This window comes from Neodiprion fabricii, chromosome 6 (genome assembly GCF_021155785.1).
Source record: "Neodiprion fabricii isolate iyNeoFabr1 chromosome 6, iyNeoFabr1.1, whole genome shotgun sequence".
Taxonomy (NCBI): Eukaryota; Metazoa; Arthropoda; class Insecta; order Hymenoptera; family Diprionidae; genus Neodiprion; species Neodiprion fabricii.
The window spans coordinates 2,587,990-2,860,759 of record NC_060244.1 but is presented as its reverse complement, the minus strand read 5'-3'; the positions used below and the strand labels follow the sequence as shown (position 1 = coordinate 2,860,759).

Below are 272,770 nucleotides of genomic sequence, written 5' to 3'. Positions count from 1 at the left end.
TTGCTAATATATTTTTGGCCCAAGTTAAGGAACACGCCCATGCTAGGTAATTAAGTACAAACATGTGAGCATCTGAAAGTACAGACTAAATTTAAATGTATTTTGAAACACAATCAATTTTCAGGATAGTGAGCATAATTAGTACAGAAAAATCTAAAACACGACCAATAGCTCTCAACACAGTAGAATTAATGCGAGTTGCTAGCTCTGGATTGGGCATGGGACCACATCATGCCATGCAAATAGCTGAGCGGCTTTATACTCAGGGGTACATTAGTTATCCAAGAACAGAAACGACTTCATATCCAGAAAATTTCGACCTGTTGTAAGCTGTTGCTTTCGTAATATTAATTTAATAATTAATTTACGAAATAATTGAGTTGTGAAGTATCCTAAACATGAAATTATGTTACTCTTTAGAGCAACACTAAAGCAGCAACAAAACAGTTCTGAATGGGGTGAAGATGTACGGAAAATATTATCAACAGGAATGAACAGGCCTAAAAAAGGGCATGATGCTGGTGACCACCCGCCAATTACACCCATGAAAAGTGCATCTAGAAACGAACTTGATGGTGACGCCTGGAGATTATATGATTACATTACGCGTCATTTCATTGCTTCGGTATGGTAATTTGTACTCAAATAATGGTAGAGATTCTTTACAGAGTTTTTGAGAGAAGGAAGAATGGAGTATTCGAAACAAAGAATCTTTTGAAATCACACAGGAGTTTCATGAAATTTTGAGTGACTGTTACTGACTTTGTAATTCAAAAAAGTATCAATGATGAATTTTGCATCACAATGACAGCTAATACAAGTATTCAAATCAAACTCAAGAAAAATTCTAATCAATTTTCTCATGTAATTAATCATAATCGATGGCCTCTTGGCTTTTGATTGCAATTGATTGTGAACTGTCTATTCAAAGGTCGCATTCGACTGTAAATACCTGAGCACTACGGTCAAGTTTGAAATTGGAACGGAAATATTTACTGCTGTCGGCAAGACATTGCTAGATCCTGGATATACTACAGTTCTTACGTGGCAGGCATTTGGAGCTAACGAAACTCTTCCAAAATTCACGAGTGGTGAAAACGCCAATATTCACGAAGTTGGTATTACTATTCTTGTCCTTCGGTACTCTGCTCTGTGGAAATTACAGCTTAACCTTGTTATTTTTTTGTTTTTTTTTTAGGTAAAACTACTCGAATGCTATACTCAACCTCCAGATCATCTCACTGAGGCAGAACTCATTTCACTAATGGAAAAGCATGGAATTGGAACCGATGCCTCTATCCCTGTACACATTAACAACATATGCATACGTAATTATGTTACTGTTACAGCAGGCAGAAGGCTCATTCCTACGCCGCTGGGTATAGTTTTAGTTCACGGTTATCAAAAAGTAAGTGGGCAATTAGTTGAAAACATAATAGTGAATGTGTGCCAATTTTGTTGTATCTGAAACTTTTTACAGATAGATCCCGAATTGGTTTTACCTACAATGAGGTCCGCAGTTGAAGAACAATTGAATTTAATTGCACAAGGTAGAGCGGACTTCCATGCTGTTTTACTGCATACAGTTGAAATATTTAAGCAAAAGTTCACTTACTTTGTACAAAGTATAGATGGAATGGATCAATTATTTGAAGTCTCATTTTCACCTCTTTCTGCATCCGGTAAATCGCATTCGAGGTATTCAAAACTCATTTTGCTCCGTAAACCTAAATTGTGAATTTGTGAACTTCACGTAATTGATCAATTTAATTTTATGCAGATGTGGAAAGTGTCGACGATATATGAAATACATACAAACGAAACCGTCTCGCATGCACTGCTCTCAGTGTAACGAGACATACAATTTGCCTCAAAATGGAAACATTAGAATCTATAAAGAACTGAAATGCCCGTTGGATGACTTTGAACTGCTCTCATGGTCAACTGGAGCTAAGGGAAAAAGCTATACATTTTGTCCGTATTGTTATAACAACCCTCCATTCAGGTAATACTACAATATTGCAGATCAACTTTAATAATACACGAAATGCGATTTTATGTAATTTATCACAATTATTTTTTGATTGTTATCTCTTATTGAAACAGGGATATGAAACGGGGAATGAGCGGGTGTAATTCTTGCACACATCCAACATGCCCACACGGAATGTATAATAATGGTATCTCCAGTTGCTTAGAATGTGAAACAGGCATTCTAGTACTAGATCCATCAGCAGCACCGAAATGGAAACTCGGTTGCAATCGATGCGACGTTATAATCCATTTGTTTGACGATGCGCACCGAGTTAGTGTAGAATCCGACATCTGCGATTGTGGAGCTCAGCGTGTCACAGTGGAATATAAACAGGTAACACGAAATGTGCCGCACATTGGCAGCAAACCTGACATTTGCTACATTTTGAATTTAGTGGTCTCCGATGCTTAATGGCAGTAAGAATAACTGGGAAGTTGGAAATATTATGCCGAGATTTGAATCGAAACAAAAACCGTCTCTTAGTTATGCTCCCAAGATGAATTTACCTCGTATAATTTAACGCACATTCGCCAACATAAATATTTGACCGAGGATGAAGAAAGCGTATTATTTTTAACAAGAATAAACATTGGTTTAATTTCGTTCTTCGTATTCACCACATATAATGTGTGCAAGCTACTCATTGCATATACTGGATAATTGACATTCGTTTTTCTCTATCATTTCTGATGAAAGTTAACAAAAAACGTGTTAAAACGTTAGCAAGTTGAGAATCAGAGAATGAATAATGTGCCACCTTCTTCTCTGCCAAAATATTTTTCAGTTATTTTCGGTCTTTAAGTCACAGTTATTCTATATTAAGCAGATCTACAAGGTTTGATTAATTTTTATTTATTTCAGGACAAAAGTAAGCTACCTAATGAAACAACGGAGTTGACAGGATGCGTTTTTTGCACACCAGCTTTTGTTGCACTTGTCGAAAAATACAGAGCTGTTGCGTCTAGGCCAGTTACAGGCCGGTCACGGGGACACAGCAGGGGTCGTGGTCGAGGCAAACCCCGTCCTCCCAAAGATAGGATGGCGCAGCTGGCAGCCTACTTTGTGTAACAAATTGTTGCAAAAGAATAATAGCCTGATTCCATCTGGTTGGAGGGTACTTGATACCTGAACGCTAAATAGAAAAACATTTTTCGGGGGTACCAAAGTTTGGAATAGAGAAGATGCCCAACTTTTAACAACGACACATCATTGTCAGGTAGGACCTTGATTGATCTTCAGGCTGAGGGAAGCCAGGTTACTTTCATTTGAATCAGGAGTCTGTCAGCTATTTATCTATTTTCTCAGATCGATGAATTTTAACATTACCCTTAGGTATTAATCTCGCTGTACGCAACACCACATAGAACTCGAAACTTTTTTTTTTATTATATTCTGATAGTAATTTATTTATGTTAGGTTCACCTTTCACACCATAACAAACGATTTGTAGATCAATAATATACGAGTATCTAGACAGATACGTATTAATATTGCCATGAATGAAGTTTAATTGGGATGTATTTTGAAATTGAAAATATATGCTGCTTAGGTAGATTTTACTTTATTTTCAGTGCAATTTTTACAACGTTGCTGATAACGTTTCAACAATTCGCTTTAAGATCGGAAGTTATTTAATAATTTAAAGTTTCGGTAATAAAAGAATGTCTGAGATATGAATTGTTTAACTGTATTGCCAATGATTCCCGACTCCACCCTAACTTCGTCAAAGCTGTCGGAATCGTAATTTCGATTTAACTTCGAGTAAGCTTCCGTTGGGATTTCATCTCTATATACAGTAGCTCGTTGGTTCGTTCTACCGTAATATCTGGGTAACGTTCCCGTTCGAGTACCCCTCGAGTTCTTAAGATATTTCATTGTCAGTTTATGCTCGCTGTAATGCTTTTGTCCCAGTTTTCGTTCTACGGTAAAATCAATTTTGGTCTTTGCAAGTGTTGCAACGCGTATGAGTCAGCTGCGCCGGGTCACAGCGGGGTGGAACAGCGAGAGTCTAGCTGTACTCGACCCGTGTCGCAATTTCGAATCTTCGTAGACCAGGATTTCTGATTCATACGTATAACGTGTTACCGTGTATGTGCGCATGTGAAAATTTTCTAACATCAATTAATCGCTTCGAGTTAAATGGTGACGATACGGCATATAATTAGAACATTATCAAGGGCGAAAAGCAGGGGTCAATTCCTGGAGCCGACGTGTAAAAAGTCGGTCGCACGCGGGTCGCGTCCGAGGATTTCCGATGACCCAAAGACTAATTCCTAAATGTACACTTCGCTGCAGTGATTCTGAGCAGTTATTTTTCGACGAGTCTGTTACGTTGGTAATGCCGAATCACTCAGCCTGCAACACCACCGCCGGCGTCCCGCAATGCAAGCTCATCATCAATATTTATAAACATAACTGTCGCTTGTTTGTATTTTTGGGCAGCGTTCTGTGCACTGATCTATAGAGATCAATAGTTCTATGCATCGTGCCCAGTGGTCCTGGAAATATTCTTGAATTTTTTTTGTGTCCTGGAAATATCGTATTTTTAAGCTCTGCTGCGAATGATATATTTAGGCCGTGTTCGAAAATTGACTGACAGTACTGTCAGCAATCTTTTATCTCTTTTGCGCTGCCGAGTTCATGGAGAGCTCTGTCTCTGTCCCAGGGAATTTTTAGTACTGGCAGTCAATTTACGAACATGGCCTTATTTGTGTTCACTGAGTAACTATTTTTAAAAAGTGTATTCCCCAGTGTTGCCAACTCAGTAGTTTTTCCATTAAATCTGGTTGTTTTTATTCTGGGACGGTAGAAAAAATTCACTTTTAGTGGTTAGTAGATTTTGTCAGTGGTATGGTTGGTCATCAGTTTTTACACGTTTTAATTCCTTAATCATCAGATGACAGCATAAAAGTAAATCTTTTTTCCTTTTTTTCTTATGGATGTTACAATTTACATCAATAATAAATATTTGTGTTCTAATAACAGTAAAGTTTATTTGTTTTTTCTTTTTTTATTCGATTTTATTAGCGGTATATTGACGTCCAATGCTAATGTTATATTACCATGTATTATAAAGTAATAATTAGATCCAAATTCTATTATAGATATTCATGTAATACATACAAATAAGATAATTATTTTTAGGCAAATATTCGCGCGTTAAATTGAAATAAAATTTTTAATACAGTCCACCAGGGGCAAGCTTAGTGGTTTTTCAGTGGCATTGATTGGTCGTCTTAGTGGGAGAGAATTCAGAGTGTTAGCAACACTGGGATTCCCGTCTGGAATTGCATTTTTCATTTTACTCTGTCAACATGTGTAGTAGAAATAACGTATATCTCGTACGTCGCGTCGATTATGTACAGTGCCCTTTGCATTCGTGTATCAAAGTGACTTTTCATTACCGAGGGGGCAACAATATTCTAGCGTTACGAAAATGAGGACCGCGTAAGGGGAATGACTAGTTACGAGGTGGTCCAGATTTGAATTTTGACGATGAAAATCAGTTGGCCGAATTCGTCAGTCCGGAAATAAACGCCGAGTAGAGAGGACGTACGAGAATCGCGCTCCGCAGATTTTGAGTTGGTCCTCTACCTTCTGGATCCTACGCTCTAGCCCCGCTACCTGATGAATCACGACTTTCAGGACTAGCGCTCCGTAGTTCCGACTGTCCAGGTCCTTTACCTGGTGAAGCTCGACTTTCAGGACTAGCGCTCCGTAATACCTGCGCTCTAGGTCCTCTACCTGCTAAATTTTGACTTCCCGGACTACCGCTCCGTATTTTCTGCGCTCTAGGTCCTCTATCTTCGTGAGCCTTAATTTCCAGGACTAGCGCTCCGTAGTTCCCGTTGTCCAGGTCCTTTTTTTTTGTTTTTTATTTCTCCCGAATGTCCTGAAAATTTAATGTCCCTGAATTTGTTATGGATTTTCTCCCGGGCACCGAGCTATCGTTACGTTTTGTCCACAAATAATTTATCCAGTTCCGCGGCTGGCCGGCGGTGGCGCTGCGGGTTGATTCGACATTGCCAACGTAACCGTCTCGTCGATGAAATCAGTTGTCTCAGAATCTGTGCGACCAAGTGTACATACATATCGCAACGAGATGGTGACGAAGCAGCGGCGGTAACGTTCCCCTTCTCAAACGTAGCAGGGGCGCTTGATGACGTCAGACGCGGGAAACGTCGATGGTCGGGTACGATGCGTCGCGTGCCGCTCGCGGAGAGAGCGAAAATCCCGAGTTGAACGACTGCCCGGAGTCGCGACTACCGTCCGCAACTCTTGATCGTTCAGCGTTCTATCGCTCAGGGTACGCATAATGTATACAGCTGCGTACAGCTCGGATGGCGGTGGGGCGATTAGAACTGAGAGCCCGCGCTCACATGCGTAGTTCGCTCGGCCGTCAGTCAAAGAGTCGGTCGGTTCTCCGCAGGAATAGTTCGCGGTAGCGGACGGAGCAAGCTGCAAGCAGACGCGCTATTCCCATTCCTTCGGCTTCCAGCCTCCAGCGTCTCTCCGTATTTCACAGAGCACACGCGCCCGCGCCCAGTAGCCTCGCGACAAGAGGGTGAAACGGCGACGGCGGCGGTGGCGGTTATCTTTTATTTTTTTGCATACTTAGTTGTGGGTGGCGCCGCACCGTCGTTTCATTCCGACTTGGCGTCAGCTCGTGTCGGTCGGTCGTCGTTTGCATCGTCGGTGACTGACGCGTGTTGGGACATACTTATAATGCCGCCGAACGAGGGTAACAGGGCCATGGAATTATCCTCGTCGCGAGTGATAATACACGCGTGAACACGCTGATGCGTGCATGCGTGCGTGCGTGCATGCGTGCCTATGTGCCGCCGTGTGATGCATTCGGTGTGCGGTGGTAGAAGGTAGTGGCTGCAGGCGAGGAGGAGGACAGGAGTCGTCCGTCCCCTTCTGGAGCGAGGCCGGCGTCCGGCAGCATGAGCCCACGGCGCTCGGCTGCAGCTGTCACTTTTATACTTTCGTTGTTATTGTTATTATCACTGTTGTTGTCGATCGGCAATAACGGATGCTCGGCTCATTCGGAGCGCACGGCACCCTCGCAGGTTTCCCTGGATCGCTGCAACGCCACCGCTGACGGTAGAGAGTTTCTCTGCCGTGGGGCGGGTTTCGACACGATACACGAACCGCTCGGATCAGCAACCCTTTCGCACTCCGTCAACCTCACCAAGATGTAAGTCGCTTCTGTAATCTAATTACACCGAATTCGTTTGGTACGAAATCACCTCCCTCTTCCAATCCTCTTCCTCCTAGTCTAACTACACACGCATCAACCTCTAATTCCCGCCTTATTTTGTATCAACTACTCGACTCCCCGACGGGATCTGTAAGATTGCAACTCACTTCGAGACCTTTATTAATTAATTCCCGGCGTTTTCCTTTACTTGAAAGCTTAACCATATCCGTAAAGCATACGTGCACGCGTATCGTTCTACGCATGTGTGTATCTATGTGGTACGCATGCACATACGTGTGAATCGAATGCGGCGAAGCTGAGCCTCGAGATTCGCTACGAATGCACCTGCGGGACTACTTTGGATCCCGGTCTAACTTTACTCCCCGATTTCTGTAGCCTTACAGCAGGAGGTCAGAGTTGGGTCAAAAGGTCGTAGACCCCCCCGGAAGCCTCAGGTACATTACAAATTAATAACCGGCTGCTACCGACGCTGCTCAGAAATTGTTTCGACTCCCTCGAGATTTTCCTTAGATTTTTGCTCCGTCTACTCCATACCGACTTTTCACGGTTTTACACCGCGGCAACACGGCAGGCAAAGACTCACCACCGATCGTTAACGATTTTTCAAACCGTTATACTTACCTTCAGATCTACGCTCACGGGGAGAGTACACAATTCACCACATTAAAAAGGGATCGATCAATAATCTTATTCCACGCGGTAGCACGCGCTGTGTTATTAATCATCCCTCGCAAGTCTTGCAGTGAATTTATTATGCGTCGTGCGAATATTAGCACAAAAATATTCTGCGTAAAGAAATCTGTGTGTTTGTGTGCGTGTGTAGTTTAGATTAGGCAGGGTCCTTCCTATTGTGTGTTGGCCGGGAGATATAAAGAAGTAAATTGAGAAAAAAAGGGACAGAAGAGTCCGCATTTAGGAACAACTCGCACGGGGTTTCGCGTATTATAGTTATAACATAGCCGGGCCAACGGAAGGTCGGAAGCAACTCGCGAGATGTTTTATGATATTTTTTATACGCTGCCAGACCTCCCGCACGTGTAAATATAGGTATAGTTACGATCGGAGTAAAGTAAGGTCCATTATTCGCTGGTAGGCTCTTCCATTCGTGGATACACTTGTGCTAATCCCTTCTCGCTACTAGATTTATTGCCCAAGGGAGTTTAGCCGGTTTTCGCCCCGCATGCCGTAAAGTTATCCTGTATTATCGATCGGACAATCTTTTTCACTCCACGAATTCTCTCGTCGTGCTTATCCGCGAACCATAATTAGGCAACCGTATAGAAACTGTGACACACACACCTTTCCGTGTGCATGGCTTATATTACAGCCCCGATCTTATTCGTAAGAATTTTTATTGTTCTCTTCTGCATTAATGAGACTCAAGTTAGTAACGTTATTGCAACGATTAATGTTTCGGAAATGTCGGAAGTTCAGTAAAGCATAATCGCTTTGCAAAGGCAAGGTTTCAAATCCTTGTAAGTCTACTTTTTATACCGTACCTACTTATCTTTTAGTAAAAAAAAATCGAAATCTCGCATTTTTTTTTTTATACACCATAGGGGGGGAAAAATGGAAAAATATATGTCTGATTTCAGGAATAACCGAAATATTCCAACGGCGTATAATCGCAAACGCGAAACTCCTGCACGTGCCGAAATTCTCAAGAATTTAAACCATCCAAACAGACTGCGTATGAATTCTATTGACTCGGCTCACTCGTCATCGCTTTGCGGATCAAAGATGATCATGATCACTACTAGCTGACTTTCCTTTTCTCTGCATGTAGGCGTTGAAGAAAAAAAATAATGATAATAATAATAACAAGAACAAGCATACGTATATAATATATACAGATGTCGTCTCACTTTGAGATTGCTGTGATCACTGTGCCAAATGCATGGGTATAATACGACTTCAGAGCTTGGTCTGGTATTCTTTTTATTTTCCCCTTTTTCTTTCTTACTCTATTTTGTGGAAACTTAATGGGCTGCGCAGAGTAACTTATTGGTTAGATTTCATCGAGCGATATATACATAAGAAATACATACCTACATATATTGACGCGAAACGGTTATACATATAGGTATATCAAGATTTAGCTTGCACGGGGTGTAAGAGAAGTGTATTTAAAATATTCAAAAAAACTAATGCTCCGTGCGAACTTCACGTCACAGATTGCAAATCGAGCTTTGCGATCTAATTAGAACAGCGCTGAGTCAATTGTGCGTGTTTGTGACTAATTAGCACGTATCTGGTGTTGAGGAGGCGGTTGCAGGTCTCGTTAGTATAGGTATGCAGACAGGATATGCGGTTTTATTCAGTAAATAGTTTACGAAGCTGCAGGCCTTGTTTTGCGGTATAGTTTAAACGTAGTGTAAAACCATCCAACAAGGCGTACAATTACTTCTTACCAATTCCAACGTCGCACTTTGTACATAATATTACCATTTAAATCTGATAAATGAGCAAACGTACGTACAATTATTGCGTGTCACGTTGACATTCGTTTTCGTGAAATTTGAATATAAAGAAAAACGTCACATCCGTATGAATGCGCTTAACGATATATGTAATTTCGTGTTATCGGATCAAAAATCCGGTACATAACTACATTTGTATCGTATCCCTACGTCATGTTTTATGATTTGAAATTCTTTTCGTCTCGACGGCGATCATCAGCTGCGCGTTTCGCGCTGCAGATACCAGAGTTTATGTATAGATTTTATTACCTCGGAGGATTTTTTCCCCACTTTTCATAAGACAATATTACATACGTCAAGGTACCCTAAGCATACATATTTATTCCTAGACTCGATTATATCGCAACGATTCATGCTGAGAAAAAACCGATACTTCACCATTTTCGAATTGGCTTAAATTTAGTAAACCGTAATAAGACAAAAAAAAAAAAACGACAACGTTGCTAACTTCAACATCGTTAGACTCGTTATTACACGCATAGTACAGGGCCCAATTTCTAATTTGCTGCACTTCCTCGTGAGGTGTTGCGACGGGGCTTTCATAGATCGCGAGCTGATACATCATCCTCTGCAAGGATTATACTGTTATATTATACCTATATTCTTCGTGAACCATGTGAGTGTGAATTCTACTAAGCGGCCTCGTCTAGGGTTCGTATCAAACATATACTCGCATATCACGCAGCCCGATTGCTTATCCCCAACGGGTGAATTTCGTTGTTTAAATGGCGCCCGGTAATATCAGGGTAACAAGCGATTAAGGGTAAAAAGCGATGCGTGCAGATACACGCGCGATACAAGCGATTACAATATCTAGTCGAGGTGTAAAAAGGTGCGATGATAATACTTCTTTATACCCTCCCCACCACTCCTCGATTCATTAATTATTAACCCGATATTATACGAAGATTTTCAAAATTACCGACTAGATCTTCGTTTCTCTTTTAATTATTCTATTCCTCGCAGTCTTCTTACATGTTTTCCTTCACGGGACTCGAAAAATTGGTAGAGCAATACTGTTGTTATACAACTTTGGGCTGTTTTGCAGTATGGTATTATATGTTGGTATGTACACATATACGTTATAGGCACGGATTACGTGTAGGTATGCGGATTAAGATCCGTGGGGTGAAATTTGTTGAAAATACATCGCGTTGCGGGGAAATCTTTTTTCTCTTTCTTCTTTCACTCTTTTCACAGCCATTCCGCATCGGTATACGTATACATATATGTATAGATATATCCTTCAGCGTTCGTTGAGCTTCGCCGGAAACTCGGGACCCATGAACGAAAGACGCGTTTTAGATTTATAGCGGTGAGAGACACCGAAAAGAAACTTTAACCGGCTGGAATCAGGGATGTTTTGACACCGCGACTTTAGCAGACCTCTTTATAATATCTGTCCCGTCCCCCGATATATCTATCTACTTCCCATTCCGTCTTTCACGGAGAAACTGTAATTCAAGATTTTTTTTTTGAAATTGGGGCATCGCTCGTCGAACATGTGAGAAAACGAAAAAAAAAAAAAAAATCACCCATCTATCCAGTGGTAAAAATTACCCATAATTTGCCTGTATATAAATAATATAGTTTTGCTGTACTGCGTGTTTTAGCATTTGTTTTTTTTTTTTTTCAAATTCTTTTACAATCAACGCACCGGTCTGCTGTAATAGAGGAACTCCTAAAAATCAGTTCGACAGTGGAATTTTACTGAACTTTGGTCATACGAAGAGTAGCGTAGATTAGACTGATTTCATTCGATTTCATTTTGGCCAGCTTCCAACTCGGTAGCACGCATTGATTTATCGACTCCGCAGTTCTGCTCCCAATCAAATGTATATATTTGTATGTATGTATGTAGATATAAACATTAGCAGTGAATTAACTGTGAGGCGTATTCATAATATCTATTATAGATCCATAATACTGCATATTTTGCCAAATGTCTGCAACAACATCTATTCTGTATTCTTCACATCTCGAATCAGGATACGGTCGGCGATTGTTGCCGATCATGTTATTTTTTTTTCACCTTCCTTCCTTTCTTTTCTTTCTTCGATGTTTATTTATTCATTCATTTATTTTTACTCCTCTGGTCTAGCAGCGGCGGGACATTTCACGATGATTAGAAAACGATACATTTTTTTTTTCTTTTTTTCTTGCGTACGCAATTTCTAAGGTATAGAGAACGAGACTATACGCATCTTTAGGAAAAATATTATCGAGTTTGTACTTTGAGATGTAATTATACAGACAGTTTTTCATGTAATAAGGAAGCTTATAAAGTACAATGAAGTAAGTTATTATACATATACATCAGTTTATATTCAATTACCATTTCCTTTTACGAGAAACGTTCCGCACAGACTGTCGTTGTGTTCTGGTTTTGGGCGGTGACCGAATGATGTATGCTTCGTGAAATTTATCCATGCATATATGCTTTTTGTAAGCAACGCTTAGGCAATCAGGGCAAAGAGAACCTCGTCGTCAATAGTTTTGCTACGTACGTGTAATCTAAAAACCGCGTAAAATCCCGCTGAAATTTGTCAGTCGCGCAGATTTTGTGGAAACAGGGAAATAACATTTGTTGTGTAACGGTTAATTTATTGATACGGAGCGACATATCGCAGGGTTAAAATGAAATAGCTATGTAGGTGTATAAATATCGTACTCATTGTTTGTATACAACGCGAGTGAACAGCTGTTTGGTGCATTTTAACCCTTTGAGCCACAGATTATTGTGCTGAATCGACTTTTGTAAAAATATAGTTTTCTGTAATTTTTGAGGTCGCTAGCTTATACGAATCTGAAATCGGATTTCAAAAATTCGAGATGGCGACTCGAATATGGCGGACGATAATTTTAAACTCGATCGAATACGGTAAAAAAATTCTATGCAGTGGTTTTTGGGGTCGTTGATTAGATTTGCCGTACTGAATTTTTAAAATCCGATTTCAGATTCGTAAAAAATGACCCCAAAAGCTTATAATTTATGTAAAACATGTATACACATAGAGGAGTAACTTTCTAGGAAATGCAATATTCCTTCAAATTTCCCGATTACATGTATTCAATCAATGTGTTCCTAACAACAATAATTTACATTCGCAACAATTACTCTCGAATATTGAAAACCTATTAGTAATCTATCAGAAATAGCAAAAGACCGAATAGAAATATGTCGAAAAGTTCTCTTGATACCCAAAAAGTGTATATAAAATAGGTAGTAAGAATACTTATCACTATGACTGACAGGGTTAGTATCCACGAATTTGATCGAACTTACCGCGTCGATCGAAATTATTTATTGGGTCATCGTTACCACCATTAAATATATGCGTGCACCGCACGTATAACGCGGAACGAGGTACGCGTCATACATAAAACACATTTACACGTGGTTGTAGTAGTGCGGCGATATGTACATTCGTCATTACACACACACACACGTCGCCGAGGTGCGTTGAATCAGTGTTGCAAAAGCCTGTCATGGGTATTATTTTTTTCCCACACAAATATATACATACATATATACACACGCGTGTGCTACGTATGTTTAATTTACCTACATTATAGGCATAGCATGCGCTAGCAGCTAGGCCAGCTGATCTATATAGGCGAGTGAGTTTGAAAGTAGACGGCAGCATATCAAAAGCAAGAGTGAAAGCACCCATGCTTGAACTTGTGCTATTTTTACGTGTATAGGGTGATCCAGAAAACGTTTCCATTTATCCTTGGACATTGTACAATGTCTGCCTGTGTATACATGTATGTATATCGTACACTACTATGATAATCGCCGACGACGACGATGACGAAAATCGGATACGTGATTGTAATTATATGACATACAAAATGTTCAGGTTGTAATCGTCATCATTATTCATCCATGCATTTATGTACGAAAGAAAGTCGATTAGTAAAAAATTTCGTACGTTGCGGATAATATGCGTTAATATTATATTACATATTAATTCTCGATGAATCCCGCCTGTAACTTTACGCACTGCATTCATTTCTATACATATAATATAACGCCGGAGTTCTATATTTTATACGTGAAAAGAGCGCCGGGCCTCTTCAGAGCTAGGTTTTAATTTTATATTTCAGATTGGAACGTCGAGTATTTTTTACTTCCTCTTATTTTGTTTTAATTTGTTTCTCTCTCTCTTTCTCTCTTTTTTTTTCATTTTGTTTTTAATCTTATTTTTCATTGATAGGTAGGTGGATGCGGCTAGTTGAAGGCGAAAGCCCACACGAAAATAGCCTACATGTGTACGTACATACATGCACACGTATGCCTGTATATCTGTATATTTGGCCTCAAAGACAACAAGAAACGCGCAGGAGTATTTAAATGTATGCACTGTATGTGTATGTAGTGTATTATTCGTTACGTTACACAGGTGTGTGTTTAATAGCGCGTTAATCGAAGAATTATTTCGTCTCGACTTAATTCACGTATATTATTATTTAGGTATACGTACGTGTGAAATAAAATGTAGCCGATATATTCAATGTGCATAGATGATGCGTACAAATGATACAAATGTAGAGATAGTGGAACAAATAAATTCAACGAAAATTATTTTAATTTCGGTATATATATCGTATGTATATTTTTGACTGAAATAAAGGTCCAACTATTTGAAACGCTGTATTTTTGCGTGAATTTCAATAGAAAGGATCATGGTCAAGATTCAAGTAAACTTCCTCAAGTTAATTGCAAGTGGAAAAGAATTTTGAAATTGAGAATCTTTATTTCAGGCTCCATTTTCCAGATTTAATCTATATACGCATTATTTCTCGAGTATAATCCTATATATTTAATTTTAAGTCACTTGCGTTAAATTTGTAAAATCGAAACTTTGACCTCACGGTCGTTATACGCGATAGACAAAATATTTTTTTTTAATTTTCACCTTACTCACTTTGTAGCTTTGATTATTTCCTTAAAAATGGTTTGTTTGTTTTTTTCACGCCAAGTTATCCAGTATCAAGCGAAATAGTGTCTGGAAAACCATTATTAGTACATGGCTAGAGATTCAACCTCTGAGTGTCACCTTTCTTAATCTTTAGTCAAAAATTATTGTCTCAATAACTGGAAAATTTAACAGCTGTTCAGAGATTGTCCTTAAAATTCGGTGATCGAATTTATAGTGTTCCTTAAAATGGCAATCGTGTTTTCCCGTCTTGCCAACTCTAGAACTAGAGATTTTTCTCTGTTTTTAAATTATCCTTACGTTCTTTAATACCCAAGTTCAAACAAAAAACGGCGACTCTTATTTGCCTACCTCCACCATCAGAATTACCAAGTTTTTTCACTTGCTACTCATCGTTAGGATCAATAATTTTTTCGGGCACTATTTCACTTGACATTGGATAACTTGACGAGAAAAAATGGTACAGACGTAATAATAGGGGGAAAAAAAAGAACACCACACAAAACGACAAAAAAAAACTGCAAAATGAATAACTTGAAAATCTTTAAAAAAGAAATTCTTGAAAAAAGAAGATTGACTTGCCATATTTGACATTTAAGCGTGACAGTAAAGGTAGGATTACTTGAGAAAATATACGTAGGGAGTAAATCTGGGGAATGGTGTTCGAACCGAAGATTTTCAGTTTCAATATCATTTTCCACTTGGAATTTACGCAAAGTTACAGCGTTTCAAAGTTGGACCTTTCGTCGGCCGATAAAGGAAGGGAGGGGCAGGACATTAATTTTTTCGATTTACGAATGATGTATACGAAATTTACGAGATTGATATGCGTTATCATCTCCGGTCTGATGTAAAGATATATTATACGCATAGCTTCGTTCGAGTCATATAAAACTCATGTTTATCAATGTATATAATACGTATTATGTATATATGTATATACTGATGTATACGTATGTTATTAAACTTCCTGCATAAGGCATTTCTCGTTCCCCCTCAACACATGAACGGTTCTTCATCAATCAGTGTCTATCTGACGCGATAATCAATCACGACACTTTTGGTTTAGTGACAGTTATTAATCTGGACAATGCTATTCCAACGGGTTTACAGTAATTTCCATGCAGAATATCGTATTTATCCGTATGTATGTCATCACGTATGTATTTGTGTATGTATACGTTTTTGTTTATAATTAAGCCTACGTGTAGCAGCAAGAAATATTTTCTTTTTAAATCACGATGTTATCACACGTTATATTTATATTATGTTGGTTTAATAAGAGGTTTCGAAGTGACGCGCAATCCTGATTAATTTTAACATTTCATAATCACCTGTGTATAATCTGGCAAGATTTTATATTTTATTATCATATTTTGTATTCATCCACTTGTGTGAACTCAACTAAATTTATTTTCTTTTGTTACAGCGATTTATCAAGCAACAATATAACTAACATTCCGGCCTTTGCATTTCATCAGTTTTCTACACTTCAAGTTTTGTAAGTATTTCATCGTAAGCCTCGCGGTATGTGAACTGACCCAGTGCTCGCATACCTTACAATGATATTTACACATATTTTCAACACTTGAAAATGTATTATTTTTGCGACAGGTCTTTTCGGCGTAATCATTTGGTTTCAATCAGCATCGACGCGTTTGTTAATTCAACGAATTTAAAAGTGCTGTGAGTAGATTTTTTTCAATTTTCAGGAAGGACGGGGAGCAGATTCATATTATACTACTACATTATTGATTAATTGTGAATTTTCAAATGTTACTTGCAGAGAACTTGACGACAATCTGCTAACAGAAATACCGAGAGCTATCGTACAGCTACAGAACCTCGAGGACTTGTAAGCACAATTATCATTTATCATTAACGGTTTAATGGAACTACGAAATTCTATTACTCGTACTTCTTTGATGCCATATTTCAAATCCAAGGTCGATAACGAATAATCGAATACAAAGGATAGAAGGCGGATTGCTACAGCACTTGGGAAATCTGGAGTCCTTGGATCTGAGAGGAAATCCCATAAAAGAAATACATCCTGATAGCTTTCAGGAACTCAAGAAACTTCGTAAACTGTTAGTATCTGTAACTGGCAAAAAAAAAGTCTATTGGTTTCATTAAACAATTGCGAGTAAAACGCTAAACATGCCTGCCTAGGAATGATTCTATTCTCCGCTATCCAACATTAAATAAACAGCTTGTCTGTATATTTTATCTTTCAGGATTCTGTCCAACGTTAGGGACTTGAAAGAGTTCCCAAATCTGAACGGAACTGGAGCACTGGAATTGCTAAGACTAGATCGCGCTCGACTGAAGGAGGTACCGGCTGGACTTTGTCGAACATGTCCAAAACTTAAGAGTTTGTAAGTTTTGAAATAGGTTTATTTATGCATTGAATCTCATGTATGCGGTATCCCGACAGGTTACACATCAACGGCATATTTATTTATATAATCGTCCAGTTTTATTTTTTCTTTATTTTTTCAGAGACCTGAAGTCCAATTACTTGACACGCATTCCAAATTTGACAGAGTGCAGTGATCTTCGTGTTTTGTGAGTATTTAACAACTCTCTCTCTCTCTGTAATGGTCAGTGGCGATCGAACGGTCGATCATAGCTTTTAGGCCAGTCGATCGCGACACAGCAAAGAAAAATTCATGACTCTGTCAAAAACATATTTCATTCAATTCTGTGGAAAAGATCTGAGATCCGTAGATCGCACAGAGTCTGGACAGTAAACAGTAGATGTTAGATCTGATTAAATTGGCTATTCCTGATCTGTAGTAACTTGAATATCTGTTTTCAGGGACCTGACTAGTAACATGATTTCTTCGTTATCTGGACAACCTTTTAAAAGTCTCTCTGCGCTACATGATTTACTTCTGTCAAATAACAATCTACGATCACTACCAGGAGATGGTTTCGATGGTCTATTCAAATTGCAAGTTCTGTAAGTTTCAGTTTCGATTGATCCAAGAATTGATAAAAGAATTTTCTTAATTTACTTGATGAATAAATCAAAATAAAAATTAAATATGTTACAGAGATCTTGAAAGTAATTACATTGAATACATACATCCGGATACATTCAGAGAGAATAAACACCTTGAAGATCTGTAAGTGTAATATCGAGTTGCGATATAGGAGTGGATCGAATTACCTTGTTGATTATTCTTACACACGATCTTTGTCTTTCAGAAATCTTGGAAACAACATATTTCCAACTTTGCCAACGGCTGGACTTTCTCAGTTACTGCATTTGAAAACGTTCAATAATCCTGCGCTCAAGGAATTTCCAGCACCCGAAATGTTTCCCCGCGTTCAGACTATGGTATTGTCTTATGCTTACCATTGCTGTGCTTTTCTTACCATGGAATTGGACGAACCAATTACCAAATCACCGGTAGAAGAGTCGGTACTTTTTCCTACCAATAATAAATTTGACATGAGTCTTTGGAATTCTAGTCTCACTGATATTTGGCCACAGTTACGTAAGTATAAGTACATAATTTATTATAATTTAGCTGCATGTACAAAACTTTGCACACTCAATACCAAAAGAACGATAGAAAATAGAAGGGTATTACTATAAATATATTATTATTATAAAAATGAAGGGTATTGGTAGTGAAGTTTCATTTGTAATACATTCTTCAGAATCTTTTCATTTATTTTTTTATTCCAATCACACTTAATGCTGCAAAATGTTGGAACATAACATGTTGTTAACAAATATCTTTCGAATATAGAATCAATAATTGCATAGAAGTTCAAAGAAAATCGCAGAAACAAAATTGCTCAGCGTTATAGTAACAACTAATTGAATAAATATGTAACACTTTGGTATTGGTATGAAATTGTTTGGAAAAAGTTTGCAGCACTGAAGTGATGAAATTTTTTAGATAACTTGAGCAACAAATTTGGAACAGAAATAAATGAACTTTGGGATAACTTTGGTTCAGATTTTACATACCCTGGTAACCTGCCTGCCTATGTGGAGGATTATTTTGAGGACCAGGAAGGACGAAGTACGATTCCAAGTCATTTGGCACCGTTGCACGTACAGTGCTTGCCCCAGCCTGGTTTGTTTCTCCACATACCGACCTCTCGGTTCCCTAAGAATTTCGATTCCAGAATACCCGACCCAGGCATTAATTATTTCAACTGTATAATTCAATTCCAGGACCCTTTTTGCCATGTCAAGACTTGTTCGACTGGTGGACCTTGCGCTGTGGAGTTTGGATCGTCTTTCTCCTGGCCATGCTTGGAAACGGCACCGTTGTATTTGTCCTGATCTTTTCAAGGAGTAAGATGGACGTACCAAGGTTTTTGGTATGCAATTTGGCTGCCGCCGATTTCTTCATGGGTGTCTACTTGGGTAAGTGAATTGAACGTTTCTTTGTCGGTGTCGTTTTAATCTATTCTCGTACCCCTGTCCAGGCTTGTTAGCGGTGGTCGATGCCTCGACACTCGGCGAATTTAGGATGTACGCCATTCGATGGCAGATGTCTACTGGATGTCAACTTGCCGGTTTTCTCGGTGTTCTCAGCTCTGAATTAAGTGTTTACACCCTTGCGGTGATAACTTTGGAAAGAAATTATGCCATTACTCACGCAATGCATCTTAATAAACGGCTATCTCTGAAACACGCCGGATACATTATGACCGTTGGATGGGGATTTGCTCTCTCAATGGCAACATTACCCCTGCTTGGCGTATCTGACTACCGAAAATTTGCGATATGTTTACCATTTGAAACAACAGGGACAGTTTCTCTTACATATGTAGTTTTTTTAATGCTCATTAACGGAGTAGCATTTTTAATTCTGATGGGATGCTACCTGAAAATGTATTGCGCTATTCGTGGCTCCCAGGCATGGAATTCAAATGATTCGAGAATCGCCAAACGAATGGCTCTTCTGGTATTTACAGACTTCTTATGCTGGTCTCCGATAGCATTTTTTTCACTCACTGCAACATTTGGCCTACAGTTGGTTTCGTTGGAGCAGGCGAAAGTATTTGCCGTGTTCGTTCTACCCTTAAATTCATGTTGCAACCCTTTCTTATATGCTATATTAACTAAACAGTTTAAAAAGGATTGTGTGCTGATTTGCAAAGCAATTGAAGAATCTCGCGTAACGAGAGGTATAGGTAGATGTCGTCACAGCTCAAATTTTAGCAACCGACAAACTCCGGCCAATACTAATAGTCTAGTTGATAGATCGTCGAGGGAAAATCAAGCACCATGTGTGTGTAACACTCGACTCCTCGAAGCAAGTCAATGTAGAGGCAATTGGTGGGGAACGAGATGGTTGTGGCCGTGTACGCGTAGTCAGCATGAAAGACACGCGCGCAGCGATCAGTACGCTTATCAAATTGCCGAAATACAACAAAAACAGCACAAGCGTGCTTCGTCTGTGTCTTCTAGTGAAAATTTTTCGTCTTCGAGATCAGATTCTTGGAGACAGACCCACCACTGCGGTATACCATTACGATTACTAGACCCCAAGAGACGGGCCTCTTCATGGTTGATAACAAGGAAACCGTCTCAAGACTCTAATCTTAGCTCATCGCGCAACGATTCCTCTGGCTCGGCGACAACTGCTAGCACTAGTACGTGGAGAATGTCCCGCTCAAGCGCTTCTCTAGAGGTGACTGCCCGTCCAGCGCCGAGACCTGTAAGGCCAAAGCCGCGATTAACGAGACAACTTGCCGTTCAAGAACCAGATCCTCCTGTGTCGCCGGGTAGATTGGCTGTTAGACTTTTGGCCACGATACCTTCAGCGGCTGAAATGAGTGAACAGCAGGATGATGATGGTGTGTTAGGAAATTGATAATGCCAGTAAAGGAAGAAAGAAATGAAATGTAGGGAAAAATATATTTATACACTTACTTAAGTTAATGACTTTACACGTGGTGTAGAAAATTTACTATTGCAACGGGGTAATGCAATTAACTGGCCATGTTAAGAGTTGGAAAAAGAATATATATATACATATATATATATATTGTAGCTATAGTAATATACATATAAGTAAAGAAAAGGCCATGACATTAAATCCACCTCCATTGCTCTCTGAAAACCAGAATGATAAATTATTATATCTCCTTTCCATAGTGTATTATGTCATAGTTTTCAGTGTTTCTTTCGCTCTCTCTCTCTCTCTCTCTCTCTCTCTCGCTCTCAGCTCTCTTAATAGTTGCGTCAACTGGTAAGGATACAAACTGTTGACATTAATATTCGTAGATTTTTCGGAATTTATAAGACTGACGAAATACATTTTATATAATCCTATGCAGCAATGCCCACTCAACTGTTACATTTTAAATCCACACTACTTGACGTACAAGATCAAGAAATGCATAACTCCCGTTTATTATTATTACAGTTGTAAGTTACTCGGAGGTGGATTTGCTGATATTTTGTAAAATCGACACAAAAATATATTGTTATTAAAAAATTTGCACGGAACTGAATTACACACTGATTCATGAAAGGTGAAATCAGCTAATGACAAGTATTGAATCAAGTCTTGTAGGAAAGTTGGAAATATTATAATTTCATCCACAACATAATTCCCCTGAATGATACGTTTCAATTTACCATTTTTATGTAAGTATTTATTATGTACAAGTATTAACATTATCATTAATATACACATATTATTTATAAAAGATTAATATATTCCGTGAAAATATACATCACATAACAACATATTCATGTGTAGCCCATTCAATTGATGTAGATACTAGGTCTTTTAGTCTAGGATCTTTTAGTCACTCATTATCAGAACTAATCAGTTGCCTCGTGAAAATTATCATAAATATGTAACTGACGCAGTTATAGTTTAATTCAAAACCAGTCCACTCTGAGAGACACAGATTGCGCACCAATCTTACAAAAATAATCCTGCGTGTAATTATTCTACACAAATTTATCCTATACGAAATGATCCCATGTAAAATTATATTTCCACGCAACCTTATCCTCCACGAAATTGATCCTCACGTGGAGTTTCGACACATAACTACTGGTCTGATTTCATGATGATATACTAATAAGTACGTGTAAAATAATTAGGTGTAGGATAATTTTCTGTACAATTGTCATGCCCCGCCATGACACGGATAGCTAATAATTGATCTATTATTTGCTCAACGGTATATGTATAATGACAGGATAGCTGAAAAAACGAAAGCAAGAAAACCAATCCATTTACCTTGCTCATATTGTTGACTTTCGGATTTCATTCGAGAAAATTTCATGCTACCATAATCAGTTAGATTTTGTATGCACAACACAATGTAGCTGTTTACTGTTTGCGGATAGATTTAAAGAGTTATCATTAGTTGAGTCAATTATTAATTGAAATAGAATTGCATTTTCCAGCCACTGATAGTTCAACCATGGTCAAAGAAATGATCTATATTCAGAATGTTTGTAATTTGCTGCGGTTGCCGCATTGGATTCCACTGAATACGATGCCTTCGTATTATATTACATTGAATACGTGATCTGTGTTGCCTGTCATGTTATATCAATGATGGTGGTGACATATTTCACCATTATTGGTCAGTTAATTCTAATAAAACTCGGAACATTTTGTAGCTCAAGATGGGTAAAATAACGACTCCACAGTAGAGCCAATATATTGTAATTACTAACTTGAAAAAGGATGTAATAAGTTGTGTGAAATGTTGATCACTCAAATATTGAAACTTTGAAACAAATTTTGTGTGATAGCTAATATATTAAGCAAACTGATAATTATTCATGCTAACAATTAAATTATAGTTTATATTCCTCGCTGTAAGATATATACGTACCCTAACGATAAGACGTTTGTCCTGCGTACATTTTAGGTAAACTGATCGTTCCTATAATGCTACTGGTTGTATACTCTTTGATGTCCACAGTATTGAATCATTATTGGGAAGAAAAATATATCCTCCAAATCGTTATAGTAATATTTAATTTTAAAAAAACTAGTAAAAGCTGCAATATTCACTTTATACACGTATAGGTATACATATTCATACAATTATACATATTTTATTGAAGAGTCCCTCCTTCCTATTGGAGTTATTTATAGCAATATTTCTACTGGCTACGTTATTGACCCGCGATTTGTAAATATAAAAAGACACGTTTTAACATTCTTCCGAAGTAACAAGTTGCAAGTGTAATAAAATAGCAGTATCGCAGCATACATTTTATATCGTAGGGAAAATTTTTAAACTTCAGAACAATATAAAACGCGACAGTTCTTTAAGCATTTTCTTGTGATTTTATTGAAATGAGTATTCTATCGTACTAATCAGAACAAGCTGCAACCTACGAATTCCGAAATTACTTATGAACGAGATTTATCTGTTGATACCTTTACCAAAACTTTGTACTCAATAGATGAGATTTTATCCATTTTCGGTCGGTATAGCGCTTCGAAAACATCTATACCTGCATACCTGCCGGTGATTGATTAATATCGTAACGCCATCGGTAGTAGTGTCAGGATGTCTAAGGTGTGTGAACACAAATTCGGTACGGTGTTAGTATAATTTGTTGTGTGGCAATAAGTTGATTTTGAACAACAAGAAAAACAATATTCATTTGGTGATCACATACCTATGATTATAAGCTTGAAAGATATTCAATCCAACGTAACGTTTCACGGCAATATCATAAAAGTGAACAACACTCTCTAAATTGCAGTGATTGAATAACTAAAAATTATGCATTTTGTGTCACAACTATTTTTAAAAACGCCTAATACGTGCAGTTCATGTAGGTGGTTGACGGGTATTTTTCTACACGCTCTAATGTTTTGAAACAACAAATATTAATTATAGATATACATATATTAGAGGTAAGGAAATTGAATGTGAGGTATTTGAAAGAAGTCTGGCTATGCATTGTACGTCAAAAAGGAAATTATTCAGCATGTTTGTACCAGTATTTCTATACACAGGTATGCCAATGCTGGGGTACATTCGTAATTTATTACAAATTTTTATTACACATGTAAGATCACGGTAGATCATTGATAATTATTATACATAAAAGCATGGGGTGTAAGGACGATAATATTGTTGGACAATAAGAACTGAATTATTGAACTCATGTAAACCTAGTCAATATTTTGCAGTATATACGAAATATTATATCCTGTTCAATAGGCCTACGATTAACAGATTGTAAATGCTTACAAAAGAGAAACACAGCTTGATTTGGTTGTTTACAGATGAATAACGGTCAATCTTAAAAATGGGCAAATCGACAGAAATCGCTGTTGGGTTCGTTTGTTTTTTTTCTCCATTTATCTCGCCCTAATTCTACATAAAGATAAGTTTGAAACTTGATAGAAAACGCAGTACGAATAGCCTGCATATAGTTACTTATTGTGCCAAAGACTAAATACTTGAAGACCTTGCAATGCTGAGTTTACTATTAGGAGTCATAATGTTGTCTGTGTTTATAAATATTTAAATTCTGTGAGTGAAATTATAAGAGTCAATTTATCTAACGTATTCGTTAGAGGTTTACAAAGCAGGTAAATAAAATTATTGAGTCATTAGCCTGGCTCACTTAGCCTGTTTGTATTGAAAAATCAGCATTCTTTTTTTTTTAGTATCACGTGAACTGTTGTTAATTGATCTACTCCAATGTAATTAAAGTATGTCGCCGATAACTTGATCCGTATTTATTTCACTTTCAATTAGAAGAGGATTAGTAAAAAAAAAAAATCCCGAAGAAACAAACGTATTTATACTTGAATACTAATTTTTATTTCGGAAAGTTTGATATATTTCTTTGATTACAAGGAAGACGCACATGTTCTATACAGGCATTGAAATCCTTACATAATATTCATTTAAAGATATTTCAATTGCGTTACAACTAATGTACAGTGAATATGTTTAAAGGGGCCCAAAACTATTAATTTCAACTACTGGGCCATACACATTCAGATAGAACATGTTCAATTATTTTTTCAATTGATATAATTATTCATGTACACAATATATTTGTTTAGCTGTTCAGTAGAAGGAGTTTGCAAATGGATTGCCCTTATATCTCTGAGGATTTTGAATGGGATGCACGGCCTCCTTAAAAATATTCTGTACACAACTTGCCCAATAATAAGTCATGTAAGTAAGTACATGATCTATTTTATGTACATTTATGTGCCTACATCTATTTACATTCTCGCGTATGATTGATAGTTTTAATCATAGTTACGTTGAGATTCTTCTCATTTCAATATATACGTGCGATAAGACACGAAGTGAATTACTACCCTCGTTTAATCTGTATTTGACGTATGTACCCCGTCACGTAATGCAGGATTTTAGTTAATATTGGGATTAATTTGCTTTGATGGGGGGAAACAAAAAAAAAAAAAACAAGGAAGTGGGTGCCACCGCAATAGACTTAACAGTGCTAGAGTAGCCGTAACTAAATGTTTGAAAAATGCTAAAGTAGTTCAAGATTACTGTTCATTTTCTGCCACTTTTACACCATTAAACAATAATGTATTAAAAGCGTAGGTATAAGTTTTTTCTATCAAGTCACTTGAGTAAAATTATTTTTAACTGGTATAGAATCGTGCGTAAACATTGGGTAATCAACTGAACTCTCGCAAGGCATTCAGCATAATTAAGAATTTAAAGTCAACAATCCAGAGTTTATCACCCAGTTTTTTTTTTTTGCTATCAAGCAAAACAATGCAACTGTCATTCAAAGACTCTTTTGGCATGAAAGAAAAAAATTTCAATATATTCCAAGAAGTACAGACTTTATTGCCAATCTTGAAAATAATATACTACTAACTTCGAGGCTGTTACGTGGTAATCAAGTTCAAGCTATCATTACACCGACAATACAACCACTGTTGAAATTTTTAAAGTTATTCAGACTCCGTGCATCTGTTCATTCTTGCTAATTGGAGGAATTTCCTCATGTTATTGCTTTTCATTTATATTTTTCACATAGTTAGGTCACTTGGAAATTCGCATTACATATATCTGATATCGTCTTCTCTGTTTTTTTTTTTTTTTTATTTCAGATTTATCAAATTTTATAATACACTATAACAGAGAGTCGAATTATCTTCGCCATATCATGCGATTTACAAAAGTCAAAGTTTGGAACATTATTTAACGAATACTTTTCAAACATGATTCACACAAAATGCTGAATTAGAGAAATCGTTAGACTTCATTCTTTCCAGAAATTTGCGTTCATAGATCGTTATATCACTACACTTGATGTGTTGTGATGCAATATTCTAACATATGTGTGAAGATAATTTGTGCTTGGACCGTATTCCAACAATCACAAAACTACCGTAAATAACGTGGTCAAAAAAATAAAGCCTTATCGAAAGTTATCGTATTATACCATGAAACTTATTGCAATACATCACAATTTTATACTTTTAATTCTTGTTTCTTTTTTCTTTTTCGGCATTGAGAATTGCGTAAATATAACGATCATTTTCCAATCATTGTTGATATCATAGCTAGCTACATAAATTCTAGTTAATTATTACAGAATTCGGTGTATCATATAGTATGTCTATTGAATTATTACAGCAAACGGGATGAGACACATGTGTCTAAACAATTAACCAAATATAACTTGAAATAATAATTCCTACTTGAGATGTAAAGTTTTTTTCCAAATATTTTAAGTATGTAACATTATGGTGACTAGTCAGGATCATGTGAGCTTAGATTTATTTTTCTTAAATGGGAAATGAAGCTTCCTGCGCCTCCTTTTGAGCTCGTCATTATCAGCAGTGGAATTCGAATCGGTTGATAAAGTTTCGTCATCGACTGACATGACAGTAGGAAGATCTTTCAGTGATTTCTTAACAGTATTTATACGGCTGGTCAATTTCTCAGCTGTATCTAACGAATTGTCAGAAAATGATGTTTTGGATAGGAATGATGAGGTAGTCGGTTCGCTGAGGACCATGTTAGTATCCTGGCTGTAAGATCGCACCATGTGCGACGTACGGGTTTTTTCTCTGGGGTGGAACCTTCGGGGTTCTTCGTTTCCTTCCCCGACGATAAAATGTACAGCTTCCGGTGGCGTGTCCTTTCCCGTTTCACTGCCAGACGAGTCTGGAGGTATTGACGATTCCTTCCATGTTAAAGTCTCGAGCGTACCTGTAGACATAATGCGATCTGCCACTATATCAAATCCTGTCCAAGAGCATCTTATTACAATTAACCAGATATACTGAAATTGTAATAAATACGCGTGTCAGTGCTTTTCATTTCCTGAAAGCTTTTCGAAAGCTTTTGGATTTTAAGTAGTACTCAAATTTCTCAATGTGAACAGTACAAAAGTTATCGAATCAAATACACCTGTATGTATGAAACAATATTGCACTAAAAATTTTTGTTATTAGTGAACATTAAATTAAAAATAGTTATTTCATGCTAGTGATTAGATGATGTAACTCCATTGAGGTTGCTAATAATCACTCCACAGCAACCGATAAAATAACATTCTCATGGCCAACAACTAAATGATAAACAAAACATACAGATACTATGCAGAGGTGAAACTTTTTGCTAATAGCTTGAATATTATTTTTGCAAGAATTCAGATATATTCGAGTGCTTTTAAATTCATTGATCTTTTTATCTGCTTAGGTTTTTTGATATGTTTCTTAAATACCTAATTCTATTTCGAAGTAGAATTTCGAAACCCATATATGCAAGGCGTATGTTGACGTGAAGCTTACAAGACACATAAATGTATATATATCTAAGCACAAATATTTTTGAAAGCAAACTAATACTTCGATTTATAGATTTGTTATCTTTATTTTTGTTTTAACTTTTTTCGAAAACAGCCACAGGTGTTTCAAAAAAATTGGAATCTCGTTTTCGCAGACATTTGAAATTTTATTCATTATGAGCTATGCGTTCGAGTGAGTACATAATTTTCATTGAATGTATGTTAATCGCGTTCTCCGTACTATTTGTCTAAGAATAGAAAGGAAAAGAATCAAACATGTATATTCGTTTATACAGCCATTCTACAAAATATATTAAAGATAATTGTTATTATCATAAAATTCTACAGAATATTAAAATGTTCTTCATCCCACGACTATCACAATCTAAATATTACAAATTATATTCTTGCACATAAATATGTATACATACATACATACATACATACATGCATACAAAAGTTATTGGTGTGCAGTGACAAAAAATTCAGATCTTTAACAATATTGCTATGTATCGACTACAATTACTACAATCGTTAATATATTGGTGCTTGGAACTGAAGTGAAAGCGTATTCAGAGTTTGAAATGACTCTAGTTGCCAATTATAATGCAAATTTCAATTGTACAGTACTTACATGCAAATTCTTTTTGACATCGCTTTGAGGTAAAGCAATTTAATAAACGTAGGTTCGGTTATTTGTCCCCTTTTATTCAATTAAATAAGACCATTCGTTAAATAACGGGACATTGAAATTTGTTGCAACAATGAATGTCCGAGCTATTACTGTAGCAGGAAATAAATCCCAAATGATTAAAAAGTGTGACACAAAAAAAAAAAAAAATACTGGAAGGTCATTTGATATTCAGCCACAATGGTATCAACTTAAACACACGTCGTATGTACTAATCGTAGTAAATATTCACTTATTTCAATATAAAAATAATCAAAAGAAATCTTTAATATGGTTCTATATGCTTAATTTGATTTTAAAATGAATTTAAAAACTAACTGTAGCCAGCTACAGAAGGTTCATTCGAAAACTAAAACCTTGAACATTAATCAAGGTATGATTTTATTGATGCGATCCCATCAAATACCAGTAAGTATATTTGATAACCAGCCAAGTGTCATATCTACAATGGCTGCCAAGTAACAGTATAATAGTGTGTGGATAGATTAATAAGAGTGAACCCATCACTTTTTACTAAATTTGAAAGGAGGTACAGATGCACAGTGAGCTCGAAAATGTTTGTTAATAATTGAAGTGGCCTATGATTATTGTAAAATCTATGCTCAACTGTGCTATTGAGTGAAATTTCATTTGTAAGTACTGCTCGGCAAAATTTGAGAAGTAACTTCGACAAGTCAAGAATGTCCAATTAGATTTGAGCACAATCACTCTTTTCCCTTATCTCCAGATTTCGTCAATGACGTGAATATATTTAAACTATTTTGATTACAATTGCTGTTAGCATATTGTGTCATTATCAAATTATTACTGGCACGTTATTGCTTCAATTATGTTTCTAGCACAGTGTAAAAATTCATAACTACTTGAATGTATTCGAAATAGAACATTCCTGTAGAAGTAGAATTCAAAATTATACTGCTGGTGATTCAATTTTATCCACGCTAAATCCAACAATCCATAAATTGCAGATATTAAGACTAAGTCTCGCGTTCCTTCAATATTGTAGACTTCGGTAAAATATTATAAATATAGAAAAAAAAAATTACGGTCAATTTTTGAAATTAAATAAATATACAAAATGAAAGAATACCGACAAAATTAATTTTGCGTGCATTTACCGATTAACATTCACATATGCAATAATGTGAGAAGTGTGCTGTTATTCCGAATTAAAGTAAATTTTGTATATATAAATATGATAATAAATACAGCAAGGATTTGTCGAAGCAGACCCCTCACACTGACTGTAGAGACAAAGTTACATCATTTGATATGAGAAACAGACTGACCTAACAGACAGACTAATAAATGCACGCGCTTCGAGAGGTTCTATCTATATGTTTACCACTTCCGTGTATAAAAGTATACAGGATCGTGATAATACGTATTATTTGAAATATGTTACTGAAAATTCACCACACAACTTGTTTTAGATTTTGCGTCGAATATCTAACAGCAAGATCTTACGTTTGAAAAATTTTCACAACAGGTTTCAAGAGTAATATAATCAGATCTGAATGAACACAAGTATCGTGATTAAAAATTCAATGTAACATATTTATTTGTCATTAAAAGAAATCAGCCACATACGAAAATGTGAAAAAAAGGGTGAAGATAATCGTATGTGTAATAAATTCATATAGGCATCGGTGACTGAAGATATGTTAAGACTGTTATGGCACGGGGGTAATTCCAGTACTCCGCACTCACCGATTCGTCTTACGGGATCCCAATGTAAAATCGAGTTGACATAATAGAATACTGAAATTTCTCCCCAAACTTTCACCTCCTTTGACCTATTATGCCAAAGTTTATGAGGCTAGCAGACTTTATATATCTTCAGTCAACATAGGCACTGACAATAGATAGTGTCAGTTGGGTTGGATATACATGTGTCAGTCAGGGTGATTCCGTCATTGTCGGAGGTGCTTATTCGTGAGCGTTCGGTATAGGTTCCAAAATTTACTAATGATACCAAAACATGAGTGTATGTTAGGTATACTATATGTTGATACACTTTGGTACCATATACCAGGTACTCGCTAAACATCGCCTCAGGTGACTTTAACTATTGCCAGCTCCTATACCAGGCATTTGACTAATATGAGCCTTGGTAGAGGTCCATTTGCACAATTCACTAATGTGCAAATAAAACTTATATCACTGAGATGACACTATTCAATTTTACCATATAACGATCATCAAAATAAAAATGGTCTTTTCAGAAAAGCACATCTATAAACTAGAGCCGTGTCAAAAATATTTCATTTGAAGCAATGTGTTGGAAGAGAAAAGCAATGGTTTTATAAGTGAAGGCAGAGGTGTTGTCATAGTGAGATGAGCATCAATCGGTCAATCTGAGTGCTCTTGGATGTCCAAATCCGGCTTACCTGCAGCACCTGATGTTGATGGTGAATATACAGAGCTTACATCGTCGTCCAAGTCATCTTGACTACTCATGCGCCCTGAAACACAATGTCATTCTAAAATCGACCCATCGATATCATGTGGTATTCAACATTGCTCAATTGCTCAAAAATATTAGAAAACATTAAGTTGACCATTTTTATTTTTCATAGAACAAAATTGTACTAGCATATAAAGCATGGAATATTTAACCACAGGTACAGCTTTTTAGATGGTACACTGAGAAGTAATGGCACAGTTTTTATTTTTCGAATACTGATTTTGCAAAGCACCGGTTGTAAGAATGCGTAAATCCATACCTCTGAATCCAATACCTCGGCCATTTGGTGCTCCTCTATAGAGGATATTTTCGAGGTAAGGTAAACCACTGTTATTGATTATGTTGAAACCACACAGGAGCTCAATTTGCTTCCAACGGTGAACTCGCTCCTGTAACTCAATGGTAACTTCGTTCAACGATGTCCTTGCATCGACGATACTTTTGTCCACTTCATCTATGGACTTGCCATGAGTAGAAACAAACGCACCCACCAGACTGGACCTCTTCTTTCTTAACTTTTCACACTGTTTATAACAAATTTATTTACGGTATTAAGAATTTTTTGTAAACTAGAAATGATACAACATTGAATGCACCATACTTTTTATCATACTATCAATACATACTGCCTCACGAGCTTGCTGTAATTGTTTTTCTGCAGCTAGTTTCTTTTTGGTGTATGCTTTGTTCTCTACTTCATGGGTCAATTGCAACCAGTGCTGAAGACCTACAGGTGGAGACCAACAGCGATCTTCCAGTTCACCAACGGTACGTTGTAACTCCATTTTCAGCATCTGGAAATGGAAAAATGTTCAATCTGACATATCTTTCGAATTCCACAGAAAACTATTATACCAACGCAATCGTAACTATCAAGTTCATGCCATTGTATACATGAGCAGTTAATAACAATATTACCTCGATTTCTGATTTCAGTTGTGTAACCTCAAGATCTGAGTAAGATGTGTTGAGACCCATAGTTTCGTCTTGTAAACGTTTTTCTAGATTTTGTTTCTCTGTTGCAGTACTTTCCTGCTCTAATCTTGCTCTCTCCAGTTCTTTCTGAAATTTCATTTTCAAAATAGATATTAGTATCGATGGTAGGGATTGTGAGTGAATTTAACTCACGAGACTTGTAAATATCAAGAGTATGTTGCCATTTTACCTGAAGATCTTCTAACGCAACTTCGGCCTTTTGCAAACTCTCCATATCCTTCATCATTCTAAAAAGATGCTTCTGAGAGCTTTTTTTTTGTTGGTAGGCATACCAACATCCAATCAGTGCCCCAAACAACAGTGTGATGAGAATCAGATCTTTAAGACTGTGACCAGTATCTATTTGTATGTATGAAATAATTATTATGATATGTTTGATATTATTTTTCATCTATCATTATCTGAAAAACAGGATCATAGTTACCCTTTGGAGGTCCAAATAAAACGACATCCATAGCTTTCAAGGCGATTTTTTGCTTATGAATTGGATCCTTGATTCCAAGAACATTGCTAAGGTAGTGCATGTTGTTAACAGCTAGTCTGAAAGAAATACAGTTTGACAATTGTGTAACGAGAATTTCGAACAGATGTAAGACAAGCATTAATTACCTGGGCAAAGTGGCACCAGTAACGCGATGCTGAATAAACGTTGGTACGTATTGGGGAAGATCAACATTTGATGTCAGCCATTCTGAAGTTTGTTCTATGGTCCAGTTGTGTACCTTTATCAAATGTTTTTCAAATTAAGCGGAGGATCCACTTGAAATATTTTTTTCCATCTTGTATATGAATTTGATTTGCTTTTTCCTCAAAATTCAAATATTTAAACTTGAGTTTAACTTATTGCAAGCTGCGAAATTCATAAAAATACGAAATTGGAAGTAAAAATTGTTAAAGCATGCTTCTGCTCATGGTATTCCAAATCAACATGTAGAAAGGCATAAACTATTTAGTCACATTTTGTACCTCAGAACGGAGCCAAGCCTCCCACAATTCTCTAACACTAATGTGCATATCGTCATTATGATGAAACGCACGTTGTCTCCTTTCATATCCAGCTTCGTACTGCAGTTCTTCTCTCAAAAACTGTCAACAACATAGAAACGTTAAGGACTTTTTGGATTTGTCCAAGCTCTAGTCTTGTGCGAGCAGGCATTATCGATGAACCTCTGTGAGTGTCATAGAAATAGTACTTACATCATCTGATTCGGAAAGATCTACATTTCCATTGGCGTCATCATCCAACTGGCTGTGAAGCGACTTAATTGCTTCGAGGCCTAACCGGTCATGAGAGGCCATTGTCAAACAAGCTAAGTCATCGTTACAAGTCTCTGTACCTGCGAAGTCATTGAAATGACGGTGACTGACGCATACCATGAAGTTTTAGTCAACAAAAACATATATTGAGGGGCATTCATAAAGTGTAGTTTGAGTCGTTAAGCAAAAATTGGTTTGTTTCATAAAATTCTACAGGTACATACTAGGCACATGTACAAACTAGAAGCAATAGTAGGGTGACTTTGCAAACTAAATGCAACAGATTTATATCATTCCAGGCGTAAGACCAAATTTGGTAACGATTGGTAAGTAGAGTAATTTTGAACTTTCTAACGACTGAGAGCTGACATGAAATTTGGAATTTGTAAGAAAGAAATGGCAATATTAATGGTGCCCAATGCTGATTACTGTGTACTACTTGTTGCAGTCCTGCTCATCTGGAAGTGTATTTGAAAAATACTTCAATATTATAATTATTGGACACCTCACATGTGGTAGAAATTATTTTTAATGAAAGTGCTAGTTGTATTAAGACTTGTACATGGTTTCTATAGAAACTGAAATTGGCTCATTTTTATAATACGTTTGCAATGTTATAATTATCCCTTTCATACTTACAAATTCTCTTTTTGTAGGTGGCATTGGAAAGCACGAAAAGGATATTAGTCAAATTTCAATAAGTCTGCGGCACAAGCAGTCAAAAGTTTGTTATTTAAAGGAAATGTATATAATTTCCTTAACTATGTCCATAAATAGAATTGCCGCAAATAGGAAGGATATTATTATAATGATATTATTGACTTGAGTAAAATATTTCTTTTTGACCATTATAAATTCAACGGACACTTGTAGGATATAACGGATCTATACAATTTCACAATAAATTTAATTCAGGTACGCATGTAAATTGTGGTCAATTTATCTGCTTGAACCGAGTACGATGTACCTCTCTTAGATCTGTCAAAAATTTCACTTATCAAAGGTAGAAGCTAAACAATCTGTAAGTCTGGCGAGTATTCGTCAATGCTGTGAATTTGTATAGTTGTTAGAGAGAACTTACTGGATTCGTGTGCGACAGCCTGGGCCAATCGATCAGTGAGGCTAGAGGTAAATGCTGTTATTTTAGGTCCAGACGCCCCGGTCGAACCGGGTTGGTAATTATTGCCGGAGTCTAGCGCACCCCCAGTAGCAACTCCGTGGCCAAAACACCAGCAAAACACGTAGCACGAAAATAATCCAATTACTTCGGCATTTACGACTGCTCGCATTTTAGGTTAGATCCGATTCAACTCCGCCAGCGTTCGCCAACTATCTTTTTTTCTACTCGTGTTGGAAATAAAAATCTGGCACTCGAATACACCACTCGTATTTGGTATGACAGTTAATTGGTAGCCGTCAGCGTTCAAGGTTACAATAATGAAACCGGGGGCTGAATTTTTGAGCAAATGAATCTTACTGATTTAGACTGTCGCCTATACAGCCAGTTTACGTATACAAAAATATCACAACTGAACAACGTGCCAATATTTTCCACGCCATTAAAATTATTTTAAACAACGTTAAGATTATTTCAAATTATTTAAATATCGCACGAATTAAGTACACTTGGTTCACTGAAAAAAAAGGATCGCTCTGCTGGTTGCTCCAAGAATTAGGACGGAATAAGACTGACTTCCACACTACAAAACTGCAACAATTTTGGGGATTTTTCAGTAGTATGAAACTCAACCACCCGTAGCGTTTTGTGACAAATGAAATACTCTCTAATCTGACAGTACTGTCAGCAATCTTTCATCTCTTTTGTGCTGCCGAGTTCATGGACAGCTCTGTCTCTGTCCTAGGGAATTTTTAGCACTGGCAGTCAATTTACGAACACGGCCAACAAATCTATGGTACCGTATCCGTACACGGAAGAATTCAAAGACGGTTACCGCTGGACAAATTTTCGTTACCAGACTCTACGGGTAGGTGGGCATGTTGAGAACTGTGTTGGGGATCCGATAGATATACAGAACTCGAGTTCTGAATATACTTGCTATAGCAACTTGGGAGATACGTCCGTTCTATCTGGTCCGCTGAAATTTGTCTGTTTTCATAGGACCCGTCGATGTATGCACGCGCAAATGTTCATATTGTGGGTGTAGAGTTGGATATTTGACGACCTAGTAGGCGTAACATACGGGAAAACGTTTATATTATGAGTTTATGCCCACTAGGCGTAAAATTCAACTTTACGCTCGCGAAACATGAACGTTTTCCCGTACTTTATGCCTACTATGACAAAAACTACAATATCATTGGTTTTGATGCGTAGCATTTTGCTGTCGTGTCCCCGCGTCGGCACGCATTATCATGAGCGTCTTTTGCTGTCTGTAACACCGCGCTACTCCGTTAATTTGCTGCTTGTGAAAATCCAGTCGAAGCGGTGGAAATTGTACTTTTCTGCAATTATCGAATCATTGCAGCGTTGACAGGTGGTTGACAGCATAGTCGAGTCTCTATAAGTCTACGGTTGACAGGTGCAGAAACCGGAAATTATCCCCTAACTCCCCTAACCAAATCGATGGCACAAATATTAACGCAGTCATAATTAGCGTTTTCCTTTTACGACAATTTTCTGACACAACACGATACAAAGTGATTTCATTGAACTATTCCGTTAGATCTAGCCAATAAAATCACTTGGTGTCGCTTTGTGTTAGACCCATTACCTTCAGCATCCTCAGTCAAGGATATAAGACCGTGCTAAGTAATAATTGGTCACGATTGTCACGAAGCAGTGCATGTGTGGTAGGACACGTCACTCCGCAATTTTTTTATTGCGGCTACTCCCGCTCCACGACATTAATTGTCGTTAACTATTCAGCTAGCATAGATGAATGTATATGCACGCACACGTGTTATCGTGCATACATATCCCCAGCTCGTTAAGTCATATCCTTTAGTTTCGATATTTTGAAACAAAATTTGTTTGTTCTGTATGATAAAGGTTTATTACAAATTTAAAATTGAGTAACAACGATAGGGACGTAATCACATAAGGATTAAAAAAGTAGGGAATGAAAATGATCATGTAAATCTTTTTCACATTTTTGTATTAAAATGCCTCAACAGTACCGAAAATTCTTCTCTTTTGTATAGGTCAACACAGATTTTGAAAAAAGTTTTCAAATCATTTCCTGTCTACATACATATAAACGTAACAATAGTTTAAAAAAATATTGAAGCAATTAATAATTAGAGGAACGTTGAATATACTAGAGGAGAGAACCACATTATCAATATACTTCAGATGTTATAAACACGTTAGATGTATACGTATTTCTAAATGCGTCAAATTTACTCATCAATCGTCATGAACGTCGGATTTAGAGAGGTTTTTACACATAATTTTTTCACTGGTAAGTTGAAGTTTCTAGGCTTGATCTGGAATAGGAGAGATTGATATGATTAGCGGATGGTTTACGTAAATGGATCAGAGGCCAAAGCACATCATATTCCGTAAGCCTTCAAAGCATAGTGCAGAAGTCATAGCTGATATAAACGTTGTACACTAGAGATTTGCAAGACCGTATATATTGTGAATTCTGCATTTTGATTAGGACTTCGGAATGTTTATGTGTTTCGGTTCAAGTCGGAACTGAGGTACAATCTAAGGATAGTGGTCAATCGCGTGGTTAATGGGATGGCTTATAATAAAGTTGTATAGGTACTATGATTAGTTATTTCACATATTCTATAGTCCTACTGCTGTTTGCACTCATTGGGATTGGCTCCCTGGGGCAGTTTCGCACCTGGAGGGGCGTTAACATGGCCATCCTCTTCTTCCTCATCCACCTCGTCATCGTCGTCCTCTTCTTCAACCTCCTCTTCGTAATCATCTTCCTCATCCTCCAGTCCTTCGCCTGAGAATGCCGAAAGATTTGTACACAATATATTGCAAACTGTCTTTTGCTCACTTTTCTTTATCTAGTTTGAAATTTTGTTGAATACCTGTATAATACAGCACTGCTCTGGGTACAATACGCTCTCTTATGTAGTGACCAATTTCAAAATCGCTCGTCAAAAGGGCCTGAGTTTCGTCGTCGATTTCAGCTTCTGAATCTTCGGGTACTGTGATAACAAAAATGATTTTCAATTGCAAATTTTACCCAACGATTCTACCAGAAAAATATCAGATGACAGAATTCCTTACCAATTGGAGGACTAAAGAAATTGAAGAAGGAATCATTCTGTACAGTCTTTGTGACCGTGCGGACTGATCCACGAGATTTGTGTTTCTGATTTTTCTTGATCGTTTTTACAGTAACGTTCTTTCCTTTCTTCCAATCGATTACACAGCCCTGTTGAATTCCACAAATTACATTACCGAGTAGATTCTAGTCTAGGTAAAATAGGAAATACATTGACGCTGAATAGCAAAGCTAAATCTTTCGCATACAAATTCATTAAATTTTTACCTTGCATTTGTAGATTTCAGGTCCTTCAAAACTGAAAGGATCGCTCAACTCTGGGGCACATTTCATTGTATACTCCTTAGTGAGAACAGAGTTTGAGAAGTACTCATTTGGTTCAAAATGGAATTCCAGAACAAAGCCCTAAAATAAAAACATAACATTAAGGCTGTTAAGTTCATGCCAAGACTTGGATTTCAATTAGTTAGTCATGATTACATATTTATTCGTTGCTCACCATTGGGTTTGATTCTAGGAAAATAACTTTGACATCATAAAGATGTTTAAGAATGGGCTCATCATGTTCCTGAACCATTTCTGCTAGCATTCCCACGTTCTTGAATATTGTGAGCCAAAATTCTGGAATACCCTTGACGTTCTCATCTTTAGCCCTGAGGACGAATAAAGAATTAGGTATATGAAAAAAAAAAAAAAAAAAAAAATTTCGTCCGATATAGAGATATCATGACTTTTTAATAGCGATGTCTTAGTAAGAAACAGCCATGGGAGGAATATTAAAGATTTACTCTACTTTTTTAATATGTACAAATTTAACACAACCGATATCGCCGGTGTTATCAATTTTATTTCAAAGTATGGATCAAATTGTCACCCCCGCGTATTCTGTACTCCACAAAGGCAAAAGGAATTAATAATACAGTTGGCAGTTCAGAGGTCACGAAAGATAAGTGGATCACGAGAGTGTATATTCTCGAATGATTCAAAACTATTCTTCAAGGACATGTTGTACGTGTTTGTTAACGTATTATGTTGTCCTGTTACCAGGAACCAATTGAATATAGCATAAGCAACAAAATTTTGCTTTATATTGAATTCTGGTTGCATAAATGGTTGAGTTGATTTGATACGTTACATAAGCTATAATAATCAGTGAATCAAAAGCCTTGAAAGCAAAGAAACATACTCGTCTTTTTTCTCTTTAAGATCTTCAATCTTCACCTTAGTCTTCAATTCGCTACTAAGGCCTTGTTCTTCCTCGTCACTTTCCCACTCACACTCCTCTTCAGTTGGTTCATAGATGCCTGATACAATTTCTCCCCTCTTTTCGTACAAAGGTACGTACATTTTGTGGTATTTGCATTCCAGAGCATGAACTTCTTCATAAAACTTCGCCTCAATATTTGTAGCTACCAATTGTATTTTTTTTAAAGCTTTAATTCTACGTTTCACGGGAGCTGGAAGTGCCTGTTAAAAAAAGAAGATTGTCAAACACTTTTATATTTTCACACTAATAAATGAGAGCTGTTCACACGACATGTTATTGTTACTGATGTGTTGAGATATTGAGTTTGGAAACATGATGTAAAATTGATTTGAATCAAATATAATTTACGTCGTATATGTAAGATGTATGAATGATTAATATCTCTGCATTGTTAAAAACATTTTTCTTTAGCATCTCCATCAAACCTGGATCCTTTAGTATAAGAGAACTACAAGCGAACAAAGTACCTCCAACATTTGTGCATGAATACGATCTTGTAAAGCTGCCAACAGATCGGGCCTGCGAAGGATCTGCGAGTTGATACCCGTAGGGTGATTCTCATCTTCATCCTCAACGAATTCCAAGTCACTGGCATCTCCAGCACGTTCAGGATCGGTGGTCATGGTTCTGGTGTAAAATAATAGCAAATAACAGAGTAAAAAAAAACTGTTCATCTTTCCCTCCCAATATGTCTGACGTTTGAATAGCCATGTAGGGAGAACAAAAGGTTGCCCGCGTGCGAACACGTTTAATTTGTCAAATCTGAAACTCCTCAAAGATCAGGACGCGGGCTGATTTTCAAATCCTTGACTACGTGGATACTTTTAAATGTAAAAATACTTTCGATAAGCTGCTCGTACGAAAATATTGGAGATTATATTGTCAAAGTTTGAAGTAAAGTTTTATGCGCCGCGACCGAAGGCAGCGTGCACATGGAGCAAATTACAGATGTTAAATTAGCTGGATGAATCAATGATATTTCATATGTTAATTAACGAGCGCCGTCACGCGTGAAAAGTGGAGTACGTCGCGGATAATAAGCGGCGATTGAATTAATGATATATATTAAAAATTTATACCCTTGGTTGAGGATGCTCACAGTCCAAAAAAGACGGAGACGAACGAAGGAATGAACAGCGAACCGGTCCGGGTACCACCGTATAAAAAATAATCGAGTCTCGTCTCGACTCTCGAGTGGCGCGAACGTAGCCCGGAGACTCAGTGTTACCAACAGTCCGAAAGGTGCGAGATTCTCGAGATGCGGGCGATTGTTTCACGTATTCGGCTGGTATTCGGAGACGAGATAAGACCAATAACCACAATCGATATTGAAAAGTGTCGATAGCAATACAGAAATGGCTGACACCAGATATTCACTTCTGCTAGAGACGAAATAGCATCAGCACTAAATAACACAATATACAATTATGATTTGGAATAAAGTATGTTATAATTTTTTTTTTTTCATAACTCTAGAATTAGTGTCGAAAATTCACCCGTCTTTGCACGGACACAATAATGGTGAGTATTTTTTCCCCAGTTTTTTCGATGATCCTGTATTCCATGTTTGATTCAATATACATAACATAACACTTGTATTAAAATAAAACTAACTTTTATAAATTGAAAAGATTAATAATCAATTATGCAATTCATTTTCTAATTGCGGTTATATTTTTTTTTGGTAAATAAGATTTACTGTAGAGTCATATCAAAATATATTATTTCAGTCGCTTTCCCACATTACGTATTGTTTACGACACATAAAAACCACAACTGATCGTGAATAGCTTGGCTTGGAATTATCAGTTATGCTTGCGGTTAATATACATATCTACACACACACATACACACACACACACACACACACATATGTATGTGTACATATATATATGTATATGCATATGTAATCGAAGTTTTCAATGAATTTAAAAAAAGCCATATCGAACATTACGTTTCCAATATCTGTATTATTCAGTACTCACTGAACGATTCTATAAAATAAATAGCTATGCTCTTGATACGCAAATTATAATTACACAAATGTCTTTCATTAAAAACTTGTGCACATGCTTCGTTAACGTTCATTGGTATGTTTCTATTATAATTCTTCTATGCTTCTTACTTTCAGCATTTGTGCAAGCCAACAATGAGGTCCAGTATCTTTTGGACAACATCCCTATATCCATGCACAAGGTAATGAGATCTGTTTTTTCATTCACTTCTTTCCTTTACTTCAAACTGCACAATCATATTATATTATCTTTCTTTTACAGGGATTCTCTAGTTCAGTTGAGGAGCATCGGTAAGTTAAGTAATTCTAATGAAGGTGGATTTTCATATCAATTAAAGTCACATTCAATGATAACCTTCTGAACGTAAGAGATTTTTTTTCATACTTCTCTTATTTTCACATCTTATTCCTGTTTCCTCTTTTTCTTCCGCAAACTATGCATGATCTCTATAATTGAGAAATTTTGTCGAAGGAATTCGATGTCAGATGACAACACAGTCGATGCAATATCATACATTCAGTTCAAACCAAGCATACTGGACTTCAAAGAAAGGTATGTAAATAATTTCCATTACGAAGCTGTTTAACAGGCAGTCAAAATTTTTTTGGAACTTGTGATATAATTATATTTTGAAATATAACTTTGAATATATCAATTTCAGACAGCTTGGTGTACCACATCAAGAAACTGTGACATTGTTCAATAGAGATTGTAATAAAACAATTCATGTCTCATCAATTTCTGGGAATACACAACACTTTCATTCGTCTTTTTTCCAGGATAAAGTGAGTCTTAGCCTTGCATTTAATACTACTGATTTTATGGTATGTCCTAAGGAAAAGGAATATAACTGAGTGCTACCAGATTCATAAACAAATTTTATATGTTTAAAGGTAATCCCACCCCTTGGCAATACAACATTCAATGTTGTGTTCCTCGGTAGGGAAGAAGGTGAAATCGATAGCTATCTGTTCATTCATACCTCAGACGGTACTCTAAAATATCAGGTAATTGTGACAGGGGAGTAAAGTCAAAGAAGACGAGAGTTATCTTTTATTTTTACTGATCCAGGTCCGAGGAATCAGCGTGAGCAGTCCATATCGATTACGACCTGTAGTGGGGATCAAGCTACCATTAAATGCCTCTTTCACACCTCTCATATATATGCATAATCCACATCCCGAGCCCATGCAGGTGATTACTATTACTCATACTTGTAATTCACTTTGTAAAAAAAAAATGTCCATAATGCAAAGTGATGCCCTTATTTTTTTTTTGTCATACTTTTCCATCCATAGGTAGTTGAAGTCTACAGTAGCGGGGGTGAATTCCAGCTCGAACTGCCATCGGGACAAGCAGAAGGGCCCCGAGAATTGTGGGAAATACCTCCTTACCAAACCAAACCTGTTATTAGATTACACTTCAATGCGTACACGGAGAAAAACCATACAGCCTATATTAGGTATGAATTGTATTGCCTTTAACATATTTTCACCTTTGTATTGATTACATTTCATAAATAAATAAAAAATGTGTAACTTGTTAAGGTTCAAGGTTAATAATAGTGCCGCAGTATTGGTAGTCGCAGTTGAAGTTGAGGTGGGTAATGGAGCCGGACTTCACTGGGGTGGAAGTTCTGGAGTTTTCAATTTGGGAATGGGAGGTTCGCTCCAGCCGCCAACTCACTATCCCATAGCTTTGAAAAATTCTGCTAAGAAGCCTGTAAAAGTGTTGGTTAGTTTTCACTTTCCCACTATTTTACGTAACATCATTTTTTCTTACTACTAATTTCACAAGGTTGTTTCCCTCTTTCGATCTTTTTTTTTTTAGAATATAATAAGCACGCCCGTGTCAAAGGCATTGAGAATTAATTTTGAACCAGTTGTGGTCCCAGGTGACACAGAAGTACCAGTTACCGTTGGAACATTGATATACGATTGTAAGTAGCTAGAATATTTTGCGTTACTGTCTTTCAAAATGATTGAATTCGACACAGCTCATCATAGATATTCGTATATGTTCTAATTGTATCTGTGATTTTTTTGTAATTCAGGGAAAGTTGGATTAGATTTACAACATTTCAAAGGAAAACTAGTTGTAAAAGGCATCGGGCCTGGTGGCTTACCTCAAAAGCTGACGATACCCTGGATGGCGGAAGTCTTAATTGGCGGTCTGGAAGTAAACACATCTGTAACGCATTACTGTGCCCCCTATTCCACACATCCTCGAAACTTTACTGTTGTGAACAAGTACAAAATACCGCTAGCTATAACCAATGTGTCGCTATCGCCAGAAGCAAAAACTCTCTTCTCGGTATGGCAAACAATTACAGAATTTTAGGGCATGTGTTGTCAAGCATCCAATACTCATCCTTATATTTTTCAGATCAAAGATTTTATTCCAAAAGTACTGAGACCAAGGCAAAAGACTAGTATATTCTCATTGCAATTATCCAATGAGAAGAAGTCTGATAATTTGAAACTTGAATCCTCTATACTAATTCACTCAAATGTTTCTATAACAGAAGTACCATTGTTAAGTTATGATGGAAAAGTGAAAAAAATTATACCAGGAGAGAAAGAAAATGATAAAGGCACAATGAACTTTGGCACTGTCGGTAGCGGGACAGAAAATGAAGCTATTTTCGCATTGGAAAACCACAATCCCATTAATGTAGAACTTCATGGCTGGGGTGTGAACATGCCTGGAGCTGTGTTGGAATTAATGGGATGTCAAAAAGGACCAACTCATCTGTTCAACAAAGGCGTACGCAACATAAGCGTTTGCAGCCAAATTGGAAATGTAAGCAGGAAAAGAAATCACGAATGCTCATTAAATGATGAGAATAATTTTAATCATATTTCAATATTAAAAATATTTTACAATCAATAGGTAATATTATATTTATTGAATTTCAGCAAAGCATAAAACCAGGATATTTAGCAGTATTTAAAATTAAAGTAAAAACTGCTGCCGTTGAGGAAGATACAATAGTAGGAGAAGTTTTTGTTAGAACAACCTATGAACGCCTCACTGTACCTGTCTTCATGCGTGTTGCTCATGGGCGTATTTTTGTAAAGAAACTCACGTTCACGGATTGTTTTCCAGTTAGTCAATTTATGCTCAGTAGTTTGTGTTAATGTTTTTGTCAGCAAAAACAAAAAACGGTGTGAAAAATCATGAATTTTCAGGGATCCGTTTGCATCCACCAAGTGAAAGTGCACTCAACATTTGCAAGGCCGATGGAAGTTACGTCAGTTGCACCATTCCACAAGGATGACAGATTAAAATATGTTCCACAGGATGAGGCACCTTTGCCTGTTATATCTAAAGGCGATAATCACATTGGATCCATCACATTTGACTCATCAATTGCTTGCAAGCATCATTGCTACTTGGGATTGTCTCTTAACGCAAGCGGTACTTCTACATACATTTAACTCCGATTTCCAAGAGAGTGGATAACTATAGTATTGTATTAACTTTCAGCTGGTGCTCAGTGGCTAAATACCTTGAGCCTTCCATCACATACACGTGATTCAGATTTAAACTTATTAAACACACGTTATACACGTTATCTAAACTCGACGGGTGGGGGATCTTGGGAAAATATTACCATGCGTTTGGACACTACAGAAGTAAGAGGTCACAGATTTAGTGTAAATATAAAACATTATTGGCCAAGTCTTCTGGGTAACATTGGTATCTCAAAGAACAAGAGTTCTCTAACGTTTTCACTTACGCAAGTGGGCAACACCTCCTACAAAACGATCAAAATTGATAATCCTAGTTCTAGTCCGTTGCTTGTGCAGCTGGTGCTAGATTGGAGTTACCCACAAGGGATGCGACTCTATCATTCCTTACCTAACAAGTAAGTTTACATAACACGTTTGTTGGAATTATAAAAAAATCTTTTTCTTGAACATCAATTTTTAACAGTCAACTATTATTAATTACAGTTTTCTATTTACTATTCAATGTTTTTCATTTGACAGGTTTAAGCCGATCTGTTTAGAATGCCCGATGACGATTCCCAGCGAGTTTAAATTGGAAGATAATTCTGAGGAGAGAGAACGATTCGAAAAACATTGGAATGTCATAGCACCAGCTCAATCTCTGCCACTTTATCTCGGTCCACGTGAATCTAAATCAATACGTATATCCTACACTCCCTTGTCGGCCAGTTCGTCATCAGCGCTTTTATACATCAGGTCAATTTTTACTTCTGTTGTCATTACATGTAATGTACAATGTACAGTATATTAGATAGGTATATGTGTGTATACATCTATGTGTATATATACCTGTATGTTGAATAAGTATAACATATGTAGTTCTTTTTTTAACACAATTTACGTCTGTGTGTTTCAGAAATAATATGACGATACTGGAAGTGTTGCGACTAGTTGGGCGTGGAGCACATGCACAATTCAAGTTTGGTAATCGTAAGCCGGGATCGAATACACCACTTCTTTTTGAGCTTGCTGACAAGCACCTCAAGGACTGCGAGCGTAAGAAAACACAATTTAAAACTTGTGTACTCTTCAATCTTACTTATGTTTTTAAGTTTATTTATTTATTATATTTATATGGGCGTATACCCTTTGAACAAAGCTTACAAAAATTCAGGTAGCAGAATACAGAAAAGTAGAATAATGGGATTACAGATATTCAAAACAGGCATCCATGACAAATTTTTTAAAGCAGAAGATAGACGTGTTCTCCAGATCAATCCATGTGCTATTCCTATTATCTAAAATGCTTAGTTGCGCAGAGATGGACTTAGCCAGGTAGGTGTTAGAGAAAATTGCCACCTGGAAAATGATGTCGTTTCTCCTAGCTGATGCGTGTGGGTGAAAGTGAAACATCTTGAGGACAGGAGGAGAATCGTTGAAATTCTTAAAAACTTTGTATACGAATAGTAGGTCTTGGTAGTCTCTATAGGAAAAGAAGCTGGGGAGATTTAAATTTTTGCCAATCTCAAAATAGTCGTGGTTGAAGCGTTTCATAGGATGATTAATTTTGTACAAAGCATACCTGAGGAGCCTGTGCTGCCCCACCTCTAGGCAGTAAACATTACCTTTACTAAAGGGGCGCCAGAGGGAAGAAGTACAGGACAGGATGGGACGAATTAACGTGAAGTATAGCATCTTCAGATTAGATGGGAACTTACAATCCTTGGAGGAAATGTGTTCATTAAAAATTAACTTTGAGTCAAGTAAAACCCCTAGGTCGTTGACTCAATCGGACTCTTGCAAGCATACATCTCATATTGCATAGTGGCAATGAACGTTTTCCCTACCGCTACTGAAAGAAAAGTCAAAGCTCTTATTCACATTCAATTGAAGACCATTTAGATCGCACCAGGCCACAACGTTAGATAGGTCTGTAGAAAAATTTCTTCGATATGTAGGTCTTCTTATTAAAAACATTGAAATTATCAGTCAACGTTTCGACCCTAGGATGTGGGTCATCTTCAGGACAAGTTTATTGCATCTAGTACAAATTTAATGTAAATTTAAAATATGAAACAACTTAAACTGAAGAAAGAAAGAGAAGTCTTCACCGGAAAGATACTTGCCTTTTTGGTTTTTTTGGTTGGTTGCAAATTTGTACTGGATACAATAAACTTGTTCTGAAGATGACCCACAACTTAGGGTCGAAACGTTGACTGATAATTTCGATGTTTTTAATAAGAAGACCTACATATCCAAGAAATTTTTCTACATCATACGGGAGGTCAAGAACTGATTTACTTAACAGTTAGATAGGTCTGTTTGAAGATCGGACATGTTACTTGGATTTCGAATAGGCTTGAAGAATTTCTGATCCTCAGCAAACAGCACAAAGTTGGTACTACCGATCGTTATTATTATTAATATTATTTTTTTATTTGTGCATTGGTTAGTTGTAACGTTATTCCAATTGTCTTCCTAGTCAGTTTTGCTTATTGAAGTGCTCTTAATGTAATCTGTTACAGGTGAAAGGTTGAGACAAAGCCCAATACCCAACCTTACAGTGAAACGATCTTTCACTGCAAGAAACACCGGTGAACTGCCAATTGATATTCACGGATTTTACATCAGTGGGTTATATTGCGAAGGATACGGATTCAAAGTATTAAACTGTGCGGCTTTCAAGTTGAATCCAAATGCAACAAAAAAAATTGAAATAGCTTTCACGCCTGACTTTACACTCTCACGTATCGAAAGAGAGTTACTCATATTAACGAGTTTAGGAACAGACAGTGTCCAGGTAGAGGGTGTCAATGAAAGTGGGCTGGCTAGGCTTTCTTTGTTAACTACTGTTCCTGCTCATACTTTAGAAGCCTGTGCGGCTGTCATAACTAGACCTTCTTGGGAGCAGCCTGTACAACTCGCTGCAATTTGCCTTTCTACCATATTGCTAATATGTATCCTTGCTATTTCGTTTCTTGAAGCGGATAGAATTCTGCGTGGGGCATTGGTTAATCTATCTAAAGGGGGTCCTATACAGCCACCTCTGGATCTTAGATTATTAGCAAATGTTTCAATCGCATCCACACAGAGTAATGCTCTTGGGAAAGAAAAGGTGACTAGCGATGAGCGGAACAGACAAAGTAAAAAAGACGACGTCTCGCCAGACTGGTCAATTATGAACGTGAAGAAAACCAAGGAGAAAGATACACAACGTGGAATAAAAATTCCAGACTGGACACCAGATGAAGAACGACGATTCAAAATGGATACTGAATCAAAGGAAATATCGGCAGCCAAGAAAGTGGAAGATCCATCAGTTATAGAAAATGCCAATAGTAATAGCAATAACACAGCTCCTCTGGGAACTAAGAAAAGGAATAATAAGAAACAAAATAACAACCTAGAAACGGTGCTGGTAGAGACTCTGGCACCACTCTTGACGCCTATACCGGACAGCCAGATTATACCAGAAAAAAAGAATTCAGTCGGTGGTTTACTGAAATCAAGTCCTACTACAACCAAAAAGGGCAAATTGGCTCCGAATACCAACACAGTTACACATGCTACTGTTAAAGAAGAACTAAAGACAGTTGAAAACGAAGTGCAAGCAGAAAATACAATGCAAATTTCGATTAACATTAGAGAAAGTAAATCAGAGTTAAAAAAGAAGCAAGAAATCAACAGTAGTGGCAGACATGTTCAGGCTAACAATCATTATAAAAAATACGAGGCTTCGAATAGCCAAAAAGTCAATCAGTTTTCTGAAGAGGAGACGTCATCTACTACGACAGAAAGTTCCGTTCACGAGGATACAGTTCCGTATAAGGTCATATTTTGTTTCCATTCCCTTGTATTTCATTACTAAGCTAGATATAATATTGTAAAAAATACTTTTGATTCACAGGATTGCGATCGTACATATGTTAAACCAGAGAAACTTCAAAGAAAACCTTTGGTCAAAAAAGGAAAACCACAAACCATACCAGCTGGACCATCTATAGATTATAGAGATAATTACGAAGGAGATTGTGATGATGATGATTACGATAAAGAAAAACAGGACAATCCAAATCGGTGGAAGACTAGTACGACTCGTTCAAATACAAAGCACCATCATCACCCTGCCCGATGTAACACCGAGTCATCCTTCAAACTAACTCGTCCAAGCAAAAATACGCCGCGGAAAGAAAAAGCTACTCAGAAACGCCGTGGTACTGACAAGACTCATCCAAAGTGTACGTAAATGAAGATACGATTTCAGCAATGACAATCTAGAACGTGATTGTGAGTTTGAAATGTTTTTATCTTTTCAGCGAATTCATTGAGAGCGACTTTATCCCAAAGGGACGAGAGTAGACCTGTCCCACCTGCAATCCCATCTCCACTCCCACCACCACCATCTTGCTGGGGTGAAAACAGAGCTAAATTTAGCGATGTTGTCGCTAGGAACCAAGACAGCATTTCGATCTTTGCCAATGCTAATAGTATGACAAAAATTTATTCAAAGTCACTTGAAATACCTACCCCCTGTAACCCACAGACTAAGATAGCGAATAATAATCCGACGCAAATTGAGGAAGCACCTTGTAGCCCTGTTGAGCTCAAGATAAATCCTAAATTTGGTGCTGCAGATCGATCGTGCAAAGGTGACAAATCCCCTGATCAAGAACTTTTATCGATGCAGCCAAACAGCTGCCATTCTAACAGTTTCTTCATGAACACATTTACAGAGCCACCTGTAAGTTATAAAATGATTATTGTCATGATTTTCCATCTACCGTCGTTCTGTTACAATTGAAACCGAATTACTTGTAGTTTGAACCAGAATTGGTGCCATATGAATTACCAGAAACTGACGAACCTCTGGTCGAACTTGAAAGTCTCGAAGCAGGATCAAGCTGTGGATTATGGGATGATGGCGGTGCAATAACAAATTCAAAGCCAGGAGAGAAAACCTCAAACTTGTCCGATGCATTGAAGGGTAAATCATCTTTATTGCAATAAAATGGCGAAGTTATTGATAAATACAGTTCCGAATGTAGTAGATATCGTCTGTTATTTTGCAACTTTGCGAACCTATCTGGTCTCAATATTCAAATTTCTGGCTTTCAGACAATTGGGTTATGGTAGAAACAAATTGGGAACCACTTTACACACGAGGAGCAGTTGGTGAAGAGCGAAGTGGAGTTTGGGGCGTTAATACAGGAGGTGTGTGGGCAGCTGCACCATGGGGAGCTCCGACACCTCCAGCAAACACGCTGCAGCCCTCTACAACATTGCAAGAAATAAAACAGAATATTCCGGTAAATAATTTACAGATATACAACTCTTTGAAAAAAAAATTCTCGGTCCTACGAATTTTCTTCTGAAAAAAATTGATGTGTACTTATAGTGTCCCCCTTGTTTTATCGCTTTCCAGGATCGCTCTGGTTTTGATCCATTCCGATCTCTCAGCACGATTTGGACACCATCGTCAACAGATCCATGGAAATCAAATCTTCAAAAGTAAATGTTAATGGTTACATTTTGTTTCCATATTGTTTTCTAACAAGTTATGCATTCGTAATGTTAATCGTACCCGTAAATCCACACTTTTTTAAATAAGATATTTTCAGACAAAATAGGCAATTCTCATAATCTCCTTTCTTTTAATTATTCATTTTATTTTATCAGTCGGCTTTCTATTACCGTATTCTTCCGAGTACAAGGCGACCTCGCATATAGTACTGAGACAGTATTTCAGGATGTTTTTCTTAGTTACCAACCGCATATAAGACGGGTCCGCGTAAAAACCCAGAACGATTTGGCAAGTGCTGTCAATGACAAAAAACTTCGGCTTATATTCGGAACAATACGTTATTTGTTACAACTGATCATCGAACATATGTATATTCAGAACGGTGGAGTGACAGAAATTCATTGCTGATAAATAATGTGAATTGTTGATGTTTTTACAAAAGGGAAGCATTCTTTTTAACATTGTGGCAGATCGGTTCAAAATATGATTGCAAAAACGATGTGATTATGACATAATTTCTTTATTAGTTAGTTCGTTAATAAAACATTTACAATGAAAATGCTACAAACTGCTATTGACGCTTTTAACAACTTATCAAGTTGTGTAGTTTGTCATTAGAGAACTCGATATAACTTATACTGTTCACCTACAATATCACTACTATACGATATGACAATATGTAACAAGGATTCACCGTCATTCGGAAATCGTGGTCAATTATTTAAAAAGTATCATTGGTCAATATGTCCAATATTTTTTTTCCTGATTGTTATTTTGCATGTATATGAAAACTATTAATTTTTTTTTTCTTTTAAAATTGCTTTGCTATTGTACTCTGAAATACCGTGGTTATGATTAGAACAGCGCAATCTTGATTATTGTTAGCGACCATACAATTTCATTACTCAATTGTTCAGGATAGATTTTAACAACATAACTATAATTTACAAGATGAGTAAGACCCACAGTATCTAAATGATAAAAGTTCACAAAGCATACCTACGTAAATTCAATTCAGTAGTGATCATTTTTAGTTTATCAAGTCTAAATCACCTAACAATAATCACCTAATAACACCTGAATAATATATCTGTGATAGATGACTGCGTTAGCTGTAAATACATATATTATTTGGACATCCGAATGTTATTGTGTTACTTAGGTAAATGTATGTGTTGAATTTTTTTTTCCCTTCATAGTCACTAGCATATTATCATAGTTGTACATAGTCTACCAGCGCAACAAACAATAGTCATAAACAGCCGTGTGAATATTTTGTTTCAAATTCATTTAGTTGCAAAGCGAATAACTCAATAGCCAGTTTGATATACGGATATGTAGCATCAACAACAAAACTTTTTTCTTTTACCTTTAGCTCTTACCATTACTGTAAATGTTTTATCTTGGCCAAATATGTATTTACTTAACAAATGCGCGTATCACACATAGGTCCTTTCTATTGTAACATTTTTGTAAGACTTTTCGTCTTTGTTTTTGAATAAAAAGAATCTACAAAGATTCAGTTGTACTTTACATGCACTACAAACTTTTCTATTTCCAAACTTATCCGGTTACCAGAGACCAAACGTTGAGTAAAAATGCGCCGTTTTATTTTCGAAGTGTCGTTGCCAATAAATATAAATTTATCAAATACAGCTGAACAACTGGAGTGACAATATTAATCTTTATTCGAGAGGTTAAGATACAAATGTATAAATATAATTTTGTAAAGCGGTACCAAATATGTATGCGCACAGGATATTATTGTTTATAGTTTGAACAAGATGCTTAAAAGATGCACGCAATTAGATACACAAAGACAGTAATTGTAGTACAGTTGCAATGATCACAGCATTGTCAGTTTACAACCAGGTACTGAGGTCCTAGGCATAGCACAAGACTTAGCTTGCTGTATTCTCCTTAGCAGCATCTGAAAAATTTCAATCAACCTGATTACCATTTGATGAAATCCACTAAGGTGGGCACAGAATAGGTAAGTAATGGTACCATATTGTCTTCTTCGATTTTTTTCTGCTGTCTTTTTCTATTGATTGCAGAGCTACTAGTTCTTGGGGGTCCTGAGATTGGCTTTACAGTTTTACCCTGCGGTTTTTGATGGGACATTATCTTCCTGAGTAACAGTTGGTTTTCTCTCTCAATTTTTCGCAAATCTTCGTTCGTGAAGCTCATGTTTCTTCTCCCACAGCGTATCAATTGTCTTCTTTGCTGCTCTAAAATGACTGTGCCTTCGCCTTTGCCCAGGTATGTCATTTCGCTTTCCGATAAAGACAAATCCTCATCTTCTTTTCCATCTCTATGCCAATCTCCGCCGCTCCTCGTCCTAATAACATCTAAATTTCTTTTAATATAGTTGACATCCATTGAATGCAAAAGCGACGAGCAACCGCTCATCGATGAATGTGGTGTAACATTTGTAACTTCAGATTCTTTGCAGGAAATATCCGAACAAAATGAGTCCACGTCGTACTCGGATTTGTCATCGCTTTCCATTTCCTCTCCATTAAGACTGTCTTCTGGTTTATAAATGTTCAAAGCTGCTACATTTTCAGTTTTGTTGCTAGCTCCGGAAATTTCATCCTCAGTTTCCTCATAATTTCCAGATATTTGGCAGTCTTTGTTTGCGATAGATACTGATGCGGACAACTTGTGGTTTGCTTGCTCTCGAACTTGGGGGATACCAGTTATCATCAATTTCTCCAATGCTGTTACTTTAGATTTGGCCATAATGGCATCTGGTAAAAATAAATTAATATGGAAATGATTACAGAAGTTGGTGATTGCTGTAAAACCAAATGCTTCGAATACACAAAATAAATATTACTCTCTTAAGTTAGAAATATAGTAGTAGACTTCGTCACCATGGCAACCGATTGGTGACTCCTCTGGCTGATTTCACTGAACTAACGATTAGTGAAATAGTTTTGTTTGTAAAAGTGTGGGGAAAAGGTGACGATTGACAAAAGTGCTCCATCAAAATTTGAGAATTCGGAGTGACTTGGAGCAGCTTTGAGTAGATGATTGTAGTGCGTCAGAACCACTCCATTATTCATATCGCCGCCGAATATTTCTGGTCCTCATTGGTCCCTCATTCGCAAGTCCGTCACGACGTCCTGCACGAGCACCCACGAGTATGTAACATTATGCTGAAAACATTTGGTGGAGAGTTTGGTGCAATATGAAACAGGTTTTGTTAATTATTTTGATACTGATTGTGAGTTTTCAGGTGCTTATTGCTTCTGGATTCATCCATCGCCATTTAAACCTCGGTTCAAATTCGAGAGCGATATGAAGATCTGGTTCGCAAAGCATAGTTCTCCAAGTCGACTCCAATTCAACGCTAAAAGCTAGGCTGAAAACGTCGCGTGCATGTGAACGCGCCTTATCGGTGATCGTCAAGAATCGAGAATCGAAAGAATTCAAGAACACTCGTGAGCAAATGTTACTACGTGTAAATAGATTAGATTATAACTATTAGTTAATTAAATAAAACGTGTATACTTGGCGTGTGACCAAGTTATGTTCACCGGCTTTAAATTGCCTCTTTATGACTGAAATCTGTTGAAAAGGTGAGGCATCATCTTACGTCATATACCTACAATTCAATTTAGAGGCTAGGTTCACCCGAATAATATTTCAATCTGATCTTAAGTGATTTGATTACATTTTTATTTATTCACGAAACTTTAGCTGCTATCTATTTGTAACCGTTTCGTAAGCGTGCGGGACTTATTCATCTGCTTTGGTGCATTACTATTTTAAAAAGTCGTCTAAACATGTTTTTCAAAGCCACGCGACCTATTTTTTGATTATTTGTAGGTCTTTGCTCAATTGTAAGTTTCTACCGATTCAGTACCGTTTTCACGTACGTATACATTAGTAAGTGATTTTAATGCATTGTACTATTGCCTCGGTAACGAAATATACTCACTATACTTGTCCCCAGATATTTCAAATGGATAGACTTTTTGTCACCGTCCTGTTCAGTCTGCTATTTAGCGGATTCAATGCAGACAAAGATCATATACACAATGAGGATTTCAGTGATACCTTAAATCATGGTTATCGAAGCCCGGTCCCTAAAGGGTTTGCCTACCTAGCCGAGCATTTCGATGACCCTGAACACTTTAAGAAACAATGGGTCTTATCTCAAGCTAAAAAGGATGATATTGATGAGGAAATAGCCAAATACGATGGTTGGTATTGCTTTAGATATAGAATGAATCATCGATAGATGATATTCAATACCCAACAATACCACTCCATCCTGATATTCAATACAAAGAATGATTCACAGTAACTCTGACTCAATTACCAAGAATTCACATCATTTCAGGTATTTGGAAGTTGGAAGAAGCTTCAAAATATGCTCAGGAAGGTAACACTGGATTAGTTTTGAAAAGTAAGGCTCGTCATGCTGCCATCTCTGCTCCTTTGTCAAGACCTTTTTATTTCGAAGACAAACCTTTAGTCGTTCAGTATGAAGTGATACTACAAGAAGGTCAAGAATGCGGCGGTGCTTACCTTAAACTTCTGACTCTTGATTCTCAGCATAAAGACCTTAAACTCTTCAATGACAAGACTCCCTATACCATTATGTTTGGGCCAGACAAATGTGGAAATGATCATAAGGTGAGGAATATTCATACATAATGTTATAACTTAGTAGGTACTGGTTAGCAGGTAATGGTTGTTATACAGGAAATGAAATTGATCAAAAAAACTTGAGTAAATTTTGTAAAATAATTTTTTATTCACAGCTGCACTTCATTTTCCGTCATCAAAACCCTCTTAATGGTTCCTTTGAAGAAAAGCACTGCAAAAAACCCAAAGAGCGTCTTGAAGATGCATTCAAGGACAAACAGCCTCATTTGTACACACTTATAATTCGACCAGACAATACTTTTCAAGTGAAGCTAGACAATAGCGTTGTAAATGAAGGTAGCCTACTGGATGACTTTACTCCACCTGTTAATCCACCTTTGGAGATTGAAGACCCTAATGATAAACGTCCGGAAGATTGGGATGAGAGGGAAAAGATACCTGATCCCTTAGCTATTAAGCCTGAGGACTGGGATGAAGATGCACCAGCTCAAATAATTGATGAAGAAGCAGTAATTCCTGACGGTTGGCTAGAAGATGAGTCAGCGATGATACCTGATTCTAGCGCAATAAAGCCTGAAGACTGGGACAATGAAATGGATGGAGAATGGGAACCACCTATGTTGAGCAACCCGCTGTGCGAGAAAGCTCCAGGATGTGGTCCGTGGAAGCAACCATTGAAACAGAATCCCCGTTTCAAAGGAAAATGGTTGGCGCCGCTAATAAACAATCCTAATTACAAGGGTAAATGGATGCCTCGTCTTATACATAATCCTGCCTATTTTAACGACGAACATCCTTTCAAAATGACCCCAATTGTAAGTACATTTAGCATTTTAATGCAAACTACAAAAATATGCATTGTTCAATGAATAAAAAGGTTTCATTTTCACTGTAATCAACATAGAGCTAAGCGGAAAAACTTAATTTTTGAAATCAGTTGTCCATATATGTGAAGAAGTTTGACCTTGAAATCTTATAATTCCACCTAAAAGAATATTTTTAGTCGACATTGTCTTCAGGCTCCTAATGACCATTAAATTTGAACTCTATCTGTCATGTGGCTCTTCAGGAATTTCGGATAAACCTTTTCAGTATATAGGGACAACTTATTTCGAAAATGAATTTATATTTTCAAATTATATTCATAGTATTTTCTGTTCTCGTTTTAGTTCGCAGTTGGATTTGAACTCTGGTCCATGTCACCTGATATCTTCTTTGACAATATTATTATCACAGATAGTGAAGAAGTTGCAAAGAAATGGTCTGATGATTCGTTTGAATTACATCGAGCAAAAATTGCTCAACAAAACGTGAGTAATTTGTTCTTTACCCATTAATACACCTACAATCTCACTGATTGACAAGTGGGTAATATGATAAATTTTCAATGGTATGGAGCGGAATTTTTAAATGTCATTCATAATGGCAACAAACAAATTGAAAAAATCTACCGAATTTTTTCAACTTACACTAACACACTGTCACATGGTTCCATTGGATCGTGATACCTAGGAAACTTTATGGGGTAGAATGATGCATTCTATGAACCATAAGCCAGGATGGTGGGCCATATATTTCATCTACTGCGCTATACCTGTTGTTATGTACATCTCTTACCTAATCAAGCGCTCTGGAGAGGTATTGAAAAAAAGATGCGAACCCAAATTAAGCTGTGCTTGTTCCATTTCTTTATCTAATCACAATCGTATCGCTATAGTCTTATAATATTTGAACCAATTATATAGTTGATAATAAAATCTCCCCATGGCTATACCACTTCATCTACATCAGACGAATTATTACATTTGTATATTATCAATTTGGTTTCTATTGCGCAAAAGCCAATACAGAAGTGTGTCTGAAACTGAAATATATTCGAAATAATTATGAAGGGAACAAGTAATGTGTACTGGGACAAGTCATGAACTATCAGGGAATTTTATTTCAAGTTGAGAGTGGACACCTTGTATAACTTTGAGCAACAGCGTTTTCAATAGAGAAATAATCATATGAAAAAAACTATGTTGCTAAAAAATTTTCAAGACACAGTAAGATACAAATTTAAATCGGCATTTGAGATGAATGGTGTAGAATTGTTCTATTGTTACATATAGTGGAGTCTGTGGAGCCAAATAGCTGCATTTACGGTTGATCATCCGTGGATGTGGGCTATTTACGTATTCGTTGCTGGTATTCCCATACTTCTACTAGTTTACTGCTGCTGTATTCCTGCTCAGGTATTATGCTTGGTACACCATAGTTATTTCCCCAAATTTTTTTGTATGTGTAGTATAGGTATGTATAAAAGAAAGTGAGAATATGCACTTTACAATTAGATTGACCCCTAAATCATGTATTGCATAACTCCTTTTAATCTCACTTTAACTACATCAATATACTTCTTAGAGATTCTAATCTATTCACCAAAAATGGTTAGTATATATCCATGTTGAAGTATTTCGTGATCTAATAATTTGCAGTAAAAATCTTCGTTCAAGCCATCTTACAACCCGCCCATCAATTTATTAAACCATAATTAACTGTTAGGATAAACAAGACTTCAAACCAGAAGATAGAGAGCCTTTGCAAAATGAAGAACTAAATGAAGAAGAGAGTGTGGCAGATGAAGAAGATACTAGTGCAGAGAACAAAGAGACTGACCAGAAGAATAAAGAAGAGACTGATGGAAAACAAAAAGAAGTTGTTGAACCTGAAGAGTCGGAGAACAGTAGAGAATCAGACGAAGCTGTGACGGAGGAGTCTATTAATAAGGTTTGTAACCATCTATTAAGCTTACACATAAAATGTGTTAGTGTTGAAAAGCCTAGAAATTCAAAAGGTGAATACAAGGCTATGTATATGGATCCACGTGGATTAACGGTGCAGAACCTAGGCAACACCCTCGATTGAGTGTATTAATTTTGTACCCACAATTGCTCGTGGTGAATTGAAGATATAAAGTAGCCTGATTTTCGCTTTTCCTCGTAGGAGAAGCCACTAGAAGGAGGTGATGGGCCTCGCCGAAGAAAGCCTAATAAAGAATGAGCGCAGTGAAGATTGACGTATTGTAATCACATTCCGCTGTAAGTTCACTATCAAATGTTCTACAATTACAAGTTAATATTACAGTTGATAAGTATTAAATTTATCCTGGACGACAACAGAGTTATCTGTTAGCATACCACTTTTATTAGCTACAATTAGATCACTATTTAGTATCGTGTGATCTTTTTGGGGAATAGCAGTCAAAGCATTTCATGTGTCAATAGTTTTTCTTTTATAATATTTGTTAATAACGAGTAATTGAACTTTATTCAACCTACGTAGCAGCGATGAAACGTGGACAGCTTTCTCATTGAAAATATCTTATGTTCACTTAATGTTAGTCGCAGAAATTAAACTCCACAATATCAATATTATAATACTAATGATGAAGTTTCTGAGAGTGAACATTTAGTTACTGCCACCAGGTTTTCATTATGTAGTTCATAAAGTTCGTTCGTGTGATTTTGAGTGATCGATAGATTGTGTAAATTTTTTTCCGGAACATCTTAAAATTTATTCCCGTATATTCATTAAACTTTGTGCTTGTCTCTAGAAACTTTTTTGTTAGACAATTGAAAAAATCATCTTTTGTGGGTTTACCACCTGTCTAATCTTTATGTGGATTATACAGTTCAATAAATCTCACGTGTATGAGCTTATGAAACTTTTGGGAAATTTAGGTGATAATTGGCAGCGTGTAAATCTTTGAGGTGAAATTCTCAATACACCTTTCTTCACCCATCATTATGAAATGAAATCAATTTCTATTACATCTTTATTATCTTTGTTTCCAAATTTCGTGTTATAATGAGGACACAAGTAATTGGTGAGAAGACGAGGTCGACGTTGCTTAATAAAAATTATTTTGACCATATGATCAGTATTACGTATGTAGTGAAACAAGCAATGGCATTCCTTACGAGTAAAAATGATGTTAATGATCTCGAAATTGAGAATATTGGAGTAATCCTCAATGTAAGGAGTCAATTTTGACAAAGTTATATCGAACCTATGTATTTTTAATACTGATCTTGTACTGAAAGCTGTAATACGTTTGACTACGAATTGATCAAAATGGATACAAATACACACAAGTACTGATCTGGTACATACTAAGTCTCTTTGTGCATGTTGTCCTTATTATAAATGTCAACTCTAGGTGGAACAAAACTGAAACCAATGGACGTAAATATATTGTGTATATGTTTATGCATAGCACGAAAGTCAGTTTAATTTATTGCGCAACACATTATTTAGTTTCAAAAACCTTAATCTATAATACAATATTTATTTATTCAGCCTCATGTAATGGATATACCTACTTTTTACTTCATAGTATAGGAAATATGTACGTATGTACATATATGAATTAGCCAAAGCAAAAACAATTTAAACTGTTTTTGGATAATTTTATATTACAATGCTGTGCCTCTTGTAATTATTATATAAACAGAATTCTTTCACATTGGAATTTTGTACTAGGAATTGAGACCTAATAGCTCATTTCAAGAAGTGATTCTACTTTCGTGTAAAAGTCATTCATCAGATGCCTCATTGAAACTTGAGAATTTCAATTTTCATAACTCTAAATCTACGCTATTGGAACATTAATAAGCATCCAGCCTGCTGTAAAATGTTCTATATTTTTATTATCCAAAAACAGTTTTCATAGTACAACATCAATGTAGAATCCCTCATGAGTATTATGTAATTCATTTTTGTTAATAAACGGTAATAGCTTCGTAAATGTAAACACTATGAAATGGTAATTTCAGAGTGAGCACCAGCCGATTTTTCTTATCACATATACATGCGAGTGAATTTTGCAGACTGATTAATGTAACCCGTTGATGTTTTTTTCAATCCTCTACAAAAATGGTTTCTCAGGTAAAAATGTTTCGCGTGAAATAACGTTAGCTAACTTTCAAAAAGTAATGCGTTGAACAATTTGATGGGAAGATTCAACCACTTGGCGTGAAATAGGCATGGCTGTAATTTACATACACTTGTAATTTCTATTTGACTTTACGATTATTTTCGGCACTCACTAAGTACTGTTTTATAACAAACAGAATGATAACGAAAGTAGCTGATGTAAGATTTCACCTTCAATCAAGTTACAAAAACTGAGATTCAATCTTTGAAGTACAGTCACGCGTGATTGCACGTTCTGTCATTAAGGAAAAAAAATTTCCTTGAGTGTACTCTTAATTAAGAACAGAAAGTATTCGATTTACAAATGTATCTCAATTATTGTACCTATTTCTCCATAGTATATTGGATTACGTAGGTATAATTTTAAATAGTGTTGCATAATTTATCTTCCTACATTATATGAGGACCGGAATGGGTTGAAGAAAAATCGTATAAAAAATTAAATGAATTTGGTTTATCCATTTAATCAGGATACTTGTATGTCGTGCTGTAATAAGTGTATTTCGAGTTGATACGTCATATGCTTATCCGTTATGGAACTCATATAATTATAGTCACATTATAATAAATGATATTTCCCTGTATAAATTAGATACAAAATGGAAATCCATAGATTGTGTCTACATTTTCACTAATGTGCGCAGTCAGGTCCGGTGTTGAATAGTAACACTAAGAATTAGATGGTGATGAACTTGATGGATTCTGGGAACATGACTTGCAAACTGGTACTGCACGCTGTGATAATTGACCAGCTAATGTCCCGTGTCTTCCCATGCACCTTGTGCAAAATATGTTGCCGCAAGACCAGCAATGGTACTAAAATTATTTATCACATTACATATTACAGCAATGTAAACAACTTTGGTGAGACGTAAGGCAAACTGATGGTGAAATGTCTATACCTTTTTGTTGAAAGTGTCAAACGTAGTAGAGCAAACACATTCTTCAATGTTACGAGAAGATTTCCAATCCAGAGCAACAGATTTCAATTCTTTCTCTAATTGGCTTGTGCTTATATCTGTTCTATTACTTAATTCTTGAACGTTAGCAGAATTTCCTATTATCTTCTCCGACAGAGATTCTTTGCTGAATTTATTATCCAGATGTTCGTAATGTGTTTGCCGTTCCTTTTTTTGAGCATCATTTGATGTTAATAGTTTGCCTATTAAATTGACTCTCTAAAAGCAAGTTTGCAAACATACTTAATTATATTAAAAATTATGTAGTACAGTTAGGAATATACGTATGGGTCAATCAGCAATATACCTTATACAAAAGTTTTACATGATCCTCCAAAGCAATAGTGTGGTCATGAATAGTTAGAAGTAAATCTTCATACGTCTCTCTACAGTGTATGCCATTTTCGAATCTACAGTATAAACCCTTCCAGAACCTATAATGAATTATACATCGTTTATCACCATACCAATAAGACAATTTTGTCATTTACATTAATTCATTACTTACAAAATACTTTGTGGCGCCAACTTAGGCCACAGAACATTGTTGCTCTCTTCTTTATAGCCGTTACAGCAGTACAACGGATTGATATATTCGTTCATATGATTTGCCATGTGCCCCCACAAAGAATAAGTTCTGTTACTGAGTCTAAAATATTTTTAAACTCATTAAAACCTCTGAAAGACTTTTCTATGAGATTTTAATCCATCTTGCAATGAAAATATTTCACCTTAGTGTTTGCCTATCCTTTTCACAGTTACCAACGAATGTTCCATATTGACAACTATGAATGTGATCGTGAAGAGTCAACAGGAAATATTCGTTAAATTGGAAGGCATACGGATGCTGGTTCAAAAGCTGGTATGTTGCGTCAATAAACTGAGTGAATATTGGTGCTATTTCTTTACCATCACTGCTAATGTGACCACATCGATTGCTGAACTTGTGACCAAACGATAGCCAGTCTTTCTCTATTAATGCCTAAATACACAAACATTATAAAAGAATATAAATGATGGTACTTCAGTGATATAATTTTTTGTATAAATACATGATGATTTACAACTACTCTGCACTAAAATTGTCACCTGAAATCCTTGTATTGTTCTGTGAAATGGATCCAGCATCAATGCCGCTAGAGAACAGACTTGCGCTGTTCGATCCCAGCCATCACTACAGTGAACTACAACACTAACTCCGTTTGAAATGGCACGTGCTATGAACCAGCCAGTCTCCAGCATGGAACGTATGTGCTTTAACCAGCCACTACTTTCTAATCCATTCAGAAAACTGCTCACTGTTGTCATTTTATGCACTGTCGGGTGAAACATGATCTTTTTTGTAATTTTCGAATTATTTTACTGCTGAAGACAGGGAATTGTATGGCCAATGATTGTATAATTATTTGACATTTTAAAGTGGAACTTACACTCTGTTAATTTATTCAAGCTTGCTCGCATTACATGAATATTTTCAATACCAAAAAAATGAAATTTGATATTTTCGTAAAAGCTTTCGTTTTCATAGCCTTTGCCTGCGGCTCTATTTGCCATTGCGTTAATCTAAAATTGTATAACAGTTAGTCCTTTAGGTGTAGACAAAATGTGCATTATTTTCACAAATGAGTTAAACTTTGATCGCAATTTGCAATCGAATTCAAATTAAAACACTTACCCGTGGTCGTGTGTCAACCACATACATGTATTTGGAATTGGGATTAGTACAAAGTATGTTGTATAACATTTGCTCATCTTCAGGGCATCGTGCATTGAAACCAGATAACGGCTGACTGCATCTACATATCGCAGCCTGGAAGTTGAATTGTCACTTTATTGCAATCTATTTGAATATTTTTTACACGTGACAAACCAGGAACCAATGTCTAACAGGCATAAATTTCGAACCTTATTAGAATGAAGATATGTTAAAACTGGTAAGCGGCCTTTACTTCTGAACTTTGCACTACCAGACAATACATTATTCGTTGATGTACTAGGTACGTAAAGATACTTTGGATACGTATCGCACAGCTGAAAAATAAAAATTGTAAACTGTTATGGTATGGAATATGTAGAGTTCAAAAAACAGACAAATTCCTACCTCGTAGTTTGTGTTGAGATAGGATAAAGACCATTCGTCATTTGGAACACCTAATCTTTGAAATTCACTCTGAATATCAAAAAAATTCCAGCCGGCATGTTGTGGCAATTCATCCTTACTTGCTTGATAACTGAAGCAATACAGATCTTCTAATCTTGCTGAAAATATTGGTAGTTTTTTATACAGTTCGAAATTCAAATACTTTTTAGTTTTGCATCGAAAGTAATTTAGTAGTCGAATAAAAATGGCTAAATTCGAGGGAATCAGCTTGCTATCTCTTGTACAATTCATAAGTCATTCGGCTTCTCAATGCTGATGCTTGAATAGAGCTGGAAACAATGTGGTGAATGAAAGTATGCATTATGTAATAATCTTACCTGGTGATGACAATTTTAATAGTGTAAGATATATATCATGACACTCGCGTTCCTTCGGTATTACAAAAGTAACGGTCAAAAAGTTTTTGCACTTTATTTGAAGAGGGGATCCTGTGGTTGACAGCGGCTGCTTATCTACACTGGTAATATGCATGTATAAAACCTGGAAAGAAATATATACTGGAAATCTTTTCACGATATACATGTATTTTAATTAACTGTTGCGAACATATCGTATGGAAGATAGAATAAATCAGAACGACTGGAATGGTAAATAGTGAACTACTCAAAGGACAGGGAAATCATTACCAATGCTCATTGCATTGGTGCCTAAAAAAAATCAATGCAAATGAAACCTCACCCATATTTGTTTTTTCCCATTTGGGTCGACAAATATCAAATGCGTTGCAGTTGGGTAAAGCGTTCCCAAGGAATGATTGTTGCTGTACTTGTCAAGCATCCGCACATTTTCCACCTGAAATGAACGAAACGATAAACACACATTTTAAATAATGAAAGAAATTTACAACGGGGTTGCACCGTGCATACTGGCCTTCGGAATTTTGATTAACTCCATCGTATTCATAATCCTTAACCACGTTAAAACGTTTTTTAGAGAGGTCAATCAAAGTAAATCATATCTTGTTAGGCGAATGGTTGTACCGGCGTGAATATCAATCTTCTCGCCTGTGTCAAATTTTCATCCTTGGATTTGACACTTCCCACCCTTCCTATCTATCTTGTTCCGGCCTACTCGTACCGAGCTGTTGCCAGCTGACAGTTCACAGTTGACAGTAGGTACGTGTACACGTAAATACAAACCTCCTACTGCATACACGCTATTTGCAGAACGGAATAGGTAAATATCACTGATTAGTATAGAGCAGTATAGAGATCAGTGGTATGTATCAGCGACATCTGTTCGGGTTTATGAGAATTACCGTTGTGTGCCGTGCGTGCATCTCAGATTTACAGCGTTTCCTCTTGAGGGCATCGGTTGCATTGAATGCGCACGATGCGCACCACGCGCAAGTCGCGTCTTTCTCTTGGTATTTTAGCGCGCAACTTTAAAGTGCAGCGTGTTTCATTTGAAAACCTAGAGCAAGTTGTTTCTTTACCGAGTGCAAAAAACTTACACCGTCGTTGTGACGCGTTATCGAGTGTGAGTGCAATGAAACGCGAAAAGCTTTGCAATTATTAGATGTATTGTTGTCTTTCTCCAGCGACGAAGATGAATCATTGGCTAAGGAGACTCTTAAGCCCAAAGCCTAAACTTTGTTGAAGTCGTTGTGTATAATTTAACCGACAAAGAGGTTAGGAAATATGTACATGTTTCTGGATTATTCATTCATTAAAATACGTTAAAAATTATTTAGCAGTTGTAAGATCATTTTCGAAGAAGTCGGGAGACTACATATCAAGTGATTGATATGTACGAGAATTTGCAGTGTTATGCAAACACCGTACATTCACTCGCCACTTGAACTTCAGACAGCGCGCAATGGATTCCTTTCGCAATATGATGTCGGTATAGTGCATCGAAGGAATGGATCCAGCATTTTTTTAAAACGCCAAAATGCTCACCAAATTCCCAAGGGGTTAGCCTTACTTTTTGTTTCGACACAAAATCTTTTGTCTCAGAATCTATTCGTACGACTCTTCCTGGACTATTTGGGCCTCAAGGATTCGAGAAGCACTATAAATCATTGGGGGCCAACAGCTGAGATGTTACGAAGAAAACATGGAAAAATTCAATTATTTATTCAGTTTAGTCCATGTTACATGAAATAGTAACGACATAATACCATATATTACATGATACGATACATCGTACCCTGCAGAGGTGCGGTGCGCTTGTACGTAAACGTGAACTTGAACTATGCTTGCTATAACTAGGACAATAACAATTTGATAAAATATTTTTCTTATTCTGCTTAAAACTTTTAGGTTAATAGTATGTATCACTCCTGTTTCCATGTGAAACAATTAGAATTGCGATGTAATGTTCGATCACACTTTTGCGTTTGTGTTTTTCATTAGTTTTATCCTATGTGGGAATTTCTTAAATTACTACACACTAACACCTAAACACTTGTACTATGATTGGGGCTTATTGAATAAACAGTTGAAAGTTTGTACATACATATATGTGATTATTCTACCACACCTTTCAGAAAACCGTGTGCGGATTTTGGGTTCAGACCGTAACTCTTGACCCGATGATCGCAGCGTATTGGGACTGCGCCCAATCGATTTCTCTCGCAAAATCACATCCGATCAGTGCTACAGTTAATTGATTCCAGCACTTTTCAAAATCGCGAAAATTTTCGCCAAAAATGGAAAGGGGTTAGCCTTACTTTTTTTTTTGGCAAAAAACTTTTGGTCTCAGATTCGATTTGAACGATCCTTATCCGACCAATTGAACCCTCAGGAACTCAGAAATCGCAGCGAAAAGAGCGTAGGACCAACAGGAGAGAAATGGCGAGCGAAATAGCACCTGCTGAAAAATGTCGAAAATTCAGGTTCTGGTTTTTTGGCTGTAACTTCTGATGCGTTGATCGCAGCGTATTGGGACTGCGCCCAATCAATTTCTCTCGCAAAATCACGTCCGATCAGTGCTACAATCAATTGATTCCAGCACTTTTTAAAATCGCGGAAATTTTCGCCAAAAATGGAAAGGGGTTAGCCTTACTTTTTTTTTTGGCAAAAAACTTTTGGTCTCAGATTCGATTTAAACGATCCTTATCCGACCAATTGGACCCTCAGGAACTCAGAAATCGCAGCGGAAAGAGCGTAGGACCAACAGGAGAGAAATGGCGAGCGAAAAAGCACCTGCTGAAAAATGTCGAAAATTCAGGTTCTGGTTTTTGGCTGTAACTTTTGATGCGTTGATCGCAGCGTATTGGGACTGCGCCCAATCGATTTCTCTCGCAAAATCACGTCCGATCAGTGCTACAATCAATTGATTCCAGCACTTTTCAAAATCGCGGAAATTTTCGCCAAAAATGGAAAGGGGTTAGCCTTACTTTTTTTTTTGGCAAAAAACTTTTGGTCTCAGATTCGATTTGAACGATCCTTATCCGACCAATTGAACCCTCAGGAACTCAGAAATCGCAGCGAAAAGAGCGTAGGACCAACAGGAGAGAAATGGCGAGCGAAATAGCACCTGCTGAAAAATGTCGAAAATTCAGGTTCTGGTTTTTTGGCTGTAACTTCTGATGCGTTGATCGCAGCGTATTGGGACTGCGCCCAATCAATTTCTCTCGCAAAATCACGTCCGATCAGTGCTACAATCAATTGATTCCAGCACTTTTTAAAATCGCGGAAATTTTCGCCAAAAATGGAAAGGGGTTAGCCTTACTTTTTTTTTTGGCAAAAAACTTTTGGTCTCAGATTCGATTTAAACGATCCTTATCCGACCAATTGGACCCTCAGGAACTCAGAAATCGCAGCGGAAAGAGCGTAGGACCAACAGGAGAGAAATGGCGAGCGAAAAAGCACCTGCTGAAAAATGTCGAAAATTCAGGTTCTGGTTTTTGGCTGTAACTTTTGATGCGTTGATCGCAGCGTATTGGGACTGCGCCCAATCGATTTCTCTCGCAAAATCACATCCGATCAGTGCTACAATCAATTGATTCCAGCACTTTTCAAAATCGCGGAAATTTTCGCCAAAAATGGAAAGGGGTTAGCCTTACTTTTTTTTTTGGCAAAAAACTTTTGGTCTCAGATTCGATTTAAACGATCCTTATCCGACCAATTGGACCCTCAGGAACTCAGAAATCGCAGCGGAAAGAGCGTAGGACCAACAGGAGAGAAATGGCGAGCGAAAAAGCACCTGCTGAAAAATGTCGAAAATTCAGGTTCTGGTTTTTGGCTGTAACTTTTGATGCGTTGATCGCAGCGTATTGGGACTGCGCCCAATCGATTTCTCTCGCAAAATCACGTCCGATCAGTGCTACAATCAATTGATTCCAGCACTTTTCAAAATCGCGGAAATTTTCGCCAAAAATGGAAAGGGGTTAGCCTTACTTTTTTTTTGGCAAAAAACTTTTGGTCTCAGATTCGATTTAAACGATCCTTATCCGACCAATTGGACCCTCAGGAACTCAGAAATCGCAGCGGAAAGAGCGTAGGACCAACAGGAGAGAAATGGCGAGCGAAAAAGCACCTGCTGAAAAATGTCGAAAATTCAGGTTCTGGTTTTTGGCTGTAACTTTTGATGCGTTGATCGCAGCGTATTGGGACTGCGCCCAATCGATTTCTCCCGCAAAATTACGTCCGACCAGTGCTACAATTAATTGATTCCAGCACTTTTCAAAATCGCGAAAATTTTCGCCAAAAATGGAAAAGGGTTAGCCTTGCTTTTTTTTTGGGCAAAAAGCTTTTTGTCTCAGATTCGATTTAAACGACCCTTATCTGACCAATTGGACCCTCAGGAACTCAGAACTCGCAGCGAAAAGAGCGTAGGACCAACAGGAGAGAAATGGCGAGCGAAAAAGCACCTGCTGAAAAATATCGAAAATTCAGGTTCTGGTTTTTTGGCTGTAACTTCTGATGCGTTGATCGCAGCGTATTGGGACTGCGCCCAATCGATTTCTCTCGCAAAATTACGTCCGACCAGTGCTACAATTAATAGATTCCGGCACTTTTCAAAATCGCGAAAATTTTCGCCAAAAATGGAAAGGGGTTAGCCTTACTTTTTTTTTGGGCAAAAAACTTTTGGTCTCAGATTCGATTTAAACGATCCTTATCCGACCAATTGGACCCTCAGGAACTCAGAAATCGCAGCGGAAAGAGCGTAGGACCAACAGGAGAGAAATGGCGAGCGAAAAAGCACCTGCTGAAAAATGTCGAAAATTCAGGTTCTGGTTTTTGGCTGTAACTTTTGATGCGTTGATCGCAGCGTATTGGGACTGCGCCCAATCGATTTCTCTCGCAAAATCACGTCCGATCAGTGCTACAATCAATTGATTCCAGCACTTTTCAAAATCGCGGAAATTTTCGCCAAAAATGGAAAGGGGTTAGCCTTACTTTTTTTTTTGGCAAAAAACTTTTGGTCTCAGATTCGATTTAAACGATCCTTATCCGACCAATTGGACCCTCAGGAACTCAGAAATCGCAGCGGAAAGAGCGTAGGACCAACAGGAGAGAAATGGCGAGCGAAAAAGCACCTGCTGAAAAATGTCGAAAATTCAGGTTCTGGTTTTTGGCTGTAACTTTTGATGCGTTGATCGCAGCGTATTGGGACTGCGCCCAATCGATTTCTCCCGCAAAATTACGTCCGACCAGTGCTACAATTAATTGGTTCCAGCACTTTTCAAAATCGCGAAAATTTTCGCCAAAAATGGAAAAGGGTTAGCCTTGCTTTTTTTTTGGGCAAAAAGCTTTTTGTCTCAGATTCGATTTAAACGACCCTTATCTGACCAATTGGACCCTCAGGAACTCAGAACTCGCAGCGAAAAGAGCGTAGGACCAACAGGAGAGAGATGGCGAGCGAAAATGCACCTGCTGAAAATTGTCGAAAATTCAGGTTCTGGTTTTTTGGCTGTAACTTCTGATGCGTTGATCGCAGCGTATTGGGACTGCGCCCAATCGATTTCTCTCGCAAAATTACATCCGATCAGTGCTACAATTAATTGATTCCAGCACTTTTCAAAATCGCGAAAATTTTCGCCAAAAACACAAAGGGGTTAGCCTTACTTTTTTTTTGGGCAAAAAACTTTTGATCTCAGATTCGATTTAAACGACCCTTATCTGACCAATTGGACCCTCAGGAACTCAGAACTCGCAGCGAAAAGAGCGTAGGACCAACAGGAGAGAGATGGCGAGCGAAAATGCACCTGCTGAAAATTGTCGAAAATTCAGGTTCTGGTTTTTTGGCTGTAACTTCTGATGCGTTGATCGCAGCGTATTGGGACTGCGCCCAATCGATTTCTCTCGCAAAATCACATCCGATCAGTGCTACAATCAATTGATTCCAGCACTTTTCAAAATCGCGGAAATTTTCGCCAGAAATGGAAAGGGGTTAGCCTTACTTTTTTTTTTGGCAAAAAACTTTTGGTCTCAGATTCGATTTAAACGATCCTTATCCGACCAATTGGACCCTCAGGAACTCAGAAATCGCAGCGGAAAGAGCGTAGGACCAACAGGAGAGAAATGGCGAGCGAAAAAGCACCTGCTGAAAAATGTCGAAAATTCAGGTTCTGGTTTTTGGCTGTAACTTTTGATGCGTTGATCGCAGCGTATTGGGACTGCGCCCAATCGATTTCTCTCGCAAAATCACGTCCGATCAGTGCTACAATCAATTGATTCCAGCACTTTTCAAAATCGCGGAAATTTTCGCCAAAAATGGAAAGGGGTTAGCCTTACTTTTTTTTTTGGCAAAAAACTTTTGGTCTCAGATTCGATTTAAACGATCCTTATCCGACCAATTGGACCCTCAGGAACTCAGAAATCGCAGCGGAAAGAGCGTAGGACCAACAGGAGAGAAATGGCGAGCGAAAAAGCACCTGCTGAAAAATGTCGAAAATTCAGGTTCTGGTTTTTGGCTGTAACTTTTGATGCGTTGATCGCAGCGTATTGGGACTGCGCCCAATCGATTTCTCCCGCAAAATTACGTCCGACCAGTGCTACAATTAATTGGTTCCAGCACTTTTCAAAATCGCGAAAATTTTCGCCAAAAATGGAAAAGGGTTAGCCTTGCTTTTTTTTTGGGCAAAAAGCTTTTTGTCTCAGATTCGATTTAAACGACCCTTATCTGACCAATTGGACCCTCAGGAACTCAGAACTCGCAGCGAAAAGAGCGTAGGACCAACAGGAGAGAAATGGCGAGCGAAAAAGCACCTGCTGAAAAATATCGAAAATTCAGGTTCTGGTTTTTTGGCTGTAACTTCTGATGCGTTGATCGCAGCGTATTGGGACTGCGCCCAATCGATTTCTCTCGCAAAATTACGTCCGACCAGTGCTACAATTAATAGATTCCGGCACTTTTCAAAATCGCGAAAATTTTCGCCAAAAATGGAAAGGGGTTAGCCTTACTTTTTTTTTGGGCAAAAAACTTTTGGTCTCAGATTCAATTTAAACGACCCTTATCTGACCAATTGGACCCTCAGGAACTCAGAACTCGCAGCAAAATGAGCGCAGGACCAACAGGAGAGAAATGGCGAGCGAAAATGCACCTGCGGAAAAGTGTCGAAAATTCAGGTTCTGGTTTTTTGGCTGTAACTTCTGATGCGTTGATCGCAGCGTATTGGGACTGCGCCCAATCGATTTCTCTCGCAAAATTACATCCGATCAGTGCTACAATTAATTGATTCCAGCACTTTTCAAAATCGCGAAAATTTTCGCCAAAAACACAAAGGGGTTAGCCTTACTTTTTTTTTGGGCAAAAAACTTTTGGTCTCAGATTCGATTTAAACGACCCTTATCTGACCAATTGGACCCTCGGGAACTCAGAACTCGCAGCGAAAAGAGCGTAGGACCGACAGGAGAGAAATGGTGAGCGAAAATGCACCTGCTGAAAAATGTCGAAAATTCAGGTTCTGGTTTTTTGGCTGTAACTTCTGATGCGTTGATCGCAGCGTATTGGGACTGCGCCCAATCGATTTCTCTCGCAACATTACATCCGATCAGTGCTACAATTAATTGATTCCAGCACTTTTCAAAATCGCGAAAATTTTCGCCAAAAACACAAAGGGGTTAGCCTTACTTTTTTTTTGGGCAAAAAACTTTTGATCTCAGATTCGATTTAAACGACCCTTATCTAACCAATTGGACCCTCAGGAACTCAGAACTCGCAGCGAAAAGAGCGTAGGACCAACAGGAGAGAGATGGCGAGCGAAAATGCACCTGCTGAAAATTGTCGAAAATTCAGGTTCTGGTTTTTTGGCTGTGACTTCTGATGCGTTGATCGCAGCGTATTAGGACTGCGCCCAATCGATTTCTCTCGCAAAACTACATCCGATCAGTGCTACATTTAATTGATTCCAGCACTTTTCAAAATCGCGAAAATTTTCGCCAAAAACACAAAGGGGTTAGCCTTACTTTTTTTTTGGGCAAAAAACTTTTGGTCTCAGATTCGATTTAAACGACCCTTATCTGACCAATTGGACCCTCAGGAACTCAGAACTCGCAGCGAAAAGAGCGTAGGACCAACAGGAGAGACATGGCGAGCGAAAATGCACCTGCTGAAAAATGTCGAAAATTCAGGTTCTGGTTTTTTGGCTGTAACTTCTGATGCGTTGATCGCAGCGTATTGGGACTGCGCCCAATCGATTTCTCTCGCAAAATTACATCCGATCAGTGCTACAATTAATTGATTCCAGCACTTTTCAAAATCGCGAAAATTTTCGCCAAAAACACAAAGGGGTTAGCCTTACTTTTTTTTTGGGCAAAAAACTTTTGATCTCAGATTCGATTTAAACGACCCTTATCTGACCAATTGGACCCTCAGGAACTCAGAACTCGCAGCGAAAAGAGCGTAGGACCAACAGGAGAGAGATGGCGAGCGAAAATGCACCTGCTGAAAATTGTCGAAAATTCAGGTTCTGGTTTTTTGGCTGTAACTTCTGATGCGTTGATCGCAGCGTATTGGGACTGCGCCCAATCGATTTCTCTCGCAAAATTACATCCGATCAGTGCTACAATTAATTGATTCCAGCACTTTTCAAAATCGCGAAAATTTTCGCCAAAAACACAAAGGGGTTAGCCTTACTTTTTTTTTGGGCAAAAAACTTTTGATCTCAGATTCGATTTAAACGACCCTTATCTAACCAATTGGACCCTCAGGAACTCAGAACTCGCAGCGAAAAGAGCGTAGGACCAACAGGAGAGAGATGGCGAGCGAAAATGCACCTGCTGAAAATTGTCGAAAATTCAGGTTCTGGTTTTTTGGCTGTAACTTCTGATGCGTTGATCGCAGCGTATTGGGACTGCGCCCGATCGATTTCTCTCGCAAAACTACATCCGATCAGTGCTACAATTAATTGATTCCAGCACTTTTCAAAATCGCGAAAATTTTCGCCAAAAACACAAAGGGGTTAGCCTTACTTTTTTTTTGGGCAAAAAACTTTTGGTCTCAGATTCGATTTAAACGACCCTTATCTGACCAATTGGACCCTCAGGAACTCAGAACTCGCAGCGAAAAGAGCGTAGGACCAACAGGAGAGAAATGGCGAGCGAAAAAGCACCTGCTGAAAAATATCGAAAATTCAGGTTCTGGTTTTTTGGCCGTAACTTCTGATGCGTTGATCGCAGCGTATTGGGACTGCGCCCAATCGATTTCTCTCGCAAAATTACATCCGATCAGTGCTACAATTAATTGATTCCAGCACTTTTCAAAATCGCGAAAATTTTCGTCAAAAACACAAAGGGGTTAGCCTTACTTTTTTTTTGGGCAAAAAACTTTTGGTCTCAGATTCAATTTAAACGACCCTTATCTGACCAATTGGACCCTCAGGAACTCAGAACTCGCAGCAAAATGAGCGCAGGACCAACAGGAGAGAAATGGCGAGCGAAAATGCACCTGCTGAAAAATGTCGAAAATTCAGGTTCTGGTTTTTTGGCTGTAACTTCTGATGCGTTGATCGCAGCGTATTGGGACTGCGCCCAATCGATTTCTCTCGCAAAACTACTTCCGAACAGTGCTACAATTAATTGATTCCAGCACTTTTCAAAATCGCGAAAATTTTCGCCAAAAACACAAAGGGGTTAGCCTTACTTTTTTTTTGGGCAAAAAACTTTTGGTCTCAGATTCGACTTAAACGACCCTTATCTGACCAATTGAACCCTCAGGAACTCAGAACTCGCAGCGAAAAGAGCGTAGGACCAACAGGAGAGAAATGGCGAGCGAAAAAGCACCTGCTGAAAAATGTCGAAAATTCAGGTTCTGGTTATTTGGCTGTAACTTCTGATGCGTTGATCGCAGCGTATTGGGACTGCGCCCGATCGATTTCTCTCGCAAAATTACATCCGATCAGCGCTACAATTAATTGATTCCAGCACTTTTCAAAATCGCGAAAATTTTCGCCAAAAACACAAAGGGGTTAGCCTTACTTTTTTTTTGGGCAAAAAACTTTTGATCTCAGATTCGATTTAAACGGCCCTTATCTGACCAATTGGACCCTCAGGAACTCAGAACTCGCAGCGAAAAGAGCGTAGGACCAACAGGAGAGAGATGGCGAGCGAAAATGCACCTGCTGAAAATTGTCGAAAATTCAGGTTCTGGTTTTTTGGCTGTAACTTCTGATGCGTTGATCGCAGCGTATTGGGACTGCGCCCAATCGATTTCTCTCGCAAAATTACATCCGATCAGTGCTACAATTAATTGATTCCAGCACTTTTCAAAATCGCGAAAATTTTCGCCAAAAACACAAAGGGGTTAGCCTTACTTTTTTTTTGGGCAAAAAACTTTTGATCTCAGATTCGATTTAAACGACCCTTATCTGACCAATTGGACCCTCAGGAACTCAGAACTCGCAGCGAAAAGAGCGTAGGACCAACAGGAGAGAGATGGCGAGCGAAAATGCACCTGCTGAAAATTGTCGAAAATTCAGGTTCTGGTTTTTTGGCTGTAACTTCTGATGCGTTGATCGCAGCGTATTGGGACTGCGCCCGATCGATTTCTCTCGCAAAACTACATCCGATCAGTGCTACAATTAATTGATTCCAGCACTTTTCAAAATCGCGAAAATTTTCGCCAAAAACACAAAGGGGTTAGCCTTACTTTTTTTTTGGGCAAAAAACTTTTGGTCTCAGATTCGATTTAAACGACCCTTATCTGACCAATTGGACCCTCAGGAACTCAGAACTCGCAGCGAAAAGAGCGTAGGACCAACAGGAGAGAAATGGCGAGCGAAAAAGCACCTGCTGAAAAATATCGAAAATTCAGGTTCTGGTTTTTTGGCCGTAACTTCTGATGCGTTGATCGCAGCGTATTGGGACTGCGCCCAATCGATTTCTCTCGCAAAATTACATCCGATCAGTGCTACAATTAATTGATTCCAGCACTTTTCAAAATCGCGAAAATTTTCGTCAAAAACACAAAGGGGTTAGCCTTACTTTTTTTTTGGGCAAAAAACTTTTGGTCTCAGATTCAATTTAAACGACCCTTATCTGACCAATTGGACCCTCAGGAACTCAGAACTCGCAGCAAAATGAGCGCAGGACCAACAGGAGAGAAATGGCGAGCGAAAATGCACCTGCTGAAAAATGTCGAAAATTCAGGTTCTGGTTTTTTGGCTGTAACTTCTGATGCGTTGATCGCAGCGTATTGGGACTGCGCCCAATCGATTTCTCTCGCAAAACTACTTCCGAACAGTGCTACAATTAATTGATTCCAGCACTTTTCAAAATCGCGAAAATTTTCGCCAAAAACACAAAGGGGTTAGCCTTACTTTTTTTTTGGGCAAAAAACTTTTGGTCTCAGATTCGACTTAAACGACCCTTATCTGACCAATTGAACCCTCAGGAACTCAGAACTCGCAGCGAAAAGAGCGTAGGACCAACAGGAGAGAAATGGCGAGCGAAAAAGCACCTGCTGAAAAATGTCGAAAATTCAGGTTCTGGTTATTTGGCTGTAACTTCTGATGCGTTGATCGCAGCGTATTGGGACTGCGCCCGATCGATTTCTCTCGCAAAATTACATCCGATCAGCGCTACAATTAATTGATTCCAGCACTTTTCAAAATCGCGAAAATTTTCGCCAAAAACACAAAGGGGTTAGCCTTACTTTTTTTTTGGGCAAAAAACTTTTGATCTCAGATTCGATTTAAACGGCCCTTATCTGACCAATTGGACCCTCAGGAACTCAGAACTCGCAGCGAAAAGAGCGTAGGACCAACAGGAGAGAGATGGCGAGCGAAAATGCACCTGCTGAAAATTGTCGAAAATTCAGGTTCTGGTTTTTTGGCTGTAACTTCTGATGCGTTGATCGCAGCGTATTGGGACTGCGCCCGATCGATTTCTCTCGCAAAACTACATCCGATCAGTGCTACAATTAATTGATTCCAGCACTTTTCAAAATCGCGAAAATTTTCGCCAAAAACACAAAGGGGTTAGCCTTACTTTTTTTTTGGGCAAAAAACTTTTGGTCTCAGATTCGATTTAAACGACCCTTATCTGACCAATTGGACCCTCAGGAACTCAGAACTCGCAGCGAAAAGAGCGTAGGACCAACAGGAGAGAAATGGCGAGCGAAAAAGCACCTGCTGAAAAATATCGAAAATTCAGGTTCTGGTTTTTTGGCCGTAACTTCTGATGCGTTGATCGCAGCGTATTGGGACTGCGCCCAATCGATTTCTCTCGCAAAATTACATCCGATCAGTGCTACAATTAATTGATTCCAGCACTTTTCAAAATCGCGAAAATTTTCGTCAAAAACACAAAGGGGTTAGCCTTACTTTTTTTTTGGGCAAAAAACTTTTGGTCTCAGATTCAATTTAAACGACCCTTATCTGACCAATTGGACCCTCAGGAACTCAGAACTCGCAGCAAAATGAGCGCAGGACCAACAGGAGAGAAATGGCGAGCGAAAATGCACCTGCTGAAAAATGTCGAAAATTCAGGTTCTGGTTTTTTGGCTGTAACTTCTGATGCGTTGATCGCAGCGTATTGGGACTGCGCCCAATCGATTTCTCTCGCAAAACTACTTCCGAACAGTGCTACAATTAATTGATTCCAGCACTTTTCAAAATCGCGAAAATTTTCGCCAAAAACACAAAGGGGTTAGCCTTACTTTTTTTTTGGGCAAAAAACTTTTGGTCTCAGATTCTACTTAAACGACCCTTATCTGACCAATTGAACCCTCAGGAACTCAGAACTCGCAGCGAAAAGAGCGTAGGACCAACAGGAGAGAAATGGCGAGCGAAAAAGCACCTGCTGAAAAATGTCGAAAATTCAGGTTCTGGTTATTTGGCTGTAACTTCTGATGCGTTGATCGCAGCGTATTGGGACTGCGCCCGATCGATTTCTCTCTCAAAATTACATCCGATCAGCGCTACAATTAATTGATTCCGGCACTTTTCAAAATCGCGAAAATTTTCGCCAAAAACACAAAGGGGTTAGCCTTACTTTTTTTTTGGGCAAAAAACTTTTGGTCTCAGATTCGATTTAAACGACCCTTATCTGACCAATTTGACCGTCAGGAACTCAGTACTCGCAGCGAAAAGAGCGTAGGACCAACAGGAGAGAAATGGCGAGCGAAAAAGCACCTGCCGAAAAATGTCGAAAATTCAGGTCCTGGTTTTTTGGCTGTATCTTCTAATGCGTTGATTGCAGCGTATTGGGACTGCGCCCAATCGATTTCTCTCGCAAAATTACATCCGATCAGTGCCACAATTAATTGATTCCAGCACTTTTCAAAATCGCGAAAATTTTCGCCAAAAACACAAAGGGGTTAGCCTTACTTTTTTTTTGGGCAAAAAACTTTTGGTCTCAGATTCGATTTAAACGACCCTTATCTGACCAATTGGACCCTCAGGAACTCAGAACTCGCAGCGAAAAGAGCGTAGGACCAACAGGAGAGAAATGGCGAGCGAAAATGCACCTGCTGAAAAATGTCGAAAATTCAGGTTCTGGTTTTTTGGCTGTAACTTCTGATGCGTTGATCGCAGCGTATTGGGACTGCGCCCAATCGATTTCTCTCGCAAAATTACATCCGATCAGTGCTACAATTGATTGATTCCAGCACTTTTCAAAATCGCGAAAATTTTCGCCAAAAACACAAAGGGGTTAGCCTTACTTTTTTTTTGGGCAAAAAACTTTTGGTCTCAGATTCGACTTAAACGACCCTTATCTGACCAATTGAACCCTCAGGAACTCAGAACTCGCAGCGAAAAGAGCGTAGGACCAACAGGAGAGAAATGGCGAGCGAAAAAGCACCTGCTGAAAAATGTCGAAAATTCAGGTTCTGGTTTTTTGGCTGTAACTTCTGATGCGTTGATCGCAGCGTATTGGGACTGCGCCCGATCGATTTCTCTCGCAAAATTACATCCGATCAGCGCTACAATTAATTGATTCCGGCACTTTTCAAAATCGCGAAAATTTTCGCCAAAAACACAAAGGGGTTAGCCTTACTTTTTTTTTGGGCAAAAAACTTTTGGTCTCAGATTCGATTTAAACGACCCTTATCTGACCAATTGGACCCTCAGGAACTCAGAACTCGCAGCGAAAAGAGCGTAGGACCAACAGGAGAGAAATGGCGAGCGAAAATGCACCTGCTGAAAAATGTCGAAAATTCAGGTTCTGGTTTTTTGGCTGTAACTTCTGATGCGTTGATCGCAGCGTATTGGGACTGCGCCCAATCGATTTCTTTCGCAAAATTACATCCGATCAGTGCTACAATTAATTGATTCCAGCACTTTTCAAAATCGCGAAAATTTTCGCCAAAAACACAAAGGGGTTAGCCTTACTTTTTTTTTGGGCAAAAAACTTTTGATCTCAGATTCGATTTAAACGACCCTTATCTGACCAATTGGACCCTCAGGAACTCAGAACTCGCAGCGAAAAGAGCGTAGGACCAACAGGAGAGAAATGGCGAGCGAAAATGCACCTGCTGAAAAATGTCGAAAATTCAGGTTCTGGTTTTTTGGCTGTAACTTCTGATGCGTTGATCGCAGCGTATTGGGACTGCGCCCAATCGATTTCTCTCGCAAAATTACATCCGATCAGTGCTACAATCGATTGATTCCAGCACTTTTCAAAATCGCGAAAATTTTCGCCAAAAACACAAAGGGGTTAGCCTTACTTTTTTTTTGGGCAAAAAACTTTTGGTCTCAGATTCGATTTAAACGACCCTTATCTGACCAATTGGACCCTCAGGAACTCAGAACTCGCAGCGAAAAGAGCGTAGGACCAACAGGAGAGAAATGGCGAGCGAAAATGCACCTGCTGAAAAATGTCGAAAATTCAGGTTCTGGTTTTTTGGCTGTAACTTCTGATGCGTTGATCGCAGCGTATTGGGACTGCGCCCAATCGATTTCTCTCGCAAAATTACATCCGATCAGTGCTACAATTATTTGATTCCAGCACTTTTCAAAATCGCGAAAATTTTCGCCAAAAACACAAAGGGGTTAGCCTTACTTTTTTTTTGGGCAAAAAACTTTTGGTCTCAGATTCGATTTAAACGACCCTTATCTGACCAATTGGACCCTCAGGAACTCAGAACTCGCAGCGAAAAGAGCGTAGGACCAACAGGAGAGAAATGGCGAGCGAAAAAGCACCTGCTGAAAAATGTCGAAAATTCAGGTTCTGGTTTTTTGGCTGTAACTTCTGACGCGTTGATCGCAGCGTATTGGGACTGCGCCCAATCGATTTCTCTCGCAAAATTACATCCGATCAGTGCTACAAATAATTGATTCCAGCACTTTTCAAAATCGCGAAAATTTTCGCCAAAAACACAAAGGGGTTAGCCTTACTTTTTTTTTGGGCAAAAAACTTTTGGTCTCAGATTCGATTTAAACGACCCTTATCTGACCAATTGGACCCTCAGGAACTCAGAACTCGCAGCGAAAAGAGCGTAGGACCAACAGGAGAGAAATGGCGAGCGAAAATGCACCTGCTGAAAAATGTCGAAAATTCAGGTTCTGGTTTTTTGGCTGTAACTTCTGATGCGTTGATCGCAGCGTATTGGGACTGCGCCCAATCGATTTCTCTCGCAAAATTACATCCGATCAGTGCTACAATTATTTGATTCCAGCACTTTTCAAAATCGCGAAAATTTTCGCCAAAAACACAAAGGGGTTAGCCTTACTTTTTTTTTGGGCAAAAAACTTTTGATCTCAGATTCGATTTAAACGACCCTTATCTGACCAATTGGACCCTCAGGAACTCAGAACTAGCAGCGAAAAGAGCGTAGGACCAACAGGAGAGAAAAGGCGAGCGAAAATGCACCTGCTGAAAATTGTCGAAAATTCAGGTTCTGGTTTTTTGGCTGTAACTTCTGATGCGTTGATCGCAGCGTATTGGGACCGCGCCCAATCGATTTCTCTCGCAAAACTACATCCGATCAGTGCTACAATTAATTGATTCCAGCACTTTTCAAAATCGCGAAAATTTTCGCCAAAAACACAGAGGGGTTAGCCTTACTTTTTTTTTGGGCAAAAAACTTTTGGTCTCAGATTCGATTTAAACGACCCTTATCTGACCAATTGGACCCTCAGGAACTCAGAACTCGCAGCGAAAAGAGCGTAGGACCAACAGGAGAGAAATGGCGAGCGAAAAAGCACCTGCTGAAAAATGTCGAAAATTCAGGTTCTGGTTTTTTGGCTGTAACTTCTGACGCGTTGATCGCAGCGTATTGGGACTGCGCCCAATCGATTTCTCTCGCAAAATTACATCCGATCAGTGCTACAATTAATTGATTCCAGCACTTTTCAAAATCGCGAAAATTTTCGCCAAAAACACAAAGGGGTTAGCCTTACTTTTTTTTTGGGCAAAAAACTTTTGATCTCAGATTCGATTTAAACGACCCTTATCTGACCAATTGGACCCTCAGGAACTCAGAACTCGCAGCGAAAAGAGCGTAGGACCAACAGGAGAGAGATGGCGAGCGAAAATGCACCTGCTGAAAATTGTCGAAAATTCAGGTTCTGGTTTTTTGGCTGTAACTTCTGATGCGTTGATCGCAGCGTATTGGGACTGCGCCCAATCGATTTCTCTCGCAAAATTACATCCGATCAGTGCTACAATTATTTGATTCCAGCACTTTTCAAAATCGCGAAAATTTTCGCCAAAAACACAAAGGGGTTAGCCTTACTTTTTTTTTGGGCAAAAAACTTTTGGTCTCAGATTCGATTTAAACGACCCTTATCTGACCAATTGGACCCTCAGGAACTCAGAACTAGCAGCGAAAAGAGCGTAGGACCAACAGGAGAGAAAAGGCGAGCGAAAATGCACCTGCTGAAAATTGTCGAAAATTCAGGTTCTGGTTTTTTGGCTGTAACTTCTGATGCGTTGATCGCAGCGTATTGGGACCGCGCCCAATCGATTTCTCTCGCAAAACTACATCCGATCAGTGCTACAATCAATTGATTCCAGCACTTTTCAAAATCGCGAAAATTTTCGCCAAAAACACAGAGGGGTTAGCCTTACTTTTTTTTTGGGCAAAAAACTTTTGATCTCAGATTCGATTTAAACGACCCTTATCTGACCAATTGGACCCTCAGGAACTCAGAACTCGCAGCGAAAAGAGCGTAGGACCAACAGGAGAGAGATGGCGAGCGAAAATGCACCTGCTGAAAAATGTCGAAAATTCAGGTTCTGGTTTTTTGGCTGTAACTTCTGATGCGTTGATCGCAGCGTATTGGGACTGCGCCCAATCGATTTCTCTCGCAAAATTACATCCGATCAGTGCTACAATTAATTGATTCCAGCACTTTTCAAAATCGCGAAAATTTTCGCCAAAAACACAAAGGGGTTAGCCTTACTTTTTTTTTGGGCAAAAAACTTTTGATCTCAGATTCGATTTAAACGACCCTTATCTGACCAATTGGACCCTCAGGAACTCAGAACTCGCAGCGAAAAGAGCGTAGGACCAACAGGAGAGAGATGGCGAGCGAAAATGCACCTGCTGAAAAATGTCGAAAATTCGGGTTCTGGTTTTTGGCTGTAACTTCTGATGCGTTGATCGCAGCGTATTGGGACTGCGCCCAATCGATTTCTCTCGCAAAACTACATCCGATCAGTGCTACAATTAATTGATTCCAGCACTTTTCAAAATCGCGAAAATTTTCGCCAAAAATACAAAGGGGTTAGCCTTACTTTTTTTTTTGGCAAAAAACTTTTGGTCTCAGATTCGATTTGAACGATCCTTATCCGACCAATTGGACCCTCGGGAACTCAGAAATCGCAGCGAAAAGAGCGTAGGACCAACAGGAGAGAAATGGCGAGCGAAAAAGCACCTGCTGAAAAATGTCGAAAATTCAGGTTCTGGTTTTTGGCTGTAACTTTCAATGCGTTGATCGCAGCGTATTGGGATTGCGCCCAATCGATTACTCTCGCAAAATTACGTCCGGTCAGTGCTACAATTAATTGATTCCAGCACTTTTTAAATTCGCGAAAATTTTCGCCAAAAATGGAAAGGGGTTAGCCTTACTTTTTTTTTTGGCAAAAAACTTTTGGTCTCAGATTCGATTTGAACGATCCTTATCCGACCAATTGGACCCTCGGGAACTCAGAAATCGCAGCGAAAAGAGCGTAGGACCAACAGGAGAGAAATGGCGAGCGAAAAAGCACCAGCTGAAAAATGTCGAAAATTCAGGTTCTGGTTTTTTGGCTGTAACTTTTGATGCGTTGATCGCAGCGTATTGGGACTGCGCCCAGTCGATTTCTCTCGCAAAATCACATCCGATCAGTGCTACAGTTGATTGATTCCGGCACTTTTCAAAATCGCGAAAATTTTCGCCAAAAATGGAAAGGGGTTAGCCTTACTTTTTTTTTGGGCAAAAAACTTTTGGTCTTAGATTCGATTTAAACGATCCTTATCCGACCAATTGGACCCTCAGGAACTCAGAAATCGCAGCGGAAAGAGCGTAGGACCAACAGGAGAGAAATGGCGAGCGAAAAAGCACCTGCTGAAAAATGTCGAAAATTCAGGTTCTGGTTTTTGGCTGTAACTTCTGATGCGTTGATCGCAGCGTACTGGGACTGCGCCCAATCGATTTCTCTCGCAAAATCACGTCCGACCAGTGCTACAATTAATTGATTCCAGCACTTTTCAAATTCGCGAAAATTTTCGCCAAACATGGAAAGGGGTTAGCCTTACTTTTTTTTTTGGCAAAAAACTTTTGGTCTCAGATTCGATTTAAACGATCCTTATCCGACCAATTGGACCCTCAGGAACTCAGAAATCGCAGCGAAAAGAGTGTGGGATCAACAGGAGAGTAATTGCGAAGGTAAAAGCACCTGCTGAAAAATGTCGAAAACACAGGTTCTCGTTTTTTGGCTGTAACTTCTGATGCGTTGATCGCAGAGTATTGGGACTGCGCCCAATCGATTTCTCTCGCAAAATTACGTCGGAATAGTACCAGAAAGAATTTATTCCAGCACTTTTCAAAATCGCGAAAATTTTCGACACAAATGCCAAAGGGTCAGTCATACGTTTTCATTGGTAATAACTTTTTTCGGAGCCATAACTATTTCTCACCAAGTTGGTTATCAATTTTCTGTCACAACTCATCTGACCCTCAGAAATGCGAAATAGCCAAGTAGAACATATTAAGTTCAACCGCCGAAAAAATGTAACACAAGTTCAGGTATTGATTTCAACTTTTGAACCATCGATTGCAGCGAGCACTGACTAGTCACCACCGATTTTCGTTAAATCAACCCGCGATTTGATACCAGCGCTAACCAATCGTAAGTCAGTCCTGTTCACATCGTATACGTGAACAATGGCCCTGCTGTTTTCGCTTTGTCGACCTTATCAATTTTCGGGTTTCTTTATTTTTCGAAATTTTCCAGAAATAGTTACAGTACATTGTGAAGTGAAAATTGTTTTTAATTAGTTTCATCTGACAAGATTGAACGAGGACAATCTATAAATTCAAATTCGGAGTCAAATTAATTACCAACAGTAATAGAAAATAACATCAAATTATATGGATAATATATTTCATAACAAACTTGCACAATAATTGATAATACGCATCCATGAGGTAGAAATATTCAGTGATCCATGTGAGACAAATATTCTTATATATATATCTTCGCTGTAATATCTATCATAGTCTAAAAAATCAGTCTTACAAATAATACAACAGCTGTTGTTAAGGCAGTATCATTCACTTATAACTATTTACTTTTGTTTCATAATTTATTTATCGTAAGCAAATTAAGTAAATATGGTAGTGTCTCATAAGGCATCGTTGTTCTTGCAAGTAACGATATTGTGGCCAACCCTATTGTTGATACAACCTTAACGTTTATATGAGAATATAATAAAAACATACAATGCTATTTCAATCTAAGGCTTTGTCTGTTCCAAATCTGGTGTGATATTCACAAATTTTTTTTTTTCTAATAAAATATATATAGATACCTATACATACGGTGCGATGGCTGGGCCACATCAACACTTAAAGCACTCATTTATTTTAATAGCGAAAAATGATTAGACATAAATTTGTCGAAATTATCATAAAATAAAGAAAAAAAATATAACAATATGGAAACAATATTTCTACAGCCGATCCTTCTTATGTGTCCTCCAAAACAGTTCTACAATTATTGTTATGCACTATTATGAACAAAAGATGTCACTACGATTACTGGCAAAGTAATACATTTTTATTTCTTTTTGCATTTTTCAATCGACAAACTATTTTTGTTTTCCATTCCTACAAATCTGATTGAATATTCTTTAACTGGTAAGTGAGAAAGTACAAAAATGAGAAGCACAGTATCATGTGAAGACGAGAGACAAATCACATTTCCAGGTACTTTAACAATAGCTTGATTGTAAATCAATATTCTATGGGTTAAAACTATTTTGCACATGAGTATATGGAATGCCCAATAATCGTGTAAAACATTACAGTGTAGGCTTGTACGTCATTGTAATCTATATAGGTGTATTAGTTATTACTGGAAAACTAAGATTTTAACGAAATAGAGGGCCATTTATGATATCCTCCATGCAGTTGTGGCCAATATTTTACGAGTGAACACTGTGTCTGTATAATTTTACGCCAAATTTTGTGTACGTATAATAAATTTTTTTGTTACATGTAAAGGTAGGACTTAATATATGAATTGTACAAAGCGGCTGTGTAATTACTAATTCAGACTTTTAAAGAACTATGCACGCGTCTTTACGCGTATAAATGTTTCTCAGTATATTTCTAGATATCTACCTGTGTATACACCTATGTATAATTTATATACATACACATGCTTATTACATTTATTTATTTGCGTATGTGTGTATATATTTATATATATATATCGGTAGATATCTATACTAAAATGAATTAGATTCGATTTTATATTTCTATATATATATATATATATATTCTATATATATATATATATATACCCGTAGATATCCGTACATGTATGAATTAGATTCGATTTTATGGCATTAGTCTCCTAAGGCATTTCCTCATGATTAAATACAACATGCTTCGCTGTGTCGACACGCAGCTTCAGCACAGTATCAGGTACTAGTGCCGAATTTTATGAAAACACACAATGTATCTTTTGTCATAAGCCGTTGGACGGCTATGATAAGGCAACTACAGTGATATACTGTGTATATTATTATTATAATTAATAATATTTAAAAAAAAATTAATAATAATAATAATAATAATAATAATCGTAGTAGTAATAATAAAAATAATAATAATAACAATCATAGCAGCAATAATAATAGAATGAAAAGAGTGATAATAATAATAATAATAATAATAATATTAATGAAAGTTGATACTAGCGTACAATATAATAATATAGTATTTATAACTTATAATATAATATATATGTATAATAATATATGATGTAATTAGCGTGTTTAACATGAGGATTGTCGAGTTGGTATCATGTATTCGGTAGATCAGTCTTATGTTAAAGTACAACATATCCGTATTGTACAATGAGGTAGGTCGTTCTATTATATTATGTAGATATGTTTGAGCAATATTGCAGCTGTTTCCCAGGGCCAAGGTCTGTAGAGATAATAATCTATTCTTATTTATATAACAAATTAACAGCGGTATCTCAGTCATCAACGAAATTGTTCAATGTATAGTGTATATAATAAATTCACGTCCTATGGCTAGCATTTAATGCCAAGTAAGGATATTTTGAAAATGTGAAAATAATATACATCTTCCCCAATATACCATAACGTAACTCAATTCTACTATGCTCGTTTAAGAATTTATTCTTATCTTAAATTACTACTATATGTTAATCGATTGCAAATAAAAATGGATCACAACAATATAAAATAAGTGTAAATATGGTCGCTGGTCCAAAAATTTACAGAGCATGGCACGATAATGAGGGATTAATTTTTTCGTAATATTAATATCGGCTGAATACTCATACAAATTTTGGACAAGCATATTATATTTTCAGTCTCATGAAATTGCGACGCATAGTCAGTCTTATTGAAGCTACTACCAGGAATAATCACCACGTTTCATTGATTCTCTTTTTTTTTCTCTTCGTAACGTTCACATTATATAGTACGGATCGGTGAATACGAATGCTTATAGCATTAGTTACATGCGTCGCATGACTATTGGTATGCAGCTAACGATTAATCCCTGAATTTATCTTTGTAACTAAATGAAACAAAAATTGACAACAACGACAACGTTAGTAATTAGTTACGATCAGAGTTATTTGGAGTATCCTGTTCTTCCTCCTTGACTATTAACGGTGGTACTATTACTCGAATCTCTGGCTTTCGGTTCACCGACAAATCTTCTACTTGATCTTCTGTAGTCGGCTGTTGCTGCTGCTGCTGCTGTTGTTGGTGCTGTTGAGACATTGAGTGAACGGCTGGGCTCGGACTGCGAAGTGTCATTTCTATCATAGTTTCTCGTTCAACGGTGTCTCGACCCTCTATGAAACTTGGATCGAGCATCGACCCAGGATTATTCCCTATTCCTGCGCTACTGTTTTCATTTTCACTTTCTGACAATCCACCGCTGTAAATGGTTCCATTTGCATTACCACCTATACCATATGGAAAACAAGCCCCGCTTCCATTAGAACCACGTTTGAAAGGTCTTGATGTGGTTATTCCCAATTTTTTGACTTTGTCGTACAGGGTGCGCGATGGTACACCATATTTTCGAGCCGCTTGCAGGGCACTCATTCCCGATCTGACCGCTTCTATCGCTGACATTATGTCGTTCCTTGTGTATTGTTTGTAACGTTTCCATTCAGGTTTTTGTGTCGGAACGTAATTGACTATTCCTAAAATGATTACACAAAACAAAATTACAATCTTGATAACAAAGAATATAAACACGTGATAAATATCTATCAACCTTCCGGCTATTTACTAGCTGTAACAGCAACTCTCAAGTGCATTCAGCACTCTTGCAAAATCGTTGAGTTATCTTCTGACATAATCTCTAGTACAGCTTACAATTATTTCAAAATCATCAATACCATTGTAAAATCCACCCCCTGAAGCTAATCGTGTTTGTACAATCATATTCGACAGATCCTAATCCCATTCCAACGCAGAAGCTCCATGATCATATTTCTCAATCTCACCTCGGTTTGTTTCTCCTGCAAAGGATTGTGGCGAAGGTTTTTCATCTTCATCCATTAGCGATATGTCTGTGTAAGGACTGTGAACAGCCTCGCTCTGTGAAAGATCGTTACTGTTGCGCCTGTCCATGTCGTTGGCCGAGCCGTTGCTATGGGTGCGAGAGTGGCTTTCGTGACTGTCTGGATGTAAGAGGGGTACACCCCCTTGGGAGCTGTCCGCATGCCCTTGTCCAAGTACGGTTCTCAGGATCGGTGTGTCACGGTTAATAAGCATATTTGACATTTTTTTTCGTTTTAAAGGTGACGAGTCTGACCCGTTGTCGTACGAGCCACCCAACATGGACGAATGCTGGGCATGGGGGGGTGGCGGATGGCCGGATGACGGATGTTGGGCCAGCGGCAGCCCTGACAATGCCCACATCGGCATAGACAGCCTTCCCTGTCCTCTATCTACGGGCGATTTGCCGTACTGACTGTAAGGGGTGCCGGTAGAGTGAGGTGGCGAGATCTGGCCACTACTGTGAGCCGCGCTGCTTGTAGTGCTAGTCGTTATTGCAGGAGGCGACGGGGCTGTGGTTTCACCTTCCTCCCTTCTACCCTGTGAGCCATTTTCTTCTACCAGTCCTTTAACCTTGAGTGCTTCGGCAACCTTCAGCAAGCCGCCAAGCTGTTCCTGAGCAACGTTTACTTCACCACGATACATGTACTCCAGAATTGCTTTTATCTCGATATATTTAACATCTTTTAGCACGACTACAGGATGTTTACACGGTAGATCAATGAAGAGAGTTTGGAAGTACGAGGAGCACGCCGCCAGAACCATTCTGTGACATTTGACCGATGCACCGCCATCCACTGCTAACGTGACATCGGTGAAAGCCTCGTTTTGCAACAGCTCGTCGAACACTGTCAGTAAGTTTGATCTGTGATTGTTCCAGCGCAGGCAGTACTGTTGAGTTGCAGTCCCCATTACAGTATTTTTTTTTAATCCTAGACAAAGAAAAATAGACAAATATTTATTTTGGACCGTTGATATTTTTGGCTATTTGAATAAATATGAATCGTAACTACAAAATTAGAATTTCATCTACAATAATTTTATATCTTCAGGAGTTGCACATTAATATTTTCCATGCATGCATTTACACATGCATGGTACATGGCATCTGTATACCCAAAGATATGTAATGAATGTAATATGAATATATCGAATTTACCCCAAGCAATATCCATGAAAATGTATTCTAAATTAAAGCGAAAAAACGTATCGCATGGAGCGACTTGAGCACGAATACAAAATTCGCGTGCAGTTATAATTCTCAGTTTATGACGTACGTGTATATACATATTACATATATATATATATATATATATATATATATATATATATATATATATATATATATATATATATATATATATATATATATATATATATATAATATATATAATATATTATATATAATATATATAAACGTATAATATGTAACATATATAAGAGTATAATATGTAGCCGTCCATAGTACCGCAGTTTTACAATTTAACTTGTGACGTATAAGTTCAAGTCAAATGAAAATATCTACATATTTGTATTTCTACATGCGGCATATCGATTTCTACACGATATGAGAAGGCGAAAATATTTGCTCGACACCGACAAAACGAATTGTATAAAAGTATAATGCAGCGCATAATTCCAGTACCGCGCAAATTTAAATCAAAATTAAACGCCCAGAAGCATCGGGAACATTTATTGTTAGTTAAATTGTCATATATATAGCTTTCAGTAACAGGCGTGACATATTTGGATTAGAAACGAATCCCGCAGTAACCGCATCGACCAAGAATATAAGAATCTGCGTCATTGTGCAGGCATTCTCTTAGCGTACGATTCAAAGTCCTGACATATACGTGACTCGAATAAACCATTTTTGTCGCGATTTCCCGGACCGTCGTTTATGTTCAATAACAGTATTTCTTGTTTCTGTTTATTAAACACATATGTCAATGTATAAGCACACATGTTAACCGTCAATTATCCGATTAGTCGTATGATAAGGTATAAGCTGATACAACGAAAACTGCATCAGTCGTTATACGTACTCTGAGCACACTGTGCGTGAAAAACACAACTGCATATTGTATAGGAATGATTAATTATACCGAGAGCAGATGATTTATTAACTGAAATTGATGTGCAGACCGATAATTATCACGAGTTTGTAAAATAAAAGGCCAATGTATATACTTTTCGCAGCTGTAGAGCATGCGCATGGCGACTCGTGCGCGCATATCCTGTATATACGCCATACTTGACACAAAACGCAAATTTTTATCCTTCGTTAATTAAATATTATCGTGTCCGATAATTCATCAATATCATCGATTTAACACGATATTTGTCATTCGACATTAATGAAAGTTGAACGAAATTTCGACGAATACTTTGTTGCAAACGAATATTGTAATACCGCGTAAGTATACAATGCGCGCAAATTACCCGCGGATTACAAATTAATAGTATACGTGACTTTCTTGAGGACGGAGCGAATATAAAAAAAAAAACAATACTAGAAAAGGCGTGTAACGTGTAAATTTAAGTAATGAAACATTTTTCGTTGACTAATGTCTACCGAAGCAGCGCAATAATAGATTAAAAATTAATTACGGTTCGAGTGATTAGCCGTGAATATTGTACGCCAAATATTATAAGAACTACACGATATCCGTTGTATGTTAAAATTACACAGACGAGAAGTAAAAAATTTAACACTATCACAAAGTGCGTGAATGTTATTTGAAAAAGTCACTTACTTGTTGTGATAAGTGCGGAATGTATGCAGTTTTTCAAATATAGCTGTATTTACGACATGCACACTATAAAGTATACGCATATATATATACGTATAAATGAATATGTATATGCATACGTATAATAAGTATATATATATAGATACGAAGGCGCGCGCGCGCTCGTGTGATTGTAATCGTGTGTGTATATGTATATAAAAAAAAAAAAAAAAAAGATAACAATTGATATAACCGATATTAACAATAACCGGATATCACTTGTAAATTCGCGATGGATGCATGTTTGTTTAATTTCGAGTGTTTTGTCGATGAGCGCGAACGGAACGATCACTTAAATGCCACATTTAGAGACTGAAGCCTGCGTTGCGTTCAGGATGCGATAGAGGAAGGCACGGCTCTCGCTCGACGCACTCATGCGCACTTTTTTCACGCACGCACTCTCGGCTGCACGGCACGCACTGTCTCTATAAAACACCCGCACGAATTCTGAAAAGAGGTTGGACGAAAACGGAACCCTCTCTCTAGCCGGTGCCCTATGCCTAGGCTATCGTGCCTATGGTGTTTGGCCCGAGAGCTCGCTAGAGTGGCGCGGAGCGGAGCGGAATGAACCAAACCAAAGTGGAATGAGTGAGGACGGACGTCGTGGTCGTGGTCGTGGTCGTGATCGTGGTCGTGGTCGCGGTCGTCGTCCCCGTCCCCGTCGTCCACGTCCTCTTCATCCTCGTCCTCCTCCTCCACCGCCTCCTCCTCCTCCTCCTCCTCTTCCTCCTCCTCCTCCTCCTCCTCCTCCTCCTCCTCCTCCTCCTCCTCCTCCTCCTCCTCCTCCTCCTCCTCCTCCTCCTCCTCCTCCTCCTCCTCCTCCTCTTCGTCGTTACTGCAGTTGTATCGTCGCGCGTACGTCGCGCGTACGTCGTCCTTCGTCCTTGGTCCTTGGTCCTTCGTCCTGCCAGAAGTTCCTCCTCCAGCTCCTGCAGACCGTACTGCCCCAAGTCGGCGGGTATACTCTCGTAATATAGGGGTGGCCCGCGCGGTCTGCCGTCGCTCGCACGCCCGCAGACGTAGACGTAGACGTAGCCGTAGACGTGGAGAATCCAGCCATACATGCAGCGGCAGTCTCGTCTATCGGCGGACCCTCGAGCTCTCCCTCACGCATTAGAGCCAAGGTGCAGCCTCACTACTACCATCAACGCCGCTTTCCTGCCGGTGCCCCATCCCGTCGTAACAAGGGTGATGCCCTCCCTGGCTGTCGGGCGGGCGGCAGGAAGGGGGGGAGGGTTGCAACTTGCGAGTCAACTCGATAAACTTTCGTATACGAACGGAGGAGAGAGACAGAGAGAGAGAGAGAGAGACGGAGTATAGGCTAGATGTGGATAGGTCGTCACCACGCCCAGGTTCATATTATAAGCTTCGCGCGGTTGTCGCGGTACCGGATTCTTCGATTTTCGAACTTTATAGGCGTTAGTTGCGTCTGGGAAGAAAGGATTGAAGAGATGGAAGAAAAGAAAAAAACATAACACGAAGATTCAAACTTTTAAATGTTTCCCGCCAATTTTCTTGCCCAATAGCTACATTCTTAATACAAAATTTACACACCCGGGTGTGAAATAAAATTGTAATCTACAGACTTGTATTCACTGCTGGGTAAGATACTTCTATCGATTAATTTAAATTGAAAAGTGGATTATACTTTCAAAAATATAATTTAAACGGGTAAATGCGAACGGTTGCTTTGAGAACGTTTAAAATGTTGCATGCAAAACGCCATTTACATTTTGAATGTCTACTTTCAATTAAACGAATTTCAAATATTACCCAGCAACGGTTGTATTCCCTGCATTTGTTCGCGGTTAACTGCATTCGCTAAGAATATAATACTATTTTTATTCGACGAATTTATATCGGTCAGATATTACAAACGTGCGCCAAAAGCATACGTCGTGTTCGATCGTGCTGGTTGAATCGAACATCACCGGTATATTTATTATACGAAGATGGAAAATACATGCATAAGCGCTAATATGAAATCCAAATATCAATTACGCAATATTTGCACTTGTCGTTTAAGCCCTGGTTACACTTTTTGCCTTCTATTATGACACTAACAATGTGTCAGCAGGTAGCTCGTAATCGATTTAGGGCGAAAGCGGTCAATGGCCTTGCAATGCGGTAAATAGATGTATAGTATATATATATATATATAGTATATACTATGTATATATGTATATATATATAGGTATAGAAGGTATACGTGCAAGAATACCCAACAGCCAGGCACCCTCGGTGCCTTAGAAATAGGGCTTACCGTGTTTATTCCATCAGGGGCTTCTTCTTCTCGGGTCTTATACCTACAACCGATCTTGTAAGATTATTTCGGATATCTATCGCGTTGCTGCAATTTATTATCGAGATTCAAATGCATAAACATACCTCCGTCAAAAGTAAAACAATTATTCAAATAAATATAAGGTACTGAAACGAATGTCGCACCGATAGAAAATTCGACCGTCATTCCGTATTTTAGGATATAACTATACAAGTGAGGACAAATAATTATTGTTTGGCCGTTGCTGTTCAAGCGTTGAAATATGATGAAATATAAATTCGTACCAAGTACAAACATAAACTATACACGTTACGAAGCTCGTATTATATACTTTTGTACCATGGGTATGCACTATAAACAGTATCGCGGATGATGGCCGCGTGTGCTTGTGAACACGCATGAGAACGACATCGACGTTCATCGAAATGATACGCATAATCGAGACGCATACGATGCTATCGCGATGAGCAAACATCAGTTTCCCTGCTCTACTTCGTCTCTTTGTGATACATGTATATATATATATATATACACACACCTAACTATAGATAGTGCAGAACACCGCGACACTCGTGCACACTGTTGATATACCAGACACGGAGTATCTGACATACAGGTATATACTGTATAGTGTATAATAAGTAAAATACGTGTTCGTGGAACATCAATTTTCAATTTTCAGTTGCTGTAGGCACCTTTCGAGCTACCGACGCACGATGAAACACGATTGTGTTTGCGCACACATATTTCTAGCCTCGTTCTCTGTCTATCCTTATAGTCGTAATCACGATTATATATATATATCTCTCTCTCTCTTTCTGGATGTAATTCAAACTTTCCCTAAAATTTGCTCTGCCATTCTGAACGGTTAAATTCGTTTTCCGCGTGCATTTGCTTGTCATTCTCACACGCTGGTAAAATTTCACAGATATCTTTCGGTAAATACGTATGTGAATGTCATGTGTAAGAGATATTTTGTTTGGTCGAATACTAATCGGCACAGTACATGTCCGCAGGCGGTAGATAAGATCGAGCCGAGTTCGAACGCGGGTTCCGTCTAAGCAAATTTCCTTCGAAGAAAAATGCGGTCTATGTCAATCATGTTGCGCACGTAGTACAACTACATAAATATGAGGATATAATTATTAAGCACAACGTACGTTATTCGCATCGGTAATTATATCGCGTCGTTTAAACAGAAATTGCGAACGCCCAAAAAAAAAACACGGCAGTTGCGCGTAATTCTTACCGTAACGATCGATGCAACCACGATTCACCATCGTTTGATCCATTCCCACATTGCACTTATAATAATAATTCACGCTCACATAATCGCATCAATGTACATACAATACGGGCGTCTCGTATGTATGTATAATAAGGGCCACTGTAGCGTTGATCTCGCTTATGCGACTAAAGCGAGTGTCTGCCACGCAGTGTCTTTGATCCCTTGACATTACTGCCCTACGGCATATCTTTATACGATGATACAGTATGTGAACCCACTCTCCGTAACGCAAGGCAGCCTTTCAATTGTCCTCCGCATGTATAAAAATGAAAGTATATAAGTATACATTGTAGTGTTGATCTCGCGTAATTTGTTGCACCGGAAATGCAGGCTAGAGATAGTGGTTTGCATTCTGACAGCGCTGATAATTCAAATGGACGGTAGACAAAGATAGATAAAGAGAGACAGAGATATATGGAAAGAGAGAGATAGAGAGAGAGAGCGAGAGAGAGAGAAATTGTCGGCAAAAATTTCGCAACACTTTCCGTTAGATACGTTCGTAAGGCGAGTGTTGCATTTCCTGGCAGAAAGTTGACGGTTCTACTATTATAATTAGCGGGTTGTGAAACATCGTTCAAATTTCGACTACTCGAACGTTACATGCGCGGGCTACAGGCTGCATTAGTGATTGCAGCTTGCGGCTCTGTTGAGTCGCCCACCATTCCGAATGATTCCGCGTATATTTCTCGATAAACGAGGTGGTCAATTAGGCGAACGTGATTCCTGTTCACATCCTCGTACTTAAACTCAAGGCAAAATGGCATGTACGACAAAAGTTTTAATTACGCCATCTAAATGGGCCGCGAATGAGAATATACCTATGAGCAAGAAAAAAATAACCAAGAAACTCGTACATCATACGGACGTATAATTCACATCGTTGCCTGTACGAAATACGTTCGTACAATTGTCAATTCAATCGTGTAACATAACATACATACACGTATATGGTTAACCGCCTATATGTAATATACGAATAGAATTATATTATACGAGTAAAAATCAACCAGCTAGATGACTATTGAATTTTGTATTCCGGACGTGGGGAATGAAACAACAGCTGTTCTTGCCATGAATTTTCTAATTCGCCTCGCTGCTTCTGCAATATTACATAACGGTGTTTTAGGCGTGTGAAGGTTGTTGGGTAAGCGCATATGCCGGCAGACCAAGCAAACGAAACACCTCGTCGCACCGCCGTACCGTAAAAAACACACACACATAGATTGCATAATATAGGTGCAGTTTTCGAGAGGGTGTGCGTCTGTCTGGTTCGTTCGCTTAACAAAGAAACGACAGGTATTCCGTTATCTGGACCGAGAAAAGGAGCCCAAATTCTATAGAAAGATTTCGCATCTATTATGTCCGTCGAGCCTTTTTTTTTTTTTTTTTTTTTCATCCAACCCTCGATGAATTTAGCAGAGAACCGAACTATAATATTATACGTATGTATATACGTATATACATCTACGCTACTGCAGCGGTACAATGCCCGCAGCACAATTTATCACACCGTTTTTAATGGACACAACTGCCCAAATGTTAAAAACCATAATAAAGATACAAGATTCCACTAAAAAGTTTCGCCGACGTGGAGGTCAGGTTACGAAACGTCATTCAACACATCGGCTCCGTATTATTTATATTTCGGTTCTGACTTCCGATATATGCGAATTAATACTTTTCATTCGCAGCTTCGGAGGGGCGGGGGGGGGGGGGGGGGGGGGGAGCCGTTGAATTTTTTTCAACAACCATAAGAGACGGACTTGAAAGACATATGTGTACAACTATAAACAAGTCCCGTAAAAAAATTCACGATACATAACACGACACATATACGTCATAATACGCGCGTATAAATGTAGAATCTTGTACGAACTACCAAAATTTTTCCGTAGCGAGTCAAACCGCTATAACGTATAAATGTATAAAATCTATGTGCATGTATTTTTTCTCATTCTTTTTTTTCATTCAGGCAAGATAGTTGTAATCAAAGAATTTGGTGTGTCGACTTCAAGCAGTTACGTATGCAGGAGTGCATATATGTATATACACATATATAGCTATACACAGCACGGCTGGCAGACATCGCTGGCATATAGGAACGAATGGATCATGGCTAGGCGAAGCAAACGAACGAGCAAGCAGCCATGCAGCTAGTGAGCCAGCCAGCCAGCCAAAGCAGCAGAAGCAGCAGCGTCGGCCGGTTGCAATAAAAAATAAGCGACAAATCCCCCCCCCCCCCCCCCTCCTCCCCCCTTCCCCACCGCCAGACTGACTCGCCGGCCCTAGTCGCCCTCTTACCTCCCTATGGCGCGGGCGGAAGGGAGGGAGGGAGGGTGGGAGGTTTATCTGCATTAGACTCGTGTTAGAAGGCCGGCAACCGCAAACCGGTCCTGATCATGTGGAATGTTAGCCCTAGCACTGTTGCCACATGTATGCGCATGATTTTCTGAAACTGCATCACCCGGTCTACGTAGATTTTCTCCACGTCAACGAAATACAGGAATATGTAGTATACATACATACAGTATATACGTATATAATCGAGTACGTGTCGTGTAATGTATACTCGCCATTTCTATAACGCGATCACCCGGTGAAACTCCACACGTGTGTACCAGTTATATTCATTCAGCGGTGATCGCAAGAAGATACGGGGCTTATAGTCACTTGGCAACTTTGAGAAGCTGCATGCAATTTTCCAACCAGCCCCCAACCATTTACAACTTATCCGCTGCTCGCTACTGGGTATAATTGACCGCCGTACGCACCGCCGTAACCATACCGGTTTCTATTCGCAACGGTTCCCGGTTCAACGACTTTTGCAAAGTAGAAAAACTCTAGCACGTATTTCGAGTTCCATTGATCGAGATTTAAAGAAAATGAAAAACACGTACTCGTTTCGTTATACATCACTTTTCGTTAAGCCTCGCAGTGTGATATGATTTCATTCTCTCACCGTTAAAACGGAGACTGGGACATTTAAACGGACAGTCATTCACATTTCGTGAGGCGACGACGCCATTCAAAATAGCACATTTTTCTACTATCGATACTTATTGACAGAATATTTCCTCTATTTTTCGTCGGAGATACTTGTTCGATATACATGCCATATATATATATATAAAATAATAATAGTAATAGTAAAACGAAAGAATATACGCAACTCCTTGAAACACGTATATATATATATATATATATATATTCTTTCGTTTTACTATTATTGTTATTTTTTTTTTGTTCAGCGTGCGACTCAACCCCATGCAGTTTCTTTTTCCTACCACGATGTCAACTTCCGAGTGTACCGAGTTGACCGCAAAGAATCACACTTTATCATCTATCAAAGACGCGAACGAAAATGGAAATATTGACATTGCGGATGAAACTTTCTTACTGTTTTAATTATTTTCATCGGCCGACGCACTCACCGCGGTACACGGATGCAGACGTTGCACGGTCCGCAGGTCTGCGTGTCGTGGCCGTGGGTCGATACGGATAAATTAAATGTAGGAGAATTATTGGCGAGGCTTAGCGATCAGGCGAGTATTGTAGTATATTTAACGGTAAGAAGAAATTGTACATCGCGAGACCAGTTGGTATAAATACAGAAAGAGCGCGGTAACAGGTGCTGCACAGGAAACACGCCGGCATTGTTGGTCTCAAGGCCACGCAGCTATAAAACCCTTCTATCGCATAAGAGCGTAAAAAAAGAGTGAGAAAAGAGGGAGGGTGACCTTGGCAAGTAGGGTTGTCCATAACTAGCCTGGCTATAGCCCTGTACCGCAGCGCACCATCGTCTAGCTCCGATAGACGCCCGCCATACCTAACAGACGAAATGCGCTTGCCCTGGGCACAGCTACTCCTCACCTCCTCCTCCTACTTTGCCACCTTGGCCTCCTCCCTCTCCCTCTCCACCGACACCATGTTCCTCCCGTCTAGCCAGTCTAGGGCTCGCGCTCCGTGCTGGTCCTAGATCAAGTTAGCAGCAGCAGCTAGTCCGCGCCCTATACTCGCATGCCATGCGTATACTGACATACATAGTACCACACATCCAGGGTCGTCCAGCGAATAAATGTACAGGGCCGAGAAACGCGATTGCGTCGAAAGTCATTCAAAAGTGTGCGTGTCATTTTTCTCCTAGGTATATGTGTGTACATATATATTTATATATATACACATATGAGAAACACGTATAGAGTAACTTTTATGTGTGTAGGTACGATGCATGTGTACCTAAAGGTACGCACGTACACTCGTAGGCGTCATGTTGGCGTGCCCGATTTCAAACTGACCCCAAAAAACACCGTCGACGCGACGAAGTACCTACATTATACGCTTCGTGCGCATAATCATCGTCACTGTTCGAGACTTTTTAGCAAAATTTGTGTAGAGTACATTTATTATTACGTTACACCATGCAACGGAGTACGACACCGTCTGTTTATGTGCACAACATCTATTCACGGTTTTCTTGTCTAGTTGCTGCTCCGCGTGTATATCAGTAGTGTGTACATGTACAATTAGGTAGCTGGATGCACGTGAATGCACGCGTCGCGATTATACGTATAAGCGCAAAGTGCGCGCGTGCACATGTCGCGATGTACTCGGCGAAGAAGGGCCTGAATTTCGTAATAACGCGCGATTAATTATTCGTCAGTATTATGCACACATTGCGCAGGTGTATGCGTACAACGCATGGCACATTTTGTGGCTAACTTTGCCTATCGCGTGCGCGCCTGTAATGTATGTATGGATGTGCGAGGTCGACGCCATTTTATATTCACAGTGGAGAACCACATCGCCTTTGATAGGCGTTCTTGCACGCGCGAGGGCCCGGCAGTTGCTTATCGCGCGAATTTTAGGTCAGAATATTATAACGTAATCGATATATTGCACGGTTGCGCAAAGCCCTTCGATCAATGACAGCCGTATAATTCTCATTCCGAGACTTTGAGGTAGCGTTAAAATCAACCAAATATACGAAGGACCGAGACTACGATGTAATAAACCTCTGTCTGTATTGAAATTCGATGATTTATCCGAAAACTTTACATACATAAACTGCAACGGCGAGCCTTTGGTTCATCATAATGCTAGTTTAAAGAATTTTAAATTTATAGTATACGTGCAACTACGTGCAGTGTAGCCCTTGGATATCGTCTCGAACAAAAATCTATGTACATATTATAAGAAAAATTCATGATTTAAGTTGTGCAGTTTTCATTAAAAAACTGCAATAGATTTCCGCATATCTATGTTTTAGATCTTTAATTTACAACGACGCTCATAAATCATACTAATAGCTGTTCGAGTATACAGTCTAATATCGGCTATAAATATGCGTACGCGGAATATATAAACCATTCGTACTTGAAAGCTAATTATGTCCGATCGGCGAAAAATTAAAGCCAAAGCGATATCGTGGCTCATATATAGCTGGCTATTGAAAAATTGTACGCCCCTGCAAGCGTATAAACATAAGCACACGTAAAATTTATACAGCGCATCGGTTGTGCAGTCGCGCCAGTCGCGCTAGACGTATCCCAAAACTTCTACAATCGCCCGCGAACCTTAACGAACAAGAATAAGCCACCGCGCGCGGCGCATACATGCGTGCATCGTGCGGCCACGAGATTTTCCCTCCTTATTTTTCTCCCTCCCTCTCTGTCTCTCTCTCTCTTTCTGCGGCGACGTATCTACTGCACTATTTGGCGCTCGCTCGCACAGCAGCAGCAGCAACGGCAACAGCAGCAGCAACAGCAGCAACGGCGGCAACAGCAGCGACGACGACAGCAGCGGGCTCGTTTAACTTCGCCCATCTAACCGCCCTTTACTCGGTGCAGGACTGACTGTTCCCACACTATAGCTGACTGCCCGCTGGTACATTATGATGGGTCTTATTGCGGCGAAACCCTCCACCATCCACAGCTCTACCTGCATAACAGGTTATTCCGTATGTGTGTACTTGTCTGTGTTTTTTAAAGGATTTATAAAAAGGATTAGACGCTCGAACCCGGCAGTATTTTTATTTGCAAGTCCGCAACCCTGTCACGGTAATTCGCATTCGTCCTCCACCCAACCCTTCCCAGCCCGTGAGATTTTTACAACACTTATTTGTTGCATGTCTATTCGCGCCAAATATTATAGTCACTAAAACCGACCCTTGTCAACTACTACTGGAAACGTCAAACTGTGCATTTATATCTCGTTTCAGATATGACTTTACTGCCTCGAAATTACAAAGAGCGGAAATTGCAAGCGGCTTAAGGATTTTTTATCTTTACAGGCCTCGTGAGGAAAATATATATATATTTTTTTATGTTACCGGTGGATTCTCTAATTGTTCTTTTATCTCTAATTGGCCGTAGAGATATATATCGTAGTCAAGGTTTGCGACCGTTTTAATCTTGAATAGCTAAATTTCCTCATGGAAGTTGACCGTTTTCTCAACGTTTATACCACGACAAAAATTCCGTACATTCGTTAATTTGAGAGAAAACTTGTGTGCCCGCCAAAATACCCGATTCGTTGCATCGACGATCAGTTATGGAACAGGGCGTTAAATTTTCGGAAAGAAATATTTCAGGTAGTACATATCGTATGTCATTCCACGAACACTGCTTTAGCATCTATATATTATATGGTGTACACCTATAGGTTTACATGCAGGCATATACAAGGGGTACGGGACTTCGGAACATCCGTAGGGAGTGGCTACGCCCTATAATAAATGAACATTTTAAAAGTGCTGCCGCTCTATGAGTTCTATCTTATTGAAAACATGGCGATTATACGGTTACGCGTAAAATACCTGTATACATGTAAATGCAGCGAAGGTGTAAGCACTGTAAGTATTACACATATGATATGTACAGACTTTTTATGTGCATGCAGCCATTTTTCGAGGCACAGCGGTCATTTGTGCGTTTTCTCGTTTTCCGTTTATTTGATTAAACCTAATTCTGACATTATAAATCGCTAATTATAACTAATATTGAACAAAGATTTTTCCAGCAATCTCACCGTCGGTGTTCAAGCACTCTGACGATTTTGGGTTGCGATATTTCTGCTCGACATATAATTTGATTGCAAAGCCTCCGTTATGCCGGAGTAACGCACCAGAGGCATACAATTCTATTTTATCGGAAGCTATTTTAAAGCGCCGCGCTACCAGAAATGAGTTCGAACTTTTTCAAAATTCTGCTCAACGCGTACATACGTTAGATATAGAATATTTAACTTCATATACCGCTTCTGCTGCTGAGACATGCGAATATCAAAGATCGTGAATTGTGGTGAAATTTTTTTCCGGAATTTTATTTGTTATTTCCATAGTTAACACTAAAGGAATGCGTATACGGTCATCATGGGTCGAAAAATAGAAAATTGATTGATTAAAAATTATGCACAATACACGAATTGCACATTTTATGGAATATGCATTTGTTACTTCCATATGGCACAACAATTATTACATAACAGTTGTCACCCGCCCTGATCTCTATTCTGACGCAATGCGCGTTCTAATTTGTAGTCCGTTAAACGCCGAATGAGATTAATCAGTTTTCAGAAATATAGCTGATCATTAAAATATTTCGACATAGCTTTTTTCATATTCGTAATCATCCCTTTTAGGAGTGAAAGCCATGTAGACTGGATACGAAAATCAAATCCACTTTTAGAATAGTGAAAAATTTGAATCAACTTGTGTAATTCCGCCTAAAGGGACGTAACCCGCAATACACGAATGCATCGCATTTGCAGTAGCGTAATACATTAAATATTTTAATTTCAAAAGTTGTTTAATAATGTATAAATATTTTGTTACCTTGTTTACGATCATAAGTACGAAGTGTTTTCATCTAAAATTAATTATTACATACCTATATTGTTTTAATGTTGTGTTGAAATTTTTACCTTCGAAATAGGGACAGTGCCTGGTATTTGTTAATTTATAATTATATCGATATTTGACAGGTTAAAAAGAGATTCAAATAATAACGGATGATAGCTGAACATACGATAAACTTATGGTTAAATATAACTGACATGTGTACAATAACGTTGACTAGTTGAGTTATACCAAATTATGTTCAACACGAGGACGTTAACCATTAAACTTGTGTGCGTAATTAGAATGATGCATGAATTTATTTTGGCAACCAGATAATAATATACGATGCTAAAAGCAGACGTGGGATGGCAAAGAATTTGAAATCCAGTAGTGATTCACTTCAGCGGGCCTGTTCTTACTGCACGGATAACCTTTCTCCGATCAATCGTCAAGGGAAGAAAAAAGCAAGGATCTCACGTTTTCAAAATAAAATTACATACTTCAACTTTCTCACAGTCTAATTCAAAAATACTAGCTTTCAAATTGTATAAGGAAGTTGAACAAAGCTATCCAAACCAGTGACATTGCCAATTCACAGACGTAACTGAAATGAATATTTTTCCGGGTGTAAACGGTACCTGAACTACGTTTTACCATGCAGCTACAAAGTATTTTCCAGCAATCGATTGACAGTTGGCCGTAACCCTCTTAGCATGGCTGGTACATCTATGCACGCATACCACTGCACTTGGTCTTCCCTGCCACCGACATCCAAATTAGCTCAGAAGTGACCTGTGTCCTTGATTCGTTATATCTCCATTGTGTTAAAGTTTCAAGCTATCACATAAATTACATACACATTGCGCAATCATCTTTGAAATTTGCCGTTTATCATAGATAACCAATGCAAGTGATATTATTCAGAACACATTTAGAATGCTATCTCATACTTTTCTTATGCTGGCTCTGTCTGAACAGTTTTATCGTCCATCGTTGGATCTTTATCCAGAGAACCATACTTATTAGCTATATCGAGTATTTCTCGCAAAACAGTATTCTCTTCCTTAAGCCGAGAATAAATTTCCTTCCCTCTTATATCATTCTCTTCATCGATCGCAGCTGCAGTTTTCATCACTGCCGCCATCTCGTTGATCTTTTCCGCTTGGCTGGTGATTAACTGTTGGAACAACGTCAGATATTTAAATAATATTATATGGAAATTGCATTGTTTATTAACCAATGCAGATCCATCAGTGAGTTTTTTCTTTTATATCAAACTTACCTGAGTATACTTTGAATTGTGGAAAGATGTAAAATCCACCTTGCAACGGCGAATCAAAGACGAAGTCTGTTCTCTGTATTTTGACATTATTAATTCAAGAGCATTCTGATGATCCTCTAAAGCATTTTTTAATTCTTTATTCTCTGCTTGAATTTCACGCAGATACTTATTCTCTTGTTGAATTCCAGCAATCAATTGTAAGTGAGGTCTATGGTGTGCTTCCGAGTTAAGGATTTCAACTTCCTCTTGATACTAAATGTCGAAAAAAAGATATTACAGTAAAAAGAATGTGCTTCATAAGTAAATGTAAAAGTGTACTATCTTCACCGTTAAGTTTTAAATTGTAATTTACTAACTTGTTTCATACTGTCGATTTGGCTGCATACTGATTGTATATCTGATATTAAATTATCCGTATTATTTTCTTGATCCGAAATACGTCCCACTAGCTTTTCAGCATCCAACATAATTTGTTGAAAAGTTATCGACATCTATAACACATATATAACAAAAACTTAACAGAGAAAGCGAATTACAATTCGTACATTTAACACAATAGCAATTTGATTGTTACGAATGACTTTCATGTAGATATTATCGAAAAATTTTCAGCTTATAATTTGAGGCCCCACAAAGTACGATTTGATTGAAACATAGCTGTAATTCTCTTGCCGAGTTCACATATGATTGCTATACCTACACCAGTACGTAAACTAAAACCGTATGACGCGATATTTTGACGGATAGGTTAAGTTGGGTTAAGTTAGATTAATACGGGTAAGATGTGTTTCTCTCACTCTTCTAAACTATTAGTCGCCGAAGTTGACAGCAAGAACAGTTGAATTAGAAGATTTATTAGGTTTCGTTATAGTTTCAACCATTTGTTGAAAATAAGTTATTGAACAAATTCAGAGATACGTGAATAATGGTGCGACAAGAAAAAACTCCAAAAACTGCCAGCAACATCGACATGGAACATGAATTAGACAGTAGTCATAGAGTTAGAAACTCCGTCCCGTCCGTGAAAAATATTTCTCTATAATGCTGGCATTGCGGAATGCATATTTATTCGCTATTCTTTGAAATATCGATAACTTACCACACAATTATTGTCACACACTGCACGCGACCGTTATACGGCTGGCTCCCTTTGAAGCAGAGACTCTAGTACAGAGTGGTTACCCAATGGTTCAGTTTGCCCATTCGCTTTAGGCAGGCGCCGAAAGTTGAAACTAACGCAGAATGTTCCGTTAACGATATCCTAGTGAACACCAATTTTTAAAACTTGCCTTTTAAGATGTCTCTCTTCAGAAAATTCACCGACACGATTAATTATCAGTGTTAATTATACCTCAAGATAACTTTGTTAAGATATCTCTACAAGTTGTCTTAAAAGTCAACCGATCAAGACAACTGCTACGACGTCCCTGTGTTTCGCGATGCGAAGCTAGCGCCAAACTGTCGACATCGCCAGCAGGGCGATCATTTATTCACCAATCTCCAGTAATTTGTACATCCTTGAATGGCCATCGCGTGAGTCCAGTACCTTTGAGAATCGAATTTTTGCGATTCAGTTTGATTTGATCAACGGTTGTAGGCAACTTCGTGAACTTGATGTATTAAAGATTCGAGCACGTGTATAGTGAACGCGAATAAGGGGACACAGAGTAAAAACAATAAAAAAACCTGCCTTCTATTGCAATCTCGCACGTGTAAATTTATCGTGTTTTAACCTATAGCTTTCCCACGCGATAAACATTGCACTGACGGAGGGTAACGTCTACCTCAGAATCAGTTACCGCGTAATTCCGGATCGTTTTTGAACGTTATGAGCCCATTAAATAGGGGGCCAATGCTCGGCCCTCGAATGCCTCCGGTCGGGATGCGTCCCATGCCTCCTCCACGGTTCGGTGGCCGTCTACCGCCTCCTGGTATGCCGCTCAGAATGCCGCCGCATCCGATGTTCGGCCCCATGAGGCAACGTATGCCATTACCTGGTCCCGGCATGCCAATGTTTGGCCCCAGGATACGCGGCATGCCACCGATGATGATGGGGCCAATGATGGGTCCCAGGGGAATGGGACCCTGTGGTCCACCTCCCATGAGACCCACTTCTCGAGGCATGCTGCCATCCCAAGGTTTACCGCACATGCGTGCCCGTCTACCGCTGTGCGGAATTAACATGAAGGGTAAAGGAATGAATAATTCGAAAAAAGTCAGCAAACTTGAGGTAAATGTTACTTCATATAAAGTCTGGGTATTCGATTGATGTCTTTTACTTAATTATCATACAGCACTGATTCGTATGCATTGAGGACAAATTGTCGAGCAATGTCATGTGCTGAGACAGAATATTCTGAATAATTCATCAACTAATTTCTTATCAATTTTGCACATTACAAAAGCCAATCAAAACAGGCATAAGTATGAAGTTTGGCCTTTATTGTGAACCACTTGCTATAAGTTGTCCATTGCTTGTTAGTTTTACCGCAGTTTCTCTATCATCTTAATTATTCATCCAAGTGGTTATTCGCATGCATCTGTGGCTCTTTCCATGTCTAAACGTGACATGGACACTAATGCATGGCTCTAGTTTGTATGCGCGATTAGCTAAAATTTGGCCTGCGATTACAGATGCTAATGTTTTTTTGAAATGTATTTCATTGCTATCCAAAACTATATCACATCTGTGAGATACGAAGCAGTCATGCTGTCTATTGTCTGGTGAGAGACATGGAAAGAAAGAAGACGATTAATTATCATCATGTCAGACATACATATATCAAAGTAACCTTTAGAGGGCCAGCCTGGCTCCTCTAGCATTTGGCAGATAACTCGGGAACTCCATCGAACGTGTTAAATATTTATTTACATAAATCATACTTCTAAAAAATTTCAGTTTCAAAGGGAAAATGCCGGCCCTCTAAAAGGTTAATAGGTTCTTCTTACCAGTTATCATTTGTTAGTTACCTATCAAGACCGTCTGTATAACTTCTGCTGAACCAAAATTTTCACCTATATATTCATTTATTTGTATATTTATCGATCTTCTTCTATCTGCGGTACATAGGAATTAGAATTAAAGAAGCCATGGATGACTGATGAGATTCGTAGCGAAATACAAAAGAAAAATAAGCTATACGCCAAAGCTAAAAAAAACAAAGACGCAATGGAATGGGAAGAGTTTAAAGATTTGCGGAATAAAGTTACAAGAATGATTCGCGACGCTAAAACGGAATATTTGGCCAAGAATCCGGAACAGGTATTCATTGATAATAAGTTTCTAGAATATTTTAATTCAGCATGGGTTAACTTCGCATTGAATTTTAAGACGCTTTTACATACTGATTATCGTACACAGAGTGCTCCGAATAGAAACTGAGCAAATTTGGAACACCTGCAGGAGTCAGAAATCTTAATGGGAAATTTGCCACAGATATGGCCATTAACTTTTCAATTGTGTTATGATGTTTAAAGAAATTTTCGGACAGATAAATAGAGCGCAACAGTTTACAGATTACTTTGGTTACAGGGTGGTCAAAAAACAAGTGATAAGAATTCAATTGAATCCAAGGGTGTTCAGATAACTGTCGATTCAACTGAGCAAACAGAGCAAATGAAGCTAGCGGAGGAGACGCAGCCTTCCAGCGAAAAGGCTCAGTCCTAAGCTTTAGGCTACTCCTCTTTCTTCTAACCATTAATAAGTTAATCCATTGTCAAACTTATATTTTTAGTATTCAATATTCATTGTCTCAATGAAGTAACGAACTATTTCTGAAAGCTCGAAAAATTTACTTTACTATAGAAACTACTATTATAGTTCGTTTTGTTTATTATGTGAAAATTATTGATGCACAAGAGCACACATAGCACATACCAATCTAAAAAGAGGTATAGGCAAACTACCTTCTCAAATCCAACTTAAGACTTGAATGACGTTTTTTGTTCCTAATATTTGATTAGCATCTAGTGTATTGGTTAAAACCCTGTTTACGTTTTTCTTACACCTCTTGCTTAAAGGAAATGCATAAGACTTTACTAAGATACCTATATATGTAACGATCAAAGTTACACTGGCCTTTAGACAATTTTTCTTTTGAATTAATATGCTCCTAAATTGCTCTGCGGCCAGTATACAGTGCTCCAAGCTATATTTATTGATATTACATAGTAAAATTAATTTCTGAGGGGATTCTGTTTTTGTGATTTAATTATTTAGATTTTTGGGTATTACTCTAGATTAAATGAATTGCCTGCAGTTATTTCATTTAGATAGCTTTTAGCACTGTAATGTATGTAAATTTATTTCATGTAGCTTTTATTTGAATGTAGTATTTAATTTATCAATTGCAGTTGGAAAGTGTTTCGAATTCACTGTTTGTACTGGCCCAATATTATTCAAGCAAATGATAAATAGCGAAAGGAAATTTGTATTAAAAAAACATAATGTAAGAATAAATATTTCTATAACTTGTAATCATGTTGTTCCTTTTGACTCTGTATTATCCACAAATTGAAAGTGCTGCACAAGAAGTTTCTCTTCGGCACATCTAACAAGTAGTACACTTATTGTTGTTAAATGAAACAATTTACTTTAATGACAATCAACATTGTATGTAGACACTACTATAAAACTTGGATAATTTTTACACACACATTGCCCAAGTAGGAGCATTCTGTTTCTGAAATACCAAATATATAATTTACCACAGTATAATATTGGGTAGCCAATCTTTTGCTTATAATATTCTGAGGTTTCAAAAGATACCATAGTTTTTTGAACAACACGTATTGTAAATTTACCTGATCTGATATAATAATCCACTAATATAATCGTATTTTAAGTTTCTTGCAAAACATACTGTGTTCAACATTATTAATACAACAGTAAGAATCAGTTATGCATGTCTAATCTTTGCAAGAATAATAACCTTCGCTGTGCTGAAGATAAAGTACTTTTTGGTACAATAAAAAAAAAAAGATTCTTTAAAAGTGCGACAAACACTTTGTTATTTTTGTAATTCTCTTTTTAATCGCAGTATTTGATTGCTGGTAAAATATTGAATTTCTATTGTAACTACTGTATACTGACCGCTCAACTTATTGGTATTGCTCCTCTAAGCATTATACGTAACTTATTTTATGAAGTTTTGCATCATTCAGAAACAAATAATATGAGCCTACCAGATAAAAGAATTAAATGACTCATTCAATGGTAAGCATATTGTTACAGTTAATACATACTGTAGACAATTATCTGAGCTCAAATAAAGAACACAAATTTTTACTTTGAAGCAATGAATACAGTCCTGTGTAAATAAAAAAAAATAAATTAGGTATGCTTTTCGAATCACTTAAAGTTCATGTAGATATTTGTACCTCTGAAGCTCTTAGAAATACTTACTGAAATATAGTGCGATTACAGAACTGCTAGATCTTTTCATTTTTTTATAACTGAGTCATCTGCCATTACATCAAAGAGAAGTTACTTGAGCCTGTTTACTCTAAGGCAATTTCACATTTCGGGGGATTCTGTCAGTACTATACTCCAAGTGCACTTTAATTCGCCTAAGGATTTACTAAATGAGAATAATTTTTTCAAGTTATGAATTTTAGGCAACCCTCTACTCAGCTGACACATCTGCTTATGATGAAAGAGATGAAAATTATCAGAGCTCTGAAGAAGAACACGAGTATTACTGTGAGGTATGTGACAGGGAGTTCCCATCAGAGGAATCCCTTGCTCGGCACATGGGGGAACATCGAGTTTGTGGAATAGACGATTGTGTCTTTTCAGCGCATCCAAAGCTCGTTGAAAAACACATCAGCATGCAACACACTACAGGCCTTTATCATAGAATGAAGAATCTATCTACACCAGAAGATATCCAAAACTGGATAGCAGAACGCAAACGGTAGCTACATTGAATATTTATTGTTCAAATATTGAATGATACATAATCTCTTAACCTTGATACTATCAAATTTCATAAACATAATTATGATTTCAGGCGATACCCAACAAAAGCAAACATAAAACATCTAGCAGCTGAAGCGTTGGAGAAACAAAAGCGGTATGAAGTAATTAGAGAGAAGAAATCAATAACAGAAATCAATAGAATTCATAAGAATGAAACAAAGAAAGTTACAAGACGCAAAACTCGTAGACGACCACGTGCCTTACCTGTACCTGCAAAGGCTATGGAATCGCAGCTTTATAGAGGCTTGCAAATGTTTCCAGGCACTTGTAAGTCATAGTTTTGATGAAGATATTAAAGTTTTCAAGGAAAATGCGTATAATTTCAATTTTAGAAAATCATACACTGAATTATGAACATACTGTAAATCTTGATGTTTAAGTAAACTTACGGCAATCGACGAGTGATGAAGAGTATTCTCTGATTGAGGATTCAGACAATGAAGTGGACATAAGAAGTACAGGGCACATTTCTGGTGGTGATGAAGTGGATCTAACCATGAACCTCGAGGCAAATAAAAATTTTTCGTTGAGTCTGGTAGCAGATTATGGCACAGATTCTGACGAAGGTAAGTTTACGTAATACAGTATGCTGTAATGTTTATATTTTATCTTATTAGATAACTCTAGAATTTTCACGATATTTTAAAAATCTTTTATCTAATGTTACCTTGCCATTGTTCTTATAGTAGCTATTTTGCTTCCACAGATGATGGACCTGAGGAAGTTCCTTTTAAAAAAATAAAAGTTGATACTAACATTCCTGTAAGCGTTCCAGCCTTAACAAACCCAGATGATGACTGTCACATTAATGATAAATCTACAACGAGAAATAATGACAGCAGACATAGGTTCGAACATTTTGAAAAGACAAGGCAAAACAATAACAAATATAAAAATGAACGTAACAATCAAAGGTTTCATCAAAACAAAAATCACACTGCACAAGGGATATTGAACACAAACAAAAATCGATTACTCAACAAGCTTTTGTCCCGATCAATACAACATGAAAGAAACTTGATTTGCCAATGTATAAAGTACATTGTTGATAATAATTATTTTGAATAGTTACATTCTGCTATCTATGTTATGATATTGTTAATACGTATTGGCGCAATAAAGAATTTGAAAAAGGTTGAGGGAGTGTCTTTATGTTCATCAATATACATGCACTGCACATCTGTAATTTCTTATAATTCGAGAAGTATTACTTAGAGAAGCGTTTCTTCTTTTTCTTCTGCCCGCTTTTTGCAAAATCCTTGGAATCATCGTCAACTATTCTTTTGTCTGCAGTTTTAACAGAAATGAGACTTGCACGACTACTTTTCCCAGAAAGAGCACTTTCCCAATCCGTTTCTGAACCTTTTATAGCATACTGACTTAGATTCTCTCTTTTCAACCTGTCTAGTTCAGCTTTTTGTTTAACTTTCAGTTCCTGCAAAAAAAAATTCGTGTACCGCTGTTATGAAATATCTAGAATCATTAGAGAATCTGTAGTGGAAGACGGGAGTAGCAAAAGAATTGTAAAACCATGTACTAAGTACCATGGAATTAATAACATAAAATCCAAACCTTAGCTGCATCCTCCAGTTCATCGTGCATACTTTTTCCACCCATAGGGTTCATATTTACTCCAGTATTAGTTGTTATTTTATTCATCATTTTATTTTCAATAAAGTTTTCCACCACACTGTTCAAGTACTGCACCGATCTCCGAATGACACGGTTGAACAAACCCAATAGCTGAGACGAAGGAAGGCCCAGCTCTTCTACCAATTTGTCAACGGTTTTATGCTGCAAGCCTAATCCAAGTAGAATTGCCTGAAATTAAAGATCAACAAGTCGTATAAAACTATCTGTTTTAAATAATTTAGATAACAGATGCAAGTATATAACACGGCAATGCTTACAGACTGAACTGGTGAGAAATGAACGTCACCCATCAAGTGGAGAAAATAGAGTCTGGCTAGAGATGGTAACAAATCCATGACTAGATGATAATCAGCCATATTATTACTGTACATTTCTAGGCGCTTCACGTCGTATGTTGTGAAATACATGTCCAATGTATCTTTTTCTAGGGCTGAAGCAAAACATTAGATTATCAAATGAAAATACTTGAGGATACAGTTCGAACGTTCAACGTTCATTCAAAGATGAGCAAATACTCACTAATTTGAGAAACTGGAATAGCCTTATTTATGAGAACACTAAGTGCAAGAGATGGAGAGAATGAGCTGAACGAGAATGAGAGAAGTGATATAAATCGACGACGGAAATCCTTAGAATATGCCTCTATCCAATTACTGGTTTCTTCCTGATCACTTCCCAGTTTGCACAACAAAATACAAGAATGCTCTCCAGTCAAGTCGTTTGTTGTTTGCCTAAATTATAAGTAAACAAGAATTAGTAACCAAAATCCTTGAGCATGTTCACTATTTGAATGAATGCATACCGTAAGTAAACGGGAACAAAATTGGCTCTCTTCCAGAATTTGAGAAGTGGTTCAGTGAGGCCAAATGATACGCCGATGTAATCCAGAGGCTCAGGGCGTCTCTCGCTCAATTTCAGCAGCAAAGGTGGTAACGAGTTGCGAGGTTCTACGAAATATTAATTAATCAATTAACAAGTATATGACTATGTAGGTATTGATTGTGGAAAAACGTACCAACAGTTTCTTTGAGTAAAGATACTTCATCAACCTGGACGTGTGAGATTTCTGTAATTGGTTCTTCGACCTTTTCATCAATGTTCGGTATTTTCATTTCATAATATTGTTTCAAAAGTTGCAATGCTCGGGTGCCATATCCCATCTGCAACAGGAAATAAATTATCTTGTTACTATTTCTGAAAAGAAAAAGAAGAAATGTATAATCATCTTACCGCTTGATAATCAGGGTGTGTTGCAATTCTGACAATTCGCGCTCCTGCAAGTGTAGGAAAGTCCTGATCTTGATACTGCTGAGCAATAGTCCACGGAATAAGATCACCAGCAGCTCTCCGTCCTCTTCCAAGACCATCTGCAACCGTAGATTTGCTGACTTGACCTTCTAAGCATAACTGCAGGAAAAGATTGTTGTCAGACATTGTGTACAGGTATCATGTATACTAAATAAGACAATGGATACAAACCTGAATTACTACTAATATTTCAGGCAATGCTTTTTTGTTTGGGTCAACAGGTCCCAACAAGCAGAACAAATGGTGTGCTGGAGCATCCGACATCATTTGCAGGTCATTTGGGCTATTCTGTGAGGGGTTGTTATGCGTTTGTAAAATGGTGTAATAATCACGATATACATATATAGATATACATATAATACCAGCGATTCATGCAATATGACAAAATATATCACATAGCCATATACTTACTTTATAATGTGAAGCGACGTACAATGCAACCAACCTTTGCAAAAACATTTCCGAAGCTTTGTGGTAGCAGAATAAAGTGTCCCTGAAGGTCGAAATATGTTCATAATTCAATGTAAAATTTTTAATGCTTATATTCTGCATTATTAAATGAAAATCCAGAGATAAAATAGGGATTACCTGTTGATGTAATACAATTGACAAGTATCAGGAGGTGGACAGCCAGAAAGAATAGGAGCTTGCGTCATTGCATCAAGACAAAGTAGTTCAGTGAGCCACTGCTCAACAGAATCACCAGACTTGTATCTGATAGATTCTTCAAGTGTAAGTTCATGCAACTGTCTTCCAACTGTCTGAGTATCTTTACTAGACTGGAAACTCTTGTCATGTTTATTTGATCCCGACGTTTGGCTTCTCAATTGTTGCAACAGTTTCAAGGATAAAGATCGTCCAGTACCTTCGTACCTGTCAATGTGTATATTATGTAATTTACTAGCTTCTTGAGTTAAGTGAAAGAATTTATAAGTTAGATTATCCAATTTACCCATTTATTGTGGAAGCAAGAAATACCAAGTAAGGCCCTAGCATGGCCTTGACATAAGGCAACGGTATCGCTGCTGCTTCATCAATTACAAGCAACTCTGCTTGACTTAGTTTCTGTACATCGGTTGGATAAATATACTGCAATCATCAATTGATATCGTCAAGGTGGATATGTGCTATGAATTATCCTATATTAAGTAATTTCAGACAAAGTTACCATACCTGAATGGTTTGTCGATGGTCTCTGAAAATGTTTACCCGAACAGTTGCTTTATTGAATTCTGGATTAGTTGACTGTACAAGTCCATAATCTAAATGTTCCTGATATGCCAAAGCGTCAAATCCTGTAAATATACACTAGTACATGTAAAAGTTTACTGTTCAATGATCAGTCAACTGATAACTATTTATTCACGGGGGTAATGGATACTTGCCTTTAAAAACAAAATCAAAGAATGTATTCAAATTCTCTGGGCTCGGACTAGAAACATATATGTTAGAGTAGCCAAATGCTACAGCTGCAGCAACAGCAAGACCCATTGTTGCGGACTTTCCACGTCCTCTGGCAGCGGTTAGAGAAACAGTAGATCGAAGTGTTTTTTCAGATATTGTTTCAATAAATGTGAGCAATGCCTTAGCCTACAAAAAAATTTGATGTTATTTTGTTCCTAACGTGAATGAGTAGCAACTATGGATTGAAAAAAAAAAATTGCTGAGTTTTACCAAGTATTTTGCCGATGATTTGATAGAAAAATTATTAGAGCAAGATTCGTTACCAACTCCAGTGAAAACTTGTAGATATTATAGTCACACGATATTCACCTGGTCAACAGTCTTACAGCAATTAACAAGTGCAGAGACAGGCTGAGTGTCACGAAGGCTATCTTTCAATATGTCTAGTTCACTTTGCTCTTCAGATTCTCTGGTGGTTTCTACTGTTTCAATTTTCAAATTTTGCGAGGATATCGGAAGCACCCTCAGCTGATCATCTACAACAAGACAACGGTTGCAAGATGCAAGAGAAAGTAGAAATCTCTCGTTAAACCTGCACACCACATCCTGAAATATGTTTTACGATAATTATAAAAGATATTGCTAGTTGTGAGAATGAATATCAGAGTAATTTTTTAATTTCACCTGATGAGCCTCGGTGCGAAAACGTTGATGAACATCCATAGTCATTGTATATAACTGTTTCAAAGAGTTCAGAGATTGTAGGAGTAAAACAATTATTCCACCTCCCTCCACAGTTTCAATCGTACGAGCCAACAGATTTGGAGTTAGTGCTTCAAAGTCCTGAAAATGCATTGAAGTCACTTATATTAAGTATAAAAAAATACATAGAGCTATTTTCAATAAGATCAAGATCCACTTAGAGCAAGAGCAGTAATTTACTCATGATGATAATCAGACTTACCTGGAGAACACACATGCCAAATGTGTTGCCCAAAATCTTATGTGTTTCGGAATAGTAGCAGTAGCGGATGTCAGTTGAAACGACAAATAATTCAAAAGGATCATCCTCATTGACGTTCAGCTTCCCAGATTTTATCTTTTGTTGTAATGACTTCATACGCTTCTTACGGTGGCTGCTGAAACCCAGTTCTTTTTTATAGCACCACAGCACAGACGGTCGTGCTTTGATCACCGACTTTGACAGCATATGATGTAGTATGACCACCTAATCAATTTCGATGAATCCAGGAAGTTTATATTAGTGACACTGAGTTGTATTAAAACGTCAATTGTTGGTAAAAACTTGACTATTGTTAGAGTTTAAATTCTGTTACCTAGTGACAGTGCTTACCTGATCACGCGCTTTATCACCGACAACAACGAACATTGTTCTGTGACCCAACTTGACTCCATTCTCGATTAAGATGCGAATCCTGTTATCTATCTTTTTTCGCACCATACTTATACAGGTTTTTCACAAAATCAAGTTATATTGTAAAATCAAAACCTTACGTATCACACTTTCTAAATTCAAGTAGAAGTTTGAGGTTAAGTTGACAAACCACGCGGAGCGGCACAAGCAGACGCACACCGCAGGCACGAGTCGAAAATAAAACTGAGCAGCAGCATTGAGCAGCATCAGGGATCAGCGTTGCCAGCCCTCTGGTAGCAAATGGTCGTACTGAAAGTGAAGATGGACTTTACTTTAAAATTTCAGAACTGTACAAAGATTTCACGATATATATTTTCAGTCAACGGAAGTACATTTTTGTTCTTTTTTTTCTACGGTCGTATAATTATCACGATTTTGCTTCATTTCTCAAAGGCCAGACAGGTTTTAATCAAATTATTTATATTTTTGCGTTCAAGAATATTTGAAGCTAATCATGGAGACTAGCTAGTCTCCATGAAACTAACGATAAAAATGATGAATTATTTACTTACACGACGCAATTTGTAGAGATTTGTAGAAAACATTTATTTATTTATTTTCGAATAAATAATTAAAAACATATAACCCGAAATATGAATTACTGGGACAGTTCCTTCATACTTCTGTACCTGATTCTTTTGCAATATCGGAGGCTGAATCGCGGTTACGATCAAGCAACTGAACCGTATGTCCGTACAGGAGGTAAAATTACTGTACCAATAAGATCCTGATCGTACGATTGGAAAAACTGGCAGGGATGGTGATGATCATACGATACGAAAGCAACTCAACATACAGAAAAGCCAATTGGGTTGCCTGTGATAAGGCGAATAATCGAAGTATTGAATAACATTTCTCAATATACATAAAATGTTGTTTTTTGACTTTGCACCCCAATGAGCGTCGAGAATTGAGTATTCTACTGATATTATTTGCCCGGAGATTTTCATCAATAAACACGACCTGATCATCATACCAGCTGGAAGCTCGTGGTCCGCGGTGAGCAAGGTGCTCATTACATCCGCTGAGGGTATCGATGAATTATTGAGTAGGCAGGATATTTCTTCGGCAGGAAAAATTGCAGCCCAGAGAACCCCATATTTTACAAGATGATAGAATGCACGAATATTTGAAGAGTTCCGCTCCTTGTTGACATATGTTAACTCCTCAATTATGCTATGTTCTAGAATGAAATGATGCGTTCGCTATGTACATCTACACACGAAATTATCGAATTGTAAAAGATGTATAGTGACAAGGAAATGGAACGAGCTTTAATACTTATTTCATAATGAATGAGGAAACGTCCTTTGAGTATGACATGAAACGGCGGTTGTTTGACATTTAAGAAGTTAGATTCAGAAAGTCATTTGTAGAGTGAAGATTCGTTAAATAGTTGCCAGTAGAGATCTAAATTTAATACTTGCCAAATGAGCTCTTTATATCTATTTTTTTTCATTGCTATCTTGGTTCGTGTACACGCCAACAATTATGAAATTCAAAAGCTCACAATTGACTTTTTCCAAAGAAAATTCATACGTCAGGTCACAGTTTTCGCTTGTTGGGATAACCATGGTAGGACTAATGAGTATTACTTTTTCGTCGAGTTATTCTGAATAGAATTTGTTCACGAAATGAATCTTCATAATTAGATTATAACACTATAAGCAAATTGCCTGAGAGAATGTCAAACTGTTCTGAACCAAACCATTTGAAACCTTATTTTAAAAATTCATGTTCATTCCCATAATTTCAAGTTTGAGAAACGTGTATGGAATGTTAATTCATTTTCTATAGGATTCCTACGTATGAAACAGATGTCAATATTGGTATCTGTTATTATAGTCAAAATAAAATTCCTTGTGGACACTTGTCTCAAATTTTATTATGAAAATTCAGATGGATTGTTTTAGTTAGGGAAAGAACGATTACATTATCACTAATTTTACCTTGGTTGCATTGGTCAACAGAGCAGGTAAATTTTTATCACCACTCCACGGAATCTAAGCTGAAACTTACGTACATTCCCATACCATCCGATGCTTTGGACATGAGAAGATTGTTAACTGTTAATTATTACACTCTTGGTATAATCCTCAACTTGGACTGCCGATACAGCGACTCTGTTCTGTCAGAAGTGAGCTTGAGTTACAAATCTTTTTCAACCTATATTATACATGTATTTATACTTGAAATGCACTTTCATACCTCTGGATACTAATTAATCAATACTTTTCAGTTTTCAAAGCAGCAACTTCCATATAATCAAAGTTATCACTGGTTATTGGTAACCAAACTAGATACACCTCCTATCAAAATGCTCCATGACCTGCCACTGACCATAGATACGGAAATGTCAGTAGCTGTAAAAAGTGGATTGGATTACATCTTGTATGATGTCTACAACCCAAGTTACAGACACGGCGGAATATTAAATGTAACATACATGGGAAAATGGAATCAGTACAGTGGTCTGGACATTAAACTTACTCAGTACAAGTATCAACGGCGTGCGAACTTGGAGGGTCTCAGTATTAATGTGTCACTTGTTGTTCGTACAATGAATAATTTAGAAAAAAAATATTTCCAGTATCTCCGCATTTTTCTCTTCCTCTGTTAGCATTACTTGTTCATAGGATGCCTAGCTGATCAGAAAATTTTTTTGTTCTTAGCTTCTACATGAGCCAACTCCAGATCTCACAACTTACATGACAAATCCAATTAATCGACACCTTGACACAATGCATCGCTATAACTACGCACTGATCCGAAATTTACAAGATTATTACAATTTCACGCAAGTATTTTCAACTGTTTGAATTCTCGACAAGATTCACACAAAGATCTTGACGTAACAGTCGCTCGTTTTTTACATGCACAACAAATAAAAATACGTTGTTTTTCCACATAAATAGAATTCACTTGAAACTAACGAATAGCTGGGGCTACTTGATAAACGGATCGTATAATGGTATGGTAGGAGATCTGATTGCCGGAATTGCTGACATTGGAGGAAGTCCGATAATGTTCAACAATGAACGTCTCAAAGTGTCGGAGTTTACAGTACAAACATACATGGCAAAGTTGTTCAACCTGGCAATATGACCTCATAATTAAACATTTATCGCCCCTTAATATAATTTCTATTCCTTACAGAGGCTGTTTCATATTTCGCCATCCAAAAAAGCGTACAGTTCACAATGGATTTTTAAAACCATTTAAGAAGGAGGTCTGGTATTTCACTATTATCATGGCTGTACTAATTTGGATTCTACTCTGGCTCACAGCAAGAGTTGAAATCCATTTTCGAGATCACCCACCGCTTAACACTCTATACTCGCATACAGGATCTGAAACAGCTTTGATTACATTGGCTGCTGCATGCCAACAGGGTAAAAATAAATTTACTGCAGTTGACCAATATACTGCTTATGTCCAGTTTATTCATCAAAGTTGTTGGAGATGAGATGGGATAAGTCTGACTTGATAATCTAGGTTTATCGGACGGTCCTCAGCTTTACTCTGGGCGTTTGGTATTCCTCTCACTATTTTTGTGGACTCTCTTACTCTACCAGTATTATTCAGCAAGTATTGTTGGTTCTCTATTGGCAGAACCGCCACGATACATTAAAACACTGCAAGATCTATTGGATAGTGATATGCCTGTAGGGCTTGAAGACATCGCCTACACTCGCAACCATTTTGCGGTAAGGGAATTCTCATTCGCTTGCATACTATCCATGGAACGATAACGGTGCAACTATTTTTTGGCAGACTACAACAGATCCGATTGCCCTGGAACTTTATAGGCGCAAAGTTGCACCTGGAAAAGGTCGAAAATATGCCGCCTACTTCAATGTAACCGAAGGGCTCCGTAGAGTGCAAAAGGGCAATTTTGCTTATCACACGGATGTTGATTCTGCGTATAAATTTATAACGGCAAGAGACCAGCTCAATATATCATAACATATAACAACATATGCATATATGAATGTAATGAATAATTATCTACTATCTAATTTGATTTTATCTAATAATTATTTCTAGGATGAATTTACTGAAGATGAAATTTGTGATCTAGTTGAAATTACATTACTTTCTACTCCGCATCTTGGCACTGTTACTAGTAAACATTCCCCGTTCAAAAAAATGGTCACCTATGGGTCTGTACATTCGATCATATTTAACAGAAATACTTTTGATACATGGCATATGCCCTGTGTTTTCGAGTACCCACTGCATTTAGGTAACTTGGTCTACTTCCTTTTGTCTCGAGCTATTGCTTCTACATGGGCCTGTGTTAAATATCCTATGGTGTGCATCCTCGAAAACATGAGATAAAAATGACAAAAATTTATTGGTTCAATAACCCGAACTGTAAACGTCCTTTACAGACTGCGTCAAATTATTGAACATGGAATAGGAGAGAGGATAACACATGTATGGCGGTACAGACAGTCACGCTGTCCTGCAAGCTACAAGTTGAAACCTGTTCCAATTCCAGTTGAAGAATTTATACCGGCATTGTTTTTACTGTTATTCGGAGCTATCGGGGCAGCTACAGTATTCTTTATAGAATACTTTGTTAAACAGGGTATTCCATGTAGTTGGATTATTGGATAATTTATGCGAAAATCACAATGAACTACTAGTTGAAAATTTTATAAATATTATATGCAGTCGACTGAGAAATATAATGTTGTGTTTGTAGAAAGTAGAGATTGATTTATGGTGAATCATACATAGTGATGTTTGGGAGTTGGTCTTTTCCAGTCCTTTCCCCGCCACTCCCCAACTTCCACACATCACTATGCACTACGCATTAGTTTTGTAATTCAATAATTTAAATTCAAAAAAGACCTTAATGCCATCACTATGGCATAGTTACCACTTCAATTCTTCCACTAGTTATATCAGCACTAATTGGTTTAATTTTAAATTGCGAGTACTGGTAAATGAATAAATAGGTACGTGGGAAGTATAGGTCTTTTTTGAATCAACAAATTGAATTGAATTCTGGTGAATGAACTATAAACAAAATGATGATATGCATGCAAAATAAACTATAGGTATTTATACGTCACAATATCTCTTAATATATTTCTCTCAATATATCTTGCACAGCTAATAAAATTTGTGTAACTAATGTTAATTTGTCACTTTTATGATTTTTAAAGTGGAGGTAGAGGATTGTTATTAGATATACTTCAGTAGAATAACCACCTGGTATATTTTCGGATTTGATATCTGAACAAAAAATGTAACGTACATATATTCTTTTGCAAATCCATGTTTAACAAACGGTCTTGTGTACAGCAAAAGCGTTTGTATGTACATTTTAATAGATAGTTAGTAGCAATAGGTACTATTGCTCTCAACATTTTGCTGCAATTTTCGATACATATCTTACAATGTAATATGAAACGTAAATTCTAAACAGTTACATAAGCTTGAATTACGTTTCAATGCAATTCATTAGCTGATAAAAATTGTATGAAGTACAATATTTGATCCTATAATTATTTATTTACAAATAGTATTAAAAACTGCGATTGGATATGAGTGCGATTTACGCTTTTTCATAACTTCCGGCACTTTTAAAAATTTTTCATTAATTATGATTATTCTATATTAGGTATATAAGATTTGTTTGATATCTTTGTACAGTTTACATATAAACAATAAACTGTGCATCAACATTTCACATATATTAAACGAATTACCCTACAATTCCGATAAAACAAAATATATCATTATAATTACTACGTCACAAAAATACATTAAATCTTTTCCACTTGTGCAACGATAATTTTTTTCAACATGGATATATTGTGTGAAAGGGTAAAAATAGTAACGTAAAAACATAAATATTGTAAACAATTCACGTATTTGTCATTTGTAAATACATGTTCTCAAGGGTAATTAATTTGTAACTTTGACAGGTAAATCGAATGGCTATCGGTATATATTTTACAAGTTTGGGAGTACTGACCTAGTTATGCATAAAAATATACATGCATAATATATTGTACACTAGATGTGCACTGAAAAGATAAACGTAAAAATGACATAAATAACTGAATTCAAATAGTTTTTGACTCAACTCCGCTTTTGGTTACACCAATGAATGTGTATTGAAAATAACGTAAATAATAGGAAAGTATGCTTTGAATACGATTCTGTCAATAGAGAGTTGCCTCACAATAATGTCTAATGAGTAAATCAAATGATTGTGCTATTAAATATCTCACCCTTGTGCTTACCCCTCAAATTTTTTAATGTACAAAGTTAAAATTCAGTACATAAAATTGATAGATGGTTATAATGCTTTTAACTTCTTCCAATTTGTGGATGCATTGATGTTCACATTGAAAATACTTTTATAACCAGGCTTTTGTAAATAAAAATTGTAATAAATACCTTTCATTCAATCACTTATTATACGACGGTATTTTCTATTTGGAGGAAATACTTCCTCCTCTTCTTCACCTTCAGCTGTTAGGAATGGATCGTCATAAGCATATATTGGTGCCCACTTCAGCAATAATTTCTCAAAGAATTCCTCCAAATTTCGAGCTTCCTGATAAACTTGCGATTCCACCTAATCAATTCAATAATTTAAATCCTTCAGGAATTAAGACATGATGCATATTGTCTAAAAACATTTCACTGAATCGTCAACTGACCGGATTGTAAGTAAACGCATTCTTGAACATTAATCTGATGTCTGACATAACTTGGCGTAGGTTGGTATAATGATTTGGATGATCAGGTTTTAGTTTGTTCCGAATAACATCCAGAGCCATCGGTTTCTTAATTATACGATGGTACTCCACAATCTGACAACATATCCACATAAGTCGCATGTTTCAGTTTCATAAACAAAATGTATGTACATTTGATTTTCATTAGAAGTTTGTGCACAGATAAAGTAAAGGCAAAAGGAAAACAAAAATTAATAACCAATAAATAGAATGACATACCTCTGATGAAACAACTTCTCTGAAGGGTAAACTATGCTCATATTGGCAATAAAGCTCCAATACAATGCGTTGCGCTACCCTCAAATCACGAGCACTCATACTAGACGGTCTTTTCTCTCCTGGCGGATCTTCCGAACAATCTAGCACATTAGTGCACAGCATACATTGCCACGTTTCACTTTCACTGCAAGAAAAATTTATAAAAATAATAAATTAAGTTGAAAAGAACATTTCTGATCATTATTATGCAAAGTATCATATTGCTTGTTGCTAGAATTCAGGAGCATACTTAGCTCGTAATAGATGCTTTACTGACTTTATATACTTACTCAGGGAACATTTTTAGGCTCGGTATATGACAATAAAGATGAAAAACCTTGGGACATTTGTCACAGCACAAAACAGCGTCTCCTCCATCCATACAGACAGCGCACCAATCTTCATTGGGATCGTCTTTAGTCATGCAAGCCGTAGAATTTTTGGAATTATCTATCACATGAGAAATCTTAAGTTATTGATTTTCAAGTATTACAAAGTAATACAATTCAGAAATTGTTGACTTAGTGTCGTATTATTTGTAAAATACAAACGAGAAATATGATACGTTTACAGAGCGGTGAGAATAAATGTTATAACTACTGTGCAATATATATATTACCTGAAGCATTATCGGCAAGAGAATGTATGCCTTCGTCAGTAGAACTGTCAACTTGAGTGGAATCTAACTGCCCTCTTTGAGCCTCTGGGATTACGACTATTCCGTTACTGTCAAGTTTAGCAATGGTAAGCATTAAATCATTGACAGATTCTTGACAAAACTTGTCCAAACTTTTTTCGGTTTCGTCAGTTTTTGCATGCGCAGGTACAGGGCTGGGAGTTTTTGGAACAGAGGAGCTTACCGCTTGACCAACAGAGGAATTTTGTGACTGCGGTAAAGTCTCTGAACTCGTATTTGTGTTGAGATTAAATTTTTGATTATTGGCAGATTGATTTTTCAGAGTTATTTTATATGTATCATTTGCAGCGACTGATACAGGTGGTGTGGAATGTCTGGTAGGATAAGATTGATGACGGGGATTCAAATTTTGAGGTATGTGCCAACGAGCAGCAGGTTGCTGATGAACAGGGTAGTTAAAATGTTGTGCTGAAGGAGAAGTTGGGCTACATTGTTGCATTCGAACGCCAGATCCCAAAGCTGTGTTTGTTTGTGCATACATTGTGTGAGGTGGGAGTGGACGGTGAGGATTGTTTGAAGGATAGCGGTAACTTGGGGGCAAACGATAATTTACGTTACTGGAAGCTCTATAGGGCGGAGGATTGTGGGCAAGAAGTCCTCGAAGGCTGGGATTTTGACCCAGCTGATCCAAATGCATCTGTTGATGTGGATGCGTCGATGAAGTTACTTGCTGATGACAGCTACCTGGACGTTGCGATATGAGCAGCGGTTGCTGCAACCGTATATTGGGACTTAATCCATAAGGTTGCCGAGGCAGTGGCAATTGTGTTTGCGGTGATGATCGCGGGGGCAGATTGTGTGGGGGATAATGCTGTGAGTAATTTTGCAGTGGTTGCTGCTGTGTTAAAGGATGAGGCATTTGCTGGAAGGGATTTTGAAGAATATTGGTGTGTTGGGTCGGGGAAGGTATATGCACAGGAACAGCAGATAGCTCCAAAGGTCCTGAGTTGTTAGATTGTTGAGATTTTTGCTCTGCATTCGGCTCACTAAATTGATTGGATAAAAGGCTTGGCCCGGTAGTGGGCGAAATCGATGGGTACACTCTGCCATCGACAACTATAGCCCCGATTGACGAAACTACTGTAATGAGAAAAAATTTTAATTGCAATAAAATTCTCTCAAGTGTCAAAACCAACAAAGTAGTTAATAATCTGTCTCAACAAACCTTTAATTAAATCTGGAACTTTATCCAAAGACAAATGAATTCTCACTGGTATCTCGGGATTCGGAATATCGGCTCGCCGGCTCTTTATTCTTTGTAAATGGTTTATTACGGACCTATAAAAACCGTCAAAAAGTGCAATGATTTAAGCATATTATCATTCTTAATATTATTATTCAGTTAAGTTGGTCAAATAGAAAAAATAAGTACCTTTTACTGTAGAGTAGTGCCATGTCTGACCCCTTGTCAAGAGCATGATTAACAAATTGAATGCAATGATCCGTTAGTTTGGAGAGCTGATCCAGGGCAACTTTCTTTTCATTCAAAGTGTTTTGTTTCTGATCGCACACCTCGTTCAGACGCATCACCAATTGTTTGCCTCTTGTGTTAATTGCATTTGTCAGTCTATAAATATGAAGACATAAGATAAGAAATACATTTATTCGCAAATGCAACCAATGATGCCGAAACTAGCAGGTAATACAGGCGGATATGTTCCAGAGGATGACCAAACGATAAAATTTGTCAGGATTATTCAAGGAACTCATTCGAATATATTCCTTGATATTTTATCGTTTGCTCACTCTCTGAAAACCTTTCAGACGTATCATCTGCTGAATATTACCTGCTAGTTTCAGTGTGATATGCAGCCACAAAATATAATACAAACTTACTGTACAACCATGTGGGTAATATCTTGTACCAAGTTTTTTTTTTTCTCAATTATCAGAGTTTGCCGATCTTCAATTACTTTCATAGCACTTTTCAGCAGAACTCTTTTGTAACTATAAGAATGGTATTTTCTTATTAATTACTGGTAGCAAAAACGTTACGCTATATGATTAAATTGGTAATACAAAATATGCAGCGATTGCTCATTTAGTATAGCGTACCTAACTTCTTTCAGCAATGTCGATACAGTCGTGCGAGTTTCAGCTGCTATTTCATGTATGAATTTATATTTGTGATCACGATGGTCGCTAAGTTGGCAATCTCTGCATGTAAGCCTATCGCAAGTCTGACAAAATAGAGACAACTGTTCGTGTGAGTGGACTGTGCAAAATAAATATCCAGGTATTTTTTTGCCTCCTTTCTTTGTACATTCTTCATCATTTGTAAGTTCCCCTTTCGGTTTTATTGTATGATCCTTTGTTATCTTCAATCTTTGATGAGCCTTTGAAAAATTATATACATGCATTAATAATCAAATGCAAGCTGAAGGTATGCACAGAATATCAATAGTAACATTTTAATTCATCATTCCATGAAATTTAAGAATGGATACAGAGTGACTCTATTTGTAACTTGAAAAATGTTAGCAGTGGATTGCAACATTTACTCAATCGCAATACATACATGACCGCTAAATAAGTACATTCATCAGATTAAATCTGGTTGATACTCTGACTGACAACACCAGCAATCATTGGAAAAATCATATTGTGTAAATTATTTAAAAAGGGTACATCAATTGTTAGCAGGCTCTGTACAGCTTGACAATAACTTAATATATGAAAAATGATGTGAAATGAATGTTCAGTTTTTCTATAGTAATATGACAATAAAGAATACTTCTCACCAAAACACAATTTTCACAGATAAACTCTTCGCAGTCTACACACCAACTAGTGGCTGTTGCATTATCACGACAACTCGTACACTTTTTCTCTTCTTCACCACTTTCCTTAACATTTTCAGGCAGATCTTCAACCAAGCAGCCATTTTCTTCATCCATTAATTTTAAGAAAAATCTATTTTCTATCAGGTTTTCCATTCTACAGGCGACATTGCAGATTTGGCAAACGATAACGTTGCTTTCAACTGGAATGTAAAAATTGCATATAATTGAGGGCTTCTTTATAAACATACAAGGATGAAGTTAGTAGCCAGAGTTAGCAGCCAATCGTTCTAATGTTCATTCGAATAAGGTAGTGAAGTCCGAATATCAAAATTTTCTGAAATACATTGAATCTCTAATTCTTCTACAAAATTATGATTATAAATCTGAACTGCATTTTTCTATTTCCGAAACGTTCAACAGGTTTGGCTGCTAACTCTGGGTGCTAGCTTCAGCTTCATTATAAAAATATCTACACTCGATGTAATCATGCTCATAGACTTCTCAAAAAAAAATTTCTGTCTGATCACAGTCTTTCAATATCTAAGGCAAGTTCAATTCCAGATTTGTTAGGTTTGCTATCCAAGTGATACACTTGCTAGTGAAAAAGAAAGATGCTCAAATTATAAACGCTCAGCACGATATTCAACAGGCTGTAGTTACTGATCTTGACATTCACAATTTTAGATATCTGAGTACAAAGAGTTAATGCAAGTTGCCTGCAAATTGTGGCAAACCTGCATACTAAATAACATTATTCTTACGAAAATCTGATTATTCTTGGATTTGCTACACAGTATCCTATGCAACCAAAATACTCACGGACGACTTCTACGTCAGCCAAACTGTGCTCATTGGGTTTGCTGGTAACGCAGGCTGCACATGCAGCGTGGAGACATTCTAATAGTTTCGAATTGTCAGCTGGAGTGAATGTCTTTGCGCAAAATATACACTTTGATAACAACGTTCGGAATTCACTCTCATGAGTTTCAGTAGTACATTCAATCCTTGGCTCGACATATTCCTCATTATAAGTCGGCTGGGCCACGACAGGTTGAAGCTCTTGACCGTTCGCGTTTTGTTCTACTGGTTCCCCTTTGATAAGGACCATAGGGGCAGATATTGCGTCTGTGACGAGAATTTCGCTAGCTTGTTGCTCCATTGCGTTTATCAATAAAATTAAACGACCGACAAGATGATCAGAACAAAATCAACAGGGGTATATAAAACAAGTTGCGCATCGCCATGATGAAATTTTTTGGTACTCTTTATTGAAAATAGACACCTAAACTTTCACTAACTTACAAACTATTCCCGAGTCTCGCAGGTGTTTAATACAGATTTCGTCAATTAATGCTAAATCACCAATAGCCTAACTTGAATTGCGACATTACGCTAAAATGCACACGATCGACACGCGCACGTTCCGTGCATGTACGCACATGAAAGTTTACTCGATTGACGCGACTGGTGCGACCATTTTGGAAGTTCCTTGATTTGGCGAGAACAGCCTTATTTCGGTGACGCAACCATAGACCTGAACCCCGTCGTTGCCGGATGAATTTAAAGACGGTTACCCGGGGCAAATTTTCGTGAATTTTACTCGGCAGGTAAGTGGGCCTGGGGCTAAAATAGACTTGTGTGAAGTCGGCCTGCGACCTTCGAATTTAAAAAAAAATGTATGCTCCCAATTAGCTCTTAATTGCTCTCCATTTTTTTATTATTTGCTCCCATGCGGTTTTCGAGAAAATCGAAAAAAAAGAATGCGTATCCGGCAGCGGCCGTGTGTGTCGCGAATTTTCGAAAATTGTCGAATTTCCATGAAATTCATATACCGTATAATTTTTCCTTAATTGTTCTTAATCGCACCGTAATTTTTATTATTCGCACCCTCATGGTTTTTGGAAAGATCCAAAAACACGCATCAGGTACCGTGAGTCGGCAACGTTTCCAATAAAATGGCACCATATTCAAACCAATGTTAGTGACAAAACGTTCGTTATTCCACCGAAACAGGATAAGCTCTATATTGCTCCTTAATTACTCCTTGTTACTCTTTTACTTTAATAAATTGCTTCTGCATTGTTTGCGAATAAATCAGAAAAAAATGAAAAAAGGGTCTTCCATACGCGAAGTATAATCGAATATAGGTATATCCTCAGTCAAGTCGAAGTGATGAGAAATCCAAATATATATCGGGGCTACTCCGTCTCTCTCACTCTGCATTTGATTCGCTGAGAGGAAACGTTTCAGCAATCTGAGCGTACGAGATTATAACAGGCATATATCACTTTTTTTCCGTGTGTCAATCAGCTGTGCCGGTACTAAGAATCGTATACTGATTTACTGATCTGCTTAATTTTTGTGACAGACAAATCCCCACATGACATTATGGTGTGCGTTCCAAAATTAGCTCTAAGTGCTGTCAACAATTATTTGTCTCTTTTGCGCTGCTGATTTCTTGGATGGCTCTGCCTCTATCCTAGGGAATTTTTAGTGCTGCCAGCAATGCACCCACGGCTGCTCAATCACGATCACGTGTCGATACATTGAAAAACGGGGCCAAATTTACAAGAGTTGCGAGGTGTGAGAACCTAGAATTTGACATATGCGTCCCTTTAATTTATCATTTACATATTTATTCATTTAAACTGTTATTTTAGTTCGCCTCTGCATTACTACGCGATGTCAATTACAAATGATGAACAAATTCTAAACTTATTAACTCTTAATTGCTGGTATGTATGTGTTGATAACCGAAGTATAACGTGTATTTCAATTTAGCCAACTATAATAAAACGTATAAGGATAGAAAATAGTTTGTTTCATACATCCATTGTTTAGCTTCAACACTCAAAACCATGTTCTCAATAAAAGAGACAAATGCTTGTTAATGCACAATGTAACAGTTGTCATCTAAAATTGAACATAAACCGTTTGATATACTGTGGATAATACCTTGAATGTTTTTAACTGAAGTTTCAAAATACATTATTTTCTTTAGGGGCATTCCACTTGTATCAAAAAATAGGTTGTATCGAATGGAGGCGATTGCTGAGAAATGTGTGACAGATGATTATGATGTCGTTTGCCTGCAGGAAATTTGGTCAGTTAGTGACTTCAAAATGATGAGAGCCAAAGTTTGCGAGAAACTACCATATTCACATTATTTCTACAGGTACAGAAAAAATCATACATGCTGCATTCGAATAAGTCTACGTTGTTTTATGAATAACACAACTAACAGTAGCACCATGATCGTAATTAATCAAACAGTAAAATATTTTTAAACATTTTCTAAGTATTTTGTAGATCCGCTAGGCAAAACGCTATTAGTAGAAGAAGAACCTCAAGAAAATTATCAATTTTTTCACAGCGGTGTTGTGGGATCGGGCATCTGTATGTTTTCTCGTTTCCCTATCCAAGACGTAATGTTTCATAAATGGCCATTGAACGGATATGTGCATAAAATTCACCATGGTGACTGGTTCGGTGGAAAGGGTGTCGGTCTTTGCAAAATAAAGCTCAAAAATTTTATTATCAATGTTTATGTGGCGCATGTAAGTGGAATATTGCATGTATCTTCAATCAGATCTATCTATCCTTGTTACTAGAATTTTCTGACCTTGACCTACACATTTGTCCGTATGCACGAGTCCCTACTTGTTCGGTATTACTCAGATAGTGAATCTGAATAATTGACTCTTAGATTTGTAATATCACTTTTACCCTTAAAGAACTTTACAAGAAACAAAAATTTCTGCGCTTACTCACATATTTATTCCAGCTACATGCTGAATACAACAGGGATAATGATGAGTACAAGGCTCACAGAGTGCTGCAGGCATTTGATACTGCACAGTTTATTAGGATGACTATGGAAGGATCAGATGCAGTAGTTCTTGGAGGAGATTTGAATACGGAGCCAAAAGATATAGCTTATCGCATCATACGCGGTGTCGCTGGCCTTGAAGATGCCTGCTCAATTAGTAATAGTAAGTTAGGGACCAATGAGTGTGCCAACAACAGTTACACACCTAAAAAACTAGCTAAGAAAGAACCAGATGGAAAACGCATTGATCATATCCTATATCTCGGCTCAAAGAACTCTAAGGTACACAATTGAATGTTATCTTTAACATTGTCTATGATCATCAATGACAATTACCTTTGTTTACTTCTTTACCCACAGATTGAAGTAGCTAACTATAAACATCCTTTTCCTAAAAGAGTTCCAAACAAAGATTTTAGTTATTCAGACCACGAAGCAATCATGGCAAGCTTCAAGTTAAGAAAAGGTAGAATTTTACCGTATTATCTCGAAAATTAGATGCCTCTTTGCATTTGATACTTACATACAGTTACTGTCTTCCTAAAATTGAGAATAATTGCTAAGAATTTTTCGTTGCAGGAGAATTTGACAAAATTGTGGGGCCTGATGTGAAGGAATCATTAAAAGAGGCTCTTGCTATCTGCCAGCTCGCTCTGAAATCAATAAAGCGTGAACGTATCTGGTACTTGATAGCAAGTTGTATATTAGTTGTACCATTAATTTGGTCAATGGGACTTGAGTACAAAACACCGTACATCGGAATAAGCATCGGTATTAATGTAGGTCGCCTTTTCTTGACAGCAGTATTGTGTTATATAATTTTTATGAGCACATTATGGAACAGTGTAGAAAAAAATGCTCTAAAAGCTGGATATCGGGCAATGGAGCTTCACTTGAACCAATTGAATAACCAGCTAAGTTCAACATGACACACTTTGCAAGTTTACGTATATCAAACATGCATGTAATTGTACTATATTGCAAGCATCTTGATACCACAAATATCTATTGGTCTATACTGAACATTTAATACTACCTAAAGCTTTAGAATATTTTTCATTATCTGCTAAGATATAGACATCGTAGGGAAATTTTAATAATATTTTTTGGGAGTAGGTACTCCCGACTATAAACAGTGATCGAGGGCATCTAAATTTTGTAAGTATTATGGTTCAAGCTCGAGTTTTCATTTTCAGTAATTCTAGAGATCCTGTTCCACAGAGCGCATAACTAGCCATTAATTTGATCTGTAATTGTCAAATGTAACAAACAGAGTATACATTTACGAAACGAAAAATTACGCTCACGAGAGAAGCTGTCAAAAGCACTGTGATATTTTAAGTCGATAATTCGATGAATCATATTTTGCAAGAAAATCACGAAAAATTTTACTGTAAAAAGCAGTTTATAATGCACTTCTAGAATGCTTAATTGGAAAAATAGATATAAATTTGATACAATACGTGGCTTGGTTAATATTGATCTCAACATGGCTTAGTTCTTGCAAGAAAAATCTCATGATAAAATACTTGGCCTCATTAACTGCTGTTCAAATACTTTGTTTATTATCACTTTAGTCTATCACAATTATCATGTATGAAAGTTTCCACTACAAGTTACATGCTACTTATTATTTTTAATATATGTACTACTCAAGACGTTCTCTTATAATAGGGATTTTTGTTTATTATTGATTATTTTCATACAGAGTATTGAACTGTGGCCCAATAGAACATTTGATGCTCAAATAGACAATAAAATGAATGTAACATGTTTTTCGGTAGGAAATATCGTTAAAGGGCAAGTGGCTGAATACTTGATGTATTTAGAGAAATTACCCATTTATAAATGCAAGGGATAGTTGTAAGCTATTCCAGCAAATGTTGCATATTCATTTTGTATTTACAATTGCTGTCCCGGTGATATGTTTAATAAACGAAATGGACTACATTAGTAACATTGTTAACAATTCACCTATTCCGCACTTTTGCATCCTACTTTAATTAATGATTAATTAGTATAGAAATAGTAAGTAATGTATACAAGCTAATGTTATACTGTAGTACTTCAACATTAAACCTACCACAAGCAGTCAAATGACCGTTATTAAGGTTTCGTGTAAATTACCTATGTACAACGTTATTATATCGCAATTTAACTTACGAGTTCTCTTCAATTACACTTGCAATGAAATACAATGCGATTTTCAATACATACTCACATCTCTTTGTAACCTGTCCCATTTGCTACGGCTGTTGATTTAACCAGTCACGGTAGGAATAGGTTAATACGTAAATTGTCGATAGGTTTAATGTTAATATTAAAATTTATGGTAATTTACTAATATTTGAAGTTGAATAATGAGGCCATTGGTCAATTCTTCAAGCTACTAATGCCTTTTATCAGTGATAAAAAGAAAAACTAGTGTCATTTTAGATTCACCGATAATGTTTACTTTTTGGAGGCTCGTATTTTCCAATTCAATAATTGGGAATCATTCATTTAATCAGTAATCAAAACTCCTGGCTTTTAGTGACAGCAAAGTACTGTCAAAAATAAATTTTATTACCTGTACCTTAACACTACAATACTAGAACGGCTTATTGCAAGCATAAATCGCATACTATAAAATATTGAGCCTGAACGCATTCTAAGAATAAATATATAAATAGGCGAAAAGTTTAAAAGAACCAAGAATATGGCACAGCTTACACTAATCGCTTTATAATAGCAGTGAATAAAAATTTATATTTAAAATTTCCATAGCACTACGTGTATAAGACGTTATATATAGGTAGTGTATCTTTACCTTATATTTACAAGTAATATTGCCTCAGGGGCTTCGAGGTATTGCCAACAATGAATTTTTTCTAAATATGAATAAATATGACATATATTAACCGTATAATACATATTGTAATTCATTTGTGAATTATGTACAAAGTAAACATTTTTGAGCGAGACAACTCTTATTAACTAAAATACATACATAATTGACTGCCCATATGGTTCTCAAACTTCGTTTCAGCTTTGAACTTCATTTGCGTGTGAATTTTCACCTGTAGTTTATTTCTCGGAAATAAATATTTAGGAAGTATATGTATGGCGTTTCAGGAATGTGCAAGTAGGAATGTATTTAGAAATATTGGTATACTTTACGATTTTTCAGTAACTATTAGGCACTCTTTGGTTCAAAAATCTTCAAGGTAACTGCTCCACATAATTCCTGGGCACCAACCCTGTCTTTCCATTCAATGTTCCCTCCAACCATCCAGGTTCCAATGAATTTTTCACTGTAAAATCAGAAATCCCAACTTTATTTGAGTTTTTGAACTTAGATGTCAACTGTTTTTGGGGATCCCAAAACCTTTGACTCACCATTCGTGATTATTTGATTCGGCTCAAATGACAATTCTCCATCATTTTCCGCCATGCAAGCATACAACGTTCTCACCCTCCTGTAGAATTGCATAGTGAATCATATATTTATTTAAATAATAAATCAGAGTATGAGCATAATGTGGTAATCAAGTCACATCACAGATCAAAATAAGTAATTCTTGGCGGTTAAACAGACAAAAACATACCAAATACCACCCATTTGTCCCGGACTTGAACGACCACTTCCAGCAGATGCGTTCACCCTTCAGAAAAAAAATTAAGGCAAAATATGAATTAAAATAGATAACTCGTCCTGCTGATAGCAAAAATTGATTATTGTAATTACAGAGGTAGCGGCGGGTTTCCTCGCTGCTGATAACTCGTAGTATAATGTACTCCCATCATTGATCCTCGTTTTTGTTTCACTGGCAAATCAGAGGGAAATGGATTTGGATCTGAGGCTACCGACTCGTTTGAACTACTCGTGTTTCCACTTCCTGTAACTATACAAATGCATGTTAACTGCAAGCATCGCCAAGACCTTCTTGCCTAATGAATTTCCAATATCAGAATATAGCAAATGGGTCTAGTCCATTGAAAATTATTACCCTTATCTGTTGAATGGTAAATGAAATTTGCATTGCTCAATTTCATACGTCCTGTTCTACTTTCTGGATACGACATTCGCTGAGTACTTTGATCGATTTCTTCATAGTCTCCATTTTTTCTATCATCTATGGAGGATCCAGAAGCCACAGACATAGGTCCATCATAATACGATCTTGTGATCAGCTGCAGAGCATAATGAGATAATAAGACAATATTTTCCTCAGTTCAAGTACCATGTTACACGATACTGGGTGGATGAGAAATTATTTTCATACATGAGCATGCGTTGTTGGTACAGCTATGTGCGGAGAGTATCTTGATAATATCGTAGTGCCATTTCCTGTAGAGTTGTGACTTTCTTTAACATCAGGCTGCATTGGGTTCAGAGTTTGTGACTGAATTAACTGCCCAGGAGGATTCTCTTTTGGAGGACCGCTACCTATTCTCTGACAGTTCTCAATTAGTATTTCGACCACTATATTGTGAAATTTTATATCCATTATTGATGCAACCGTTTCTTCTTCTGGTCTGAGCAAAGTGGGTCCAAAACAGACAGCCAAATTTCCAGTCGTCATCAAGTTCTTATCGCTTTTTTTAGCCACACTGTAATGCAAAAGTTTCACATCTCTCTTACATGTACTTCGATATACGATTACCTTGATACGAAAATTTATGAAAGCTCTGCTTACCTACTCAGATGATTTATCAGAAGAAGAAGCATGTTGAAGTTTGCTTTTGGCAACTTGTATACGAGTGTATGAACATCGTTAATCCGTGTTTCCTTGTTTTCTTGTTCTGAAAACAGTCATCAGGTATACAATTAGTTGGTTATAAAATTCTGTCAGATTCCTGCGTTTACGTTGGTTATTAAAAAACATGACAAATGTTGGTAGGGATCAATTAGAATTCACGGAAATGTCAACATGTATCATAAAACAATGCTGAGTTCAAGTAATCGTGAAGAGTGAGATGCCATTACTGCTGGAAGAATGATAGAAGTAGTCACTGCTTGCCAAAGGTTCTTGCTCATAAAAATGGCAACATAAAAAATACCTATACGCACTCGCAGCTGCTATGAAGCTGTGGTAATATCGGAATGTCATCAGTGGTTCAGACAATGTTCGTAAGTAGGTTTTCAAGGCGCTTGTAATCGTTTTGCTTTCCCATTCAAAACGATCATCTAAATTGAATTTTTCCAATTTCCTTCTATCAAGGCCCATTGCCAGAAGTTTATTTACTTTCGAAGATACTCCTACAACTCTGTAGAGCCCCTGCTCGTTTAGTCCTGAAGAAAGGATGAAGCAGTTTCTAAATCAGAACTATTCACATTCGAAGCACATTTACTATATAAATTAATCGAGAGATTGCTATCTTACCTCTGTCCTCTAAGGCTGCTATGCATTTTGATACAAATGCAAAGCCAGTCTCATCAAGACCTGTTTCCTCCACCATTACAGATGGGCCTTGCAGGGCGTATGTCTGTACACATAAAAAATGATGGTAACCAACATCCATTTGAAAGTACAAATAAATTACTTTATGGTAGATAATGATTGCTTGAAGGAAAATGTATTACTTACAGGCTCTTTACCATCCATCGCATCCATCCACAGCTTTCTATCAGATTCAGAAAGAGCTTGGAATGTATATATTACTCCTGGTCTAAAAAGTAATTAAAAACAGGCACTCAACGGTTTGTCATATTTTTAAGGCTGGGTTCAACGAATGTAAACAAAGAATGCATTTTAATGAGGCAAAACTCGTTATAGTTATGCATTATTCAGAGTTCTATACAAATTCAAAACTTACTTATCGACAGCAGTGATGTCGAAGCAAAATCGTTTTTCTATAGAATCGGACATACGCCGTACACAGGTTGCAAGGGTGAATTTTTCTCTACTGCTCTGTTAGAAAAATATTTTGATGAAGCATAACAGAGTGTACAAAATAAATCCAGAAGATTTTTCGAATATTTGACACTGTAACGTCGCAGTAATACTTACAAATTTTCCAGTAAGTTGGTTGTAAGGTATCATAGTGAATTCTTTCTTGTCTTTCTGATATGTACAGTATTGTTTTGTCCATGTTGTACCAAAGGCCTCTGTAATGAAACGAACACGAGTTAGTTTTTCTGTTTTCTGTACAAATTAGTAGAAATATATTTTCCATGAAACTGTATTACCCACTTTTTTCCATCAAAAATAAATAGCCTTCACGCGAATTTAATTTGCAGAGGGCTGCTTCGGCAGAAGACTGAAAATTTAAAATAAAACAATTGTCAGAGAGGATTACAAAAGCTACAAAGACTATACTGTGGAGTAAAAAATTAATACATACTGAATTATTTTTACTTTACCTTTTTCATCTCCTTCATTTTATTCATGAGTGACTCAGTTTTATCCCTGGTGGCGAGGAAATTCTCCCTTGTCTTATAAAACACACACACACACAAAAATCAGCAATTAATAAGCTAAATATTGCATGCAAGTTGTTATCTTGTTACAACTAAAACCAAAACATCAAAACTGTTATATTTGAATACCTCTAGTTTCAGATTCAACATCATAGACAGTAATGAGCAAAATTGAATTAATTTGCCAGCTCCAGATTGGGACAAAACGGAGAATAAAAATCGAAGCTACATTTAATTACATTATCGTAAAAGTTACTATGTTATTAACAAAAATGGTAAGCCATTACTAAGTTAGAGGTGGTGGTGTGTGTGTGAAGGAGAGGAGATCAAATATTGAAAAATTATTACCATCATTACTGTTTTACAGTGAATAATTACAGTGACTTGATTTACTTTGATTAGTCGCTTACACACTGAATGAAGGAAACTTATAATTTTTTTGCCTTCGAAAGTTCATCAAGAAATATTTGTACTTCAGATAACAAGAAAATTCATTTCACCTTTTGTATTTTCAACTGCAACTCTGTCATGTAAGGTTTAAAGTCCTTTGCCACTTCGTGCCCTTGATGATAGAAAGTTAGCCATCCAAACATGAATCCTAGCAGCTATAAAATCAATGCGACACGTTACATTGCTGTAGCATCAAATGATTGTCAAATGGGGTGCTTCTAAGTTGTTATAAATATTCAAATTTGAACGTGTACTTACTGTTTCAACAAATTCAAATTTCTTGCGTTCTTGAACCTCTTGGAGCAGAAATACATATTCCAAACTGGCTTGACAAAAATGTCTTTCAGCCATATCCAATGTAGCGTCTGCCTGAAATTAACAAGATTTTCATTAAACAAACGTACATGATACATATTTGAACATTGATAATAAAAATTCAACACATATGGTCACATGAGTAAATATATGAGTCTGTCAGAAATTATTTACCTCCTGTAGTACATTATCCTGTTTTTTTGTGGACAAATTTAAATAGCGCTCTTGACTCTGGCAAAATTTAATGGTTTGCTTTTCAAACTTCTTTTTCCCTTCCTGAAAAGCACATTTATTCTAGTAAGTTAAGAGAGTCCTCAGCAGAAAATATTTCATCATTTAATGGGTTACCTTAACGCCACCAATGTGATCCTTTCTAAAGTTTTCCAGTGGCAATATTATTTGATCATACGCACGCTCCAGCTGAAAGGATTGAAACAAATGTCTTACAGATGACAAGTAATTAGAAAAATGACAGATAATTTCATATCGCAACAACTTAGTAATAGCTAAGAAAAAACACGAATGCAGAGTGAACAATTATTGAGACAACACTACACATTAATGGGTATGTGATTATGGTTACAATTGATCTTATTCAATGACATACAGTACAACGCCGATCAACTGGGCTGCTCGGGACCAACGAATCCATGGATAAGTGAAATCATTATATGTTTTATTTGTCGAAGATGTAAATATTAGATTGAATTACTGCCAGCTTGTTGTTCGAAAGAATTCAGTACAACCGTACCCTGTTGCTCATGAGAAGCACGAAGGCACTCGAGAGGATGACGTTTAAACCACACCCCGATTAATCGGGGTTCTACTGTACGTATAACAGGCATGTAATTACATATGCAATGATCCATGATATGCGAATAAATCAATGCTCGTCAATTATTTTACATTCAAATAGACCAGCCATGTCAAACGTACATCTATTTTTTCTTTATTTTCTTGAATTTGGAAACTGATTACTTCAATACGTCAGATATTGATGTATGATATTGTTTGATATGAGGATATTGCTGACTTACTTTACCAAATCAGTTTCATTTCCAAACCATATATAATTGATGAAAGATGCTGCAGAAAGTCTTTTTTATGTATATATATCGTTATAAACTAATGTCAAAGTATTTGCCAACACTGGATGTATCTTTGTTTTTAACATTGTTGAATGAGTGTTGTAATGAAAAAAGGTTTGCAATGATTAATTAACAGTGATTCAAAAGACACGCTTAACAAATATAAACGCATTGCTGTACAAAGCTGTACAATGTTGAATAAATTATTAATACTAGCATAAGAATGAAAAAGTGGTTCTGCGCTATCTCCGTCAACAACTCGACTATTTTGTATTTTTTATGCGCACTAGTGCTTATAAAAACTACACATTATTCTCGTTTTTGACTGGAGGTAATACAGAAAATAGGATTTGTGGCATGTGCTTGTATAGGTATATATATTCGCACTTTACACTCGTCAAGGAATTCCCAATTTATGCGCATTTGCAATAAAAATAACTATTAATGTAACTTTATGTACAGAGCCTTAATAAGTATCATTGGTTATACTCTATCACACCGTTTCTACAGGAATATTAGTAAACCGGCTACATTTGATGGTTAGTTAAATAATACACGATAGTTATGTAATTAGATAAGACGTATTTATGAAGAGAAATGAATTTTGCGCTGACAGCAAAGTTAATACTTCGAAATGAAAGGATGTCGCACATTTTGATAACTTTGTTATAAAAAGTATGTTCCTTTGAATATAATATTGCATATTTTAATTGTCACTGTTGTTCAAATCAAAATATATATACGTAAATGATATTACTAATTTTGGTCTATAAACTATAAACTGTGAATGAAATGAGTCAACTATAGAATAGCTATGAATATTGAGTAAATGTATATTAAAAACGTTCATGCAAAGTAATATAATACTTGCGTGTCTTAATTTGTCCACTAGGTATAAAAACAAAAGACTTGGTTAGAAAGTTAATTGATTTATAATTTGAATAACACATTAACATGTTTAGCTCATACTTTGAGTATAAGGTCAAACTTTTATTGAATTAACAATTAATAGCATTTTTCACTGGCTGTACTTGGTATACAGTGAGTGCAATTTTTGCAGTATTCAACCAATAGCAGAAGCAGAATCCTAGGAAAATCGCACAGCGTGTAGCCAGTGAAAACTTCTATAATTGTATGTAAATTATACTAAATTTCATAAAATATTTTTGATCAACTCAATTTAAGTAAAACATAGATCAAAATATGCAAACGTTTTAGGATAAATTTTTTCAACATTAACTGGGTCATACCATGCGATCACGCTCGTCCTCAATCGATGCGATAAGTCTACCAAATTCTTTCAAACTCTGTGATATGTGTGTTTCGTCCTCGGTTTGTGTTTCGCCAATACATTCAAAACTGAAGTTCTGAAGTGTTTTCGAGAATGTTCTTTGAGCTCGTGATAAATCTGCAAATCAAGATCACGGTAATAAACCTCATTAGCTAATCATGCATCGAAAAATTAGTATTACGTAATTTATTAGCTGTGACTGAAGACTCGATTCAATTTTCTATCGCTTTAAATGAAATTGGTATAACTTCTTTAAATAAGATTTGGTAGCTAATGCCTTAGGTGATGTACCAATTTAAAAAATTCAAGAATTATCGAAGAGCTAGCAAGTTGCCTCAGTATGAGCCTGACTGAATTTTCTTTCAACAAATAAGTTTATGTTGCGTCAAGGATACAAGCTCTATTCAAATGATATTGAAAATCGTTTTTTTACTTCTGTTTAGAATCAGAGAGTAATATATATATGTCAATTTATATAATTCTTGGAATAGATTCCTCTTTCTTTACACAAGACTTGTTTAACATATAGCAGAAAAATTCAACCAGTTATGTTTTAAGTGGATTTTCGCCCTTTTAAGGCCCTGAAGTTTGTAGGACTGCTGCATTGTCCTAATGTTCAGACGGCAATAAGGATAGTAAAATGCAGCGATAAAATTTTTTTGTCAAACCTACTTTATGGAGTCGTAAATGTGAAAAAAACTTACTTCTGGCAGCTATAAGCAAATCCTTGACCTCCTTTATCAAGCGTTTTATCTGTTGACTGGTTTTGTCTAATTCGCGTTCATGGGAATGAAGATTATCACGAAAATAGGGACTGTCCGTCAAACAGTCGGTAAATTCCAGCGGTTCCAGACCAACACCCATTATTATTAATTATCTTTCAAAGGATCGTATAATCATTCACAACTGAGTTAAATCAACTGCAAGCACAAATCTTGTAACGCTAAAATACGTAGGTGCGTTACCACAGAGAACGCGAAAGCTTTGCGGCACAGTTCAACTGCATTTATAATTTTCTTCGACAATTAATCCACAATCTGGAAGATGTCAATCAAGATTGCCAATGGAAGTATCAACACAGCCAATGGCTTAATTGTCCCAGTTATCACTAATCACGGAACAAAAATACGTCGTCTCCACTCCACCACGGCTCCACCGCTTTCCGTTGAAAATTATTGAAAAAAAAAGTTCAGAGATGAGACACTCGAAAGCATAGTTCATGAATAGAATAACAATATAGCAAACGTCAATTTAGATTTTAATGATCAATTTTAGGAACGCGTCCTCGGGAATAATCATGAGATAACCGATGACGACAGATGTCCAAGCTTTACCACGGTTCAACAATATATACATGTGTATCCTCTTCCTCTTTGTAAAGGATGGAGCTGATTGTAAAATTGGCTGACGGCCATTGACCAATGAACGCATGGCGTAACATTGGGTGACAACCACTCACGAGATAGCTCGGAGCAAATCGGAGCGCAGGCTTGTTCGGAGTGCTGTTCGGTAAAACATAACCGTAATTTAATCACCGAATCCGGGTCAATACCATCGATACCGAAAAAATATACAATAGTTTTCGGCTTTTCTTGGGTGCATTTTGATTTGCAAGTTATAAGCCAGTAAGCGATTATGCCGAAAAAAAAGACAGGTCAAAGGAAAAAGGCTGAGAAACAAAAGTTAAGACAAAAGGAAATTCGCACTGCCAAAGGTCAGATAGACCTTGCAAAATTTCCTAGCAATGCAATAATGGCAAGTATCATTGATGAGCAATACTTTGTTTTCGATCAAATAACCAAGTGACCTGTTTATTCATTTTTAACAAATATCCAAGCTAACTTCGGACCCTCTCTGTAAGTTTCGATAGTTATTAGGATTTTACTGCAGGAATGCGACAAGTGCAATAGAAAGCAGAAGAGTCGGGCATTTTGTTATTTCTGTCAGAGTGTTCAGCGTTTGCCAATATGTGCTCAATGTGGCAAAGTCAAATGCATGTTGAAGACTGGAGATTGTGTCGTTCGACATGTCGGAGTTTTTACAACTGGCCTTGGTATGGTGGTGCGTAAAATTTCAATTTTTATCTAGAGTAATTTGACAATTTTTCCACAGTGATTTGCAGTTACATTCAAAACAAATTTTATAATTTAGGGAGCAATATGTGACCACTGCGAGGCATGGGTATGCCATGGTAGACGATGTCTGACTTCCCATGCTTGTACTTGTCCGTTGATGGATGCAGTTTGTCAGGAGTGTGAACGAGGGGTATGGGATCACGGCGGCAGAATATTTCGATGCTCTTTCTGTGACTGCTTTCTGTGTGAAGATGATCAATTTGAGCATCAGGCATCTTGCCAAGTATTGGAGTCTGAAAGTTTCAAATGTAATTATGAAATATATTTTCACATGTTTTTATTATTCAAATATTTGGCACCACTAGTACAGTCAAGTAACACACTGAATGACAAACCTGGAACCGAGATATTCAAGAGAATTGTTTTAAAAAAATTGCAGGTCAGTCCTGCAATAAGCTTGGACAATATTCTTGTCTGAGATGTAAAACGTGCTACTGTGAAGATCATGTTCGAAGGAAAGGTTTCAAGTACGAGAAGAACAAGCCAATTCCATGCCCCAAGTGCAGTTACGAAACCTCTCAAACAAAGGATCTTAGTATGTCAAGTAAGTTACAAAATTGGTACCATACTTCTTATATTAACAGCGATGTAACATCTATGAATCATATAATCTTCACTCTTACAGCAAGGAGCCATAAATTTGGTCGGCAAAATCAAGCAGGAACCTATGATTCTGATGAAGAAGATGGAGGATACGGATATTATGGTAAGATTTATTCAGTTTGTTTACTACGATTCAGAAAAACTTCGTACTAAATTTTTACAAACGTTTTCTTAACAAAGTTGCCAATACTTTTGCACAGGTAATAGTACTCATAGCTATGGGGATTATGCAGATGATGCTGAAGACGCCGATGACGACGAAGATGACGAAGGTGAAAGTTCAGGTGAAGATGAAGAGGATGAGGAAGAAGAAAGTTCGTGTGATGAGGAGGAAAATACTAATCAGTCTGATTCTAAATGCGACAAGACATCTAAAATGGACAAAGGGACATCTGCTAGCTGAAATTGGGATAGCTAATTAATTGAGTATAGAGATTATTTCTATTTAAGAGGAGAGACCGTAAGGGGGACCATTTTATAAACTATCCGATAGTGAATAACATTTCACTTGCATTAGTTTTGCTCTGAAAAAAAAAAAAATTTATTTATGATACAAAATTCACTAATTGATCTATGATGAAAAGCCATTTAAATTATTCGTATAAAGATCAGTCCATGTGGATACAGTTTCTGTGAATTAATCCCACCTCTCCAAGTTATACTTACACATAACATCGAAATTGTACAATTTTTGTAATGCTCTGTAAAGGAATCAAGACTAAAAATATTCTGATCGTTGTTACTATAATCCTAGAAATATGAAAAAATCTGTGTATTCATTACATTAAAGAAAATCAATTGTATTATTCTCCTTCACAATTGAATTATCTACTTTTTACCTGTCCAATAATTTACAACATTGACGTGATTTTCGTTTCAAATTACTTCGTTTAATTCCAAATAACTTACAATGGTTCGAAATTAAAAAATCACGTGTATAAATTTATACATTGCCTCATTGTGCCACATATAATATCGTGGTTGTTGACCGTAGAGATGTTAAAAAAAGTTTATTCATAAGGCGTCTAGTATATTCGAAAATTAATTTCTGCCGTCAAATATAGTGAAATATCAACTTATATTTGAAATGATTTGATAATTGGCATGTGTTACAGATCCGACTTGCGAATTATAGAAATTCTAGGAATTTTAAGCCTATAAAACGTGGTCTAAAAGTAATGAATCCTTTGATATTGTGATAAGCCAATGCTTATTTCCAGAGGATATTGTATCATTCATGAGTCGTAATAATTCTGAAAACATCAATTTTATTCTGTGACAAATCATTGCATGCACTCGATCGCTCCAATTATTATTTTGTAAGATAAAAAATTGCCTACAGTAATTTATAATAACCTCAACCAACCTCAGACTCGAGAGGTCGTATATTCGGATGGAAAAGCAAAAGAGTGAGATCCAAGAGCAGCTACACTTGGTAGCAATCCAGCATTTGGTATAATATTCCACGACAATGTCAGAGTTACGTTCTTGTTGCCCCTAGAATAAAATTCTTGTATTGTTGTGGTTGAAAATTCTTTTGTAGTGAGTACATGTATATATGAAAAGAGGGACAATTTTAGCTCACCTAAGACCAATACCGTCATCCCAGAAGTAATACTTAGTATTTGTATTTTTGAAGTCAAGAACTGCATTATCGCCACGTAATACTATTTTATCCCAAAGTACGACCTGAAATATTGCTAGTTAGAAAGAATTCAAATGGTAACAAAATATTTGCTATGCCCATAATAATAACTATTAAAAAACTTGCCTGATTTATTTTATTGTTTGCTGTTTCATATTCAGCGGTCAAGTATAAGAACAATTGCTTGACGTTCCAGTTAAACAGCGGGGTGAGATGTGTGTTACGTTAAGGAAAATGAAAATATCCTAATAGTTCTAATGTATAAGACATGAAATATTATACATACAAATATCGAAAATTATCTTAATGCTATACAGGTAAAAGTAGTAAAGGATATCTGTTTGTAAATCAAAAGTTAAGAACCCGAGGTCATTTTTTTCTCTCGAAGCACTGTAGTCTGGCACATTTTTCCTGCAACATAAACGATTGACTGAATAAGCGACGCAGAATTGGTTAAATCGAATGTTAACTAGAGGCTATTGGTAATTCTACAACAGCTGGCAGAGCAAATTATCGAAGTAAGGTATAACCTACATATACCGTGTATAAAGCAAATCAATTCAGAGAACATAGGTTTAGAGAAAGGACAATTGGTCGTTCAAAAAATTATATATTATTCTAACATGTTAAAACGTAACACTTACACAACAACTTTAACCGTATTTAGGTTCGCATGAGTTCGATAGTCAATGAATACGGTGGACAGGAAGCAGCAAAACGTTAGACAGGCCGATACGCTTAAAGTATAAGCCAGAATGGCATTTCCACGGGTCAACACTGAATGCATGTCTATTTATTTATCTACGTTTACGTTTTATTTTTTCAATATAAACTATCTTGCAATTACAACGGAGTTATTACACGAAAAATTATAACCTATATCAGTAACTGAATGACGACAGGTTATGCTATTTTCTTTCGACGTCATCAAAAAGACGTGACCACGAGCATCAAAGCCACGAATTCGCTGATCGCTTACGAAGTGTTCAAAAACTCATCGGTATTCAATGGCTGCAATTATTTACTCTAGGTTTATCGGATATCCTTGGCCGCTTTCCTTTTACGTCAATTTTCGGACACCTAACTAACTCTACCAGTAAAATACTACCCGTGATACAAACTGGTGCTGAAAGGCGGGAGAGACAATTGCAGTGTTCTGCTATGCTGACTCGATTCTATATAAGAGTCCCATAAGACGGGTCGGTAAGTACAGAGTTAACGAATTTTAGTCCCAAATCTACCCAAGCCCGGCAAACCGTTACGAAAGATAACCAGGACTAGCAGTCATGACTTCAGCTTTAGTCAACATAGCCGCATGTGTTCCATTCGGATCTATTCTTGCAATACTATAAATAATGGCATCTCAATATAAGTTAGTATACCTGAGTAATTTTCAACTTTCGAAACGTCAAATAAAACGCATATTCGCACTTTGTACGCCACACATTGCAGATAAACCACTTGACACACAAATTCAAAAAAAATGTCACGTGTTATTTAGATTTTAGTGATACAATTCTCTCGCGATAACCTTAATCACTATGTTCTTAAATTTTATTCAAGGACTATTCACCCGGTGAAATATCTGCGAGATTACCTTGTGAGTTTTACAATATATTTTACGACTTTATAATTTCTGACCATTGAAAAAGCAGTATGATGACAGAAAGTAGATCAATGAGAGAAGATCGATTACTTTTATTCATCGAGCCATTGGAGCATATTACACTGGCTCGTGCCACTAATAAACTCTTTCCAAATCTCAATAGTGAAGCTTTAATTAATAATTTTCAAATTGTCCGTCACAGGCACAAGACATAAGACCCGATGGTCGTGAATTTCTTCGATTCAGGTCTGCAAGTGTCAACGTAGGAGCTATTAGTCAGGCCGATAGTTCAGCCATATTCAAGATCGGCAGTACAACTGTTGTTTGCGGGATCAAAGCTGTAAGCATCCTTGATAGTTTAACTGTCTACATGATTCAAGCTGGTACTTCTCATTGTAGGAATTAGCAGCTCCAAAAGCCGATACTCCAAATTGTGGATATTTAATACCCAACGTCGAACTCTCACCACTGTGTTCTCCAAAATTTCGTCCTGGACCACCCAGCGACCAGGCTCAGGTTGCTTCTAAGACAATAGATGACATCTTAATAAATTCTTCTGCCCTGGACTTGACAGATCTATGCGTTTGCATTGATAAACTAGTGTGGGTGCTTTACTGCGATTTGATTTGCATTGATTATGATGGATCAGTTACAGATGCATGCCTTGGCGCACTTGTAGCTGCACTTAAAAGTTGTAAGTCTACAATTGTTTCATTGTTATATATTAGCCTCATGGATTTGCTTTAACAATGATCCACTGTTTATTGCACAGTAACTTTACCAGAAGTCCAACATAATCCTGAAACAGGTGCCATCGTTGTAGACACTTCTGACAGAAAACCATTTCCTCTCAAGTCACTTCCTGTATCTACCACGTTTGCAATTTTTGATGAGTAAGTATCTTCCATCAGTATACATTTTGCTTGGATTACGTGAAAACATTATTGAAATACTGTAAGTTCAAATCGTATACAAAACAATATTATATGTCTGTGTTTAGACAACTTCTACTTGCTGATCCAACCGATGAAGAGGAATCTCTGGCCAAAGGGAAACTATGTCTCGTAATTGACGGACCAGAATTATGTGGCCTTTACAAGCCTGGTTAGCAATTTTCCTTATTCTTTGCAACATCTAGTAACTGAGTTCTTTATCTCTGTAGTACTGGATGCAAATCAAACTCAATGGGTTTACCTGATTCGATGGATAAAATGATAACAAGTTAAATCAAATGAAATGAAATTATTTTATTTATAATACTGCAAAAATTGATTCAACCATTTAGAGGTCTAATTATTTGTCATCAGGAGGAATTCCAATATCTCAAGAACTATTGTCAAAAAGTTTGGAAAAGTCTAAGAAGAGAGCAGATCTTATCAGAAAAGTTATCGAGGCTGCAGTGACAAACTGAGAAAGCACTATATCAATAAGAACAGTATCTGTACTTTGAATCGAATTGATAAAATAAACATTGTTTCTTTATTGACTACTTTTACTTTGTGCAGTGCCTTCAAAATCAGAAAAACGATCACAGGATTTAGTCATATGTTGATAGGTAGATGTTAAATACTGTTTAGTTTTATTGATCATTTAAAATATTATTGATAAGCAGTATTTACCAAAGTACAGATTACAATTTAACGTTTTCTGAGAGCCACATTAAAATAATAGTTTTCAAACAAAAATAGAGATAGATTGTACTAAATACAAGTGATCGTAAAATTTCACTGATTTTGGCAAATATACAGCGTAGTGTCAGTCCTTGGTTAGTAAAAATCTTGCTGACTTATATTGATAAAAGTTGAAACTGAAATTAGCATTGCCGATCTGTTTTAATACAAACAAGTCTTTTTCATAATGCGCAAAAACTCTTCTTGTGAAATTTCTCCATCCCCATCTCTATCAGCCTCGTCGATCATTTCTTGTAGTTCCTCGTCAGTCAAATTTTCCCCCAGCTCACGAGCTACTCTTTTCAAGTTTCTAAATGATATTTTCCCTGTATCGTCGTCGTCAAATAGACGGAAAGCTTTCAAAATTTCTTCCTTAGAATCTTTTTCTGCCATCTTCACCGACATAAGATTCAAAAATTCCTCAAATGACAATTTACCAAGACCATCCGGATCGACATCGGCTATTAATTTTTTAATCTCTTCCTTTTTTGGTTCAAAACCCAGAGCTCTGATCGCTACTTTCAGCTCTTTGGTAGCAATTTTTCCCGTGCCATCAGGATCAAATAAATCAAATGCTTCTTTAATGTCAGCTTTTTGTTCTTCTGTCAGTTCAAACTTTGGTGTGCTTTTCTTCCTTGTTCCACCATTGATTTGTTTCTTGTATGCTGACGTCTATGATCAACAAATTAGTTACATTATTCAATTTAATCTACCTTATCTATTAGTCATTTTTTGTCACAGATGCATTCAACGATTCCAAATATTTGAGTTCCCGCGAGCAAATGAATAAATGTTTACTACAGATAATTACCATATCTTGCTTAAGGTGCTGATTCAAGTGGAAATACACCACACGATATTAAATAAACACTTTTTATGATAAACAAACTGCGATCAAACAGCGTTGTTTAATAGACACTATGAATCTATGAATTGGTTGTCAACATTGAAAAGTCACACGGTTGCTAAGGTACGTACACGTCGTGACATCGCTAAACATCACATTCTTGTTTTCCGTTCAATGGCTATCTACGTACTGAACAGTGCTGAAAATTTTCGTTATCAGCCGAAACTTTAGCAGCTAGGTGCGCTGCGATCGTCTCCCTGGATACTCTACCCGAATTTTTTTTCATCCGATTTCAGAACACAGACACATACAGGATTTCCTAAGCTTGGTATTCTCGTCTGCGTTAACACTGTCATTCGGGGTCTCATTCATGGACGCTTGATGACAGTTTACTTTGCGGCACATTATTTCTTTTTACTTTGATTGAAGGAATAGTGAATTTACTGGGTCCCATACAATTGTGGATTATTAAGTGAAAATGGTTGGTATTATCCGATCTATTATGAAATAAAAATTCTAATACATCAATTTTTAGGTTCAGCACTTTTTGCTTCGTCATTTGCCTCGATTTTAAGAATTTACAGATTTGCAGTCGCTTTTAAAACTCCGATCATACAACGATGTGGAATGAGAATCATATGGCGGTAGTTTTGAGTTAATAATCAATGTTAAAATACTCAATTTTTCAGTTTTTTTCATTAATTTTGCGAGGTTAGGTAACTCGAACCCCCATACACAAAATTCGAACCCGGCCGTAGTTATATTTAAATGGCAAACTGAAGTCATTTTACCTGATTTCCAATATATTCTGTAATATTATTTCTCTTTCCAATTACCCTCAGTTCCGAAATCAATACGACAGCGACGTGACGGTATGGAGTCCTCAAGGCAGGTTACATCAGGTAGAATATGCCATGGAAGCAGTCAAACAGGGTTCGGCAACAGTCGGGCTTAAGAATAGGACTCATGCTGTACTGATTGCTTTAAAGAGAGCTTCTTCCGAACTCTCTGCTTATCAGGAGAAGATTATCCCGATTGACAATCACATGGGCATCACTCTTGCTGGTCTCACTGCAGATGCTAGAATGCTAAGGTTTGTCTTTTACATCAACATTTGTCTTGCTGATCAGTTTAAATGACAATTAATTAATGCTGCTACTGTTAAATTTTACATTGATATAGGGTCCAAAAAATATTAAATATTGTCAATAAATATAATAAACTGCATTGTGAACTTTGTCAAAATATCCACAATTTTCCAAGTATTTTGTCATCTCTGTTAAATTTATACTATTTAGTCTGATTTTTGATATCACCTATAATATCAATTCTTATAGTCGATACATGCGAACTGAATGTTTAAACTACAAATACTCGCATGACTCGGTCTTACCTGTGAGTCGGCTCATCACTACCCTTGGTAATAAGATGCAAACATGTACTCAAAGGTACGATCGACGCCCGTATGGAGTAGGACTTCTTGTTGCTGGATACGACGTAAGCAGTTCTACTATGCTGAAAGTTTATCACTTTTCTAACGAGATTAATACATTTTTGTTTTGAAATGAAGCACTGATTCAGACTAAAATCACCTTTCAGGATCAAGGACCACACATTTTTCAAACATGTCCATCGGCCAACTATTTCAATTGCAAAGCTATGGCACTGGGGTCACGTTCTCAGAGTGCTCGTACATATCTTGAGAAACATCTGAACGAATTCCCAAGTTGCGATCTTGACGAGATTGTCAAACATGGACTTAGAGCTTTGCGCGACACGTTACCCAATGAAGTAGATCTCACAGTCAAGGTACTTTTACCATTACATTAGAATTGCGCCGTATTCCAAATGTATTGACTGTAATATATGACAATTTTCAGAATGTATCGATTGGAATCGTGGGAAAGGATGTGCCGTTTACAATTCTTGACGAATCTGCTACAGCAATTTATTTGTCAGAAATTGAAGGGGATGAGAAACGGTCTAGAGGTCCTGGTGGTGCTGCAGAACAGGATAGTCAACCACCTCAGCCTCCACCTGCCGACCAAGGGCCACAAGATCCCCAGCCGGCTGTTGCGATGGACACAGAGTGAATTACGTTGCTATGTAAATGCTTTCTTTTTTCAGTTGCAATAAAAAAATGTTATTAATCACACCGGAATAAAGTCGTTTTCTCCGTTGGCAGCAAGGATTTTCATCTTTATGATAACTTGATATCAGTCTTGTTGGTAAACTGAAAATTGTATTGAAAATATAGCAACATTTATTTGAATAAGCTTTTGTAATAACATAATTAGGAAATAAAATGGTATATTTCCAGAGTTTGTGCACTTTAATTAATCAAGATAATTCAACTTTTCATGGTATGTGATTATAAGATTATCAGTAAAAATAGAAATGTGTAATTCCTCGCGTGAATAATTATTAAGAACTGACTAAAAAAGATTCGGCTATGCAATACATGGTGGTTACTAATCCATTCCTCCCGTACCCTGCTCAAGCTACCTATTCGCTTGTGGGAACGTAACCGAAAGAGTATGGCAGGTTCGGAAATAATTATTGCTATGATTATTAAAAGTAGAAGTTAGAAAATGTTGCGTGTCACCCTTGTGGAATAAATTTAATTTACAATGATTATTAATGGCTTTCAACTTGTATAAATAACTTCCTTCTATATACATTACTATGTAATCATTGCACCAGCTATAAAATTCAGGATATAATTAGTTAGGTAGCTGAATCTTGTGTAATAGATTCAGCTTGACGTGACTTCAATATGTTTGTCAAGAAAAATTCACCAGCTTTATAAGAAGACCTCACTAATGGGCCACTTGCTGTGTACAGAAAGCCTAAATCATTTCCTACACTCTCCCATGCTTTAAATTGCTCTGGTGTTATATATTCGATGACTTTTAAGTGTCGTTTTGTTGGCTGCATGTATTGTCCCAGAGTTAAAGCATCCACTCCAGCTGTTCGCATATCTTGCATGGCTTGTTCAATTTCTTGTTCAGTTTCCCCCAATCCTAACATTATCGATGACTTGGTTATCAAATTTGTATTCTTATTCTTCGCACCTTCTAAAACGCTCAGCGACTGTCTGACAAATGTTGATATCAATTAAAGATGTTACTCAGCAAATGAACAGCATTAATAGTTATTTACTATGCTCATTTCGCTGGAACTCACCTATAGTGTGCACGCCTGTCACGAACAAAAGGTGTTAGACGTTCCACAGTCTCAATATTGTGGGCAAAAACATCAAGTTTCGATTCAACTATTTTTGCTACGCATTCCTGATTACCTCTGAAGTCTGGTACTAAACATTCGACCAACATATCTTGTCTCCTAAGAAAATAAGGTAAATTTGAGAAACAGCATTGAAAACGTAGCAAATGAAATGCATGATACAAAATTTACCGCTTTTTAATTTCTACAACCGTAGCTGCTATGTGATTTGCTCCCCCATCTGGTAAATCTGCAATGAGCAATGAATATCAAGTATGAGTTCTGAAAGTTGCTTTTTTTAAACTAGTTTCTATAACAGTAATGTTACATAAGAAAAAAATATTTCACCATCACGGTCAACTGATGTTAAGACAACGTAGTCTAAACCCCAGTCTGCGATTGCTACTGCCGTGTTGACTGGTTCGTCAGGATTAGGGGGTTGTGGAGTCCGTGCAGTTTTAACCGAACAAAAGCGACATCCGCGAGTACATGTGTCTCCCATGAGCTAAGGATTTATCACACATCACCAGTTCATTTCACCAAAGAACAAATTATATTAGATGATACTGATATATACATAAAGTTCGAACCATGATAGTGGCTGTTGCAGTTCCATGTTCGCCACCACCCCAGCATTCTCCGATATTGGGACAACGTGCCTCTTCGCATACAGTGCTCAGGTTTAATTGACGAAGTTGAGATTTTAGCTTGCTGTAATTAGCCCCCATAGGTATTTCGGTTTTCAACCATGGTGGTAGTCGGAGTCGGTTTTTTTCCCCTTTTTCCAGTTTCAGCTTTCCTTCATAATTACTCGTAGTATCTGAAACAAAGTCGTGGAGCGTCGGCCCGGTTGCCAATTTGACAGTGAACTCGTTTTTGGTGCTCTCCTTGCATTTCGCACACTGCAAAATTATTGAATTAAGGTTTAGGTACAGACTGCTGGCAGTTAAGTAGGAAACTCAGCACACAGCCGTGGTGCAGTATCAACATCTACTTACGCTTGTGTGGAGATTGAGAGCCCCGGGATTTCCCAAGTATAAAATACGCACTGATCTCAACATTTTGACTGTCAGACTGTCTTCGGGTTGTGTTACATATTTTTGCGAATCGTCTAATCGAGAGTATTGCGATGAAATTATAAATAACCTTGAATGACACTACGCACTTGATTCTATGTATCTATGTATGCAGCTCTAACCCCTAATACCTATCTGACAGCAATTGAACGGCAATGCTTTCGTAACTGATCGTAATAGTGTCTGCTATTTGAACATTGATAATATAAAATAGGAATACCACCGTAGATTGAAAAGTAGATGACTGAAACATTGCTCGGATATCCGTCGAGTTGTTTAGTAATTTTTCCAGTGTTTCAGGAACACGGGATAATCAAATCTACATGTAGTCGCATGTAATACATACATAATAATACGTACAATTCATACACACATTAATGGATACGTATGGGCATGCATACACGCGAGCTTTATCCTGCATGTTGCAATGAAGTAGTAAAATTTTTTCTTTTAAATTAGTATAAAAGTGTAATTAATTTATTTAAACAATTGAGGTGAAAGCGTTGATCCATTAATCCTCCTCCCTGTATCACACCGTATGAAAGTTTTTACTACGTTAAAACTCACTCTCCTGTTGTGATTGACAATGGTTCGGTCGGTCGTTTAATTGAGATAAACGTGCAAATTGTTATACGATGGGGCTTAAGCTAACGGTGGAAGCTGTACTTAGCTCTTGTCAACATCCAGTTGATACTATCAAATCATAAAATGGTACGTTCTCCACAGAAAACCGTGTTCATACGATAAATCGCCGAAGATAACCTCGTCTTATGTTGTCTTTAGCTAACCAAAGCTAGTTTTTAATTCTATTCTTTCCATTATTTGATACTGCTAATTTGTACACAATAATCTTAACTGTTGTATGGAATTTTCATACAATAGTGCGTTAACAATAGAAGAAATATGTTACTAAGAATGAGTCCCCGCCTTGTTTTCAATCTTCACATCCAATTCCAGGGTGCAAATATATCGCAGCTAGAAAGAGACATCGGCTCTGATCAGTTCCCTCCCAATGAGCATTACTTTGGATTAGTAAACGTGAGTATATCTCCAATAAGAAGGAATTGCTGAAATTTTTCTACTGGCTAAGTTTATCTATTTTCCACGGGTTGTATTATACTAGCTACTTCACCATGGTTAATTTTTTCTTTCTACCTGTTACAATCCATTTACAATCTATATATGGACTAAAGGATGGACTTTTTGTGTTGGACAGTTTGGTAACACGTGCTACAGCAATTCTGTATTACAAGCTTTGTACTTCTGTCGTCCATTCAGAGAGAAAGTCTTGGAATACAAAGCAAGAAATAAAAGAACCAAAGAAACCTTATTAACATGCTTGGCAGATCTTTTCTACAGTATTGCGACACAGAAGAAAAAAGTTGGCTCCATTGCCCCAAAAAAATTTATCGCTAGACTAAGAAAAGAAAAAGGTAGGTCGATTTTTTTTTTGGCAAGTTTTCATGGATGTGGTCGTGAATGTATAGACGGTTGCATGTCTGAATCCAATTTTTTTTCCCTCGTTTCAGAGGAATTCGACAACTATATGCAACAAGATGCTCATGAGTTTCTCAATTTTCTCATTAATCACATTAACGAAATCATACTCGGTGGGTTTAATTCTGTAGAAGTATTGAAGCTACTTGTTCTAATTTAGGAATTAAAACCATAAGCAATATTTACCATTCACTCACAGCTGAAAGAAACCAAAGCAGACCTGCAGGCGGAAAAGGTGGGGCAGGAGATGCAGGATCTCCGCCAGAGCCGACATGGGTTCACGAAATTTTCCAGGGCATTTTGACTTCAGAAACTCGTTGTCTCAATTGTGAAACTGTTTCCAGTAAAGATGAAGACTTTTTTGATCTACAAGTTGATGTAGATCAGAACACTTCTATCACACATTGTCTGAAATGCTTCTCTAATACAGAAACATTATGCAGTGACAACAAATTCAAATGTGATCATTGCAGTAGCTACCAGGAGGCTCAGGTAAAAAAAAAAGTTACGCTGTATGTAAGCTTTAAGAACTTACGTGGAATAATAAACTCATTTTATAATGATACCACTTTTTTCAAACTGTTTTTTTTACAGAAACGTATGAGGGTGAAGAAGCTGCCAATGATATTAGCGTTGCATTTAAAAAGGTTCAAATACGTAGAACAATACAACAGACACATCAAAGTTTCTCATAGAGTGGTCTTCCCATTAGAGTTGAGACTCTTCAACACTGTAAGTCGATTTATCTTTTACTTAAGACTTCCTTGCAATGCAATTGTTGGTGTCTGATCATCATTTTCAGAGTGATGATGCTGTGAATCCAGATCGATTGTACGACCTGGTAGCAGTTGTTATACATTGTGGTAGCGGTCCTAATAGAGGTCATTACATTTCTATTGTAAAAAGTCATGGATTTTGGCTACTTTTTGATGATGACATGGTTGATGTAAGTTCAAGGAATAATAACAAAACATCTCTTAGAGCCATATTGAGTTGAAGTAAATGAACCTATTGTTTGTCCCAGAAAATAGATGCAGCGACAATAGAAGATTTTTACGGCTTGACGTCAGATATTCAAAAGAGTTCCGAAACTGGCTACATATTATTCTATCAATCAAGGGACTGTAGCTAGAAGTTGACTTATACTTTAGCAATTTAACATTTTAATACGAGTGATGATGATGATGATCCATGGGACTTTGCGAATGTTTAAATAGCATGCTGACGAATCGGTCGTTTACCTTAATATGCTATCAGATTTTTCAATTATTTTCTTGAACGTGTTCTACGCGCATTGGTATTTAAACAGTCGAAAAGAAGATATACTAGATGCGTGCAAGCTATGATCACGTATGTGAAATCAATATGAGTATTCATCTATGGCAGACAAGCAATCAGAAAATGTTAATGTAAAGTTTATTTATTTTAATTACCTATGTTGTACTACGTAGAACTAGTCGAAACTGAAAATATGTAAGAGCTAAATGGAATATTTTATTTAAAATACTCTTACCTTGGTTTTTATTATGTCAGTGATATTTAAAATTAACATGTTACAGGCACTATTATAGTACATTATTATTATTATTATTCGAATGTAAAAATATATGACTGATAATAAAAAATATTGCTATAGGCTTAGATAATTTTATTACACACCTCAACTTCACAAGGTTTGTTTTCATGCCCAAACAAGTCATATTTTCCTTTAGTCGAATACTGAGAATCTCAAAATAGACATTCCCACATATTTTGACAGATTGCCTTGATCAACTTGTTTGCGAAAATTGGGTGCGGATTGAATGAGTTGCAAGAAATCTTCAATGTCATATCAAGATGTTTATTACTTTTTAAGCTATAAATTCATAGGGGATCGGAGCGAGTAAGATAGGTGCTTCACGGCCAGAGACAATGTGGGCAGCAGATGGCTGGGCAGGCTGTCTCTTAAGCTGGACCTGGACGTTCTTGTCCTTTGCTTCTTTCCTCAGCCTTTCATTTTCCTTTACACGCTTGAGGAAATCCTCACGGCACTTGGAATGAGTGACATGTTCGATGCGGAGGTTGATGCGTTTGGCAATGATGCGCCCACGCACCCGCTTGTTGACGATGACTCCAAGAGCATGTGGAGTTACGTTGAACACACGTCCAGTCTTTCCGTGATAAACCTTGTACGGCATACCCTTCTGCACGGCCCCATTACCTTTCACGTCTACGATGTCCCCAACTTTGTACACTTTCATGTACGTCGACAATGGAATTGTTCCATGTTTCCGGAATTTGCGAGAAAATAAGTCCCTCGTACCACGACGATAACCCTTTGAATTGGTCATATTGACAGTCTAGTCTGCAAGTATATTAATAATTTGTCACTTTTCTATGTAAATAATTATCCAGCGATGGATCGTGGGCTTGTATTGTTCGATTGATATTGATGGGGAAAAAGATTACGGCGGACATAAATACCAACGGTACAATGAAAGCATGGAAATGTTGGCTAGCGTATACACAAGTAAGCGTCATATGCGGGTTATGATCGTGGAGATGCACGGTGCATCGACAGTTACCAACTAACGTAACCTCAAAGTGATTACGAGAATGAGTAAGAGATACTGAAAAAGTAATCGGAAAGAGAAATTTTGTGATATCGTAGAGGAGAACGTTAGGGGTAAGAAATGGAAGAATAGAGAGAGATTCGGGTTCCGTACCATCTGCACGTGGTCGGTCATGATAGTGAATTTGTTTCGACTAGTAAAGTGCAAATTACTTGTCATTCAAAGCTTTGCGCAATAGATTTGCTTGGTGTACGAATTTCTACATCGGTATGGACCGGACGATCCAGTTAATAATAGCTGAGTAAAGGGAAAATACCGATAATGTTTTGGAAAGTCAAGAAATGAACTTACGTGCTGTGTTTCCGTCGCAGAAAGGAGAAGCCAAAAGCGATACGACCGCAAAATAACTCGATGTATCGAAACTCTCGCAGATGGTCGACTGAAATGTGGTATTCATCCAATTACAGCTCCCGTCCAATGAACGCTCAAATCAGATTTCATCTGAGAATTTCCGCCGCTATATCTCACGAATCGTACAGCTTTGGAACGCCTGCCGCAAATATTCAAATTGTGGAATTTGCCGGCCATTGTAGACGATTAAATAATAACTCAGTGCAACTCAAATGTTCGAATTTTTCTATTTCAGAGTATTTGATTGTATACAAAAAAAGGTCACTATTGAGGTCACATAATATCAACTAATTTTGATCATAAATTTATCCGCCGATCGGTTATGGCGGGTATTGAAAGTGATTATTACTATTATAACTGTGATTTTTTCATGTTTGTAATGATCAATTGATTTTGAATGAAATAGTGACTGAATAGGTTTCACCTGCACCAGATATTGTGAATAAGAATACGAAATGTATTCGCACATTTTTTATTATTATCCATACAGATCAGCTTTGTTAGATTTGTCAATTTGCTCGAAGTTACTCCGAGTTGTCAAATCAAACTAAAGATAAAATTTCTTTGTTCCATCGACAATTATCAAATTTTAATGATTAATTAAAAGACTGAAGAAATCATTCTTTCTCGAAGAAAACCAGCTATTGAAAGGATGCCTTTAGCTTTGGAAATGGGTTCATTTTGTATTTGCCTCAAAATAATGAAACTTGCTGCGTCTTGTTGCGGCATAGACAATTGGGTCCTCACTAAATGTGTTGCTTATTTGGAATTTCTGAAACAAGACACTAGTCCTGTCGCTTAATTTAGTATTTCGAAGCATTGATAAGCAACTTATTCAAAAAAAAAAGAAACCTGTACCTCTATCGGTGACAAAATATATTTCAACACAAAGTAAAAATTTGTTTCTCCGATTTGCAAGGTTACTATCCAGCTTGAAATGCATGTAAGCACATTAGCGAATAGGTATCGAAAATTCACCTAGCTGAACAAACAAATAAAAAAACATACTGCATCCTTAGACCATATTAGTAAGCCCGATTGAAGTTAAAGTTCTGTATGGTGTTCAGAAAACCCAGCATCTAGCATCACCCACTCCAAATTTCCGATTCTGATTCTGAATCTGAGATGTTTTCATCTTCTGAAAGTATTTTTTCACTTAACACATGCGTTAACAGTGCTTTAAGTATGGATAAACGTTTTTCAAGTAGCCTATTTTTCTGTTTTACAATTTTTAGCTCTTTCCGCTGTGCTGCTATACGGCTCAATGCCGAGTTTAAATTCTTAAGAATTCTTCTTCTTGATTTAAACTCAAATACATCGTCACTATCATCACAATTCTTTTGTTCTTCAGCGAACGATGGAGGATTGGACTCTCTGAAAAAAAAACACGCAAAACATAAAACCAATATTTACTTACAATTTATCAGAGTTATGTACTTTACCTATTGTATTGTGTGATGGAGTCGTTACTTCGTTCACAATGCTGAACCCAGTCTATAGAGGCACTCTGTTCATTGACGTGTGCCGGTGAGCTATTGCTTTGGTCAAAATGTTCAACCCAGTCTATGGAGCTACCTTGCTCTTTTAGGAACTCCATGTCCAATACGTTTTCTGCTGATTCTATCGACATACCAGCCTCACTGACATTGGTATCGGTATACGCTTGCGCTTCCAACTTCACATATTCCTCAGGATTGCTCGATTGACTCGCAAGAAATCCATTCTCAGAACATTCTGTTTTGCTTGGAGGTGGAAGTATCGATCGCATTAAGGATCTCCTGGAAAGTAATATTTCTTGTCCGCAGTTCCCTCTAGATCACTCACTATTCATATACAGGTACATACAATAACATGGTACATGCGAGAGTAAAATATGAAGCATACCTGGATTGTGTTATCGGTGGAAATAGCGTAGGAACTGCGTTCGGTTTTATAAATACCCTTTTTTGGCTGCCAGACTTTCCATATGTAAAACATTCAGCGGTGAAATGTCTGCTGCATAGAACACTTGTATTGCTTGGCATAAAGTTTTTACGTTGAATTGCATTCACCCATTGTCGCCGAACAAATTGATCTCTAGGAAATCTGCATTGTAAATTTGCATAGCTCATTACTTTTTATTCGTTGATTACTGTAAAAAAAAACTCGAATCTGACGGTAACGTACATACGTCTAGCATTTCGAAGATCAATTATACATACGTACTTGTGTAAGGTTATCTTTTCCCCCTTGCCGCAACCTTTGAAACAAGCGCAACACTTTCGGACCATTTTTTACCATTGAACAGTCATTACCTGTTGAAAACTTTTATAAACATAATTGAACATCGTAAAATATTTAAATTACTAATAAGTATTCGTCACACATCACATGTAGGTCCCTGGCTCTTATTTCAAACAAGATATGTATAAGAAAACAACGCGTCGAAACACCATATTGGATTTATGAAATCTGACAGTTTGATACAGCCAATTAAAATCCTTTCCTGTATTTCTTAAAAATGTCGACTATTCGCCATCTTGGCGACACACTCAACGCGGGAGTACGAAACCACGCGGTTGGTCAGTCATCAGCTAATCGCACACATTACATGAAGATTTATCTATTTGTTTATTACACGTTGAAGAGGAAGCTGACCGGACTTGCCAAGACTCCAATGCTGTTTTATTAAAATACATTATCTAGACAAAAATTCTGTTTGTTACTTATCGAAACATATACAGCCTTACGTAATACATACGTATACATACAATACATAATACATATGATGAGCGCCTTAGGCCATGAATGGGAAAAATGAAATAAACTGTATTGTAGAAAAGGAAAAGAATGATATCGAAAATGAAAAGGGTTATTCTCAGCTATTCAATTCACAGAAATCGCTGGTCCCAATTGTCGCATAAGTTCATAGCATTCTTGAAGACGTTTTTGGTCCCCAATTCTTTCCAGTGTTTTGGCAGCTTCTGCAAGCATTCCAGCGCGTTCACCAGGTGAAGCTAGTAGCAAGGTGGGCAAATGACGACAAGCGAGGTACAAAGCAGCGGCGTGTTCTCTTTCGCCGCTCCCCTGTTCTTGGGAACGATCTTTGCCGCATATTACAGACGGACGCAAATTCCGATGCCGTAAGCTGCGATCCAACAAAATCTGAGTTCGGACAGGTGCAGCACCTGCCATAAGCCGAGCTGTGGCTTCGTATAAAAATACCCTCGTTAAGACAGACTGTAACAGATAGACATAAGAAAATTGTTATCATTGTTATGGAACAGAATTGAAACTTCTACTAAAGATTGCAATAGTCACCGGTATGTGCTGACACAGTTGACGCAGGCACGCCAGATCTCGTTGAAAGCCTACAAGAGCTTGACCTGATACCGGTCTGGTTAATTCACCTTCTATTTCTTGCCATAAACTAGTGCGTACCTCGAGGAGCCCGTCACATACCAATAGTTGCGTAAGCTGAAATATTGACCCTCAAGTTATAACATAAACGTGAATGACTAAATGTTTTCGTCATTTGAATTTTTATGATAACACATTTACCAAAACTGATGTTGGCATAATCTGCCACAGAGGTTGCACTGCAGAAGTATTGCACAGTTATATTTCGTGCAATGCAACTACAATGCACCCTTGTAACACACAGGTGCTTGATAGAAAAATGTACAGGATGTTAGTTTTGCATTTCAAGTTAATCAAAATATGAACACAGTCAAGAAACTAACCAGAGTATTCTGTGAAGACTGCTGTTTGCAATGATAGTAGGCCATTGAATGTTCAAGCAGCACCCCCGCCTGATCTACCAGTCTCATTGCCGTTCTTCTAGTTGAACGACGTGCCTGAAGTGCGAAGAGAACAGCATGAGGCAGTGGATTGGTACTGTTGTTCGGAGAGCTTGCATTCGGTTGCTGACGATTCTTATCAAAAGGAAACCGGCTCTCTAAAATACTCCACGCTATTTGGTCATCTTCGCCTAATCTCCAGCTTGCAGCAACGTAGATCACTGCACCCCACCACAGTCCCACTTCATCTTCACATTCTGCAATGTATTTTAAACGAAACGGCTTATTCGAGTTTTACCATATGTTAATGTTGTAAACAGTGCTATAGCATGTAATACCAGAAGACGCATGATAATGATAATCTTGAAAGTGCAAATGAAACAGATAATCTTTATTAGAACAATAAATAAAAAACGTCGGACTCACTCTTTATGGTCAGCTTGTCATCACTAATGAAGTAGGGCTCAACTTCGGCAGAAGCCATTATATTTCGAGCAAGTTCGAGGACTGTTGATGCATGACTGTCCTCTGCAGTGCCAGTCAGAAGGCGGAGGCTTTGGTTGATCAAATGTTCTCGGTAAGCCCGAGCCGCGAAGGACAAGGGGTCAGCTTTGCTACACTGAGAAGTAAAGTCACAGACGAATTGTTCACCGTACTGCCATTTCTGTGATGCAAGAAAACGGGCTCCCTCCACACTCATAATCCATTTCAGTTTTGCTGGCACAGTGCATGTATTTAATAACATTCGTGCCTTGCCGAGATAGTATTTACGGATGAAAGGAAAGAGAGCTTGTTTCAAGCACAGTGCTGCATTTACATAAAACTCAGCCATCAAAGATTTTGGAACCGCATCTTCAGCAGCTTCGCCATAGTTGACTGCCGACAGCGCAAGGAATAAGGTGGCTTCAGCCGATCCTTGAGAAAGTCTAAGACAGAGCATGTGCTGGTAGACAATTGCTAACTCTAAAGAAGATATTTGTGCCTGCTGCCTTTCTGACTTGTCCTGAAACCACTTTGCAACTTGAGCCACCCATCGACCCAGCCACAATTTATGCAAAACTTGTCGCACGATTTGCCAAGCTGTAGCAAAGAATGTCTCCATACGGTTAGATGGTAGCGAACGTCCGAAACATCTCAAACATTGGCATAAGTCTCGATAAGCTTGCTCATAATTTTGTTTTGATATATTGAACTCTGCCTGGCGCTTCCATCTACGTAATTCTAATGTCGTTTTATTGTCAAAAGGTAGCATAGGGTCACCATAAAGAAGAAGCCGACTCAGACCACAAATCAAAAGAATGACGTTTGTCAACCACAAGAATATATTCGTCCATATTCCTGTATCCAAATCTGACGGATCTGTAAAAAATGTGTGAATTGAATACACGTTCAACCTTTTCGACTGAAAATGTTTACCTTGATATTGAAGTATTGTTCTCCCATCTATTCGTGCGTCAGTATAATCAAGATTCAATCTTCGCATGTTATTCATAACAAGACCGAGTGGATTGAAAGCTAATACAACAAATAAGAAAGCACACAAAGTGAGACGGGTATGATCCCTCATTCCTTTGGTCTGTGGCACCATTGAATGATGTAGACTATGCAGAGACTCTGTATCATCCTTCAAAGAAGATGGCGATGGTGGGGATGGGGATGCTGGAGCAGGGGACAGAGATGGCTCACTGCTGTCAGAGCGTGGAGGTGTCAGTTCTCCACAAGCTAATAGATCACGCAGATTTTGTCGTTGTTCAGCCATTTTCAACGCCATGTTCTCAGCTTTCAATTTAGCATTGGTGTTTTGAAGGAACCTGGAGATAATCTTATGAAGTTCGAGTTTTTAGAAACCAGCTTGACTAGAATACAAATTTTTCATCAATAATGAGAAAATTAAGATATCAATAAAAATTTCTTCTCCGGTTCGAGAAACCTTCTATGAAATTTGGAATGCAGGTTTTCCTCTGAAAGATAATTAAAAATTTCCTAACGTTACAATATGTTTGTGCTACTCCAAAAAACAATGCTCACCTGATGTAATCGATCGTTTTCCGTAAAATTGCAGATTTGTTAAGTTTTGCTTCTACTCCAACAATAATGTTTTTCAGCTCAATGATTTTATCATTGATAGAAGTTCTGTAGCGGCGTTCAATTGCATTGTGAGCACTTCGCTTCACCTCTCTGACTCTAGGCACTCCGACGTGGGATCCAGAATTGATTCTGTTAATTTGTACTTTCTCGGTATCCAAAACGACTGGAATACCTACGTATGAATGAAAAATATAAATAAGTTGAAAAAATAAATCAAGACAACTTGTATCTCGAAACATATCGTTGATTGAAATCTTATCACATATAGTCACCTGTAGCAAGCACAGTCCCATTTGCTGTATTGACCAGTGTATGAATCTGATGCGGTACAGATGTTGAAGTAATTGCCTGAGACCCTGTGGAGTAAACAAGTGACTCCGACTTGATCAGTTTAGCGGGAAATAGGAGTTGCCTTTGCTGGGTAGCAACTGGGGCTAAGGTCACAACTGGGGATTGAACGTTAAAATTCATATTTTGAGGAAGGGTGTACTGAGAGCTAAACACTGTAGGAGTCTGAGGAATGCTAATTCTTTGCGCTCTTGATTGCACTTGAATTGAGTCAGGTACACAGGGAGTTGATTGTTGAGCAGGAGTCGAAGATGGTAGAGTTAGAGTGACATCTTTTTTAGCATTGCTGGCCTCGAGTATGGATGGATCTTTGAAATCCCTGCGATTGTTCACACCAAGGAATTCTAAGGTGTCATCGTCCATCGGTATCGGTTCTTCCAATTGAGACAACAGGGTTTCGTCACTGAAGAGATTTTCATTTTTCAATAACTCGTTCTCGCAGTTTGTCAGTAATTCTGCAATTGATTCATCGATCGGATCAGTTATTTGTTACAGATATATATTAGTTGCATAGCTTGACTTGCAAAAGTGCAATTGTTTACAATTACGCAAAATATAGGCAAACGCGACTAAATACCATTTCTAAAGAGAAGAGAAACGGTATTAATATCAGAATGGATCAAGTATTTGTGAAATTGTATAAGCTACTTCATTGTCATTCAAATAAATTTTTTTATATTAGGAAAAGACTTAAGCCATACCATCGAAGCCAGTCATTTCGTTTAAATTGAAGCTGTCATTGGCAGGAAAATTTGGGAATTCATTTTCCTGAGGTATGTTGGGCCAATTTACCGTAGGATCAGCCATTATCGTATATTATATATTTATTTCCGAATCAATGTAACAGTATTTTATTAAATTACTCTGGAGTCTTTGGAGTCAACACGATTCACAATTGCACGCGTCTGTCAAACAGTGTGACCAAAAATCACAAATGATGGTCTGACCTGCGGCTCAACCAATCAGCAAGGCTTCAAGGATCGGATGATTTTACGTCACTCAGAGTTGGCAAACATATCGGAAACAAGCCGACATGCGTTCTGTGGACAGGATGATAAGACCTGCTACTAGTAGATGCCTTTTTTATCGGTTGACCTTACGGGACTTTTGACGCGCCACAAAATCCGATCGTCGAGTCGCTAGTGCAGTATCGAAAATATTAACGGCGAATAGTTACACAGTCTACAGCAATATGCTTTATATCCCAGTCCGTGCCTGTGTGGTGTTTGTATAATAGGTTACACTATGCTCTAGAATGACATTTGTAGTTTGTAGTTATTATTTATTTTAAATGAAATAATCTCGCTTAGCTAGTTCTGCTTGTTAATAAATCCGCTGATACTGCCTCGTAAAGTTGTGAATTATTTATTGATCGGTATGAGGTTATGATAGGCGAGTTCACCTGGCTTGCATTCTGTGTCCAATGTTTACTATTAGATCTCTTTTTTATATCTATAATGAAGGTAAATAGTTCATTATCAAAACATCAGCTTGTAATCGATAATTTATGTTACTCACCATTTAATTTTTTCACACATTTGACATAACCTCGATTCAATGTGTTTTCTTGTTTTGACATTTCACTTTTGATGCAATACCGTACATACACGAATACCCGTAATACTGTTCAAACATTATACCGCGAATCTGTTGGAACTCTCGTTAATTCTCACGCTTTCTCCCATTCATATTATTATACTGGCGAGTAAAGGTCACCCAAAAGATTACTCCATTTTTTTTTTTCAATTTTCATTTCATTCACAATTGTCACAAGCGAGACAGGACAAGCATTGGCCTCGAATATCTGGCAATTCTTTATGTTTCTTCTTCACCTACGTTCGCATATTCTCTAAAGAAGAAGTAATTAGAGTCTTTCAAGTATTTGGGTCTCGCATCATAATAAATTGACCCGTTCCTTATAGCACAACATTGAAAAGTGTAAATAACCCAGCTTATTAGTATTTTCTTCGGTTTTCAAGTCAAACCTAATGATAATTATGCTGAATTTAAATCTTTGCACTATATTTTTATATTATGACTACATAGTGTTGATAAAAAAATATTTCATTGTGAATGTGAAAATATCACGGACAAGACCGATATATTACATTTATTCTTCCTGTTACATAACAAATATATGCTTAACACCGTTATTCAACTCACTCTTGATTTATATAAAAAATCATAGAATTGAATTATTCAATTTCAACAGTGACATTGTACCATCATTATCATTGTTATTACGATTATTATAGTCAATTTTAAATTTAGCTCATTCAAAATTTATATTTAATCTCCATATAAACTTGGTGTGGCTGGTTTTTCTATAATTGATACATATTTACAAATAGCATACTTGTTATTCCACATATTTTTAAAATTCACGTTTATAAAGACCAGAAGTAAGTTTGGCTCTGTAGGAATAATGATGTGTTCCCATTTTGTATAATAACATAAAAACAGTGACAATTTTAAATTTACCAAAGCCTTTACAGTTACCCATTTCACTCATAGTTGTACATTTTACAGAATATAGCGGATCGGCGGTACATGAACTATGACACTGAATGCTAGTAAAAACATCCAGCCAAAATGATTGGCACAGTGTCCAGTTTGGAAGATGCTTGTCGTCAAGCTCAGGTAAGCAATCATGATGCAATATTACACGAAGAACACAGGGTATTATTTTTCACAAATGCACCCTACATCTATGTACTTACGTATGGAGGCAGTTGAATGGAAGGGAAAGAAATATCCTTCAGCTGAAGCTGTAACATATTTTTAAGGACAGTTGACCAATTAATATAAAATGCTATCAACTCTGCATAGATGTAGTCATGCTTATCTTATACTTCCAACAGGATATGATTGACCAAGTGCCTGGGTGCTGGAAAGAGTTTCAGACTCAGAATTGTCTAAATTCACCCTTAAATCCAATTCAATGTGGCAATAAAAAGGAACAAAATCACTCTAAGCGTAGCATTCAGTCAAAATTGACAAGACTATATTTTGAGGAGTTGTCAAAAGTTCCACACGCAACACCTGACTCTGTTCTGGTATGTATCGTCAACTCTATGTTGTGACAACTGATGCTTTATATTAAAATGAGTATACAAATTTGTACTGCATTCAACAAAAATTTCTCTAATTGACTTACATACTTTGAATAGAACAATCTCGAAAATGAGTGCGACCTTCTGGGTAGATTGGTACAAAGAGAAGGCCTCCATACGTTAATTGTAAATCTCTATGCTGGCAATAAAGGATACTCATTAGGGATAAGAAACAGGTAATGTTGTTATGAGTCCTCCAGTTTTTAAGCCTAGCTTTCTTAAAGAGATGGGATTCTGAAGGATGAATTGCCTAGTAATTTTACTTTACATCTGTTTGTTTTGACCAGCAGTGAAACAGGACATACATTCGATAAAAACACATTATTATCTGAGACTCAGTTAATGGGGTATGAGCAAGGGGAACTATTATCCTCAATAGACAATGGACAATTGCCTGCGATCCTAGCTGAACAATTAGAAGGAAGTCATTCGCATTTATTTTACGATGGATGTATTATTGCCGAAGTACGAGATTACCGTAAAGCCTTTCCTCACGCCAAGCCTGAAGTACATCATGTTCTTCTCAAGCCTACAACACAAGTAAACACTTTAAAAACATAGTGGACAAACTTAAAACTAGATACTGTAATCTCTAAATCACGTATGCCATTTTGTAAATACGTTTATTGCCAATGAACAAATTTGGGGCAGTTTTTAACAACAACTAATGATTATTAGAGTGTACTCTCGGATGTCTCGACACTAACAAGCGATGGAGATTGGAGCCATGAAGAACGACTCGTTTTGGAGTCTCATCTGGTGGCTGCTACACAGGGACCGCTTTGCCTGGATCCCAGTCCAGCGCCTAGTTTGGCAACTACTCGGATACGTCAGTCGAAGGCCCTAATTACTGATCATCAGTTAATGCGGCAGGCTAAAAAGTTTTCTCAGGTATTGCTGATTTATCGGCTTACGCTGCGAGAGATTCGTCCAATGGTACTGACGACACAAGTTCATTGTAAATGAATGAATGCATTTCACAGGTTACAGTAAATCGAAAGAGAAAATTAGAACAGCTTGCACAGCCTGAGGGCTTGACAATTCAAGACTTGATGCAGAAATTACGTACAAAAAGGGGACTACCGACAACCACTGCCTGCCCACCACCGTCTCTTGTTAATCCTCCACTTCTTCCACCGAGCACACCGATTGATGTTCTAAGGTATTCATACTATGTCATTGATTAAATCGTATGGGGTAAATTAAAGTTAATGTATAATCAATATACTGATGGAGTTTTGCGGTATCAGGTATGCGAAGGCGTACGAGCGACCACGGGAAACACGAGACTGTCTACCACAACTTATAGAAGAATATATATTAGAGACTGAAAGGGGCCAAGGTCGAATATATCATATAAAGCTCTCGATTCTACAGAGACCTTCGAATTCTGAGTACCTTGGTGAGCTTTATGTAGATCGAGATCATCGAGAAGGAGAAAAAAATGGATCGGCTTGTCGGTATGTGTAAAATGGATGCTTCTGAAATAATGTAAAAAAGTTGATGTGATATAGACTTATTGTAAATTCTTCAGCTCATCAAATTCAATATTTACGCCGAGATTTTAAATAAGAATATCCTTCAAACAGGTTCAGTCTTGGTACTAGAGCACAGGCAAATCATTATATACAGCAATTTACGGAAATATTTACCGAGGAAGGTAGGAAAAATGTGCGAATAAAACATGTTGTACCAGGGCAGCCCCCTCGTGTTACCTGTACTCCTGGAATGCAGCGTGCGCATCAACAGGTAACTTTTGATCAATTACAATATCATTGAAATTATATTTAGAATGAGATACTTTTATTCAAGAATATTAATTAATTATCAAAGTTTTGATTATTCAAAAAGTCAAAATAAATCCTCCGTATTGATTTTTTATCTACAGGCACAAGCACAAGCAGCTCAGATTGTAGCCCAGCAACTGCAACAAGCCCAATCGCAGCACGTCGCACAGCAGGTTTGTAGCAATTGTCTACTCTGTTGACTTTTTTGTAGCTTAGAAAAAGTTTAATTGTAATCTTCTTTATACTTCATAGATCCTTACAAGAGCTCAAGGACAATTGAATACGTTAACAAGCCAAGTAGCTTCCATGAAAACTGCATCAGATGCATCGAGCTCCTGTCAAGCTAATTTGGCAAGCTTGGATCTATCGGTTGTTCCATCTACGGCAGAAGCAACAACATCTAATTCAATTCCAGCGATGAGTAACGGCATGCTACATAATACAGCTACTGTTCAAGTAGATGCTTCACCGATGCCGGGAGCCGACGTTAATTCCTGTAACGGTTCAGGAATCTTAGTGTTTCAGCAAAAGCCTGCCCCTTGTGTAAACAATATATCAGCTACGAATGTTCCTGTTCTGGTACGAATTTTAAAGAAATCTGTAAAACGTATGAAAAATGTGCGATTTTAATCAATTGTTCAGAAATCCGTGCGGCAACATGCTAAAAAAAGAGACAACGATTTAAAAATTTTTCTCATGTTAGTAGTTTATAATTTTTAACCTTTGTTTGTAGCAAGCCCAACTGCAAGCTGGTACCCAGGGTAACATTAGAGAGACTTCGAGTCAGAGTCAGGGAGAGACATCTTTCAAAAAGCACTCTACGAATCCTGCAATAAGTGCTCTTGTTACTTCTCTCATGAATTCAGCACAACAATTTCAGCAGCAAGCTGCAGGTTTGTTTCAGTTGGAAAATTTTACTCATGCATATATATCAGCGTATTTGGTTTTCAAATTTGACCACCACTTTTGTGACTCATAAATTTAACATAATGGGCTGCCTGGCGAATTCCAAAACTTTTTCCAATCCTTTACAGCTAATGCAGCTGCTGCAGCCATGAACAATAGCGCGCAGGCTAGTACAAAATCGAATAACACTGCTATTCTTAGCTTACTGAACAGCAGTCCTGCCAATTTGACTCAGCAGAAGACTCAACCTCGAAGGATCTCCTTAAATGCTACTATACCACCTAGGGTGATCGGGCATGGCAATGTGATCACCGTTCCTAATACTACAGGCCAGGTGATTGTTTCTGTTTATCATAAATCGTTATTGATCATCTTATCACTGAACATATAGTATTAATATTAAGTAATAATCATCTTTAATTACTAGATAGCAAAACCTGTTACATTCCAGGTGAGGGTAAGTTTTGCCCCTGCTTTGACGGGGCAGCTAGCAGGAAAACAGGCTGTGCGATTGGCTAGGGTACAAGATCCTGCTTCCACGCTCGGACTTTCAATGCCCGGATTGTCTGCTTTGCTCGCTGGTAAGATTTAAACAATTAACATAAACAGTAAATTGATTAGCGTGAATAATTTTGATTTTTTTCTTATTGGTAATAGGTACACCTTCGGCTGACAACCCGATTCCTGGAATTAATACAACTTCCTCTTTATTGGAGAGGCTAACAGCCTCCTCGAGTCAAAGTAGCCAACCATCTAGCCCTATGACTAGTCCACCAGCAACGAATGTGAATTTACAGGGAGTCAATCTCACTAGTCTACCCAATTCAATAAATGGTCTACAAAATGTTCAGGTTAAATAACTCTACTGATCGTATGTAAATGAATGTGATATTTCAGCTCCACATGGCTATCTGACGATGCTTAGCTCTCTGATTTTCTCTTTCATTCTAAGAGAAAAGCATAATGTAAAATTTGGTCAACCTATTTGTGTTAACTAGAGTTGAACTAGAAAGTCTCTTGCATAAAAAACACAACATAAACATTCAAAGTGAATATTCCTATCTGTTGGCAGGTCTCTTTTCCTGGTTTATCTCAACCAATAACGATGTCACTCAATGTTTCGGCAGCTACAGGATCAGTTACCCCGAGTGGAGTAATCGTATCTGTTCCAATATCATCTGGTACTAATACGTGTACGACTGTTTCCAGTGTGAGTTACTGTCACAATGGCAATAATACATTCGCAGTCTGCTGTAGATTATTTCATTACAAATGCTATTGTATAACTTTCGTTTTAGATGGTATCTGCAACTGTTGTAACTACTGCAGTGTCTGGGAGTAGTCCGACAGTAGTAATTGCTAACCCTGCCAATACTCATTTGTCATTACCAATTGGTAAGAAATTTCGGATTTAAATTCAAATATGATCTCATTATGTAGCACCTCAAACACCGTCTATTTCATTTCAGCTCAAATCATACCATCAGGAGTAAAAGGCTTATCACAACAAAACATGCATAGTACTAATTCAGTTACTCTTTCACAGGTATTGTAATAATAATGTTGCATGATATACAATATCATTTCTTGAAATGCACGTAGTGGCTTTCCTGTACATCCATCTAATCACCATTTTTCCGGCAAAGGGAGGACCGGCGATACAGCTTGTTGGATCTCAGAGGCAGCGGCTTAATCAAATCGCCCGTCACGTACAGCCAAATCAAGCTAAACCAACTATTATGCCGAGCCAGTTAGTAACTGTTGCAAAACCTGTACCAGCAAATCATCTGATTTTGTCTGGTAATAAACAGGTGTTAACTCCAATTGGAGGTAAGATATTTCTTTTCTTTTTTTTTTTACAGTCACAACGCTGAAGATAATCGAAGAAACATTTTAAAGAATAACGGAATATTATTACTATTTGACAAATGTTCTGTTTGAAAACGGTCGAATGTGCTGAAATAATTGTGTATTCCAGGTAGCAAACCTGTGCTGATGGCGACTCAAGCTCCATCTTCCGCTAGGGTAGTATCTGCAAATAAGCAAACGTTGCTTACAAAGTCTTTGCACACACGACTATCTACAGGATCCACTAACCTGCAGCCTCAGAGCCTTGGCATTACAGGCTTATCGCAGCAACAGGTATACTGTATATGTATATGTGATGTTACAAATTCATTAACATCTTCAATAATACTTATAATTCACAGTTGCAGAGGACCCTTGTGAAGCCGGTCCAGCTGCAACAATTACAATGTTTAGCTGCTCAACATAAGGCAGTTGTAGTAGCTGGAAACTCGCCAAATAGGACGCAATTGCAACAACAGCGAAATAAATCTACTCCCGGGGAAGACTCTCTCTGAATACGTTCAAATACCTTAAAATAAGTCACTTTGAATTAAAATAATAAAAGCCTCTTTGCGAATGACATTGTCAAGTACATTATTATACATATTATAGTATATATTTTACGTAAGTAAAAAATTAAATTTACACGCCGTTCAAGCAATATACCATCATATTGGGTACTGTTTATTAATTGATTTTCGTGTAAATAATAGATTTCTTTTCAATGTATTGCCCTGAAATACATGATTTATTTATAAAAAAAATTAAGCAGTAGTCAGGAAAACGGTGAAAATATTAAATAACACGTGCATGTACAATAACGCACCTGCACCAAAACGAAACAAAAGTCTTGCAAAACCATTCGATAACGCAGGGGGGCTGGGGAAGGGGGCTTCAATTATTGTACATATTATATATACATATGATATATGATTTGTTTTATATAAAAAAAAAAAAAAAAAAGAAAAAAAGTAATAAATATTCCATTTTTATTGATTTTTTTCATCCTACTAATTTCTTAACTACTATTGATTTCAGTTTCCAGAAGGTTGCAATTATTTCGTCTTGAAAATTATCACATTCGTATGCTGTGTCGCGGAAGAATGTTCACGTTTTTTTTTCTCTTAGATGAGAGTGCACAAAATTGGAAAGGTTAAAAATCAACTTTTCACTGGATATTCAACTCTATCGTTACAAGATGGGTAGAAATTTTATTGTATCAAACAAGTGAAATTTTTTCTATAAGTAGTTCGGTTAATCGAGTTTTCCAAAGGGGAAGTTTACAACTTTGAAGTTTTATCAAATATCTTATTATGTATGTATAATGTACCTGAACAATCAGCAATGATATGTTATGTGTTATATAACATTGAAATGATAGGAGCTTACCTACTATTGAATAAAGCACTGTTACAAGTAATTCTGCAACTGAACTTTAGTAAAATGTTTGTCCTGAATATTTCAGCCACTTCTCAATTAGTCGCGCAATAAAACGAGAACATTATTACGAGCATCGATGAACACAGTAGATATATAAATAGATATTGTTATTTGTAAATTATAAGGAAGTTATAACATATCTGTAATAATGTTCCTAAATATCTGACAGAAAGCTACTCGTAAAAACAATTTCAACCATATTTTTGTCGTACAATTCATGATGTGTATTTGAGAAAGACATTTCTTTGTAATACAACACAATAGCTTAACTGACAATATGCAACAAAAATTTATAGAATCGTTCAGAATATTTTAATATCATTCGACAAGTACAAACTTTTCTGGTAGAATGTAAATACGTAAATGAAACATACCTTAGTACGTCATTTGATTGAATGATTAATTTCTTAATTTAATCCCCTTATACACATGGTTTGAATATGAACTATCAAATTATTATGTAGTATAATTCTTTTTTCGGTGTAATAAGGTGTATTGGAAAAAGCAACTAATTGCTAAACATATTTACTTACATAATAGCTAACATTTTGAACAAAATTATTATAATACGTTTCATTTTTTTCGATTCCAAATTAACTCTAAGTAGGGAAAAAACGAGTGCAGCATTATGATTTGCTGTATGAAAAAAATAAATAAAAAAAATACTTATAAATGCAAATAAATTATGTTCCAACAGCTGCTGAAAACCAGGTAATTGTTCACGTTCTCAAAGTATTAAGTTACTGTCATTTACGTAACCTCGTAGTGGGTGTAATGTATTGGGGAGGAAAAAAAAAAGAAAACAATTTTAACCACGTTTAAGACATTATTGAAATTTTTTTTTTAACTGTATTAAGGTACGTACGCGAAAGCGAAGTATGATTTATTTTATAGAGTAAAGCTATTATAATACTTTGATAAGATACTTAAGACTACTGGCTAACTTCTGTAGCTTCTGGATCCAGAATCTATCGAGTCCAAGCAAATCACAAATTTGACACACCGACTGCATTGTTAAGTATGGATAATAACCACCAGTGCAGTTCAACAATTGAAATGGAAAGAAAATATAGCATAAAGACAAAAGAACTTACAAAATTCATAAAACATGTCTAATAACCATAATATAGTATATGTATACGTATAATTAGAGAATTACTTGTAGGAATATGAATATCTACAAAGTAATACATTCAAACAACAGCTTTGTAGATTTCATTTTTTCGTGCTATTAATCCGAATGAGTTATTTATAAAAAAAAAAAAATATTTACAGGTCCTTCAGGTCACTTCGACTGGTCGAACAATATGAGCTTCATTTGTTCTTTAGCAAAGAATAAGCATATCGCATCATTGTTTTACTATCTCCTTAAGCGTCACACTATATCACACACGTCTCTCGTCATTTCAGTTTCAAAGTTCTTGAAATCCACTCATATTACCCTCTTTAATTAATTTAAAAACTCTCTTCCTCTATGTTTCTTAACATATATTTATAAAAAATAAATCTGTTTCTCTTTTAAAAAGTGACACGATTCAATTGTTCAGATTGGCAAGGTAATTCGAATTACCATCTGCACCGTTCTACATGTATACAATGTTACAGTTTACTGTAACAGTTTCAGACTTAAAATATTGATTTATACAATTTACCTCGGCATCTATTCTCCAATTCTAACTCAATGCCACAGAGTGGTATAAAGCTAGAATATTGAGGTAAATTAATACGCCGTCAATATAAATAAGTTATGTATGACTGGAGAAACATTGCTTTTTGGTTTTCTATTATAATTTAATAATTGTTAACTTAAAATTATAGATTAGAGGTCGATGGCTGGTCAACCTCTGGTCTGCTGTCTGGCGGACTGGATGTTTGCTCTATTTGCACAACTGCACTTCTGCCCATTCCCCACTCACTCTCTGGGTCTGAGAAAATGTTTGAGCCTTCTTTATCCAAGAAATCATCTTCCAATGAAATGTCAGACAAATCTTCCAAACTATGTTGATCTTCGTCTGTGTATAGCGACTCCGTCACAACTATATATTCGGAAATTCAAGTGTCATTAGAAGTACAGAACAGATATTATATTGTGGATACAATTTTAAAAATGTATGACTGTACCTTCTGCTAGAGTGTGATCGGAAAGCCACGTGGGTTCATCCCACTCGTCGAATTGCAATTTTGTATTTGCCTCAACTTCATCCGGGCTAAGAATCGCTTGCCTTTCTGTATCAGTGACGTCATAGATCTCTGTAACCTGTACTTTGTTGTTGTCATCCATGTAATACCAAACCATAACAGCTTCTTGATCTGACGTTACCTGGATGGAAGGTATGATTAATAGTTAAAACCATTGATGGTATTAGTTTCCAATGTGAGTGACTCCAAAGATATACAAGAAAATTCGTCCATGGTAGATGTTTGATATTTTTTCACCAATGAAGCCGTAGGAATGGAAAATTCTCGGAAATGGCAGGACAATAAATGGCTCTACCAAGCATATTAGCTCGGAGGTTCACAGGCACCAAGTGTAGGTATAGTATGATAGAGAATCTGCCTTAGAAGTTATCACGGTATCACATTTCCACTGTACTTCGGTATTTGAAGACTGACAGAGTAAAAGACAAGGTACTTACTTGAAGAATATTTTCAAAAGTGTCATCAAACGTCGTTGAATCTGCTATGTTGACTACACAGTTCGATTGCCGTTTATAATCCTTCCAAGGCTGCCTATAAGAAAACGAAACGTGAGATATTCGGGATTTTTAATTTTAAGTCTGTATTTAAACAAAAATATCGTACCGTTCATCGTAGTGAAGCCTCAAATTGAGATTTGTTTTCGATTTTTTGCATAATTCATTAGGATGTGCAGCCTCGATGTCATATATACCTGAAGATTTGTGTGTTTGATTAAAGGGGTGAACTTATGTTAAAAAACGATTACTCCGTTGTTTTAAAAAATATTTCTCAAATGTCAAACTCACTGGATCCATATTCGGTGATAGCAAGCTGACAATTGATAGTTTGTGGCATTGGTTGATAGTAGACATTGACACCAGGGAATATACTGCTGATTTGTTCCATGAAGTACTTGATCATTTTCACCAGATTTTTTGTCAACTTTGGAGCGTTTAGAACAAATCTATGCAAGACAACAATAAGTAATCATGTTAGTGGGAATGTGATCATTTTAAAGTCAGGCAGTGGAAAACACTTTTACGTCACTACCGGTTGTTGTCTAATTGCTATTTGCAATATTTCTGTATTGTCGAACCATATCCAACTTGATTTATCAATTCTTATAAATACTGATGTTTCAATATTAAATACCGTACAACAGTATTTCTCTGGAATACCTTACACAGGTTACTTTTAGCGAGAATTTACTCTTACATACTATGCTCGACATACACCCCAGCAGAGACTTATGACCTTGGAAATACCAATGAAAATGACCAGCGATTGTAACAAAGTCAAAAAGATAGTTATTAAAGAAATGTCATGTGAGAAATTGTGGATATATTTATGGACTTATCGTGGAGATATAGCAGGAGGACTATACAGGTAAGCAAACACAGAAAAGCGACAGTGTTGTGCTTACCGTGAAGGGCATGTAAGGTGGTTAGCACAAACAATCGCCTGCTGGGGGGTACGCAGAATGTTCCCGATTACTCTGTACTCTAAGGTACGAGTCTCGACCTTGTTACCGACCAGGCTAACAAGAACCACATGCACATCATTAGAGTTAGTAGCTATAACCAAAATGTATGAATGGTATTTGCAATGAAAAAATCGTCTTTCGAAATTTACACCTCAAACGGAGGAGAGATATCGGAAAATCAAATTAAATATATGAAGAAATTGATTCAGAAGAAGTCGTATACTACACACAGCAGGCAAACCGGTGATAAGTTAGTATTTTCCAGTTAGATAAATGAATATGTAAATAGGCGTATCGTATGACTGTCGTTAAATTCTGAGAAAGGAGAAGATCGACTGTAATTAAACTGTTGAGAAGCACAAAATGAAGTACAAGCAATATAAACTTACTTTGTAAATGTAGCGTACACCACGTCAGCTGGTAGTATGTAGGGCAAACTTAGCAAAGATAACAATTTGACACTCCTATGTTTGAACAGCCAGTTGACGAGTCCCTTATTTGCAGAATCTATAGCATCTTGGAATATTGTCATCACAGTTTCTGGAAGATTGGCAACTAATGCTTCCTGAAATCAATTAATTACAAAAAATCATCTCCCAAAATGATGAGGTCGATTTTAGTACTGTAAAAATTAAGGAAATGAAACAAACATTCGTACTTAGCATTCGATAAACAATCAAATCACAAACCTGTCTATGCATTTTACACTCTGAGCATTCTGGATCATATTCCATGCCTTCGTCTATGGTTTCAGAGACAACAAAAGTTGACTGCACAGCTAAGCAACGTGTGCAGTTTATCAAGTTGTTTCGATGTAAAAATCTCAGTGCGTCATCGAATCCTTGTTTACACATGTTTGATAGTATCTGTACATATTTTGAGTTAAATTACGATATGCCAAATTTCGGATATGAAATTAATTAAAAAATAATGCAAATAAATTAATGTTTACCTCAGGATTTGGGGGAAAAAGTATTCTCGCGAACCTGTATATGTTTTGTTTAGACAGTTCTATACTTGTGTTTGCGAAATTAATCTGAAAATTCAGAAACATAACTCATTCATATTATCCGTATTTCAGTAAAAATAAATAAATTCATCCAAGGCTGTATCATCTCACATGAAATAATTGCGAAGATACATCCCTAGGGCAGATATCACTTTCTCCGCAAAATGGACTAACAGTGATTGTATTTTCGTCAAGAGTAGGCAGATTGTCACTGAAACCACCGTCCATGTATCTGATTCCATGAAATCTCGGTGGTAGTAGTCCAGAGAAAAGTGGTATGAAAGAGCTGGCCAGCAGCGCCTAGAAATAAAGAAATAACAAAAAAAAAAAACATGTTCTTCAAACAAGCAATTCCCAAGCTACTCAAATTGCTGAGTCAATTCCATATTCTAATCTAGAAGCTTAGTACGATAAAGAAAATGTAGATTAGAAATTGACATTGACAGATAATTTTCTGGTCATTCAAGGTTGAAATCATTTCTATTAATATGGTATCTATAAAGTGTATTATTTGTCATTCTCACCTGTAATAAATCATCTTTTGAGTTATACTGTGAAACAATTACATTTTTCCCATCATAGACTCTGGTCAATGAAATGTGCAGCTTTCCACTAACTATTAGATGCGCATCATCGGGTAGGAACTAGAATGGAAAGCAAATGAAATTAGTATAGTGGGAAAATTATCTTGTAAATCAAGTGATCTTCACGATTAATAGTTCACACTACCTTAGTCAAACCCTCCAATAAAATGTCTTGCACATTGAACGAAGGGCTGAAAGGCCCCAAAGTTCGCTGCCTGGCTTCGCGAGCAAGCCGCAAAACATTACTTGTGATCTCCCCTGGAAAATGAAATGTATATCAAAAAATAAAAATAAATACATACCGGTATATATGATGAATGTTGTTTCACTATTGCAAAAAAAAAAAAAAGTTGTTCAACTTTTGTCTAAGTTAAATTTTATCTATGTATGATACACAAAGAAATTTCATTCATCGATTGGTAAATAAATCTCTCTGATAAAGCTTAGCTATCATCTCTGTTAAATAACATGTTAAGAATACGAAATATTTAGTGTGTGTAAATTTACTTGTGTATCAAAAATAGTTATCCCCATTTTATTATTATAACTTTCATTCTGAAAGTCAATAACAGTGTAGATTATTTTATGGGTGAAATCAAGTTCACACCAATCTCACAATCACAATTAACATTCAATCACTTTGCCAAATTTTCAGATATAAGTGACAACTAGATTATAATCCATAACCAGATAACACCGACAGTTGTGACAAACTGCAACGTTTTATGAGTACAATATTTTAATTATTGAGAGATTATAAAGATTAAATGTTGACAAGTGTACCTGTATTCTTCTCTACTACGCAACATGATACGTTCATAAATAAAATGGTTATTGATCTTTGGACTTTAAACATTAATCTTCCGATAAGTCGATGTTTAGCAAAAAAGAAAGAGAGTTAGAGAAAAAAAAATGAAATTTATCCATAAAATATTTCTGGATTCTTTCAACGTACCAGAAACAGCAGAAAAGTATTTCCCGTGCAGTCCACACATAATTATACTATAATAAAGCAACTACAGTAGTTACTCTATTGTGTCCATTGTTTATTCCCTGAGAAAATATTTGCTTTGTCCACATTGCTTTCACAATTATAAATAGTTAAAAATAAAGTATTTAATGAACCCATACTTTCTATACAGCAGAAACTGATAAAATTTGTTGTTATATAATCATTAGCGGTATTCAGTTATGGTGTTTTCTTTTCTCTTTTTGAATGGAAAAAATCATCAAGGTCAATGACCTGCTTTCAGAATTCAAGAGATTTCAAAAAGTTGTCAAAGCTCTTCAACAACCATTTAAATGTAATTAAGGTCATTGAATAAATATCTAAATATAATTGAAATATATCAATAAATAAGTTCAAAAGTAGAAAATTAAAAACAGATCTATAATACTGACACAGCAGTGCTAGAATGACTCAACTTAGAATGCATATTATTATTGGTCAACCGAACATAAAGAAGTTACACAAGTGAGACAACCCACTTCCATTGCTGTATTTACTTGCTTGCACGAGGCATCTCACTGATTGCGAGTAAAAAACTATTTCCAACAAGAGTGTGTGTGTGTGTGTGTGTGTGTGTGTGTACACATTACGAGTTAGTTTCTTCAGATACATATCAGCTGCCCAAGTTCTGACGTCAGCTGATATAATTCTACCATCAAAACATAGTTTGTGTTTCATAATTTTATTAACTTTTGATTGATCTTTCCCATAATCAGCTCCAGATACTATTAGCGGGGTAAAATAGTGAGAAGCACAGCAAGAAGGAGGTACTATTGATACCGAATGTATTTAAAATATTATACAATGGGTCAATTGTCATAAATGATCGACATATATCAATATAGAAGCAATAAACGTTTTTTGTGCAAGATCAGCACATCTTCCTATATAATAATTAAAGAAAATTAACAGATTTACTCTTGATGCATATTACATGAAACTAGAAAGCTCAATCAATATTTATTTGTCACCAGTATCATTCGTAAACGAATCAAAATTTGAATTCTGAACAGCATTGGTAAAGCTAGTGGATGACGGATGTTTATTCTATCGGGTGCTACTTATAAGATAAGAAAGGACCTTGGCAATTTAGCAGATGGCAGTGAATACTGCAACTTCAGTTTATTCTAATGGATTATATCTAATCAGTATGCACGTTTTAGCACTCTATAATTACGTTATTATTTGACTAACAAGAAAGATATTTTCAATATGGTTGATTAAAACAGCAATTTAATCTTACCAATAACAAAAATTCTGTAATTCTCGGGGGCGAGGTGAAAATATGACTTAAAAAAACTGAAATAAACGGGCTTTTCACAGATGTTTGTTTTTCACTGACTACTGGAAATAAATTTTTGCTAGTTTCGGGTTATACGCAAGCTGGATCTCAATTTTCTTCGATGTTTTGTCAATTGCGAAATAACTATGTCGCTTGGTCAGGGTGGTGACAATTTTGCCCAAGTGAAATTCCCTGATTTTTCCCTAACTTTCCTTGTCAAAAAATTCAGAATTCACCTACCTTTTTTCATCAAACTTAACTGTACACCTTCAATATATGAATTTAGATGAACAACTACATAGGATTGCTTCGTTTCACACAATTATTTACAAACACAACATGAAATTTATTTCAACATCACCTCATATAATATATAAAATTCAACAAAAGCATAGTTGAAGCTTAAAAAAAATTTATAAAAACGTAAGTTTTTCCGCGTGGACAATCATAATTCCCTGACTTTTCCCAATAGACAAAATTTCCTGACTAATCCCGGTTTTTCCCTGTCACTTTTACCTCAAACAATGCATTGTTGATTCAACACTTGTTTCTTTCGGATCAATAACACAGGTTATACTACAATTAGCCGACAAAATTCCCTGACAATTTGCTATATGCTTTACAGATTTTTCTCCAAAATATAGACACCTAAAATAGTACAGTAAAGAGTCTTGAATAGACGTCTTATTTACAAATGCATTGTGATTGTTTTGATCAGAATGATGTGCATGGTGAATGAACTAGATTGTATATAAGATGTGTGCAACTCATGGTCAATTGACAAGCTGTAGGTGTACAGAGTTGGAACAGGTTATAAGACGGCGCGAGCGCAACTGAAGTTTTTGGGGTTTAGCATAAAGTAAATAAATGCTTGAGCATACCGAGTGGTAGATCTAAGAGAAGGGCGCATGCTGCGATAGCTCCGGCTGATGCTCCGCTTATTTTGTCAAGGAGTAGATGAGGTGCATATTTTTTAAAACAAACCGCAACTCCGACGTGGTAAATGCCGAGGAAGCCACATCCAGCAAATGATAAATTCATTTTTCACAATCCGGTTAACCGAAATGAAGTCTCTCGTTGTCAACTCTGGTTGCAGACCGACTCAAAACTGTTATTTACTGTATTTATATCAAGCAGAAGTAAATCTTACGAGCGTAAGACTCGGTTACTCGAGTCCCTGATTGTCAAACAACGACTGGTTAACCTTACGCGACCGTCGCGTGACGGAACGAAAGACCGACTGATTGTGATATTACTCTAATCGGTTAAGCGGGCTATCGCCGACGAAGTGATCGCAAACACTTCCGTGCCTCCAGCTGTATTTTGATACACTACTAAATGAGAGCTGGGACAGCTGGCTGCTCTCAAAATGCGACTGAAGGACTGCAGCAAGTACAATTAAAAACAAAGAATAGATAACGTGCTACGCAACTGACGTCTTCCTTGCAGATACTTGACTTTGGCTTCTGATTGGTTGTCTTGAATGGTGTGGTTCAGGCTCCGCCCATTTGCGTGCGTTCCGTAATATATCTCAAGAAACCTACTGGCATTTTTGCAGGCCGCAGCTCGGTAGGTTAATAAGTCTAATATAAAATTATTTGAGTTGTGTCGAGTGCAGTTTACAGAGTTGTAAAGTCTCTGGCACTATCACGGCAACGCGACTGCATTTGACAACGCGACTGGCATTACTTCCCGTCCTCTTTGACTGGTACTTGGCTTACCCCCTCTGCTTTTATCTCTGCTTGCCCTATAACGGCATATAGCCACGAAGAAAGACGAAGAAAAAATGATCATACAATATGGGTGTAGAACCACCTTGCAACGGTTGAGTTGAAAACGCGATCATATAAATACTGAGGATAAATCTCATCGTGAATTTGCCGCGGTTCTTTCTGTACCGCATGATTGGCTGAAACGTTTGGAAAGAACGCAACGTCTCTGATTGGTAGGCTGAAAGTTTTAGGCTCCCTCAATTCCGGACCATGAGACGCTGCGCTGACAGTTCAAATTTGCTGTCAAATGGTTTATGTAATTTTGATTCTTGAGATTCGCCCGCTTCGCCGGTCTACGGTTAATGATATTTCTGTAATATTACGTGTGACTACCTCCAGGATTACGCTCGACGATCGCGTAGATATTGCCTTGTAATTTCTACCTTGATATATCAATCAACATGGATACGGACCACGGTAACCTCAACTCTTCCGGACTTGACATTGTTTATTACGGGGTTTACGTACCACAGGAGGACTCTAACTGGTTCGAATCTAAAGGTACATTGCCGCCCATTTCATCTTGAATTAGTTCTCATTGCGAGAATAATTATCGCTTGTGATTATTTAGATCTGTTGGTCATATACCGTGGTGTAAACAAACAATGCGTCCGCGTGTTATCACCATCTTTTACCCAACTGCCCGTAATTCAAGGCTACATCTATAATGATATAAGACTAATTAAAATATTGTTCAGATAACCAAAGTTTTGTTTGTTTACCAAATTTATAATTCATCGTCATGTACATATTCATGAAATGCGATAAAAATAGCATAATACATTTCAAACTTTTAGCTATTCAATATCGTTTGTATTCGTTGTTTTATCTCTTGATAGTATTATCCTACGTTTGCAAAAAAGGAGCAAAATACTTGCCTAATGGCATGACGTTAATGCTATGTGATAGCGTAAGTATTTTAAAACATAGCCACCCATGGAGTTGGAATTCAAATGGATAAGATAAATCTGGCCTACGTAAATCTCTTGTGATTTCCTTGTTATTTCTTTTAGTTTTTGTCCGGCAATTTGTTTTTTTTTTTCTTTTTAGACCAGCTATATGTCTACACGGTCAAGACTGATGCTCTCAATATAATCAAGAAATATAAAAAAGGTCGCTTCAAAAGTTTTAAAACTTATAATGAAGCAAAAAACTTTGCTGAACACGGCAATGAACAGTTTTTTACATTGACAACTGAGAGTCAGTCTATTTCAAATAAACGCACTGGCCAAGTCGAAGAGAAATCTGGTAATTTTAAGGCTCCCAAACAGCAAGAAACCGTGCAGTTTAGAAAGTTTATTGAAAATGGGGACTTGGCTAGAGTCAAGCAAATAGTTTGGGAAAATCCAAGATACTTGATCAGTAGTGGTGACACCCCTGCTATTTTGAAAGTATGCACGCAATTTTTTTTGCTGTTACAAACTGTATAAAAAAGTGTAAAAAGATTGGACAAAAAGTAATAGTGATTATGACTTTAGACTTTTGTATAAATGAACATAAACTTGTTTTGTATAGGAAGGTTCTCGATACAATGCTTTGCACATAGCAGTGAGAGTCGCTTGTAGAGCAGATATGTGCGAACTGATATTGAATACAGTGGGAAATCCTGACTTTATAAAATTATTGGATGGGGAAGATGATTATTCAAACTACCTTAATCGAGCTCAAATATTAGTCGATTTATATTTAAACACTCCTGACAAGGGTCTCAATGAGACTCCGCTACATTTTGCTGTGAAATTTGGACTTAAAGAAGTTGTTCAAGTTCTTGTTTCTTATCCTCAATGTTTAAAGACACCTCGGAATAAGTATAAACAAATTCCTGCTGATGTAAGTCTAATAATAACTTTACTTATTTTTTTGGCTTCAACTTGTTTGTTGATATCTCATTCCAGGAAGACAAATTTTCTTTAGTAAACGTCGCAATTGATTAATATTTAAACACTGATATGATATTGCATCATTTTAGATAATATGCAGCAGAAAGTGTCAGGAAGACGAGGTATTGAAGAGGGAAATACTTTCGTTGCTAGATGAATTATATTATGTGCCTGTGATAAGATCTGAGGATAATACAACTCAACCATTAATTGGCGAGCTCTTTTCTCCTACTAGTCCGCTTGTAAGTGGTAACGAAAATGTACATTATCACTCACAACTAAACGGGATAATTACAATACAAGTTATATTGCTTAAATAATTATCAATTCATCTTTCAGAAATTAAACACTGATCCGATAAGTCCACGGGTAGAGGTTTCTGCATTTGCCGGACCAATGAGTAAAAACCAAGCTGTTGAGTTTAGGAGAAAGTGGAAAACTCCACCTAGAATACGTAACACTCCGACTAAAAAATTGAACCTTTCATTCGATGATTCTTACAGTCAGAATAGCCCTGCATCAAACACTATATATCGGCTACAAGATACAGAAAAAGGACTTGAACGTGTCGGTAGGTCAGTATTTTACCTTCTGTAATTAATCTGTAATCTAAATTTTATCTAGCTGTTAAAGTCCAGTACGTCTTGTAATTGATATTTGACTTGTTCATCGTCTATTCCAGAGACCTTGCCAAAGAATATCGTGTTGCATGGAAAGAGTATTGGCCTTTCTTGAATACCTTTGCCGATCTGACCAGTAAGGAGGGACTTGCAAAACTTGAGGAGTTTTTTCAGCAAAAGTTTAACAATTCATCAAAGCAAAGTATAGAAGTAAGTAACCTGTGTGTGTATATATTTTTAATACAACACAAACATGTCTTAATCCTTACAGAAAATGGACATTGAAGCATGTCCAATTAATGGTAATGATCAAGGGTCAGATTACGAAATAAATGCTCTGTGTACCCAGCTAAGCTTTTCCACGTTGAATATGCTGGATAATCAGGGATCAAATAAATTTGGTAAGACTCTACAGATTTTAAAATCTGTGCACAATTTACAGAATGTGTAAACAATGCATTAACGTGTTGACTCGTTGCAAAATAAAATTATTGTTTAAAATCATTTCTCTTTCATTATTTTGTAATGAATCTATATGGAATCAGTTTTGGTTAAAAAATTCGCCAGCATTGATTACGTTCAATGTTTCGTTTTTAGATTCACTGCAGAGCCAGTTATTATGTGACCTGTCTGGTAGCGGTAAGTACATCAGTGGTAAAACAATGAACAATGAAATGTAATGGAAAATGTAATACCAAGTAGAAAAGTGATTGTTTTTCATTTTCTGCAATACACATTTGAATGCGTGTATTTAAACATTGTTTGTCTTCGCACAGATGAAGAATTCGAATTTTTCACACCTCCATCATCCCCACAATCTATATCCAGCGATTCGGACGACGACATGTATGCTGCTGAACAAGGGGACATGACGTTTATTCATGGGTAAGTACTGCTTGCAATTCATCCCATTTATAGATTCTGATAAGAAAAAATTTTTTTAGAAACACAGCATCAAAATTAGATTATGCGGTTTATCATGCCATCTCGGACATGGATATGGACCCAAATTTGTATCCAAACATTTATCGTTGGCGTCACCAGCTCCAGTTGATTACGGAGAACGAACCTTCAAGGTCAAGGTATGCTTAAAATTTAATAGAAAAAATTGTTGACCTTGATACTATTTTCTGACATAATATGTAATTTCATTGTTTTTAGGTTGAATACCCCATTTGCACTGACACGAAAGCTACCATGGAGTCTATCTCAAAATTGTGTTAAAACTCTGGAATACAATTGATGGAAATGGATGATCTCGGTTTTTCATTCATTAAACACATTAAACGGTAAATAATAATTATAATGAGTGTGATGATTCTTTGAAAGAGAAGAAGATGATTTGTGTGGAAGACAAATATAGTATGTAAGACAACATGCAAGATGAAATATCACAAGAGGTTTATTGGATTCTTGTGAATTATGCTTTTAGAAGTACAAAACTGAATCCTTAAAAGATTGGTACAGCATATTTCCCTAAAGGATATTGCTACAAATCCCCCATGTGAATAAAAAGTGATTTATAGATTTTTAAAATTTCCTATAAATACTATATTTTTCTTGGTGCTCATAAAGCTTGTTACCTGGTTCAATCAAAAATTTAAGAGCAGTGGACTCTGAGTAAGTTCGTTTGACTTAACCAAAAATTTGCGGCAAACTAAAAGTACTGAAGTTATTGTCACTTGTGACTTCCTTTTTGACATGCAACGTAATTTTGTATCAGCTGATTCGGTAGCCTGGAGCAATGCGTCAAATACATCCACCCAGGGACTAGAAAAAGTCGATTCTATACTTCCAATTTTCACGCAAATCTGATAAAACACAAATTGATGGTAAATTTAACTGCTTTTGTGTAAATCAGACTTGATCTTTATTACTGATATTTTTTCACATGTGATATTCTATATTATTCAGTGGTAAATAATTCAAAGCAATTGATTTCAGCACAATTGTTACGAGAAACATGACTTACAAAAATTCGTTCTATGCCTCTTCAATTACAAGTCTTTCTGATTTTAATGTATGAATACATAACAAATATTCTAAGTACGGAACTTTTTTATTTTTCAAAAAAAAAAAAATAAATAAATAAAATTAAAAAAAAAACAATAAAAACCTCAGGAAAGAATAATGTAGGGTACCTAATAATTAGTTCATACATTTCAAGGTATTATGTACTTTTAGCAAGATGATTTCATCTATAATACACTATGTATCTGGTTTTGGCAAGTATTGGATTACCTTTTTTTCACAAAGTTGTCAATGTGAGTTTTTGATAAATGTTCAATTCAGTTTAGTACGTACACTTGCAGAAATACATTTTATCATACATATGTGTAGATATAGAGTATATATTAATATCAAGAGATGTATTTTCATATAATTTTATATTGATTAAAGATAACAAATCACACAACATGTCAGATACATACTATTTATTTTTCCTCCTCGTCGTCCGAACAAGCCGGAGCAAATCTATTATTTGATTATCAGATAATTTTATTGACAATACGATCACACTCGCGTGAATCAAACATGTTCAACGTGTTTTTATTTATGTTAACTTTATATTATATCAATTGTGATTTTTTAGAGAATTTATGTAGTGTTCATAATTATCAATATTACCGATAAGATTATAATGGAACGTGTATAGTACAACATTAGATGCTTAGGCATTGACAGGCGCCGGTGGAGTTTGCTTTAATTGTAAAATAATTGACCGCATTCGAGATACGTCCTTGGATGTGCGAGATGATTTTGGATTGAAATCACATAGTTTAGCAATTCGTTCCCACTCCGTTCCAGGTTCCACTTCATCCGCTTCTGCGACGAACTGTTTTTCCGCATTTCTATTGCAAATCGAAAAATTATTTATCATTTACGTTGTACAGACAAGCTAATATAGATTATAACAAAGAAAGGCGGCGAAGTAACGTGTTCAAGGTTGTGAAATGTAGTGACGAGTATAGTAAACTGTATAGGCCATTCTGTACAGTCCAGATTATATGAAATCCGTTTTCTCAAAAGTAAGTTTTCATTGACTAGTGGAAAAACATACACAGTACGATCATGATTTGAGTGAAGAGAATTAAATAATATAATACGCTACGTAGAGTACTTAAAAATTGCAACGCTAAAATAGTAGTGCAGATTTTTTGCAACACTGAACAGAGCGTATTCTACAATTTGAAATATTTCCAGCAGTATTGCACAAAGCAGTAATAAAACGTGGGTTAAAAACTTAACACATCTAATGAAGAGCACAATATTTAAGATTCGATTGGAGATATTCTTTTTAGCAAATAAAACAGTCACTCAGACTCTAGGAAATTTTAATACTTCAATCAATTTGTCCATGTAATCAGGAGTTCGTATGAATGTCTTATTGAAATAGCCAGGCTGGTGAGTATCATCAGGGTAAGTTATGTGATGATGATTTACTTACTTGGCAGATTCCCTAAGAAGCATAAAAAAAGCAGGGCACTATGACAGATTATATAAGAATATCAGGTAGGTATTTGATAATATTGAGAATACAGCGAAGTGAAGGTTCTAGATATTGGAAAAAATTGATGGGATAGCAGCAGTTTATATGAGTTAGTTAGTGACAATGACCATGGTAACTGCACTGCTAATTATTTCAAGTTATATGTCAATTAATTGAATTGCAGATAGAAGCCACTTTCAACTAATTTGTGAAACTCACATTCAAATATTAAGTAATAAAAAACTGGTTTAGGCTGTTCAAAGTACAAATGTCACAAAAAGTCTTTATTGGCTGATGCTAATCACAGCGCACATAAGTCAGCTAATTATAAGGCATAAGCAAAGCATAGGCAGTTTAAATTCATCGATCGTTAATACTATGTAATATGGAATAAAAATAAGCCATACCTATTTGTAGCTTTAGTCTTACTGATAGCTTCGGAATGATGCTTGTACCACTCTTCAAGTTCTTTTTTTGCCGCTTCCCGCCAATCTTCTTTTTTCTTCTCTTCTTCCAAATCTGTTAAAAATTAAAATGAAGAATGTAGAAATTACCATGAAAAAACATATAATATAATCAATCTACAAAACTTCAGAATCTTTTCTACATTAACTTCAATTTGCACGAAATAATTACCCTTCTCTTCCAGCCTCTGTTTTTGCTCTTCTCTCCATTTTCGGATTTTCTCCGGCTCTTCATACACTGGAGGAATAACAGCAGCTGGTTCTTGATAGAAAAAATAGACGAAAGTAAATGTCAATTGAACATGTCGTTTGTCACAGGACTACTTTTTCCACTGAATACTTGTTTATTAAATACAAGAATAACCAGATAGTGTTTAGCATAGTCTAACATATATGGTATAATGCATAAGCGTACCTGGTAATTCTGGAGCAGGTGTCTCTGCAGGCTGTTCAACAGCATTGATCATAACAAAACTGCCGTCCGCATCTCCGCCAGGACCACCTTTCAAATCTCCAAAGTTAGCTGAGAAGTCATCTATAATGTATGGTAAGTGTTGTGTCAATAGCACAATACAAATTATAAGGTGAAATTCGTGACATAAGCTTGTATCCCACCTTCGGCAGGGGGTGCTGCAGCAGAGGTGGATAAGGTGGCGGGTGGAATTTCATCCTCGAGGCCAGCGAGTTGATCCTGTTCACGAGCCAAAAATTCTGCTGCTGGATCAACCTCAGGTTCATCCTTGAAAAATTTGTCACCGAAAGCATCCATAGTTGAACACTGGAATGAGTGATCACGGATTCACATTAGAAAAATATAATCGAGGAAGATGTACTGAGTGACATTGGAGTGTTAACGGAATTCGTTGGTTTGCTTAGGCAGAACAATTACGATACTTGAAGTCGTTATCCAAAGTATGTTTGCAAGTTAGGCTAACTGTTATTGAAATAATACAATATGAGTGACTGACCCTTTTATCAATACGTTAGCTTTCTAAGCGATTAGTAGATTTGGTCAAATTTAGTTAATACACATGGCTGGCCGTTATAGTATTGAATTGATGGTAAAACCGAGAAGAATATCCTACTCACGTTTTATTGCACAGTAATAATAACGAAACACCTGAGTGTAAGAAATAATTCCGTTGAACGTCAAATGTCAAAATCCCAAACTTTCCACTAAATCACAAACGTTCACGTTCAATAATGATGAATGAACAGTTGTGGGAGGTGGATCAAGTGTGAAAAAATGTCGGAAGAGACGCAAAACTCACGCCCGAACAATCGCTCTGGAGCGTCGCCCTCTGGAATCTGAGCAATGACTCACAAATAATGCGGAACGCAATTTGAAGGCTACGCCGGGCGTATTAAACAGGTCCACTTACCCGTCGGTACTGATGGCTAAAATTTGTCCGTTGACGGATCTGCAAATGAAGAAATGTAAAAAGTAAAGAACTGCAGTCACTCACGAGACCATGCAAAGAATGAAGTTAAATATAAGAATGACTGAATTTTATCACTTTCATCCAATTGCACGTTGAAATCGCATTTATCATTCGTATTCCGCTGTTATGAATGTACTGAGATATCCGCCATTTTAAAAACACTTGGTTCGTTAAATTTGTCCGACCTCTTTACACATTGAATTTTTACAAATGACGTTGCATTAGTAACGCTATCAGCTCATACCAATTACAACGAAGGCTTTTGCGTGACGAAAGAACTTGAAAAAATTACATGCGGATTCAGCATATTTTATTGTATAAAATAATAATTTATTACATTGGTCTAGAATTGTGTAATGTTTATTAATAAATGCAGCCGTATGGGTTGTTTGCCAGTTTGCATATATATTTTTTTTTAGTACGGCACAACTGCTTAAGTTCTATGTAGACACTGTGTCATAACCATTTTTGACAGTAGCGCGCTTTATGTAAAAATAATTTAGTACGTAGTTGCAATGCCAGGAGGTATTTAAACACTGACGAGTTCGAAATTATAAGTAAAATATCCAGCAGATCGTTTGTAAATAAATAAACTGTACAAGACATGAAGGGCTGGTTAAAAAGCACAGTAATAAATTTTACAAGTAATAATTAAATGAAATGCTGTTATCACAATAGTATAAAGTGTATCTAATAGTAAAGTATTGGTAATAAATAGAGATTATTACTATCATCTATTGTTCACACTTCACTGGCAACAAAATTTAGGATTCTATTTATTTTATTAATTAGTAATATTATTTTATGTTTGTTGGCTGGTTTGTTTTATTCTCTCCGTAAAAGTGGCAAAAATTTAATTAAAAATCGCTTAAAAAAATATTTATAGCTAGTATAAAAATACTAAGAAATTTCAATGAACCGCAATCCAGGTACCCGCGCGTTAATATAACGACGGAAACCTCCGAATGGTTACTGAAAATTCACTTTTGACCAAAGTCAGTAAGTATAAGTAGGTACTTCAGTACATGAATTCATGCCGTACGATTACTAATTATTGTTATTATTCGCAGGCAGTGTGCATACTGGCGAATAGACTAAATTGATAATAATGCATGCACTTTTCTGTACGCAGAAGAGTCAATCAGTCTTGCCCTGATCCCCCCCTAGATACTTTCCTAATCCTGGGATTCGTTGCCGGAGGTTCGTTAATTAGCATTCATATTTATAACATGGCCTGTCTCAGATTACTCGATGTTATTCAGTTGTCAGCTAAGCGCTTTCGCCGTCATCTTCACTGCCCAGAACGTCAGAACTACGGGGAAGTAGAAGAGCCACGTGTCCGTACCTGTAAATTTAGTCAATGCTCACATCCATGTACATATGAATACTTGCATAAAAAGATGCCAAAGAAAAAAATTATGTAATTCGATCACTGTAATTCCGAGTGTACTGCCAGATACTGACTTGCTGCTTTTGTACTTCTCCTGAATGGCTTGCTGTTGTATGTTACACGCATTGCTGAATGTTTTTGTAAGACAACTTATGCACCCCTTCAGTTCCTTGAAGTTGTAGCCAGTCGAAAGAGCCAATTCCTCAGGCCATGCTTCTTCGTTCAAAGTGTGTCGGGCCAAGGCTATGGCTGATGCTGCTAAGTGACTTGGCAGGAATGCAAGGTAGGGATCTGCCTCCAGCATCGACAGTTCGCACAAATACTAAACGACATCAAATGAAGGGGTTATTTTCGTTCTTTTAATATCATGTTCAGAAGTGAAATGTATTGAGGTGTATTTGTACTTCGATTATAACAGAGTAGATTTTCTGTATATGTGAGTAGTAATAGCAATCAAAACTTACCATAGCCAAATACTGGATCTTCTCTGAAAGGTTGTTACTGATACAGAAATCGGTGAGAAAAGCTAAGGGCGTTGGGACCGTTAAGTCAAAGGATAAGACACGAAGTATGAGATGTTCCATCCGTAATACTTGCTTCTTTGTGTACGTATCATCCGTAATGTATACAAATTCACCAACATCAGGAGGATAAATCTCTTCATATTTGCTGTTGGATAAACAGTAGTATTATAATATGCTATTTAACTCTGACGGTACCAATGACAAGTTGAAGCTGAATGACACAAATTGGACTCTTATTCTCAGTTTGTAGAACTAATACAAAAAATGAGTTAAATAAAAAGTATACGTACCTAATGTACACTGTCGGCTTTTAGTTTTTCAGATAAATCAACGAATAGTACTTACGCCGCGATGAACATGGCAGCAGTACCAACAAGCTGCAGTTTGGCTCGTACCACGCTCATGTAGGAGAGGAAACGGTCGATGTAAGACACAGCCAAATACAAGGTTTCACTGTGCAACCGATACTCTTCAGCTACTTCCACCAACCAATCAACAAGTATTGATCGCATCGAGTATGTTATGTCTGGCTGCTTTTTCATATACCCTGGCTTCGGTCTATGCTGAGTCTGCGCAAGATGAAAGAGAGTTTTTTGTACAATTTCTATCAGCAGAATTAGTATCGAGTTTTTTGTACACGTAGAACTCATAACTAGAAAATCTCCTAATTCAAAAACATATATATTTGGAGTAAATGCAAGAAATTGCATGCACAAAGACAAACCTCTGCGGATCGAAGGTAGTTGTATATGTCTGCCCTGTACTCATCGACATCGAAGAAGTTAAGCCTGAGTGCTTTGCTCGCTTCACGTTTAGCTGCAATATCTTTTCTCGAAGAATCCAACAGGCAAATTGATTTTTCCAAGGACATGGGGCTCTCTTGGGGGAAGAACGGTTCGTCCCGTTTTTTTTTATTTATTTCTTGCAAAGCTGCTCGAAGTGATGGTAAAATGGGAGGCACTACATCAAGAACCGGCATTTCTCTTTCAACTTTTGTCATGTCTGCAATTTGTTTCCCCTTTGTTTCCTTGGACTCTTTAGTTTCTCTGAGGGCAACGGATGTCTCCTTTTCAAGTTTATCTTCATATATATTAAACGTCCCATCATCTTTCTTATCCTCGTATATCTTGAAAGTCTCATATTGACTGGATACGAATGCTTTTGCCTTCGGATACTTCTCATCTTTATTACCAATCTCCTGATAAGAACAATGCTATATCAATGTATTGTTTTGAGGTTATGTGAGGCGGTCCTGAGCTGATCATTGATTTTTGGTTATTAAAAATGCTTTGGAAGGAAAACTTTACGATGATTTTCTCTTAAGGATAACTTTTGTATAAATGGAGTACAGAATGTTCAAATAAATATCACACTTCATAAGTACAATACAACACCATGTATCAGACATGGTGAAGCTGGCTGCAAATAACCATACGTCTTTCAAAAGCCTCGCAATCAACTGCCATAAGTCAAGAAAATATGGAAATAGCTTAATCGATTCACACAGGGTCATTTACACGACTTAAGCATTGTTTATTTACCAACAAGTAAGAATAAAAAAAATTACCAACGTGAGTAGTAACGAGGCAGATTGAAGCTACGAGGTGAAACGAACGATTTCAGATTGGCATAATTTTGCAGATGTAGAATGGATGAAGGTTTGACAGGTGGAGAAACAGAAATATATGACAAATTGTATGAGATAAGAGGAAAATTGAAGTGAACCTAAAAAAAAATTTATTTATATTTCATTATTATAATTACCGGTTTTGAAGTTCTCAGGCAGTTGTTGTTAATAACTCCAAGGACCGCCCGTTTGCTTTGTTGTAGTCCTTGGCTTGGATTCGGTATCGAAATATTCTCTTTGCCGCGTAGGATATCGGTTATCCGATTCTCCTGGTCCTCGTGCACCCGAATTGTAGCCATTATTTCTTCGATCAATATTACTTCCTCGTCAAATAAATATTTACAAGTGCGAGCAGCTTATTTTTGTTGAGTGGTTACTTGATACAGACACGTTGATACGTGCCCGTTACCTGTCGATATTTAGGATACGTTGCTTCAAAACTGCCCGAGCATTGCAGAGAATATCGGAGCTGGACGTAACACCAACAAACTTTTCTCTCGCCGTTTGATTTTAAACAAACGCAACTCCAACAGCTGGCGATACGTTACAAGCGTTGCTTGAATTCACCAATCGAAACAATGTTTGCACTCTGGATATTTTATCTACCAATCGCGTTTCCCTACGTTCCAAAAACCATCATTCTTCTTCCTGATTATTCCCTCCGATTTCACTCGGAATCCTTGCGGTTTTTATGGAGTGAGATTTTCTTTTTGCGTAAATCTCAACAAATGACATTAATTTTACATGATAGTTTTTAAGAATCAGCACCTTATATTTTACAATTCGTCTTGGCTAATTCGGCAGCATTTTCCTGTGGCAGGATCTATGTGTGTTTGTGGAAATTTAATATATGGCCAAGGATTGAATTCAGCCTAGAGATGGTGCAGCGTATGCGGAAGCATGACCATTGTTGATTCATTGTTGTAGGGGGATTTATTTAAATTTCAATAAATGGCTCGAAAATTGCAATCAATCACACGATATAGGTATACACCGTATACACTTCTGACTGAGAAAAATCATCATGGGGTATTTTAGAAGGTTTCAATAGATTCAGGTATATTAGCATAGAGATTATGTATTAGAAAGTCTAGCTCGGACACGAATATCCAATCACAGCTAGTGTCGGGTAGAAAGGACCAACAGAATTCGGAACGCAATTTAGTAGCAGCCTCTGTGGTCTTTCTCGTCTGCTTCGCGATACCCTACCTAACCTCACAGTTGTCACAGTACCGTATGCTGTTTGTATTTGACAGACAGTAGCGCGCACCGATTTGTATATTTCCACGACGTATGGCATATTGTGAATCTTAGATTTAAATTACTTTCTGCCCAGTCGTTAAATTCACACACATAGAATGGCACCACAATTGAAGATATCATCAAACGTAATCGAGGTGATCATAAATTTGCCACTTAACGGTGGTTCATGAGTGCCATACGTCACTTATATTCACTATTCAAAAATCATGATCGTTCTAAGATAGAAAAAAAATACGTTCTAGATTTAGGATTTTATTTTTTTAATTCTCAGCAATTATTTGCAGCGATTAAACAATGTGGACTATGCTTGTACTGGCCGGCTATATGGAGTTGTTTACGAAAATACTCTAATGGTTTTAACATTTACCCTGGATTCTAAGAATGGCAGTGACGAGACTAATACAAGTCACGTATATCTACAGTTGAATATGCCCGCTGAAATTGATCTCTGTGGCGTACTTTCCATTGGGGGCAGTGAACAAGCCATACTCTATGCTTTGAAGGTGACATAACGTCTAAATCGACTTGAGTAGAACATAAATTCATGTTGAATAATATTGGGAAAAAATATAGATTATATTTTATTTCCCGTTTTATTACCTATTCACAGGACATCGATGTCACCGACAACCCCCTGCTCTTGAACTGTGGAATCAGAGGCACAGAACTGCAATCGTACTTTTATATTCACCAGAAATTAGAGAAGGCTGGGAGTCTGGAAGTCCTTAATGAACTTGATATTTGGCAACGATTTGCATACATTAGACTAGAAACTAGTTTCCCAATTGTAACAAGGAAAGATGGCCTTTTAGACGCTATTCAACAAGCCAGGAAAAATGTATTCCCTTTGAACCTACCAAATCCTGTAATGTCATATTTCTAAAATCTTCAACATTTAAAATTATTTTGCAGATTGCATCAGGTAAGGTGGGCTTTTGTTTACCAAAAAACAACGTCTACCTCTTGGGTGGAGAAATTGACGCCAAGGATTCATCGCTTGAATTTTTGCAAGCTCCAACTGCTTCCCTGTACGAAGGTATTGGCAACACCAAGGACATCCTGAAGCGTGTTCCTGAAATAGTTGTGAGTCTTGTTAATGATTTCCGAGTCGACAACAAAATGTTATAAATTTGAATAGTGCTATGGAATGACTACAACTTTTTTTGTATACATGTACTGTAATTTTGAATATAGGACGCCATTTCTGCAGATATGTTCATAATATCAACAAAAGATGGAGTACTAGAGGGAGGTATCAAGTGCGCCCCTGTGTTGCAACATGTTAAACGTGAGTAATTCGAGTATGTATCGTGTTATGGTATTGGATGTTACCAGTTCTTTTACATTTTTATAATTAGATTATCAATTTATTTTCAGAATCGTTTGAATGTCTCGATTTTCACCTGAAAATAGATGCATTGTCTTTAGTCAGTCTTAATATAGGAATGGCCCAGCTTTATGCAGTCCTGGTCGAATCTGTGTGTCGTAATTTAAAGCTGACTGAGCAAACTCTGAGTAAGCAGTTTGCCAAGGATGGGGCTGTCTTCAAATTGCCTGGATCAATACATTTCAAACCACGGGGGTGTGGGCATCTTTTTACAATTAACTATCCAGCTGGGTTTTCTGATGCTGACATGTGTAAGAGATTTCAAGTTATATGTATGTATATAATATAATTCGTAGTTGAACATATTTGTTATAAATATTTCAGCCTGGTACCGTAAGAGTTTACACACAGCCCTTGCCCTAGACATGACCAAGCCATCTTTCCGTAAAGGAAATGCCCTCAAGTTCCGAAATGATATAGACTTGAACGCACCTCTTCTGAATCCACATGAAGCAATTCAAAACTCAGGAGGTTTCTTGTTTGCTTTACCAATTCTATTTTTGCTTACAACGCACAGGTATATAAAATGATAAAATTATTTTTAGTCGCAGGTGGAAAGCCTAGCTTAGTTGACGGCCTTTACTCCTATCATCACTATATGCAAGATCATTTTGATGACAATGGCTGGGGATGTGCGTACAGATCTCTTCAAACTATCATTTCCTGGTACATGTAAGTCATTGACCTGTGTTTTACTCATTTTTTAAGTTGGTTTCTGACGAACTCTTTAACTTTGCAGATTAAATGGCTACACTGAAAAGTCAATACCAAGTCACCGAGAGATACAAAGAATTTTAGTAGATATCGGTGATAAGCCATCCAGTTTTATCGGAAGTAAACAATGGATTGGCTCGACAGAAGTTGGATTTGTGCTGGAGACCCTATTAGGTGTCACCATAAAAGTACTATGTGCCTCAACTGGTCAGGAAATGTCCAGTCTTGCCTCTTCTTTAGCATATCATTTTCAAACACAAGGAACTCCTGTTATGATCGGTAAGAAAATTATTTACAGTTGATTAACCGGCAAATTTTTTTATTACATATAGCAAGCTTCATACATTATCGAGGATCAGTTTCAAAATATTCTAATATATTTCTGATTAGGTGGTGGTGTGTTGGCTCACACAATCTTGGGCATAGACTACAATGAGAATTCGGGAGATGTGAAGTTTTTGATTCTTGATCCTCACTATACGGGCGGAGAAAATTTAACAACAATTATTACCAAAGGCTGGTGTGGATGGAAGAATCAAGATTTCTGGAAAAAAGATGCATTTTACAACATGTGTCTACCACAACGACCGATATGTATATAATGTTCTTATGTGAAAGAGGCGTATAAATATTCGTTATATTTTTTCACGACCATATATAACTTATTGTTACAATAATCATAATTGAACGTTGTTTAAAATATTTTACATTTATTTCCAGTAGATCAGAACTTGAAGTATTCCCCCCTGTTACCACTTTCGACTCTGCCAATTTGTAGTCTCAATAACTACTCAGATTCTTACACTAATAATGATAAGCACTGCCATTTCTCGACATACCCGGTAGATTATTGGAATCTTGTGCAAAGCAAGGGAAGAGATGAATTAGAGATCATCATCATACCACTGTAGTCATCTTAAGATGTTTAGCACAAATACTCACATTTGCACAAGGGACACGGAATACTACAGAAATCTTACTGCAGAAAAGCTGCTGCTCAAGTTCTCCTTGACAGGCTGGGGATTTGAACTCAGGTCTTACCGTTCCTCAGTTTTTCACGCTAAGCTAGTACGGTCAGTAAATTATTTGGTGAGATAATTTAGTTGATGATATTGTAGCATTGCTGCAATATTGGAGGAAACGAATCAGTGTTGTGACTTGTCAATTTGTTAAAAGAAATTTGAACATTTTTATTCTGGGACTATTTTTTTAACAATATCGAGCCGCATTAACAAGTGTAAGTTGTAAAAATTTGTGGCACATATAACTAATTCAGCTAATGTTCACATTCCACCTGCACTTTTCTGGAGTAGCTGAGCAAATCTATTCGTTATTAAAAGAGACACATCTATGAATCTATCCACGCAGTTGTTTAGACACGTTTCTGTCCGGCTGTCCAGCTTGCTACCTGGTTTGTCCATACACTTGTCCCAACAGAAGTCGTTGAACTCGTGTATCTGGAAGAGGAGAAATTTGCGCCTAATATTGTGCAAAATATAATTGTTAAGGTAAGTACACGTTTTACAGATATTTTCGTACGAAATTAGTTTCAAAAAAGGTAAATGTGGCGCTATAGCAAAATCAATCGGGTATTAGATAAAATGACGTGGGAGCAATGTCAGGTAAATTTATTTCGCGTCTGTATAAACAGATATTGGCTGTAGCTAATCAAAAGGGCATGTCGCAACTGTAAATAGGATATTTATTCCGAATTTTTATGCAGGGAAGATCTGAACTAACATAACCTCACCTGCGCATTGAATTGAGCTTTCTGCTTTTCGACCATCAGAAATTCCTGTAATTCAGCCTCGCCACTTTTCGGCTTTCGACTATCGTCAAACGTAGATGTGTTACTGAATAAATCTGCCATGTTTTGTTTGTTTTTGCTATATTTTTTACTCTGGTATCGATTAACTTATCATCAATTTATATTCTTTTATCTTCTGTAGCAGTAGGTCGGCGAAATTTTGTCTACAAAGTGTTCCGGAAACCACAATTTTTGCATAATCATATAGCGGGTGTAGTGGTGTATACCTAGGATGCGTTCCGAAATTAGCTCCCAGTGCTATCTCTGGTGTTATGTGATTACAACTACGATGTTCTGCTTGTTGTACCGTTGGATAGCAATTTTACCAAAAGGAAGAAGAAGTTCGTGATTTCGCTGTGTGCATTCGTGGTGCTTTCTACGGCCGGGTTAACCTCACTTTGGAAAAAATGTTCAAAAAGTATGTATTGAATTTTAAAAGGGAATTACAACCTCAATTTGTCATTATTGTAGAAAAACTGTCCGCCTTTTATTTCTTAAAAAAACATTATTTTTCTCTACTTTGCAGATTCGATGAAAAGGATAGTATATCAGGTGTACAGCAACTAAAATCGTCGGTTCAGAAAGGAATTAGATCCAAACTTTTAGAGCTTTATCCACATTTGGAGTCTTACATCGATCAGATAATACCGAAGAAGGACTCTTTTCGGATTGTCAAATGGTAAGATCACATAAAAAGAATTAAAAAAAAAAAGTATCATTTTAAGGTAACACCTAATGCTTCAGATAATTGTGTAAAATTATGTCAAAATGATACAAGTCCTAATTACTGTATTGTTCCGAATATGAGCTGAGGTTTTTAGTCGTTGCCAGCACCCACTAAAATCATCCTCATCTAGTATGTGGACCCAGTTTATGTTCGGGTAACTAAGAAAAGCACCCTGAAATATTGTCTCGAAATTGGGCGTCATCTTATACTCGGAACAATACGGTAATTGTCATTCTATCAATGTTGAATGTATTTGGGATACTAGTTAATATGCATTTGATGTTCGAAGTGGTTCTTTAGGCGGTAAGTAAGCTTATTGAATTATTATTAAATTAATTTCTATTTTTTGCACATCATCGTTTATACATGTATCTTATTGTCATACAATGTTGACTAATAAAATTGTAGCCACGACCACATCGAAATCATGGTAAACAGTGCAGGAGAGTTACTTTTTTTTCATCAACGGGAGGGACCATGGATGCCTACATTGAAGTTGTTACATAAGTGTATGTGAATGACATTATCAAGTCGTAATCTCTGGTAATTCTGGATTAATCAATCAGTTTTCACAATTTGAAAGTTGTCTAAGATCTATACTTTTGCAGATCCATTTTTTCTACCGATACAACAAGTAGATAAAGGGGCAATTCGCTTTGTCCTTAGTGGTGCTAACATCATGTGTCCAGGCTTGACATCTCCGGGTGCACAAATGACGGCTGCTGCAAAGGGAACAGTAGTTGTATCCTTTTTCATTGCTGACTATATTCAATTAAATGTGAAGAAATTTTGTTAAATTGTAACATTTGATAGGAAATTATCTTTTAGCATCACATTGATGGCTACTAATAAGAAAGACTTATATTCAGCTCAACCGCGTGAAAAAAAACCTTTTATTCTCCAGTATAGGAGGTACGTTAGGTTTTCATATTGTCACTCTGGAGATGGATTTTTCTTATTGGCAGTGATCGACATGTGATGGGTTTATTTCTTCTTCGTTTCTATTATCACACGATTCTTCAAAAATATTATTCTATATCCAAGTAACTCGTTCATTTAGGCAGTTATGGCCGAGGGCAAACAACATGCTTTAGCAGTTGGAATGACATCGTTGTCAACTGATGATATGTAAGTCGAAAGATTGATGAATACAATTTTGGCTACAATTGTATCATAATTGTAACTTACATTTATAAATTTCAGCGCAAAAATAAACAAAGGCGTTGGTGTTGAAAACTGTCATTACCTCAATGATGGACTTTGGCAAATGAAGGCTGTGAAATGAGTCGTTACTTTATTACCTACTGGAATGCCTGTAAAATAAGATTATTCTATTCCCAACTCAACCATGATTGTTCACTTTATTGACCTGAAATGTGGGACAAAAGTAGCAGATTCCTTCTTTATTTCTTTCCCTCGTTCGTAAGAGAAATGTAGCACGTTTCTCCTACATTTGCGGGAATAATGATTAGTTTTGAAATGGGTTTTTCAGTTTTTCTCACTATTTTCAAATTTTAACTATTTCGTACGGTATTATTGTGAATTTTCAACAATATCCTAGTCTTTAGACTAATAAAATGATCACACTTGCACATAAAAAGTTAAGACTATCAAGTCAATAATGTGATCAGAGTTGAGCCTGGAATAAAGTTTTACGTGCAACAGAAATACAAGTCGATTATTCATTCAGGTGATTACTGCCCTCGTTTCGCTCAGGTAGCAAACCCACCCGCAGGAATAATCTTTGACTTTATTGTTGCATAATATACTATTCTTGTCTCTTTCTACAAGGAAAAAATAATAGAATTATCAAATTATTTCGATTAATCTCCTGTGACTGGTATTGAATATACTACTACGCATTCAGCCGTTTTTTTAACATGTCAATAAACTTGATATCACTGTAGCTGGAGACTAAGAATTTAATACATTTATACTCACGAGTTATGCAAATTGATGTGTTGCAACGTTTTCTGTACAGTCGCTTAAATTACTGCATCCGAAATGATAAAATAAATGTCCAGTTTTATAGAGTAAGCTTTATTTCTATTACCATATTGATCAGTTCCAATGATAATCAGCAATTGTTAAGAAATCGTTCTAAACGCTCTACGAAAAGATCAGCTAGGTCATACGTGTTTTTAAAAGCATTACCTAGTCTTCCATTATGGTGTGAATGATGATGAAATACTAGATTACTTCAACCTATATTAATCAGTGTGTAGCCAACATTATATAACCATAAATCAGAATAACCTAGTATAATGACAAAAATGGAACATGAATACTTACAGTTATAGGTTTTTCGAAACTAAACACCACTCCAATACAATTATTAATAAAAAGGTTGTTTTGTTTGAAAATAGCTTACAAACTAAATTCGACACTTCGTGGATTTATCCTGATCCAGATGTATCCATTTTTTGATTGTCCGCCTGGTTTTCGGGAGGTCGATCTCTGTCGCCGTGAATAGGTGTCGAAGCATACGAAGCTCCTGAATCAGAGCCAACATTAGAACCTGAATTGCCATCTCCCACATTGTGCGGTGATTGAGGATGATAATGAGGACTATGAGGGCTGTGTGGGCCGTGAGAGTGCGGTCTACCCATAGAATGGGGAGCATACTGGGAATAAGATTGATAATAGGGATGAGCATATTGAGGATAAGGTTGATGATACGGCTGCTGTTGAGAATACGCATAAGAAGGATGTGGCGGTCTTGGAGCCAACGGAACATTTTGCGCTTGTTGACCTCCGGCCGGTTGATACTGCTGATTGTAACTCTGACCGGTGGGTATCATTGAGTTCACGTGAGGGTTTGGTGGCATTGCATTTTGGGAAGGCATTGTTTGGGGCGGCATGTTTTGATTGTGCGGAGGTGTCGCTTGAGAGGGTAGAGTGTGATTCTGATGGGGAGGAATCGAATGATTGGGAAGAACGTTTTGTTGATGGGGGGTATGCGATGGAGGAGGTTGAGGCTGCTGTTGCTGTTGCTGTTGCTGAGGTTGAGTTTGAGGTTGCGGCTGAGGTGGTGGTGGTGGTAGTTGCTGCTGCTGCTGTTGTTGCTGCTGCTGCTGCTGCTGCTGTTGTTGCTGTTGTTGTTGTTGTTGTTGTTGTTGTTGTTGTTGTTGTTGTTGGTGATGTTGCTGTTGTAGTAGCAGTGGTGGAGGCTGTGCTGGTACAAGTACAGGAGCAATGGCTGGTGGAGTAGAAGGCTGGGGTGGGGGTACGCTTGTAGCGGTAGTAACGGTTGTTTGCTGGATGGGGCTCACTGCTCCCGGATATGTCACAGGTGAAGACCTCTGTGGAGAGTGATTATTTGTTTGCATTGTTGTTTCAGTTTTTACTTCTGTATATGGCGGTGAAAGTGTCTCCTTTTTCGTTTCGATAGGCTGATCCACATCCATTTTCTTATCTGATGGTTCGCTGTCTGTAATCTATAGAAATATACACACGTCAATTGATTATAAGCTTCGAATGTGAGAATGTCTTTGTTCTCCGTTCATCTAATAATCTGCTCTTACTCAGAATCCATTTTTACATAGTATATTTATAACAAATTATTAATACCTCAGGTTGTGATTCTTCGCTAACTGGGGCCGGAGTTGGCGTTGGAGTGGAATTCGGTGTTGATTCGCTTGAAGCCGGGCCATCAGATCGATTTTCTTCGGTACCTTTTTGTCTGTCTCTTCGTAATAACTCGTATTGACGCTCAACCATTTTATTGAATGCATCTTCGTCTACTGCAGGCTTACAATGCTGATGGGATAAAACGTATATCAGCAACAATTTATTACTATGCTAAAATTGTAAACTACAAGTTTTTACTTACTTTCTTTAATTCATCTTGAAACACTTCGCTAGCTTCAACGAATTTACGTTTTTTTGCGTCAAACTTTTCTTCAATCTGCTGCAGCTCAGCTTCTAATTTTTTCTACAGAAGTATTTTATTATATTTATAAGTTAAAGCAATTCTTGCTTTACAATAGAAGACATATTTATTTTACTAACAACGTGTGGTTTAGACTACCTGATGCATTGTGAGTGACTGTACTTGGCGTCGAAGAACTTGCATTCTTTGAGTAGTAACTACAGAACGCACATCTGGTACAACGGTGTCGCTAAAGATCTCATTTATCAGTCTGTGATTGCGGGCGAATCGAGAATATGCAACGTGTTTGACTGAATATCCATCGTCTTGATCTAGGGATAAATAGAAATAGAACATAACTCGGTGCTCAACGACGTTTGCTAAGTTTGTACAGATCCAATCAACTTTATACGATTAGTCTTTCAAAACCTAACACAGATTAGGAAATCCCAATTGTGCTTACCTCTTATTTCGGGATAGCAAATTATGAACTTCTCAGGCCAAAACTTACAGTTTAACAAAAGAAGGAATGGATAGTTAATGGATAAATTGTATACCATCATCATCTTCCGCCGGTTGAATGTCTATCCTTCGGTCTTGGGCTGCCTGACTTTTACTGCTTCCAGAGGAACGCTCATGAGTTTCTCGATCATCGCTATTTTGCTGAGCTGCACATAACACTGCATTAGACACAAGTTTGTAAACATCCTACACTCAGTGTTTGGATATGCACAAGCTGACAAAACACATCTAAATATACCAGATCATTTTCTTATCTGACACAGAAAAGTGCAGTTAGAGCTATATATGTCTTGTTATACAATAATGCAACGAATATTAGATAGAGTAAAAAATTAGCTGAAACCTACCAGATTTTCCCCTATTTTTTGCAGCGATATACGCAAGGTATGCAGGCGAATTATGGTAAGTTTTTAAGCTCTTTTCATATTCGACCTGAAACCAAACATTACTAGTTGTTTAGAATTTTCAAAGAGAGAAACATTTGAAAACTTTAGATGTAGCTGTAGTGGGTAGCAATGAGGAAGAAGGGTTTTCGATATTTGAAATTCAGTATACTCACCTTTTCTGCTTCATATTCTTCAATGAATTCAGTTTTCTCATCTTCCGGTAGGTCTCTCCACATCTGCCCGATGATTTTTCCTATTTCCCATAGTTTTAACTCGGGATTTTGAGCTTTCACTTGGTCCCAGACTTTTCTGCTGTATCTCATATATGGCATCAATGGTTTCTCTGGAGGCTTGGGTGGTTTTGGCAACCTGGAATCCGCCTGAAACATATAGCATAATTGTGGATCCTGTAAGCAGCCAACGGCAGAACAACATTTTATGTGAATAAACGCATGTCTACCGGTGTGCTTTTTCCAACTTTCTGTGGGGTAAATCCAGGATGTCCATGAGGTGTTTGAATGAAAGGGGTCTGCGCATCTTTCTGCAAATAATGTCATGATTAAATTTGTGGATCAGACAGATGTTTGACTGATGCGTATGAGAAAGATTGCTTGATAACATACCCCTGTACTAGAACTACCGCTGGCACCGGAAGCCCGTAATCGTTCTGTTAAAAATATCCAACAGTTATAATTTCAGTATTCAATTTTGTCTATGCGCATGATGTTCACTTTAGGTTTATTATACATACGATTGCTAGAAACAACATTTGACGACGCCATCGCCACTTGTTTGTAATTCTGCGGTAACGCCATCCTTTACCTGTACATTTGAAAATTAATGAATGAATCGTTGAAAGACGGTATTCTTGAAAACAATTAACTTGGGTTTGTCGAAAAATTAATTTTTTCACAATCTACTGCAATCAGAGATTTGTGATGATACATGAAATCGTGGGAAAATATCAGAAGCTCCAGTTTCTGAGTAAATATCATTTCCGCCGCTTGCAAAATAGTTAACAGAAGGTTACAACTCCGTTCGAATTGTCTGTAAATTAATCCAATCGAGTTCCTGGAAATCCGACTTTGGGAAATGAACATTATGTATGAAAACTGTGCTAAGCTGTTGCTGGCAATGAGCTAAATTCCGTACACGTAAGCCTCTGCTGTCCAATTCGAAGGAAAGGAAAAATCGAATAAAGCATTACGAATAAATGAAAGTACTTACTTTGTAAGTAAGAAACCACCGTCAATCGTTTCAGGAGTAAAACCTCATACTCAATCAAAGTTAGATATTACAACAGTAGCACTGATCCCGCGGTTTTTTTATAGTAATAAGAGTAACGAAAATTTACAATTCACGGTACAAAACGCCGAAGCGTCGGGCGAGGTTTCAGAATTTCATAGATTGCTCGTACATGCCCACATTAAAAAAGCATAGTTGTCAGCACGCATCTCGTAGATGGCGTCTAGCTTTTGAACTTACAAAAATCATCAAGAGATGGCGGATCACGCTTACAACATGATCAGTGTGACGTTGGCAACGGACCGGAGTCTCATCTGCTTTTAATGCCGATCGGGTCTACTTTTAGGACTTTAGTCAACAGTACTCATGTAAATATTTGTTTTTATTGATTATCTTTGTTATATATTAACATAGAAACTGAGCTAATATAATTGAACTTTGGTGAATAGCGTTATTCGAGTTTTAGGTCAACGGTTTTTTGTCCAGGTTCGCGACGTTAGAATAAACAATTGATAGACGATCGGGAAGCCATGTTGTTGATCAGTTCCAAGTCCGAATTCTTTCTCGCGCTGTAAAGAATAAAGTTTTGACGGTAAGTTTGTTAGTTTTGAATTAAAAAGATTAACAAATTTGTGATACATTTGTGATACTGTCCGCGGTGGTATTTACGTAGTGTATTATCCAAACGGTATAAAAAATAAACGAATCTATTCCGCCCTCGAAATGAAAAAAATTTTGCAGTTTGATTTTCGTTTCGTGTATCTGCAAACGTGGAGTTCAGATGTTTACAGGTGAAAAGTGGTCGTTTATAGTTAGGATATCCTCGGACTCGAGTGCGCGTAGTGAAAACGAATTGTTCAATTCTCCCGAAGAAAAGATGAACGTACATCGAACTGTTCTTTCTTCATTACATGGACATCCAGGTATAATATGAACATTTGCACATACATATATACTTCTGTTCGAAAATGTGATATACTGCATTTGTCATCTGTGTACACGTATGAGCGTAATTTATTTGCTATCTTCTCATTCAAGCTTGAGCTTCACGTGCGCAAGCTTTGCCATACACCTAATTATTATTTATTCATATCATTGTTGGTATGCATATGCTCCAAGTTGGTAAGCAACGTAAAGAGATATGATGTCTCAAATCAGCAACGTTGTAATAATTTTTCCGGATTTAAATTACACGCTCGAAATGGTGTCGTCGAGTTATTTTACTCGCATGCGGAACGCAAATCCGAAGATTGGTAATGTGTTACGGAACACGTGCCAGATTGGGTTTTAGTGTCAACAAGCCGCAATATTTGAAATCAGATCGGCTTGAAAACATGTGATTGCTGTGTTTACTGTGGGATCAAAATTGCGAAGATTAATAATAATTTGATTGTCTTCATTGAAACTTGCTTCCACGATAGAAACCAGACCACTGCAGGCAAGTATTACTTTCAGGTGTGTATTTATCATCATCGTCATCATTATCAGTTATAATCGCGAATGCTATTTTTAACACTCGTTGACTTTCATTTAGAGGTTATGATGCCGCATCCGAGAAATAGTTTTTCCTGGGATGACTGAGAATATTAACTTTTTATTTGCCCATTTTTTTACTGAATATATTTCGATCCTAGCTACTCATATTCTCGCACTAATCACTCCATTGAGGTTATGCTGGTCCTACAAGAATCACTAAAAAATACATAAGATATTGGCAGGTTTCATTATTTTGAGCCTCCTTCGGTGACGGGTATAAGCAGCATTATTTTTTGGGACCCTGAAAAACATGGTATCATTTGCAACCGTGTAATTCAAAATATTAACTCATTTCATCCCCTTCTCGAAGGTTCTCACATGACTAACGTGTGATCCAGAGGAAAAAATGTGGCGCGACATAGAAGAATGTTATCATTATTGTGGATCATTAAAAGCTATTGCGGTATTGAAAATTCAGGGATAATGAATATTGGTCGGCAGTGTACTGTACCTAAGTATGGTATACTCCACGCAGCATTTGACATGTCTCGCGCTAATAGCAATGTTCTTTTGTGACGCTTTATATTCTCGACCAGCGGAGGTTTTTTGTTGTGCGAATCGGCATGTAATTCATTTCTCATCCATCAGCTTATTCAAACTATTTATAATTTTTCACAAGCAGATAAGCATCTGGACAAGATGAGCAGCTTGAGCGAGATGATCATAACAAGCGATGGATCAGGACTAATGTTCAGTGCGGCGGCATGGGATCCTCAGACGGGCACTCAGTTGGCAACGTACAAAAACGGAACCAGTCTAGGCTACAACACAACAAATATATTAGCGGACTCTTATTTGATAGGAGCAGATGCCACCAAGCCGCGTCTGTATTTTTGGCCTTTAAACAAGCAAACTCCGGTGGAAAACATGCGTTTTGTAGCCCCAGGAACCGTCACGGCGTTGACGTGCTCCCCAGATGGATTATTTATCGCTGCTGCAGTAGGAGAGAAGCTTTGTATCTGGCAAACGAGTACTGGGGTTTTACTAGCTGTTGTCTCAAGGCATTACCAGACTGTAACTTCTCTGAAATTCACCTCCGACGGATCGACATTAATCAGCGGTGGCGACGACGGTCTCGTATTTGTCTGGTCTGTATCCAGTGTTGTCAGCAGGACCGAGAACAACACGGGGACTCGGCAGGCAGCGTCACTTTACAGCTTTTCCGATCACTCGCTGGCTGTGAAAGACTTATTTATTGGCAGATTTGGTATTCAGGCTAGACTTGTCACCGTGTCTCTCGACTGTACCGCTAAGATATACGATCTGGATAGTGGTACACTCTTGCTTAGCCTTGTTTTCGGCGTACCTCTGACATCCGCAAGCATGGATCTGCGAGAGAGTTACCTCTTTGTAGGATGCACAACTGGGGAGATTTTTCAGTTTAACTTACACTCGCCTCCCAGGGGCAGAGAACATCACGTCAATCAGACCGAGGAAGCTTCGACTTTCAAGGGCCACATCAAGGCTGTTACTTGTCTGTCCGTGTCCAGCGATTGCACGTCTCTGCTTTCCGGATCCACGGATGGATTCGTCAACATTTGGCACATTCCGAGCCGCCAAATCCTCAGAACGATACCTCACAAGGGGCCCGTTACTGCTGCATTTTTTACGAGGGCAGTAAACAACTTTTTCACCAACGATTTGAGGCCTAAGCTTGTACTGCACAGTCTGCAGAGGAATGCCGACGCGGACTCTGAAAACGACGTTATCGAGGTTGTGAACAGCTGCCGAGAGCAGGATCTTCTGAATGCCGAAACCTTCTTTAATAGCAATGACGTTCCTTCGGACGGGAGTGACGCTTACGCCGAGTTGCAAAAGGCTCAGGACGAAATTAAGGCGCTCAAAGCTACCAACGCGCAATTGTATAAGTATGGTGTGAAGTTGTTAATGAAATAAATGTTGAAATTTAATTTCCAATTGTTTTCAAGTTCGGCGACTAGCAAACATTTCCTCATCAGTTATCGATTTAATTTACGAGGTTGAAGTTACTAACGTTAACGTGACGAAACCTCGGTAAAAGAATCCCTGTTTTTCAATTTCAGAACAGTTTTAAAATATGATAGTTAAGTTTTAAAAAAATTAAAATTAGCGTGCAGGTTTGCTTGATCGTGATTTATTGAATTTCAGATAATTCTAAGTTGTGGAACAGTGATTATTTTCATGGAAACGTATCGTTGCAGTAACGTTACTAACTTCAACCTTATTTTAATTTTGCGAATGGGACGTGCTCCGTGAGAATTCGGCATAGTCCCCCATAATCAGTATGAGGTTTTGGTTTTATGAAATTGTCAGGATACCAAGGCCAGAAAAAGAGTGCAAAGTAACGTAAAACACGCGATAGAAATTAATTTATGTGAAATCTTAGGCAAGTTCGAGAGTTGTTGCATACCTGACCAGGGTATTAAAGACAGTGAAGGGTCGGCTAGACTTTTCATTCGCACTGAAAGTGGAAACCCTCGAGTGTGTTTGATGCAACACAGTGATATATACAACTTGTCGGGAGTTCGGGAATTTGAATTAAAGTCTCGGAGCCCATCAATCAGACGAGATAATTTTCCACGGCTTTGCATGGGTATTAGCTCGGAGCCATACCAGAGGTGTACCGCTCTCGGTGCGGATTTCTATTTGGCGATGAAAATTTTCCCCACCGACGTTTCTAATGCGAACCATTTGTTAGACTCGTTTCTCGCGAGCGAAACACTTTGCGGTTTTCGCGGTTGAATCGCGCCCAAGGCTCGATGCGGAACGTCGTAAGTCATATTGTACAACCATGGCTCGTGACAATTAACCGAGGCAATTAAGGCACGGTGACGTTGAGTTAGCGTCGTGTCAACCGCCAAACCGTTCTACGTATACATACATAATAATATATTATTGCCGTTGTAACTGCCCCCTATGCGCCTATCCATATTACGATCAAGTATATATATATATGTACATATGTATGCATGTATGTGCCACGTATGCGTAAATCTGACCCGCGATATTGAATGGATAGATTTTATGCAGGTATGCGTCTGTTAGGAAATCATTCGAAGGCCCACCGCATGGTGGAAATCTGTTTTTTTCCGTTCCCTTTCCCTCCATTCTCTGTACGAATTTAGTTTGGTTTCGTACACTTATTTGGAATCCATGTGTGCATGTGCGAAAAATTGTGCACTGTTTTTTATCATCCTGAATTATACAACACCACGCGCGTATCCCGCAACTGTGTTATGTGTAATCCACAGTGGGCGTGACAATATCATTCTGCAATAGCTTAATATCGTTACCCCGATCGTGTTAAATCCGCTGGCATCGGTCGTATCGAAAGTTATACAAGGGTGCACGCGACGTATAACGTGTAACTCTGACGTCCGTGACGAAGACATTTTTCTCGTCGTATAAATTCAAGGACTGTGCTGGTTATATTGACGTGGCAAAATTTCGTATAAAAATAAGGCGGCTTTCCTTCATGGTGATTTGTGAAAAATAAACATTCTAATCTCCGCGTGTATGTACGCGTATTTTAGGTGGTTAAACGAAACGCTGTGTAGGCTTGTTAAGGATACTCTATTTGCATGCACGGATTCCGGGCTCCGTGAGGTCGTTCATTTGAATGGAAAAGACGTAAACTGAGCGATAACAGGGCACTATCTACCGTTTAAAAAACGCCCACGCTCCAATGCCTGTTTAATTAAGCAATAGTTCACGGAAACTTCCCCTGCGTCTTTGGGGTTTACTATTTCCCGACACTACACGTCATTCTTTAAATTTAAATCAATGAAAATTATAATTCACTGATTCACAGTTATAAGTATACCACTGGAAAAAATCAGTGCACGTATATACATATACTAGGGTGGTTCTGATTTTGGTCATGTCGGAACCCCCAAAAAGTAATCAACAATCAAAAATCTGGCTAAATCCTCGAATTTTGTCGGTAACTCTAACTTAAGATAACTGTTAATTACTTTAAAACTCTATATTATAAAAAAATTTCATGCGTCTATTTTTTAGGAATTCAGGGATCTAACCAGATTTTTTTCTATACATGTCTATTACTTTTGCGAGGTGAGCGTGAAGAAATTCCGACATGACCAAAATAAGAACCATCCTAATACATACACGTACGATTCAGTGAATTTTCATTCTATACACACTGTCGATTTTGTTCCTCGATGGATTTTTATCCATGCTACCGACGTTGAGGCACTTTTTCTTCGATAATTGTTAATTTTTTCGAAGACAATTCCGCCCTGACTCCCTCCCTATTCGTCAAAGTTAACTCGGCTTCGGTATCTCTTAAATTAGATCATATCGCTGAGACGAGTTTATACATATATGTATGGTTATACCATATACGTAGGTACGTATGCGGTGCGAAAACGTGCCGCGGCTACAGATGAAAGATTTCGACCAATAGTTTTGATACAGAATCGCGTGCCGTAAACACCGATATGAGTGAACCTGGGAAAAGAAGTAAGGTCGGAACGTAACGTAACGGAACAGAACGGAACGGGGAGGGAAGAGAAACTCTACGGATAATGATAAGGAATGACTGTACCGGGGATCTGAGGAATTTACTTTTCCCATCGCATTAGCGCCGAACGGGGTCGCAGCTACTGCCTGGTGTCTAAACACGGTCACGCACACTTTGCCTCCCGTTTGATCGAGTTTTCGAAAAGGATCCCTACAACGGTACGTTGCGTAACAAAAAGGCAAACTCGGTCTTTTCGGGCCGAGCCTAAGGTTGCAATACGCGTCGTTGGTGAGACGAAAACAAATATCGAAAATACGCGAGGCGAAAATACCGCTGCCTCCTTATTGCACAGGATTCTTTATAGAACAAGAGCATGTTGCGCGTTTCTTCACGAAGCATGAAATTGAGGTTAGGGTCGCGTAATGTCAAATTTGTTCGCGTTGGCGCATGCGCGCAGTACAGAAAAGACCACTTTTAAGTTCCAGGAGTTGAAAGTCGTATTTTCTGTACACCGTGCATGCGCATTCACAGACATGCTCTATCGTTCGACGGGCTGCTCACTTAAGAAATCATTGAACCATTTCATCCGAAATCAGACAGGCAATCGCTAAAAGTCGCTGGAAATCGCTCGAATTATATGATTTCTGATATCTCAAAATGTATAGGAAATCATGGGAAATCACATAAACATGTGATTTCGGGAATCGCTGCGAATCACTCATCCCCATTCTAAGCAAGCAAGCATTTATCCAACGTGTATGTCATGTATATAGATACATTTTCGATGTCCTCTCCTATTATAATGTACTGAAAAAAGTTCAAGTGTTCGCGAAAATGTTTCTGAGAGATTAAAAACATTTATTCTAATTTCTTTAATAATCTATGTTATTGATTGAGTACCCACGTATTCCTGATCGTAAATTAATTATTGTTAATCTAAAATAATTAACCAATCTTCATTTCTTGACAATCTATAAATCAGGGATTTCTGAAATTTAGAAACCACTCGTAATCGTCGAAAATCAGTTGAAATCACAAGAAATCGATTTCTTTTGGATATCGTCGTGCCACCGAAATTGCGAGTGAGTAACCGTCACAGAAACGGCTACTTTGTGTACGGAAAATACGTATGGAAAAACGCTTACAACATGCACGCGTTATATAAATGATATTTTCTCTCACAATCAAAGCTTCACAATCAAATTAGAAGCGATGAAGTACATTTAGGCCGGGCAAACAGCCAGAATTCTCGGATTCGCGCCGCGTTTAAGGTATAAACCAAATATTTTCACAGCGAGACAAAAACCGAAAGCAATTATTTCAACGATCTCAGATTGTATAACGAACGTTTATCTATATACCTGTACACCCACTCCGCAGCTTTGCAGCTTCTTCGTATTTACTTGGGACAATTATCGCCATGAATTCTAATGATTTTTATCACGTTAATTCAACTGCACTTAGTGTATCCGTGATGCGACTCTTGCCGCGAGGAAATAGAGAAAATCGAGATTGTCACACGCAGGGAAAATTTTTAACACCTCGTTTTCAATCGAACCTAGACGAGTATTGGCACATTTTAAACAGAGTCTTTAATTTGCTGTTCCGAAATCATTGCAGCTTGGTATGAATGTTTTTTTTTAAGTTTTTCTCGATCTAATTAACAGCGCGCGAACGTTTTTTCGCATAATTTGCCGAAAAATGATCTGAAACGTTCAGACTTGAGAAGGGGTAGAAAAAAAGTGGCAAAACTCTTCAGAATCGATAGCGTGTAATTTAAAGAACGATACTGTATTTCAGTATCGAATTTGTAATTCGCCCTTCAGCCCGTGGCGTATAATATACCACACGTCGATACGGTCAGCTTACGTCAGGTATTACTCATAAAATTGGCTGAAGTAATGATTGGTGATCGTGTTTAATTGCCAGAGGATATAGGTATATATTGTAAATAAATTGGTAGGTTAATTAAATCCGAGCAGCGTAAGGTACTGCCGCGTGATGAAAATCTTGGTGTCTCGGAGCGGGGCGGGGGAGGGATGAAGATTTAAAAATGAGCGTAGAACAAGTTTTTGGCGAAAAAGAAGTGCGGTTGGCAAGGAAACGGATAAATATAACTCGACATAGCGCGTAAACTTACATATTTATTTATATGTAATGTACGCATTCATATATGTACACGTATATGAAGGAAATTTTATTTTCGAGCACGAACCAATCTGGTTTTGCTTTGTAAATTCGTTTTTAATTAGTTGGTGGGAGACCCAAGAGGAGGTGGTAGAGCGGCGCCAAGAAGAAGCTTCGCACCGGCACGTGGGGGTGGCTTAGGGGTGCCGGGCGTCGGTGGGATCCGGGTGTGCAGGGGTGGGTCACCAGGTATAAAGTTCACCGAAGCCAGGGCACAGCATCCAGTGCCACGGTAGTAGCGAAGTTCGCAGCACAAACTCCATTTTTTACTTTCGCTTTCTATTTTACAATATTTCATCCGCACTCCTCGCAAAATCGAGTATATATAATATAACACACGCCAACTTGCATCCGAGTCACGTATTCCGCACACTTCGGAGATGAAAGATACTCTGTCTTTCGTACTGGTTTTATTAATCGCTACCACCTCGCTCAATCGTAAGTGAAAGCACTAAATTTCTTTGCCGTTCAAGCCCGAGGTTACTCTGCGAGAAACAAAAAAATTTTCGGAATTCGGCATGTAAGAGAAGCCAAGGCAAGAGGGAGTCGTATTCGACTTTGATCATTGTTTTCTATCCCATGTTTCAATAAGCCAATCTTGCACTATTTGCACTAAAAATCTGACAGCTTGCACGAAGCTTTCCGGCCCTTTACACGTCTACCTACACAGTTAGTCCAAAACGATCGGTTGACGATGATTTAACTTTGTTGAAATTGTTGTTTCTGCCTGTGTCACTTGATTTCGAAAAGAAATTCCTTCCAGTTTTTTTTCTTTCCTTCGTTAGAGAGAAATTACGCAGTTTCGATTAAGGCAGCCATGATTTCTGCAAGCTTCGCGAGTGGCTTCGGGGCTTAAGCCATCAGACAGAGAGCTTTCGTCAATGCCGAAAGAACTGTCGACTTTGAATCCTGATAAACCAGAACGATGTCGTATCGTGGCGGTCGTGACAGTTTTGAGATTCCCTCTCAAGCATTTTGATGAGATTAGGGTGGATACCAGCCGCCAATAGCGGCAGGACTCGGGTTTGTGGTAATTGGTACGTAGCCCCATCCTCGCGAGATTGCGAACTGTTGAGAAATCGTTTCGGATACGTCAGTGTTTTACCTTCTCATTGTGCACCACGGCCTCACGTACAAGTTCCAAATTGAACCGCGGCTATAAATTCATTCTTCCTTCAGAGGAAGCGAGAGGAATTTTTCTCCCTCTCTCTCGCAATGTTTCGTTTTGCTGAAAAATATCTTTTTATACTCGTCTCGATATTCTTTATTCTTCTTTATTACACAGCGGGATAAAATCCCGTTTTGCATTGTTTCATATAACCTCTTAGTTTCGTTATTTCGATCATAACACTAGTCAATGTTTCAATATCATTTTTCAATATCAAAGATCTATCAAACCAAAGACAAAGGAATGCGAATCAAAAGAATTTTTCCAAGAAATAAGAGTTGAACATTTTTTGAAGCCTCACAAAAAATAATCAATCATATCCAGACTGTCGGTCGAAGGTGTTAATTCGCGTCGAGCTAGTTCAGGCTAAGTACCGTGATCAAATTATCCGAACATTGAGTACCAATTCCGAAATTCGATCCCTGCTTGCATGTGCTGAAAATTACCAGCAACCCGGTATTTCGGAGTAAATTGAGATCTACTTCGGTGGTTGGTATCCATTTGGAGATAAAAATTGAGAATAGAAATTGCATTTTCAACTTTTAAGCGTCAAATTGGTAATTTGGCAAGGGGTAAAGAGGAGGGAGAATAAAAGACGATGTAAAGCTGGCGAAATATCCGCCCGACGCACGGAGACCTCGATGCCGAGCTTTTCGGCTCCAGAGTCAGCAAAGACGTGATTACTACACTGGACCTTGTTTCCAGGTGGGGAGGAAATCAAACTAAAGAAGCAATGCAGGAGTCTTTTCGATTATCCACGCGTCGGCAGGTCCCCAAAGATGACGGAGCTCACTAGGACGGGTCGAGCTTTTGGCATGATAAACGTCCCGCGAGTTGGACGCTCGGACTCGTCCGATTACGACGCCGCTTTCGATCTCAATTATGACGGTGAGAGTCTCTAATTCACTTTGCATTTTATTCTTTGTTGGTTTCTACACTTTTCGCCCTGTATAATGACGAGAGGCGAGAACTGCGACGATGAAATTGAGCATCAAGTGAACTTGCCTCAAGTTCACGGGGTGATGGAAGTAAATTTATACGGTTCGGACTCTGCATCGAGTATTACAACTTTCGACCGTTACGGGGGATGAATTTATTCGTGGTTCAGGGAACTTGAAGGGTCCTCGGGAGGACTGGGCTTGACCGATCCTTTGGGGACATGGGTAAAAGACCCTTTGACGCCCCCCAAACTCCCCACGGGATGTTGATAGTTGGCCTCGTAATTTCAGATCGTTAATTAGGAGAATAGGTATAATACAGCTTGGCTATACGACTATACGTGAAATCGGCACGACGTAGAAAGTCGGTGAAAAAAATAGTGTTCTCAGATTTTTCGTCTTATTCTGAAGCGTTTTTGCTCCACTCTTGTAAAGGCTTGCATGAGTATAAAAAAGAAATCATTCAGGAAAGAAGTTTATCTGTACGTAGAATGGGGCCCTTGTGGTTAGTACCAAAAGTTCGAAACTTTGACGATTACATGTTTGTGGTTATAACCAGTGGCAATTCATACATTTCCAAGCACACAAGCTTAGCGGATTCAACGGCAAAGGTTACCTACCTTCATGTTTGATACTAATTAAACAGCCTTGCTACCAAGCCAATTTGTCGAGGACTAGGGACACTCGTCCCTTGGAGATACAGGCACACGTATACCTGTAGAGCGGGAAAGAGAGAGAGACAACAGACAGGGAAAGACACGGGTGTAATGATTATAAATAGCGAATTCGCGTTTGCCAGTCGACAGGCGAGTGTCTGTAGACCCACTCGATGAATCCGAAATGCATTTAATTATGTCTGGAAGACCGCACCTACAGCCCTCAGAAATTCCACGACGCTTTTAGATATGTCCCATGAGGTGAAACGGCAGGGTTTGATACCTTTCCCACGTGTAGGCCGGTCTCGCGACGCCCCTTCGTTGTCCTACGCGAACGATGCCCTCAAAGTAGCGAAGGCCAAGCGTACGGGCGACGCCGTGTCGAGCGGCGGGATGTGGTTCGGTCCTCGTTTGGGACGCCTCCACAGACGTGGTGAGGAGCCACAAGCGGAGGATCAGCAGTGGGCCATTTTGCCGATACGAGGTAATTCCGATCCCCGATGCAGTTTTAATATGCTTGTTACCCAAGGTGAGCGTACCAGTTATTGACACGTTTGGACCAGACCCGATTATTGACGCTTTCATTTTCCAAAGTTATAAATTCACGGCACTAAAACCAATTGCTAGATTTATTTTTTGGTAACTTTAGAACCAATGCTCAAACAGATACAACAAAAAAGGTTAATCATTGGGATAGGGTAAATAACTGATACACTTACTTTGAATCTCCTGGTGTGATCTCCCTTATTTTGCTCGATGAATGTGCATGCTAAGGAATTACGCGCGCGTTCGTTGTCGATACTCGAGAACGGCGAGATATTTTCCGAGTCTAGCGGATCTGAGATGGAATTGAGAATGCCGGTACGAATGGAGAAGTGAGACAATTTTTTAGCACGGGCTGCACTCGTTAATTAACAGTGTAAAAGTTGAACCTCGGTGAAGAAAAGCAGAGATTTGGAGATGTCTCGTCTGGTTTCGTCGCGTCTCGTCTCGTTTTCCTCCTCTACCAGCCGAGGTTCAATTAAGGTTAGGTCTGGATAATCCCGGCTTCGTTCGTTCCGTCGTTCGTTCATTCCTTCCTGCCTTCGTCCGGACGTTCTCTTTCTTTTATATTAATCTTAAATGAAATTGTTTCATTCCCCAATTACTTCTCAGGTCACCACCTAACTTGATCACCCTTATATACAGAGGTACCTAACTTTATCCACAATATCAATAAATCCCTCTCCTGGTAACCGCGAAAAATCTTCTGGGTAGCAGCGCACCGCTTTCTTCCCTGTTTCGTCACTTAATTTGCATTTATAGTTGACCACGATACCTGGTTTATTTTAGTATTTTTCCACTCTATTGTATAATGATTTGTTTTACTTTATTTGTGTATATTATATACATACGTACATATATCGTTTTTCCTCGCACAGTCTGCGTCAGCTTAAGTACACCTAATAATTTGTCGGCTGAATTAACCATGGCAAACGACCAGCAACAACTTTTGTATTCTTTTTCCCTGCTGATGTAATTAATGACGCTTCGTCTTCGCTCGGAGTATGCGTACGTCGTACTCCACCTACTTTCACTCCATCAACACACTCACACATTTGCACACATGAATGCACTAAGAAAGCGTAAGCGAAGAGCGTGATTATCACTGAAAGAAGACGTAAGCAGGAATTAGCCATACCTGCGGTATGGTTTAGATGTAACGCTAAACGCGCGGTCGATTATTTAATTGGATCTTCAGACCACCGACGCACGGTGTATCAATTGTCCTCGTGACCTACCGAAAGAGATTAAAGGTATTCCGTTGTTAATATAGAAAAATCCATACGCTTCTGTGCCTAATACCCGCTTAGGGAAAAAGTCTGGCTCACCTGATTCAGGAAATCCTTCATCATCTATTTCCAAAATGAATATTGAATCGCTGGTATTTTTCTATTTTCAAAATTCCAATCATTCGGACACGAACGATTTCCTTGAGGTCGTAAATCACGCGTCGCATCAATACCTGAACTTGACTAATTACTTATTCCCGCATTTATATTTTCGTCCCAACTCAACCCATCAAGTGATCAAGTCCGTAAACCGTAGTAGTAACTGCCGTTGATAATCAGACGTAATGCTGCAGTAGTAACAATGCTCCCGAGTCAAACTGTCGTTAACGTGCAGTAGTAACGGTCACCGATCCGTCCGTACGTGGCAGTGAAAATGGTTCTTCGATCAGACGCGGCGCGGTGGTTGTGAGTGGAAAATGCCGGGTAACCAAACACGGTGCAGCAGTAGTAACGGTCATTAAAGGATCGGACCGAGCGCTGCAGTGGTAACAACGTTTGCGTCAGACTGAACGCCGAATCGATGTCGGGCGTTCGATCGCACGCTAGCCTTTAAATTCTGTAGCGGTATATTTATAAATTTCGGTATTTGCGCTTTTGGTCGTAAGCTGCGTTTGTCAAGTCTTATCACCGTCTTGAAACGCAGATTATACGCGTGGAAAATAGTATGCGAAAATAAAAGGCCAACTCTCGTGTAACGTGAAACTTTCCTGTTACGCTCTCGCGTTGTTTGAATTTGTTTAATGTCGCTAATTTGATTGTTATAAATTTACGAATTTAATTTATGCATACAAGCAAGTATTCGGACAGCCGTACGCTATTACGTAGATTGAATTATCATTTGCGATGCTGGTAGATACATGTATAAAATGTTTTTATCCCCGACCCTAGATTGGAGCGAAAAAAAATATATCCTTGTTTTATTACCGGGGATTAGAAGAGGATGAGAAAAAAGCGAGGGAAAACGGGGAAGAGAGGAGTATACGCGGTAGAAAGTAGCTGATTAATTTATCACGACTAAAGGCGTCTGCTTTGTTCAAGGGTGAAGGTATCTGTTTTTTTTTTTCTTTCTTTTTGCATATTCCCAGTACGGGTAAATAAGAACGAACGAATGAATAGATAAATAAACGAATGTAAGCGAATAGGTGAATGTATAAAATTGCGAGAGAAATAAGCTCTCAGGTATAATTTAAAAAAATCTGAAAAATTGACAGAGCGAAAGGAATGGAATGGGAATTTTTCGCTACTTTCGTATGTGATAAACACGATATAATTAGTAAATACGGAGCATCTTGGGTGAAGTTCGGCGTCCCTATCCGGGGGATAATGATCCAACCCACCATTAATTTACGTTACTTACGGACCCGAGGATCGGGGGGCTTTATAATAATTATACACGAAAGATAAACCGAGCCATCCACAACCTGTCGACCCTCAAATGAGTAACGGGACCGGGCGATATGCTACCGGGGACTAAACAATAGAGCGTACCGGGTTCAACGACGTCGTCGTTGTCGTAGTCGTAGTTCCGCTGCCTCCGCAGGGTTCGGCTTATCGGAATTCCGGGCAACAAGAAGGCGGGTAAAAAATCCCGGAAATTGTTTCTCCGAGTAAAGTCGAGGGCGGTCATCGATTTTATATATATATATTTTTTTTTATGCACTCTTCGTTAATCCGAATTCCAGGAATTTCAATTCGGATGGCTTGAACTTCAAAGGGCGACTCGAGCCGTTCGATGCGATATGTTATTTGACTTGAAAAATCATATAAGCGATTTTTTCTTCAACATCAAAGTCAAATTCAGCTTTTCAGTAGACTTTAAAGACCCGCTGTTGCACCCACCCTGACAATTAATGTTCTCTCCAACTCTCGACGACGGGACTGAAACGCCAAGTATTGCAGTAAATTAAGGAAAGCGAAGTTGCTCGGGTTGGATAATTTCCGGGAGGGTGTAACAACGCTGCATGGTATAATACTAGACGGATACGTTAGACTGTCTGTTTTTTCCCTTTTTACGCCTCGCCTTATTTTCATCCGTGCTTTTTTGCGGCTTTTTTCGCGCAAACGAATTACCGGTGGCTCGTAAAGGTAAATAATTAGTTGGACCCGTTGCCGGTTTCGGTGGTAAGGCAAGGGATAACGGCTGGCGTACGGGGAGGCTGCCAGGCCGATAGACGTTTCACTCTTTCATGATTCCGATCCCCTGTTTGCCCCGGGATTAATGAATTGCGGACCATTCCACCTAATGCATGAGATCTCGCCATTCCAAGGATAATTGAAGAAGACGGGAGGAAGGAATCGTTTCATCCCTTGACCGGAAGTATCTGGCTCGCTATCATTTTCAATATTCTTTTTTTTTTTTTTACCGAACCTGCTTATTGGCCGATAAAGTAAACGGAAGTAAATAATCTGGCACTTGCCTTTTTTCCCCCGCAGAGTTTCAGGGCACCGGGGAGCAACAATCGGAGAACCTTACGCCCAGATTAGTTCGGGAATCGGACGGTGAGGAAGCTCAAAGATTCTCGAACACTGGAGGTGTCTACTAACTCAGCCTAATTTGACCTAATCTAATCTGTGTTAACTTAACTTAACGTAATCTAATTTTGGGGTGTACCTAACGTAACGTGCCATGTATACCTGTATGAGATGTACGCTGTTTTTGCCCGATAATTGTTGTCTATCGAAAAGAATGTTAAACCTCGGCGCTATCGATGTACGATAAAATATTATACACCAAACGTGGTAAATAAACTGGTAGAAAAAACAGCAAGTAATAGAAAAATCAACGTTATCGGATATATATTACGCTGTTACTCCGTTTAACAAAATGTCGTTCATATTGTAATCTAATACCTACTTGTTACACCAAATTGCGAATTTTATTCATTAAAATATCCTCGGCATGCGTTGTAATTTATTTGTATATACAATATATATACATATATATACCCGTATGTATACCCGCTATTTTTCTTACCAATTTTTGGCCGGTCGTTGACTTTGAATTTACTTGCGTAAAATTCAGAAAAATCATTGACTTTCGTCTCCTGTAGCAGATTTGCGATTTTTCCTACGTGCGCAAAATTTTCCGCAAACTTCAAATCATTCCATTTCTATTTATGTTGGAAATTACAGTCAAACGATTTATGCCCGCACTTTTAATTGTACGACGAATCGCGTAAAGTTTACTGTCGAATAATTGACTTGAATTCATTTTTTTTTTTTAACGAATCACTGTTTGAAGAAAACGAAGAAAGTTTCAAGTACACGATGGACGGGGTGAATTTCATTGCGAAATATCGCCCGGATGCGTCATGATTCGTGTTCTACAGAATCATGATTAGATAAAATTCAATCATTTTTTTTATTAATTGACAAAGCGTTCATAGTAAATACTGATGTATGTATAGTAACAAATATTTACATATAATATAATATACATAATATATATATATATATATGTTGTTATTATAATGTTTTTAACAAACTAGTGATACAGTTTCAAATGAATGATAAAGATAATTTTTCCGATCGTAATATATATATTATATATATATTATATACTCTCTATTACTCCTAGTCATTAGTTCCATCTTTATTTTTTTTTGGATTTTTTATTTTTTTTTTGTATGGAAAGGGGTGGGGGGGGGGGGGGAGATATTTATCTTACGATTTTCTTATTTCTATAATTTTCTCTTTCTTTCACAAGGAATTATGAAATATTTACAATGACGGTTCACGTTTATTTGATTAAATTTTTATTCTGTCTTTTTTTTTCCCGTCTTCTCGTCTTAACTCCGTTTAAACTAACAAATATATATCATGTGAAACAATACTGAAATAATTTTTTTTTTTTTTCTCTCCACTCGACCGTACATACCTATACGTATATTATACGAAACGTATATAATATAACGTACACGCATATACCTACGTAGACACAGTATCCGCGCACACGTACATCCATGCGACGGGCGTACTCCCTCACAGTCGGCCTCACGTAAAGAAACACGTTATAGAATCCCGTTGATCCTGAATCGCGCGCCGAGATTTGTTACAGGGAAACGAATTCTATGGGAGGTTGAATGACCAGCGTGGGCGGCGGGGGCGACAATCGAAGATCCGGGTCCGTGAGGGAGAAAGTCGAACTTCCGGTGGCCGTTACTCTCGGCCCCATATTGTCGTAGGGCGAGCTGAGGTCGGAGACGCGGAGGGGCCTTCGGGGCAGGGTCGCGAATCCCGACAAAATCGAGGTCGTCGGTATCGGCGCCGGTTGGCCCGCGGACTTGTCCGAGATGCTGGCGTGTACCGGGATGTCGAGGAGGTCGGGGTATCGCCGCTCACCGTCCTGGGCGAGCGACACCGAGATAAATATGTTGCCGAATACCCCCGCGGGCAAGATACTCGTTGTGAATTCGGGCGGGGGTGGGAAGACCGTCGGCAGGTGGCTGTGCATCTCCCTGCAGTGTCTCTCCACCGTCACGTTCACCGGCGGATCGCAGAGCGACGAACTCCTTTCCGCCAGTTCTATGTCACCCGGGCTGCTCTGTTGGTTAAAATACATCCTAGCCGTTAATTGCCGTGCAATATTGGCGAGAAACTGGTCGTTGTTACAGATAGCTGCGAGTTATTTTTTTTCACGTATGTACGGCATGTATAATTAACCCTTTTAGTCACAGTGAAACGCTCAGCGTTCCGCCTAAAAAGTCTCCGTGTCCTGGCCTTATCACAGTTTATTTACAACTTGAGATGAATCTTTGTTACTTCGTATAACATCGAGAATACACGAGTAACAAGTTTCGGTCAGGATCATCGAATTTTCATAGTTTTTTCGATTTTACATCCGCCATGTTAGAACCGCAATCTTGGATTTAGGAATTATCAAATTTTGACTTCAGATTCGTGATCAGCGACCCCGGAAACTCTCGTGTAGAGAAAATTCAAGGCGAAATATTTGAAACACAGTTGAAACATGTGCGATTGAAAGGTGTAATCGTGGCAAAGGCCTTCCAAATTCTGAAGAGTACGTATTTCTACTCGTAAATTAAAACGTCGAGGATGATTTTCGTTCCGGTAATCAGAGATAAGCCTGATTAAGGTAAGTGTACCAGTTACTGACCCTGGCCCAATTATTGACCTTCTTTGGTTGTATCCGTTCGATCCCTAGTTCTAAAATGACGAAAAAATAAATTCCCAGTGTTCAACTCTCTGACAATTGGTTTCAGTCATAGAAAAATTCACAACTTGCGCCGTCAATTTATAATCGTGGAAAATAAAAGGGTCAATTATTGGTTCTAAGCGTGTCATTAACTGGTAAACTTACCTTGATGCGAAACGTGATACTTACAGCCTCGAGGCTCGGTCTTCCGCTGATTCTCTCGTTGGTAGTGGTGGTCAAGGAAAGGTCCAGCAGTTTCTTTTCCTGGTCCCCGAAGCTGGCGCTTCCCTGGAGCTTGACCTTCTTCCGTTTGCTCTTCTGCCTGGAGCCGCAGAGGCAGACGGCGAGGATGACGGCGATGAGGGACGCGCAGAGGGCGGCGGCGCCACCGCCGGCCAGGCTAACCCATAGCAGCCAGGTGTCGGTCTGGGAAAGAGTCGGGGCGGTGTAGACGCGGGGAATGACGATGCTGACGGTGTCCTTGCCGAGCCCCGCGAGGTTGCTGCCGACGCAGCTGTACTCCCCGGCGTCGCTCTCGCTGGCGTTGTAGAGGGTGACGTTGTTCCACTTCCGGAATCCGTTGTAGGTCTCCTCGGTCACGAACACCTGATCACCCCGCGTCACGTTTAGCGGACTCCCGTTGAAGAGCCACCAGATCTCCGGCTCCGGATCGCCCGTAACGACGCAGGCCAAGCTCAGGTTTCCGCTCATCTCCTCCTGGAAGGAGTTCGCGGTGAGCGTCACTTCCGGGCTGCAGGCGAACTCCTGAGGCTTGACCTCCTCCCATCGGCGCCCCTCCAGCCTCGGAGGCGCCTCGCACTTCTGGGGAACCGAGTAGAGCCGGTTCGGTGCGAGCCAGACTCGCAGCTTTCGCAGACGGCAGTCGCAGCTCCAGGGGTTGCCGTCCAGGCTGAGGGTCTTGAGGTGCGTCAGCGGCAGGAAAGCCAACGCCTCGACGTACTCGAGCTGGTTTCCCTCCAGCCGTAGCGTCTCGAGCCCGGTGACCCGGGCGAAGGCCAGGCTGTGGATCTCGGTGAGGGAGCACCGTTGCAGTTCAAGGTTCCTGAGGTGGGGCAGCGACGGGAACTGAGGTCCCGTCAGCTTGACGAGCTTGTTGCCGCTCAGGATCAATATCCTGAGTCTCTCGTTGCCGAGAAAGGTTTCCGGGTCGAGAGTCTCGATCTGGTTGTCGGAGAGGTCGACCTCGACGAGGATCCTGAGCTCCCTGAAGGCGTCCTTGTCGATCCTCGATATCCCCGCGTTCCTCAGGAACACCCGCTGCAGGTTCAGCAGACCGGCTCGGTTGAACATGTCCGCGTACAGCGATATTATCTTGTTTCCTGAGAGGTCGAGGACCTGCATGTCCGGGTCGAGGGAGGCCGGCAGCGTCGTTAGCCCGGCGTCCGGACACAGCGCCGACTTCTTACCGGATGTCCATTTGCACCTACAAACCGCCGGGCAGTCCGTCCAGTCGGGAAAAGCCACCGCCGACGAGAGCAGGGTGAAACTCGTTATCAGGAGGAAGAGGGCGAGCAGTATCCGCCCTCGTAGAGGGTGTGTATGCGTCGCGCACATAACACGCGCTTTCTCTTTCGCCAAAGTTCAGTATCAAGTTCTACCTCGAGGGCTTCCTGGCCATCCAGTCCTCCCCACGGCTCGCCACTATCGCCAAACTGGAAGTAAAACAGGATCCCTTTTATCCACGACATACGTACATTATATCCTAACTTTCGGGGGAGTTGCGCGATAAAATATGGGTTTCCTGAGCTTACGAAGCAAACAAGTGGTGAAAATTAAAGTGCTGAGAAAAATGTTTTAATTGCAAAACGAGTATTATTCGTTTGAAATATGAAACAGAACTCTTTTTACAATAATCCACGTTGACGCAGCAACCTTATTGATTTTAATACATGTGAAAGCTTGTATGTGACTTTCATTTATGATGACTGCTATGTAGACCATTAGAAAATGGATCATCGAAACGGGTGATTTTGTCCTTTGTAACAATCTGTACGTGCATACTTCGTTCTGCTGATTCAGCAGTTCAAAATTTATCTCGAATTACACCGCTCTACTTCAACAAAATTACCATGACTCGTGTTATTCAAATGCTACCGATGTCGTTCTACGTGCAAATCGATGCTTCGAAACTGGATGTATGATCAAAGCGACCGTTTTTACGTCTATGTGCATTTTAGGGAATTGGTTCAGGTTATATTATCTATCAGCGCTGTCGTTTCTAGTAGAATCGTACGTTTCTAGTACATTTAAACCGTTTTTAGTACACTGGTACGCTTTATGATTTTTTCGATACATTTCAGACATATTGTAGTCAATTTACATTTGTGAATTTGAGTTCTGAATTTTATCCAACCAACGATCACATACATTACTCCACGATCAAGAATGTCTAGGATGAAAGAGATCGCAGTCTTGAAACTGTATTAATCCAAAGACCATTTTCGATAAATCGCTTGTTCCGTACAAGTTTTTGCGTTAAAATTTAAACTGCTTTGAATCTTGTACACTTTTGTGTAGGCTACGAATGCGCACGAGCCTGCGGAAAGAGACATTTCAGTATCCCGCCTCACTGACAAGCGCAAAACAAGAAAGCACTACCCGATGGCAAAAAACATAACCTCACAATAGTTGAATTCCATTCTGTACATTCTATTACCTATTTAGCACCTAGTACAAGTTTCTCACAGAGCTGCTACATGCTCAATTACCAAAGTGGCAACGCCGTTATATCGATACCTTGAAATTTCTCTTCCGGAAATCGCTTGTCGAATGACAAAATGATCGATCATCCAGCTAACAATAAGAATGAGAAACGCCTTACACGCTGATAAAACGAGAGCGTAACAATTTCCCTTTTGCGGGAGGCACGCAGTTGGACAGATACGGAGATAGATACGTTAGAATTAATTGAGGAAGGCAAGAGGTCCGTCTGTTTGTGAGTCGAGCTCACGGGGTGGGCGATAATTAATTGAATCCGACCGAGTCGAGTTCCCGGGGTTGACCGGGATTAATTTTATTTCGTCGACGGTTGCATTCCGCTTTAGGTCCGCGATAGGGAGGGAGGGAGGACGTGCGGTTTGCAGCCCCGTCACGCGCGGTGTAAACTTAGTTTAAATTGGTGCGGAGATTCGGGGTTTTGCTCCGCCGGGAACTGGCAGGCATGCCGAAGAGAAACGAAAAAGTTTTCCATCCCTTGTCCCGCGGGGCGGTGAGTCAGGGGGCTTTCTCCCAACTGCCTTTTGTTTCGCCTTTTTCAACCTTCTTCTAATTCGTTATTGTCGAAGCGCGGCTTTCGTATCACGCGTAAGACTCTCGCTCGGCCTCCCTTCCCTTCGTCTCCGACTCGGGGGGCATAACGGGACGGCAATAATACAATTATCTTTCGAATCACGCGCGCCGAGAACACGGCCAAGGATTTCTGCAGGGGAGGATAAAGTTAATTCGCGAGCGTCGCCGAGCATAAATCTTTCCCTCAGCTGCCATCCGAGTCCCGTTCCTCGTGCAAGGTGCAAACCCTGCGGAACGCGAACCGAGGCGAAGCCGAGCTGATGCCTGATCTTTTTGCTCGATTGAACAAAAGTTGCGCGGGCTAAGCGCTTAATCGGGAGGCTTGACAACGGTTACGATACTCTCTGATACCGGTGTCCGATGCTGGCTTTGTACGTTTATACCCACAGGGACGGAGTTTTATTCCATGAAAGACTCGGGTCGCAGCGGGATTTTTTTCGGTCTGACAGAGAAACCGTGCAACGCACCGCGATGATGTTTCGGGGTTTAAAACCCGCCGTGGGATAACGTATGAGGGTCTTAACGGCGGGTTGTTACGCGGAATCTGAATCATCCGTGAGGGGTTGAAAGAGAGAAGTGCGGTAGGAGAAAAACATGTACGTAGGTACGTTACAGCTACGTTTTAAGGAAACGCGGAATGGGAGGAAGTAAAATCGTTGCGGAAGCGGTCGGGGAATTTTTTTCTTTTTTTTTTTTTTTTTTTATTTTTCTCTATACGAGCTATACGCTTCGCTCATGGCGCATATTTGCATGTTTATTCATATTTCCACGACATATGGAGATGCCCAGGGTTTATATCCCATCCGGTTTACATTCGAATATACATATGTATATATTTCACGGAATACGGAGTAGAGAGCTGCGGGTTATCACCGTTATTACGGTATATCGAGGTATGAATAATACGAAGGAAAATTCTAGTCGTCATAAGGGTGAAAAAGTTTCTTTGAATATACGAATCGAAATTGGTTTCCGTTTTTTTCACTCGCTATATGCGTACAAACTTCCTTTCAACATATTTCCGTCTAATCATTTTCTTCTAACGCAACGTTCGCACAACAAGTGATTGAGAAAAAGATAGAAATAAAATGAAGAAAATCACGTGATCTCGGCCGGATCTTCTGCAACCCAGTAATTCAATCCGTACAGCCATTATTGCGGTGCTTTTTATTTATTTTTTTCTTTTTCACGTTACTTCTGTACAAGCAATGGAAATACGAACGACACGCGGTATTACTCGAAGGAAATCTGGGCTCCTCTCCGCAAGTAAGGTATATAATATACCTGCAATATACAGGAGGTGTTCTGACATCGGGGTTGAGACTTTTTCAATTTAAATTCACCCTTGACGATCCCCGCACGATTGTTGCTGCGCCGACATTTTTATTTCGTGTCGTGCCCCAGCACGCCAAACGTTTCACGCTTCCGAAAGCAAAGCTCTTATCTCGATCGGATCTGATCCCCTTGTTCTACACTCACCTTCGGATCGATTCTCTCCTCGCCCCTCTTCCCTTGTCCCTCTCGGGAACAACCCGAACAACTTTCCGATTATTGTAATGGAAGGAAGACAAATTTCGTCTCGACACCTGCTAATGATGACTTCGATTAAACGGCGGTTAGAAGTTTCTCCTTGTTCCATGTCTATTAGGGTGTATCTTAATTTCGTCATTTTTGAATTCGCTAAATCCAAATGTGGAAGCAGAATTGAAAAATTCAATATCAGGGATTCAAAATGGCGGCTTCAAATACACGTAATTACGACTAAGCTTCAGCACCTTTGTAAAAAATTGGAGAATAATAGAAAAGAAAAATACGCATTAATTAATAAAAACCCACCTAGGGTCTAAATAAAACTGGATACCAAAATCTACAACCGATACTAAAATTAGCCAACTAACCAGCCATTTCACCAACGCCTTCGCAATGGCATCGAAGACCCCAAAAACCCCTTCAGGTACACCAAATTTCAAATTTGAATGCAACAACGAAATTGAAAATTTACCCGAACTCACCCCTATTTTCATCCGTAAACGAAACGAAATCAGGGACCGGAAAGAACCCCGGGTACCAATTTTGGTTCAATTTCGTCGATTGTACGCGGCTCCCGCTTTTGGCCCGAAAATTGGAAAAATTCAAACCAGTCAACCGGTTAGCAAAATTTCTGTAGAGCTGGAAAAGCGAGCCCCTTAACTCTTTCCCCGACGGGGTGGTTCAGCACCGGGAGCTTTCCCAAGATGATATCCTCCTCGAACTTGTCCGACTTTTATTATTATATCCCTGGTATATTTCACCCCATGCCTCAGGTCGGCATATACGTGTACCAAGCACCCGGGTTTTAACCGGCTAGTCCGCATATTTTTTTTTTATAGGGTCACGTACCGCCGGTTCGTGCATACCGTTCTTATTTTACTGTATTTTATTTTCTCCCTCTCTTTCCCTCCCTCCCACCCGCCCTCATTTTTTTCTTTACTACTCGAAACACTCGCCCTTACGCCAAGCATCTCGCTTTCTCTCTGTGCCGATTTTATTTCTCCCTCACTTTTCTTCCGCAACCACCGAACTTCCGGCATGTACGGCGTTGTCCCCTCGTGTGCGATGTCCGGGTAATTCAATTTCCACACACGGATCAATCAGGTTTCACCTCACCGCAGTCTACTTAACGCTTCGTCAATGCTTACAGCGCGTTCTCGGTCAGCCACCACCTCAGGCTCAAGGTATTTCACAGCACGCGAATCGTAATTCGATACTCCTCCTCGTCGAAGAACCATAAATACATATTCTTCCGTTTGACGTTATACTTTTGCTCAGATTTTCGACGAACCTCCCTAAATGTACGTGCATATGTGTGTGTATGTAAGAGCGACGTGAAAATAACGAAGTTTGCGTACCAATGTTCATTCGGAGGCCAACGAAGGTCGCTTTCTCTACTAATCGTAATAATATAATTAAAAAATAAATAATAATACAATCGTATAACGTCGAGCAAACGTAACGCGTTCACAAAATCGTACGCAAACCGATACTTCCGATTTCCAATCTACAGGGGTACGAAATTTTCACGAAGCGTCCAAGTGGAATTGCGTGCGTACAAAATCTGCGATCGTTGTCCAACATAGCAAATTGTAGCCCTGTCAACTGAAACTAGGATAATCATGAAGAGTAATAATCAAAACATTACGTAGTCCTGTGAAAAATCATCCAAAAACCAATCCAAATTAATATTGTTGCAGAGGTTGAAATCACCTGTTTTGACCCTTTTTCTGATGATTTAACAGTCATCATAGATAAAAAAAAACACCTGAGAGCTCTCATATGTTATAAAATGAATAAGGTTGCTGGGTCAATCAATATTATTGCAAAAACAGTTCTGTTTTAGACCTTCGACCGATAACACGTATCGTTTTTAAACGAATTTTTCCCATCTTTTAATTTCTGATCGCCTCTTTATCGCTCAATGATATATAGTGTAATAGTTGTAAGAAAAAAAAATCGTCTCTGCAAAGGTGGGATGCAATAACGTTAACGATGGCAATAGTCGTAATAATGATAACAATAATGGGAAGAAGAACGCGAAACGCGAGAGAGAGAGAGAGAGAGAGAGAGAAATGGAAAGTGCTTCACGGTGACAATTTCAGGTCTGGAAACTAATGCGCGAGGACGTTAAATGATACGCGAGCCGTTTCACCTTTAGAGTCGGGAGGCATGGCAGGCAGCGAGAGACAGAGAGAGAGAGAGAGAGAGAGAGAGAGAGAGAGAGAGCCGGAAGAGAGTATGAAGCAGGTTTCTGAACTTTTCGGTCTACCGCACATGTGGGTGGCTGGCTGGCGTGTCATAAGCTGGAGTTGAAAAGTCGACGGCGAAGAGCTGCAGCAAAGCGCCGAACTATTGAGCGTGGCAATTGCGGATAATAGTGTAAATGACAAAGGCGCCATGGACGATACGAGGCTGAAGCTGGTAACGTTATCGCAGCGAACGATTGGGGAAAAAATACGATTTTCTTATTTTTGAAATGATTTTGAGGAAACTAGGATTGCAAAATATGGGTATGGCTTGTTTTATTACGGTTTACTGAATTCTAAACAGTTGCAAAATTGCGTTATAACAATATTTCGTCGGCACGAATCGTCACGACAACGTTACTAACTTCAATATTATTGTACGATAATCCCGATAATTAATTTCCTCTCATAAAGTAACAACGCAAAATCATCCCCGCGTGATATTCATGATCGGAACGCAAATTCTCTAGTCATAAAATCGTCTTCGACCCTGAATTCGATTCATTCCAAAGAAATTAACTATCGATGATTCCCCGCTTTTGTTCCCTCGATGCATCGTGAAATGCCTGTGAGAAAAACCCGACGTTTCAATTACAACGAACCGTTCAACCCGTTCTTTAAACGCAGGGTTTTCGCAGCTTTGACCTGGTCGATTATCGATGCTAATAGCCGTCCTCTTCCCGCATCGTTTCGCGTTGTTAAAATTTCGGCACAGTGGTGAATGTGTATTGACGCGTATTTCTCAAACACGGATAGAATTTTTCGAGGGTTCGATCGGAGAGGATATCGGACGCAGGCATAATGCGCGCGTATTTGTACGCGTGTGTGTGCGAATGCGCGTATAATAACGGTGGGTTTTTTGCCCGGGATAACAGCTCGTTTCTGCTGGGGGTGTAAACGCGCCGCCTACCGTCGTGCGGGTGTCGTTGCGTCGTGACGGGTCGGGGTGATTAATTGCCGGGGGACATTCGACGCGACACCTTTGACTCCTGCAGCTGACGGAGATTTTTGACGCGTTATTACAAGGCCCAACCCCGGCTCTGCGGCTCGCCGGCTTGTCCCCGTGTGCCGCTGCCGTGAGCTACCAGCTATGACTATAATTTCAGCCCATAAAGTCAAACGTGGGACTGACGTCCACCCTACTCTACTTCCGTAAGCTGCCTGGGTCGGGGTGAGGGTGGCGAAAAATAAAACGGAGCAAAGGACGGGCGTGCAAAATTTTTTTATTGCAAAAAAAGAAAAAAGAAAAATAAATAAAAAAAAAAAAAAAAAAAGAACAAGTAACCTCCAAACCGTCTCGTAAATTTCTTCCCTCGGGTCCTATTATATCCTTATGCCTTCGTACCGTATATTGTATGCTAATGCTGTAACACACCCCTCCAGATGTCATAAACACTTCGCTGGATCGACTTCAACTCCGGAGGTTTTTTCACGTTTTTACTTTCCGAACGTTGAACGGACATCGATTTACTTATTTTTTTATTTAACAATGTGTCGAGTGGTCCGAGAAATGTCCTTGAATTTTGTTTGTCCTTCAAAAGTCCTGGAAACTGTATTTGAATTTTTCTCGTGTCCTGGAAATATACTATTTTAATGTCATTGAATAATCTGAAAATGTCTTGGAAAGCTTCTTTAATTTGTCACGGATTTTTTACCGGACACCATGAATTTAAACCCTTTTCTAATCTCGGCTGAATGTCGTTGTCCATTCTGAATACCGAAAGTGTTCCAGAATCAAGCAACCGTGTATGTAAAAATTGGAAAAAAGCTTGATCTTACAACTAGCCGTAATTGTTAGAATATCGCGTACTCGATGCGTTTTATTTACCTTTTTCTTTCCTCTCGCTTCACTTCGGTACCTGTACCGATAAAACGTTGAAGTTGGGAAGCGCTGTGCGACGTGGCGGATTTTCCTCCCCTCCTTACATTTTCTCCGCACCATCGCAACCGCGGACTTAATCCGTTCGATTCGCGTCATTCAACGTTCGCAGTTCGCGCGCCAAGTCTGGAGCAGCTGGATGATCGGATAAGCCGGGACGAGGAGTTCGTCGATCAATTTTAGGACACGTCGTTTGTGGAACTCGAGAAAACACGGCTCGCCGTCGAAAGAACACGTCGCTTTTTCATACGACGCACAGCATCGTGACACGGAGAGAAACCGAATCCTCTCAGGATTTATGAGGGGAATTAAAAAGTCGCAATTTTTCTTCCAGTCGGTGTTGAAAATATATTTCTGCAAAATAATTTGTCGCGAACCTTAAAGTTGTGATAACTACTCTTTTTTTGAACGAAATTTTTTTTTTATCATTGTTCAAACACAATCATACGCAAGTCGCATTTTTACAGATCAAATGTAACGTCAAATTATATCTATACGTGTGTTACGAAACAGGATAACGAAATCTGTTTAAACTACCGTATAATGTGATAACGTCAGGTTTTATTCAACGACGTTCAAGCTCGCATGTTGAATTTTTGAATGGACCTCCTGGGAGGGCGTGAAGACAAAATGTTTAAATTTGCACATTTTTCAGCCGCGAAAGTGATAAAATTTGTTTTTTAAATATTGCCCATTATGTATGGATGAGGAGTCGGGGATGGTATATTATAGGTAAATGGGGTATAAATCGATTCGTAAACAGGCGATAATAAGGACGCACCCTAGCGATAATTTATTACACCCTACGCGACTACGGCGTCTGTTTCCTTAAACAATAAATTAGGGAATATAATAAGCCGAACGACTGTGGGAAAGGGGCTAGGATATAAATTCGGGTGACACCGTGGAAATGAATGAATGAACGAACGAACGAATGAATAAATGAACGCGCGTTCATGTCCAAGCAATAGATATTCCGCAGGTAGGGTGGTATGGTAGCGGAATTCGAGAAATCTTCCGATTTTACGATCTTTAATTATCGCAGAACGTCGCGGCAGCTGAAAGGGAGAGGATCGAAGGAAGGAAGGGAGGAAGGTAGGAAAGGAAAGAGAGAAACGGAGAAACGGAGGTAGGAAGGGAGGGAGAGGTGGGGCTGGTTAGTTATTCTCGGAATTTCCCGGGAAAATTTGGCTCTCTGCAGTTAGAGCCGAGGATCAGGGAGCCGGGTGATCCTTGAAGGGATTATATTCTCTGGGAACGAAGAGGAGCGGGCAGCTCGGTTCCCGGGGCGTCGAAAGAGCGTAAAACGCATTACGACCGCCGCGCCGCCGACGAACCAACAACGTTATTTATCGAGAAATTTTTGCGGCAAATTTATAACGCGATATCCGCGTCCGTCTCGTAATCGCATTCAACGTATGCACGCCGTTGTACATTTATGCGAACGAGCAGAGGCCGTGCGGAATGTTACAACAGCGTGGCTGGAGGGAGATGGAGGCAAAGAGACAAAGAGAGAGAGGGGGGCTCAGTCGCGGTTGAGCGTGTCTCGAAAAGCCTCCAGAATTCCATTTTTTATTTATAACTGTAAAACGCCCGAATGTCGTCGACGGCCCGTGACGTAATAGGACAACGGGCCTGAAAGAAGGGAAATATTGTTCTCGTATCTAGAGAATCGAAGGAACCTCCGTGCCGGTATAGCCGAGTGATACATCGATCGGATAAAACGAGATCCGTTATGCGTGCGCTCGTGCGAGGTGAAATAAAAATTTTTACGTCCCGAACGACGTGCTTCTTCCGCTTCGAGATAATTTTTTCTAGGCACGCGTTGAGTTTTCGTAACGACAAAAACAACAAGAATAATATTAATAATAATTAGGACTCGGATTAATATGTAAATACACATAATTTTCATTCCTTGTTTGGTTTTTTACATAATATGCTGGTTCTTTTTTCCATATTTTTACCATATTTTAATTTTTAAGGTTTTTCTGTACCGTATAATGTAGATGTTTTATCATTTTCTGATACATATTTATCCGGTCCCTAATAGTAATATACGCGTGTGGAGTAAGCGATACGTTTATACGAAAGAATGTTTAAAATTCCGCTACCTCCGACATTTCGTCAGATCAGCAATAAATTTGTGAAAAGGATTATAAAAGACACGGGTTAAAAAACTCGGCACAATGCAAAAATTCCCCCTGAAGATATCCCGCCAAGTTATAAGCGCCCTCAACGTCAAGTCAATCGAAGAGTTCGCTCCGTGCGGCAGTTCCGCACTCCGCAGTGTAAGAACGTCACGGCAGCGACGAAATCTGAAGAACCGTCGAATCGATCCGCAGGCTATGAACCTCGAAGGGTTTTTGATTATCGCTATTATCTCGAGTGTCGCCGACCGCGGAGATGCGAATCTGATACCCCGTTTCCGTTCCGACGGCGCCGAGAAGTGAATGAGAACTTTTTCATCCCATCGAGTAACGTTTCATCCTTCGTCTGAAATACTCTTCTATCTCGTACTTCTTTGTATCTTTGACATTTTTTCTGTTGCCCGTGAAAAAAAAACAACCTATACGCCCACGCACATGCGCAATTTTTCTTTTTTCTTACTTAGAATAAATATGCGGGAGAGATTTTCCACCTGCGTAACTGACTTTAAAAGGAAACGAGTATACGAAATTAAATAAATTATTACGCTCCCCTGCGGCGTATATATGTATACATATATATACACATGCTGCATACGCTACTGACGTGCACGAATCTCGAAATACGTTCTCGACTTTCCACCGCTGCAGTCAGAGGAGTATGATTGATATATGAAATCGCGGGGTAAAACGAACGGCACCGGCAGCGCGCTGCTTTCAAATCATGGCTAAAACGCGGTCTAGATTTACGTACGAACGAAGATAAAAGAATAAAAAAATCGAGAGGAAAAAAAAACAAACAAACAAACAAAACAGGTCGCTGCAGCTCCGGTTTCGCTCACATCTTGCCACTTTACTCACGCGTCACCGCGATATGATGAAGAATCACAACGGTTATAGCCGAGGGACGTTTGTTTTCATAAATGAAAATTAAATGTTAAATCTGTAAATTGACACGCCCAACTATTTTCCGGTAAATTATTATCCCAGCTGAAAAATCTCCTCGGAATATTTTTCAGCCGTGCGAAAAACGAGCTGAAATGTAACTAGAGCCGCACCGTTGAACAACGTAATCGTTTGAAACCGAAAAATAACGCTGAAAGTCGAAAACTCATCCGCGCTTCGCGTCAGGGGCGAGGAATAAAAACTAATATTTGTTCGGGGCGAACTCTTTGTCCAACGTACCAGCCCTCCGATTATGTACCAACATCGGACACAGCTCGCTGCCATTTTTTAACTACGGTGTGCAAGCTTATCCTTGACGCTTTATTGTCCACCCTGATGCACATCCCGGTCGCAGCTCGGCTAAACGTGTAACTAACTATAACCTTTGTACCGCACAGATAGCTACACGTATAACCTTCGACATGAAAGCCAACTAGGCGCGACTCTTGCGGATCCTTCTTTGGTAATTGGGTTAGTTAAGCTCTAAGTAAGAAATATCGTCGAGTTTATCAGCCGCCCGACGGGAATCTCCCCGAATGCCAATTTTTCTTTCCCTACTAGCACTTTTCAACCCAAGCTCTCCTCTCCCTCTGCACGTTACGCTTAATTCCGCTTTTTCCGAGACCTTTTCATCAATTTCTCCGTATTTCTTGCTCTGTTCACTCTCCCTCTCTCTCTCTCTCTCTCGCTGAGTAACGAGGGTAGTCGGTTCGGTGAGCTCAACGTGCGAACTCACGTATCTGTACTTCCTTTAACTCGACACTCTCGATTTTCAATCTCAACCCCGAAGTTGCAGACCATCGCATACGCATGCTGCAGAAAAATTTTCAACCGCGTATTGACATTATCAACGAAGCTTCGCGACTCGACGGTAAGAAAAAGAAAAAACAAAAAAAAAGAAGTGCAGGACCACAAGCTTAACAGGGTTGAAAAAAAAAGAAAAAGATCAATAATGCCGAAATATTCAATGGAAGTGTGTGTAAAATGGATTATTCGAGCGGCTAGCCGATATCGCGGATCCGACGCGAGGGATGAAAAGGCGATGCTGAAATAGATTGATGGAATTTGGAAAACGCCGGGGGTCGGACGGCTTCGCTCTCGCGTAAATGACGGAGGCTTGGAAGGGCAGTGGATCGTATGACAGGTGGCTAAATCTTGAAGCCACGGCGATAGTTTGCTACCGGATAAGGTGCGTGTCTACCTAATTACACCCAGCTGCACCCACACTTTATCCACAAATCATTCTCTCCCCCACGACAAAGGGAGATGCGTTCAACGCGACGCTGCATGGACACTCGGTAAAACTTTCACTGTCCCGCTGTTACTACCCGGCAAATATCACCGATCATCCTCCCGCTCAATCTTAGGGGCGAAGAACCCCTGAGTTATAACGCGACACGTTTCCCGACCATCAAACAAACTGCCGCGTTGTCGTTATTATTGTTACTGTTGTTGTTGTTGTTATTATTGTTATCATCATTATACTTGTGCTTGTACGCCTGACAATGCTTGGTAGACGCGAGTGTACTAAATGGGAATATTCTTCCCGTATTGTAGTCTCGAAATCACCCGAATTTATTGTATTTTCATTACGTGTCACGAGTCGTCCTTCCGCTACTCTGGTTATAAGGTAATCTGGAGAATGATGGAAGGATGCGATTTATTGTTTGACTAGAGACAAGATCGTAATGTAGTGTGAAAAAATGAGAGCCGATTTGTTCGAAAAAATCGAAGCAGCAAGCGATTTTGTTGGGGTGAAAAATCGTTTATTGACTCCTTTTGTTTAATGAAAATCGGACGGTCGGATTTTGTGAGTGGGAATGAAAAAGTTTTTTTTTTTTTTTTGCAACAAATCTTCACCCCAAATTGGCAATTTTTCATCGCAATAACGGAAAGAATTCGAGCGAATGACGGTAAACCTTGGATACTTCCAAGTCGTATAAAAGAATCGACATTTATCTTGGTAAAAGTTGTATATTGTTTTTTTTTTCAAAGACTAACGTGAAGATATCGATGAAATATAATACATAATAACGAGTCACAGTCGTCGCAAGGAAGCGAGAAGACTGGCTGTTATTTCGTTGCCGAGAAATTCTTCGGATAGCTGTTCGGAAATTCCGGAAGGGAATTGGGAGGAAAATAAATGAGAAAGAAAAATAAGACGGATAGTACAGACGGTTGGCTTTCGGTTTCACACGTGTGTACGCGTGGCTTTGGTGTTGGACCTGCACGAGTGGCGTGGCAGAGCAGCGTTACGGGGCTTCAGATACGCGGTTGTTGTAGCAGCAACATCAGCAACAGCAACAGCAACAGCAGCAGCAGCAGCAGCACCGATTCGTTACCTACGTCAAATGATATTTACTTACAGAGCCAGCGCCTAACTCACAAGCAGGAGTTTCGGAGTTGGGATGGCTGCGTCTCTCACGACTCTACCGTTTGTTTAAACGCCCCCACCCCCTCCTCCCCCCCCCCCCCTGCCCCACGCCGATGCTCATAACTCGTACAAACTATGGGGGCTTGCTTGCTTTACAATTCCACCCGGGAATGTATAACCCCACGCGTACCGGTAACAGACGTTCGTTGTTTTGTTCCAACGTGGAGCGAAGCGAAGCAAACCAAAGCGACGCAAGGCAAAGCTTACCAAAGGAAAGCAACGAAACGCAACAAAAGTAAACTGCCGCTGATGACGAGGAGGAGGAAGATGGTGAAACGCCAGACGAGCCAGCGTGATAAAAGACAGCTGACTGCCGACTGTTCCACCGGAATGTCTTGCCGTTAACGAAACGGTCGACGACATCTTGAAAGACGCGACGCCGTCCCCTGTTCGCTCTTTATCAACCTCCTCCTCCTTCTATCCCCCAACCAACCGGTTCCTCCGCAGTCGGGGAATCCGGAGATTTTTTCCACGCACGATTCATCGAGCGTATCGGCTTTGGTTTCGGGGAAGAAAATTGGCTCGAGGGTTTATTTGGAAGCGGATCAGTCAATTTGACATCCGCAGGTGGTTAGTGCAGCGCGTCCTCGGCTTACGGTCGGAAACTCTTTTGACCGTTATTCCTCGTCAAGGTCGTTACTCGGACGTCTTTAGCCGGCAGTTAAACGGGAAGCTGTTTCAGTAGACGAGTTCGTTACCGGATCTTCCCACTTTACCGTTAGTGCCACTTACCTTGGCGCTACGCTCCCTCCCTGCCGGTGTAAATTAACGAGCTTTTTAGAGCACTTTTTACGAGGCGTCATCGGATAGCGCTGGGAACGGTTGGAAAATAATTCTAGAACGCGTATATATACCTGTGAGCCTGGCTCTGCACATGCCGGAGATGCATTTTCACGAAACTAATGAATCTTCGTTCCTGCAAATGCGCGATCCGTTGAAACGAAGGGTCTAATAAGTACAGCGAGCTTGATTTCGAAGAGGGTTCCCAGCTAAAGCCGTTCAAGTTTATTGCTATTATATGTATTATCGTAATTTAGAAAATCCTCCGGCATAATCGGGTGATAAGGTCGTAACCGTAACCGTACAGCGAGATGACAATCACCGCTGCCGGTTTCTTTCAAAATGGCGAAGTGGCAAATTTTTCTCCTACCTTGGCGCCTTTTTTTTTTTTTAATTTCTTTTCTTATTCCACCTCGCTTACCGGAAAGTGCGACACCGTCTACGACCACCTTACCGACGGGGTAATGAGATTCGGGTACACCAACGCGAACGCATACCTGCTCGTATAAATGTACACATGCGTAACCTTCTGCCTATTTGAAAAGTAGAGAAACCGCGGCGGAGGGAAATCGGAGGGTCGGCGGCCCCTGCTGTACGGCTTTTTCGAACATAATATCGAATCTTTTGGAATGGAAAACCGCTCAATATCGGGGAGTTTCATGCATATCATGGCGCGGAGGAGTGTGGTGCGTTTGACACTCGACCGCACTACAGAGAGAGAGAGAGAGAGAGAGAGAGAGAGAGAGAATAAGTTGGATGGATGGATAGAGAGAAGGAGAGACGGCCAGCGAGAGCAGACGCATCTCTTTGACCCATTAAACATCCTCGATGTAGCAATGGACTCGATTTGATCACTCGCGTGTACGAGAGAATTTGTGGGGAATATACAAAAGTATGGCGCTTATTTTACTTACCAATCGCCGAGGCGAATCACATAGAGATTTTCTTCTTCTTCTTCTTCTTCTTCTTCTCCTTCTTCTTCTTCTTCCTCCGCTTCTGCTTCTGTTTCGACGTCGTTAAACATTTAACAGCGCAGAGAATCGTTCGAGCGATATCCTCCGCTCGTGGAGAAGGAAGCAGCCTCGGTCAGCCCTTTCCTCGACATTATGGTATTTCTTGAATTTGACATCCCTCATTTGTGCAGGATTCTGTGCACCTCGGGGCTTTCGCTCTCCCTCTCTCTCCCCCTTCCCCGCCCACCCTCTCTCTCTCTCTCTCGTTCACCGTTACAACACGGGGATATCGATTTCTCGCGATTTATTTTTCGCCGGGTCGAGTTTCACACGAGGAATGTGGAGAGGTTGATGCAGGTAATTAATCAAACGAATCACCGCACCGTCGAAACGTCGATGATCATGAATGATAAAACCTCTTTGTCTCGTCGCTGCGTCCGCTGTTTGGACGGATTTGTTAGCGTAGATTCTTCAACGACGCGGCGCTTAGCAGTTTCTCATGAAACTAGGCTGCTGTAGCAATCCTCGGTGTGTATGAAAATTGGCAAATAATCGCCGAATGTGAAAAATAAAGTAACGACCAATTACCGGGCTCCACTCGATACCGCTTCAGTCACGCACCGCACGTTCACCAAGCGATCGGATATTCCAGAGTAAAGTCTGCGTCTTTGGTTGACGAGAAGCGGGACGTTTTTTCACCAGAAACAGCAGCCGCACGTTGTCGAGACGAGGAAGACGATACTCTTCTGTATGAAAACTGTTTTCACAAATAATGACGCACTCTTCCTTCTCCTCGTCCTCCTCCTCCTTCTCCTCCTCCTGGTCCTCCTTCTTCTCCTCCTCCTCTTCCTCCTCCTTTCTCCTCCTCCAGCGATGATAGAAACGTGCAGAAGGTGAGAATCGAGAGCGCGTTTAGACCGACTGCAACCCTAATCCAGGCCGGGTGCAGAGCTTTGAGCATCCCGATCCGGTGGTGGACATCGCCGAGCGCGACAGCGTAGCCACTTCCACATCCACTTCCACTTCCACCGGCACTGCGACTGCAGAACTGTCGTCCCTCTGTTGTGTACTTATTGAAATTCCAAGGTACGTGCGATATTTTCCGCGACGTCGAGAGGCACTCCGACGCAGGTTCGGCACGGCAGCAGCAGCAGTGAATCCCGCGGGCTCCCTGTTTCCCTCTCCTTGTCTCTCCTCTCGACGCTTTCCGCTTCGCGATGAGGGGCGCCGAGGGGGATGACGCAGCGTTGCCGCCCGCCGCCGCACAGCTAAGAGGGCACCACCAACGAATTCTGGGGGCGTTCAATGAAATCCTCCTCTCTTTCTCCTTCTCTCGCTCTAGCTTCCACCCCGACCTACCCTGCACCCACCTATAACCCTCTTCCTTCCAGCCATACAGCCATCCAGCCGCGATACCGACCCTTCGTCTCTCCTCTTCTCTCCTCTCCTCTCCTCATCCCCCCTCGGTTTTTTAGCTTTCTTTTAAAACACTTATCTGCGTTTCTAATTCCGCGAATCTTCGCAGGGAGCTGTATAAGGGTAGAGGCGAGACGGTAGGATGGCATAACCGCGAAAGATCTCTTCTCCCTCCACCCCCCGCGTCACTCACTCTCTCTCTCTCTCCATCTCTTTCGCGACTCTGCTGACTTGGCCGTTTCACCTTCTCTCGTCTGCACCGCGGACTCCGCTGAGACCCGGACCGACGGGTGTCCGTTATACCCTTAGCTACTAATCTGAATACGCGCGCGGCGAAGAAGCTGAGACGTTTTCCCCACCCTCGCTAAGGGTACGTGTGCCGGCTTTGGAGGTATGGATCCTCGGTCTTCTGGGCAGGAGTTCAGGCTTAGGGAAAAACGAGGATTCATCGTACGTGGTGGTCATCCTGTTCCGACAGCAACTGCCAGAGTTTCAAAGATGAAACGATCCCGATGATTCATGTACGCAGCTTGGCTTGTTTCGGATTCCGACCACTTCTCTTCCTCGCGGTGCCTGACGAGGCACGGTTACGATGGTTGGAATCCCACGAGCTAATTGTGCGCAGCATATTTATAAGTATCTTGCGTATTGAAATTTTTCTATAAACCGTTTTCTGCACCCTCTTCTTTTTACTTAACCGCTTCGTGCCTCCTTTTCGTTTTATGACGCCGTTAGCAATCCGGTAACAACAACAACAACAACAAAAAAAAAACAACTTTTTTACTTTGGCGTTCAAGTGGATCTCCGGATTTTCTCACAACGTCCCAAAGTAGCACACATAACTAAGCATATCGTATACGCACCCGTGGCTTAAGTTTATTGGCCTAATAAAAACTTTTGATGAAGTGTACTTTCCTTATAAAAAAAAAAAAATAAAGAAAAAAAAAACATAAATGAAAGTATGGCGTTAACTGTACAAGCGGAGATCAAAACGTTTCAAACTGAAAATTTACCATTCTTTCCGTTTCGTTCACGAAATGAAATCGCGTCTCTTTATCAGTTCAAAATTAATTTCTGCTTGTAATTGACATTTCGTAGACGTAGATACTGACACCCGCCATTCCAGGAAACTGCACCTACGATTAAGAAAACAAAACGAAACGTGGTTGCATGCTGGTGTAATGTATACCTCGTACCTACGCTACATTTATATGTTATTACAGGAAGTTGGGTGAAAATATACGTGACGTGCCCGTATAGGTACATATATACACAATGTATATACAGTTTATATGTACATACATACATACATATATATATATATATATATATATATATGTGTATAACGTATGCCGTGTGACGGTAGCAGAGTTTAATTGAATAATATTAATAATTTGGTTTAACCCTTCCTCCCTTCACGTCACGTTACACCCACACGTGAGATCGATGTACGTATGTACATATTGTACGCGAATGCGATGGCATCTGAAGAGCTTTCTCCCACCCTCTCTCTCTCTCTCTCTCTCTCTCTCTCTCTCTCTCTCTCTCTCTCATTCTATCCATTGCTCGACTTCTCGGTAGTGAGGAGAAGTTAATGGATTCCATCCCAATAATTTAACTCTCTGATTAATGCTTTGAAAACGATCCCTTCGTCGCGCAACTTGCACCTTCTCCCTCCTCCTCCCCTTTCTCTTACTCTCTCTCTCTCTCCTCGCGTGGCTATACGTTTTACCAACATAGGTATACGCACAGAGAGCAACCCTCCGCCGACGCCGCCGTCGCCGCCGCCGCTGCCGCACAGTAGCCATATCGATCACGCGCGGCTCCCATCACTTGTACCTTCATCAAGTGTCCCTATAAATACGGGTGTAGAGGAGCACAGCTATAGACCTAAAAAAGTATCTCGTATACATGCGTACCTATAAATCTGTATCGCGTGCTCACTTCGAGATTCCTCGTCCTTCCTCCTACCTCTCGTCTCAAGTTAGAAAAAGTAGAAGCTCGATGCTTTGTTAATGCCCATTTTGTCGACCTATATCGATGTACTCCGCGGCGTATCATCAATCGCACGAAAGACAGCGATACGGTGGATGTAGTCGTCAGAACCGTAACCGAGGTGGAAGTAACCGGTTTCAATGATTGGTTTTCGAAATATTTGTAGGCTATTTCACAGATGATAACTCATCATCACGTACGATGAATATTCCGTCCGACTATCCATTGTGGAAAACGACGTTACTGTTATCGTTGCAAGATTATCTCAAAAATCTTCTCTCCTCATTCTCGATGTCCTGCGTGCCTGGTTATAAGTGGTAGCGGAACGTGTTTGGTCAGACGCGGAGAGCTGGCGCGCTCCTCGACGCTGGACAAACGCTCATAGCCCTGTCTGTCTGTCTGTCTCTTGGCGATTTACTTAGTCTCTTAAAGCACGAACGACCCTGAGGGGCTGAGTCACCTGACCGAAGTGCGGGTCAGGATTTTTCGAATCTGTATTTCGACCTCGAAGGGTCACAGCGTGTCTCTCGATGTGGAATAATTCGGCCCCAATCCGAACCGCGATTTGGTCGTAACCTGAGTTTGATGAAAAAGTATGGGTACCGATTTACTACTTTATACATTTGTCCGTATATCTAATCCGAGTAACGTACGCGCACGGGCCGCAAGTTATCTTCTCCATATGCATTATGGATACCGGGGTTAAATTTTACCCAAGTCGACTAACTACGATACTAAACTCGAGTAGGTGGGTAATTCATTCGAGACGAATGAGTTAATCCAATCCTTCATTGTAATTGATGCTAGACTACTCCTGGCAGTTGAAACGTTTAAAACTAATTTACATGTCGTTTACGTAACTAACTTCGCGCCAGCTGTGTTAGCATGTAACGTTCTACGTTCGAAGAATTACCGTCCAAAATATTGGACACTCAAACTAAACATCACTTGTCCAGGTACCCACCATCGGTTCTGAGAAATTGAACATCGTGTTCAATATATAGATCGACGAACCAACGGCTGGCTGAATAAATAAATAAATTAGATTGATCGAGAGGGCGAGCGGTTAACAGACGTTGAATCAACAAACACGGAATCTCCTTCACCCGCATCTAATGACTCGGATTCGTGCACGTGAGGAACAAAGTGTCGCGTCTCTGGGGTCTGAAAGTTCTTCCTCGTGGCTTATCGTTAGACGAGGGGCTGGATTCATGGGATCCACCTGCGTGGCGGTAAATGTATCCCCTTCCTCCTCGGGGCGATTCGCGAGGGGATAAAACGGGACTGGAGCGTCCAGCCAAGAAGTCCTCACGCCTTCTCCGACTGTTGAGAGAAACGAGCTGTTTGTGCTTAGCGAGAGTTGGGAAGGAGCTCATTCTTGGAGTCCTAGACTACGGGCGGAGTACTATTCGTGTCGTCAACCCCGTCTAGACGTCCCGCGCGTCTTTCTGCAAGAAAGCTCATTGTGCCGAGGCGTATGCCCGAGCAGGGATGATAAGATTCGGGCATTTTAGCGGCGCATTGTTGTAAAATCGCGACCGCCGGCTGGGTTTCGAAGAATTTCCCTCAAAATTGGGGGCGTCAGAATTTTCGTTCAATTTCTTCACCGCCATTGTCCCTAGAACCGGGAGAAAGAAAATTGCTACGGCTTCTATCGTCGCGGAACAGACCAACTCGCCTACGAAATGTATTACGTAGGTTTTATCGCGATGTGGATACAGGCGGGCGCGTAATGCACGCATCGCGTGCCAGGGAAATGTACTCTTAGGTATTCCTTCCTCGTGTAGATGAACATTTTTTATAGGGATTAAATTGTATGCCAAGGGGCGCGGGGGTAATTCGCTCGTGACTCGAATGACGCGTGAAACCTTCAAAGAAACAGGGATTGCAGATGGCCGGAGAGGCGGAGGGGGGGAAAAAAGGAGGCTGGAATCTCGGACCTTATCGACCAATTACTAATTCGCTCTGAATCGTGAGTGACGATAATAAAAACAATTATAATCCAGGGTGGCCACAGAACTGGAATTGTTGGGGGATTTTTAATTTGGTCGTGAAAAAAAACTGAAAATATCAGTTTTGCTGTCAGTTTACTTTTTTACGTCGAGCAAACAAATTAGCTTAAGCTGACCTTTTTTCCACACAATATTTTCCTTAAATTCGAATTGAACTTTAACCGAATACAGAGTTAATAAGCTAAACGATTTGGGTTTTACCAACTTACTTGAACAGGGAAAATGTGAGAGAAAACTAGATTGTACAGGTGCTGGAAAAGCTGCAAATGGCATGAAATTTTTTTTTCATAAACTCGTTGCTACCCTTTAATGGAATCGCAAGGGTTACACTAGTTACACTTTACCCAATTACCTTGGGCAAGGTCATTTGTTACAGTTGTTGAACGTCGACCCTTTAGCAACGTTCAGCAACGAATAAACAACCCCGTAAACGGATTCGTACATCTTTTACGCATTTTACGCACGTGTTAAGAAGATGCGAAGTGTCGAGTCCGAAGTTTCATTTTAATTCAGACTTTTCCTCGCAGTTTTGATTGCAAGCGAGTTAGCGCTGAAGTTTTTAATCGTGCAATAGGGTCTCCAGCTCTCCCCCCTCATCTCCTCGACATTTCACCTGAAAGAGTTTTATAACACGAAACCATTGCTCCTCTTTCGGGGCGAAGGAAGCGGGCGGAAAGAAGCGGAGTCGAGTTGAAAGGGGGTGCAGAAGTTCTTTAATTGTGTAATCACCTCTTGCTTTTAAATGGGAAACTGTAATCGGGCGAAACCCACGGACTGGTCCTTTCTTTTTCCTCGCTTCCGTTAGCTCTCCTCCTCCTCATCCTCCCGCTCCTCACCTTTAACAAAATCAAAAGTTTCCTCTCGCATTCATATTCATTCCCGTTACACTTATACCTACGTATAACCGATGGTAGGGTAAAATCCGAGACACCGTATACTTTCCTCGCGCTTTAAGAATACGCAATGAAATTCAATTCACCGCCCGCCTTTTTCTCCTGTGATAAAAAATATTCCACAACGCCCGTCGCCGTTCTTTCTGATCGGTTTTTTTTTCGACGAACAATTTATGCGCGTTCGATCTCATCTCGGAATATGAATCGGCCACCTCGCCTCGCCGGCTGTCGTCCTCGTGTTATATCAACGTCCTGTTTATGCCGCGTAGAGGGTAGACGTCAGCCTTTGCTGCGGTCTCACGGACCGAAACTGAATGCTTAACGAAATCCCCTCACCGGCTCGGCATGCATGCGCGTGTATACCGCTGTACGTTCTCCGCACTCTCCGCACATACACCCGTGGCGCCTGGGCGTCTGATGCCTTGCCTCGACAAAATTACTTCTCGAAAACTTTGAATATTACAGTGTGCGAAAACCCGGCTCCGCGGAACGAAAACGGGCAAGCGTTTCTACGCACGGGGTGGATAGATTAACCCTCGGAGAAACCCTTCCTCCGTCATCTACGCCTGATAGAAAAGCGCTCGGTTCGATTTCCCTGTCTATCGCCGTTAAAAATTTATTTATGGAACATCCGACACTGTATTGTAAGTTTTATTCGGATACGGCGCGGTGAATTTACAAACACAGTAAAGTTACTACACATTTTAGTAAATTCAAATCACTTTGTTGTATTTTTCATATACATTTTCATGGTAAATTTGTGACAAGTACATAGTAACTTACGTCGCTGCATCGTATTTGTAAATTGGTAGTAAATTTACAATAATTTTCAACCGTGTATATATATATATATATATATAACTTGTCGTTAGTACCTGGTCTGTCCGTCGGTTTCACCCTCAGCGTTCAACCTCGTCCGTTGCCGCCATGTTGATATTCGCATCGCTGAAAGACGAGCATTTCTGCAGAACGAAGCTTTTTGCAGTAGACGTTTAGAACGAATCGATGTGCGGAAACGCCGTTCGACCTTTCGACGTCGTTCGCTTTTCAGTTTGTGCGACGGTGTTTCCGCAGGTACGAATAAAAATCTTGCCACTGCGCAGAGCGAAAGAGAGCTCACCAAAAAGTTCACGACGCTCGGACGAGCTATAAAGAAACAATAATACTCGAAGAGAAAGAACAGCTTGTTTCTTTTCCGGCTGGCGTTCGTGACGCAGCTTCAGCTTTGAACGCTGATTAATAAACACCGTGGCAGACACGCGGCACGCGATCAATTACGCTCTGATGATAATTCTAATCGTACACGATCCGAAGCTCTGGAGTCTCTTTCGAACTCAAACGAAGCTTAAACGGATGTGGAACTTTTTTTTGTACCAACCTACGAGAAAAAGAAAACGGTGCAGCGAACGACTCGACTGCTCTGGTTTATCTGTCTGATTTGAACACTGATTTGTCGCATTAGAGATCGGTGCCGATTTCGAAGTTGGGTACAATTAAGCTGCAAGTTAACTCGGCTTGTTGGGTACATGACAGATTTCACTAGTTGAATGGAATCGATACGAACTCTCATCGTTCGGAAGCCGATATTTCTTAAGCGAACTTTTGGAAAATGAAAAGTCGAGTTTTTACTGGATCTTGACGGTTCGTATGCGATCAATTTTTTGGTTTTGATCATACCTTGAGAACGAGATACCGGTTTTCAATGATTTCGTTCTCAATCGACGCGGCTTTTCCAAAAGGGAACTGTACAGATTTTGCTACTTTTTCAATTATTGAAATAACAATATTCCAAAGAATTAAATAAAAATGATGACATGTTGAGAATGGATGAATGGATTTGAACGAAAATTTGTACCGTGAGGATTTTTGGGTTGCTAATCACGAATCTAAGGTCAGATTTGCGAAATCTAATATGGTAGTAAAATATATAAAAATATTTCGATTTTGGTACAAGTTGGTAGGCGGAGGTTTTTTGGGTCACCGACAACGAATCCAAGGACAGACTTCCAAAATGTGTGATAGTGGATATCCGTTACAGTTGTTGGAAAGTAAAAAAAAATCGTCATATCTTCGTGTAATATGCTATCCGAGGGCTTTAAAATCGTTAATCACCAATCCGAATTTGCAGTTCGAAATTCGATTTCGATATTATTCTTTTTTTCCTCTATAAACTCGGAACCTGCAGTGTGAGAACGGCAAGTTCGATGTCTGGCTGACGGCCAGTCGAAAGCCTCTCGTTTTCCACCACATACGCAGGAGTCGTGACATTGAAAATTCACCCCAAGTTCACTAATTTTTCCTCGTACTTTTCACACCAGAGAGACGGCGGGATAACTCCGCACTGCGTATATCCCCGGTAAATTTTTAAACACTAAAAAACTTTCGGATACTGTAAAAAATTCTCACAAGGGAGGCACGCGCTACTTACAATTAATGACGGGCGCCGGTATATCGTCACGTGCACTTCTCCAGACACTCTGTCACAGCCCCGTCCACGTGTATATTTTATATGAGAGAAGGTGAGAGGAGCGGACGAAGCGTAGCTACGGGTATACATGCACACTGTACCACACGTCTACGCCGGTGTGTAAAGCAGGGAATAGTTCATTAGCCGCACGCACACGTGTGTGTACTTTCCGCAAGTTATTGCCGCTGACGACGTCCGGAATGCGACAGATCGAGGGGAGCGTTTCATTTGCTTGTTTGCGGTGGGAAAAGCAAACTGCGTCGAACAACCAGGAATAAAAGTCCGTCACGCGAAACTACGACGGCAATGGACGTGGATCGTCCGATGTATGGTAGCGGGTAACGAGGCTTGTGCGACGTTAAGCTTCGATCGGAATTTGCCCCTCGTCCTCGTCCCAAACGAGCTTATTACACTATTACACACGTGAATTGCCGCTGCTGCTATTATACTGCTGCGATCTCACACGATCGCGTCTGTCTTACCTTACGTCAATTTTATCCCAATTTCGAGCCTGCGTGACTGATAAATTCGTACTAGAATCGTGAAAGACCCGAATTTATCGGTTTCTGTATTTTCATTCTTAAGCAGGTGATGTTGACCATCTTACTGCTCCTCGAGGTCATATATCAAATAATCGAGTAATTTATATGCTAATGTATTTCTCCATCTCTTTCGGAACGGATTTTCGCACATCCGTTTCGTTACATCCAGCGCCCTCAACAATTTAGAATACAGTATATTCGGATAATTCTAATTTCAGATAAGAATTTTTACGCACTTCTTTTTTTACGTTCACTCTTTCTGAGGTGGAATAATTTTTCTACAAACTGTAGCTAGATTTAGGCCTGAATACGAAGTGTCGTTATTGGTATTGCACATAACCGTGTTATAATTAATTGAAATGAAAGACTACCACGTTTTCACAATTTTATTACAAGAATAGAGTATAAATTTTCCATCCATGATTATGTTTTTTTTTCTTTCTTTTTTTGCTTTTTTTTGTCCATCGTATTAGTTTTATTCTTCTTCTTCTTCTTCTTCTTCTTCTTCTTATTATTATTATTATTATTATTACTAATGTTATTAATATTAATATTATTTTACATAGTTGCATCTTACCCTCACAGGCCCCGATAGTCATAGCTTTTTTGTTGTTGTTTGGATTCTTATTATTTTCGCATTTACTTCCAACATCCTATTCTGTTTCTGTTTCAGTTTTTTTTTTTTTTTGTTTTTGCTTCATCTTCTTTTTTTTAAATATATTTTCTTCGAGTAGGTAATCGATACTTATTAATGTTATTTTTATTCACGTTATTCGACCTTCTAAGCTACTTATTATTGATATTATTATTCATATTAGTTCTCCTTAATTTTTTTTCTCTTCACTGCTTTAAATGGAAACATACTTGGCAAGTCACGTCTAATAATTTATATAAGTAACGAAGCATATTTTTTGCCGCGGCCGTTATATTACACAAATCGGCGGCTCTGCGCTTTTCGTAGTGCGATGCGTAAAGACGGAGAGACCGCATAATTATTAATATTTCATACATATTATATATATGCGTATATATATTGTACAGTCTGTAACAAAATGTTTTGTCTCTGTTGCTTTTTCGTTATTATTTTTTCAATATTCGCGGCATACACACACACACACACACACATGCGCCGATGATATGTGAAGTTTTCTTATTCTTTTTTTGTTTTAGTTTTTTCGTCTCCCGTTGAATTTCCTTACATGTCTATGATTGATATATGTACGAAGTAACGCAATTCCGGCTTACTGCATGCCCTCTTCAATCTTCATGCGAATATCAAGAAATTGCAGATCTGTCGATGCTCGTCGGCTTGACTGAAGAGCGGAAATCCGTACTGTTCAGGGCTGCTTCCAACTGTTGGCTTTTTAAAAACAATATTCACGTCGTCAGTATAATATATATATATATATATATATATATTCGAACGGTATAAGAGGCATGCCCATGGGATAATTTGTTGTTTACCCAATTCCTTGAAACGAATTTGTATACGTAGAGCAGAACGCGCCGAGCCTTCGGAAAAGCGTTTGGCCTTTTATGTTTATTAATTATTCGTCTATCATGCGTGTTAATTAATTAGATAAATAGGTGCGACGCAACGTATAATGTACGTATAATACATGTACGTTGGTCGTATGTAAATAAGGCGCGTCTAATGTTACACCTTTTAACGCGAATGTCACCTTTGTATACGCGACAGTTTTTTAATTAATTTATTTCTCAACTTGATTGTGAATTTAAGAAGTCGAAAAAAACTGGCAATGACAGTCGATGAATTATTCAGTTTTGACCTAGTAAAATGTCCGGCTGTACATACGTACCTTTGTAGTAAATATCTCTGTACATCGTCGGGCAGTTTTTGGCACCCTGTTGAAAGGAGAGAAGAAAAGAAGGAAAGAAGAAATTGCAAATGTATAAACTCGTAGAGCGTAACTCGTCCCCGCTGCTTGTGTACCAGGTACCTACATCTATAGTTATCATCCCATCCCGACCCAGTTGCGAACTGTGACTAATAAGCTGATTTAACCACTTAACCGCGCGACGAAGAGACAAGTGAGCGCGTGTATATAGCCTGAGGGGGTGGAGGAGGGGCGGGGGTCGGGGGCGATAACTTTCCCCTGGAAGCTACACGATTTAATGACAAATTAGGTATCGGGTTGTTGGTATGTAGCAAGGCTCAAAAGCCACTTGGAACTGCCTCTCGATGTTTTAACTCCCGTCTCGCGACGTGTATTAATAATTTATCAAATTAGCCGCGTATCGAACTTGTGACATCAGTCTAACCATCCCCGCGATGTTCCATTACCCGTCAGTTCAACGTCACGGCTCGTAACTGCATCGTGACTTTGCTATTCAATCACCCATTATTAATTATCGTAAGATGTAGACGATATGCCGGTGTAGGTGCTAATCGTGGGGCGGGATTGAAGCTCCGAAAGCGAGTGATTCCGAATTATTTCTGGCGAAACTTGACGTAAAGAAACGATAATTTTACGAAACGAGAGAGTTTTGTATGGTCGGAAAGCCGACGATTCAAAGTTCAAGTTACGATAGAGCAAAATTACGGACAGTCAAGTTTCGCATGGAGTAGAATTCCGAACGTTGAAATATACTCACACGGCGTAGTTTACTCGACGAGTGGGTGCAAAGAATTAGACAAACCGAAAATCTGAATTACCAGGATTCCGAACGTGAAAATATCGAGAATCCAAAACAAAGAACGATCAAAGCGGTGAAATTTCAACGAGCCAGAAATTCACATAACCAAAAATTTTGTCCTTTCGGAACTTTGATGTATCGTGAGAGTTTGATTTCTTCACTTCAAGTTTCGCCGTAAAAACATTCGGAATTCGGCGCTTCCGCATCTTCTCAAATACGGAATTTCACCCTCGCCCCCTAATCGTTACTCGGTACATCGCGCGGGTACGAGCTTAAAGTGAATTATACCACATGTCGAGTGAGAGATCCAACTTGCCTGGACGTTAAAGTCGATGTTCGTTCGTACGGGACGGTGATGCAGAGGCTGAGGAGGTCGAAAGTTGTTTCCCAGTGGCGCCTTCGGGCGTTTCTGGTCCCCTTGCATCAATTTCCTGAGCGCGTGCAGCTGGGGAAAAGTTTTCATCCTTAAGTATGGCTCGATTGAGTCGACTCAACAGTTTCGTCCTAACCGAATATAAATACGAGAAAGAATTTCTCAACAAGTTTTGCAGCCGTTTGTTCAACCGATCGTAGGTCGGAGGATCTCCGATAAATCGTTTCTCATTTTTATCGACAGCTCGAAGATCCTGCACAGATCTACGCATCGCACGGTACAAGGGATGAGTTAAAAAGCTTACCTGTTGCTTCGTGATGTATATTGGCTTGTTTAATATGATCCAAGTCGTAGTCTCGTGACAGGCTGGCATAGTGGTCGATCCATCGTAGGTCATGTAGTGTTCGGTGCCTGGCAGAAGCCCCCGTACAGCCAGCCGTTTAATTTCCGTCGCTTCGCCTGTAATTAATAGTCGTCGCATTACATGTACGTTCGTACCGAGAATCCACAATTAGCCACCTGCGATATTTTCCTTTCCTCTCTTCTCGCTCTCTCTCTCTCTCTCTACCCTCATCCCCAGATTCGAGAAACAGAAAAATTCTAGCATAGCAGGTAGTTTCAAGCATCTACGATGAAACTAGTTTCGACGACTACCGAATGAACCGAACGCTTCACGAACATCAAACATCGACGGACAGTACGTGACGTGACGTGATGCGATTCACCTTACCTCCGTATTTAATTTTGTCGAGTTGCTCCGTGAATATTCTTAACTCGGGGTTCGAGAGATCGCCAAGCTGGAAATAATTGACACACGATATCAGACAATTTAAATACATTCAGCAGGACGAGAATAACAACCACCGAGCAATGAGATATGAATTACCTTTTCTGGAGAATCAAGGCGCACGAATCGAATATAGAATAGACGAACCGAATACAGCCCGATTCACGGGATAATAATGACACACCTAGCGGCTTATCCGCGACAGATAGTTCGCGTCTCACGGATACAATGAACTCTGTGACAATTATTGTATACAATGAGGCTGCATGTCTGCGCGTGCTAAATTTCTCGAATTGTCATTTCGCGAACAACTGAAGCGGCGCTGTTCGGCGCAGGTTCATTATCAAAACCATTGTTCGATAGTTGCTGGGAAACGGTTGCAGTTAACGCGTCTAAAAAGTTGCAAAACCGTGTACAGCACACGCGAAACAATCGCGGTTCATTGACGTTCCCCTCAAAGTTTTCATCGACGTTTCTAGACTGCCGCAGAATGCCCGCTGGTTAGGTTTTTATATTTTGTTCTCGTTCTTACCTGGAGTAGCAAAGAAACGGCGACGATCCCCTGAGCCCTGTGAAGTGCGTCGGAGAAGTTGTTGTAAAGCTGCGAGTTGAATCCGAAAATCTGAATCTGTAACGGAGGTAAAATACGGTCAATACACCCTTTGAATTCGTTAAATTATGACAATTTTGCTATTCTCTCTCTCTCTCTCTCTCTCTCTTTTCGAGGGTACACCCCGCACACTTTGTTGATTAAATATCGTGACCATAGGTTGTAAATTGCCAGCGGAATCTCGTATATTATCTCCATATCAGCTGGAATCGTTAATTATCAAAGTATCCGCGAGGTGAATTATAATCCCTGCACGGTACTCGCCTTTGCTTTGCGATAGCGGAATCAGAAAAATTGACTTTAATGACAAAGCCGAGTTTTGTCAGCTTTCGAGATCCTCGGGATCGTATATCTCATTTGCTTTAGACGCCAAAAAAGTACGGTGTATCGGACACCCTTGATCCGTGCTGGAAGCTAGGCTATTACAAAAATTGAAGGAAACAATCTTTGACGGTCACATTGTCATAACATAATAGTGCTCAGCATATTTTTAATACAAGACACGAATCGTTACAGAAACCTACAGTAATCACCGAAGTTTTTAAGTATAAACGATGAGTAATATTCGATGTCTTGAATAATTCTGTGGTTTTAGAAACCATTGGTTTATCGAAACAATCTGTAATTTCATTGAATATTAGATTACGTCTCTGTTCCATTTCTTGACACCATAATATCGAACCGTGCACAGTAGGTGTAGGTACATATTCTTTACCATACACGTGTAAAGGACTAATATTTTGAGTCCTGATTAATCACCGTCGTCAGCTAGATCAAGGATAGAACTTTAGATCCGTTACAGCCGAGGTAAAATGAGCAATCGACAACAAATATGACGTGAGATAATTGACATTTACAAACACGTATCAAAACGTGATTCAACGTTTAATTACGTTTTTTAAGACCTCCGTTTTTCTCGCAGTCGTGTATTTTACGAACGAGCCGGCGAACCTCAACATCTCGATACCAACTCGCAGTCAGCGTCGCGGCGTCGTTAGGACAGCGACTCGAAACAGGCTCGAATGCCTTCTGCCTCAGGGTTGTGTGCGAGGCTCACGGACTTTTAGCCGGGGGTTCGCTGTACCCACAGCCCGTGGCAGTTTACGTGTCCCAAATACCTAATTCATTCACAAAATGGTGGTGGGTGGATCTTATCTGGATTTATCACGAACAGAGCTCCGAAGGCAGGCGCCGTTTGTGTGTACCGAGTAACTCACGCAGCCGTAGCCCCAGGTGTTCGCCTCGGCCCATCCGAAAAGTTCGCCCTTTACCGGGCTGCGGGACGACGTTGTGGTGGGTATGGATGGAAGGCGCAGCCAAGAGCCAAGAGCCAACAGCCGAGAGCCGAGAGCCGAGAGCCACGTGTTTCAGGCTATCGCAATTTGCTAAGAACTTCCTGCAGGACGTTGCCTACTTTGTCAAGCATTATCTAAGCCGTGGCCGCGGCGCTGCCACCCTGCCGCCCCTCGCGGCACAATAAATATTAATCAGTTAGTCGGGCAGGGAAACGCCACAGAGATATAGATATATACCTGTTGTATACCTCGGGGAGGGCTACCTCCTAATTCGATGCCGAGCCATTTCACTCCGCGCGCCGGTTCGTGCGCCAGATACTCGACTCCTTATTAGCCAGAGACGCCGTGCCGACGCTGTTTTCACTGCCCGTTCTTGGGCCTCGATAATTTCAACAATTTACTCGTACGTTTTTCGTTTCGTTTTAACGGACGGACAATCTCCAAACCCTTTTCCCCACCCACGCATGTACGAGGGTTTAATCGAATCACGGCCTATTGGATGCGAATTTCATTGAAACGGAACAAAGATTTCCCCCCTTAGCGAGGTCTGCGTGGGATTTAATTTTTCACTTTTGTTGCGCCTGTTAGTTCTCCGGGTAGGCACGCGTGTAACTGATTTTTTTAATCGTTACCGGGAGTTTTTGAGATACTTTTGATGTGAATGTGAAAAACGCTTCGATTATTTTCGGTGGAATAATAAGGAAGTAGCGCGAAGACAATTGTGCTTGCATCGAGGGAGGAAGAAGAGTTTTACGTAAGATTCGAGGGATGGAAAAATTTCGATACCAACTTGACTCGACCTTCCCGGCGTCCCTCTTGGAATCATCGAACCAAACAAACCGCGACTAGCCTGTTGAGGATTTACTGGCTATACATTCTCAACCAAAAGTGAGTCTCGTCGATGATATTGAATACTTTGTGACGAGATAAATATTGGAAAAAAATCAAGCACAATAAAGGCGGGGTGGAAATTGCGTTTGAATAATAATAATGCTCAAAAGTTATCGATAAATTGTTTAAACAAAACATTGTTCAACAAATTTTTAGGGAATGTTTTTTTTTTCGTCGTGTAAAATGAATTCGTCGATTATTCTGAATACGCATGAATTTTTAAAGAACTTTGTCATTGTTTTGAAATCAGTTAAATTTTGAAAAATGGACGAAATATCGTGAATTTTTGATACGTTATCATAAAAACGTTGTACATTACAGTCAAGAAATTTCCGGAGCATTGAACGAACAGTTTCGTAAATAAAGACTTTACAAATTTTTGAAAACGGAAATTCCAAAATAATGAGAAGATTCTTTAAAAATTCACGCGTATCCAGAAAAATTAACGAATTCATTTTACATTCCAAATAAAAAACATTCCCCAAAAATTTCTTGAACAATGTTTTGTTCAAACGACATGTCGATAACTTTTGGCCATTATTATTACTAAAATTTAATTGTCTTATCGCCTTTGTTGGGATTGATTTTTGTTTTCCAGCTTTTATCTCGTCACAAAGCATTCAGCATCGTCGACGGGACTCACTTTTGGTTGAGAATGTCCAACCAGTACACCCTTAACTTCCCCCATCGAAGCCAGCGCGGTATCCATACCCCGGAATTATCGCACGAAACCGTCTACCTATTTCACCCTCCGGCGTCCGTTTCCGCATCCGTTTCGAGGCGGGTCATTGGCGGTTTTTGGCAAGGCATATATCGTAACGAACCTAACGAGTAACTATCGCCCTCGGACGATACGCTGTTTGCTAACCTCGGCTGGAAAGGCATATCCATCGACGGTGTGCTCGCTGCCGGTTCGATCGTGGAGCCCGTAGTGCAGGTGAATCTCGTGGAATTGGTAGCGGTAGCTGAGCGGACCGCCGGAAATGTTTACCGGGTGACGAGTGTCGTTATCGACCGCGAACACGACGCTGTGACCCGTGTTCGCCAGGATCCCGCCGATTCTGTGCTTGTCCAAATGCAGGGACCGCAGGTTCGGGTCGAAAAGCAGCCTCGCAGGCTCGAGGTTCACCGGTGATTGTCTTCGCCCCTTGTTGCAGAGAGACCACTCGGGGTTTATCAGACCCCAGAACGCCGGACCTGCGGGGAAAAAGTTTCACTTTGCCTCATTTCTTCCTTTTTTTTCTTTTTTTTTTTCTTTTCTTTTCGGCACACTACAGGTTACATACAAGATATAGTCTACAATGCGGAATAAGAGAAGACAAAGCGGAGCGCGTTTTTGTTCAATTAATTAACTTGAGCGGAATAAATTATCACCTGAAATCCCGTCGTAAGTCCACCACTCCTCCCAGCTGACGGGTTTCGATTCTGAAAATTAAAATCAGCCTCATCGAATCGATGTGTACATACATGATGCGATACGGTGTATAAGCGGAGGGGATTATAAACGTGTGTTATAAAAAATCTCATCTCGTTGCGCCCCCTCCGTCCCGAGATGTATTTTTTTTTTTTTTTTTTCTTTCTTTCTTCTCTTCGTGCCGAGGATAAAAAATTGAATCCTGTTTCAATCTCCCGCCTTTGAATTATTTTCGCGTCAGTATTTTCACGCGTGCTCTTACACACATTACATCCAGCTGTGGGGTTAATCGAAAACCTACTTTCGTTCCTTACACCGTACGATGTGGATACGACCTTAGCAAGCTTTAGCGAAAACAAACATTCGACTCGATCGAATTTTCACGGCGAAAATTTGTGTACGGTGTTTGCTTCTTTTTTACGTATGAACAAAGAAAAATGTTTAAAAATATGATTTCCGCAAGTATGCATTAACGGGATCCCGATGACGGTATACTGCTATTCGTTTTTTTTTTTTGTTACACGGAGAGGATTGCGGAAATACGTAAATCTTTTGTCACCAAGGGTTGCGGATGTGTTCGACGTGGCGGCGGCGCGTCTGTGCGAGGAAATCGAAACGGGAAGCTGGGAGAACGTCGGGTGATCCACTTGTCATTATATCCGAGCGCGCGTTACATTTTCCGAATGGAAAAAATTCACTCGGATATTCAATGGCCTAGGAAATCGTTTCAATCGGATTTTATCGCCGCTGAAATATCGCCGCGATGAACGCGTATTAGGATATTACGCGGTTCGAATATCTGCTAAATATGCAAATAACAAACACAGATATACGTAAGCTCCTCTGTCTCCCCATCGTATTATCTAACAATAAGCCGTTACCGCGAGGGATGAAAATTCCTCCAAAATCAAACAAGCCTTCGTATTATACTCTACGGGTATAATTCCGTGTACCTACACACTGGTGCATGAATTTGTGACTAAAACCCACTCGAGACTTCGATTCGACCCTTGTCGCCAACGTTTGGCATTGAATGGCGGATTTTTTTTTTCTTTTTTTTCCAAGGGGTTGTTCGCCGCACGAGCAATGTTCAATTTTTATCGTTACTTCTTTTCGGAAAAATCATTTTCCATCTAGTTCAGGTTTAGATCCGTAATTATGCATGATTATGAAAAATATTCTTCTTTTTCTCAGGAATCAAGGACGTTGGAAGGTCAGGTGAGCGTTCGCGTGGATTCACCGGTAAGCGATTTGACACAATTATACATATCTACGCAATACGCAATATGCGTAAAAGTACATGGCCGAACGGGTGTACTTTGCCCGTGTCGATATCGGTTGGAATTATGTTTCGGCCAATGTGTCACGATCAAATTAATTCCGAGGTAATTTACGTCCGTCACTGTGGAATTACGGCACCTGAGTTCATGCACGCGTTAAAGTCATTACCGTCGCAGTCACTTTGCAATTTGAATTGTCAATTCGGTGTGAAAAATTTATCGCGAACTTGGACTCATCGCGGATATGACATAATTTTCTAATTTTCGGTTATGATTGACGCGAGAACTACACGTAGAATCAGTTTTCGCGTGCAAAGGTGAAGGGATAGAACGAAGTATATCGCGGATGGTATATACCCGATGTACGGTCTATGTATGGAACTTTCTATACGCGATTAAACAGGATAAAACTTTTCAAACTATCGCACCGTATAAGGATAATTTTCGATTTCCCGGCGGTTGATTCGATTACTTGGTGTATATACCGAGTTTTAGTGGACGGAAGATTACCCCCGGGATTTAAACACGGGGTGAACATTGTTCAGCCGGACTTGCGTGGTGCGGTAAGGATGCTTCTTAATTGCTTGAATAGCCGCTCTACCGTGTTGCTATACGTAATTACGGTTCACTTACCTCTGATCAAAGTGAGGACAAAAACGCCCGAGGTAAGTAAGAATATCGAACTGATTCGTGTCATTTTCTTCTTTCTTTATGAAAAATTTCTTTCACGTCAATTAATCATCTTTATCGTCACTCGTCCGGGTTTCCTGAAACAGACGAAACAAGACAAGTAAATACCCACGCGTGTCACACAAGCTTGACATAAAGCTTCTTGGAAAACTATTATTACGGGGGAGGTATAATCCTTGGGTAATTGGAATTCCGAGTAACGGGAAAATGCGGAAGGTATAAAACGGGAACTGGGAAAGAAGGGCAAGAAAAAGACCTCCTCCATTCGTCCGAGCGTTACAGCCCTCCAATTTCACGGCTTACTGCATCCGCTATTAATTGACGTAGGATCACATTCGCATCTCTTACAATGCCGGAGAGACAATTGAACCAGCTTCAGCTGCAGTATTGCCTCTTACGCCGAATAGCCGAAGATTCCAAGAGTCGATTTACCCTCGGCTCGGTGTCGCGACGTAATGTGTTTCCTAGGATATCCTCGACACCAGGACGCGCCCCGGGATCCTTCCTTGTACCCGCCGTAGGTAAAACTCGTATCGCGTTATCGCCGAGAGTCCGCCGCTGCAGCTGCAGCCTCTCCACAGTCATCAGCATTAGCTCAGCTCGAGCTTGAGGAAGATATTAGGTACGGACGTGTAGAGGTGCAGGAGGTGTACGTATGCCGCGTCACTAGGTTGACACTATAGCGATCTAGTTATCTTTTTCAGATTTCCCAAAGGCACTTTAAGATCACCGAGGGTGACTGCAGGGCTCCCTTCTCCAGAAGTGACCGGCGTATTTATGGCTCCCCTAATTCCGTTCCTTACAAACCAACTTTTCCTCTCTCGTCGTTTTACTTAATGTAGTAGTATCGCAATATCGCGACCCCCGGTCCGGTACGTGGGTTAATTTCGAAATCATGTTTTCCGGTCGTATAACAGGCAAGGACTCTCGTGATGCACCTTGGCGCCCCTATCTCTTCGGCGCAATTATCGACACTAGCGACACCTGCGTACCTTGCGGATCGTAGGTCGGGTCCCGTTCGAGATGTATTAGTTATACGCTACGTCTACCCCAACGAGGATCCCAACACTCCAAATATATACCCCGGAGCAGCAGCCGCGCGGAGGATTACCTTAGTAAGAGCATATCACGCTCCCACGACCCCCATATCTCGGCATACCATCATCTTATTTATACTTATACACCCCGGAGTCTTTGCGACCCGACGGGTTGCCGGGGTATTCATTCCCGCGTACCCACCTACGCGCGGAAGGTACCTCGTATTTTCCTATCCGAATGCACCGAGTCTGGGAGAAGTTGCGAGTAATCGTAATACCAACGGAGTAGGTGCAGGCGTAGCTGACGTCGAGCTCGTTTCACTCCCTGGGGCTTGTTGAAGGAGCGAGAGGTATAAGGGTGTAAGGGTGTAAGGGTGTTCGGCCGAATGCTGAGAGATGGAGAGCGAGGAGCTTGACTATCTGCAACCTCCGCAGCTCTCCCTCTCTCTCTCTCTCTCTCTCTTCGGGTATTTTCAGTGTCATTTATTTCTTGTTTGTCCATGCAGACGGGAGGCGAATTGGCATGGCTCGCTGCACGCTCCGCGGATGGCTTCGTAATAACAAATCTACGCGGTATTGTTCTTATATTATTCCCGTCCCACTTCTCCCGCACCATCCCGTATTATTGCAGGGATCCCGGGATCTGTTATTACGCGATATTATATGCATATACCGCGGCTTCGCCACGTGGTGTGGAGGCGTTCGGGCACCGGCGGACAATCTGATGCATAAAAGATTCGGGCAACGTTATTTTAAGCAGAGGAGTTCGACTATCTTTTATGCATTAGGGCGCAAGCCGTTCTTATAGTTTCGATGACGTACTACGAAGACATGCTCGGGAACAAGCGCTGGGTGTTACCTGGCAAGGATCGTCTCGCTCCCTCCTTCCCTTCCCTCTCCGCTCCTCTTTAAACGGTTAATATATTGGTAGTCGACGTTGCGTGCTCGCTCTCTTATTTCAATCCGGCAAAAATCACCCCAGGTTGAAATACCGAGGCGCCAACGTCCTTCCTTTCCGCATCCTTCGCCGTAACGGCTCGCGGAAATTCAAGCTTCGGAGGCGCAGATGCGCGAAGCGAAAGGCTTTCCAAATTCTGGGTTATCAGTCAAACCCTTCTCGGGATGAGTTGTTGCTCGCTGGACAGCCGCGTTAATGATCGCAATGGAACTAGCCAGACGATCCCGGGGACAATAATGGACACCATGGGCCGATAAGCTCGTGCAGTGGTTATTCCCGAGAACTAACCGCGACGGTGCAGGGTGGAAAGCCTCTTGGCGGTAGTAGCGGGAAGGTATTATCGCGGTCACGACTCAAAATACCGCCATGTTCACCACTCGACGTCCCGTGTATGTGTTTACGGACTTAGGGCGGAGGAGGATGTTGCCTTAGCTCCATTATAAACCGCGAAGGGGTGAATTTCGGGTGACTTAGCAGCCGTGCAGTTAATTCTGACCGTCGTCGTCGCGTAGGAGTCGCGAGCCGGAGAGTTCGGCGAAGGATATCGCGTTGCCTCCGCTCGTCTTCTGACAGGCTGGCAAAGTGATCCGGGGTCGCGGGTCACCGTGGCGAATCACCGCGATCCTTGGCCCGAGCTCACAGCGGCGCCTTATCCTCGACCCGGAGATGCTATACCTCCGTTCTTCCGTTCCGGACCCGGTGGACCGAGCCGCGCCGAGGCACGAAGACGAACTGCCCAAACCTGGGCGCAATAAAGATCGCCTGTCTCTAATGGAGATTTGTGATACGCGGACTGTTTTCCACCCCGCCAAAATGGAAAGGAAGCGACACGCTCCGCGGACGCGGATGTCGCAAATCTTCTTTAAGCCAACCCGAATACCGGATACACCATCGTTATTTACCACCCACCCTGCATGCCGCAGCTCTTGTCCCAGCCTCCTTTTCTTTACGCGCTCCGCGTGCTCTCTCACCCCCCTATGAAATGCCTTTCTGCTTCCGAATGTTGAAACATTGAAACGCTGCTGCGGCGGAAGAATATCAACCCCAACAGGTGCTGCCGGTGACGCCGAAACATCGCCTAAGCGTCGAAAGTTTTTCGAATTAGGATCAGCCTGTTTCAAGTGTACGCCTAATGGTCGTACATCTGCAGGAGAGTAACGACGTACGGTTGATTCCGAACATAGATTCTGATACTGTCGTTTCTACCGATACTTAGCCAAGTGGGATATCCCCACCGTTGGAAGATTCTAGAAAAAGGTTTGAGTGTCGGCTAAGCGTCGGTAACAACGTCGATGTAGGAATCTCTTCCCAGGATCAGCCGTGTACGCCTACCCAGGTGAAACAATTTGTTGCTTCAATTGTTACATTTGCGTGTGACCGCGGCCGCATTGATGCGGAAAAGATTGAATGAAATTTTAACAAGTCTGGTGTTGCGGGATGGTGCTTGGGAAACTTTTACCCTAATTATCACCTCCCCCATCTTTCCTGGGAACGACCGACCGTTGGATTATGTCCTTGGTGTAGGTAGGGATGTATGTATACATGTACGTGTACAAGTCCCGCGCGTGTGTGTTTTCCCTGCACGAATCGTCGTCCAATCTCGACGGAGAGTAGACGCGCGGTGGTGGGAACTCTCTAAGCCCGGAATGGCGATAAGAACAACAATAATACCAACACGAAGGGATAACACCCCCCCTCTTCAATTAAAGTTAAGACGATCCCGGGGCATTCGTGACCTAGGCTTATTATTTCGGTGCAGCTGGTGATGTGCCGACGCTTTCTCTCGTCCCCAGGCCTGCACCGTCACGCGAGCAAATTACAAGGACTTTCGACAAATCTCCTTATTTATGGACGATCTTAACAAGTGGGATCAACGTGTCCGTAGATCTTTTCTTTCGCTTCGCTACTCGCCTTTTTCTAGCTATGGCAATTATTCCGGACTTGTCATTGCGAAAAAACGCGCATACGAATCGGTGCCCGAAACACGCGACGAATCGTACACGACTAGCGGAGGGTTTCGATGATTCCTACGCAGTCATCCCCTCGCGAATCTCTTTGCCGAAGTATCACACGTCCACAATTTCGCGACCCCCGCTGAGAATTTTTACGACAGCTGCAAGGGCGGGCTCAGGGCGAAGTGTAGGTAAACAGACGCGTAAAGGTTGACGCGGTAACGGGTCGTAGCCTTCTAATTTATCCTCTCTTTTTCCGTACCTTTAGCGAGTATGGCATGATAAACTAGATGGCGCAGCAATTCCGGGGCCACTCGAAGGAGCGATCGAAGCTTATTGACGTCGAAGCGCGCAGCCATTCCTCGGCATCAGCCGGGGTGTTCTCCACGCTGATCGCTTTATCCCGAAATTTCGCCGCTCCCTGAAGCTTACCCATGAATTTCGAGGTGGGTACACACACCCGGAACCCCGGGGTACGCGGATGTTCGTAGTTAAATTCCCACTTAAAATTTCCCCCTTATCCGGCGGCGCCTTATCGCCGATTGGAGGGCTGATCCCGCCGCTCACGCAGCCCGGAGCCGAGACTGGGATAACGCGAATCGGTGAATCGGGCATAAAGATATCCTTCCCTTCCTTCCCTCCTTCCCCTTCTTGTTTTCCTTGACATTTGAAATCCGTACATGGTGACAGCCCCCGTAACCGTTGAATTGCAACCGCACATTCCTCTCCCTGTCAGTTTGAACTTTGATGCGGTCAAGTCGCCGTCCTCCCGTTTTTTGCATGATACGCGATGGACATTTCTCACGCTCCGGATCCACCGCTGATCGGGTGGAAAACGTGAAATAGATAACGGCCCAGGGGGTTCGATCTGCCCGAGTAATCCTCCCTCAACGTGTATCGGAAAAGTTAAGTTGAGACGATATTTGCGCATCTGTTTCCGTATGAGTACAAGGAGGAAACCTTTCATTACCCAAAATTTTAGTGATCTATAATTGCGCAAGTTCTCGATCGCCCGTATTATAACGTCAAGTATATAGCTGTACAAGCAACGAGAATCGCGAGCCTAATTACGTGCCTCGTAGTATCCCGTACCTATATTAGGTCCAACCGTGAGGCGGGCGGTAAAGTTGGCCACGTTATCATTACTATTATCATTATCATAACCGTTATTGTTATCATTATTATTACCATTATCATCATCGCATAGTTCCCGGGCGGTATCCTCTCCACCATCTGCCAGAGTTCCGCGGTAGGCGAAACTTGACGACTACAGCGGGGGTGGATCCCGGATGAAGAGAAAAATGTAGACCCTTGGACTGCGATCTAAACACCCTCCACGCGTGTCGTATGCATGATTGTGCACGCAACCCGTTGCTGCAAGATTATCGGGACGATGGTAGAAAAGAGGCGGCCGCGATCGAATCGTCGAGGTCGAGGCGGAAACAGAGCGGAGAAAACGATAACTGGAACGGAAATAAGTTTGTCAAGAGTTCCTTGGATGTTTGCGGATACGATTGTAACGTCGAGTGAAATTTGGCTTGTTAAAAATTTCTTAACAACTTTATCTTCGGATCGAGTTAACTCCGCGGCGGTTCAAGAACATACGTAGGTACAACGTACGTACCTACTTGTGCCGATTTCTGCTCTATACCTACTTCGGATTTACATCGACCGGCGGCTGCACTCAAGTCCAATAAAAAGTTGGACGGGCGTGTGGGAAAATTTTTACTTCGAGGAAGATTTTTCGGTTCGCTCGAAGAGCTGCTTACTTGATCGGGGCTTATACATTAGCCCCGAACGCGTATCAAAAGCGAATCATCTCGGTTGAAGAGATTCCGGAGTTTTCTCTTCTTCTTATTTTATACTTTTTCATATTCCTCTTCTTCTTCTTCTTCTTCTTCTCTTACATCTGGTGGTGGCAAATCACTATAGATGTTATATAACACGCATTCAGGCTCGAAAAATATTAAAGGAAAAAAAGTGGAGAAGGCGAAAGATACTAAACTCGTATCGGTGTGTTTTCTAGCCTCCTCCTGTTTTCCTCTCTTCCTTTCGCTTTTTTTATTTTCAATTCGTTTCTTCGCCGTTTGACGTGCCATCACTCACCTCTGCTCGCGTATTTTTCGCCTCCAGGCTATTAAACATTTCCACGAGGCGATTTCGAGCTGGGAAAATTGGAAAAAAAATCAAGGTTCGTACCGGGCATTTTGAAAATCTCAAAAGATATTCCATCTATTTGATAAATTCAACGATTCTAGAACGTCGATCCTTTTGTAACGGGCTTGCTGCGAGAGAATTTCGGACGGATAAATAATTTATGGAACAAAGTATCTAGCCTCAAGTTTTGCTGTGAAAATTTCTAAACTTTTTCGATCCAATTTCACCTTCCAAATATGTAACGAACCCCTTATTTAAAGGGTTTTCACGATTTACGGCCGTATAGCCCGTACCTTCAGTCGAATATCCGCGAACGTCTTTTCGCGTTTTCAATCCCGCCACAATTTTTCAAATGTTCCGTAAAATCTCCCATTTGTTCCAGTAAATCGAGACGTGCAGGTTTATAAATTACATAACGATAAAAACGGACAAATCTGCGCAACAGCCGTGTTCGACAACTGAAACGACATCAGAAGGCTCGTGTAGTGATATAATTTTCTAAAAGTCGCCGACTCACGCTTCTGTGGAATTTTCGGTGCAGAGCAAACGTCCCGTTATTAATTATTATACGTATCTGTATCCGTTGATTAAGTTCACTGGGTAAACTCACGTTACTATATATCCTCGTATATAACGCGAAGCCAAGTTACGAAACGGGGAAAATCTCTTTCGAAATATCCGAGAACGTTATACGTACGGCTGCTCGGTATTACGGTCGTCTTCAATAAGGCATGCACACCGACTTCTGCACCTTGTATTTATACACACACACACACGTACACGCAACATATAAGCGGGCGAGCAAAGTCGATTCCTTAATCAACCCGCCTTAGTAAACACTCGGCGTCCCTCGTTGCTCCCTCCGTTTCGTTCCTTTCCTTTCCCTTCCGTTCCTGCATCCTTTCCATTCCTCCCCCTCGCTTCCTTTCGTATTTCTTAATTTCCGCGCGGTAGATATGTGCAGTCGCATCCACAGCAGCGTTTATTCGCGTCGCGGAGCGGAGGGGCAAAAAAGCTCAGCCACGTGGTCCGCGAGACCTTAGACACTCCGATGCTTCCTGGGAGGCCCTGGCAAATTATCATACTGTTTGAATATTTAACACTCGACCGTTTCTCCGTCGACGGTTGACACCGCGATGCGTCTTGTTGCGAGGCGGAATTCCCCGCCACCTCCCCCACCGTTTTACATTTTGATTTATCGAACGCTCTCGCATGCCTATTAGAACCCCCTGCAGCACGTCATCCCCTTGCACATGCAGCCCCGATGCATGCACGCCGCTTCGCCTCGACGCAGTCTACAATTTAATCGGTATCCTCGCTTTTTCCCCAACTCGGATTCTCCAAAATGTGCTTTATGCAGCTGGGTTACACACCGCTCGCAGTAAAATCCGACTATCCGTCCATCCGAAAAGTTTCGACGAGTAGGTTTTATAAGCCTACGTCGCCTAATCTCTGCTTAAAGTTGACCTTTAGGTATCTCGACTAGGCACGGTTGCCTGTATACCCGTACACACACCCATTCGTCCATATACACGCGTACACGAATAGCTCTATCGTACATATCCCGCGGAGTTGGATGGATACATGCCCATCCGACTAACCCTACTCAGCGGAAATGACAGTGAATTGACTTTGCCGCGGTCTTTTACCGTGTTCTGTATACGCGTGGTGTACTGGTACGATACCTAATACTGTACATAACTATATGCATGCGTACGTACACGTATACCAGCGACGTCTCGCGGATGCCGCGGGATTGAAAAATCTGGGGGTTCTTTACATTTACTCTTCGTTTTTTTCCTCCGATTCTCCGCAACGACGACGAATAAAACGTACAACCACCGTGTACATGTATACATGTACATATAGATATACCTTATGTACCAACAGGGAACGAGGGACGCGATCAAAGTGATCAAAGGTTCTCGGGTAAATGCGTGTCGCGAGCTGAATAAATATTCGGGAATTTCACTGAATTGGTTGTACTTGTTTTTTCTCTTACGCTTTTTCCCCTTCATTTATTTATTTATTTATTTATTCATTTATTTATTTACTACTGCATCTATCCGTCGACCCCATCGCCTCTGTGCAGTTTCTGTCAAAGAGAGCGGGAGTAACCTGCGAAGAATCCGTAAGAAATTATACTCGAACCCAAAATACATCCACGGTCGTTATTACATCAGGGCAGGCTCACGTAAATTGTGACTATAAACGTAATTGGCTCACGGTTTCTTCTCCTTCACCTCGGAAAAAGAAGATGAAGAAAAAGAAACACGTACCAGGATGCTTTCACCCGCCCACACTTTCACCGAATATTATTTAAGCGGATTTATTACGCAAGCTGCGAGAAGTCGCAGATATTTTTTCAATCCTCGATCGCTGGAAAGGTATTAATTATAGCCACTTTTGAGACGAATAGAACGGCGCAAGCTCGCCTTTCTCGCTTTTTCATGTACTGGGTGTATAATAAGAAGAGATTTCCGATTAAGTTCAATTAGCGCGTAAAATGCAAATATACGAAAACCCAAACGTCTTCAAAGACAAGTCTCCTTCTCCTCCCCCAACTATTCAAAATTCTCCTACTCGCAATTAGCCGTCCGCACCGTCGAGTCGTACCTACTACAAGCAGACGTTGAGTTCGAGCGTCTAGCTTATATTTGTAAACCTAAAAGTTGAAATTTTCATGCGGCGGGAGTATTATGCAAAGGGTCGCACGGTACTCGACGCCACTTAAGCTCTGGCTGGTCCGTTTTCAGAAAGAAGTAGGTATTTTAGTGCCACCGGCGACGTTTATACTCGGGCATGCAGGTGCCCAGGGAAAAAATAAAGAAGAAGAAGAAGACGAAGAAGGAGCAAAGAGAAAGAAAAAAAAAGGACAGCTTCTAAACTGTTGCTGCTTGTTGCAGTTTTCTACTTGTTATTTTGTATCCATTTTTAACTCGTGGCTGGAATTATGAGGCTTGATGAATTTTCGAATGCACGGCACAGCTTCCGGATTAAACAACAACGACGTTGCGTCGAATATAAACTTGTTCGCATGACGACAGTCGATACGGGGGTCGAGTTTCTACCGCGGCGGGATCGATTACGGTATAGACGGAGTAAGAATGCCGGGTGTAAAGCTCTGCGAGCACATGCATAGCCTGGCTTTTAATTGTAACTGACACCCTCGGCGAAACTAGGTTTGAAATTACGCCGTTGAAAGGTGGACAGAAGTTATTACCCTTGATCCCAGCCTGCTAAGTACGGGTATGCATACCGGAGTGTTTCCGCACACGTGCCTACGTTCGAACGTGTAACGCGAGGTGTATCAAGCTTCAAGAAACTAGTCGAGCCTGGTTCAAAATAGGTCTGAATTAAGAATATTCGGGATACGGGGTTGCATTTTTGGGTATCTCTCCACCCTCGGGAACTCCGATCCGAAGTCATTTTTGAGCTGCAATATTTGACGCTTTTTACGTTTTTCTCAAAAAATGCTATCGATAGATGAAAAATGACGAGAACAGAGCGAAGAGTGGAAAATTCTACATCGAATCATGTCCGCATATATCGGAAACGGAATCGGATTGACGAATTAAGAAAATAGAAATTCTACTCATCGACGGCATCTGAGGAATTTTAGTGAAATGATTTCTTTTTCAGCAATTTTTTAATCCGACTCTATTTACGATATTTCAGGGCTGATTCGATGTGGAATTTTCCTAAGGGTCGAAAACCCCTGAACATAAAAATTCAGCTATCTTCCGAATACTTTTAATTCCGATCTATTTTGAGAGGTGTATTATACCTACCGGCATTGTCATCTTACACTTCTTCTCGCAAGATCAATATTTTATGGGACGAAGAGAAAGAGGAAAAAGAAGAAGAATACGAAGCAGAGCCGTGCAGGGTACACGATTGGCGTGGTGTTACGGTACTGCAGGGAAAAGTTTCGGGAATTTTCGTCGTTTCCACTGCAGGGATAAGAGTACAACAGGATGCGAGGAACGGATTAGTTGAACTCGACAAACATGTACGAGAATAGCGATCCGAAGTGTGTGTATCGCGAAAACAGCCACGACTGTACAACAGACAAAAATTTACTTTGCGAAATGATTTTTCTTCTTTCATCGGCGGGAAAGAATTGCAGTGTCGTGCTTTTCGGACGATACAATTTTCGAAATGGTTCAGTAAATCCGTGCACGTTTCCCTCGACCGCAGAGATGTGTGGTGACGATTAAACTCTGCGAGGAAAAATTAGCAACGGTGTTTGCCGAGTTTCGCGTTTCTGGAATAGAAAAAATAAAAATAAAAAATCCGGTACGCGCGTCCACATTTTATTTTTTTTCCATCCTCGCTGACCACGCGTGCAATCTGGAGTGTCGCTGGTTTATCGATGTAATTTAATTTAATGGATCTCGCGCTACCGAATGATGACAACAAAGCGTTTGTTTTCCGTACAAGTATTACGTGTATAATTTTCTGAACGTAATATTGAAATCTAGTGAAAATTTGGTCTGCCTTTAATTATTGCCACAGACAGGAGGTGAATTAATCGTAAAAAATTGGATTTGTTTCGATTTAAAACAATACTTTTTCTCTCGTTCCTATGGTCGTTGATTCGTCACCTTTTGGGCTAGGCTCCAAGGGAGGTAAACGCCTCTGAAATTTCGGAGTGACGAAAGTCTTGAATTTTTTTATCTCGCAAACATTTTCAGAGCTCTCGGGTTTGAAGGTGACCTCCTCCCCCAGCTCGCGTTATAAGAACGGGCGACGGAAATCTCAAGACTGGAAGGCGGGTAGCTTCTACACTGCGTATATTATGTACCTAAGTATGTATACGTATCCGCGTGCGCGAAAGAGCTTCGAGAAATCAAGGCGAAAACCCGGCGATTTAATCATGAAAATTTTTCTCGTTACTTCGCTCGATCTTGTTTCATGTAACGTGAATTAGCCGAGATCCTTTCCGCAATTCAATTAACCGTGAAAAAGAAAAACAAACGATTCAGAAGAAGAGGCGAGAGGGGATGAAGAAAGACGCTTTGCCTTCGGTCTCATTTTTAATTCAAAAAATTTTCGTACGACTCGCTGGTAAAGAGACGAAAAGTAACGAAAAATGAAATTCGTTCCGACAAAATAATCCGGCGTCGTTCCTTGGCGCGTACAGACGCGGAGAAAAACAGGGCGCAAAACGTGATCAAAGTACCGACGTGCGGACGGACGGTGGATCAGGTTCATCATTCGGATAAAAATGCCCTTGTTGACCTCCATCGAGCGAAGAGAGCGCCGGATGGGAAAAGGTGGCGAACGAGTCGTGGGTGTGATATTTTAGCGCTAATAACAGCGACCCGGTAGTTAGGAGAGCCGCTCGAAGGTGGTCGAAGGGGCGATACAAGGAGTCGAGTTCCCTCGCGATGACGAAGTGTACGTGTGAATTCAGGCCCGATAAGAATCAAGCTGTTGAAGCGGCCCGCGGAATCATGAATACAAATCAAAATCGACTGAATGGCGGACCGCCGGTTGGCCAGGCCTCGAGTAAAAGGGGGCATTGTGCGAACACCTAGCCGGGGAATAAAGGAACAAAGACGAGGACGACGGTCGTCCAGGTGCTCGTGCCCTCCGGTCGATCCTGCCGGGTATTACCATTTGCTCCTCGTCAAAACTGCAGAGAGACTCGCCCGCTATCGCGCGATCTATCGGTCACCCTTTTTCGCCTGGTCCTTCGGGTGTTCCAGAACCTTCGCCACCCGATCCCAGTTTTACAAACATATCGGAACGTAAACATGTGCGGAGCTATCAAAGGCGCGGGAATGATCCAAGTTCTCCGAGTGGAGGGGGGGAAGATTAAAGAACAAATGCCGGGTTTTTCAGCTCCGAGGCGAGGAAAGCTCGGGCTGGAGCTTTAGCCGGGTAACCATGCCCTACGGGGGTTGGGAGACTCGCGTCGCAGGCCAGGTGTACCTGCATGGGGTAATAATTTTCTCTCCGGCGCTTTGCGTCGCGGTCTGTATAAAATATTGTTATAAAATACGTCTTATTTTAATGCCCCCTTTTGTTTACGGGCTCCGCGGCGCGAGGCGGTGCCGACGTTCCGAACCACCCTAACAATGTGTCGACACGCGTCTGCCCTGCACCCTGTTTTTGTAGCCTACTTACTTAACGTCGTGACGTGTTAGAGTTGCAGGGCGAAGATATCGGATCTTGAGGGGGGAAATCAGGAGAACGGAGATGATCGTGCGTGCACTTCACTGTGTTTGCGAATTAGAGCCGGATCGGCGAATAAACTAGAGGGAAGGAAGAAGGGCGAACGGAGAGTCCTGGTTTTTTCCCTCCACCCTCAGATCCTTAGATCCGTTGCATCAATAGAGTTGGAGATCAGATTTAATGTCTTTGCGATCCGCGATTCTGTTTTTCCGAAATGTGTTTTGTCGAATTCAACCGCGGTACGCGTGTTTTTCACGAACCAAACGATCGTACAAGTGCTTCCGATCAACCCTCGACATTTCTCGAATATATTCACGATCAGCGCATCTTTCGTCGACTTACTTGTAACGTTACATAAGACGGAAGGGATGGAGCTCTTTTTCGTTTTATTTATCTTCGGAATGGAAATGGCTTTATTCTTTCGACTTGAGCGTTCAGGTTTATCGTGTCTCGACGTATTATTTACCTCTATAAATCAACCCCGTTCAGCGACTCATCCGAGCTGTTTAACCCTTTGCGGCACAGCGTCTCGTTATATACGAGACACATTTTGAATCGGTTATCCAGGATTTGTATTGAATTTTTGGAATATCGCTGTCATTTTTTTTTTTGCATACTTGGAATTCTGAGATGTCTATGTCGATTCCGCGATTATAGTAAACGCTGTAAATAAACAATGCGTTGAAAATGCCTGTTTTTACAGAATGAACGCACTCGGTAATCTTCCATTTTCGGGGTCACTAAAAACGAATCCGAAGCCAAAATTTCAAAGTTCCAAACACTGGATCTAATATGGCGGACTGAGAATATAAAAATCGATCCGATTCGCTTGAAATTTGTTACTCGAAGGATTCCGGGGTCGCTGAAAACAAATCCAGCATCAGAATTTCATAATTCAAGATGTCGGATCCAAGATGGTGGAGTGAAAATACAAAACTTGATCCTATTCGCTCGTATTAAATCCTACGTACAGAATTTTGAAAATTTCTCAGATCTGACCCCATTTTTCAAATCAATCACCTCGCGAACATATGTATATCCAGTTTCAACAAATTTCACTGCGAGGAAAAACACCTGCCTGAAAGTGTTAATCGAGGCGATGATTTTCCGAAAACGAGCCGAAACCGCGAATCTAAATTCCACCCTCTTGCCGCGTTGACGCGGCAGTAGATGTACGTCTCCGTTTCTGCATGCGTGCCGTTACGCCGACGTGTGACGACGCCGTCAGCTGTCGGCCGACAGAGGTATGTACGTTACATACGTGCATTACGCCACCCGGACTCCTTTCCACCATTCGTAGGGGAAAGACGGGCGCCTCCCGGACGGGCAAACAGACGCGGAAAATTCGTGTCAAGCGGTGGAGGCAGGTCGTGTGGTTGATTTCCATTGTGCCAATTTCCGTGCCAATCCTCCTCTACACCACCGCGGCCACCACCGGAGTCATGTGCCGGCGATACCTGCTCTCTTCTTCTCTCCTTCCCTCTCACTCTCTCTCTCTCTCTCTCTCGCTCTCTTTATTTTTCGCTGTGCAAACGGGTATATAGGGACGAGCGCAAGGGGCGCGGCCAATGTCGACATCCACTCTGTTTCCCTCTTGTCATTTTATTCTTCCATTGTTTTTTTTCCTTTTTCTTTTCGGGGGGTTTTTTTTTTTTCTCCCTTCCACCAGCCAATTTCTGCTGCTGGCCTTACGTACAATCTTGACACCCCGCTCGCAGAAAAATTATCACGCGGTAAGAAACAAGAAGAGAAAGGATCAAGATTCTCGATCCATCGCGCGTTGGACCCGCTAATTGAGAAGCGGCTGCAATCGTGTTGGGTTAAAATTCATGATTTTATGGGAGGAACAAGAGTATCTTTGCAGCGGTAAAGTTTTTTTTTTTCTCCTCTTTCTGCCGTATTCAGCATCGTTTGTCCATTATTTTTCTTCCATTTTGATTTGTTTTCTTTTGTTTCTTTTGCTTGTTACATTTTTCGCCCACGTTATTGACGCACCGGCAAGAGACACTCCCGGTGAAACTCGTGCGGGATATCATCGCACGTTGCACGTTGTTAATTTCAAGCGCAATAATTTCATAAATAGAGTCGTTAGTTTGCGGTGATTCGTGCGGGCGGCGTATCCGCGTGTAGGTACGTACGTATATTTATACGTGTCTGGATAACAGAGGTAATTATTTTTCCACGCAGTGATGAAAATTCAAGTGTAAAGCAGGTACAGAAGGTAACAGGTATGCACGTATGTTACGGACACGTTGCTTGTGGGGGTGCAGCATCGAGAAACGGGGCGGCAAGTGCTGCGGCAGCAGCGGCAGGAATTACTCAATTTGTTCGCCGAGCAAAGTGGCACTAATTCCTTTATCTTTTAGTGAATAGGTAAATTAAGCCGAAAACAAGTCTTCATTAGAGGAGCGCATTGTGGGACGACCGTACAAAGGGAAATGCGGTGGAAAGCTGCGTGCCTAGGTGCAGAACTGATGGCGCACAGCTTCAACCTGCAGCCGCGCACGTAACTATCGAATTCGGGAACCTCGGATTCATTCAACCATACACATACGTGCATTCGTATATACTATATGAATGTATATGTGTATGTATATATGTGTGTGTGTGTGTATGTATGCGTGCATACACGCGCGTGCACGATTGCTTTGAAACTCGAATTTATCTCACTCTCTCGTTCCGTGGCGCCTGAGGGATATTTCAGCATGTGAAAATTGTTTGCATGTGCACGAGCATGCACGATATAACAATTTATACCGTACACACGGTTTCTACGACGAGTCGAGGAAAACTTTTTGTAACGACACTGTTTGTAACGGCGTAACTCATCGACGTATCTCGTTTGCTAAAGCAGTCGCGGAATATTCGGGAAAAATATTGGCGTTACAATGTGTCGCTTTCGGTGTTTGGGTGCGAATGCTGGGTAAATATAATGAAAATGGAAATAAGGAAGCCCTAGAAATTTTGATAAATTACAATACTCCGGGTCGTGAGAGACGAGAAAAATATAAAAATATTTTAATCCCCCTCCCCCCTTACCCTCCACGGCGCCTCCTCGCAACCCGCAACCCCCCGACGTCTTGGTGGACGAATTTTGTGCTTCGCGAAAAATTATAATTAGTCTTGAAAATGAATGAGACTTACTTTATCGATGGAGAAAAGAGCGTGTCTCTTATCTTAACGTGCATATCAAACGCGTTTACTTTGGTCTAGGATTTCCAAGCATTTCGTCCGCTCAAATCACCTCGGTGAAATAAAGTAGCGTACGTAAGGAAAATATACTATGATATGCGGGTCGCGATTTCCCGCGTAACGCGATTCGTAACGTTTGAATACGAAAGAGCGAGTTTTCGTGAGGCGACTGCAGGCTTCGAGGGTTGCGCAGCACTGCACTTTACAGTTTCGTTCCAGAGAGAAAACGGAAAGAGAAATCTCACGCGAATATAGGGGGGAAAAAAAGCTGCATTTTCAGGGCACAAAACCAGAACGTGGGTGAGAAATTTTTCCGAGCTATTCCGAGACAGCGGCGCTGATAGACGGCATTGAATTCGGGGAACGGACGGATGCACAATGCACTGCTCGGGGTGACGTGAGGGCGGGAGGGAGGTGAAAGGAGGAAAAACTTTTGGTGGAAATAGTTTCGTCGATGGAAATCGATATAGGCGCGAAGAAGGAAGGAGGACAGTCCGCGGGTCGTACGCGGGTCTGGAGAATCAGCATCGAGTAAAAAGAGGTTCGGGGGCTGATCCGAAACCGGGCGTGCAAAAAGAGTCGTCGTCTACCGTGCGTGGCATGCAGGGGTGTTTTATTTACCTTGGATAAATTGCGCGTGTCTCGCCGCCTCCGCGCACGTCGTCGACGTTTTACAAGTAGTGCGTCATAGCCCCGCGTACAGGGGATGAAATCCGAGGTGAATTCGGGCGAACTCTTCCCTGGCCGAAGGGTTGTCGGGTAACGAAACTCCGGCCTCCGTCGGATTCGGAAAAACGGCACTGAGGGCTCGGCCTGAATAATATTGTTAAATCGCAGTAGCGGCAGGCCGATGACTGCCCCCATGAAACAACCACCGAAGGAGGACTGCTGCGCGGGCGCAGATCCGAAACCGAGCGAGGCCGCCGGAGCGCTACTCATCGATGTGCTCTGCACAGGAGAAATCTTTCCCGTATATATGCCGTCTGCGCATCTTGAAAAGAAAATTTCAACCCCCGGCGCCCCTCCGTCTCCCCACCCCTCGGCCATTGTCGACCGACGTTACTCCGCGGATTAATTTTTATATTCCATGTATCGCGAGGGTTGATTGTTTCCTACACCGTTAACGAAATCCTCCGATACCAGTCCTCGCTGAGATTATGCAAAACGTCGCGTATCCTGAAACGTTTCTTAATTTTACCGTGCGATTTGCTGCTTCTCTCTTTGCCGTTGGTAAGCCGGGTGCACAGGCGTGCGTACGTTTGCACGAGAGTGACACGAGGAAAATTTTTTGGTGGAAAAAAATTATTCCGATGCGACGATAAGGGTGGAGAAAAAGGAAAGGGTCATTCTTCTTTTACAATAATTTCCTATTTACTTAAAAAATATATATATATATACTAACTTTGCGTGGAATGTTTTTAAACGAACGCGCAACGACGTTGAGAACCGATTATGGAATAGACACTGTTCGTATCTAAGCTTCTGCTAAAAATTACCCAGGGAACAGATATTTTCGAATCGAGGAAGACGATTTGCGACTTTGGGGAGTGAAACTGTTTAAAATAGATACCTTGCACGGGTTATGATACCGCTGGAATTAGAAGCGGCTCACCCTTTCGCCTCTAGACAGCTGCATCCCCTCCAGTCGTTGATTAATTAGAAAATATAGATCGCGGGGTGATTAGAAATTTGTTGATGAAGCTATAACTCCGGCACACGTTCGATAATGCACCCTGCGCCGAGGTCACCCTGTCTAT

General features: G+C 39.1%; 38 protein-coding genes across 100 annotated transcripts in view; 16 read left to right on the top strand and 22 right to left on the bottom strand.

Moving 5' to 3' along the window:
• The window catches only part of LOC124185632 (DNA topoisomerase 3-beta-1), a 7,091-nt gene extending 3,379 nt beyond the window's left edge, over window positions 1-3,712 (top strand). The window contains exons 6-14 of the mRNA XM_046576564.1: window positions 1-46; window positions 125-325; window positions 421-625; window positions 932-1,114; window positions 1,199-1,408; window positions 1,481-1,698; window positions 1,781-2,005; window positions 2,107-2,368; window positions 2,897-3,712. The exon at window positions 1-46 is cut by the window's left edge and continues 73 nt beyond it. Coding sequence (XP_046432520.1) covers window positions 1-46; window positions 125-325; window positions 421-625; window positions 932-1,114; window positions 1,199-1,408; window positions 1,481-1,698; window positions 1,781-2,005; window positions 2,107-2,368; window positions 2,897-3,103 — 1,757 coding nt within the window. The 3' untranslated portion in view covers window positions 3,104-3,712. The remainder of the gene's footprint in view (window positions 47-124; window positions 326-420; window positions 626-931; window positions 1,115-1,198; window positions 1,409-1,480; window positions 1,699-1,780; window positions 2,006-2,106; window positions 2,369-2,896) is intronic.
• Window positions 3,713-6,458: 2,746 nt separating this feature from the next.
• LOC124185631 (lutropin-choriogonadotropic hormone receptor) lies at window positions 6,459-26,053 on the top strand. 2 transcript variants are annotated; one of them, XM_046576563.1, is made up of 13 exons: window positions 6,459-7,235; window positions 16,112-16,183; window positions 16,297-16,368; window positions 16,469-16,537; window positions 16,629-16,772; window positions 16,920-17,060; window positions 17,185-17,250; window positions 17,504-17,647; window positions 17,742-17,813; window positions 17,896-18,188; window positions 18,660-18,779; window positions 18,881-19,075; window positions 19,138-26,053. In XM_046576563.1, the coding sequence occupies exons 1-13, from the start codon at window positions 6,982-6,984 to the stop codon at window positions 20,529-20,531; spliced, it is 3,036 nt and encodes a 1,011-aa protein (XP_046432519.1). In that variant the 5' UTR covers window positions 6,459-6,981; the 3' UTR covers window positions 20,532-26,053. The 2 variants fall into 2 exon arrangements, with proteins under 2 accessions (XP_046432519.1, XP_046432518.1); XM_046576562.1 differs by having other exon boundaries at window positions 6,619-7,235; window positions 18,600-18,779.
• On the bottom strand, window positions 25,691-34,536 carry LOC124185635 (stromal interaction molecule homolog). 4 transcript variants are annotated; one of them, XM_046576571.1, is made up of 12 exons: window positions 33,944-34,078; window positions 33,502-33,508; window positions 32,803-32,942; window positions 32,572-32,691; window positions 32,215-32,327; window positions 32,030-32,145; window positions 31,775-31,944; window positions 31,528-31,671; window positions 31,236-31,403; window positions 30,869-31,133; window positions 30,533-30,607; window positions 25,691-26,889 (listed from the first exon to the last, which is right to left on the bottom strand). In XM_046576571.1, the coding sequence occupies exons 3-12, from the start codon at window positions 32,902-32,904 to the stop codon at window positions 26,420-26,422; spliced, it is 1,743 nt and encodes a 580-aa protein (XP_046432527.1). In that variant the 5' UTR covers window positions 32,905-32,942; window positions 33,502-33,508; window positions 33,944-34,078; the 3' UTR covers window positions 25,691-26,419. The 4 variants fall into 4 exon arrangements, with proteins under 4 accessions (XP_046432527.1, XP_046432524.1, XP_046432525.1 ...); XM_046576568.1 differs by lacking the exon at window positions 33,502-33,508 and having other exon boundaries at window positions 33,944-34,536; XM_046576569.1 differs by lacking the exon at window positions 33,502-33,508 and having other exon boundaries at window positions 25,691-26,871; window positions 33,944-34,535.
• Window positions 34,537-35,961: 1,425 nt separating this feature from the next.
• On the bottom strand, window positions 35,962-39,567 carry LOC124185639 (nucleosome assembly protein 1-like 1). Of its 2 annotated transcripts, XM_046576586.1 has the most exons (9): window positions 39,423-39,567; window positions 38,811-38,970; window positions 38,263-38,543; window positions 37,576-37,729; window positions 37,344-37,481; window positions 37,079-37,226; window positions 36,877-36,996; window positions 36,678-36,788; window positions 35,962-36,309 (listed from the first exon to the last, which is right to left on the bottom strand). In XM_046576586.1, the coding sequence occupies exons 2-9, from the start codon at window positions 38,964-38,966 to the stop codon at window positions 36,299-36,301; spliced, it is 1,119 nt and encodes a 372-aa protein (XP_046432542.1). In that variant the 5' UTR covers window positions 38,967-38,970; window positions 39,423-39,567; the 3' UTR covers window positions 35,962-36,298. The 2 variants fall into 2 exon arrangements, with proteins under 2 accessions (XP_046432542.1, XP_046432540.1); XM_046576584.1 differs by having other exon boundaries at window positions 35,962-36,788.
• Window positions 39,568-39,626: 59 nt separating this feature from the next.
• On the top strand, window positions 39,627-50,867 carry LOC124185628 (transmembrane protein 131). 3 transcript variants are annotated; one of them, XM_046576547.1, is made up of 24 exons: window positions 39,627-39,864; window positions 40,475-40,539; window positions 40,620-40,648; window positions 40,830-40,910; window positions 41,020-41,143; window positions 41,252-41,365; window positions 41,430-41,552; window positions 41,657-41,820; window positions 41,906-42,092; window positions 42,189-42,297; window positions 42,412-42,671; window positions 42,744-43,160; window positions 43,277-43,465; window positions 43,550-43,778; window positions 43,848-44,229; window positions 44,354-44,569; window positions 44,730-44,869; window positions 46,339-47,642; window positions 47,721-48,051; window positions 48,130-48,300; window positions 48,448-48,554; window positions 48,632-48,797; window positions 48,929-49,119; window positions 49,236-50,867. In XM_046576547.1, exons 1-24 carry the CDS (start codon window positions 39,771-39,773, stop codon window positions 49,323-49,325), a joined length of 5,283 nt encoding a protein of 1,760 aa, XP_046432503.1. In that variant the 5' UTR covers window positions 39,627-39,770; the 3' UTR covers window positions 49,326-50,867. The 3 variants fall into 3 exon arrangements, with proteins under 3 accessions (XP_046432503.1, XP_046432502.1, XP_046432504.1); XM_046576546.1 differs by having other exon boundaries at window positions 48,130-48,554; XM_046576548.1 differs by lacking the exon at window positions 43,277-43,465 and having other exon boundaries at window positions 48,130-48,554.
• On the bottom strand, window positions 50,534-52,538 carry LOC124185644 (cilia- and flagella-associated protein 97). Of its 3 annotated transcripts, none has more exons than XM_046576600.1 (3): window positions 52,177-52,538; window positions 51,342-52,087; window positions 50,534-51,283 (listed from the first exon to the last, which is right to left on the bottom strand). In XM_046576600.1, exons 2-3 carry the CDS (start codon window positions 52,077-52,079, stop codon window positions 51,275-51,277), a joined length of 747 nt encoding a protein of 248 aa, XP_046432556.1. In that variant the 5' UTR covers window positions 52,080-52,087; window positions 52,177-52,538; the 3' UTR covers window positions 50,534-51,274. The 3 variants fall into 3 exon arrangements, with proteins under 3 accessions (XP_046432556.1, XP_046432555.1, XP_046432554.1); XM_046576599.1 differs by having other exon boundaries at window positions 50,534-51,264; window positions 52,214-52,534; XM_046576598.1 differs by having other exon boundaries at window positions 50,534-51,264; window positions 52,177-52,532.
• A 40-nt stretch (window positions 52,539-52,578) lies between these two features.
• Window positions 52,579-60,965, top strand: LOC124185636 (calnexin-like). Of its 5 annotated transcripts, none has more exons than XM_046576576.1 (9): window positions 52,579-52,921; window positions 53,299-53,548; window positions 53,689-53,984; window positions 54,113-54,772; window positions 55,127-55,267; window positions 55,470-55,595; window positions 56,505-56,729; window positions 56,946-57,040; window positions 60,655-60,965. In XM_046576576.1, the coding sequence occupies exons 2-8, from the start codon at window positions 53,308-53,310 to the stop codon at window positions 57,000-57,002; spliced, it is 1,746 nt and encodes a 581-aa protein (XP_046432532.1). In that variant the 5' UTR covers window positions 52,579-52,921; window positions 53,299-53,307; the 3' UTR covers window positions 57,003-57,040; window positions 60,655-60,965. The 5 variants fall into 5 exon arrangements, with proteins under 5 accessions (XP_046432532.1, XP_046432531.1, XP_046432530.1 ...); XM_046576574.1 differs by lacking the exon at window positions 60,655-60,965 and adding an exon at window positions 53,172-53,217 and having other exon boundaries at window positions 52,580-52,921; window positions 56,946-58,110; XM_046576575.1 differs by lacking the exon at window positions 60,655-60,965 and having other exon boundaries at window positions 52,579-52,783; window positions 56,946-58,110.
• Window positions 57,575-63,195, bottom strand: LOC124185633 (myotubularin-related protein 6). Of its 3 annotated transcripts, none has more exons than XM_046576565.1 (13): window positions 62,928-63,195; window positions 62,736-62,849; window positions 62,375-62,537; window positions 61,998-62,155; window positions 61,802-61,927; window positions 61,572-61,706; window positions 61,327-61,459; window positions 60,986-61,212; window positions 60,628-60,878; window positions 60,405-60,545; window positions 60,204-60,330; window positions 59,840-60,115; window positions 57,575-59,753 (listed from the first exon to the last, which is right to left on the bottom strand). In XM_046576565.1, the coding sequence occupies exons 1-13, from the start codon at window positions 62,958-62,960 to the stop codon at window positions 59,607-59,609; spliced, it is 2,031 nt and encodes a 676-aa protein (XP_046432521.1). In that variant the 5' UTR covers window positions 62,961-63,195; the 3' UTR covers window positions 57,575-59,606. The 3 variants fall into 3 exon arrangements, with proteins under 3 accessions (XP_046432521.1, XP_046432522.1, XP_046432523.1); XM_046576566.1 differs by having other exon boundaries at window positions 62,375-62,514; XM_046576567.1 differs by lacking the exon at window positions 62,928-63,195 and having other exon boundaries at window positions 62,375-62,509; window positions 62,736-62,851.
• Window positions 63,196-84,469: 21,274 nt separating this feature from the next.
• On the bottom strand, window positions 84,470-86,913 carry LOC124184461 (protein tramtrack, beta isoform). The gene is made up of 3 exons (XM_046574164.1): window positions 86,821-86,913; window positions 85,607-86,593; window positions 84,470-85,300 (listed from the first exon to the last, which is right to left on the bottom strand). The coding sequence occupies exons 1-3, from the start codon at window positions 86,834-86,836 to the stop codon at window positions 84,702-84,704; spliced, it is 1,602 nt and encodes a 533-aa protein (XP_046430120.1). The 5' UTR covers window positions 86,837-86,913; the 3' UTR covers window positions 84,470-84,701.
• An 11,864-nt stretch (window positions 86,914-98,777) lies between these two features.
• On the bottom strand, window positions 98,778-102,290 carry LOC124184470 (FGFR1 oncogene partner 2 homolog). Of its 4 annotated transcripts, none has more exons than XM_046574182.1 (5): window positions 102,244-102,290; window positions 101,501-101,635; window positions 101,145-101,396; window positions 100,813-101,039; window positions 98,778-100,699 (listed from the first exon to the last, which is right to left on the bottom strand). In XM_046574182.1, exons 2-4 carry the CDS (start codon window positions 101,633-101,635, stop codon window positions 100,818-100,820), a joined length of 609 nt encoding a protein of 202 aa, XP_046430138.1. In that variant the 5' UTR covers window positions 102,244-102,290; the 3' UTR covers window positions 98,778-100,699; window positions 100,813-100,817. The 4 variants fall into 4 exon arrangements, with proteins under 4 accessions (XP_046430138.1, XP_046430137.1, XP_046430139.1 ...); XM_046574181.1 differs by lacking the exon at window positions 102,244-102,290 and adding an exon at window positions 101,942-102,091; XM_046574183.1 differs by lacking the exon at window positions 102,244-102,290 and adding an exon at window positions 101,845-102,074.
• On the top strand, window positions 102,118-108,261 carry LOC124184460 (nuclear fragile X mental retardation-interacting protein 1-like). The gene is made up of 6 exons (XM_046574162.1): window positions 102,118-103,374; window positions 104,215-104,406; window positions 106,761-107,059; window positions 107,156-107,391; window positions 107,505-107,690; window positions 107,831-108,261. Exons 1-6 carry the CDS (start codon window positions 102,973-102,975, stop codon window positions 108,190-108,192), a joined length of 1,677 nt encoding a protein of 558 aa, XP_046430118.1. The 5' UTR covers window positions 102,118-102,972; the 3' UTR covers window positions 108,193-108,261.
• Window positions 105,099-115,036, bottom strand: LOC124184455 (RNA cytidine acetyltransferase). Of its 4 annotated transcripts, none has more exons than XM_046574153.1 (19): window positions 114,944-115,036; window positions 113,901-114,107; window positions 112,844-113,173; window positions 112,454-112,717; window positions 112,174-112,332; window positions 111,859-112,095; window positions 111,471-111,675; window positions 111,259-111,380; window positions 111,038-111,174; window positions 110,674-110,958; window positions 110,497-110,578; window positions 110,257-110,373; window positions 110,008-110,184; window positions 109,793-109,937; window positions 109,580-109,724; window positions 109,297-109,508; window positions 109,035-109,207; window positions 108,697-108,945; window positions 105,099-108,559 (listed from the first exon to the last, which is right to left on the bottom strand). In XM_046574153.1, the coding sequence occupies exons 3-19, from the start codon at window positions 112,949-112,951 to the stop codon at window positions 108,332-108,334; spliced, it is 3,045 nt and encodes a 1,014-aa protein (XP_046430109.1). In that variant the 5' UTR covers window positions 112,952-113,173; window positions 113,901-114,107; window positions 114,944-115,036; the 3' UTR covers window positions 105,099-108,331. The 4 variants fall into 4 exon arrangements, with proteins under 4 accessions (XP_046430109.1, XP_046430110.1, XP_046430108.1 ...); XM_046574154.1 differs by having other exon boundaries at window positions 114,948-115,018; XM_046574152.1 differs by having other exon boundaries at window positions 114,874-115,011.
• LOC124184458 (ionotropic receptor 75a-like) lies at window positions 114,284-118,512 on the top strand. Of its 3 annotated transcripts, none has more exons than XM_046574159.1 (10): window positions 114,284-114,499; window positions 114,895-115,061; window positions 115,164-115,475; window positions 115,597-115,721; window positions 115,840-116,007; window positions 116,081-116,316; window positions 116,420-116,631; window positions 116,699-116,863; window positions 116,972-117,087; window positions 117,319-118,512. In XM_046574159.1, exons 1-10 carry the CDS (start codon window positions 114,355-114,357, stop codon window positions 117,545-117,547), a joined length of 1,875 nt encoding a protein of 624 aa, XP_046430115.1. In that variant the 5' UTR covers window positions 114,284-114,354; the 3' UTR covers window positions 117,548-118,512. The 3 variants fall into 3 exon arrangements, with proteins under 3 accessions (XP_046430115.1, XP_046430117.1, XP_046430116.1); XM_046574160.1 differs by having other exon boundaries at window positions 114,440-114,512; XM_046574161.1 differs by lacking the exons at window positions 116,972-117,087; window positions 117,319-118,512 and having other exon boundaries at window positions 116,420-116,841.
• LOC124184454 (E3 ubiquitin-protein ligase TRIM33) lies at window positions 118,136-125,048 on the bottom strand. The gene is made up of 11 exons (XM_046574151.1): window positions 124,246-125,048; window positions 123,385-123,626; window positions 122,699-122,979; window positions 122,480-122,590; window positions 122,016-122,210; window positions 121,809-121,921; window positions 120,566-121,723; window positions 120,237-120,396; window positions 119,908-120,091; window positions 119,611-119,763; window positions 118,136-119,525 (listed from the first exon to the last, which is right to left on the bottom strand). The coding sequence occupies exons 1-11, from the start codon at window positions 124,583-124,585 to the stop codon at window positions 119,352-119,354; spliced, it is 3,111 nt and encodes a 1,036-aa protein (XP_046430107.1). The 5' UTR covers window positions 124,586-125,048; the 3' UTR covers window positions 118,136-119,351.
• Window positions 125,049-125,867: 819 nt separating this feature from the next.
• Window positions 125,868-129,469, top strand: LOC124184462 (putative neutral sphingomyelinase). Its single transcript, XM_046574165.1, has 7 exons — window positions 125,868-126,007; window positions 126,087-126,161; window positions 126,428-126,601; window positions 126,800-126,983; window positions 127,211-127,537; window positions 127,616-127,721; window positions 127,835-129,469. Exons 2-7 carry the CDS (start codon window positions 126,109-126,111, stop codon window positions 128,182-128,184), a joined length of 1,194 nt encoding a protein of 397 aa, XP_046430121.1. The 5' UTR covers window positions 125,868-126,007; window positions 126,087-126,108; the 3' UTR covers window positions 128,185-129,469.
• On the bottom strand, window positions 128,373-138,193 carry LOC124184457 (rho GTPase-activating protein Graf-like). Of its 2 annotated transcripts, XM_046574157.1 has the most exons (20): window positions 137,507-138,193; window positions 136,762-136,919; window positions 134,772-134,843; window positions 134,598-134,699; window positions 134,367-134,477; window positions 134,159-134,263; window positions 133,602-133,673; window positions 133,432-133,498; window positions 133,249-133,346; window positions 133,055-133,149; window positions 132,826-132,907; window positions 132,622-132,724; window positions 132,309-132,530; window positions 131,935-132,040; window positions 131,521-131,848; window positions 131,245-131,428; window positions 130,983-131,139; window positions 130,843-130,899; window positions 130,634-130,713; window positions 128,373-130,548 (listed from the first exon to the last, which is right to left on the bottom strand). In XM_046574157.1, exons 1-20 carry the CDS (start codon window positions 137,664-137,666, stop codon window positions 130,457-130,459), a joined length of 2,451 nt encoding a protein of 816 aa, XP_046430113.1. In that variant the 5' UTR covers window positions 137,667-138,193; the 3' UTR covers window positions 128,373-130,456. The 2 variants fall into 2 exon arrangements, with proteins under 2 accessions (XP_046430113.1, XP_046430114.1); XM_046574158.1 differs by lacking the exons at window positions 136,762-136,919; window positions 137,507-138,193 and adding an exon at window positions 136,383-136,394.
• Window positions 138,194-138,293: 100 nt separating this feature from the next.
• LOC124184465 (zinc finger protein 330 homolog) lies at window positions 138,294-140,359 on the top strand. Its single transcript, XM_046574170.1, has 6 exons — window positions 138,294-138,557; window positions 138,693-138,863; window positions 138,954-139,185; window positions 139,317-139,481; window positions 139,563-139,643; window positions 139,741-140,359. Exons 1-6 carry the CDS (start codon window positions 138,438-138,440, stop codon window positions 139,941-139,943), a joined length of 972 nt encoding a protein of 323 aa, XP_046430126.1. The 5' UTR covers window positions 138,294-138,437; the 3' UTR covers window positions 139,944-140,359.
• On the bottom strand, window positions 138,382-142,122 carry LOC124184471 (signal peptidase complex subunit 3). Of its 3 annotated transcripts, none has more exons than XM_046574187.1 (6): window positions 141,830-142,122; window positions 141,523-141,596; window positions 141,312-141,400; window positions 141,126-141,229; window positions 140,897-141,037; window positions 138,382-139,170 (listed from the first exon to the last, which is right to left on the bottom strand). In XM_046574187.1, the coding sequence occupies exons 1-5, from the start codon at window positions 141,970-141,972 to the stop codon at window positions 140,908-140,910; spliced, it is 540 nt and encodes a 179-aa protein (XP_046430143.1). In that variant the 5' UTR covers window positions 141,973-142,122; the 3' UTR covers window positions 138,382-139,170; window positions 140,897-140,907. The 3 variants fall into 3 exon arrangements, with proteins under 3 accessions (XP_046430143.1, XP_046430144.1, XP_046430141.1); XM_046574188.1 differs by lacking the exon at window positions 138,382-139,170 and adding an exon at window positions 140,409-140,793; XM_046574185.1 differs by lacking the exon at window positions 138,382-139,170 and having other exon boundaries at window positions 140,792-141,037.
• Window positions 142,123-142,418: 296 nt separating this feature from the next.
• Window positions 142,419-144,299, top strand: LOC124184469 (exosome complex component RRP43-like). The gene is made up of 7 exons (XM_046574180.1): window positions 142,419-142,557; window positions 142,749-142,785; window positions 142,994-143,131; window positions 143,191-143,485; window positions 143,564-143,684; window positions 143,792-143,895; window positions 144,099-144,299. The coding sequence occupies exons 1-7, from the start codon at window positions 142,541-142,543 to the stop codon at window positions 144,200-144,202; spliced, it is 816 nt and encodes a 271-aa protein (XP_046430136.1). The 5' UTR covers window positions 142,419-142,540; the 3' UTR covers window positions 144,203-144,299.
• Window positions 144,019-145,506, bottom strand: LOC124184472 (caltractin). The gene is made up of 2 exons (XM_046574189.1): window positions 145,273-145,506; window positions 144,019-145,133 (listed from the first exon to the last, which is right to left on the bottom strand). The coding sequence occupies exons 1-2, from the start codon at window positions 145,273-145,275 to the stop codon at window positions 144,624-144,626; spliced, it is 513 nt and encodes a 170-aa protein (XP_046430145.1). The 5' UTR covers window positions 145,276-145,506; the 3' UTR covers window positions 144,019-144,623.
• Window positions 145,507-145,630: 124 nt separating this feature from the next.
• LOC124184468 (proteasome subunit alpha type-1) lies at window positions 145,631-147,629 on the top strand. The gene is made up of 5 exons (XM_046574179.1): window positions 145,631-145,789; window positions 146,151-146,401; window positions 146,646-146,805; window positions 146,908-147,117; window positions 147,189-147,629. Exons 1-5 carry the CDS (start codon window positions 145,787-145,789, stop codon window positions 147,399-147,401), a joined length of 837 nt encoding a protein of 278 aa, XP_046430135.1. The 5' UTR covers window positions 145,631-145,786; the 3' UTR covers window positions 147,402-147,629.
• LOC124184464 (lipoyl synthase, mitochondrial) lies at window positions 146,939-149,765 on the bottom strand. 2 transcript variants are annotated; one of them, XM_046574168.1, is made up of 6 exons: window positions 149,532-149,759; window positions 149,124-149,435; window positions 148,882-149,038; window positions 148,726-148,783; window positions 148,495-148,653; window positions 146,939-148,405 (listed from the first exon to the last, which is right to left on the bottom strand). In XM_046574168.1, the coding sequence occupies exons 1-6, from the start codon at window positions 149,592-149,594 to the stop codon at window positions 148,036-148,038; spliced, it is 1,119 nt and encodes a 372-aa protein (XP_046430124.1). In that variant the 5' UTR covers window positions 149,595-149,759; the 3' UTR covers window positions 146,939-148,035. The 2 variants fall into 2 exon arrangements, with proteins under 2 accessions (XP_046430124.1, XP_046430125.1); XM_046574169.1 differs by having other exon boundaries at window positions 148,315-148,401; window positions 149,532-149,765.
• A 232-nt stretch (window positions 149,766-149,997) lies between these two features.
• On the top strand, window positions 149,998-152,879 carry LOC124184463 (ubiquitin carboxyl-terminal hydrolase 46). 2 transcript variants are annotated; one of them, XM_046574166.1, is made up of 8 exons: window positions 149,998-150,320; window positions 150,492-150,647; window positions 150,826-151,042; window positions 151,139-151,219; window positions 151,306-151,598; window positions 151,701-151,838; window positions 151,909-152,052; window positions 152,131-152,879. In XM_046574166.1, exons 1-8 carry the CDS (start codon window positions 150,318-150,320, stop codon window positions 152,236-152,238), a joined length of 1,140 nt encoding a protein of 379 aa, XP_046430122.1. In that variant the 5' UTR covers window positions 149,998-150,317; the 3' UTR covers window positions 152,239-152,879. The 2 variants fall into 2 exon arrangements, with proteins under 2 accessions (XP_046430122.1, XP_046430123.1); XM_046574167.1 differs by lacking the exon at window positions 151,139-151,219.
• Window positions 152,880-152,925: 46 nt separating this feature from the next.
• Window positions 152,926-154,151, bottom strand: LOC124184473 (60S ribosomal protein L21). 2 transcript variants are annotated; one of them, XM_046574190.1, is made up of 2 exons: window positions 154,010-154,151; window positions 152,926-153,450 (listed from the first exon to the last, which is right to left on the bottom strand). In XM_046574190.1, exon 2 carries the CDS (start codon window positions 153,434-153,436, stop codon window positions 152,957-152,959), a length of 480 nt encoding a protein of 159 aa, XP_046430146.1. In that variant the 5' UTR covers window positions 153,437-153,450; window positions 154,010-154,151; the 3' UTR covers window positions 152,926-152,956. The 2 variants fall into 2 exon arrangements, with proteins under 2 accessions (XP_046430146.1, XP_046430147.1); XM_046574191.1 differs by lacking the exon at window positions 154,010-154,151 and adding an exon at window positions 153,975-154,004.
• On the bottom strand, window positions 154,097-156,519 carry LOC124184466 (THAP domain-containing protein 2-like). 7 transcript variants are annotated; one of them, XM_046574176.1, is made up of 5 exons: window positions 156,275-156,519; window positions 155,954-156,154; window positions 155,512-155,847; window positions 155,296-155,443; window positions 154,097-154,208 (listed from the first exon to the last, which is right to left on the bottom strand). In XM_046574176.1, the coding sequence occupies exons 1-5, from the start codon at window positions 156,337-156,339 to the stop codon at window positions 154,176-154,178; spliced, it is 783 nt and encodes a 260-aa protein (XP_046430132.1). In that variant the 5' UTR covers window positions 156,340-156,519; the 3' UTR covers window positions 154,097-154,175. The 7 variants fall into 7 exon arrangements, with proteins under 7 accessions (XP_046430132.1, XP_046430131.1, XP_046430128.1 ...); XM_046574175.1 differs by lacking the exon at window positions 154,097-154,208 and adding an exon at window positions 154,528-155,207; XM_046574172.1 differs by lacking the exon at window positions 154,097-154,208 and having other exon boundaries at window positions 154,528-155,443; window positions 156,275-156,363; window positions 156,435-156,518.
• Window positions 156,520-156,711: 192 nt separating this feature from the next.
• Window positions 156,712-161,221, bottom strand: LOC124184456 (sterol regulatory element-binding protein 1). The gene is made up of 8 exons (XM_046574156.1): window positions 160,986-161,221; window positions 160,209-160,739; window positions 159,877-160,108; window positions 159,265-159,659; window positions 158,275-159,207; window positions 157,792-158,105; window positions 157,370-157,525; window positions 156,712-157,288 (listed from the first exon to the last, which is right to left on the bottom strand). Exons 1-8 carry the CDS (start codon window positions 161,089-161,091, stop codon window positions 156,935-156,937), a joined length of 3,021 nt encoding a protein of 1,006 aa, XP_046430112.1. The 5' UTR covers window positions 161,092-161,221; the 3' UTR covers window positions 156,712-156,934.
• Window positions 161,222-161,442: 221 nt separating this feature from the next.
• LOC124185285 (transcription factor SPT20 homolog) lies at window positions 161,443-170,626 on the top strand. Of its 10 annotated transcripts, none has more exons than XM_046575878.1 (21): window positions 161,443-161,521; window positions 162,814-162,924; window positions 163,146-163,340; window positions 163,455-163,573; window positions 163,685-163,937; window positions 164,076-164,288; window positions 164,381-164,559; window positions 164,648-164,857; window positions 164,987-165,146; window positions 165,286-165,357; window positions 165,437-165,763; window positions 165,918-166,077; window positions 166,219-166,424; window positions 166,518-166,671; window positions 166,748-166,941; window positions 167,163-167,300; window positions 167,389-167,485; window positions 167,560-167,636; window positions 167,737-167,920; window positions 168,069-168,232; window positions 168,301-170,626. In XM_046575878.1, exons 2-21 carry the CDS (start codon window positions 162,877-162,879, stop codon window positions 168,451-168,453), a joined length of 3,303 nt encoding a protein of 1,100 aa, XP_046431834.1. In that variant the 5' UTR covers window positions 161,443-161,521; window positions 162,814-162,876; the 3' UTR covers window positions 168,454-170,626. The 10 variants fall into 10 exon arrangements, with proteins under 10 accessions (XP_046431834.1, XP_046431839.1, XP_046431842.1 ...); XM_046575879.1 differs by having other exon boundaries at window positions 161,485-161,747; window positions 163,688-163,937; XM_046575877.1 differs by having other exon boundaries at window positions 161,485-161,747.
• LOC124185290 (1-acylglycerol-3-phosphate O-acyltransferase Pnpla3-like) lies at window positions 170,192-178,487 on the bottom strand. 2 transcript variants are annotated; one of them, XM_046575895.1, is made up of 13 exons: window positions 177,805-178,487; window positions 174,778-174,890; window positions 174,573-174,692; window positions 174,160-174,348; window positions 173,992-174,075; window positions 173,729-173,905; window positions 173,429-173,604; window positions 172,980-173,093; window positions 172,363-172,520; window positions 172,181-172,268; window positions 172,015-172,108; window positions 171,500-171,698; window positions 170,192-171,414 (listed from the first exon to the last, which is right to left on the bottom strand). In XM_046575895.1, the coding sequence occupies exons 1-13, from the start codon at window positions 177,962-177,964 to the stop codon at window positions 171,191-171,193; spliced, it is 1,896 nt and encodes a 631-aa protein (XP_046431851.1). In that variant the 5' UTR covers window positions 177,965-178,487; the 3' UTR covers window positions 170,192-171,190. The 2 variants fall into 2 exon arrangements, with proteins under 2 accessions (XP_046431851.1, XP_046431852.1); XM_046575896.1 differs by lacking the exon at window positions 172,980-173,093.
• A 214-nt stretch (window positions 178,488-178,701) lies between these two features.
• Window positions 178,702-183,257, top strand: LOC124185291 (ankyrin repeat and LEM domain-containing protein 2 homolog). 2 transcript variants are annotated; one of them, XM_046575899.1, is made up of 11 exons: window positions 178,702-179,196; window positions 179,746-180,086; window positions 180,211-180,525; window positions 180,665-180,817; window positions 180,915-181,150; window positions 181,258-181,405; window positions 181,467-181,596; window positions 181,793-181,834; window positions 181,972-182,080; window positions 182,140-182,271; window positions 182,357-183,257. In XM_046575899.1, exons 1-11 carry the CDS (start codon window positions 179,097-179,099, stop codon window positions 182,436-182,438), a joined length of 1,788 nt encoding a protein of 595 aa, XP_046431855.1. In that variant the 5' UTR covers window positions 178,702-179,096; the 3' UTR covers window positions 182,439-183,257. The 2 variants fall into 2 exon arrangements, with proteins under 2 accessions (XP_046431855.1, XP_046431854.1); XM_046575898.1 differs by having other exon boundaries at window positions 182,140-182,277.
• A 358-nt stretch (window positions 183,258-183,615) lies between these two features.
• On the bottom strand, window positions 183,616-186,798 carry LOC124185296 (clathrin light chain). Of its 6 annotated transcripts, none has more exons than XM_046575911.1 (8): window positions 186,667-186,798; window positions 186,532-186,570; window positions 185,765-185,927; window positions 185,565-185,684; window positions 185,322-185,411; window positions 185,093-185,204; window positions 184,644-184,655; window positions 183,616-184,047 (listed from the first exon to the last, which is right to left on the bottom strand). In XM_046575911.1, exons 1-8 carry the CDS (start codon window positions 186,700-186,702, stop codon window positions 183,867-183,869), a joined length of 753 nt encoding a protein of 250 aa, XP_046431867.1. In that variant the 5' UTR covers window positions 186,703-186,798; the 3' UTR covers window positions 183,616-183,866. The 6 variants fall into 6 exon arrangements, with proteins under 6 accessions (XP_046431867.1, XP_046431871.1, XP_046431868.1 ...); XM_046575915.1 differs by having other exon boundaries at window positions 186,671-186,747; XM_046575912.1 differs by lacking the exon at window positions 184,644-184,655 and having other exon boundaries at window positions 186,667-186,792.
• A 425-nt stretch (window positions 186,799-187,223) lies between these two features.
• On the bottom strand, window positions 187,224-190,658 carry LOC124185293 (cyclin-A2). Its single transcript, XM_046575901.1, has 6 exons — window positions 190,270-190,658; window positions 189,230-189,703; window positions 188,851-189,074; window positions 188,446-188,650; window positions 188,056-188,303; window positions 187,224-187,936 (listed from the first exon to the last, which is right to left on the bottom strand). The coding sequence occupies exons 1-6, from the start codon at window positions 190,429-190,431 to the stop codon at window positions 187,861-187,863; spliced, it is 1,389 nt and encodes a 462-aa protein (XP_046431857.1). The 5' UTR covers window positions 190,432-190,658; the 3' UTR covers window positions 187,224-187,860.
• A 651-nt stretch (window positions 190,659-191,309) lies between these two features.
• On the top strand, window positions 191,310-194,140 carry LOC124185292 (ufm1-specific protease 2). Its single transcript, XM_046575900.1, has 10 exons — window positions 191,310-191,529; window positions 191,680-191,898; window positions 192,006-192,233; window positions 192,308-192,478; window positions 192,590-192,683; window positions 192,773-193,033; window positions 193,107-193,253; window positions 193,328-193,454; window positions 193,522-193,775; window positions 193,887-194,140. Exons 1-10 carry the CDS (start codon window positions 191,491-191,493, stop codon window positions 194,096-194,098), a joined length of 1,752 nt encoding a protein of 583 aa, XP_046431856.1. The 5' UTR covers window positions 191,310-191,490; the 3' UTR covers window positions 194,099-194,140.
• LOC124185298 (mitochondrial import inner membrane translocase subunit Tim8) lies at window positions 193,799-195,477 on the bottom strand. The gene is made up of 2 exons (XM_046575919.1): window positions 195,247-195,477; window positions 193,799-194,953 (listed from the first exon to the last, which is right to left on the bottom strand). The coding sequence occupies exons 1-2, from the start codon at window positions 195,364-195,366 to the stop codon at window positions 194,780-194,782; spliced, it is 294 nt and encodes a 97-aa protein (XP_046431875.1). The 5' UTR covers window positions 195,367-195,477; the 3' UTR covers window positions 193,799-194,779.
• A 110-nt stretch (window positions 195,478-195,587) lies between these two features.
• On the top strand, window positions 195,588-197,376 carry LOC124185297 (malignant T-cell-amplified sequence 1 homolog). Its single transcript, XM_046575918.1, has 6 exons — window positions 195,588-195,721; window positions 195,830-195,982; window positions 196,439-196,539; window positions 196,639-196,772; window positions 197,091-197,158; window positions 197,234-197,376. Exons 1-6 carry the CDS (start codon window positions 195,711-195,713, stop codon window positions 197,313-197,315), a joined length of 549 nt encoding a protein of 182 aa, XP_046431874.1. The 5' UTR covers window positions 195,588-195,710; the 3' UTR covers window positions 197,316-197,376.
• A 673-nt stretch (window positions 197,377-198,049) lies between these two features.
• LOC124185288 (SWI/SNF-related matrix-associated actin-dependent regulator of chromatin subfamily E member 1-like) lies at window positions 198,050-202,211 on the bottom strand. 5 transcript variants are annotated; one of them, XM_046575892.1, is made up of 12 exons: window positions 202,037-202,211; window positions 201,561-201,631; window positions 201,433-201,476; window positions 201,270-201,350; window positions 200,983-201,189; window positions 200,771-200,855; window positions 200,459-200,581; window positions 200,061-200,233; window positions 199,863-199,964; window positions 199,601-199,789; window positions 199,153-199,467; window positions 198,050-199,113 (listed from the first exon to the last, which is right to left on the bottom strand). In XM_046575892.1, exons 2-12 carry the CDS (start codon window positions 201,622-201,624, stop codon window positions 198,427-198,429), a joined length of 2,070 nt encoding a protein of 689 aa, XP_046431848.1. In that variant the 5' UTR covers window positions 201,625-201,631; window positions 202,037-202,211; the 3' UTR covers window positions 198,050-198,426. The 5 variants fall into 5 exon arrangements, with proteins under 5 accessions (XP_046431848.1, XP_046431845.1, XP_046431846.1 ...); XM_046575889.1 differs by having other exon boundaries at window positions 198,050-199,467; window positions 202,037-202,101; window positions 202,147-202,210; XM_046575890.1 differs by having other exon boundaries at window positions 198,050-199,467; window positions 201,561-201,672; window positions 202,032-202,211.
• A 323-nt stretch (window positions 202,212-202,534) lies between these two features.
• On the top strand, window positions 202,535-218,284 carry LOC124185294 (WD repeat-containing protein 18-like). 6 transcript variants are annotated; one of them, XM_046575906.1, is made up of 5 exons: window positions 202,535-202,646; window positions 202,846-202,977; window positions 212,113-212,295; window positions 213,249-213,485; window positions 217,267-218,284. In XM_046575906.1, the coding sequence occupies exons 2-5, from the start codon at window positions 202,932-202,934 to the stop codon at window positions 217,374-217,376; spliced, it is 576 nt and encodes a 191-aa protein (XP_046431862.1). In that variant the 5' UTR covers window positions 202,535-202,646; window positions 202,846-202,931; the 3' UTR covers window positions 217,377-218,284. The 6 variants fall into 6 exon arrangements, with proteins under 6 accessions (XP_046431862.1, XP_046431859.1, XP_046431860.1 ...); XM_046575903.1 differs by lacking the exon at window positions 202,535-202,646 and having other exon boundaries at window positions 202,831-202,977; XM_046575904.1 differs by lacking the exon at window positions 202,535-202,646 and having other exon boundaries at window positions 202,835-202,977; window positions 213,300-213,485; window positions 217,267-218,281.
• A 373-nt stretch (window positions 218,285-218,657) lies between these two features.
• Window positions 218,658-237,570, bottom strand: LOC124185289 (leucine-rich repeat-containing protein 24-like). Of its 2 annotated transcripts, none has more exons than XM_046575893.1 (3): window positions 236,173-237,570; window positions 220,154-221,661; window positions 218,658-219,376 (listed from the first exon to the last, which is right to left on the bottom strand). In XM_046575893.1, the coding sequence occupies exons 2-3, from the start codon at window positions 221,561-221,563 to the stop codon at window positions 218,885-218,887; spliced, it is 1,902 nt and encodes a 633-aa protein (XP_046431849.1). In that variant the 5' UTR covers window positions 221,564-221,661; window positions 236,173-237,570; the 3' UTR covers window positions 218,658-218,884. The 2 variants fall into 2 exon arrangements, with proteins under 2 accessions (XP_046431849.1, XP_046431850.1); XM_046575894.1 differs by having other exon boundaries at window positions 220,178-221,661; window positions 236,173-237,564.
• Window positions 237,571-246,166: 8,596 nt separating this feature from the next.
• Window positions 246,167-271,926, bottom strand: LOC124185295 (carbonic anhydrase-related protein 10). Of its 2 annotated transcripts, XM_046575910.1 has the most exons (10): window positions 271,635-271,925; window positions 255,478-255,611; window positions 253,525-253,575; window positions 253,019-253,347; window positions 249,887-249,982; window positions 249,298-249,364; window positions 248,872-249,026; window positions 248,511-248,639; window positions 247,357-247,402; window positions 246,167-246,896 (listed from the first exon to the last, which is right to left on the bottom strand). In XM_046575910.1, exons 2-10 carry the CDS (start codon window positions 255,539-255,541, stop codon window positions 246,874-246,876), a joined length of 960 nt encoding a protein of 319 aa, XP_046431866.1. In that variant the 5' UTR covers window positions 255,542-255,611; window positions 271,635-271,925; the 3' UTR covers window positions 246,167-246,873. The 2 variants fall into 2 exon arrangements, with proteins under 2 accessions (XP_046431866.1, XP_046431865.1); XM_046575909.1 differs by lacking the exon at window positions 247,357-247,402 and having other exon boundaries at window positions 271,635-271,926.
• Between the last annotated feature and the right edge of the window lie 844 nt (window positions 271,927-272,770).

Excerpts from the sequence above, each read along its gene's own strand:
- LOC124184462 (XM_046574165.1), top strand. The coding sequence starts at position 126,109 with ATGTCAATTACAAATGATGAACAAATTCTAAACTTATTAACTCTTAAT. Across the intron at positions 126,602-126,799 it reads TATTCACATTATTTCTACAG|CGGTGTTGTGGGATCGGGCA; the intron begins GTACAGAAAAAA and ends ATTTTTTCACAG. Across the intron at positions 127,538-127,615 it reads TCGGCTCAAAGAACTCTAAG|ATTGAAGTAGCTAACTATAA; the intron begins GTACACAATTGA and ends CTTTACCCACAG.
- LOC124185285 (XM_046575878.1), top strand. The coding sequence starts at position 162,877 with ATGATTGGCACAGTGTCCAGTTTGGAAGATGCTTGTCGTCAAGCTCAG. Across the intron at positions 163,574-163,684 it reads TCATTAGGGATAAGAAACAG|CAGTGAAACAGGACATACAT; the intron begins GTAATGTTGTTA and ends TGTTTTGACCAG. Across the intron at positions 165,147-165,285 it reads TGCAGCGTGCGCATCAACAG|GCACAAGCACAAGCAGCTCA; the intron begins GTAACTTTTGAT and ends TTTTATCTACAG.
- LOC124184455 (XM_046574153.1), bottom strand. The coding sequence starts at position 112,951 with ATGGTGCGAAAAAAGATAGATAACAGGATTCGCATCTTAATCGAGAAT. Across the intron at positions 111,381-111,470 it reads CTTTGATTTTGTTTTTAAAG|GATTTGACGCTTTGGCATAT; the intron begins GCAAGTATCCAT and ends GTATATTTACAG. Across the intron at positions 108,560-108,696 it reads AACTGGAGGATGCAGCTAAG|GAACTGAAAGTTAAACAAAA; the intron begins GTTTGGATTTTA and ends TTTTTTTTGCAG.
- LOC124185291 (XM_046575898.1), top strand. The coding sequence starts at position 179,097 with ATGGATACGGACCACGGTAACCTCAACTCTTCCGGACTTGACATTGTT. Across the intron at positions 181,406-181,466 it reads CATCAAAGCAAAGTATAGAA|AAAATGGACATTGAAGCATG; the intron begins GTAAGTAACCTG and ends TAATCCTTACAG. Across the intron at positions 182,278-182,356 it reads AACGAACCTTCAAGGTCAAG|GTTGAATACCCCATTTGCAC; the intron begins GTATGCTTAAAA and ends CATTGTTTTTAG.
- LOC124185296 (XM_046575911.1), bottom strand. The coding sequence starts at position 186,702 with ATGATAAATGCGATTTCAACGTGCAATTGGATGAAA. Across the intron at positions 185,928-186,531 it reads TTAGCCATCAGTACCGACGG|TGTTCAACTATGGATGCTTT; the intron begins GTAAGTGGACCT and ends CACTCATTCCAG. Across the intron at positions 185,685-185,764 it reads TGCAGCACCCCCTGCCGAAG|ATGACTTCTCAGCTAACTTT; the intron begins GTGGGATACAAG and ends CATACATTATAG.
- LOC124184466 (XM_046574171.1), bottom strand. The coding sequence starts at position 156,339 with ATGGTCCGAAAGTGTTGCGCTTGTTTCAAAGGTTGCGGCAAGGGGGAA. Across the intron at positions 155,848-155,953 it reads CCACCGATAACACAATCCAG|GAGATCCTTAATGCGATCGA; the intron begins GTATGCTTCATA and ends ATTACTTTCCAG. Across the intron at positions 155,444-155,511 it reads TCCATCACACAATACAATAG|AGAGTCCAATCCTCCATCGT; the intron begins GTAAAGTACATA and ends TTTTTTTTTCAG.
- LOC124184468 (XM_046574179.1), top strand. Across the intron at positions 146,402-146,645 it reads GCAGATGCTAGAATGCTAAG|TCGATACATGCGAACTGAAT; the intron begins GTTTGTCTTTTA and ends CAATTCTTATAG. Across the intron at positions 146,806-146,907 it reads TTCTTGTTGCTGGATACGAC|GATCAAGGACCACACATTTT; the intron begins GTAAGCAGTTCT and ends ATCACCTTTCAG.
- LOC124184458 (XM_046574159.1), top strand. The coding sequence starts at position 114,355 with ATGAGCTCTTTATATCTATTTTTTTTCATTGCTATCTTGGTTCGTGTA. Across the intron at positions 114,500-114,894 it reads CGCTTGTTGGGATAACCATG|AGCAGGTAAATTTTTATCAC; the intron begins GTAGGACTAATG and ends ATTGGTCAACAG. Across the intron at positions 117,088-117,318 it reads AAAAAAATGGTCACCTATGG|ACTGCGTCAAATTATTGAAC; the intron begins GTCTGTACATTC and ends CGTCCTTTACAG.
- LOC124185293 (XM_046575901.1), bottom strand. The coding sequence starts at position 190,431 with ATGGCTACAATTCGGGTGCACGAGGACCAGGAGAATCGGATAACCGAT. Across the intron at positions 188,651-188,850 it reads GCTGCCATGTTCATCGCGGC|CAAATATGAAGAGATTTATC; the intron begins GTAAGTACTATT and ends TTTATCCAACAG. Across the intron at positions 187,937-188,055 it reads GAGAAGTACAAAAGCAGCAA|GTACGGACACGTGGCTCTTC; the intron begins GTCAGTATCTGG and ends CTAAATTTACAG.
- LOC124185294 (XM_046575902.1), top strand. The coding sequence starts at position 204,230 with ATGAGCAGCTTGAGCGAGATGATCATAACAAGCGATGGATCAGGACTA.
- LOC124185628 (XM_046576546.1), top strand. The coding sequence starts at position 39,771 with ATGATTTGGAATAAAGTATGTTATAATTTTTTTTTTTTCATAACTCTA. Across the intron at positions 42,093-42,188 it reads AGAAGCCTGTAAAAGTGTTG|AATATAATAAGCACGCCCGT; the intron begins GTTAGTTTTCAC and ends TTTTTTTTTTAG. Across the intron at positions 43,779-43,847 it reads ATTGTCTCTTAACGCAAGCG|CTGGTGCTCAGTGGCTAAAT; the intron begins GTACTTCTACAT and ends ATTAACTTTCAG.
- LOC124184470 (XM_046574182.1), bottom strand. The coding sequence starts at position 101,635 with ATGTCGATAACTTTTCAACAAATTATGTTGGATGCTGAAAAGCTAGTG. Across the intron at positions 101,397-101,500 it reads AAATCGACAGTATGAAACAA|TATCAAGAGGAAGTTGAAAT; the intron begins GTTAGTAAATTA and ends TTCGACATTTAG. Across the intron at positions 101,040-101,144 it reads ACAATTCAAAGTATACTCAG|TTAATCACCAGCCAAGCGGA; the intron begins GTAAGTTTGATA and ends TTGTTCCAACAG.
- LOC124184463 (XM_046574166.1), top strand. Across the intron at positions 151,220-151,305 it reads CATTAACGAAATCATACTCG|CTGAAAGAAACCAAAGCAGA; the intron begins GTGGGTTTAATT and ends ATTCACTCACAG. Across the intron at positions 151,599-151,700 it reads GTAGCTACCAGGAGGCTCAG|AAACGTATGAGGGTGAAGAA; the intron begins GTAAAAAAAAAA and ends TTTTTTTTACAG.
- LOC124185631 (XM_046576562.1), top strand. The coding sequence starts at position 6,982 with ATGAGCCCACGGCGCTCGGCTGCAGCTGTCACTTTTATACTTTCGTTG. Across the intron at positions 16,369-16,468 it reads TCAACGAATTTAAAAGTGCT|AGAACTTGACGACAATCTGC; the intron begins GTGAGTAGATTT and ends TGTTACTTGCAG. Across the intron at positions 16,538-16,628 it reads CTACAGAACCTCGAGGACTT|GTCGATAACGAATAATCGAA; the intron begins GTAAGCACAATT and ends TTCAAATCCAAG.
- LOC124184465 (XM_046574170.1), top strand. The coding sequence starts at position 138,438 with ATGCCGAAAAAAAAGACAGGTCAAAGGAAAAAGGCTGAGAAACAAAAG. Across the intron at positions 139,482-139,562 it reads AAAGGATCTTAGTATGTCAA|CAAGGAGCCATAAATTTGGT; the intron begins GTAAGTTACAAA and ends TCACTCTTACAG. Across the intron at positions 139,644-139,740 it reads TGGAGGATACGGATATTATG|GTAATAGTACTCATAGCTAT; the intron begins GTAAGATTTATT and ends ACTTTTGCACAG.
- LOC124185292 (XM_046575900.1), top strand. The coding sequence starts at position 191,491 with ATGGCACCACAATTGAAGATATCATCAAACGTAATCGAG. Across the intron at positions 192,234-192,307 it reads TTCAACAAGCCAGGAAAAAT|ATTGCATCAGGTAAGGTGGG; the intron begins GTATTCCCTTTG and ends ATTATTTTGCAG. Across the intron at positions 193,776-193,886 it reads AGGAACTCCTGTTATGATCG|GTGGTGGTGTGTTGGCTCAC; the intron begins GTAAGAAAATTA and ends ATTTCTGATTAG.
- LOC124185298 (XM_046575919.1), bottom strand. The coding sequence starts at position 195,366 with ATGGCAGATTTATTCAGTAACACATCTACGTTTGACGATAGTCGAAAG. Across the intron at positions 194,954-195,246 it reads AAGCTCAATTCAATGCGCAG|ATACACGAGTTCAACGACTT; the intron begins GTGAGGTTATGT and ends CTCCTCTTCCAG.
- LOC124184457 (XM_046574157.1), bottom strand. The coding sequence starts at position 137,666 with ATGGGTGTTGGTCTGGAACCGCTGGAATTTACCGACTGTTTGACGGAC. Across the intron at positions 136,920-137,506 it reads TTTGCTTATAGCTGCCAGAA|ATTTATCACGAGCTCAAAGA; the intron begins GTAAGTTTTTTT and ends CTTGATTTGCAG. Across the intron at positions 133,150-133,248 it reads ACCAACTTACTGGAAAATTT|AGCAGTAGAGAAAAATTCAC; the intron begins GTAAGTATTACT and ends TTTTTCTAACAG.
- LOC124184460 (XM_046574162.1), top strand. The coding sequence starts at position 102,973 with ATGAGCCCATTAAATAGGGGGCCAATGCTCGGCCCTCGAATGCCTCCG. Across the intron at positions 107,060-107,155 it reads TGGATAGCAGAACGCAAACG|GCGATACCCAACAAAAGCAA; the intron begins GTAGCTACATTG and ends TTATGATTTCAG. Across the intron at positions 107,691-107,830 it reads TGGCACAGATTCTGACGAAG|ATGATGGACCTGAGGAAGTT; the intron begins GTAAGTTTACGT and ends TTGCTTCCACAG.
- LOC124184471 (XM_046574187.1), bottom strand. The coding sequence starts at position 141,972 with ATGCATTCAGTGTTGACCCGTGGAAATGCCATTCTGGCTTATACTTTA. Across the intron at positions 141,597-141,829 it reads AATACGGTTAAAGTTGTTGT|GAAAAATGTGCCAGACTACA; the intron begins GTAAGTGTTACG and ends TTTATGTTGCAG. Across the intron at positions 141,401-141,522 it reads AACTTTTGATTTACAAACAG|ATCTCACCCCGCTGTTTAAC; the intron begins ATATCCTTTACT and ends AACGTAACACAC.
- LOC124185633 (XM_046576565.1), bottom strand. The coding sequence starts at position 62,960 with ATGAATACGATGGAGTTAATCAAAATTCCGAAG. Across the intron at positions 62,538-62,735 it reads ATGGGAAAAAACAAATATGG|GTTTTATACATGCATATTAC; the intron begins GTGAGGTTTCAT and ends ATTTCTTTCCAG. Across the intron at positions 61,460-61,571 it reads TGGTTGACACACGACCACGG|ATTAACGCAATGGCAAATAG; the intron begins GTAAGTGTTTTA and ends ATACAATTTTAG.
- LOC124185635 (XM_046576568.1), bottom strand. The coding sequence starts at position 34,151 with ATGCGAGCAGTCGTAAATGCCGAAGTAATTGGATTATTTTCGTGCTAC. Across the intron at positions 31,945-32,029 it reads TTTATTTGGACCTCCAAAGG|ATACTGGTCACAGTCTTAAA; the intron begins GTAACTATGATC and ends ACATACAAATAG. Across the intron at positions 31,404-31,527 it reads AACTGAAATCAGAAATCGAG|ATGCTGAAAATGGAGTTACA; the intron begins GTAATATTGTTA and ends TTCCATTTCCAG.
- LOC124184454 (XM_046574151.1), bottom strand. The coding sequence starts at position 124,585 with ATGGAGCAACAAGCTAGCGAAATTCTCGTCACAGACGCAATATCTGCC. Across the intron at positions 122,980-123,384 it reads TCTGTGAAAATTGTGTTTTG|GCTCATCAAAGATTGAAGAT; the intron begins GTGAGAAGTATT and ends AATTTTTCAAAG. Across the intron at positions 120,092-120,236 it reads AGCCTAAAAATGTTCCCTGA|TGAAAGTGAAACGTGGCAAT; the intron begins GTAAGTATATAA and ends TTTTTCTTGCAG.
- LOC124185288 (XM_046575890.1), bottom strand. The coding sequence starts at position 201,624 with ATGGCGTTACCGCAGAATTACAAACAAGTGGCGATGGCGTCGTCAAAT. Across the intron at positions 200,856-200,982 it reads AAGAATATGAAGCAGAAAAG|GTCGAATATGAAAAGAGCTT; the intron begins GTGAGTATACTG and ends GTTTGGTTTCAG. Across the intron at positions 199,790-199,862 it reads TTCAAGATGAATTAAAGAAA|CATTGTAAGCCTGCAGTAGA; the intron begins GTAAGTAAAAAC and ends TTATCCCATCAG.
- LOC124184469 (XM_046574180.1), top strand. Across the intron at positions 143,132-143,190 it reads TTGTTTGCGGGATCAAAGCT|GAATTAGCAGCTCCAAAAGC; the intron begins GTAAGCATCCTT and ends TTCTCATTGTAG. Across the intron at positions 143,685-143,791 it reads ACGTTTGCAATTTTTGATGA|ACAACTTCTACTTGCTGATC; the intron begins GTAAGTATCTTC and ends GTCTGTGTTTAG.
- LOC124185295 (XM_046575909.1), bottom strand. The coding sequence starts at position 255,541 with ATGACACGAATCAGTTCGATATTCTTACTTACCTCGGGCGTTTTTGTC. Across the intron at positions 248,640-248,871 it reads TATACATCACGAAGCAACAG|CTGCACGCGCTCAGGAAATT; the intron begins GTAAGCTTTTTA and ends ACTTTTCCCCAG. Across the intron at positions 246,897-248,510 it reads ACATCGACTTTAACGTCCAG|CCAACAGTTGGAAGCAGCCC; the intron begins GCAAGTTGGATC and ends GTTTTTAAAAAG.
- LOC124185644 (XM_046576599.1), bottom strand. The coding sequence starts at position 52,079 with ATGGCCAAATCTAAAGTAACAGCATTGGAGAAATTGATGATAACTGGT. Across the intron at positions 51,265-51,341 it reads AAATCGAAGAAGACAATATG|ATGCTGCTAAGGAGAATACA; the intron begins GTACCATTACTT and ends GAAATTTTTCAG.
- LOC124184464 (XM_046574168.1), bottom strand. The coding sequence starts at position 149,594 with ATGTTGAGATCAGTGCGTATTTTATACTTGGGAAATCCCGGGGCTCTC. Across the intron at positions 148,784-148,881 it reads AACATCAGTTGACCGTGATG|ATTTACCAGATGGGGGAGCA; the intron begins GTGAAATATTTT and ends TGCTCATTGCAG. Across the intron at positions 148,654-148,725 it reads GTTGTAGAAATTAAAAAGCG|GAGACAAGATATGTTGGTCG; the intron begins GTAAATTTTGTA and ends TTATTTTCTTAG.
- LOC124185290 (XM_046575895.1), bottom strand. The coding sequence starts at position 177,964 with ATGAATTTATCATTTGCTGGATGTGGCTTCCTCGGCATTTACCACGTC. Across the intron at positions 174,693-174,777 it reads TATTGGAGGGTTTGACTAAG|TTCCTACCCGATGATGCGCA; the intron begins GTAGTGTGAACT and ends TTTCCATTCTAG. Across the intron at positions 173,605-173,728 it reads AGTGTAAAATGCATAGACAG|GAAGCATTAGTTGCCAATCT; the intron begins GTTTGTGATTTG and ends AATTGATTTCAG.
- LOC124185297 (XM_046575918.1), top strand. Across the intron at positions 195,983-196,438 it reads TCTTTTCGGATTGTCAAATG|CCACGACCACATCGAAATCA; the intron begins GTAAGATCACAT and ends ATAAAATTGTAG. Across the intron at positions 196,773-197,090 it reads CTGCAAAGGGAACAGTAGTT|GCAGTTATGGCCGAGGGCAA; the intron begins GTATCCTTTTTC and ends TCGTTCATTTAG.
- LOC124184473 (XM_046574190.1), bottom strand. The coding sequence starts at position 153,436 with ATGACCAATTCAAAGGGTTATCGTCGTGGTACGAGGGACTTATTTTCT.
- LOC124185636 (XM_046576576.1), top strand. The coding sequence starts at position 53,308 with ATGGATAGACTTTTTGTCACCGTCCTGTTCAGTCTGCTATTTAGCGGA. Across the intron at positions 53,985-54,112 it reads AATGTGGAAATGATCATAAG|CTGCACTTCATTTTCCGTCA; the intron begins GTGAGGAATATT and ends TTTTATTCACAG. Across the intron at positions 55,596-56,504 it reads TAATCAAGCGCTCTGGAGAG|GATAAACAAGACTTCAAACC; the intron begins GTATTGAAAAAA and ends ATTAACTGTTAG.
- LOC124185639 (XM_046576584.1), bottom strand. The coding sequence starts at position 38,966 with ATGACCACCGATCCTGAACGTGCTGGAGATGCCAGTGACTTGGAATTC. Across the intron at positions 37,730-38,262 it reads CTTAAAGAGAAAAAAGACGA|GGCTAAAGATGAGAACGTCA; the intron begins GTATGTTTCTTT and ends ATTCGTCCTCAG. Across the intron at positions 37,482-37,575 it reads TCCTAGAATCAAACCCAATG|GGCTTTGTTCTGGAATTCCA; the intron begins GTGAGCAACGAA and ends TTTTTATTTTAG.
- LOC124184456 (XM_046574156.1), bottom strand. The coding sequence starts at position 161,091 with ATGGCTGATCCTACGGTAAATTGGCCCAACATACCTCAGGAAAATGAA. Across the intron at positions 159,208-159,264 it reads AACAATACTTCAATATCAAG|ATCCGTCAGATTTGGATACA; the intron begins GTAAACATTTTC and ends CATTTTTTACAG. Across the intron at positions 158,106-158,274 it reads TGACAAGCTGACCATAAAGA|AATGTGAAGATGAAGTGGGA; the intron begins GTGAGTCCGACG and ends AATACATTGCAG.
- LOC124185289 (XM_046575893.1), bottom strand. The coding sequence starts at position 221,563 with ATGTGCGCGACGCATACACACCCTCTACGAGGGCGGATACTGCTCGCC. Across the intron at positions 219,377-220,153 it reads GTATCACGTTTCGCATCAAG|AGCAGCCCGGGTGACATAGA; the intron begins GTAAGTTTACCA and ends TTTAACCAACAG.
- LOC124184461 (XM_046574164.1), bottom strand. Across the intron at positions 85,301-85,606 it reads TGCAGGAGAAACAAACCGAG|GAATAGTCAATTACGTTCCG; the intron begins GTGAGATTGAGA and ends TAATCATTTTAG.